Source organism: Culex pipiens, unplaced genomic scaffold, assembly GCF_016801865.2.
Source record: "Culex pipiens pallens isolate TS unplaced genomic scaffold, TS_CPP_V2 Cpp_Un0005, whole genome shotgun sequence".
In the NCBI taxonomy this organism is placed as follows: Eukaryota; Metazoa; Arthropoda; class Insecta; order Diptera; family Culicidae; genus Culex; species Culex pipiens.
The window spans coordinates 450,528-738,885 of NW_026292822.1; the positions used below are offsets into that span (position 1 = coordinate 450,528).

The following is a 288,358-nucleotide window of genomic DNA, read 5'->3' on the forward strand; positions in this document are numbered from 1 at the left end:
CGACTTCAACCGAAATGGGAACTCTTGGAAGATGTCTGTCCTGACGTGGCCGTCCTCGTCGTCGGGGATGACGACTTCAATAAGCAAGACATCTGGCACCAACCGGATGAGTGTCGTTTTCTCCATTTACATATTTGCTTGTTATACACATTTTTCTCCTCAGCCATCCAGTTCTACATCTTGGCGTTTTCTTGCTTTTATTTGCTACACTTTTCTCTCTGTCTCGTTAACACTGGGGATGGATGGGGAAAGAAATGGGGGCACACTGATGGGAATGAGGGTAAAAGGACACGCCTAGTGGGGGTGTGGGTGGGGAGAGACGGAGGTAGGTGGGGAACCATGAGCCCTTCAGCATGGTGGGGTTGAAGGCACCATTTATAATTTTTAATCGATGCAGTTCAGTTTCAGCTTAGCAACTTTTTCAATCGGAAATCAAAGAAAGGTCTTATTTTTTCTAATAGATGTATTTTTCTATAAACAATTACCAATGAGCAATTCTCTACTAAATCGGTCTTTTTTCTTCAATTTTATTTTTTGTATTTTTTAATCCGGGTGAAACTTTTTTGGTGCCTTTGGTAGGCCCAAAGAAACCATTTTGCATCATTAGTTTGTCCATATAAGTTTCCATACAAATTTAGCAGCTGTCCATATAAAAATGATGTATGAAAATTCAAAAATCTGTATCTTTTGAAGGAATTTTTTGATCTAGTTGGTGTCTTGGAAAAAGTTGTAAGTATGGGTATGGACTACACTGGAAAAAAATGATACACGGTTAAAAAAATTGGTGATTTTTTATTTACCTTTTTGTCACTAAAATTTGATTTGCAAAAAAAAACACATCAAGTTATCAACTTTTCAGAAATTTCCAGGTTGTGCAAAAAATCTTTGACCGAGTTATGAATTTTTGAATCAATACTGATTTTTTCAAAAAATCGAAATTTTGGTCGCAAACATTTTTCAACTTAATTTTTCGATGTAAAATCAAATTTGCAATCAAAATGTACTTTTGTGAAATTTTGATAAAGTGCACCATTTCAAGTTAATTCTATAGTAACTTTTTTGAAAATAGTCGCAGTTTTTCATTTTTTAAAATTAGTGCACATGTTTGCCCAATTTTGAAAAAAAAAATATTTTTAAGAAGCTGAGAAAAATCTCTATATTTTGCTTTTTAGAACTTTGTTAATACGACCCATAGTTGCTGAGATATTGCAATGCAAGTGTTTCAAAACAGGAAAATTGATGTTTTCTAAGTCTCACCCAAACAACCCACCATTTCTAATGTCGATATCTCAGCAACTAATGGTCCGATTTTCAATGTTAAAATATGAAACATTCGTGAAATTTTACGATCTTTTCGAAAAAAATACTTTCCATTTTAAAAGGGCGTAACATTGAATGTTTGGTTTTATTTAAACAAACAAGTTGAAGAAGTTGAATCAATGTCACAAAATTAGTGCTCTATCCATGATTGAATGGGCGTTAAAATAAATTTTAACTAATGTTAATTTGTCGCAAAAACATAAATTATGGTTAAATCTACAGAAATATTTCACAAAACATTGGAATGGCCTAAGTCAATGCATTGTAAAAATTTAAAATGTGATTTAATGAATGTCATGATAAATTTATCTAATAAATTTGGCAATCAGCTGTTATATTTTTTTTACAATTTAAGCGTTTAAATAAAAATGTCTTCATCAGTTTTCATTTGAATGTTCAAATTTTACATAAAGTATAATTTGATTGTAAAATATAAAATTAATAGAATATCATTTCATTGTCAAAAGAGCTAAAGGTCAAAAAGAGAGAAAAACCTGGAAAATCTAATTAAAAACGTTAGGCTCTATTTCTGTGAAGCTTTAAATATGGTATTGTATTTCTAGCAGAATCTTTATCTTTATTATCTCGAACATTATGTATTTTATTGGATTTAATTATACTGTGGAGGCTAGGACCGGCCGGCATGGCCAGTCCTTTACGGCTGTGATATTCAGATGATGTGTACTCTTTGGATTCTGACTATAGACTGTCGTTTATTTTCTTGTAACTTACGTTTCTAGAGTCGGTTCTCTACCTGCTACCCGAGAACCGACTTCTAACCCTAAATGTCGGCGGGAGTCCTAATCCCACGCCGACGCTAGACGAACCGTAATAAAACTTTATTACGGTTACATCCTGCATTTCCAAGCCACATGCTCATGCGCATCGTCTACACGCATTAAGTGCGTGTAGCGAAGGACGATACAAAACAGAGACCCAACGGTCGTTCTGTTTAGCATGTAACTTGGGAATGTAGTAGTGGTGATTACCACAATACTGAAAACAGAAAATACGAATTGCAAATTATCTTCCACCTGTTTCAAGAGATTGCTCAAATTTGCTATATGAAAAACTGTTTTTTATAACATATTTGCTAAAAGCATGTAGCTATGATCTTAATCTAAATGATATTTATAATAATAATTATTATTTAATTCCCTTAGTTTTTCTTTGATACGCAACCAAAGTTATAAGTCATTTTTTTTCTATAATTCAAGGCACTTAGAGTTATTAAAATTAATTTAAAAATCCAGATTTTTTATTATGTTTAAAACCATTGATCTAAAAACAAAGAACATTTAATAATTAATTAAATCTGCAAATTTTATCATTTCCGATTAGAGAATATAAATTCTCAAAATATTATGGATTTATTTAAAATAATTTTACTAATGTTTACAATCTTGAAAAACAGCAAACTATCTTAGATATCTTAAATAAATAAAACTGATTTTTTTGATAAAGAAGAAAATATAAAAGATTTATTACAATTCTGTTAGCAAATTTGGATCATTTTCATAGCTATATCAGCATCGATATTTGAAAAAAAAATTAATTTTGATTTTTAAACATTTAGTAGTTTTTCAAATCGAGATGAAAGATAGTGTTTTTTTTTATTTTTTGAAGTTGATGTACCTTAACTCTAACCAAAGTCGAGAAGGAAGCAAAAAGATAACATAAATATTACAAATTACAATCAAAATTACTGGCCTAAGTTTCAACATTTGAATGAAAAAAGCGTTTCAAAATGCACTTTACACCTGTCCAGTTGATTTGCAATCTTTAGTTTTCAAAATATCGAATTTATAAAAAAAAATCGCGAAAAAAAAGATTTTCTGGAAAATTCAAAATATTCTTAAAACTGCAAACATGCTAAAAATGATTATCGACGCAAGAAAATACATTTTAAAATATTTCCAGCTGATTGCACTGTTTTCAGCTGATTGCTGATTTTCTATTTCTACTGAAATTTTGATTCTTTTTTGCCCCCTGATTTTTTGGGATGATTTTGAAGGGGAACATAAACTTTGAAAAATATTTGCTATGGCCATATTTGACCTTCTTTTATGAATTCTTTTAAGAAAACTGATCGAGCAAAGAACAAAAATTGGAAAACATTGGAATTTTAGAATTGAAATACATTTCAAAAGACTCGGGTTATTTCCAATTTTAATTTATTAATATGTTAATTCAGCTTAGCTGATGATTTTTTTAAACATTTTTCCCCTTGTTTTTTTTTTCGATAGACAAAGTGCAATTTTTTGATTTCTTAACAACTCAGTAAATTTCGAGACGTTTATTGAATTTCACATTCCCAGATCATAGCAGTTTTGGAGTCTTATTTAAACTCAACAACCTCAAAAAGGACAATTAAAACTAATCCTAGTACAATAATTCAATGATTTAAATATTCTAAGTTAGTTGTGCATTTTTGTGCAGTATTTTTGATAATTTTAGCTGAAATGCAATTTTTTAAACTTTTTTCGAAATAGCGTTTGCTTTTTTTCTAAATAAATGATGCATATTTATTAGGCATCATTTTTATACAAGTTTAAAACAATGCAACCCACCTTACTGCACTCAAAAATGTCCCAACCAAAAACCCGCACTTCATTTGGATGTGAATGTCATTTTATGAGAGTATATGTGTGTGTCACCCAACATTGGGCTAAAAGCCGTTTCGTTTTTTTACGCTATGAACGACAGAGCATTTGAAGCTTTTCTCCCCCCTCCTATACAGCTGAAAAATTCCAGTTCGGTTTCCGAGTGCCAGAAAGAGAAAGAGAGTGAGAAAGAGGCTTTATTATTAAATTATGTGCCGCAGAATGGCTTGCGAAAGCGAAAGCTTCCAGAATGCTTTATTGCGCTGACGAGGATCGGATCAAGAAGAAAAATTGAAAGCAGAAGGGAATCCTCCAAGGATGGAGCCAGAGCGTCACAGTGGGGGACTCCGTGGGAAAAGAAGTGTCCTTTTTCTGATGCTTCTTTTTTTTTCCTTTGAATATTGAGTGGAAAGTGTGGTTTTCAAGTTCTGAAAAGCAATAAAAAGCTTCGAGCAACAGATAGGATGATTTAATCTTTGAATTTTAAATATCTTTATTCAGGACGAAACATTAATCAAAATTCACAAATAAGACCCACTTCATAGCAAATTTTCAACCCTTTCAGCAAGTACGTGTGATTCCGACAGCTTTTAATCAAAAGCCGCTTATGCTAATCAGGCTTTCCATGTCGTCATATTCATTAATCATTTGATTTTTGTTTGTTATCTCATCGCTTTAGAGGATGGAGCCACACACGCACACAAAATCCCGAGCTTTGCACTTTGACAGTGATTAATACCCTCGCGAGGGGCGTTTGTTTTGTTTATTTTCCGTTGTTTTCCAACCCGGTTGTCGCTGAATGATGATGATTCCACTCTGATCTCGCGATGAAATTTAAACTGCCTCCATTTGCTCAGCATCAACTATCCAATTTATGTCCTTGGATCACAGTCAAAGCAAACAGCATTAAAAGCTCGTCAAAAAGCTCCCCCCAACAGATTAATAATGATATTTTTCATTTTTTTCTATTTCCAGCACCGGAACACGCAGGAAACGTTGGCTGTTTTAGATAGGCTAGATTTAGATACGGAAAAACCTACCGACGAGGAGGTCGCGAAAAAGTTCGGTTTCGAAGACGCTTACAATAAGGGCAAGGTGAACTGGTGGCAGCATCTGAAGCCGCAGATGTGGTCCCTTTTCGACGAGCCGTACAGCTCCAACGCCGCCAAGGTGAGTACGATTTTATTTTCTGTTTGAATTGAGTGGAGACCAAGGTTGTTAATCGATAAAATAATCGATAAATATTATATCAGCCATTCCACGTCAAACAAGAAGTCTCCAAATCAAAAGTGCTCCGATTTGGCTCAAATTTAGAGTGGAGGTTCTTTGGCCCAAATAATTAGACCCGTATTTTTTTGTTTGGTGATTAGGGTGGTTCTATCCAAAATAGGGTGGTCCAAAAAATTGCGTTTTTCGTCGATTTTACCAAAAACCACATTTTTCAAAAAATCATATCTCCGGAACGGCTGAACCAGTTTTGGAGCGCCACAATTCAAAAGAAAGGTTATTAGTTGAGCTTTTAAGGAAAAATATGTTGAGGTCCAAAAAAACTAGCTGAATACTTGAAAAGGTCCTATGAAAATTTCATTTGCCGATTTTAAGGTCTCGGGACCAAAGAGCCCATGTCTGAAAATATTTTTCCCTGAATCCTTGTAATATTTTACATAACATATCAAAAAATTGCGAATATCCATTAACACGTTTCGGAGATATGATTTTTTCAACATAAAAACTGAGTTTTTCGACGCGCCGCGCGCAAAAACGGGAAAATGACGAAAACGGGTAAAAATCAACTTTTTTCACTAAAACTGCGATAACTTGAAAATTTCAGCGATGACCTACACATGTCTGGGTACCGATGACCTATACATGTCTGGGTAGTTTCGTCTTTTAATTACAAAAATGTTGGTACCCAAACATGTACAGGTCATCGCTGAAATTTTCAAGTTATGGCAGTTTTAGTGAAAAAAGTTGATTTTTACCCGTTTTCGTCATTTTCCCGTTTTTGCGCGCGGCGCGTCGAAAAACTCAGTTTTTTTTTCAATTGTGTTTTTATTAGAATTTAACAGTTCTGTTCCAGGATGTTACATTTGCAATTCAGAGATTTGGAGAACCTTTCAACTGAGATCAATTCATAAGCCTTTGCAGGGAGGATACATATTTCTGCGTTTAGATTTTGCTAACTGGGTGTTCTTTTAGGGAAAATAAATTTTGAGAAAAAACCCTAGATCTATGAAACTCAGTTTTTATGTCAAAAAAATCATATCTCCGAAACGTGTTAATGGATATTCGCAATTTTTTGATATGTTATGTAAAATATTACAAGGAATCAGGGAAATTTTTTTTCAGACATGGGCTCTTTGGTCCCGAGACCTTGAAATCAGCAAATGAAATTTTCATAGGACCTTTTCAAATATTCAGCTAGTTTTTTTGGACTTCAACATATTTTTCCTTAAATGCCTAACTAATAACCTTTCTTTTGAATTGTGGCGCTCCAAAATTGGTTCAGCCGTTCCGGAGATATGATTTTTTGAAAAATGTGGTTTTTGCGAAAATCGACGAAAAACGCAATTTTTTGGACCACCCTATTTCGGATAGAACCACCCTAATCGCCAAACAAAAAAATACGGGTCTAATTATTTGGGCCAAAGAACCTCCACTCCAAATTTGAGCCAAATCGGAGCACTTTTGATTTGGAGACTTCCTGTTTGACGTGGAATGGCTGATATAATATATTTTAATATTATTATTCTATCGCCGATAATGAACGATAATATTTTTTTTAAATCTTTCTTAAACTATTATTCAACCATATCATGTTAAATTTTCAATAATTTCAATTAAAATATATTTTTCGAAAATGTATTTAGTAGGTTTTAAAGTATAAATATGTAAACAAAATTGTTAAGAAAATACCGTATTTTTTCGAAAATACTAAAATCTTCATAGTTTCCAATATGGGTATTACCGAAGCGAAATTTTGTATGTTTATTTTCACAAAATACCGTATTTTGCAATATGGGATCAAACTAATTGAAATTTTTTATGCTTATTTCAATTTATTCGAGTTTTTTATGCAATACAGGTATCAAACGAAGCTAAATTTTGCATGCTTCATAAATACCGTAAAACCGGGTTACTTTGATAGCTGAGGTGACTTTGACAGGTTTGAGATTTTTCAGCAAAATGAAGCTTTCATAAAATTTTGAAAAGATTAAATAGTTAGTTAAATAAGAAAATGTTGATGAAAAGAATTAGTCTTATATTCTCAAAGTGTCATAATTTTCTCAATGAACATGATTTCGAATCGGAAAACGGAATGAATTTTAATTGAAATATTGAAATATAATTAAGAAAAATCTATAAAATGTGAAAACTTGTAATTCGTGCATTGAATTCAATTTAAAAATGCAATATGAATCGATAATTTTATAAACAAATCTAGTTTTAACAAATTTCAGGCAAAATTGTAACTTTTCAACAATTTTACCTGAAATTTATGTGAATTTTGCTGAATATACTTTGTCAACTTGGTTAACTAAATATAATCTTTTAAGTGGCTTATCGACTGTGGTAGTAATTTTGTATCGGTTTTTCGGCTTTCAGTCAAGCATAGGAATAATAACAACAAGAACAGGAATAATAAATATAAACAAGGTTTTTTTTGCCTTAGAAACTATATAAGCAACCATAGCGCTGGTAAATTTGACGTTAAAATAAAATTTTAACACCTTAAATCTGATTTTAAACAAGAAAAACTATGACTATCAAAGTCACACCAGAGCCCAAAATAATTTTCAAGGCAAATATTTTTTCAGCACCATTGAAACATCTTTATTTCCAAAAATTATGCATGGACCTTGTGTGGCCTACCCCAGCACATTTTTTTTTAAATAATAATCATGAGAATATCCTTACAAGTCGAAAAATATTCCGAAAATAAATTTTTGGGTCTCACCCATATTGAAAAAGCAAAAAAATGTTTCGTTTTATACCCAAATTGCAAATTTTGAAAAATATAGTATTTTTAAAAATACGGTATTTTGTGAATATTTTTATATTTTACAAAAAAAGCCTTTGTAAATTTTAACAGCATACAAAATTTCGCTTCGACAGATACTCATTTAGGAAATTATGAAAATTTGAATACATTCGAAAAAATACGTTATTTTGTGAAAAATTTAGTATTTTCCAAAAAAAAACTTTTAATGTGAAAAGCAAACCAAATTTCGCTTCGTTTGATACCCACATTGCAAATTTGAGTATTTTCGAAAAAATACGTTTTTTTTTGGAAATTTTTTGATTTTTACAAAAATAAACTTTAACCCTCTACAACCTAACCCCGCCTTTAGACGGGCTTCGATCTGAAAAATCGCCAAAATTCCATTTTTCAACCAATTTTTGATCTTTAAAAAGCATTGGAAAAAAGAACTCTTAAAATTTAAGATTTAAGATTAACTTAAAATTTGTTTTATGTGACTTTGCCAATGTTTTTAAAAATGTCATTTTTTTAGGGGTCAACTTTGGCTGTGATTGTTACTAACATTTCCTATAATTTAAGTAAAAAGAAGCATGCAATAATTTTTGTAGTGTCCCAGACTATGCCTCTACGCATTTATTTACAATTAAAATGATAATGGTTCCATTTTATAGCAGAAAATGTGAAAAACAAGCAAAAAATTAAAAAAGTGACTGAAAAAAACGAAAAAAAAATAGGCAAAATGTAATTATATTACTTGGTAGAATAGGCCAAACACTACCAAAAACAAACATAAACTAAACAAGATAAATGCAAATTAAAGTACTAAAAATAAAACAAGAAAAACAAAAAATAAGAGAAGTAAAGTTTTTCGGAGAACGAGATCGATCGTAGCAACCGGTGCTGACGGTTGGAAAACTTTTTCACTCCGCGTCATTTTTGCCAAATTTTGTTTTTTCCCTTTATATGCATTCTTTTATAAGGATTTTTTGTGCTGAAAGGGAATTTTGTTTCTTATTGTCGCTGTCGAAGTGAATTTTTCGTGAAAATTCAATAAATCCTTCGGAACTGCCAAGGATTAGGAACACGAAAAGTAAGTGGAAGGGCTTAACCAAGCTGGAGGAGGCCGTTATCTGAGCGGAACTGATCGCCATCAAATCCATTTACGGAGGATATGGCGGATGCCTTTTCGAGAGACTGTGGTAGAGTCTATTCAACCATCCTGGATGTGAACGCTTCCACTTCATCCGACCGGCCTGTGTCCTGTCAAGATCCTGGGGTCAGACTATCGGGACACCACCACCACCTGGCTGTGTTTTTGAAGATTTGCTGTTTCTTGGTGAGAGCTTTCCATCATTATTTGATATTTGATTATATTTCCCTATATTATAATATTATAAATTAAATATACCCTCCTCCCCTCTTCCCACTTTTCCATTCCTCAATCCCGATTTTCCAAACCAAATATAATAATTTGCCAATTTACACTTACACACCACACCTAACTGATTCGGAGCGTTTGGTACGGTATGTCCACGCATCCTTCCTCCCCTGATGATTCTGTGAAATGTGATCCGTTCACAGAATCTGTCTCTGCGGTTAATGCAACGCAGTAGGCCTGGCCGCTTTTATTTTTGCTATGAATTTTCGGGGTAACTCGGATGTACTGCAATTATTAATATTGACAAGAAAGAACTTAGGCGTAATCTAACCGCAAGTTCTTCCAGGATGCTTTCTTCGGACTGGCTGCGCTTGTGTTCGATTAGATTAGATTAGATTAGAAGTAAAGTTTTTCGGAGAACAAAAGTTGCTCAAAATGACCTCCTAAACACGGGAAAAATAATTTTGTTCGAAAAACAAATTTAAGCAGTAGAGGGTTAATAATGTGAAATAGCATACAAAATTCTGCTTCGCTTTGGGTATCAAATATTGCAAATTATTTAAATTTGAGTACTTTCGAAAAAATACGGTATTTTGTGAACAATTTTGGGTATGAATTTTACTTTGAAACTTACTAGATTTTCTAAATATATATTCTTAGTGAAAGCATTGAAAATTTAACATGATTTGGTTGAATTAAGTTGATTTTAGAAAGATTTTAAAAATTAATTATCGTCGATTATCTTAGCGCCGATAGAATAACGATTACGATAGAACAATCGTTATCGTTATCGAGCCTCGATAATTTTATCGTTAACAACCTTGGTGGAGACGCATGCTGCTTCAGAACGATTAACTGAAAAATAGTCTTAGATTTCTACTAAATAATTTACATTGAACAAAAAAAACATAGGCAGCTTATAACACGAGTTGAAGATTACACGTTTCGTGTAACAAGATATTTTCCAAATCGTTAAAACTCTTGTTTTCTGTGACCCATGATCAACCCGACTCCTCTACTAATCGGATTAGGTCACCTTTCTCACACTCTCTTCAGCAATACAGAACCCAACTAGACACATTCCATACCAAAAGGGGAAACGATCCGGCACATAAAATTACTAATTAATTTTGCAACAACTTCCCATCACCGTAACACACACGTGCCACACACACACACTAACCACCCCATCCAGGATGTCCTAGTACATTAAATCCCAAACTAATTTGCATATCGTAAAGCACTCTCTCTCTTGTTTCACACTCCGTTTGTACCTTCTACTCGAAACCCCTCAGGTTGCTCGCTTGGACCTCAACTTTTTTTTCCCCGCTGAAACAACCCCCCTTAAGCCTTTATGCTCCGCAAACGAACCGATAAATCACCTACTTTGTAATAACCAACTCCTCACTCACTGATGGAAATGCTCGTATCTTGTACTGCGTGAAGTTGGGCAGACCTCCTTAACCACACAGGATAAAACGGAACTAACCTAAAGTTTTCAAGTCCTTCCCGGGGCCGGTAGACGGAAGAGGCCTTTTCAAACAAATGGCCTTCCCTCCCCATCCAGAAAGGAAGCTTTGATTGGCAGATTTGTATATTGGATGGATGGATGGATAGATGAATTGTTCCTGACCTGCTTTGGGGGGCCACAGAAGGAGCTTTTGTTCTTGAGTGCTTTGTTTTGCGTTTTCAAGAACGGTTGACTGTGAAGAGAGAGAGACGGGCTATCATTATTCTGTCAGTCGCTGAAGGAAATCGATTGGCGGAAGAATCGACGTCCTCGAAGTGCCCGAAAAGAAGGATCGCTCGGGAGGATTCTCGAGGTTTACGTCACCGGTGAAACTTTTCCATCAGGGAAATTGAAGGTATCTTGAGGGGAGAAATAAAATAAAATATATTGCCAAATACGTCACCGGAGCAATATCGTCCAATGTCCTCGGTAGAATCTAGTCAGGGATGTGAAGAAAAAAAAAATAAAGAAAATTTCCTTGAACATTTAATTTTACTAATTTTGAAACTTCATTCTTCTACAAAATAATATTTACAGAAAAAGGACATCCATTGAAAAGTTTTGGTGAAATTTGCCATCACTGACTATCTGAAACGACTGAAAGATGAGAAACTTTGCCATTCGTTCTGGAAAGAGGGATTTGCCTCATTTCTAGCAGGCACAATATCTTTGGCTGCGTTGAGATACAAAAGTTAAAGTTGGCTTGACCTCCTTCTTCGCTTGAAACTTGGATGAGTAGTTCCAAACCCGCGAATACAGATGAAGAAGCGGTCGTGCTGAACGTGCTTGCCAAGTATCAAAGTTATTCAATAATTCAGATTTTAAGTTTTTCCTTCGCCGCGCGCGAAGATTGAATCGGCAGAATCGTGATTTATTGATGGGAAACGATATTGTTAGCAGGTTAGGAAGTGGTTTTGCCCGGTAGTTTGTCTTTTTACAGGAAACAATTATGTGGTGCTCTGTACAGATTTGTCATTTTACAGTTGTCTTTAAAGATGAGATTTGACAATAAACTAAAATGCAGTCATCTTAAAAAAAATTAACAGCAAAATATTATATTCTTTTAACGTTGAAAAATAATATCAAAATAGAAGATTGATACATTTGTTCCTATTCTTGATTTTCAATCATTCCGAGTGTTCATTTAGTTGTAACATTCAGCTTATTTATATTGTACAAAAAAATGTCTTGTTGCAATTGTCTGAATATTCAGTATATCGACGTCATCGTGCTATCATGTCGCACCCGCCATTTTGACGATCCGAGAAAAACGCGTTTTAATGTTTGACCTTGAATAAACAAAAACGAAAGCATGCAATGTAAACAATAACAAACACGTTTTGTTTGGCTGACCATTCTGTGCATTGTCCCGAAGTTTTGTTGAAGTTGGTTGCTGGAGTACCGAGTTATAATTACAAATATTTACGGTAGTCTAGCTTTTACATGCGTCAAACGCATCCTGACCTGAAATCCCTTTGGCCTTTGTCGCACTTACATCAATTTTCAGGGAGTGACAAGATAGCACGACAAGATTGGAACTACTTTCATATGAAAAGTGACAAAAATTTTCGGAGCCTATTTGGTTTTCATTGAATATCTTAGGATTGAAATCGAATTTTGGGGATCTGTGAAGGTCAAAAGATGTGACATTGTGAGCTGCACAAAATGGCGTTCTTAACTCAATTTGGCCCAAAATGCACGTACGACAAGTTAGCACGACGGCGACGATATGAAGTTTGATGAACTGCCAGTATAATAACTTTTATTGACCTGAAAGTATCATTCTCATTTCCGTTTACGAAAATTTCACGAATATTTAATTAATTTAACAATTTGAACGAGTGTGAGTAAACGATGAATCTTCAATTCCTTTTTATTCTAATGCAATTTTGGGCCACAATTAATTGAACAGAGATATTTAATGATTTATTTCTAAATTTTACAATTTACGTATAAAATAAAAATCATGGTAATATGGAGAAAATACATCTTTTAAGTTAGAAAAAACTATCAAATAATCAAGTGCAAAAAGTCATTCTTATGAAAAATTGTCTGATCTTTCCGATAAAAATATTTTTAGATTTTTGAAATCTGACCTAACATTTAAAACGTCCAAAAATGCTTTAATAGGGGAATCGGGGTTCAATGGGACCAACATGGTTTTTGCTGTTCAAGTGGTTATTTTTAATGGATTCCTAGAACATTTTCACACAAGTATAGTGGCCGCATAAAGCCTCCTTTCTAAAAAAAAGAGCGATTTTCAAGAAAAATTATTGAAAAATTAGGAATTGAGGCAAAATGGACCCTTTGTCGTTTTTTTTTGCGGTGGATAAAACCCGTTTTTTTTACGTTTCAGTTTTAATACATTACATAATACATAAAATTCATACAATTTTAGCAAATATATTTGATTTAAAATAAATCTATTTCAGAAGTTTAAAAAAATATGGATTTTTTTTCTTAAAAGATCCGATACGTTTTTTGTTTACTATTTGTGTTAAATTTATCAACTATCATTTTTGTTTTGTAATACATGTTTTCAAGTAAATTGTTTTACCTGTTTTGGATTTTTTCATTCGGACTCTTGGTTTTCTTTAATTTTGCTTTTAAAGGATAAAGGTTTGAGTTTAAAAAGTGTCAACCATAGTTGTTCAACTATTTTGTACAGCTTTTGCATTTAATTTATTTTTTTCATTTTTTTTACTTTCTACCTATGATTTTATAGAAAGATAAAAAAACAATTGAATGCTAAAAGGATATTTTAGTGAATCACTTAGTTATTTGTTTCATATTTTATGGTTCGTATTTTAAGGATTTAAACATATTTTCAAACACCATATTTTCTTACAAAAAGTATTGCAAAAGGCTTTGCTCATAAAAAAATGTGTCTTATTTCTAAATAATGTACCTCTGCTCCCCACTTTTCTTGAATTTGAATATTTAAAAAAACATCATTGCAAAACTGCCCATACTTGAAAATTCGGCTCTTATGCCAAATCAAGTATTCCGAGAAAAACGCGTTTTAGTGTTTGTCACAAAATCTGCGTCAAGGCATTTTCCCTAAAGAGTGGCATATTAGCCGTTTGGTTTTTCGCATCGGCAGCCAAGTCTAAACACTATTTCAGTAAAATTCAAGTTCCAGGAGATGCGTTGGAACATCCTCTACCACCTGGTGCTAATATCTCGTTTTTGCCAAAAGTGGATATTAGCCGTTTTTTCAATGGTGGGCAGAAAAGACAAAAATAGATTTTCATTATTTAGAAAACATGATACAATATCTTTATTGTCTTTAAAATTAAACTATAGTAAACTATATGTTAACTATATATGTACATTTAGTCTTTTTTTGAATGAATTTTGAGACCACAAATCGTAAAAGGACCACAGACAAGGATTTTTTTTTTTCAAAAATTCATTGATATTTTTCTGATTTATAAACAGTAGCTCAACTGAAACAATGTGTTAAGCATAGAGCGTCCAATTTCCCGGGGTTACAAATTTCCCGGGAAACGGGAAATTTTCAACCAATTCCCGGGAAATCCCGGGAATTCCCGGGAAATTTTAAATTTATTGAAAATTGTTATGATGTTGGTTTTGGTCAGTATTATGCACCTAAATTGTAAAGTACACTGACTTTAATGGCTAAAACTAGTGTCAATTAGCATCTCGACTTAATGAAAAAAATCATACAACTTGAAGAAATTGTTTTTTATTTAATTTTAAAAGCTCCAATCGTACAGTAAATCAATAAATTATCTAAGGTATTTTTTTATGAGAAAAAAAGCATTTTAGTTTTTCCTTAAAAATTTTGCTTCCCGTGTTTGTTTAACTTCAAACAACTCAATGTTTTCAAATATTTGGAGCAAATTTCAAATATATGTTTACATTTTTTGAGCACCTCTCAAACAATACAAAGTATTTTTTAATGTTTTTTTTTATAGTTTTATATGCCACATGGTTTTTAGGTCATTCCACAATCAGTCTTACATTTCTCTAGTAACAGTTCAATAGGGCGAATCTGCGATTGTAAACAAGCAGTCTATCCCTTCTTACTTGAAGTGAACTGTCACATGAGCAAAAGAGATGGACTGTTTACAATCGTAGATTCGCCCTATTGAACTGTTACTACGGATTTTTTATATTTAACATTCTAATTTCCATTGTTGCACCAGTGCTCTTTAATTATTTTACTTCAAATTGTAATTTCTTGAAAACATGGTATTAAAAGAATTGATGTAAATCTTCTTGCGCAAAATTATTTGATAAAAATTGAGATCCCGTTCGATTTTCAACTTATTTAATTATGGTAAACAAAAACGTAAAAAATAACACCAAATAACCTGTAAAAAGCTTACCTTAATTGTAATAGTTTATTTTAACTAAGCAAGATCTATTTCCAGTTGCTTAAGAAATTAATATTAAAAGAAATAAATCTTGATATCCAAATTTCTGATAATCTGATTAATTCTATATGAACTAACCAATAAAATAAACTAAACAAATTAAATTGAACAAAATCAATTTCATTTTTTTTTCAGACCAACCAGAAAAATGGTTCCGAAAAGTTAAGAAACGATATACTTTTGCTTATATTTCGGGAATTCCCGGGAAATTTTCAAATTTCCAGGGTAACGGAAAATATATTTTTTCGGGAAATCCCGGGAATTCCCGGGAATTTTTTTCCCGGGACGGGAAATTGGACGCTCTAGTTAAGCAATCTGTGGTTGTGGTTCTAATCGACAGTCTAAAATTTTAGGGAAGATTAAAAAAGTGTCGGAATATGATTAAAAAAATTAATAAGAATGGAATGTATGACAAAAGGTCAAAAGACATGAGGTCAAATGGAGAAAAAGTCGAATGTCACAAGGTCAAAATTTGGTTTTTATTTTTTTTAAATGTCCCAGATGTGCTTGAAATTAAAAAAAAAGCACAAGAGAAACGTAGGAAACGAACCGTGTGATGATCAATTGGGAGTGCGCTGGACTCACAAGCATGAGTTCCCAGGTTCAAATCTCATGGCGGGTGGTCCAAAATTTTAAAACGGAAATACTCACAAAAATATTTCGACAATACAAAAAAGATATATCAGTCTTATTGAAAAAAAAAAACTCACAAAATGATTTAAACAAGAATAGGCTATCTTTGAAAAGAAACAAAAATACTACATCCATTAAACAAAATTTCTTTGAAGAGAATGAAAAAAAAATTCAAAATATTTTCATAAGTCAAAAAAAAATAGAAAAAAAATTGATTTTTTTTTTGAAATTGCTCTTGCTCCTAACTCCATTTAATTTTCTAATTTTTAATATTTAAACTATTTTTTTGTAAAACGGTTGATAGCAACTTGCTTGCGTTTTTGCCGTTTAACCTATAGTCCATTTTCGAACTTTTTTCCATTCGAAGGTTTTGCAATGAAATAATTATGTTTCAAATGCATTTTTTTATAAAACATTTAGATTAAAAAAATTATAGCTTTATTAAAATTTAAGAAAAAATAATGCAAAACTCTAATATTTTGAGAGCATGAAATGCTATTTTTCTATTAACTTGAAATTTGAAATATGAAAACAGAATTTGGAGAAATTTACTAAAATGATTGCTCATATCAACACTTATAAATTTGGCTGATTCACCTTAATGTGAGCCTTAAACTAAATACCACAGTTACATAAATATTGACAAGCATGCTAATGATTGCTAAATGGGACCAATCTATTATACGTCGATCTAGACGTAGCCTTTCAAAATCACGAGAATTTAAATGGTTATATTTATTTTTAATATAATTTTTTTTCATTTAACTCTATCCATTGAACACAATCGAGCTTAAACTGGAGCGAAAAAAAAATCAGAAAAAAATATCTGAATGAAGAGCACTTTGCATTGAACAAACTATTTAAAACCTGGAAAATACACATTGCCATGCGTCTTAACTCTAAATATACCTCGGAAATTATTTACATTAAACTTAAACTAATTGCTGCTTTCTCTCTCTCCTTACCTTCGCAGATAATCGGCATCATATCAGTATTCTTCATCTGCGTATCGATCATATCATTCTGCCTGAAGACGCACCCGGACATGCGGGTGCCGTACATCCGGAACATCACGGTCAAGACGGCGAGCCAGAACACGTCCTGGGTGCTGGACAAAACGCAAACGAACGCCCACGTCGCGTTCTTCTACATCGAGTGTGTCTGCAACGCTTGGTTTACGTTCGAAATCATGGTAATTTAATTTGGACCCGACCCTCACAAACTTGCCAAACCGTCGTAGACTTTTTCCCGGGGTTGACTTTTTCCCGGCAGTCATCATGGGGATTTTTCCCCGCTATTTGCTTTGGCTTTGGCCTTTGATTTATTCCTCGTCGGAGAAGCTTTTGCCGGTTGACCTTCGAAAGCTCTGCCCGGCGCCGAGAGACCCTAAATAACGAATCCCCAAACACACACACTCACGAGGCAGGCATTCAAATCGGTTTCGATCCGGCATTTGATGTTGTGTTTTTCCTCCGAGTCCTACAAATAGGATTTTCTGGAGCTTTTTTCTCGTTCGACTGATTTGTTTGCCATTTTGGCCGTACGGCCAAGCTGGGGGAGCTTCCGCGACGAGCCTTCTATTTGCTGGGTTGGGTCTCGAATTTTGTTTTTTTTGCTTGTTAGGCTTGAGCCTTCGCAGTTTTATATTCAAAGGTTTTTGGGAGAGAGGAATGATGATATTGCGCGCGCGGGTACGCAGTCAGGCCGAAAAACGATGGGAGTAAAAAAATGTTTTTTTTTTGTTTGCTGTCCCACTGACTGACCGACCGTGTTCGAATCAAACTATAAATAATCAAATATTTACTATGGGATTGAAATGAATGCTTTATGAGTTTTTTTTTTGCCCTGGTCGGTCGAAAAAGGTCGTATTGGATTTGAATCGGTACGGACACCGAATCGGATTTTTTAAATTGAAAATTGGGAAAGGTCCAAAATAATAGTTTATTCGAGGTTAAAACTATGCTTAGAACAAGTTTGTATCTCAGTTCCTTTCAAAATCTCATTACTAATATACCAAATCCTCCCAACTCAAACCAGGTGCGGTTCATCTCGTCGCCGAGCAAGCTGCGGTTCATCACCTCATCTGTGAATATCATCGACTACATCGCGACGCTCAGCTTCTTCATCGATCTGATCCTGCAGCGGTTCGCGTCCCACCTGGAGAACGCCGACATCCTCGAGTTCTTCTCCATCATCCGTATCATGCGGTTGTTCAAGCTGACGCGACACTCGTCCGGGCTGAAGATCCTGATCCAGACGTTTCGCGCCTCGGCCAAGGAGTTGACCCTGTTGGTGTTCTTCCTGGTGCTCGGCATCGTGATATTCGCCAGCTTGGTGTACTACGCCGAGCGGATACAGATCAACCCGCACAACGACTTCAACAGCATCCCGTTGGGGCTGTGGTGGGCGCTGGTCACGATGACCACCGTGGGCTACGGGGACATGACCCCCAAGACCTACATCGGGATGTTCGTGGGAGCGTTGTGCGCGTTGGCCGGTGTGTTGACGATTGCCCTGCCCGTGCCCGTCATCGTGAGCAACTTTACGATGTACTACTCGCACACCCAAGCGCGGGCGAAACTGCCCAAGCGACGGCGCCGGGTCTGCCCCATCGAGTTGACCCAGCCGCGGAGGGTGCCAGGTGAGTGTCGCAACCACCCCCCGCTGAACCCCACAAAGATCAATAACCATATTTCTCGTTTAAAGGTCAAGGTGGGCCAGGGCAGTGCGTTAACGCCGGATCCGGCAAGCTTCCCTCTTCCAACGCGCCCAGCACCGGAAGCATGGATCAAACTATCCGCCGCATGAACGCCAACCGCACCATCACCAAGGACGTCATCCTGCCAAAGATGGGTAAGCTGCACTGCTGAGAGAAATATCCCGAGATTGTTAGCTTTTCACTTGTGGCTTTTTCTTTTGTTTTAGTTTTCGGCTTTAAATTGATGAACCCTTATGCTTTTGTTGGAATGGCCAGTTGGATCTTTTCAAATTAATAAAAATACTAGCAATTTTGGTTAACCAGATATTTGTAAAAATGTATAAGTCAGATAAAGTTTTTATTTCTCAATAAAATAATTGACATCTTGCAAAACTATTTAGGTTGCTCTATAAGCAGTCATAACGAATGGCCTCTCAATTTTTTTAATTCAAATGTAACTTGTGATTGAGAAATGCCTTGATTACTCAAAAAAACACGTTTATAAAAATATTGAAGTTTTTACTGTAAAAATTAGTGTTGGGATTTTGAGCGCTCATGCGCTCATGAGCGAGCATTTTTCGCTCATTCGTGAGAAGGAGCGGTACGCGAGCTAGCTCACGTTTGCTCGTGCTCATGTTTTCTCATATATTGTATGAGCGCAAATGCTCATCGCTCACGCTCATGTTTTGCTCATTGAGCAAAATCAGCGGTAATGTTTTACCTGATACGAGTATAAGATAATAACTTTTCTATTCAGCAGAGCTTTGAGGTTGTATCATTTGAAAAATGGCGGCTGGATTATACTATCCTTAAAATGTCGTTCACTGAAAGTTTAGTTTAAATTAGAAAGTTACAACCAGTCTTTTAAATTCTCAAACTCTGAAATAAATGAGCTAAGCTGAAAACATTAGACGAATACGAGCCTTTTTTTCGTGATGAAATTATCTCAGGAACTTGAAGTGAGCTTCAAATTTGGCAATCCAATTGGCCTGTGCAAGGTTCTTCAACCATACATAAAATCTACCTACTTTGCAGATGAGCGCTCATTGAACGCGAGAGAATGCGATGAGCAGGAGTGAGCACGAGCTACTTGGCAAGTCCTCATGCTCATGAATGAGCGAGCACAGCTTCGGGCTCGCTCGCTCATTCGCAACCCTGCTGAAAAAAAATATTATTTTATAGTTGGTATCTGAGATAGATTATTTTAAGCTACTTTTTACAAATTGATAAAAATATTTTGAATGTAAAGTAAGGCTCAGACCTTACTGTTCAATGATTCTTTGTACCTCAGTGGGGGTGACATTGAGCCAAATTATTTTTTTTACGGATTTTGCATTTTCTCAGGTTCTTCTCAATAAAACTTACATCTGATTTAAGGGCTGTGTAGAGGAAATTATAAGAAAACTTTGCTTAAAAAACCTCGTTCCTAGAACAAATTCTGTCATTATGGCAACTGTCTAAAGTTAAGGTACGTTTTTGGCCAAAAATAAACTCTCGATAAATAAACTTTTAAATATCTTTGGTGGAATTGCTCGAAAAGTACTCAAATGTTTGAAAATCTCTACATAGCATATGTAGCAATACGATTCACCCGAACAAGAAACACTGTTGGATGACTTATTTTGATCCATTCTTTGTATCCGAGCATCATTTTAGATTCATTTAACCCAATGTCACCTTCTTCAACAGGTAAGAAGATGCTGTTAAACCAGTGTTTCTCAACCTTTTTCGTTCCATTCCCCCCTTGACTAATTTTTAAGAGCCTCATTCCCCCCCCCCCCTACCTCCTCCAATGATGTTAAACTTGTTGGTATCAATGCATGAATATCAAAATTTAATCAAACAAATCAAATTTTCTTACTGAGAATAAACAAATCATGTAATACATGAGAAATACTCTAAAGTATTACATAATTTCATAAACAAATTAATTATTTATTTTTAATAATCTTTTTGTTGCACTGATAATGTTTCATGCCATGAAAATTTAACAAAAAGAAACATTAAAGTTGAAACATTCTTTTCTAAAACAATTATTTCTTGTAACTTTTGATATTCATTACAGTATTCATCAAAACCTTACAAAAAATCTCAACGTTCAATTCAATAAGAAATAAAACAATTTCATTTGACAAATCTCTCTCAAAACCCCAAATAACATCTGGTGTTCTTTTTGGAATTGAAAATATCGAGAATTATTTAAAGCAAATCTGTTTTAGTATTTCAAGAACCACTCATGCATTACCTAAACCATGTTATAACTTCCAGAAGTGAAAGTGATCGCTTGAAAAAATAAAACTTATTTATAAATTTTTGAAATATGCCGTGAACTCAAGTAAAACTTGTTAGAAACTGTGAAAATGTACAAAAATATTTTAAATAACGTTGAAACTTATTTGTAAACATGAAATTTACAAAGAAAGCAATACATGTTTAAATAAATTCGATTTATGATACATCCTCATTCCCCCCCAAAAATGGTCAAATTCCCCCCCAGGGGGGAATTCCTCACCGGTTGAGAAACACTGTGTTAAACTCTATGAGAACAATTCTACGTTAACAGTTTTTCGATAATGTATATATGTTTTTTATATAATTTAGAAACTTTTATCCTGCTGACGATATTAAATTATGCTGACTTAATCAATCTAAATATGAACAAAAAAAAACTCTCCGAATGATTTAACCGATTTAAGAGAACTGTGAAGGACATCGTTTGATTGTCATAATGTCATCTTTCTTTTGCAATGCGAACTAAACTTGGTTCAGCGGATCAGAATAACTTGACATCGGTGTATTTTTTCAAAATTAACAATTGTCGACTCATTTTCATTCAGAATTAAATTTTGAAATTTAATGCAAATGATCGATATTTTCCATACAAAAACATCTTTTTTTTTTTCAAAATTTAAAATCTGTTTAGAATTGCACATTGCTGGCTAGAGCACTACACTGCCCCTGATCGCATAAATGTCCCATATGCATTTTCATCGATTTCGAGTTATTGATGCAGTTTGGTTCAAAATTGTGTACTCTTTCAAAAGAGCCTATAACATCCAGTACTTTGTTCTAGAAATCAGGAAGAAATCCAGTTTTTTCGTGAAAAATTAACACGAAGCCTTATGTATGGGACAAACTTTAAATGCGTTTTTCTCAGCATGCTATTTTTGCATATGGGACATTTATGCGAACATGGGCAGTACACCAATATTTAATCGAAGTAAACTTTATTTATGTTCAACAAGGCCTTCTACAGCAAACTATTTTGTGTGGATTACCCATACATGCCTCCAAACAATTTTGACAGCTGTTCAAAAAATTGTAAGTAAATATTCAAAAATCTGTATCTTTTAAAAACAACTTCTGATCGATTTGGTGTCTTCACCAAAGTTGTAGGTATAAAGGCAGAAAGTTTTTTTTTTTGCCGATATTAATTTTTCCAATGTTCGTATTTTTTTAAATTTTGATGTATTTTGGAAGACAAAAACCCACAAGCCATAGAGACAAAGTTGAGAGCTGAGGTTTTTTTTAGATAAAGTTGAAATCTCACCCAAACTTTTACATTGTTTTATTTTCAAAGTCCCCACCCAACTTCTTATGCCTAGGCTTGTATGGTTGAACCAATCTTTAGTCATTGGGAATAGCTCCCACAAAATTTGAGCCAAAAAAAAAAAATGCACACGATCGTAGAAAAATTGCTGATATATGATTTATTTTAACAAAATTGCTAGTATATTTGAGAGAATAACGATACATATTCCCGGAGTCCATTCCATGCAACATAACTCCCAAATATTTTTTCTACTGCTGGTAGTTAGAAGTTTGTTATACAGTAGAAATGCTTACTTTGTAAGAGTGCTTTTTCCCCTTCTCCTAATTTATTTCTTATTCTCTTTCTTATCAACCCTTCCAAACGTGTTTTCTCTTTTTCTCTCTACTTCTCGGTTTGTTTCCCAACACTTACACACACTCACAAACAAACAAAAAAAAACAACACTCGCTTCAATCACCATCGATTGCCGATTCGAAAAACCAAACAATCACAAAATCGTCCTCGTCCCGTCTCTCTCTCTCTCTCTCCAGCATGATGGGACGATAATCTGTAGGTCTTTCGCTGTCAACGTCAACCGCAAATGGGCACCTTCTTCAAGCTTTCTGTTCAGTTTGGTTGCCTTTTGCTCTATGCTCTCTGTTCTGCCTCTGCCTCTGCCTCTCCCGACCTTCTGGACGTTCAGCATCAACCTCTTCTCACTTTAATGGAAATTGATGGCCACCAACGGGGGACGTTCTGGGACGTTCTGGAACCATGATGTCATGCCACCATGACTTAAAATGCTTTTTGGAAAATTGATCAAAATCCTCTTAATGGGTGCCACGTGATTGTGTCTTTAATGACTGGTCTCACCGAAAACCTCATCATGGAATCAACTGAACTCACCGCACGGAAGCGCAGGTAAATAAACTCTTTCTCTCAACTTGCTGAGTACACCCCTCCTGAAGCTTTCACTTCCGTTACTGTGCTTTTGCGTCCTGTTGAAATGTAGTCTGCTGTATTACACCTTTTTATATCTTTTTTATTACGCGCTACCTGATATTGTTGTGTATCACTCTCTCTCTTTATTGCGATAAAAAACATCACTTTTTTACTACAGGTATTTTTTTATGGTTTGTTGGTCCTAGAATTTTTCTACAGTTTTCAGTGTTTGATGTTACTTGTGCTAGTGTAAATTTTGCTGATGATTGTCACGTGGTCACTTGAGGAATTTGTTTAAAAACGAGTTCAGTTTTGAGGTGTTTAATGATAATGAAAAAAAAAACAATTTCTAATTGATATTCCTTAAGGGGTTACATACATGTAAATCGGCAAAAATGTCAGAGGTTGGTTTGAACACACACTTAAACTTTTTTCAAAATCTGTTTTCAGGGCATTAAAATATACATTTTCATCTATTTACAAAATAAATTTGAAGACATTTGGTTGTATCATTGCCGAGATATAGCTATTTCGTCGGCTGTGTGCTATCTTGTGGCATAGACCATTTTGGTCGAAAATGAGTTAATGATGACGTTTTGCTATACTTAACAAACACTACAAGATGCTTTAACCCGATTTTGGAAACTCGCTTCCGTTTCCCGGATATCGCAATACACACTTGTGACATAGACCAATTTATCATCAAAATTATTGTGCACACTTGTGACACGTCATACATGTTGTTGGAAAATGTGGAAAATTTGTCTTGTTTTTCACAAATTTATGTTGATAACACTTTCTAAAAGCAATGCAATCTTTTGTTTTTGAAAATATACTGATTAAGTCGGTTAAACTATTGATTTATGTCTATTTTAGTTTGTATGGGAATTCTGTGCACACTTGTGACACGTAGTACAATTTTACTTTCGAAACACACTTGTGACACGTGCTTTTCAGATATTTTGTTACATAATTTACTGTATCTTTTAACTGGTGTAACCAAATAAGTTGAAACTTGGAGCGTTTGTTAAGCGATAGTATACGAACCGATTGCTTCAAAAGGTTTGGTTCTATCATTCATAGTTTTGAAAATATTTATCATCAAACTTTAAAAATCGATTTTCTCGAATAGAACTGAATGATCGTTGTCACAAGATAGCACACAGCTGACGATTTGAAGTTAGCAGTTTCAAAAAACGGGTGCCACGATATCTCAACATTGCTTCGACCAAATCGGCTCAAAATGTTGGTGAAGACTCGTTAAACCGGTCCCGTGTGCATGATGAAGGCCGATTTTCAAAAACTTTATTTTAAAAAAAGATAAAAATATTTTTCTGTTTTTCATATAAAAATCGCCAGTTTTTGATTTTTGTATTTTTTGAAAATTCAAAATTTCAAAATCGGGCTTCGTCATGCACACGGGATATGTCTTGGGAGTCTTCACCCAAAATTTCAGCCAAATTGGTCCATCCCATCTCGAGATATCGTGGCACCCGTAAATCAACGCGGTGTTCAGAGAAAAACGCTCACAAAGTTCGACAGTTCGCTTTGCGCATGGCAAAATTCTGAGTTTAAATCGTCTCTAACTTAGTTTAATCATGACATATCTCCATGAAACTTTCAGGAGTGATTGAAAATCATCTTTTAAGTGGATTTAATAATTTTTTTGTAATATGAAATTTTGTAATTTTCTACATGTATGTAACCCCTTGACACTGGGGCACCCAACGCATGTCCATTTTTCACGGACTTTTAAACCACCTTTTTTTCAGAGTTGAACGAGGACTTAATTTTTTTTTAAATGTATAACCTAAGAATGGTTTTTTTTTCGAAAACGAAAAAATTCATGAAAATGATTTTTTAATGAATTTTCATTATTTTCCAGGAATATTTTTTTTTATTTAAAACCTAACGAAAAACAAAACGTCCGTTATTTCCCATAGCTAAAAAATTTGCTTTTTTTATCCACAAAAACACATCTTATAGTGAAAAAACTAAAGATTTTTTAATGCTTGGATATAAAATTTGAAGAGCTCTCGATTGAAATTGTCAATACTGTTCCATAGAAACATTTATCAAAAATCGAAAATGTTCCAAAACTGGTTATTTTTTTACGTCTGGCGAAATGCTAAATCGAAACACAAACAATTTCAAAGAAATTCTAAGAAAAATTGGCCAAAATAAATTAAAAATCTCAGGATATACGAAATTTAAAAAAATCAGATTTTTCTGCAGTAACAAAAATAAATCTATTTTTTATGTCAGTTGCTATCAAAAATCAACTTCCTCGACCATGAACCATCGTACAATTAAGGTGAAGTCGTTGATAATTTTCGAAGAAAATTGATCATCACTCAAAAATGCTCTGTTTCTCATTAAATTCAACGAATTTCTGCACCAAAATGAATCAACATGTGCCGGTTGTTGCCTTCTTGAAGCCATTGAAGGAATTTTTGATCTAAATCAATTGTCAATTATATAATTTTGTGGTACAGTCCTAGTTGGCAATCATTAATTAATGACGATTTCCATAATTTCGCAAGGAATGGGATAATCGTTACCAAAAAAATCAGCATGTGTAGGGCAGTATTCTAAACAACATGTAGAAGGAATTTTGTAAAAAAAAATTGATAGGGGCGCAAAAGTTATATCTTTGAACGAAAAATCATGGCAATGATGTTAGTCTTCACGTTAATAAAGTTGGGAACAAACCTTGAAATTCATTTAAAAAAAAAACGATTGAATTTGAATATTAGTTTTCACAGTTTTTTACTTTACTTCTCATCATTGACTTTTACTTCTCTCCTTAAAATTGAAGCATAGGTTTTTGCAGAACGTTTGTATTTTTCTTATTTTTGTTAGTTTTGACTTTACTTTTGACTAAGCAATTATTTTAGATTTCACTACTCAATTAATTACTTTAAAAATGTAAGATGCAGGGCTGTGGAGTCGGAGTCGGAGTCGGAGCCGGAGTCGGTGGAGTCGGGTCTTTTTGGGGACCTGGAGTCGGAGTCGGAGTCGGAGTCGTCAAAACTCGAATAGCTGGAGTCGGAGTCGGAGTCGGAGTCGGCTAAATTTTATGAGCTGGAGTCGGAGTCGGAGCCGGAGTCGAATATTTCTGATAAACCCGGAGTCGGAGCTGGAGTCGGAGTTATCTTAAATTCAATTGAATTTATAAATTTTTTTATTGTTCAGTTTTTGTTATAATGGAAATTAATTTACAAAACTTTTATATACCTAATTTTTTAAAACCACGTAATAATTTTTTTTCAGTTAATTTATGTGTTAGTTAAACAGATATATCAGATGCCATTATGTTTTTGAAGCATTTTCAATTTGATTGGATAGCTCTGTGTTATTTCAATATGATCAGTAAATGATAAATTTCCCCTCTTTTACCCATGTTTGTAGTTTCATAACTCATAAAATTATAAACAATTTTGGTTGTGCACTATTTTTTTGAATATTCAGTTGATGCATGACTCCTTTCTTATGCTTGTAAGTATGTGTTCTTTCAATTCAAATTTCACCAAATTTCACAAAAACAAAGGATCACTATCAGTACTTAACTAAAATGATGACGTTTTTGAAAGATTGGTAAAATTGTCCATCAAATTATCAACCAGTGTTCCCACGAGCCTAAGCCATCGGCTAGGCTAGGTTCATTTTTCTGGTTCAGGTTCACACCACACGTCGGCAAGCATCGTCGGCTCAGGCTCACTGAGTGCCGTGAGCCATGGTTCATTTGGTTCAAACCAGGCGAGGCTAGCCAAATTGAACCATTGGCTTGAACCTGGCTTGAAACTGATCAAAGAGTGTTAAGGTAAACGGCAAGCTTTGTTACATCGTAGTATGCTCAAACCGTAACATTCGTTACACCGTAGTATGATTACACCATAACATTGTTACACAACATTCGTTACACCGTTACATTCGTTACACCGTAACATTGTTACACTGCAACATTCATTACACCGCAACATTCATTACATCGTAACGTTGTTACACCGTAACGTTGTTACACCCAACATTGTTACACCGTAACATTGTTACACCGCAACGTTGTTACACCGTAACATTGTTACACCGTAACATTGTTACACCGTAACATTGTTACACCGTTGTATGATTACACCGTAACATTGTTACACCGTTGTATGATTACACCGTAACATTGTTACACCGTAACGTTGTTACACCGTAACAATCTTACACCGTAACATTGTTACACCGTAACATTGTTGCACCGCAACATTCATTACACCGTAACAATCTTACACCGTAACATTATTACGGTGTAACGAATGTCACGGTAACGTAACGTAACGGTGTAACGAATGTTGCGGTGTAACAATGTAACGGTGTAACGAATGTTGAGGTGTGACAATGTTACGGTGTAACAACGTTACGGTGTAACAACGTTACGGTGTAACAACGTTACGGTGTAACAACGTTACGGTGTAACAACGTTACGGTGTAACAACGTTACGGTGTAACAACGTTACGGTGTAACAACGTTACGGTGTAACAACGTTACGGTGTAACAACGTTACGGTGTAACAACGTTACGGTGTAACAACGTTACGGTGTAACAACGTTACGGTGTAACAACGTTACGGTGTAACAACGTTACGGTGTAACAACGTTACGGTGTAACGAATGTTACGGTGTAACGAATGATGCGGTGTAACAATGTTACGGTGTAACTTATGTTACGGTGTAATGAATGTTACATTGTAACATTGTTACACTATAATATTTGTTACACAGTGCATTATTCCTATGGTTTTCATTAGCCTGGTTAGCTTGGCTTAAGCCATGGTTCATGGTTCACTGAACCAGGATTGAACCACAAAGGGAGGCTTAAGCCGAACCAAGTTTATAGGTGAACCTAGCCTAACCGGTTCATTTGGGAACACATTTGGGAATATCAACTATTAAGGCAACCGCATACAATTCCTCTATTTTTTTTTTTTTTTCATAAAATTATTTTTATTAGGTCCTTTTCGGTACTGGGACCTGGTTAGGACCGAGAAGGCAACCGCATACAATTCCTCTATATCAGCACATTGATGTTCAATTACAGCTCCTATAAAGCGTTTTCAACTGAAATCTAGTGATAAATAGCTCAACAGGATGTGTGCAAACAAGTTTCTATGAACAGTTTTGCAAAATTAGTTGTATAAATAGTAAAAATCAGCAAATTGGATGGAGTTAGGAGCGAGTGCTTACCCTGCCAAACATACGAGAATTTCCCCTATATCAATCTATTACTTGGAACTCAACATGCTCATTTTGTATATAAATAATAAAAAAAAAACAATGAGTCGTGTTGTAAATATTTGAAACTGACAAAAAATATCAAAAATAAGTTGCAACTAATTTTGGAATCATCATTGAATATGTTAAATGTGTCGATTTCCTTAATGTTTACTATTTCTCTACAAAAATCTAAAAGTGTGGATCCTTACAAATATCGTTGATCGGTATACGCGCATGTGTGAGCTGAACATGTGAGTGATGTTATTAATACTTTTCATTTCATTTAATTTATTTCGTTGTTAAAGCATTACTTGTGTGAAGTTATTTTAAGCTGAGATGTGGACTACCTTTGAACAGCTGATTAATTCTAAGTTGTGAACAGAGTTTGCAGGTGCTTAAAGAATCGACTATGTTTACTGAAGGAAAGTTGCAAAATAACCTTCAAAATATCTAATAGGTGGGGGATAGTTAGAGGAATGGAGATTTTATTTAACAAAAATTTTAGATATTTTTAATACTGTGTTAGTGTTGGAGTCGGAGTCGGAGTCAACAATTTGTATAAAGCTGGAGTCGGAGTCGGAGTCGGAGTCGGCTAGAGTTGGCAGGCCGGAGTCGGAGTCGGAGTCGGAGTCGTATGAAACTGAAAGCCGGAGCCGGAGTCGGAGTCGGAGTCGGCTTAACTCAGAAAGCCGGAGTCGGAGTCGGAGTCGGAGTCGTCTAAAACATGACCCGACTCCGCAGCCCTGGTAAGATGATAGGCAACTTCACAACTTTTCAGTAAACTATGGTTTAACATTCATTTAAACATAAAACTGAAAAAATTGCACCGAGATAAAAAAAAACTATGTTAGAAAGTTGATTAACCTTCGTCATATCAAACCCAATCTGAACCCTGTTTGAACTCAATCAGTAGATTTTCCAGTTGAAATCGCTCCAAACGAAATGATGAGCTCGTCCATTACGGATTTGCTCTCGGTGACCAGAGTAATTAAACTCATCCCTTTTAATGGCTCTGCAAATCATGTGCTCTCCCGTTAGCACGTCCGTAGTAAAAGTTTTCCAGAACGATCGATTGCCATCAGGCTGCAGCTTCTCGAACACGAGGGCGGAAGTTAGATCGGAAATTTTCAACCCCCGTTCATCAGGCAGGACATCCGAGTCCTGTTCAAACAGCTTCTCGAACAGCAGAATTTTGCGGAACGAGAGTGCAAAGGCGAGTGTCATCAACACCCCAACTCCTCGTTGATGAAGGGATTATTTATGGTCCCTTTCATCAATCAACAAGAGTGATAGTACTACTACTATAAGGCTACCATAGTGCTACCTATAGTGCTACCCGGGCAATAGTTCTAACAAGTTGAGGAAGAGTCGTCGATTCGCAAACACTCCTCCTTCCCCCTTCGATCATTTTCCAAACAAACAGCCCTCTGGCCTTTGCTCCTTCTCTCCCCATGCAGAAAGGAAAAATCGACGACGAGCCAACTCGAAAAAGCCGAAATCCTTCAAATCTTGCAAACTTTGGCCGCTCTCTAACGAACGCTTGTCACGTGCCGCCTTGAAAGCTTGCTCCTTCTCCTCCCCCTTCCCACACCTTAAACTATGCAAATCGAAAACAAACATTTTGCATAAATTATGATAATTTGGCTGAGCTGGTTGTTCGTTCGTTCGGTAGTGTCTGTCTGCCACTAGACCGGGCGGTTTGACTCGTTGCTTCTTTTTTTGAGGTGGTCAGGAAAAGTCGTGAGAGGTGCAACAGATTCGAGCTTTTCGCGTACTTTTTTATATCGCTACCACTCGGGTTTTTCCTTTAGGGAAATGAATTTGTTTGGGGGAGGTTGAAATGGAAACAAGTTTGGGGATGAGGAGAATGGTGAGCAGATAAATTTGTGAAGACGCTTAAGGATGATAAATTGTGTTTATTACTCCGAAATATGCTTTCATAATTAAAAGTGATTGTGCACCAGGGTGGCCAAATAACATGTTTACCTTTCTCTGTAAAATCACTCGAAAAATTAACTTCCTTATTAGACCCACCGAAAATGTGTCTTTCGATTATATCGGCACTGGCTTAACCTATTTTAGCCGGGTTAGTCTCATTTTATCCGTCTTAAAAAGTTTTGTTAAGTAATTCAAAAGTAATGCTTCAAAATGATTTTGGCATATTTTTGTAAGATTGTAAAGGATGTATTTTTAGTAAGAGTTATTCGGAGTAATTTTTAGGTAGTTATTCGGATGTCCGGATCCATTATGTGCCACATCGTTGAATGAGTAATCGATAAATCTTTTCGCTTAGTCAACCCTATCCAATTATTTGACGTCTGAAAATAAATTTAAATTAAGTTTCCTTATGCATCATTTTCATATTAATTTATTCAGAAAAGCAACTCCGATAGATTTTTTTACAATTTTCGTTTTCGAACTTTATTGGTCGGTAATCTGATTGATTATATGAAAAAATATTTTTCTCTGATGAAATGATAATCAATGATTTTTTTGTGAATTTTTCTGTCCTTTTCAATACAGCAATTCTCTAGGAAGTGTATTTTTTTTTAGTTTAATTTTCGTTTTTTTTAAACCAGCTGAAACTTCTTTGGTGCCTTTGTTATGCTCTAAGAAGCCATTTTGCATCATTAGTTTGTCCATATAAAAATGATGTATAAAAATTCAAAAATCTGTATCTTTTGAAAATTTTTGTTAAAAAATGAAACTGTCGTGAAATTTTCCGATCTTTTCGAAAACAATAATTTCAAAAAATTTAAATCAAGGCTAACATTTCAAAAGGGCTATAAATATTATTCAATATTAAGCCCTTTTGAAATTTTAACCTTGAATAAAAAAAATGAAAATATTGTTTTCAATAAGATAGGAAAATTTCACGACTATTTCATAATTAAACATTGAAAATCGGAGCATTAGTTGCTGAGATATCAACATCAGAAAATGGTGGGTTGTTTGGGTGAGACTTAGATAACTTCAACGGTACCCTGTTTTTAAATCTTTGCATGACAATATCTCAGCAACTAAGGGTCGTATCAACATAGCTCAAAAAAGCAAAATACAGTCATGCCTCGGTTTTGATTCGTTCAGCTGCCTCGATTAAGCACGGTCCAGTGCTTAACTGAAGCACAGAGCTTATGGGATTTTGGCTATATGGGAGACATTGGCTATAATCGTATGAAAAATCATGCAAACATCAAAAAATTATAGTGTTTTGGAATCGGGATGATGTCAGCTATCCATTAAAATTATAATTTCATGAAAATTTTCACAAATATACGTATTTTTCCTGCATTTTGAAAATGCAATGTTTCTCGAAAAAATACTAAAAATTATTGTTATTGCAATATGGGTATCAAATGATTGGAATTTTTTCATACATTTCGAATGTAAAATAATTTCTTTTGAAAACACTCAAAATTTTCACAAAACTACGTATTTTCGAAAAAATACTTCAAATATTCAAATACTCAAAATTTTCACAAATCTACGTATTTTCGAAAAAAATACTCAAAATTTCAGTTTTTACAATATGAGTATCCAATGATCGGATTTTTTTATACCTTTCGAATGTAATAACAACATTTTTTTAAATACTCAAAATTTTCACAAAACAACGTATTTTCGAAAAAAAAACTCAAAATTTCAGTTTTTACAATATGGGTATCAAACGATCGGGATTTTTTCATACATTTCGAATGCAATAACAACATTTTTTTTTAAATACTCAAATTTTTCACAAAACTACTTACAAATGTTTGAAAAAACCCGATCGTTTGATACCCATATTGTAAAAACTGAAATCTTGAGTTTTTTTTCGAAAATACGTTGTTTTGTGAAAATATTGAGTATTTCAAAAAAAATTTGTTATTACATTCGAAATGTATGAAAAAATCCCGATCATTTGATACTCATATTGTAAAAACTGAAATTTTGAGTATTTTTTTTTCGAAAATACGTAGTTTTGTGAAAATTTTGAGTATTTTCAAAAAATGTTGTTATTACATTCGAAATGTATAAAAAAATCCCTATGGTTTGATACCCACACTGTAAAACGGAAATTTGTATGGAAAATTATATAATACCAAAAAAGTTTCAGCCAGATTAAAAGTACACAAAAAAAATCGAATGACCGAAATCTCTGAGAATTTCTCAATATAAGTACAGTTCAGATTAGATTATCCGAAGGCCTTGGCAAAATTTCACTTCTGATAATCTAATCACGATTTTTTTTTGTTTTTGTCTTATTTTTGATAGTATGACTCGTAAACTGCTCTTAAGTGATTCAGATTTTTTAAATCCAAGATGGTGGCCGAAATGGCGATGATTAAATATTAAAAAAATGTATTTTTTTTAATTTTACAGGCAATAAACCTGAAATGGGGTCGCAGAACTCAAATTTGATGTTAAAAGTTAGAAAATAAAAAAACACCAAAAAAATCTACTTGATTCAATTATCCAAAGTTCCATACAAACCAGGGGTGCTCAAAGTTTTTGAATGACGGGCCAAATTTGATGTCTACATAAGATTGCGGGCCAAATGAGATTTTTTTTTCAAATTTCGTTCTATAATACTGAAAAAATTATCTATCAATTGAGGTGTTTTGAAATTTCAGGTATTTATTTAAAAAAAATTGTCATTTAAATATTAGATAACAAAATAACTATTTTTTGAAAATATTTTTGCACACAAAGCTTTCTTTTTGGTTAAAATTTATTAAAATCAGAAAATAAAAAAATAGCAACTCAAATTTCTAGGTTTCTAAATGCAAAATAAGTTTTAGGCCCAGATAATAAAGAATCGTACGTAATGATTTTTGAAATATAATAAACCTATATTTAAGATATCTTTACAATTTCCTACTTTAATCAAATTCGAACGTTTTATAATTCATTTCCAAAAATGTTTGATGGAAATTTTGACAAAATTTACTCTTTTCAATCACATTAAAACGTGTTTGCTACATTGTTTTAAAAAGATAGATTTTCCAACACAATATTAACAAGGTTCACAAAAAAGCATAAACTTAACCTTAATTTTTAAGAAGTTATAAAATCATTTACATTTGCGTCAAAGGGCCATTTTACATGATCATTCAAAATGGGTCCGCGGGCCACAAAAAACAAACTCGCGGGCCACATTTGGCCCGCGGGTCATACTTTGGTCACCCCTGATACAAACTTTCGGATAATCGAACTTCGGATAATCGAGTCAGAACTGGATTTTTTTTTTCAGATCAGACTCAACACCCTATTTTTAAAATATGATTTTTGCTCATGATCAGTCCGTAAAATTGTATTGAAAATAACGTGGGAAAACTAATGATGCAGTATGATCATTAGACATAAGAATTTTTTAAACAAAGCCTCACGAAAATTAAAAAATAAGTAAATTAAATAGAGTGATTCTTCTGCTTAACTTTCAAGAAAATCATATGCCTTTGATTTTGAACGAATAAATTTATAAATTTAAATGTCAGAAATGCAATATGTCACTTTAAAAGGAAAATGAATAACATAGTATGTACAGATTTTTGTGAATTTTTTTAAGGGGATAGCCAAATCTTTAAATATTTATTACAGCCTAAAATATACTCTTTCGTCAATTGGCCAAGTTTAAACTGTTGTTCAAAGACTTATTAATTTAAAATATCTATCTTCTGCTATATCTCAGATTCAAGAATAGATAAAATAAAACATCAGAACACCTCCATTTTTATATCCCTTTCAACCCTCTGTGCAGTAAGCAGGTTGATCACAAGACTGAAACAAGATTGTTTCAGCGTTACTAAATCTCCCGCCAAAAGGGCTGAGAATGGTGAATCCCTGTCACACACTGACAGCCAACCGGTGGGAGGTCCTGACCGCACACACCCCCCACATGCAGTTTGTCTCGCACTGAAGGAAGGGTGGAGGGCGTTTGGCTGTGGGTTGTAAACCAAAAGCTTTATGACTCTGAAAGCATGCAGAGCTGTTCTGTTGCGAGGCGAATAAAAGAAAAGATACACAAATTCAAAGATATATGTTCGAGAATGATCTCAGCTGTTTAAAATACGCCAAAATTGAATTAATCTTGTTTGGAAAAAAATTACAATGTTCTGTGTTATAAATCTATTCAAACTAGATTTTTCAAAATTATAAAAAGATTTAAAACTGCTTAAAAAACATATTTTAATTAGAAAAACAATTGAGTGTACTCCCATTTGTGCAGCGTACAAAAATCTCTTTGGAGATAAAAGGCGGCCAGTTACTTTTTATGCATTCATATTTTATGCCTTTAATCATTAGTATTTTGTATCTTTAGAGCTGCCTTTGTGCGGATCTCCCCTCCCCTTGTGGTTTCCGATGCTGTCCTCGACGAAAGTACCTCGAGACGAGCTTTTTTTCCTTCCCGGACAATGCTCCACTAAACTTCAACGTGTAGAAACACAAAGAGATTTTCAGTTTATGATGATTGTGGCTTTGCATGCCGGCTCCTCAGCAAAATGACGATTTTTACGATTTTTTAAGAGCTTTCGTCCGTGCTCTGTCCAGTGATTTGATGATGGTCATCACACGGTGAGGTAGCTTTTTATTTTTCTTTCAGTTTCAGCAGTCCCACTGTTTAATTGGAAACAGCGGTGCAGGGCAAAACTTTCTCGTTTCGGCCGGCCTCTAGACTGAAATCATTTGCTACGAATGGTTTCCTTCCCCCCCATAGAGAGCCGAGCCGCTCATTGTCGGAGTAATTACAGTTTTACAGTAGTACCGAGCAGTACAGTTTTGCAGTGTTGTTTCAAGCACATTTTCACGATGAGTTGCATCCCGTAAAGTTGGAAGTTGGCAGCAGATGGCCCACCGCGCGAAACTTTTCCACTTCATGGCGCGCCAGACTAAATGCCTTGTGCCAAGCAAGTCATATTCTAATTTGACGCCACTTTGGGAAGGATGATGAATAGGGTGCGCCACAAAAGCAAAAAGTTGAGCTAGATCGGATAGGCGGGCAGAATATCATAGTTTTATATCCACAGAAGCTCTCCTGAAAATTTCAGCCAATTCGGTTAAGAATTCGAGGTGCCCACTCGATTTCAATTTTGTATTGGATTTTGGATCCGTTAGTATGGGGAAAACGACACTTTTTACACTTTATTGTCCTAAAAATCCAAAATTGAACCAAATAAAATTCTGTGCGAGCTGTTTATAGATTTTTTTATGGGGAACAACTTTGTAGAACATCGCGAAACGATCTGAGCAGAACTGGCTTAGTTATAAGTGGTTTAAGTCAAGTGGTATTTCCAGGGTTAACCTCAGGATTAAAGTATAGCCTTTTTATCAAAACGGTCACTATGATCAAAGAAACAAAACTGTCTGACAGGTGAAAAACTTGTTTTCATTTGTTGGAAACACAAACTGAATTCGTGTCGAAATTGAGGTAAGTGTCGATAATTTCCGGAGGATTTTCAACTTTTTGACCATCAGTTCCTTCCTTCCTTTCTTTCTAGCCACGGTTATCACAGTAGGAGCTTATGGAAATGGAACAGAGTGCCAATTTAGGAGCGGGTTGGCAGTATGGCGGGAAAGGAGATTCGTATAAACCAACCTGGGCGAATGTTAGCCAAGACGACCGGTTCGCGAATACCGATGGGGGCAAACAGATCCAACCATCTCCACACAATATGGGATCCGTGTGGCCCAAACTCAGAAACGTAACTCGGACGAATTTAGAGAAAAATTAGTAGTTAGGCGACTTTCAACGGATGGTCAATATGACCAATGTGAACCCGACCCGAAGCCTTGAACTAACCGTGGCCAACATCGAAGAAGCTCACGGGAACGAAGCCGTGATGGAACCGTGCGTTAATGACAGCAATCCAGTTTCATTTCTGTTTATAGTTTAACACACTAATTATAATTGAAAATAAAAAAAGAAATAAATATTTTTTTCTCAGGTTGGGGTCACTTTTTTATTATACAAATATATGCAGCTTTGACCTTTTTTTTTAAAAACAAACTTTTTATGCGAGGGCTTTCCGTTTAGCATTTTGCTAATTTTTCTGGATCAACACATATTTTTTTTGCAAACTTAAGCAATATATATTATATTAAGATATCGACGAAATACAAAGCGTAACGCCATCGCATTGAAAACGTTTAATTTTCACATCTGGATTAATTAAAAATCAAAAGAGCTTTCATCTATAAAATTTGTAGCAGAAAAAAAATTACATGAGCTTCGTTTTCTGAAAATTTTATTGCTTTTGATTACACGAAATCATAAACAAAACTGCCATCTCCGGTCATCTCGATCCTGATCCAGCGGCGCCGGGTTATGACTGAGTATGTTGGGGGCACATGGGGGGCAGCCTATCTCGCCAAGGGAAAGGGTTAACATTTTGGGGGTGAAAAAGGTTCCGTGCCTCCACAAAGTCGGCGCACCTGTCCTGATCTCTTTGATTTTTTTTGCATCATTGTGTGGAGATGGTTGGATCTGTTTGCCCCCATCGGTATTCGCGAACCGGTCGTCTTGGCTAACATTCGCCCAGGTTGGTTTATACGAATCTCCTTTCCCGCCATACTGCCAACCCGCTCCTAAATTGGCACTCTGTTCCATTTCCATAAGCTCCTACTGTGATAACCGTGGCTAGAAAGAAAGGAAGGAAGGAACTGATGGTCAAAAGGTTGCAAATCCTCCGGAAATTATCGACACTTACCTCAATTTCGACACGAATTCAGTTTGTGTTTCCAACAAATGAAAACAAGTTTTTCACCTGTCAGACAGTTTTGTTTCTTTGATCATAGTGACCGTTTTGATAAAAAGGCTATACTTTAATCCTGAGGTTAACCCTGGAAATACCACTTGACTTAAACCACTTATAACTAAGCCAGTTCTGCTCAGATCGTTTCGCGATGTTCTACAAAGTTGTTCCCCATAAAAAAATCTATAAACAGCTCGCACAGAATTTTATTTGGTTCAATTTTGGATTTTTAGGACAATAAAGTGTAAAAAGTGTCGTTTTCCCCATACTAACGGATCCAAAATCTAATACAAAATTGAAATCGAGTGGGCACCTCGAATTCTTAACCGAATTGGCTGAAATTTTCAGGAGAGCTTCTGTGGATATAAAACTATGATATTCTGCCCGCCTATCCGATCTAGCTCAACTTTTTGCTTTTGTGGCGCACCCTAATGATGAAGCAGCAGCAGCAAGGACGATTGTTTAATAAGTTAATACATCTCACGCTGCTTGCGGCAAGAGTGGAGGGAAGGAGAAGGGTGGTGAATTTATGAATAATTTATGCTGGTAAAATCGGTTGCTGGTAGCTTGGGGCAGAGATGACGTAGACTGATTTCACTGAAGAAACTAAGGTTTAAAAAAAATAAGATTGATTAAATTAATTGACTGCTCAAGTGTAATATCGATATGTTAAATCTTAAATGCCATAAAACAAAATTATCAACTGCATCAAAATGCAACCCTATTCAATTCAGCCAAACAATATTATTCAAAATATCTTCAAAGAAAATGGCTCAATGTCTCGAAGTCATTTCTAAGTGTTAAAGTGTAAACATTTAATTGAAATATTTTGTTGAATTAGATTTCCAAAGCTTTTGTAGAATCTGACTTTTTTTAAGTGCTCAAAAGATTTTGAAACCCCTTCGAACCCATTTTCTGACGATAATTTTGTCAAATTCGTGGTGCTGAGTCAATCACACAATAGAAACATGCCTAAAAACGTTTATTTTCATTTATTTACACCCTTTAAATAAAAAAAAAAGACTTTCGAGAAAAAATAGTCACACACTAAAAAGAATCCTGTTTTAATTATTTGATTTTTCACAAGCAAAAATTTACTCGCAAATTGCTTAGTTTTTAAATTATCGATTTTTTTAAGACAAAAGGCTTGAATTTATCGTGGAGCAAAATCTGGTACAGAGATATGGTTTAAAAAAAAAGAAAAAATGTCTATCAAAATTTCAACAATAATTTTAAAAGCAAAATCAAAATTTTACCATTTTTTTCAGTTCAAATGCATTTTTAAGATGATATTTTTATGATCAGTCTATTGTTATTTTTTAAATACAAAATAGCATAAAATATAATATTCCTCTGGATCATTAATAAAATTTTAAAAGTTAAAATAAAACTTTTAGGAAATTTTCTGCACTAGCATAGCATAGCATAGCATAGCATTACGGGTCTGTACCACGCTGTAGGGGGTTTCACAATGGTCAGTTAAATTTTCTTAGATAATTTGATTGTTGCCCGGAACAACCAAAATCAGAAAAAATAGAAAATTTTCTGCACATTCTATAAAAATAATGGACAAAGTTTCATGATCATTTCAATAAAAATAATATACAAAGATTCATTCATATAAAAGATACAAAATAAAAAGTCGGATGGCGAAAACGTAGAGGATTTACAGTATAAAAAAGCTGTACAAATAAATTAATTTGAGCAGATTTTTTTAACATTAAAATTTTTGAAAAATGCAAAATTCAGATTGAATTAAAAAATTCTAATAGAATAGTTAAAAATTTAATTTAATTAATAAACTTTTGAATGTTACTATTTTTTAATATTTGTATAACTATATATATATATATATATAAATCTATATATATAAAAAATTTCGACGGTTTTGTTCGAACGCGAATCAGTTCAATACGGAGCGTCGTATCGAGGTGCTTTTTGTTGCGTTGGGTTTGTAAAAGTCCAAGGAAGGTTCTTACGCCAAAAAATGACAACTTTGGCCACTCTGGAACCGATTCCGGAAAATCTGCAGATTGTATAGGAAAAGCTGTGTGAAATCAAATTTTGATCACAGGAGGCTGAATTAGCAAACAAGCAAGAAACGTCAGGAAACCAAAAAAGGCAGGACGAAGTTTGCCGGTGAACGGCCCGAGCGGTTTAGGCTTTCAGGATTTTTGTGATATTTACTCGTAGAGTCAAAACAGATCAGTAAACTTCACTTATCTGTATATTACACTTTTTGAAGATTACATTTTTTTCGGTAACACTTTCAACTTTTACGCGCACGATCACATCACTTTGCATTGAGATCTTCGTCGAACCAGTTCTCCACGTTGAAGCCAGACTTGTCCTCCAGACCTCTTCGCCGAGCCATGCCAGACCCGAACTCTGCTACGTCCCTGGTTGACTCCACGACGGCTAAGTCCCGGCGGACTCTTCACAGCGGCTAAGTCCCGGCGGACTCTTCACAGCGGCTAAGTCCCGGCGGACTCTTCACAGCGGCTAAGTCCCGGCGGACTGCGGCCTCCACCGCTAAGTCCGGCTGGACTGGGGCCTCTGCTACTGGTGGCTGCTGGCGGGTCCGGCTGGTCTGGGGCTTCTTCAGGATCTGGAACTGGACTGGGCTTGAACTGGCTGGAACTGACTGGAACTAACTGGAACTAATTGCCCTCCTCAAGAATTTTGGGGTTTTTATAGTCAGTCCCCGAAAACTCTACTTAATTTTGTTCTACTAAAAGTGGTCCGTTTCGATGAGAAGCATCGATGAACCTCATGAATTAAATTATGCAGACCTCTGCAATTCTTCATGACTTTCCGTATGGTGTAGTGAGTACACCTCAAAATCGGAAGTCATGGGTTCGAACCATTGTCGTGAAACTTTAAATTATGTTATTGGAATATCAAAATTATGTTCCTAAAACATTCTCAAAAATGTTGGTCAATAATGAGAAGGTCGAATTCTCCATTGAACAAACATGCCAATGAATTTGGTTAAGCCACACCCTCAATTTCCCCTGTGTAATAACATCGCACATTCATAATTGAAAGCTTAACCATTTTTTTTGATTGCCTAACAATTGGCGAAATTTAATAAAGGGCTTTTCAGGTGAGGATGACTCATGATCCACACCTGTACATAAGCTTAATTATTTGTCGCGCAACGCGAGTCGACGGGTAAAATTATTTAATGCTTGCGTAAGCGCGCATGGTCAGAACTGTGGTGAGGATCGATAAATGGACAAATTTAATGATTTAAATTTGAGGTCGCTGCACCGGGAAGAGCTTGTATGTTATAATTATTTTTAAAGCATGATGCATAAAAACAATCTGTTAGTCACTCACATGATACTTAAAGATATTTTTGATTCGTATCACATAACTCATTCAGGTCGAGAATGAGAAGAGTGGGTAATGCAGGATTTTTAATTTTTTGAAAACTGTATTGTATTGAAAGTGTTTCTAAAATATTTCAAAATGCTTACATATTTTATGTAACCGTCTTTATGTGAAATAAATAAATAAAAGAATATTTCCAAATTTATTGAGAAATATTCGCTGACCCTTTTCCTGGTTTGCCACTAAAAAATCTGAAAAAATAAACAAATGAGCAATTCCTACGAAATCGGTATTTTTTCTTTAATTTTAATTTGTGTACTTTTTAATCTGGCTGAAACTTTTATGGTGCCTTCGGTATGTCCAAAAAAGCCATTTGCATCATTAGTTTGACAATAAAATTTTCTATACAAATATGGCAGCCGTCCATACAAAAATGATAAGTGAAATTGTCAAAAATCTTTATCTTTTGAAGGATTTTTTTTTATTTTTTTATATGTTTAAGGGGACTTCTTTGACTTAGTTATGAATTTATGAATCAATTCTGATTTTTTTTTAAATCAAAATATTGGTCGCAAAAAAATTTCAACTTTATTTTTCGATGTAAAATCGAATTTGCAATCAAAAAGTACTTTAGTGAAATTTTGATAAAGTGCACCGTTTTCAAGTTATAGCCATTTTTAGGTAACTTTTTTGAAAATAGTCGCAGTTATTATTTTTTTTAAATTAGTGCCCAAGTTCGTCCTCTTCGAAAAAAAATGTTTTTGAAAAGCTGGGAAAATTCTCTATATTTTGCTTTTTTGAACTTTTTTGATACGACCCTAAGTTGCTGAGATATTGCCATGCACAGATTTAAAACATAGACTAAATATATATAGATACGCCACTCCCCTGTTGGGGCTGGTGACACTACCGCCACGCCAAAATTGCGACTGGTGGCAATTCACAGGTACTAATTTTGGGTGTACCCCTTTGGGAATGCCGAGAAAAAAAAATCTCTCGAGTTTCAGTTCAAGTGGTTGGGCTGCATCGTAGCAACTATTGCCTTTCAAGTTGTTTATTTTCTGTCAACAACAGCGGAACTGGAAATCATCGGTCGTTGGTTTTGAAATCTCTTCATAAAATTCCTCGAATTCGGGCTGCCCACACCCCCACAAATCATATGGACGGAATCGATTCCTTCGGTGGTGCCCACCGTTAGGCATGGAGACGTGTCGGCAAGTGAGTAGAATTATGTTCGATAGAAAAATTAGTACTGGAAAAGCTACCCTGCTAATCATTCCGCCATTCCAGCCCACCAAAACGGAAGATTCTACAGCGCGCAGCCTTCTTTTGGCTGGACTCTCAAAAACCGGCGGAAATCGAACGGTCAATTTAAAATACATGCTGGAGTCTGGATAGCAGGATTCTACGACGAATCAAAGCTTCAGCTCTATCCGGCCTGTTGGCAAAAGAATCACACAGCAAACAAGATGCAAGGATTTTTGTCGCAGTTTATTTATTTCTGTAAATTTTTAATCATTTGATAATAAATTCCTTGAAAAGATTGTCCAAACGCACAATAAAAGGGTTCTGTATTTCTTATCATTTCGAGCCTGCCAGGTGGTTTAGTGGCACTTCTATAACCGAAACACGTACGGCGAAACTGTGGCGAAACCATAGCTGGATTCGCCTTGATACTAGTCAGATTCATGCTTGCGTTCTGCCGGAAGCTTTGAAGTTTTTTTTTCTTATCTGAGAAAAAGCAAAATGTTATCATCTTCACAAACCAGACTTCACGATGCTATTTTGAAACTAACTTTCATTCATCTTTTCGAAATCAGAATTTTGCTAAATTCGCTCACCGTCGGTGACCCGGTGACGTGAGCACACGTTACTTTTCAACCTGTCCGGTGGGGAACACTATGAGGGCGGTGCAAAACTGCAACGGTTTCGTCACCGAGGGGGCACTGTCCATGATCGGCTTGAGGTGGATCAGCGTGACCCAAGGCGTGTCCTCTTATTGTTCCTTTGTTTTGGTCTGCTGCTTGGTATCTCCTGGATTCGCCACTTCTGCTACCGCTGCCACTTGCGCTGATGGCGTTGGCCTGCCATATTCCTTTTTTTTTCGCGATAAATCGACGACGGAAGAGCAAATTATGAAAGCGATTCTACACGCGCTTTCATAATTTGCTAAAACAAACATCAAACTGGCATAGAGTACTATGATTTTGTTCAACAATTTAGTACCTGTAACTTGACTGTGGTGGCGCTCGGAGCGCTAAAGGGGTGTCGCCAACTTGATGTATGGAAAAATCCCGAAGTGAGACATCTAGGTAATTAATAATCTATGTTTAAAATCAGGAAATTTCTTGTTTCCTAAGTCTCATCCAAGCAACCCACCAGTTTCTTATGTCGATATCTCTGCAACTAATGGTCCGATTTTGGCCCTTTTTAAATGTTAGTCTCAATTCAAAAAATTTCAAGGAGTTGCTCAAGTTTAAAAGCAATAAATTCTCATATTTTTTTAACCAATTTGTTTTATAAAACAAAATGTTCCGAATAGTAATGATTTTTTGCAAACCAAATTGCTTTAAAAGAACTGGTCATGTTGAAAATAATGCATGAATTCCCATAAATTTTTTACATTATTTGCAAGAATGGAAAAAAAATTTCAATTTTTAAATTCAACAACATTGTATATCTTTAACTGGCCATGGTAGGAGCGATACAAAATTAGTTAGTTTAATTAGCTCTTGACCCAATTACTATCCATACTAACTTCCCCAACGGGTTAATCTCCATCTTATTACTATGCAGCAAGCTGCTGCCAAAAATTTAAATCCCTCCATCAGTCAACCTCCCAATTTGCCCCTTTCAACTTACATCCTTCAAGCAGCACCGAGAGCAGCGATTTCCTCAGAAGGATCAATTAATCAATTCCGTAAGACGACGTCGCAGCGCGCCGAAACTTCCGACGACCATTGTTGAGATGTCATCATCTCTGCCGGGGGAGGAATGGATATTATGTAAATATGGTGCCCTCTTCTCGAGAAAATGAGTAGCGGGAAATTTGATAGGATTTTTGTTCAAGTTGGGTTGGAAGAAGGGGTGGGGGTACAGTAATGAAATTATCCTTATAACTGAGTATTTGGAAAACTGCTTGATGGGGTTGAATATTAAGCAATTTAATAAGTTGTACTCGAGACATTTTAATTGAATTATCCTTATTACTTTTGGAAGGTAAGCGACTGTTTCTCGTTGTTGTAAATTTACGTTGAATTTCGTGTTCAGACTTCGTTACCTGGCCGGAACCGTCCCGTTTTCAAAACCGTCCTTCTTTCTTCTTTCTATTGGCATGCTTCCAGAAACCAAGGACCCCGTGGGAGCCGTTTGAGAGGAGCTGATCGTCGCGGCTCCACCGGCGGAGTCGAACGGCACCGGCCACGCCAGCAACGGAACCGGTCCTGCTCAAGCCCCGCCGATGGGTTCGTCGTCGTTGCCGGCACCGTCGTTGGACGCGGCGCCCCCATCTGCCACAACTGCCACCCATCAACAACCGCAACAGCTGACCACGAGCACCAGCGTCGTCACGCTGGCCGGGATGACCCCGAGTGCGGCCATCTCCGCCCTCCGCCGGACCTCACTCGGCCCCTCCACCAAGAGCACCAAGGAACGGAAACTCAAAAATAGCTAAATTTAAGAGAGAGAAAACAAGCAACAACAAATATTCTACAGCTAAATAACAAAAACAAACAAAAAAGAAAATAAATCGTGGGACTCACGCAAATTTTGCCTTTTCCGCCTTTTTCGCTTCGATTCGATGGTTAGCTAAAAAAAAGTCGAAAAATTCTTTACTTCATGAATTGAGAATTTAAAACAAGCCAAGCAGATTGAGACAGCGCAGGATTCTACGCGCGAGAGGATTGATCGTGGTGCAAGCGAGGAAAAAAAAACTTTGTTTTATAAAGTTGATTGTTTTACGTAAAAAGCGGCTGAGCTGACTAGGTTTAGTTTCGAAACCACCCTCGTTACATGTTAAATCGGTGTTGATAATTAATTAGAAGAAATAAAGCAAAAACAAAAAAAAGAGCAAGAGAGTGATAACTTTCGGTTCGGCGAGATAGTTTTACCTTCAAATTTGACTAGTGCAAAGATTTTTTATACAATGATGAATTCTTTTAATAAAAAAAAAAACAAAACGAATATCAAACGCTTATTACTAATTGAAAATTGTACAGTTATTGAATCGAGATAAAAGCAAAGCAAAAATACCAACATGGAATATAACACCTATAAATATTGTACGATTGTAAATAAAACAAAAATGATCAATAAAAAAACTACATTTAAAAAACCAAATGGAATATCGCAAAAAGAAGGAAAACAAATCCAAGACAACAAAAAAAAGAAACAACCAAATTGTATATTTTAGAAAAGAGGCAAAACGAAAAGTGATATCAAGTTATTTTAATCGACAAAATGAGAAAATTCGAAGCTCCAAACGCTGATTGCATCTCCCACAAAAAAGGAAACCGAAAATGGTTGCGCGAAGAAATGTGTGTTTTAGTAAACGATTGAATGGAGAAATAAAAATAATACAAGCTTCAATAAAAAAAATAAACTATTTCAGCAATCAAAGTTAATTTTCAAATACGATCCCAATAAACGAACAACTCTATGAAATTTGAAACACAATCCTTTTTTATTTCAATAGAACTTGAATGAATGAACAAATGAACAAATGAACAAATGAACAAATGAACAAATGAACAAATGAACAAATGAACAAATGAACAAACGAACAAATGAACAAATGAACAAATGAACAAATGAACAAATGATCAAATGAACAAATGGACAAATCTGGAGTTTTGTTTTTGAAAATTTAATTTTTCTTTTTTCCCGAGCAGACGGAAATAACGTGGGAATAACATTTTTTGATATTTGAAAATACTAGGCCAATAACATTTTATGTTATTTATAACAAGATTTGTTATTCACTGTTATGATTTTTTTGTTATTGGATTGTTATTGTAATAACAGACTAATAACATTTTTAGTTATTCTTCGAACAAATCTTTGTTATTATTTTTTGTTATTTTAACAACTAATCCGATCATCCCAATAACAGTTGGAGTTATTTTTCCATAACAAAAAATGTTATTCCAAAGTTGTTTTGGCTCTCAACCAATATCAGACCAATAACAATTTTTGTTATGATAACATAAACTGTTATTAAACTCTTATGCAAAAATAGATTTTGCAAGAATATTCCATAACGCTTTTTGTTATTTTAACAGTATTTGTTATTGAAATAGCATAAATTTTGTTATTACCGTCTGCCTGGGTTACTCGAATCATAATTATTTTAGTGAAAAAAGGAACAACTAGAGGGCATTCAGTAATAACGTAATGTATTCAGCATTTTTTTAATGTTTGGCGAACAAAAATATTTCCTGTCGATGAATTTAAAATAATTATTTAAAGGTACACAGTAAAAATAATGTCAATTTGAATGCTGTAATATTACTTTTTCTCAGATGTAATTTTTTTTTTGAACGTAAATTTAAAATTATTTCAATGCAAGATGTGATTTAACGATAATTTCAGAAAAAAAACATATATTTATATTTCCCAACATTAAATTACTTTATTGTAGAATTCTATTGCAATTTTGCTCAGAAAATATTTTAAAATATAAAAAAAAGTTTTTTTATAATTTAAGAGGTAATACTGCTCGATTTTTTTAACATAAAATTTCACATCATTTCTAAGGGAGCGTTATTTTATAACGTAACGCAAAAAATCGGATTTTAGACCCCCTCCCCTCATCCCCTCGTAACAAAATTTCCATACAAATTTAAAAAATTGTATGGAGCGTAACACGACCTCCGACCCCCCCCCCCCCTCCTCCACCCCAACTGCGTTACGTAATAAAAGAACGCTCCCTAATGTTATATTACAATTGTTTGAACTGTGTACGATTTACAGTGAAAATGGCTAACAAAGGAAAATGATTTACTTTTTAAGTTACAATTTATCAATATTTTATGATTAAAAAAAGTATGTAAATTTACATATACAGTTAAAAAAAAGTTGTGTTTTTAAAAACTTTGAAAACAGTAATGTTTTATAAACTTTTAAAGGTTTATAAATTTTATGAAAATCGTTTACTATTTTTTTGAGGTTATCCGGCAATAAATTTTAAAAAGGGCGCAAATTGAGAAATTAGAGAAAAAATATGTAATTTCACACTCCATCAAAGGAAATATTACACAGTCACTCTGACACAAGTCTTTTACCATTCCTCGATGTTGATTGACCATGTTTTTTTTAACTTTGTTTTTCAGATAAAATTTTGTATTTTTTTTTTAAATTAAACTTTATTTGTAATTCAAACTTTTTAACCTTGATTCTTCGATACATCAAAAGAGGTTAAATTACAGATTTAAATGCACACATTTGATATTTTTTTTGTTATTTTAAAGTGAAATTTTTGAGTTCTGAGGCCAGTAATATTTTTGATGATTTTTTTATCCCTCGGAGCAGCAAAAATTGAAGGAATATTTGCATTAGCCTTATGAAATGTTAATGCTTTTAAAATATTTTTTTTGGATAATCCTTTATTTCCTCTGTCACATTGAAGTTGGGTTACTCGAATTTAATAGGGATTGTTTTTTTATTTTATTTTTTTGAGAGAATGGAAAAAACTAATTTATTTGGATTTGAAAAAGAGAATAAAAATTAAGAAAATTCATTTTCATTTAACAAAAAACTTCAAAAATATTTTTTTGAGAAAAAAATGAACGCAAATTTAATAAGCAAAATAAACAAAAAAAAGGAATTGCCTCATCCAGAAATTAATTAAGAATTATTTGATCTTTACCAAACACACACTTCCAAGCGCAGCAAAGTGGATTCGGTAGCTCTGTTCGTCCTCGGTTTCACCCGCAATTCGCCAACTTCGGATAATTCGCAACTCTTGCTAGGAAAGGACTTTCTCTTGGAGGGCTTGTAAATAATGAAAACTAAGAATGAAAAAGAGTTAATTCCTTTGCTCTACTCTCGCTATCGATGTGTGTTCGTGTATATTTCTTTAGTTTTTTTTTTGGGTAAAATAAAGGTTTGCCTCAATTTCCCTGGTGCAAAATGGGTGCTGAAAGCAAAACTATCTTCACAAGTGTCGTACAGAAGCAGTAGCATCGAAAACGGTTGCCTTTCATCAACACGCTTTTATAAAATTAAGCACGTGATTCCAAAGTTATGAAACTACTCAACAAAAAGTTGGCGCAAAACCCTGATTGACACCACACATACACACACCCACACTACTGGAATACACACTTGTTAAAACCTACATAAAACCAACATATGGGACCAACATAGTCAACTGTACACAAAAATACCCTTCCCACTTTTTCAGTTTTATTTTCCTTCCTCCTCGCTACCCCTTCACCAATCTACATATTAATTGAAGAGCCTGAAAATATGCTACAACAAGTGACACTGCGAGTGTGTGAGTTGTGGGCAGTGGTGTGACAAACAGCAAACTTTGCCAGTAAATTGGAAAACTCTGCCCTGTTGTTGATCCTTCCGGTTGACCCTCCCACCCCACCCATTCAGCCACCTTTTTTGCACGGTTGTTTGTGAGTGGGAACTTTAACATCTGCTCGACCACTTTTCAATATCAATTCTGCAAGTTTTGCGTGGAAACAGAACGGCAAAAGAGTCTCTTGTAATTTAGTTACGAGTTTTGTTGTGTTTTTTGGTTCAAAACTTTCTCACACAAAAATATTAGTTCAGACATGCAGGAAAATTTTTGGAACAATTTTCGACCACCGAAAAATTCCATAGCCACCTCTTTCATTCACCACAAACTGTGTGACAACATTTCACACCAACTGCTGCCCAGAATTCAGTGCCAATTTTCCACCCCTCGGTGGAATTGCATCAGCGTTGCTTCTTCTTCTTCAAAGCGAGTGGAAAACAACCCCCTCCCCTTTTGGGAGAGAGAGAGAGAACAAAAGCTTTCACCCTTCCACCGCGTTTGGCTTTTTCTCAACTGGGAGAAAGTTGTACTTGTCACATTCATAAGCTTTTATCTGCTGCTGCTGGTGAACGCTGCCCCTGTTCAATCCCAATCAAATTGTCACTCGAGTGCGGAACCGTCCTGGAAGTGGAAATTTGCATGCTTTTTCTGGAGTAAAAGCAAACAATTCTGGAATAAAAAAAAAGAAATATTGATTTCAACTGAACTTTAATAGTTCGAATGCGAGAGATAACTCTTAAAAATGGCTTAATTTTGCTGTAATTTTCATGATTGTTTTAAAGTAAAAACACATTTTGCCTTCCTCACTGAGGTAAGGCTATAATCCTGCTCTAAAATTGAACTTTTTATTTAAAGCTCGAAAACCCACCTTGATGTATACATATCGACTCAGAATCGAAAACTGAACAAATGTCTGTGTGTATGTGTGTGTGTATGTGTGTGTGTATGTGTGTGTGTATGTGTGTGGGTATGTGTGTGTGTATGTGTGTGTGTATGTGACCAATAATGTCACTCAGTTTTCTCAGCACTGGCTGAACCGATTTTGACCAAACCAGTCGCATTCGACTTGGTTTAGGGTCCCATACGGTGCTATTGAATTGTTTGAAGTTTTGATAAGTAGTTCAAAAGTTATGTATAAAAATGTGTTTTCGCATATTTTCGGAAGATGAATAAATAGCAGTAAACTGAACCAAACATCATCATGCTATACATCGTTATTTAGGTAATTGAAAGACCTTTCCAACGAGTCCACAACATTGAAGATCTGGCAACCCTGTCTCGAGTTATAACCACTTAAGTGATATTTATGTACTTTTTTGTAGCCGGATCTCACTTAAATGTATGTAAACAATGTCCGGATCCATCATCCAACCCATTGTTGGTTAGGTAATCGAAAGACCTTTCCAATGAATCTACAACATTGAAGATCTGGCAACCCTGTCTCGAGTTATAACCACTTAAGTGATATTTATGTACTTTTTTGTAGCCGGATCTCATTTAAATGTATGTAAACAATGTCTGGATCCATCATCCGACCCATCATTGCTTAGGTAATCGAAAGACCTTTCCAACGAGTCCACAACATTGAAGATCTGGAAACCCTGTCTCGAGTTCTGACCACTTAAGTGATATTTATGTACTTTTTTGAAGCCGGATCTCACTTAAATGTATGTAAACGATGTCCGGATCCATCATCCGACCCATCGTTGGTCAGGTAATCAAAAGATCTTTCCAACGAGTCCAAAACATTGAAGATCTGGCAACCCTGTCTCGAGTTATGACCACTTAAGTGATATTTATGTACTTTTTTTGTAGCCGGATCTCACTTAAATGTATGTAAACAATGTCCGGATCCATCATCCGACCCATCGTTGGTAAGGTAATCGAAAGACCTTTCCAACGAGTCTAAAACATTGATGATCTGGCAACCCTGTCTCGAGTTCTGACCACTTTAGTGATATTTATGTACCTTTTTTGTAGCCGGATCTCACCTAAATGTATGTAAACAATGTCCGGATCCATCATCCGACCCATCGTTGGTTAGATAATCGAAAAACCTATCCAACGAGTCTCAAACATTGAAGATCTGGCAACCCTGTCTCGAGTTCTGACCGCTTAAATGATATATATGTACCTTTTTTGTAGCCGGATCTCACTTAAATGTATGTAAACAATGTCCGGATCCATCATCCGACCCATCGTTGGTTAGGTAATCAAAAGACCTTTCCAACGAATCTACAACATTGAAATTCTGGCAACCCTGTCTCGAGTTATAACCACTTAAGTGATATTTATGTACTTTTTTGTAGCCGGATCTCATTTAAATGTATGTAAACAATGTCCGGATCCATCATCCGACCCATCGTTGCTTAGGTAATCGAAAGACCTTTCCAACGAGTCCACAACATTGAAGATCTGGCAACCCTGTCTCGAGTTCTGACCACTTAAGTGATATTTATGTACTTTTTTGAAGCCGGATCTCACTTAAATTTATGTAAACGATGTCCGGATCCATCATCCGACCCATCGTTGGTTAGGTAATCAAAAGATCTTTCAAACGAGTCCAAAACATTGAAGATCTGGCAACCCTGTCTCGAGTTATGACCACTTAAGTGATATTATGTACTTTTTTTGTAGCCGGATCTCACTTAAATGTATGTAAACAATGTTCGGATCCATCATCCAACCCATCGTTGGTAAAGTAATCGAAAGACCTTTCCAACGAGTCTAAAACATTGATGATCTGGCAACCCTGTCTCGAGTTCTGACCACTTTAGTGATATTTATGTACCTTTTTTGTAGCCGGAACTCACTTAAATGTATGTAAACAATGTCCGGATCCATCATCCGACCCATCGTTGATTAGATAATCGAAAAACCTATCCAACGAGTCTCAAACATAGAAGATCTGGCAACCCTGTCTCGAGTTCTGACCACTTAAATGATATTTATGTACCTTTTTTGTAGCCAGATCTCACTTAAATGTATGTAAACAACGTCCGGATCCATTATCCGACCCATCGTTGGTTAGGTAATCGAAAGACCGTTCCAACGAGTTCAAAACATTGACGATCTGGCAACCCTGTATCAAGCTATGACCACTTATGATGCCACTTATGAGCCCTTGAGTGATATGTGTGTTTTTTTGGACCAAATTTGTGTCCAAACACATCATTTCACATATCACCCATTGTTGGAAAAGAGTGAGGAAGGCACCAACCACATAGGTGGATTAAGTTAGTTTTTTAATAATGCTTTACGTATTAGTTAAATCTTAAATTTTGTAAGAAGTAGTGAAATTTATATCCTGAATAATCACTATTTTGAATAAAACAAAAGTCAGAAAGCAGAAAATAACTGAAACTGATAAGTTTTAACAAAAACGTCTATGTCTCCCCGAGCAGACGGAAATAACTTTGAAATATCAAATAAAATAATTTAATAAAATAACATATTTTGATATTTGAAAATACTAGGCCAATAACATTTTATGTTATTTATAACAGGATTTGTTATTCGTTGTTATGATTTTTTTTGTTATTGCATTGTTAATGTAATAACAGACTAATAACATTTTTTGTTATTTTTCGAACAAATCTTTGTTATTATTTTTTGTTATTTTAACAACTAATCCGATCATCCCAATAACAGTTGGAGGTATTCTTCCATAACAAAAAATGTTATTCCAAAGTTGTTTTGGCTTTCAACCAATATCAGACCAATGACAAATTTTGTTCTGATAACATAAACTGTTATTAAACTCTTATGCAAAAATTTGATTTTTCGAGAAGATTCCATAACGTTTTTTGTTATTTTAACAGTATATGTTATTGAAATGGCATAAATTTTGTTATTACCGTCTGCCCGGGTCACTAACGGACCATTTAACTGAAACATCATAAAAAGACTTTTTTGCTTTCAAATATAATTTATCATATTCAATGAGTTTTAGAATCTTTCTCCAGAGTGGTTAAATGCCGTCCAAATTTTTTCTCGAAACATATTTTTTTAATTGCAAAGATTGGCCAAAATAAATTGAGCAAAATTATTTTTTTAATTTGACATTTTGTACACAAAATATTTGAAAAAAAAATATTTGAAAGACTTCACTGCCCATGATCGCATAAATGTCCCATATGCAAAAAACAGCAAGCTGAGAAAAACGCAAGGCAAGTTTGTCCCACACATAAGGCTACGTGTTAAGTTTTCACGTAAAAACTGGATTCCCTCCCGATTTCTAGAACAAAGAGCTGGATGTTATAGGATTTTTAAAAAGAGCACATGATTTTGAACCAAACTGCATCAATAACTCAAAAGTGATAAAAATGCATATGGGACATTTATGCGATCATGGGCAGTACACAGACAAGACAGAAATTATCTTTAGCCATTTAAAAATGCAAAACTTTTTTTTTTAATTTCAAAAAAAAATTAAAGGATTAATTTTATTAGCATTGAAAATCGAACAGATAGATACAGGAATCTTCAGTTGAAATAGAGCAAATTAGCTGAAACTGCGAAAAACTGTTTGTTTACAAAAAAATAATATTTAGGATTTGTATTTCAGCAACGTCAAATTATTAAAATTATTAAAATTGTATGAAAATTTTAATTTTCCGTCAATATTTTTTCTGTTGCACATTTTTTTTAATGAATTATTTTCCATTTCAATTGAATTCTGCTGTTATGTTGTATGTTGTATGTTACATGTCATTTTTTTCCAAAAAGTTCTTTTATAAACTAATAACTTTGCCAAGTACTCGAAATTGACCAGAAAATTATATCTTGAAATTTTTGGAAGAACATTATTTTTTTCATTTAAAAGTTGAAATTCCTTAAGTAATTCATAATGTTTGGGATAAATATACCATTGATTTGACATTAAATTTGATACGATTCTTATCTCATGAAATTGTAGTGAGAAGACGACGAATTAACATTAAACCCAAATTAAAGTTTTTAAACCCCCAAAATTGTTCCAAGGCAGTTTACTCTTTGGAGAATAGTCAGCAGTATCGCTTTTCCACCTTTTTTTCTCTCACTGATCAGTTCTGTTTCCTCCCATTATTAATTTATTGCTATCAGTTTTGATTCATTTTTTCCCCTCATCGATCCCTCTTTTGTTCTAGCCTTTTCAACCCCCCTTAAATTTTTCGCATCCTTCAAAGAGTTCCACTTTTTTTTCGATCTCGCTTTCCTTCTGGTAATGTTAGCAATAATCGACTTCATCAGCGCAGTCAATGGGCCGGGAAATTGAGGCAAACAGTGACGTGTAAATAGCTCTAAACTTTATCGATTTGATTTGATTTTTTGGTTTCTCGAAGATTTTTTTTTTTTTGTTATCCTGAAGGCAAATTGACGATTAAAGGAAAAGATTCAAAAAACAACTTTAAAGCAGAATGAAGATCGAAAAGTTCGAACGAAATGTAATGTGCTAAAAATAACAAAGCTTACTGATAACGTCTGTGTTGTTATAACAGGGAACCTCAAATCAAGCAAATCATTTTCAAAGAATCTCTTAATGAAAAACACAATGCTATGAAAATAACATCAAAACCAGCTATCATTTATGTCCACACAAACTAAATAGGAAGGCTAAAAACTGTTACGATAGTGAAAAATCTAACTCGCTGAAGAAAAAAGTCATAATTCAATGCCGTCAAATCGAAAAACAAACCGGAAAGTAGATAACACAAATAATGACAAATGGACCGGACGATAGTGGGGTGAGAAATGCGTTGATTTAGATTTATGGATATGCTAAATGTGAGGCTGCTTAGAACAAGGATTTCGGAAGCTTGGCTGACTAATACCAAATGAATGGAGGGCACTTTTTTAAGGGAGAAACTGTTGAGTGAAATTAATGATGCACCAATATTGGAATTTGAAATGAGTAGTAGGACCTGAAACTATATTTTTATCGTAAATTCTGAAATCAGGATTTTGATTTTAAATAAAAAGAACTAAATAGTAGCTCATGCAACTAGTTGAAAAATAAGATTATTCATCACGAGTCTTTCATTTACCCAACTAAGTTTATCGAGTTCGATAAATACGACGAGTGCTTAGAAAATCAAAATTTGTAACGAGTTGAATACGGCATTTTTCACAATTCCGAAAAACATTCTTTGAATTGAATTTGTTTCATCACTTGCATGATTTTTGACGGCAAGATTAGTGTCAAACTCCAAAACAGATTCCAAAAAGTGAACTTTTTAGCACTCAGATTATTGAGAAAAGTTCGTTTAAGAATTGTTATTCTAAGCTACGATGGCAAAAAAGTACGTTGTATTTCAATGGAAATGCAAATAAAAAAAAAAAATGTTCAAGCAACATTAAAATTAAAATGAAGTATAAATAATCGACCTTTTGTTCAAAACAATCTGTATTGTAGTAATTCACTGTGAACAGCATTTTTTTTTTACTTTTTTATGGCGCTTTAACACTATTTTAGTAAAGTGGAAACATCAGAATCAGTAACCAAATTATGGAGAGAATAAAATTGTTAAAACAAAATACAATATAAATTAGTACAAAACCTGTTATTTCAAGAAGAAATCATAAGCTACAAATCAGTTTCAAGAATTTAAATGAAAAATAATTAAGAAGAAACCATCAACAGGTATGAAAAAACATAGCGAATTTGATAAAATATTTGGTGGCATTAACTAAGACTGGACAAATTATATTGTAAGTTTTTGCCCCTGGGCCCTGGTCAAGGTCGATGAGGGAAAAAACATATTTGAAAATTTCATGTCTAACTTTCTTAATTTTGAAGCAAAAATTATCACAAAATGCTTTCTACATTGTTACAGTCATACTTCAACCGAAAATTGCAAATTCACAGAAAAAAAAAGTTGAATTTTGGAATGTTGAAAATTTGGTAGGTTGAATATTACCTCTTTTTTTAAGTAATATTACATAAAAAATGTGTAAAAATGTGAACCTGATGAATATTCATCAAAAACTGATGAAAATTCATCATTTTCAGAGGTAAAATTAATCATTTTTTTTGCCACAAAATCTGTCACCATTTCCTGATGAATATTACCATCATTTTTTTTTCTGTGTTTTCAATGATTTTTTGTAAACATTTCTAAAGTTTTTTATGGTCCGATAAGCTATTTTCTTTCATATCATAACTCTAGATTTTTTACTCATTTTTTTGAAACAATTTTTGGTACTAAAATTTAAAATTTGCAAAAAATAAACGTTATAAAATGTATTTAAAATAGTAAAAACAACAAATTCAATACTTTTTTTTGGAGGGTGGTCCAGCCGCACATCGTTGATGTTGAAACCTCTAAACTAGGCCCTCGTTTTTGCTCTTTGCCGAGCCAGACAGGAATCGAACCCATCACCTTCCGCTTACCAGACGAAACCCGTTACCTTAATTCAATAGTTTATTACTTTATTTACAAATTTCCTTATTCTTGATTGTTAAACGGCATTTAAAAAAATATTTTATGTCGATTATTACTAGAAAACGATTTTTGCCAAGAAAAAAAACCTTTTTCTCACATTCATAACTCTTTGGAAGCTATTTCTCAAAGTCTCTAAAATCTTCTGAAGACAACAAATTGATCAGAAAAAAGCATTGTGAAAGAAAACATATTTAAATTATAAATACCTCAAATAATTATATGTTTTCATCCGTTTGTGTTTAATTGCACTTTTTTCGCAAAAGTTGATGGAAAAATCAAGCAACAAAGAAGTTATATAACATCAACCAATTTTAAACCTTCTAAAAAGCACTTTTTAATGAGTACTTCATTTTATGGAAACATTTGTAATGAAGTTAAAATTGCAAAATGACTAATTTTGCCATAGTAAGTAATAAACTTTTTCTTTAAAATAAATAATATGTAAATGAAAGACTTTTTTTAAATTTGAAGAGATTTATTCTGTACCCATTGTTAAAATATCATAAATTTGTGATAAATTAAAAAGCAAAAATATTGTCACTTATCGCATTCGCATGGAGATGGTGATCTTAGCGGGTTACAGGCTGGATTTCGTCATGCATGTGTGATGATTGTCCAGCTCAGGTCGCATAGAATTTGATCCCGAGCAGGGGCAAATAACACGGGAATACCAAATTTTGGTATTACTTGGGCAAATAACAGGGACCAAAATGTGCCCTTGGTTGCCCAGTAATAGATGGTAAAATACCATGAAATCATACCAAAATCTTGTATGTGGAAGGGCACAACAATACCAAACCATGTTATTCTAAAGGTAAAATAATACCACAAAATAAAATCATTTCAATACCAAGTTGAGGTCTTCTGGATTTTTGAACATTGCTTGAATACCAAAACTTGGTATTGCCATGGTTTTAATTTTAGGTATTCCCGCGCCCTTGGAAAATCAGATTTTGGTATTCCTGTGGTCTTCCACATACATGATTTTAGTATGATTTCATGGTATTTTACCATCTATTACTGGGCAACAAAGAGCACATTTTGGTCGCTGGTATTTGCCCAAGTAATACCAAAATTTGGTATTTTCATACCATTTTTAGTGCAACAGTTGCAGTTAGTGAAAAAACGGAAATGATCCATATGCAACAGCCAAATCTACTCACCTGATGATTCCATGTTGTTCTTAGTGATATTCTTCACCACACCGAATGCATTTGACATTGATGAACGGCCTGTGCTTGAAGTTCTTGAAGCTTCTAAAAATAACAAGATTAAAAAATAAGTATTATTAAAATGAAACTGGATTGAAATTCACCAAAATTCAATAATCTGTTGATTGACTCTTTTTTCAAAGTATTTGGTTATCCCGACTTAAAAAAAAATCCATTGTTTCAGAGAAAATTGATGAGACCTTTCAATACCAAAATGTGGCATCCTGACTTAGAAAATTTTCCACAATTTCAAGTCATTTCTGTAGGGGGTATATCAAAAATGTTTAAAATCAAGTTTGAAATTCCCGGTTTTCAATGAAAGCATTCGCTTTGAGACATCATTTTAGCGCAAAATTAATTATTTTGTCAAAATTGGTCAAAATTTTCCCATAGTTTCAGAGGAATTTGATAAAACACTTTAATACCAAAATAATACCAAAATGTGCCATCCTGACTTAGAAAATTTTCCACAATTTCAAGTCATTTCTTAAGGGGTATATCAAAAATGTTTAAAATCAAGTTTGAAATTTCCGGTTTTCAATGAAAGCATTCGCTTTGAGACATCATTTTAGCGCAAAATTAATTATTTTGTCAAAATTGGTCAAAATTTTCCCATAGTTTCAGAGGAATTTGATAAAACACTTTAATACCAAAATAATACCAAAATGTGCCATCCTGACTTAGAAAATTTTCCACAATTTCAAGTCATTTCTTAAGGGGTATATCAAAAATGTTTAAAATCAAGTTTGAAATTTCCGGTTTTCAATGAAAGCATTCGCTTTGAGACATCATTTTAGCGCAAAATTAATTATTTTGTCAAAATTGGTAAAAAATTTCCCATAGTTTCAGAGGAATTTGATAAAATACTATAATACCAAAAGAATACCAAAATGTGGTGTTCGACCATTGACAAATTCTGCAATTTTGCAATATCAAAACAATACCTTAAATTGGTATGATACCATATTTTGTTCTTGCATAATCCTTAAGACAAATTTTAAAGGGTCCAGGAAAACCAAAATTTGGTATTGATACCAGAGAAAGGTATTATTACGCATTTCCCTTGTTATTTACCCATGCTCGGGATTAAAGGGATTTAAAAAATAGATAAAAATATTGTCACTTATCAGACATTTATAAAGAACTTACTATAAATCATTCAAAATAAAAGATTCCAGAAAAAAAAATTTCCTCAATTCAATAAACCAAGCACGTCCCAAAACCTTATCAAACGCCAACTTTTGATTAAAAGATCTAAAAACTTTTCAAACATTAGAGCCGACTTTCGAATGTCCCCTCCATAAATTAGGTCAGCAGTCTCTTCGTGATATGATTTATCACAAAACTTGCACCCTCCCCGGACTCCCCACCCCCACTAGTCACAAAGCTTCTCCGGCAAAATGTCAAACGAATAAATCAGTGGCACGTGCCCCGTGTCACCTATTTTGAAAAGGGGGTGGTGGTCAACCCGGTGGGTGGTGTGTGAAATGCACTTTTTCGCATCGGAACGAATTTCGGAAAAGTGTGTTTTTGGAAGGGGTGGGAAATTTTCCCCAAACAAACAACAACAATATGTTTGCGTTGAATATTGAAATGAGCAGCAAAAAATAATAAGCAAGAAGGAAATGGCTTTGAAAAATGTGGCAAGTTTTTCCGTTGTGGGGGACGGCAGCCTTGGGAAGAAATTAATTTTCCTTTTTGGCTGTTTATTTGTTTTGTGTTGCTAATAGGAAAGGCAGCAAAAAACAGTGCTGCAAGCAACTTCCACGCAAGGAATTGTAAATGAGGTGAAAGTTTGGCAGTAATATACGTTCAAGATGGAAGTGCGATGTAGCATTTGCACATATGCTGGTGGGGAAAGGAAAGTCGAGAAGTTTCCTGAAATGAACAAAGTTTTTGCTATTTTGGCACCCAACTTATGAGCGAGTCTCGACATGATTTATGCTCGACGTATAGTGGCAGTTGTTGAACGGATGGAGGTCGTCATATTTCTTCATTTGAACTTATTTATTTTGCTGGGAAACGATTTGCTTGAAGTGACTTCCAATTTGTTACCATTCATCATTAAAGTAGGAAAAAATCAGTCATGAAAATCGTTATCTTTGCCTCCAGGATTCTTAAGTTATTAAGTAAAACGAAACTGTGATTATCGAACGTTAAAACATTTAAACTAAAACTTAACACAACTATGAAAGGAATAAAAATAAAAGCACAAGTTCCAATCGAAAATCCCACAGCAAACAGCAAAAGTCGACAGCAAAATATTCAAACTCAAACATAAAATCAGCAAATAATCGTACCGAACTACACGACAAGAGGTAAAATTGTCAAATAACACATATGCTCCATACTGTTAAAAGTACGGAATATTCCGCATAAGACAAAAAAGAAGCAAAAATACCGAAACAAGTATTCCACTCAAGCTAAGATGATAAGATATTGGTAAAACAAAACAAATAGCTAAATATAAACAAGCAAAAGTGAAAGGAAAAAGTCGAACATGTAAAGTAAATAGTTACACACGAACGAAGCATACCAAAGTGAGCGATATAAACAGAAAAGAAGGGATCTATAAAATAAAACCACAAACAAATAGTAGATATCATAACTAAACGAAGCAAATAGAAAATGAAGCCACCAAAATTGTAGAAGTGTTTCTCTTTCTCTATTTTTCTTAGTTGTTGTGTACAAAAAAAAACATGGGAAAACCACAATTCAACGATTTAATGACTTTTTGCGCTCTTTTGTTATTTTGAAGCAAGAATATATAAATAGATAAATATATTTCAATTTATGATAAACTAACAAAAACACTACACACAAAGGAACACAAGCAAAAGCATTATAGTTATTAAAAATTCTATCAATGACGGTGTAAGAAAACGATGAAAACACAAATATATTTATACAAAACATAAAAAAGGTAAACAATTATAAAGCTTCAAAAGAACAAACCAGATTATTTAAAACAACATTTGCTTCTTCAATCATATAGGGACACCCTTAACTGCAATATTAAATTCGACAAACGATAAAATGATCCAATTTCAAAATTGCATAAATCGCGTATAAACATAATAAGTGGTGTCCAAATTCGATAGCAAACACAAAAATTGGGGAAAAACGTAGCTGTAAATATTCGAAACACAACTCCCAGAAAAGGAAAATCAACCATAAGAGCAGTCTTGCTTGTGATTTTAAAAACAAGTTTGATAATAATTATTATTAAAAATGAAAGAAAAAGCCGACGAGGAAAAAATAAACCAATTTTAGAAAAATTGCTGAAAAATCCACCCTCAAAGCGTTTCCTTTCGAATCCCCTTAAAGTTGTTCACACCTGCAAGAATTAAGGAGAAGACCGGCACCCGGTGATAATTGCAAAAATGAAGGTGAGTAATCAAGACAAGTTATGTTTCCCGAAGCGCGCGAGTGCGCGGTTTCGCAAGAAAAACTTTGCTTGCGGCGGAAAGACTGTGTGGAAAGTTTTCTCGGGTGTACAATTTTTTTTCACTTTAATTTCTTATTTCACTTTGGCAGATGCAGTTGCAGCAGTCTGTGGGGGGAGGGAACGGAGGAACAAATTAAAAATTGTGTGGAGACAAACTTTAAGATGCTCGTTAAGAAAAAGGTGCATTCTGAGTAAAAAAAAAAGTGGAAGGAAAAGTTTATGGACGGATTAGAGTGGGCGAGGGCAGGTGGCAGATGAAACTGCAGAATGATTGACTTTGGTGATACTTTGTCTTGTCTTGGCGGGTTAGTTGGCAGGGTAAAGTTATTTGCAGGTAAGTTTGTAGATTACAAGGAAACTTTTTCAGTGTCTTCCATTTTAAGTTTTTGGTTGGACTTGTGCTGAGATTAATTACTAAACCGTAGCGAAGAAAAATTGTAAGTGCTCTGGTCAATTAAAATCCATTCTGTCTGTTTCTTACAAAAAAACCAATTCCATTCATGAAAAAACAAGTTACGATGAGTCCAGTTAACAAACATGATATAATTTTGAATTAATTCTTATTCGTGCTGAAAAGTTTTCTAAAAACTCACTTAGTTTGATGCAAGAAATAATTTTTAAAATACTAGCTTAATCCACCTACGTGATTGGTGCCTTCTTCACTCCACTCCTAGACAACACAAATGATCCAGAAATAATTTTCAATCATGCATAAACTAGGTAACATTAAAAATAAAGGTTGTTTATTGTTCACTTTCTTTCACATTTCTTTTTTTCTATTTTCCAGCTAATTTGAAGATTTTAAAGTCATCGATGATTTGTGAATTCTGATCATGAAATAAAAACAAGACACATATTTTTCATCAATTATCAAATCGCAGATCGAGTGACATTTTTGATTCTTTGTATCACTTATAATATAAAATAAACAATTTGTTGTATCAAATTGAGAAAAATATTTTTCTAAATAATCATTAGATTTGCAAAAGTCTTAAGTTTGTGAGCTTTTTGATAGGCTCAAAGTACCGATTTTGAGAAACCATGTTTCAATATCCGAAACATAATCGTATAATCGTATAATCGAATTATCGTCGATAATATTATCGTCTAACGATAACGATAATGGTTATTTCACTGTTTTAGAGTTTTTTTTAATGAAATGCTAAAATTTTCACAACATACCACAACATAAGTACTCAAATTTTCATGATTTGTTATATGGGTATCAAACGAAGCGAAATTTTACCTGCTTTTTCATTAAAAAATCTTAGTTTTCATTCAAAAATCTCTAAAACAGTGATGCATGCAACATTTCGAATCGTTTGATACACATATTGCGAATTATAAAAATTTGAGTAATTTCGAGAAAATACGGTATTTTTGTGAAAATTTGAGTATTTCTTTCAAAAAACTCCAAAACAGTGATAATGTATGCAAAATTTCGAATCGTTCGATACCCATTTTGCAAATTATAAAAAAATAGTATTTTCGAGAAAAAAAAGTATGTTTAAACGTATTTTAACGGTTAAAATACATGAAAAATTTCAAATCGTTTGATACCCATTTTGGGGATTATAAAAATTTGAGTAATTTCGAGAATTACGGTATTTTGTGAAAATTTTAGTTTTCATTTAAAAAACCTTAAAAAAGTTAAAATACATGCAAAAAATTTGAGTTATTTCTGGAAAATACGGTATTTTGTGAAAATTTGAGAATTTCACGACGATAACGATAGAACTATCGTTATCTTTATCGAACCTCGATAAATTTATCGTTAAAACCTTTTAAACAACATTGAATGTAGAAAAAAATGAATAAATTTCAGTTATCTGTTTCAGAAAACTGAAAGGCAGTTTCAAATTTCACTGACAATTTTTCAAGGAAAAGCTACTAAAATCGACTGTAAATTTCGTTTGTTTTTCGAATATTAACATTTATTTTGCATTTTCAATCAAATGAATAACTTTTTGGCAATTTTAAAATTTAGAAATTCAAGAGTTAAGATTGAATAAGACGCAAATCTATATGAAATTTAGGGCTATGAACTCATTTATATTCTTCAATATTTTCAATGTTGCTTTACTTTAATAAGGTATAATGCATCAATCAAGGTTTTGGGTGACTCACCACACATAACCTTCGGACGCCTAGAAATGAGCAGAAACTTGCAACAGAGACCACAAAAGACCCGGGGGTCGTTAAAGTGGATTGCTTTGCTTTTTGCCTTCCTCACCTTACTGAGGAAAGGCTATAAAATCACTCGGAAAATGAACTTTTTAATTAGACCTCCTAGACCTACCTTCATTTGTACATATCGACTCAGAATCACCAGCTGAGCAAATGTCTGTGTGTTTGGCTGTAGACATGTGTACCAAATCAATGTCACTGGAATATCTCGTCACAGGCTCAACCGATTTTGGCCGGAATGGTTTTAATCGATCCGTCTTAACGTCCCCTAAGTTGCTATTTAAATTCATGCAGTTTTATCATGTATTTAAAAAGTTATGTTAAAAAACTGTTTCATATTAAATTAAAATTATGGTAAAAAGGGTGGTTTTTTCATGAAACCCTCACATGTTATATATTTTTAGAAAGCATATGAGAAGACCTTTCTTGTGGATTAAGAATTTTCAAGATCTGACTTACCTATCTAAAATTACAAGCAGTTTAAAAAATGGTCTGAGTTCACATAACCTCAACAGGTCGGGTCTGATCGCCACGAAAAAGCCGTGTAGAGGGATGCCATTTTCCTCAAAGGCCGTGTCTGTATAATCTTGACAAAAAGTCTGTAGGTAGTCTGTTTTTTAACTCATCACTTATTTTTATTAGGACCTCTTAGGTGCTGCGAACGTTAGGGGAGATCCACAAAAATGTGGACATGAGAGGAAGGCACCAACCACCTAAAGGTGGATTAAGTAACGTTTTTTTTTTTTGCATCAATCCTGTCATTTTTTTCTATTTTTTTTTCTTGATGTTAGAATTTTTAAACCTTGATCTGGTCAAAAAATAACAAATGTGTGAAAGTCTTATTCTCGAAAGACAGTCTACTAGTTTTTTACAATTTGATAAAACATAATAATTTATAGAAATTTATGACATAAAACAGGGTGGCAATGATAGGATTAAGATTTTTGTTTTTTTTTTTCTAAAATGAAAATACGAATTCAATACAAACTGATCTTGGTTAAGATTTATTCTAAAGTACCTCAAGAAGAAATTTTTCATAAAATTTTGAAAAGTTTTGAAAGGTAACTATACACCCAAAATTCAGAGTCGAGAGAATCGTTCCCTCAAAATTTATTGAGGGCTCAGTGCCAAAATCGATAGAATAATGCTACCAACTCACACCATCATAACAAATGTGTTCATTCGTTAATTGAAACCGTTAATCTCCAACAAGTGTCATACATTGACATCTGACCACTCTTGAGTCACCAAGCTGTGGTGGCCGAGGCAGTTAAGTTATTGGGTTAGTCTGCCAAAGGTTTCGGGTTTGATTCCCGTAGTCGTCACTTTTGGTTCTTTGTTTGACTGATGAACTTTTTTTGTAAATGAACCTCGCGAGAATAATTCTTTCGCTCATCTCGAGCTGTATTCTCTGTGTCCGTGAATGGTACCGTAAACCGGGGTGACTTTGACAGGATTTCAATTTGTTTTTAGAATATTTTTCAACAGGTAAGGTTTTTCTCAAGATTATTATTTTTAAAACATGTACTGGGGTAGGCCACACATAGTTCATGTCCTATTTTGGAAAAAAAAGTTTTTTCAATAGTGTTTAAAAAAATTGTTACGTTAAAAATTCTTAGTTTCAATTCCGGGGTGACTTTGATAGTCATAGTTGTTCTTGTTAAAATCATATTTAAGATGTTCAAACTTCATTTGTACGTTAAATGTACCATCACTAAATTAGCTGATATAGTATTAAAGAAAAAAAATAAGCAAAATACATATAAATTTTAGTTAAAATTGTTAAAAAGTCGGAATTTTGCCTGAAATTTGTTAAAACTAGTTTTGTTTATAAAATTATCGATTTATATTGCATTTTATACTGAATTCGAAGCACGAATCACAAGTTTTCACATTTTATATGAAATTTGTTCAACTGAAATTGCCTATAAATTTAGAGAGTTTTTATAATTGTGTTTCAAAAACGCATATTATTTATTTTTTACAAACTTTTTTAACCTTCTCCTAGTGGAAAATTGTCCAAAGAATCCGAAAATTCATTCCGTTTTCCGATTAAAAATCATGTTCATTGAGAAAATCATGACACTTTGAGAAGTTTAAAATAATGACTTTCATCAACATTTTCTTAACTATAGTTAACTTACTTTTTAAACTTTTCAAAATTTTATTAGAAGTTCTTTTTGAGGTACTTTTAACACTTCTCTACCACGGTCAGTATGTTTCTAAACCATTCCTTACGTATTTTAATTGTACTCTTCATTTTGCGGAAAAATCGCAAACCTATCAAAGTCACCCCGGCTATCAAAGTCACCCCGTTTTACGGTACCACTTTTCTTTCGATTCAAGGCCATTGTTCTCTCGGACGTTGCTGCCCAGTTTCGGGTGTACTTTGAAAAACATTGATAAACATTAAAACTCTTAAAATGTCATGTTTTCTCAATAAAAATGAGTTCGATTCAGAAAACGTGCTGCAGAATCGGATTCTTTGGACAATTTTATACTAAGAACGGTTGAAATAAGTTTTTAAGCTACAAGTTTTAACTGTCATTTTTGAGAGAATTCAAAAAATTCTTCAGATTTATATCTATTTTCAGTAGAACATATTTTATTGTGAATATGGAAAATTAATGAAACATCCCAAGTAACATTTTTTTCCAGGAGTTCTACAAGAGCTCTTCAAGATAGCTACAGCATAGCAGTTTGGACCGCGGTAGGATAAAACTCTCTTCAAGTACTCTTCCAAACTCCTGAAGAAGTTTTGAAGAGAATTTTATCCTACCGCGGTCCAAACTGCTATGCTGTAGCTATCTTGAAGAGCTCTTGTAGAACTCCTGGGAAAAAATGTTACTTGGGATAATAAATTGAAATCCTATCAATGTCACCCCGGTTCACGGTACTTCATCTTGGAATAGATAATTTCAGGCATACTTCTAAAAAAACAGTTTTTTGATGGAAATATCACTTTACTAGTGAAATAGCAAGAGAATGGATTCTGATTAGAGCGTCCAATTTCCCGGAATTACAAATTTACCGGGAAACGGGGAAATTTCTACCAATTTCCCGGGAATTCCCGGGAAATTAAAAATTTATTGAAAATTGTTCAAATCTTGGTTCTGTATCATATTTTGCATCAAAGTTGAAAAGGACAGCGGCTATAATGGTTAAAATAAATGTAAAGATCAACTAATAAAAAATCATGCAACTACAAGAAAATGCATATTTTTGATCTAATTTTATAAGCTCAAATCGTGTAATAAATCAAAAAATGATCTCTGATATTTTTTGTTGAGAAGAAATTTTTCATCAAAGTTTCTGAACAGTAAGTAAAATAAATCCATACTCCATAATCTATTTTTTTTAAACTTGCCTCTGTGACCAGTTTGAGAGAGTATGGTTTGACACATTAAGTTGAATCGAATAAAATCATTCAGAATTTTTTTTTTTCATAACAAATAACTTTTCTAAACCAAGTTATACTGGTTTCAGCTCTTGAACAAAATTGTTAAGCTTTTTAGTTTTTCCTTAAAAATTTAACTTCTCGTGTTTGTTTTACTTCAAACAACTCAATGTTTTCACATATTTGGAGCAAGTTTTTAAACTATGTTTGCATTTTCGGGCACCTCTTAAACAATACAAAGTAGTTTTTCAATGATTTTTTAATGTTTTTTTTCCACATGGTTTTCAGGTTTATAATTGACTTCTGTTAAGTGTTTTTTCATAGAACGAAAACATGATATAAATTATAAGATAAATTGACATCATCCCACTACCATTTTTCATGTCAAACCTTCTAACACCCATTGTTGCACCAGTGCTCCATAATTCTTTTACTTAAAATTAATTTTTTTGGATCGAATTGAAGTAATTCTTCTTGTAAAAACCTATTTTAAATATTTAATACCAATTCAATTTTCATCTAATTTAATCATGGTAAACAAAAACGCAAACAATCTCAATTTTGCTTTGGCGGTAGATATCCCAAGTAACAATTTAAGTTTTAATTCACTCTGGAAGTATATTTTAAGAGTCTCTGGAAAGATTCGAGCAAAAAACCGCTTTATCCTGAAAGCAGCAATAAAGAAGAGTTAAAGCCGCATTAAGTGTAAAATGGACCATTTTAGGAGGTTGTCAAGAGCGTATTTCAGGAGAGTTCTAGAGTCAAACAGTATTGCTGTTGATTTTTAACGGACTCTCCAGATACTCTCAAGAGATCTAATAGAACTTATTCTAAAGCTAATCAAACTAATAGCTTTATTGAAGATCTCTTGGTAGCCGCAATAAAACATAATGTAAACTTGTTTATTCTTGATCAGGATAAATTATATTTTATCAAGAAAATATGGGTGCAAGATTTATTTTATTAAATCCAACTATTCTTTGAAACTTTAAACGACAAATGGCTAACTTTATTCGGTGACAAGAATATAATAATTATATAAATAAGTGTTTGATTATCGATCCAATCATATCGAGAATATCCTGCCATTAAAATTTCACCAATCAATTTCTAGCGATACCTCGAAAAAATAGACACCGAATACATTATTTTATCAGAATAACTCTCACTTTTCTTAAAATTGAAGCAAACTTTTCTTGTTTAGCTATAAACATCATCATGGCGTCCATCTAGGTCGCTATTTTTTCATTTAAACATGGCGAAATTCGTTAAATCTATTTGTTCTTACTAGAAGCTATTAGAAAAACATCTTTTCTGGAGATGCTCTCGATCAAGAACAACGTTTCTTGAAAAGCTCTTGTTTAAGGTTAATCAAGGGGTTCTAGACTGAAGTGAGCTTTGATATAGTTTTAACCCAGAGTAAAATGCACAATACTGCGACCGTTAGTCCACTGGATGTAGATCCAAAAAACCATGTGTTGGCACATTTTCGTCATTTTCGTAAATTACGAATAGCGAGTTTTCGTCATATTTGAATAAAACTAGGATTGCGTTCAGTTCACCGTTCTTTATTTATTTATAACAACAGATAAGAATGCTTGTCACTTTTTCACATAATGATGCGGAAACGTCTTCCAATTTTCAATGCCGGAAGCTTAGAAAGAAGCACAACACTAACTTCTTTGTTCACCGCACGAATCTAAATTTGACACAACACTAACTCACATAAAAATTACGTACGCAGTATACACTTTTTGCTTAATAAATTAAATAAAAGAGCTTGCCCGGAACTTTGGAAACGTCCGATCTTCTTTGCTGCTAAAAATATACTGAGTTTGACATTTGAAAGGTCAAGACAAAAAGATTTCGAATAAAGCTTTCCCTAAACAACTTGGTTTTAATACTGATATGGTGAAGTCAATTTGTTCTGGGAATATCTTCTTCAAGATAACTGTAAGTACATAAAAAAGAGATTAATAAAACTTTGCTGCATGTTCTTCAAGAACTTTTCGAGATTTTTTCAAGATATTTCTAGAACAGTATTTTGCTAAGACCAAAAAGACTTGATAGAAGCTTTTATAAAAGCAAGACGCTTTTATCAAATGTTTTATAAAAACTGATAAAACTTAGAAGCATTTGGCTTGCTACTTGGGATATCTATATCTATATGGGTAATTCTCTACCAACTCACACGAAATCGGGAAAAGTTGCCCCGACCCCTCTTCGATTTGCGTGAAACTTTGTCTTAAGGGGTAACTTTTGTCTCTGATCACGAATCCGAGGTCCGTTTTTTGATATCTCGTGACGGAGGGGCGGTACGACCCCTTCCATTTTTGAACATGCGAAAAAAGAGGTGTTTTTCAATAATTTGCAGCCTGAAACGGTGATGAGATAGAAATTTGGTGTCAAAGGGACTTTTATGTAAAATTAGACGCCCGATTTGATGGCGTACTCAGAATTCCGAAAAAACGTATTTTTCATCGAAAAAAACACTAAAAAAGTTTTAAAAATTCTCCCATTTTCCGTTACTCGACTGTAAAAAATTTTGGAACATGTCATTTTATGGGAAATTTAATGTACTTTTCGAATCTACATTGACCCAGAAGGGTCATTTTTTCATTTAGAACAATTTTTTTCATTTTAAAATTTCGTGTTTTTTCTAACTTTGCAGGGTTATTTTTTAGAGTGTAACAATGTTCTACAAAGTTGTAGAGCAGACAATTACAAAAATTTTGATATATAAACATAAGGGGTTTGCTCATAAACATCACGAGTTATCGCGATTTTACGAAAAAAAGTTTTGAAAAAGTTACTTTTTGCGTTTCTCTTTGTTTTGTCGTCCGTGTCTGTAGCGGGTGACCATGAACGGCCATGATCGATGACGACCAACTTTTTCAAAACTTTTTTTCGTAAAATCGCGATAACTCGTGATGTTTATAAGCAAACCCCTTATGTCTTTATATCAAAATTTTTGTAATTGTCTGCTCTACAACTTTGTAGAACATTGTTACACTCTAAAAAATAACCCTGCAAAGTTAGAAAAAACACGAAATTTTAAAATGAAAAAAATTGTTCTAAATGAAAAAATGACCCTTCTGGGTCAATGTAGATTCGAAAAGTACATTAAATTTCCCATAAAATGACATGTTCCAAAATTTTTTACAGTCGAGTAACGGAAAATGGGAGAATTTTTAAAACTTTTTTAGTGTTTTTTTCGATGAAAAATATGTTTTTTCGGAATTCTGAGTACGCCATCAAATCGGGCGTCTAATTTTACATAAAAGTCCCTTTGACACCAAATTTCTATCTCATCACCGTTTCAGGCTGCAAATTATTGAAAAACACCTCTTTTTTCGCATGTTCAAAAATGGAAGGGGTCGTACCGCCCCTCCGTCACGAGATATCAAAAAACGGACCTCGGATTCGTGATCAGGGACAAAAGTTACCCCTTAGGACAAAGTTTCACGCAAATCGAAGAGGGGTCGGGGCAACTGCTGTGTGTGGCGGAGAATTACCCATATCTAATGATTCTATATCCAATCATTCTTTAAAAAGTTTACCTGAATTGTAATAGTTTATTTTCATTAAGCAAGGTATATTTCTAGTTGCTTCTGAAATTAATATTATCAGTTTCTTCATTTTTTTATAGCATTCAAAAAAATGGGTTCAAAATTTTAAGAAAATGTATACTTTCGCTTGAATTTCGGGAATTCCCGGGAAATTTATGAATTTCCCGGGAAACGGGAAATATTTTTTTACGGGAAATACTGGGAATTCCTGGGACGGGAAATTGTACGCTCTAGTTCTGATATGGGATTCACTAAACAATAATCACAGATTTTGTGTCAAATAAAATGTGTAATATAACATCGGGAACTGATAAATTTTAGCCAGTTTCTGGTGAATTTTCATCAGATTCACATTTTTACACATTTTTTTAGGTAAAATTGCTCAAAAAAGAGGATTCATCAAATCAAGTTTTCCCTCTTTAAAAATTCAACATTTTTATTGTGTGTAGAATTTTTTTTATTAAATTAGTTGATCATATTTCTATTTATTTTATGTTTGCTTCATTCTGACAAGCACGTCCTAAACTAGTAAAATCCGTCAAATCTGTATGTCATGTTCCCACCTGATAGTATCAGAAAAAATCCTAGCGTAATCCTTCGACCTCAAGATCTTCATATGCGAGTGCCGACTTCTTCCCCGTTCATTGATTAATTGACTTGCGAACAGTTGCCCGTTCAATCTCTTTTGTATTCGCATGCTGAACAATGGTGAGAGAGAGACTCTATCATAAGAAGAACTCAACTAACGGTCGTTTCACTTAATCTACTCTCATCCGAATATCTATTTTATTGGATGAAAAATGATAGCTGGATGATAGCCCAGGTACTGGGTCCCGGGGCTTTGGCTGCCGATGTGAGGAATATATGATTATCATCAATTTTATCAATTTCCAGGTTTCTGTCTTCCTTGGGACGGGTTTTGTGCAAGCAGCTTCTCGGGTGGACCATTTAATCAAGCCAAAATGACACCGAATCCACTCTTCAATATGGTTCACGTGTGGAGTTCGTAAGAAAGGAAGAAATGTGCATCACAGTGACCTCGTATTCCAACTAAGGGGATGATGTCCCACGAGAGCTTGTTCGATATTGGAAACTGATGGGGGTTGATATTTCCAGCGAAATTTTATGTGTTTCTATGCATCTACCAAATGAGATTTTTTTTCAGGAAATGACAAATTGCTATTTCTCTCGTAAAATTAAGCGTTATCCTTTGTAGATTTAATAACTCTCCTTAATTATTTATTTTTGTTCAAAAAAGGTTGTTTCAATAACTTTTTATTAAAAATATAAATAAATTAAATTTAAAAATGATAAAATGAATCAGTATTTTTGTCTTAATAGTTTTTGTTGGTGATCAGATATTGAAAAAATAATCTGATGCTGCTGTAGTAGGTTCTCAATTCCGGTCAAATCAATGCAATAATCTATAATTCTGTCAACGAACCCTTTCCATCTCAAAAGACCGTTAAGTTTGATTACACGATCTACTCCAAGAAGCCAAGAAAATTAAGATTAAAATAATGTTGCACCAAGCTATCCTTTGCTCGTCTCTCCCTCAATTCTCCCATGGCAAAAAAGGAGCGATTTAAAAGAAACCCAAGATTTCCTCGAACCATCAGCCGGCGGGATAAGCCGTTGCCACTTCCCAGGAAGACGGGACGGGAAAACGATTTTTCACCGCAATCCTTTCGTTCACGCCTCTGGGTCGTTTTTACCCCGAAGAAACCAATCAATCGCTGCGGTGACAGTCGTCACGGGTCTTCAGCGATGAGACTGTCTGTTTCCCGGGTAAGTGTTACCAATTCCCGGCAGATTTGAGAAGCAATATTGATAACAGCGAGTTTCGTTTTGGGTTTTTTTTATTTCCTTGAAAATCGAGAAACATCTGATCCATTTCGCTTTTTTGGAAAGGAAAGGAAAAGCAATATGTGTTTCTTAAGGGGGAAAAGGGAAAAGCGTTTTTCCGCTCAAGTGTTGATACGGGAGATGACATAAAAAGTCGATCGGCTGCCATTTGGAGCTTCCTTCCGCCGCCAATCAAGCAGGAACCACTTCAAGTGATGGCCACACAGAAGTTGCTGGTTTTAAAAGTAGATTTCGGTCAAGTGCAAAATGTCGGTTCAGGATTGATGTGTTTTTGAAACTAACCAATCAAAATATTTTGCAGCAAACTTGAGTGAGTGAATCATCAACTTCAATCGAATTATTGGATGATTTTTCTTTCTCCGCAAAACAACTACTTTTATTTCGCCGACACTTTGTGAAATTGCTTCCGCAGCATGATTTATTACAGCACTTATTTCCCATTACGATCTAAATTTAACCCCCTCAAATCATTAATCAGCGTCAATTAAAAAGTGCAATAAAAACTCGCTCACCACCAGTCGATTTAAATCACTGTTTTATTTCCAACCATTCTCCTCATTCACTCTCTCTTCCGACAAACCAAACGATCAATTTATCGCATCTCAAGGGTAGAATTGATTTCATGTTTTCCACCCCCTTCTCCCTCCCAACTCTAGTGGCCACCGCCGGCGCATCGTTTCGGTTTGAGAAATATGAAGTGCTTCCGAAATGACCACTAATGAAGATTATTTCCCTTTCCCCCGTTCTTCACCCCACCACCTCATCATTGAAAACACTAGCACTAAGTCAGCTCCAGAGAGTGAGGGAAAAAAACCAAACTCCAAAGGCACTCGAGACCGCGCTGAACGACTGGCATTTAATCTTTCTTTTTCACGCTGTTTTATCTGGTTGAACTCAGTCGGGCTTCAGAGCTAGCGCCGCTGAACTGGCAAAACGAGACTTGATTCGTTCCATATGTATGACCGGGATAATGGCAGAGCCCTTTTCTTCTTGACCCTCAAGGTTAGCATTTTCTCTTGGAGGGTTGAAAATTTTCTGGTCATTACTATGTGTTTAATTTTAGATCCAATGAACCAGATTCAGGTGGCAGTGCGTGGCCGATTGGTTACGCTGTCCGCTTTGTAAGCGGCCGATTCTGGGTTCAATTCCATCTGCTCCAACCTTCCGTCGGACGAGGAAGTAAAATGTCGGTCTCGGCCTTGGTTGTTAGGCCGTTAAGTCATTCCAGGTGTAGGAGTCGTCTCCATCCCATAAGTACAAACAACACACCAAACCAAGCCTACTCCGGTGGAATCGCTGGCGGCGGTTGGACAATCCGAAGGTCGTCAGTTCAAACACTGGGGTGGAAGGTTCCTTGGAGTAGAAAGAGGTTTGGGTGCTCTCCCCATTCAAGCCTTCGGACTCCTAGGTTCGAGCAGAAACTTGCAATAGAGACCACAAAAGACCCGGGGGTCGTTAATGTGGATGGTTTGATTTTTTGAACCAGATTCAAAAGTCTTTGTGGAACAATATACAAATGTAAAAGATAGGTCTTTTGTTAATATTTAACTTACTGGCATAATTACAAATGAAACATATTATAAAATGTAAAAATATATGCTTCAAAAACGGAACTATATATTTGTTTAATAATTCTAAACATTACAAAAAATAATTGAATGAATTTTATTTGAAAAAATTAACAAAATTTTCAAACTTTGAAAAAACAACATCAAAAAATAATTTCAAGATTTTAGACCAATCTGCTAATGTCAGAAAAAATAAAAAAAAAACAATGATTTCAAAAAATTTTAAGTATATTTACTAGTCTAAAGTTGTATGTTTTTTCCAGTATGTGGTCTCATAATTCAAAATATAGAAAGTAATAAAACTCAAAATGATTTAAAAATAAAAATAGTTTGCGAGAAATTGCGCAAGTTTGCTTCCAAGAACATAATTTTTAATGTCAAAAATAATTATTTCTGCCTCCCTGGTTTATTTAAACATTATGAACGGAAGGAAGAAAACATAGAGCAATTCCAGCTCAAATCAGGAATTTTTCTGGTACTTTTGTACCCGACCCTCTCCGATTTCAATGAAATTTTGTAGACATGTTATCCTAGGCCTATATAAGCCATTTTTGTGTATACGGAGCCAATAGTACTCGAAAATAACATTTGAGGAGGGCGTATGGTATTTAAATATTTTTGTATTTTGTAAATTAAAAATTACTGTATCTCGAAGCCGTTGCGTCGTATCAAAAAGTGGTCAAAGACAAACTTGTAGGAAATTGGACGGGCTTTCTGAAAAAAATACACTGAAACAAAAATACACGCCACATCTATGAGATTTTTCGGTTTTTAAGTCTAAAACTTAAATTTAAAGGTAATGTCACGATTTTTTTTCGTTCAAAATTTTTGAGGAAATAACCTAAAATGTTACCAAAAGACTGACGAAAAATGCAGGATGGTATGTCTCTCCTAAAAAAATACAAAAATCATTTACTAAAACTGTTTTTTTGAAAAGTGGTCTAAACGTCAATTTTTTTAAAAACCAGTAGTGGGAATCGATTCTCCAGACAATTTTACATAAAAGTCTCCATATTGACCATTGTCCTATGTCCAATCCTTGGGAAGATACAGCGGTTTTAAAAATAAAAATGTTGAAAAAATGGGTTTTTTGGTGGTTTTTGGCATTGTCTATATGACAAACTTGATTTTTTAGTCTCGAAAATATTTTTACCGGAAAGCTCGTCCAATTTCCCATAAGTTTGCCTTTGACAGCATTTCAATTGGATGTAAGAGCTTACAGATATAAGCTTAATTGCATTGCTAATAACTGAAAATAGAATATTTTTTTCAGTGTGGTAGAAACTAGGATAGTAAATTTGCTCACGTAAATATAAAAACGATATAAATCAAAAAGCTGTCCAAGACAAACTTATGGGAAATGGGACGAGCTTTCCGGTAAAAATATTTACGGGACTGAAAAACCTAGTCTGTCATATAGAAATTGCCAAAAACCACCAAAAAACCCGTTTTTTCAACATTTTTATTTTTAAAACCGCTGTATCTTCCCACGGATTGGACATAGGACAATGGTCAATATGGAGACTTTTATGTAAAATTGTCTGGAGAATCGATTCCCACTGCCGGTTTTTAAAAATTTTGACGTTTAGACCACTTTTCAAAAAAACAGTTTTAGTAAATGATTTTTGTATTTTTTTAGTAGAGACATACCATCCTGCATTTTTCGTCAGTCTTTTGGTAACATTTTAGGTTATTTCCTCAAAAATTTTGAACGAAAAAAAATCGTGACATCACCTTTAAATTTAAGTTTTAGACTTAAAAACCGAAAAATCTCATAGATGTGGCGTGTATTTTTGTTTCAGTGTATTTTTTTCAGAAAGCCCGTCCAATTTCCTACAAGTTTGTCTTTGACCACTTTTTGATACGACGCAACGGCTTCGAGATACAGTAATTTTTAATTTACAAAATACAAAAATATTTAAATACCATACGCCCTCCTCAAATGTTATTTTCGAGTACTATTGGCTCCGTATACACAAAAATGGCTTATATAGGCCTAGGATAACATGTCTACAAAGTTTCATTGAAATCGGAGAGGGTCGGGTACAAAAGTACCAGAAAAATTCCTGATTTGAGCTGGAATTGCTCCATAATAAAAATCCTTTATTTCATAGAATGCCGTATTTCTACAAAATTTGATATAATTTTCAATCCAAATAATTATACTTCTTCACTAATTAGTAATTGACATTTCGTTTTTTTTACTTTTGATTAACTATTAAAACCTGAAAAAAATCCTTTATATACGAAAACTTATGCATTATTTTTGGATTTTTCATGATTATTTTTTTTTTTGCAAAAATAATATTTTTTATCGCAAATGGTATAGTTGAAACGACGTAATTATTTCTTAAAAAATGATTTAAGAATAAAAACTTAAATAATTACATGGATAGATATAAATTTAAAGACCTTAAAACTAAAAAAAAATCAAAAAAGCAATATTTTCCTATCCTTTTAAATACCACAAACATTCAATCGGGAAGATGATTGGAGATTTTTCATCAAGTCCGTCACCTTAGTTAGTTAAAGTTCTGTAGGGTTGAATGTCTTTTTGTTAAAATTATATCGAGGCCGTTTAACAGTTTTTCTAGATTGTCACAATATTTTGTTGAAAAACAACTTATTGTAAGCATACGATGTGAATTTGGAAAAAATTACGAATCAGGTTAAAAAAAGTAGTTTATGCAACAAGATGCAAAAAGAGGATTTTTTCAGCACAAGTCGAAGAGTGCTGAAAAAATCAAGTTTTGCAACGAGTTCCATACAACATTTTTTGCAATTCCGAAAAACACCCATTGAGTGAAATTTTAAGTCAAATTTTCATGTATTTTGTCAATAAATCGTTTTAATCAAAAATATGTTAAAAACTAACTTAATCCACCTATGTGGTTGGAGCCTTCCTCACTCATTGCCAACAATGGCTGTACACAAATTTCATCTGATTTTTAGATCCGGAATAAAAAAGTACATAAATATCACTTAAGTGGCCATATCTCGAGACAGGGTTGCCAGATCTTCAATGTTTTGGACTCAATGGAAAGGTCTTTTTATAACCTAACCAACGATGGGTCGGATGGTGGATCCGGACATAGTTTACATACATTTAAGTGAGATCCGGCTTGCAAAAAGTACATAAATATCACTTAAGTGACCATATCTCGAGACAGGGTTGCCAGATCTTCAATGTTTTGGACTCGTTGGAAAGGTCTTTTGATAATCTAACCAACGATGGGTCGGATGGTGGATCCGGACATAGTTTACATACATTTAAGTGAGATCCGGCTTGCAAAAAGTAAATAAATCTCACTTAAGTGGCCATTTCTCGAGACAGGGTTGCCAGATCTTCAATGTTTTGGACTCGTTGAAAAGGTCTTTTGATAACCTAACCAACGATGGGTCGGATGGTGGATCCGGACATAGTTTACATACATTTAAGTGAGGTCCGGCTTGCAAAAAGTACATCAATATCACTTAAGTGGCCATATCTCGAGACAGGGTTGCCAGATCTTCAATGTTTAAGACTCGTTGGAAAGGTCTTTTGATAACCTAACCAACGATGGGTCGGATGGTGGATCCGGACATAGTTTACATACATTTAAGTGAGATCCGGCTTGCAAAAAGTACATAAATCTCACTTAAGTGGCCATTTCTCGAGACAGGGTTGCCAGATCTTCAATGTTTTGGACTCGTTGAAAAGGTCTTTTGATAACCTAACCAACGATGGGTCGGATGGTGGATCCGGACATAGTTTACATACATTTAAGTGAGATCCGGCTTGCAAAAAGTACATAATTATCACTTAATTGGCCATATCTCGAGACAGGGTTGCCAGATCTTCAATGTTGTAAACTCGTTGGAAAGGTCTTTTGATAACCTAACCAACGATGGGTCGGATGGTGGATCCGAACATAGTTTACATACATTTAAGTGAGATCCGGCTTGCAAAAAGTACATCAATATCACTTAAGTGGCCATATCTCGAGACAGGGTTGCCAGATCTTCAATGTTTTGGACTCGTTGAAAAGGTCTTTTGATAACCTAACCAACGATGGGTCGGATGGTGGATCCGAACATAGTTTACATACATTTAAGTGAGATCCGGCTTGCAAAAAGTACATAATTATCACTTAATTGGCCATATCTCGAGACAGGGTTGCCAGATCTTCAATGTTGTAGACTCGTTGGAAAGGTCTTTTGATAACCTAACCAACGATGGGTCGGATGGTGGATCCGGACATAGTTTACATACATTTAAGTGAGATCCGGCTAGCAAAAAGTACATAAATATCACTTAAGTGGCCATTTCTCGAGACAGGGTTGCCAGATCATCAATGTTTTGGACTCGTTGGAAAGGTCTTTTGATAACCTAACCAACGATGGGTCGGATGATAGACCCGGACATAGTTTACATACATTTAAATTAGATCCGGATATTTGTGAAAACACATTTTTATACATAACTTTTGAACTACTAATCGAAACTTCAATCTGTATAAAACTCGATCTATGGGACCCTAAACCAAGTCGAATGCAACAGGTTCGGTTCAAATCGGTTCAGCCAGTGCCGAGAAACATGAGCTAGTTTGTTGGTCACATACATACATACACACACACATACACACACACATACACACACACATACACACACACATACACACACACATACACACAGACATTTGTTCAGTTTTCGATTCTGAGTCGATATGTATACATGAAGGTGGGTCTACGACGTTTTTATACGAAGTTCATTTTTAGAGCAGGATTATAGCCTTACCTCAGTGAGGAAGGCAAAAGGGTTACTTAACGAAACAAGTGCTGAAAAGTTCAACTTTTCAGCACGCATTTTAGTGCTGAAAAGTAGAACTTTTCAGCATTTATTTTGAAAAGTGTTGCTATTTGATTCTGTTATTTTTGGTACAGAAAAGTAGGCTATTTCGTTGTTCAAGAATGACAGGAAAAGTAAGGTGTTTCACGACGGAATTGCAAAAATAAATTTTAATTTTATGGTTAAATGGAAGGTTGGTTCACAAGGTAATTTTAATTAAAATTCGTGATATTCCGGTTTGAAAACTATGTTTATTTGACTATGGAGCAATTTTCTACGAAATCAATCTTTTTTTTAATTTTAATTTTTTAATCCGACTAAACCAAACCTTCAGTATGCCCAAAGAAGCCTTTTTGTATCATTAGTTTGTCCATATAATTTTCCATACAAATTTGGCAGCTGTCTATACAAAAATGATATATGAAAATTAAAAAATCTGTTTTTTTAAGGAACTTTTTGATCGCTTTGGTGTCTTTTGCAAAGTTGTAGGTATGGATTATGATACACGGTAAAATTTTTTTGGTGATTTTTAATTTCAGTTTTTGTCACTAAAACTTGATTTACAAAAAAAAAACACTATTTTAAATTTATTTACTTTCTGATATGTTTTAGGAGACATCAAATGCCAACTTTTCAGAAATTTCCAGACTTTGCAAAAAATCTTTGACTGAGTTATGAATTTTTGAATCAATACTGATTTTTCAAAAATATTGAAATATTGGTCGCAAAATTTTTAACTTTATTTTTCGATGTTAAATCTAATTTGCAATCAAAAAGTACTTTGATGAAATTTTGATAAAGTGCACCGTTTTCAAGTTATAGCTATTTTCAGGTAACTTTTTTGAAAGTGGTCACAGTTTTTCATTTTTCAAAATAAGTGCCCTTGTCTGCCCACTCTTGAAAAAAAACATTTTTGATAAGCTGAGAAAATTCTCTATATTTTGCTTTTTTGAATTTGGTTGATACGACCTTTAGTTGCTGAGATGCAAAGATTTAAAAACAGAAAGTTTTCCATGTTAACCATCTACTGCCCAAATTTTTTTTCGAAAATTTTTATTTTTCCCGTGTTCTTACTTCTCTTGTTTTAGGGGAGAGTGGGGAGACTTGATCCCCTTTTTTGTATCGCACATAACTCTGTCAATTTCTCACAAAACTATGAACTTTTTGCATGAATTGAAAGCTTAAACATTTATCTATGTTTGGCTGATAAGGGTATTTCATCAGATAAACTCTCCGAATCATGCCAAGTGTTTTAAAAAAATATTTTAAACCGGCATTTTCAAAATGTTGGGGGTAATTTGATCCCCCTTTCAACATTTTGAAGAAATCTTAAGCAAAATGTTTCTTATTTATCCAAACTTTTAATTTTCTATAAGTTACAGCAATTTCACATAAAACCTGTACGTTTGTGTTCAAAATATAACAAGTTTAGTATTTAAAATATTTAAAAACTTAAAATATTATTTTTTAGACCAAAATTAAACATGTTTACAAAAGCTGGAAATTTTTGTTTACAAAACTTTTGAAAAAAAGTTCAGTAAGTTATGTACAACTATACTAAAGGAAACTATGTATGAAAACCCAGCCCAATTAATTAATCTTGAGGCTGATTCCAGTGACTGTAAAATTGCAGGGATCAAGTCTCCCTAAACGCACTTTTTTAAACAATTGATTGTAAAAATAGTATGACGATAAATTTAACGTCAAATGCGTAAGGGTTTCGTAGTTTATAAGTTTATCAAACAATTCATGTGCAAAAAATATTTTTTTGAATATTTTTTGAGTGTTTTCTATACTTATTAAAACAAAGAAAAAAGATCTCTTGGAAGTTTTTTGCAGCACTTTTTAGAAATATGTGTGTAACGCAATCTAAACATTTTTTTTTATTTTTTTCTTTGTTTTCTACAATGAGTTTTAGTCAATTTCGCACAACTTTCTAGAACAAAGCTGATTGTTTTACCCACATGCTGACGAGATACAGGCTTGGGATCAAGTCTCCCCGGGGATCAAGTCTCCCCACTCTCCCCTATGTTTTTCTTGTTTCATTTTTTATATTTTAATTTGCATCTATCTTGTTTAGTTTATGTTTGTTTTTGGCAGTATTTTGCCTACTCTACCACCTCCTATCATTACATTTTGCCTATCTAATTTTTTCATTTTTTTACAGTATCTTTTTCAATTTTTTGCATGTTTTTCACATTTTCTGCTATAAAATGGAACCATTATCATTTAAATTGTAAATAAATGCGTAGAGGCATAGTCTGGGGCACTAGAAAAATTACTGCATACTTCTTTTTACTTAAAATATAGGAAATGTTAGTAAAAAACACAGCCAAAGTTGACCCCTAAAAAAATCACATTTTTTAAAACATTGGCAAAGTCACAAAAAACAAGTCAAACTTCCAACCCTAAAATTTTCCAAAATTTTAAAAGTTCTTCTTTCCAATGCTTTTTGAAGATCAAAAATTGGTTCAAAAATGGATTTTTGGCGATTTTTTAAATCGAAGCCCGTCTAGAGGCGGGGTTGGGTTGTAGAGGGTGAAAATATGAAACATTTTTGAAATTTTCCGATCTTTTCGAAAACAATATTTTAGTTTTTTTTAATCAAGACTAACATTTCAAAAAGGATTAAACATTCAATATGACGTCCCTAAAACGTTTTAAAAAAGCTTTACTTGAACGTAAAAGTGCTGATAAGCCATCAGGGAATTACATGGTGATCTATTTGTTTGAATAGCAAAAGACATTATCACAATAGAAGAAAATCAACAAAGAGTGCTTGTACAGCAAAGGGTTACGCTGCACAAAAACTCAAACTCATAGCCATTTTCACCACCCTTTTATGGCTTAAATTATCACATCGGAAAACTGTTGCAGGCAGTCAACTGTTGCGATGGCCTACATCTGTTCACCCTTCTTTTTTCTCGTTTCATTTATCTAAAACGGAAACAAGATTGCCTCATTGCATCCAATCCTATACCACCTCTCCAATGCTGTTAATGGTCTCTGAAGTCGAATTCTGCATGTCAGATGAAATGGAATCGCACAGCTTGTTGCATGTCTTTCATTTCCCTGTTATTAAATCATACAAAAATTATTGGTTCAACAATGACAACCGCAACTTTTAACCGAAACTGTTTCTATAACTCACTGCAGTGCGTAATGAATGCCCTGTTTTCAATTGTTGAAGGTTTATTTTTATGTTCAAATCTGCTTGTTCCTGTTTGTATCCTTTTGCGGCTTTTCACGCGAGAGCAAAATGCACCATTCATCATTCCGCAAATATTCAATATTAATTTCCCCGTTCAACACAATACCAGTTTAATTGCTCCGTTGCATTCAATAAATTTCCGCCCAACAATCGGAGTTGGGTTTCATTACGAAACCCTTCCCCCGACCTCCTCACCCCACCATTTTTCACTCTGCTTGTGTAGAGAGCTGTTCGTGTGCGCAGTTTGCTTTTGTAGGTCAAATTACACATCCATTTCCCCCGCCCACCCCATTGGAAAAGCCCGAAGCGTCACTGACACCGATTCAATTGTGAAATCGATCCAATCGCTTGCGAGTAATTATTGCATTTTCCCGCGCGCCAACCTCGGGTCTCTGACTGAAGAATTGTGAAAGCGCACCGATGAGCCTTATGCCTTATGACGGGAAAGCCGTGTGAACGCCGGTCTGTTTGTTTGATTGCGTTGATTATTTAGTGCAAAAGAAAGAGTTGCCTTTGTCCTCGGAGTAAATTGATGCTTCAGGTTTTTTGTTTCGTTCTCTTATCAATTACAAGGTAGAATTGATCAATTAACCCTCAAAAGACCAAAATTGAAGCAAAATAAAAACAAGAATGCTATTAAGAGAAAAAAAAAAGGTGTGAAATAAAATATCCTGGCGAAGAAATTGTCTTCGTAAGTACAAAAAGAAATACAAAAAATGACACTATAGGGTTAAGTGTTGTCCTACTTGTGTACTTCTGAGTGGCTCTATTCGAATAGATGGCAGCGATTTGTCCTTTAATTACCTTTTATCGTTTGTTATTTGTCTACATATTGTATCAGGTGACCCATTCAATTGCAAAAAATGGGATCAGAATGCAGTCTTAATTTTTTTAATACATAAAAAAATACACATACTCCATAAGTTCAACCTTGATTTACATTACAACTCAAATGGCAAACATTTCAGAAGTTCTACAAAAGCTCTTCAAGTTAGCTACAACATAGCAAGTTGACCAGCGGCAGGATAAAATTCCCATCAAAACTTCTTCAAGAGTTTGTACTTGAAGAGAGTTTTATCCTACCGCGTTCCAGATTACTATGCTTAGGCTAGCTGAAAACCTTTTTTTGAAATTTCTGGACTTTGTGTTATTTTTGAATTTATGAATATTCAAAAAATGAATTTTGAAAAAAAATAAAAAATAAACTTAAAAAAAACAATTCAGAAAACAGAAAAGAATAGAATTCCTGATAATAAAAATCACAAAAATCAAAGAGAGGATGGAGAAACAGCCTTGTGCATCAACCAAAAATAATTTCAGATTATGGTGCTGGCAAAATTTATTTTGCTCTAAATTTTTATTTTGTGCAGTCCAGACTAGATTATTAGAAGGCCAAATCTTCGGTAAATCGAATCACAAACAAAGTGTTATCGTTGTCTTATTTTGATTGTCGAGCTCAATAATGATCCCTATACAACGCTTAATTAATTCAAAATGGCGGATATGAAATACCTTTGAAAAATATTTTTTTTATTTTAAAAGGGAATAAACTGTTAATGTTGACTATATTATTTGCAAATTTATTTTCGAGGGAATCAGATAAATTCCAGAAATTTTTAAACTTTTTCAAATTGAACCATAATTTGCTAAAATAAAAGCATTTGAAAATGGGGATGTTAGGGTAAGACTTGCAAAACTTCAATTTTTCTGTTTCTTGACCTTTATCCACTGTTTCTAAGCAACCAAATTTATAAGAATTTTCTGATCTGGACACTTTTCGGAATGGACACTTCTGGAAACAAATTTGAACAGTTGTGAAACTGATATTTTTAATTTAAAAATCAAAATTTAATTGACATTATCTAATATGCGTCCCTCGATATAAATGCTTCTCGATTGCAAATAGGATTTCATAAAAAAATAATAATATTTAAAAAACAGCATCTGATTCCATCATGTCTCTAATGTTGCTATATCAGCACTTTGACAATTACAGCTCAGCTCAGGCCTGAATTTTCAAAAAAAAATATTGTTTAAAGTGTTTTCTACTGAAATCTATATATATAAAAAATTTCGACGGTTTTGTTCGAACGCGAATCAGTTCAATACGGAGCGTCGGATCGAGGTGCTTTTGGTTGCGTTGGATTCGTATAAGCCCAAGGAAGGTTCTTAAGCCTAAAAGTTACAACTTTGGCCACTCTGGAACCGATTCCGGAAAATCTGCAGATTGTATGGGAAAAGTTACGTAAAATCAAATTTTGATCACAGGAGGCTGAATTAGCAAACAAGCAAGTAACGTCAGGAAACCTAAAAAGGGCAGGACGAAGTTTGCCGGGAAGAGCTTGTTGAGTTATAAATAGCTCAATAGGAAGTGAGCAAGCAAGTTTCTATCGAAGGTTTTGCAAAATCAGTTGAAGAGTTTTTTTTTAATAGGTCCTATAAACATATGAAACACAAAAGCTTATAGGACATTTTCAAAAAAAAAACTCTAGAGTTGTTCATTAAGTGAAAATCAGCAAATTGGATGGTGTAAGGAGCAAGTGCCAATACGAAAATTTCACTTAGTAATATATACATTTTTTACAAAAAAAGCAATTTTTGGTCCGTTCTCCCTAAAAACACTTAAAACAAATGTTTATTTTTTGATTAAAGAAATATGTAAGTAATTAGAGATATTGATTTTTTACAAAAAATTGTTTATTTATATAAAATCGGATTTTTTTCGTGCCCTTTTTATCATAAAAGTCCTTTTTAATAACTAAATCTTTGCCGAAAAAGCGATCATAAAATTCTTCCATGAGATGCAAGTTTTGAATATTTACGAACCATTTTTGTATGAACAGCTGCCAGAGTAATTGTTTGTAAATGGAAGTGTTCAAATCTCCGGCCGTTTCGTCGCGTGTGTTCGATAAGATTCCCATCAACCGGATCAAAGCCGACATTCGCGTTACGGTCAGCTTTATGCCGGGAGTGTGCCGAATGCCGATAGCCATCAAGTTCTGGATCAAGAATGTCTCAACACCTCTGAAGGCCAAGCGGAAGTATGATACTCCCCATCTGATTGCCTATGTCACGCTGTTCCGCCCTACCCCCTTCGACCCTGTCTGCCGTGTGCTCCCATCTCTCTCCCCGCTCAATCATCACAAACCGTCCACACCCCCATAAACCCTCATCTCCATAATGATCCGCACGGACACGGCGTAAAGATCCTCCACTGGGTAGATGTTAAAGTATGCCGATCAAACTCCCAAACAATTCATTAAAACCCCACCTCCAACCCACCCCCACACCTTACCAACCAGTTTTCCCCAACCCTACACGCCCTGGCCACCTTACCCCTCCCATCTAACACCACCTCGTGACTTTGTATAAACCCAATACCGTACGCAGTGAGGATTATGAGTTGGGTCAGAATGGTCCCAATGCTTCTCTAAAGACAGGTACGCCATGTGTTGTGGCCAGGCAAATTCCAAACACGGTACTGCTGTCCCACACCCGCCGATCCGAATGTGAAGGCAAGGGCTTCTCATCCCCTTATTCGCCACACCCTCGCTACCCCAAACAGTTCGCAATGGGGAGGAAAAAGTGCCCCACCAAAATTAACGCAATCTCCTTATCAAAGAACTCCCACCCCAATCTAGCCATCACCCCCCTTCATGTCCCGTATTTATGACCCTCAACCTGTAGATAACCCTCATCACTCCCAAGAACCCACAAGCGCACCCGTACATATAAACGGGGCCCCTAATTCCATCTATTACATTTGTTTCACCATTCCCACCCTACCCACCTCTCCCTCCCTTGCAATCCCTCTACCAAAAAGCAAAAATTCACCCCGCTAAAAAAAAACTTCCTTCCCCATTACCAACACAATAGCAGCCCACGATTGTCAATGCGCTCATGTGACATGTGGCCCAACCAATTCAACCCCCAACCAAAAGGACCAAACGGAAGATCTCAACAAATTATAGCCAAACAAAAAAAAACAAAAAAAAAAAAACAAATAAAATATATGAAATCAGCCGAACGCAGAGCATTGAAGCCGTAGAAAGAAATCTTTGAAAATTTGGCGGAGTTTATCTTTCAAAAAACAATTCCTATACCTTTCTTTTGTAAGAAAGTAACAAAAGTTTTAAAACGCTTTCCACAGAACAGTCATTACCTAGTGTTTAAAAAATCTTAATCTGGACGAAAAAAAATCGTACTGTAAGACTAAAATTTCATCAAAATTGATTTTTTTTTTTAACTGGTTTCATCACCTTAACCCTCTACTGCCCATTTTTTTTGATTTTTTTGTTTTTCCCGTGTTTAGGAGGTCATTTTGAGCAACTTTTGTTCTACGAAAAACTTTACTTCTCTTGTTTTATGTTTTTCTTGTTCCATTTTTAGTATTTAAATTTGCATTTATCTTTTTTAATTTATGCTTGTTTTTGGTAGTATTTGACCTTCTATCATTACATTTTGCCTATCTATTTTCTCATATTTTTGCAGTCATTTTATCACTTGTTTTTCACATTTTCTGCTATAAAATAGCACCCTTATCATTTAAATTGTAAAAAAATGCGTAGAGGTGAAGTCTGGGGCACTAGCAAAATTACTGCTTCTTTTTACTTAAAATATAGGAAATGTTAGTTGAAAACACAGCCATAGTTGACCCCTAAAAAAGACATTTTTAAAAACATTAGCAAAGTCACATAAAACAAGTAAAACTTCCAACCCATAAATTTTCTAAAATTTCAAGAGTTCTTCTTTCCAATGCTCTTTAAAGATCAAAAATTGGTTGAAAAATTGATTTTTGACGGGGTTGGTTTGTAGGTTGATTATCAATGAAGGAAAATTCTATATTTTCAATTTATTGTACGTCAATCGTCACTGAAATATGTAAGATGTTTGAAAAAACGAAACGCGGAAGTTTTACGAGAAGGTGAACCGGTCCCGCAAAGGCTTCGTGCCGCGAGCCGACGTGTGCAGGGACAACGGTGGAAACCTGATCGTAAACAAGAAAGAGGTGTTGGAAAGGTGGAAGCAGTACTTCAACGAGCACCTCAACGGCGATGAAGCGGACGGAGACGGCGTTGGAGTCAACCTTGGAGCGCCCGCAGCTGATGAACAGTTCCCGGCACCTGATCTAGAGACGGTGAAGAGGGAGATCAGGAAGCTGAAGAACAACAGAGCTGCCGGCAAGGATCGGTTACCCGGTGAGCTCTTCAAATATGGAGGAGAGAAACTGGCGAGGGCGCTTCACTGCGTGATCTCCAAGATCTGGGAGGAGGAGAAGCTACCGGAGGAATGGATGGATGGTGTCGTGTGCCCGATCTACAAAAAGGGCGATAAGCTGGACTGCGGCAACTACCGCGGCATCACGCTTATTAATGCGGCCTACAAAATCCTCTCCCAGATCCTCTGCCGTCAGCTGTCACCCCATGCAAGGAGGTTCGTGGGGCCCTACCAAGCGGGCTTCACTGGCGCGCGCGCCACCACGGACCAAATATTTTGTCTCCGACAGATCCTCGAGAAATGTCGTGAGTACAACGTGCCCACACATCACATCTTTATCGACTTCAAGGCAGCCTATGATACAGTCGACCGCGAGCAGCTATGGCAGATCATGCACGAGAACGGATTTCCGGATAAACTGATTCGGCTGATCAAGGCTACCTTGGATGGTGTGATGTGTCACGTGCGTGTTTCGGGGGATTTAGCGGAACCCTTTGGATCACGTCGAGGGCTGCGGCAAGGTGATGGCTTATCCTGTTCGCTGTTCCACATCGTTCTTGAGGGCATCATTCGAAGAGCGGGCATTGACATGAGTGGCACGATCATGAACAGGTCCTACCAGTTGCTTGCTTTTGCCGATGACATCGACATTGTGGCAAGAAACCTGGAGACGGTGACGGATGTCTACACCCGACTGAAGGTACAAGCAAGGCGTGTAGGACTTGGCATGAATACGACGAAGACGAAGTACATGAGAGGAAGGGGTTCGAAGGATGTCGGCCCCCCAAGTCTCACCCCTCTAACTGTGGATGGTGATGAGTTGGAGGAGGTGAGCGAGTTCGTGTACTTAGGATCGCTGGTAACCGCCGACAATGACACCAGCAAAGAGATCCGGACTCGTATTTTTGCTGGAAATCGTGCGTACTTCGGATTACGGAAAACCCTTACTTCGGATCGAGTGCAACGCCGCACGAAGCTGACGATGTACAAAACACTGATTCGACCGGTAGTCCTCTATGGCCACGAGACCTGGACGATGCTGCAGGAGGACGAACGTGCCCTTGGAGTTTTCGAACGGAAGGTGCTACGAACGATCTACGGTAGAGTGCAGGTGTCTGACGGAGTGTGGCGAAGACGCATGAACCACGAACTGCACGCGTTTCTTGAAGAACCGACCATCGCCACCCAGGCGAAGATCGGGAGGCTCAGGTGGGCCGGCCATGTCGCCCGAATGGACGAGAGCCAGCCTGTCAGACTGCTTTATGACCGCGCCGAACCAGCTGGCGGAACAGGCAGGAGAGCAGGGAAACCGCGCGCACGGTGGGGAGATCAAGTGAATGGTGATATCCGGAAGATCTGTAACCTGGGAAATTGGAGAGTAGCAGCCCAAGACCGAGAAAGATGGAAGCGTCTTCTTGCTACAGCACGCGTACCTGGTGCGCTATGCTGATTGGTATGTATGGTATGTGTATTGAAAAAACTCCCCATGATTTATTGACCTAAAAGTAAATAAGGGGCGAAATGAACTTTGAAAAATATTAGCAGCGACCTGAAAAGTGAGCTGCAAGTTTAGAATGATGCATTTAAAGTTGATTAACTTTTATGTGAGTTATTCAACTTTATTTTTTTCTAACTTTTTGGTTGAAATAAAGATTGCAAGTTTATGATTATACTCCAAATTTTAAACTGGAAAAAAAATTTATCAACAAAAAGCCAGCTAAAAGCTCAATTTTAAACCAATGACCCAAAAAGTACCCACAAAGGCCCTTAATTAACAAATAATATTGCCATTACAACCGTGTTTACATCCGCGATTACCCCTTTAACACCAATCAAAAATTAAGACAGTGCCATTTTGGGGGTGACCACCAAACCGCGCCGCACGGCCGGCATGTTGATAATCGCGGTATAATTCCGCAATTTCTAGCACACTCTTCCCACGCAAAATGCTAATCACCTCTTCTCTAGGCAAATTAAAGCCACCAACTTGCTGCTGCCATATGAAACTAGCGATATGACACGCTCCCCCTCCGGAATGACTTCTTCTCGATCTCGTTAGAAAGGGGAGTGGGGGTGGTTTCAACTTTCCACGTGCCCCTAATGGTGCCCCCAAATAAAACCATCCTCGTCGCAACGAAAAAAACTGGTGCCATATCCAGTGGAGAGGCACTTTTGGTGTTCTTGTAATTATGATTCCAGGCGCCACCACATGGAAATTAGCGTTAAATGAGCTTTTTTCGGGATAATTTGCATTTAGCGCAACGAGGTTTTTGTTGCTGGTGACCGTAACAAATTTTGCGGTGGATCTTGGGCAAATCAGCAAGCACAAGAAAGGGTGGGTGAAACAAGCCACCCTGACAGGACATGAATTTATAAACTCATTATATTAATTACTGTTGCTTTCTCGGGTGGAAAAGTTACTGTCTTCTTCCTTGGGTGATAATTCAGTGATGGAAAAAAACATTTTGAGATGTCTAACATGTATAAATACTAAATTGAAATTTCCCCTCACTGCAACCTCCACATGATCGGGTTTCAAAGAAAGGGGGTGCGGGAGGAAAAGTGTAATGACCACGCAAAGAAAGAAGCCAACTTTTCCAAGGGTGACGACGACGACGACGATAAAGATGATGATGCTGATGAGCTTTTCCTTCCGAAAGTGGCGGAAAAATAAAATAACATCTCAGAAGAAGTGCTCTTCTGCTGCTGTTAGTACTAGTGGTGGTGGTGGCGCCAATTGAAAAAGCTCATCTCGTCAGCAAGTTGTTGGCAAGTTTCCATCGGACGGGGATAAGTTTTTGGCAACACGTGGAACCAGAGCTTGGTGATGGTGATCTTGGAGAGGAATCTGAGGGGAGTTGGTGCATTTAATGGGATTCAATAACAATTTTCTTGCCATCGAGATAATTTGTGGTAATTAAGCGTCAATTATTCGGATGTGGGAAGCACCGCAGTGCAGTACGGAGAGGACAAGGGTGCCAAATTGTTGCTCGTTTGATCCAACAAGTTTTTTCTCCGGATGAATGAGCTGATGCTGGCAGATTGTCACTTTTGCTGTTGGTTTTACAATATGGGAACAAAACTGAGATTTACGTGAGCAAACTATGGAGTTAAATTTAGTCTTCCTATTTTTGTTGGCTATGTATTTGATGTACTGTAAACCTGGTAGACATTTCTAATGATTTATACTTATAAACATGTACTGGGTTGGTACGCCAATGTCCATGTAAGTTTTTTAATTGGTGCTTAAAAAAGTAGTTTCCTCGGCCCAGGCAGTTGGGCTCACAATCCAAAGGTCATCCGTTCGAATCCCGGGGTGGATGGAAGCTAAGGTGTAAAAAGAGGTTTGCAATTGCCTCAACAATCAAGCCTTCGCAAACCTAGTTGAGCAAACCTGGAAATTGATTTTAATTATATTTTTTTTATTTGGATCAAACTTTGTGGAGTCCTTCCCTATGACCAAAGAAGTAATTTTGTGTCATTGGTTCACCCTTAAAAGTCTCCATACAATTTTGGCAGCTGTTCATACAAAAATGGTACGTAAATATTCGAAAATCTGTAACTTTACAAGGATATTTTTTATTGATTTGGTGCCTTCGGCAAAATTGTAGGTATTGATGAGGATTATTTAGAAAAAATAATGGTGATTTTTAATTGATTTTTTTCACAAAACGTCGAGTTATATTTTTATAAATAGTGATTTTAGTAAAAAAATGAAACTCGTTCTTACCAAATTGAAAATGTTTTTACCTCATTTATTTTATGTAAAATTTAATTTGCAATCGAAAAATACTTTTCAAATTTCATGAATCAAGACTAATAATTCAAAAAGGCCAAACATCAAATATTACGCCTTGAGTATTTTTTTTAATGTTGTTTTCGAAAAGATCGGAAAATTTCACGATTGTTTAATATTTTAACATTGAAAATCGGACCATTAGTTGCTCAGTTATCGACATTATAAAATGGAGGGTTGTTTGGGTAAGACTTAAACAAAATCAATTTTCCTGTTTATTTTTCTTTTATCCGCTTCATCTCAGCAACGAATGGTCCAATCTTCAATGTTTCTTAAACGAAATTTTAGAAAATTTTCAGTACTTTTCGAAATCAAAGAAAAATCAATAATAAATAATCACTTTTCCAAAAAAAAAAACCGTATTTTTTGGACAAATTTGAACTTTGAAGGGCTATATTTTGAAAACGGTGCAATTAATAAAAAAAAATGTAAATTGCTTTTGCTTGAAAATTTGATTTTACAAAAAAAATTAGGTCTAAAAGTGTTAAGCACATGACTTAAATGTTTTACAAAAATCACTATTTAAAAAAATCATAACTTGTGGGCAAATGTTGGTCCATACTTTTGAATGGCTTAAAAAATGCGAGGTTTGTCCCCTAAAACGTATATAAAAATTTCAAAATTTAAAAAAAGATATAGATTTTGGAAAATTGAAAAAAATTAATCACATTTTTTTCTGAGAACCTAATTTTTCTCAATAGTCCTCATCAAAATAAAAAATAAAAAACCTTGAAAAGTTACAGATTTCGAATATTTACGTACCATCTTTGTATGAACAGCTGCTAAAATTGTAATGGTAATTGGGTGAACCAATGACACAAAATGGCTACTTTGGTGAAAGGGAAGGGTCCCACAAAGTTTGAAACAAATAAAAAATAAAAATGGTTGAAATCGGTCGAATTGCTCAAATACTTATTTGATATTATCATTTTTGTTTTTCATTAAAATTCAACACATTGTTTCGCATAAACTGTTTCATAGCATCTAAGCCCATAAATAATTTCGCACACGATATTTATTCATAATTAGCTAAAGTTTACCCAGACTGATTACCCGAAAGCTTGATCGCAAAATCCAGAAAGCGAAACCTCCCCCTTCCCCCTTTCCTTGCGCCTATACTGGGGAATCCTTAATTATGATTAAAAATTCTTAATTTTGGGTCTAATTAGCACCATCAGCTTCAGTTACTCTGCAGCCTCTCCCCGTTAATTAAAGACTTTGGCAAACGCTTTTGACAGACAACAAACACATGTTTACGCACACACACACTTTCTCTCAAAGGAAAAGATTTTTCCCCCTCACTCACCCCTTTGCTTCATGTATGTTTATGAAATCTAGCTGTGGATTTATTTTCTTCCGAAAAATTTCCGCCATCAAGCGGCGTCGTTCACACTTCCGGCGGAGCATTTTGATTACTTTTCGCGAGGGGGGCTGTCAAGGTTGATACTCCCGTGACTTGTGACGGATCGTGGTTTCACAAGTTTCGTGGATTAATTTCTGATAAACGCTTGAATAATCCATAGCTTTGTTGTGGTTTTTCCCCTGTTGAGGAAATTCACTCGAATTTAACTCCCAGAAAGGGAGCTCACGAACTTTGCGGTTTCAGCGTGGTCACCTCAAAAAGTGCTTAAAAATGCAAAAGGATCACGTGGAATTAGCGGGGATTAGTTCAAAGTAAGCAAAAGAATGTTTCGCGAGAAAAGCCCGACTCCTCACAAATCTCCGCTGAAGCGCAGCGCAGATTGAGGTTAAGCAAACAGTTCGGGCGGACGGTCAGGTCGTGCATTTGCCCCTTCTTGTGTTTGCCGTGACGTGACGCTGGGGAGTTCAGTGCTGCAGTGCAAACATGTCTTGGGTTGGGAAGGTGTAATTAGACGATTCTGCCCCAGCATCAGCTCGATGGCGGGCAGTGAGGTTGAACGAAGGGCTGGTTCAAGGAAGTTGGTCAAATGGCGAGAAAATTCTTCGGTGGCGAAATGTTGTCCAAGTTTTTGTAAATTTGAACTGATTAGTTTGATTGAATCTTGTTAAATAGTCAGACCTTTCATGCACGTCATAGAACGCAGGAGCGAAATTTCACAATTACTCCGTACGCAAACAGTTTGAAGAGCATCGTTATGTGACACGTAAGCTCGTGAGTAATGCTTGAGATGTGCGAGCTGTTTCACTGGAATGTCAACAACGCTTGGGATGATGTCCTTGGGCAAATGTGTGTCAATAGAGTCTGAACCTTTTCTTGGATCGAAATGCCGCCAAAAGTTAAATTTCGTCAGACCTTTAAACTTAAAGGCTTCTGTAATCCTTAGACGTTTATTATATCCACAGTTCAGAATCAACAAACCAAACAGGTGCAATTTTGGGTGTAAAAGATTATATTGAAAGAGTCATTCCACCAAAAACTTACAACAACAAGGTTGTTAATCGATTAAATTGTCGTCGATAATATTATCGTCTAACGATAACGAAATCTTATCGCCGATAATGGACAATAACCCATTTTTGAATCTTTCTAAAATCGACTTATTTCAACCAAATCGTGTTAAATTTTCATTTCATTACAGTTTTTTTTAAATGCTGAAATTTTCACAAAATACCGTAGTTTTTTCAAACATAATCAAATTAAAAAAAAATTGCTATCAAACGAAGCTAAATGTTGTATGCTTTTTTACTTCAGTTTTTTTTTTTTTGTTGAATACTAAAATTTTCACAAAATACAGTATTTTTTCGAAAGTACTCAAATTTTCAAAATTTGAAATTTTGGTATCAAACGAAGAGGAATCATGTATGCTTTTTCACTTGATTAGAGTTTTATTTTGTTAAAAACCAAAATTTTGTATTTTTTCCGAAAATACTTAATTTTTTGAAATTTGCAATACTGGTATCAAACGAGTTCAAATTATGTATGCTTTTTCACTTCATTGAAGTTTTATTTTTGTTGTAAGCTAAATATTTACAAAATACTTTATTTTTTCATTAGAGTTTTTTTATTGTCAAAATCTTAAATTTTCACAAAATATCTTATCTTTTCTAAAATACTCAAATTTTCAAAATTTGCAATGTTGGTAGCAAACGAAGAGGAATTTTGTAAGCTTTTTTTTTTTGATTAGGGTTTTATTTTGTTAAAACTATAATTTTCACAAAATTTCGTATTTTTTTCGAAAATACTTAAATTATTAAAATTTGGTATCAAACCAGTTGAAATTATGTATGCTTTTTCACTTCATTAAAGTTTTTTCTGTTGAAAACTATATTTTTACGAAAAACCTTATTTTTCAAAAAAAATAAAATTTTGCAATATTGGTATCAAACGAAGAGGAATTTTGTATGCTTTTTCACTTAATTAGAGATTTTTTCTTTTGCTTAAATTTTCACTGAATAGCTTATTTTTCGAAAAAAAAAACTGCATTTTTTACAATTTTAAATGTTGGTTTCAAACGAATCAAAATGTTGTATGCTTTTTCACTTCATTAGACTTTTTTTTTGTTAACACCTAAACTACCATGCAAGCGAAAAAAGGCGAAGTCCAACTTCAAACAGCTGTATCTCGGCTCCCTGTGGACGGATTTTCAAAATTCAAGAAGCAAAAGATGCGGACAGATCTCTAGATTATTTTGCTTTTTGAAAAGTCAAAAACAGAGGCACTTACCCTAAGTTATTCCCAAAACCAACCAGGTAACTTTTTTTCAGCCCTTTATTTTCTAGTTGTTTTGCATGTTGGATCGAATGTTGAATGACAATCGGTTTAAAATTTTATCATAATGCAAGTTACAGTACAATTATAATATCAAATACCATATTGGACCGATCTGGCCACATTGGGACCGGTTCCAGGTTCTCCGGTGGAACCCGGAATATTCCCAATTACAGAGCATTTTCTAGAAATTTATTAGAGTGGCAACATGGGTATTAAAATTAAGCATTTTCAAAATCAAGTTCATTGATGACGCTGAAAACCATTTTGGACATATCTGGCCATTTTGGGACCGGTTCCAGGGTCTCCGGTGGAACCCGGAATATCCCCAATTCCAGAGTATTTTCAAGAATTTTATTGGAGTGGCAATATGGGTCTCAAAATTTAGCATTTTAAAAATCAAGTTCATTGATGACGCTGAAAACCATTTTGGACATATCTGGCCATTTTGGGACCGGTTCCAGGTTCTCCGGTGGAACCCGGAATATCCCCAATTACAGAGCATTTTCAAGAAATTTATTAGAGTGGCAATATGGGTATTAAAATTAAGCATTTTCAAAATCAAGTTCATTGATGACGCTGAAAACCATTTTGGACATATCTGGCCATTTTGGGACCGGTTCCAGGGTCTCCGGTGGAACCCGGAATATCCCCAATTCCAGAGTATTTTCAAGAATTTTATTGGAGTGGCAATATGGGTATCAAAATTTAGCATTTTCAAAATCAAGCTCATTGATGACGCTGAAAACCATTTTGGACATATCTGGCCATTTTGGGACCGGTTCCAGGTTCTCCGGTGGAACCCGGAATATCCCCAATTACAGAGTATTTTCAAGAATTTTATTGGAGTGGCAATATGGGTATCAAAATTTAGCATTTTAAAAATCAAGTTCATTGATGACGCTGAAAACCATTTTGGACATATCTGGCCATTTTGGGACCGGTTCCAGGTTCTCCGGTGGAACCCGGAATATCCCCAACTACATAGCATTTTCAAGAATTTGATTGGAGTGGCAATATGGGTAACAAAATTTAGCATTTTCAAAATCATTCCAAAACAATAATTTGAGTGTCAACAAATAACTTTATTTTGAAAATGCTGAATTTTGATACCCATATTGCAACTCAAAAAAAATCTAGGAAAAGTAGTAGTAGCCAGATATGTCCAAAATAATTTTAAGCGTCGTCAATGAGCTTGATTTTGAAAATGCTGAATTTTGATACCCATATTTCCAATCCAATAAAATTCTTGAAAATACTCTGGAATTGGGGATATTCCGGGTTCCACCGGAGAACCTGGAACCGGTCCCAAAATGGCCAGATATGTCCAAAATGGTTGTTAGCGTCATCAATGAGCTTGATTTTAAAAAAGATGAATTTTGATACCCATATTGCCACTCTAATAAATTTCTTGAAAATACTCCGTAGTTGGGATATTCCGGGTTCCACCGGAGAACCTGGAACCGGTCCCAAAATGGCCAGATATGTCTAAAATGGCTTTCAGCGTCATCAATGAGCTTGATTTTGAAAATGCTGAATTTCGATACCCATATTTCCAATCCAATAAAATTCTTGAAAATACTCTGGAATTGGGGATATTCCGGGTTCCACCGGAGATCCTGGAACCGGTCCCAAAATGGCCAGATATGTCCAAAATGGTTGTTAGCGTCATCAATAAGCTTGATTTTAAAAATTCTGAATTTTGATACCCATATTTCCACTCTATTAAATTTCTTGAAAATACTCCGTACTTGGGATATTCCGGGTTCCACCGGAGAACCTGGAACCGGTCCCAAAGTGACCAGATATGTCTAAAATGGCTTTCAGCGTCATCAATGAGCTTGATTTTGAAAATGCTGAATTTCGATACCCATATTTCCAATCCAATAAAATTCTTGAAAATACTCTGGAATTGGGGATATTCCGGGTTCCACCGGAGAACCTGGAACCGGTCCCAAAATGGCCAGATATGTCCAAAATGGTTGTTAGCGTCATCAATGAGCTTGATTTTAAAAAAGATGAATTTTGATACCCATATTGCCACTCTAATAAATTTCTTGAAAATACTCCGTAGTTGGGATATTCCGGGTTCCACCGGAGAACCTGGAACCGGTCCCAAAATGGCCAGATATGTCCAAAATGGTTTTCAGCGTCATCAATGAGCTTGATTTTTAAAATGCTAAATTTTGAGACCCATATTGCCACTCCAATAAAATTCTTGAAAATACTCTGGAATTGGGGATATTCCGGGTTCCACCGGAGAACCTGGAACCGGTCCCAAAATGGCCAGATATGTCCAAAATGGTTGTTAGCGTCATCAATGAGCTTGATTTTAAAAAAGATGAATTTTGATACCCATATTGCCACTCTAATAAATTTCTTGAAAATACTCCGTAGTTGGGATATTCCGGGTTCCACTGGAGAACCTGGAACCGGTCCCAAAATGGCCAGATATGTCTAAAATGGCTTTCAGCGTCATCAATGAGCTTGATTTTGAAAATGCTGAATTTCGATACCCATATTTCCAATCCAATAAAATTCTTGAAAATACTCTGGAATTGGGGATATTCCGGGTTCCACCGGAGAACCTGGAACCGGTCCCAAAATGGCCAGATATGTCCAAAATGGTTGTTAGCGTCATCAATGAGCTTGATTTTAAAAATGATGAATTTTGATACCCATATTGCCACTCTAATAAATTTCTTGAAAATACTCCGTAGTTGGGATATTCCGGGTTCCACCGGAGAACCTGGAACCGGTCCCAAAGTGACCAGATATGTCTAAAATGGCTTTCAGCGTCATCAATGAGCTTGATTTTGAAAATGCTGAATTTCGATACCCATATTTCCAATCCAATAAAATTCTTGAAAATACTCTGGAATTGGGGATATTCCGGGTTCCACCGGAGAACCTGGAACCGGTCCCAAAATGGCCAGATATGTCCAAAATGGTTGTTAGCGTCATCAATAAGCTTGATTTTAAAAATTCTGAATTTTGATACCCATATTTCCACTCTATTAAATTTCTTGAAAATACTCCGTACTTGGGATATTCCGGGTTCCACCGGAGAACCTGGAACCGGTCCCAAAATGGCCAGATATGTCCAAAATGGTTTTCAGCGTCATCAATGAACTTGATTTTTAAAATGCTAAATTTTGAGACCCATATTGCCACTCCAATAAAATTCTTGAAAATACTCTGGAATTGGGAATATTCCGGGTTCCACCGGAGAACCTGGAACCGGTCCCAATGTGGCCAGATCGGTCCAATATGGTATTGGATATTATAATTGTACTGTAACTTGCATTATGATAAAATTTTAAACAGATTGTCATTCAACATTCGATCCAACATGCAAAACAACTAGAAAATAGAGGGCTGAAAAAAAGTTACCTGGTTGGTTTTGGGAATAACTTAGGGTAAGTGCCTCTGTTTTTGACTTTTCAAAAAGCAAAATAATCTAGAGATCTGTCCGCATCTTTTGCTTCTTGAATTTTGAAAATCCGTCCACAGGGAGCCGAGATACAGCTGTTTGAAGTTGGACTTCGCCTTTTTTCGCTAGCTTGGTAGTTCGCGGGATAATATTGAGGATGGTAGTTTAAGTGTTAAAATCTAAAATGTTTACAAAAAGCCTAATTTTTTCGAAAATACTATTTTTTTAAAAAATGTAATATTGGTATCCAACGAAAAGGAATCATGTATGCTTTTTCACTTGATTAGAGTTTTATTGTGTTTAAAACCAAATTTTCACCAAATATTGTATTTTTTTAAATACTTAAATTTTCAAAAATTTGCAATACGGGTACCAAACGAGTTGAAATTATGTATGCTTTTTTACTTCATTAAACAAAAATTTTTTGTTGAAGGCTAAAACTAAGTTTTGTATGCTTTTTCACTTAATTAGAGTTTTTTTTTTCTTTTTTGTTAAAAAGTAAATTTTCACAAAATTCCGTATTACTGTGCTTTCTTGGCACAGAAAATTTCAGCATTTTAAAAAAACAGTATTTGTTTAAAATTTGAGTGTTTCAACAAAAAAAAACTATAATAAACTGAAAATGCATATCAAATTTTGCTTCGTTTGATATCCATATTGCACATTCTGAAATTGGAGTACAGTCCAGACTCGATTTTTCGAAGCCAATTGCATTTATTTTAATTTCATCACCGCCAATTTGGTTGCCATCTTGGATTTGAAAATTCTAAATAACTTTAGGTTAGTTTAGGGGTTATACTTAAGCTCAACAATCAAAAATAAGACAGCGAAAAACATTGTGATTCGATTATCCAAAGTGAAATTTTGCCAAGGCCTTGGGATAATCGAGTCTGGACTGTATTTTCGAGAATTTTGTGAAAATTTGAGTATTTAAAAAAAACTCTGATGAAGTGAAAAAGAATACAAAATTAAGCTTAGCTTGCAAATTAATAATTTTAGAACTTATGAAAAAATACGTTTTTTTGTGAATAGTTTTCAGTATTTATACTTTGAAACTTCCTACATATATTCTCAGTGAAAGCATTGAAATTTTAACATAATTTGGCTGAATTTAGTCGATTTTAGAAAGATTTAAAAAATGAGTTATAGTCCATTATCACCGATAGATTTATCGAAATAACGATAGATTATCCTTATCGCTCTGACGATAACGATAGAATTATCGTTATCGTTATTGAGCCTCGATAATTTTATCTCTGACAACTTTGCTATACAACTCCAAATAAATTAGAACTTCTTCAAGAGTTCATCCTCATAAAAGTGTTGTACCAACACACTAGTCAGCCACGTGGAAGTGTACCACGTGGTAATACCTCTCACACCCCCCGCAAAGTGGAGTGCAGTTTGCGTTTATCAAGCTATTTAGCCTCCGGCGAAAAGGAAACCCATTTCATCTCCAAGACTCCGTGAGTCTGCAGTGAGTTTTGCATAAGGACATGGCGCGAAACACGCAGCAGAAAACATCATGCAAATGCGTTTTGCTGGTGAACTTCAACGAGAACCGCCAAGTAATGGAACGCTAAAGGATGCTGGTACGGTGAACTCTTGCATTACACGGAAATTGTGTGATTGTAAAAAATTATCAGAAAAATTGTCGTCATTGTTTAAAGTGAACGACACCTAAGCAATTTTATCAAAAATTCAGAATTTCAAAATGCAATAATTATTGATCGATTAAAAATTAAACCACACCGCGTAGCAGTTGTACTTGATCTACCAAGTTTGTGTTCGTTTTGTAGTTTTTTTCCGCTCCTCTGTCAAGGGCGACATTCTCTACACGCTTTCGGCGGGAAAATGAAACCGTTAAATGTTGATGGGTACAAGATGTTGTGCATTCGATAACGGAGAGCAGTCAAGTTGTGTTGTTTCGTACTGCTAGTGGAATAGGAATGTTGGTTTAAATAAGAACTGCTGCTGCGGGGTTGAAGAATAACTTAATGCAGCTACCTTGTTTGCATGTTGCAGAAATGTTTTCTAGAATATTGACTATGGTGAGCGCAAGAACAAAATTTGTATTGTGATATATCGATTCAGCCAGTTCTGAGATAATCGTGGGATTCTGTATACGTGAAGGTATATCCAGGAGGTGTATTTAAGAAGTTCAATTTTCGAGTGATTTTTTATCCTTTCCTCAGAGAGGAAGGCAAAAAAGGAAAAAGTCCACAATATATTTTCTTCAGTTTAAATTGGCCAAATAAGAATATATTTTTGTCACAGGAATTCAAACCCACATTTATTTTCACATGTGATTGAAACAAGACATTGTCATGAATCAAAATATCAAATCGTTGACAGATGGTTGTATCTGCCTCTTCAACTGCCAGCAGCAATCATCACTTTTGAAACATTGTTGGTATTTACGGAATCGATTTATTTATGTTTCCTCTGTGCTCTTACGAACAGTGATGAAATCCACAATTCTCTCACGTTGCAAGTGCGACATAGATTCGATCCGTTCAGATATGTGACCAAGTTTCTGACCATAGCCACGTAAGAGTGTGTATCTGCTTCATGGAGTTCAATAAAATATAGTTTTGAATCAATTTCTGTGTTGAATGCTGTAGACTAGACACGACACACTATTGAGACTTTATTAACTAAAATTAGTAATCATTATTCACATTTGCTGCACACTCTTAAAAAATTAAACATTATCGAATGTTTTCCTTTCACTTGAAAAATTCTGAAAATGTTGCACCCAACTAAAATATTGACAGAGCATTTCATCTGACGATCGCAAATGTTTATCTCACACGCGGGTTTATTTGAACCAAAAACCGGAGGGGAGAGCGCGTTATCCCGTCGGTTGATTTTCACGGCCGATAAACTTCCTGTAATTTGGCCCCAGCCTTAGCAGTGGCATCAGCGGAGGATGGCGTCAACTGATGGGTGGGTGGCGTTTTTTGATTCAACCGTGTCAGCTGATTTGACGTTTTCGTTTTCAGAATTTTAAATTCAAGATTTTTTGTCATTGAAAAAAGTCTCAATTTTCAAAAAATACATGCCCCCTAATTGCTTTCCAAACACATATTGAACCTATTAACTGTTGCGTACTTATGTCATTAACGGCATTCAGTCACTGCATGAAAGTGGGTGATATTCAACGTGACTGCTGAATACAACCTCGCACAAAGAGTGGAACGGGGGTGGTAACGAAGTTAGATGACTGATTCATTACCTGAGTGGATTGTTTTGACTGTGGTTGAGGTGCTTATTACATTCGGTGTAATCATTGAGCTGATTGTAAAAGTGATTTGAACTAATTCAATTACAGGATTTTCATGGTTTTTTTTATTCTATTGTGATCGCGGTTTATTTAAAACCTACAACAAATATTTTTAAAGTAAGTAATAAATATTTTCAAATAAGTTTGAAACATGGCAATTAATTGAAAAAAATAAATCGAACTTTCCTTTAAAAAGATCTCGAGAAATCTTATCCAAACAAACATATTTTAAGCTTAGTATTTGGCCACTTTACATCGTTTGCTTGATACATAGAGTTTTGACAAAGAACTTTGTCCTAAGGGCTCTATTCTGGTGAGGTGTCAATCCAGAAAAACGAAAAATGTCGCGCGTTACGAAAATGTTGCATGCTTGGTACTGCGGAAGGGGTCTGCAACGAATGAAATGAGGCAACAATGGTTCAACATTCTCGCGTGACAGTTCCAAGAAAGCAGGAGACGAGGCAAAATTTGCACCATGTTGCCACATTTCATGCGAACTATATAAGCTAACAGATAGCCTCTGAACAATTTTAGTTTTGACCGAACATCCGTCAGAGACGGATCGACGGTGGTAATTTTATTGCTCACACACACATGCACACATTGAAAGACACAGGTTGTGCACCAACTTGGGAGGAATTCTGTTCTAACGAAGATTGTTAGAACGGTCACTCGAAAACCAAAATGATTTAAGGCAATGGGGTTGGGACCAAACTGGTAGGATATTGGCCTCACCCGGAGTGGCCATGACCCTGAGGGAAGGTTCTATCGGGGGGACATTTATCGAACCTTACGGCTTGGGGCAATATGGGTATCAAAATTCATGGTTTTTGATACTGGTAATGAAAATGGCCATTTTGACAGGATTGGACATTTGCCGAACCATACTTGTGTTGGCAATATTTTCGTGTTTTGGCAATTTATATCCACAGAGGTGCCAATGATTGAAAATATTTAATTAGAATTAATTATTCAGGATTCAATAAATTGGCAAAGAATTAAAAAATATAAATAAAAATAGCATGATTTTTTGAGTTTTGAACAAAGTTCTTTGTCATATTGGTCATGTAGAACATAACCACCTGCACCTTTTTTTTTAAAAAAAAGGTCCTATAAGCTATTGTGTTTCATATGTTTTTAAGACCTTTTCAAAAATCTAACTCTAGATATATCCTTTTCCGAGTGGCTCCATTAAATTAACTATGGTAATACAGAGAAACCTCTTTTTACGCGGTGGCGTTACGCTTTTTGTTTCGTAGATTTCTCTTAAACCATACAATATTTTTGCAAGCTTCAAAAAGCGTTTTTTAGATCTGAACAAAACCTACAAATTGCTATTAAAATATTGCCAAAATGTTATGTCGTTCCAGAGAAATCGACAAATAAGAAAAACGTAACGCACCGCGTAAAAAGAGGTTTTACTGTACTAAAATTATCAAGCGTCTCCATGAAATCCAATCATAAACGATACAAACGATACACATTCGCTCTTAATTGAATCTCTTCTCTCAGCTGCTTTTGCTGCTATAATAACCTCTCTGGATGAAGAAATTTATTTTTATGGCAAAAAGTCACACTCATTTTCCCGCCCTTTTCTTTGTTTTGCTGCATACATACAGAGCAGATAGTGTTTATTTACATGCTTTGAGTCTTTTATGTTTATGTGTCTTAATTGATGTAATATTTTTAGAATCAGTTGAAAATAATATATTTTGACATGTTTTTAAAGTTTTTGAATACCAAACATACAATGTCATAAATTTCTAGAGGAATTTCAACTAACCATTTTTTCTGGAAAAATTTCAACCGCTGCTTAACATACAGAGTTGAACAGGGCAAAGTACGCGCGGGCAAAGGTACAGGCCATTTTGATACTTATTTTTTACCTAAAAGCTCAAATTCGGGGTTTTTAATGTGCGATTTAATGTGCTTACAAAAATAAAGTGATAACATTTAAGTTTCTGTAAGTTCTTGTGAAAAGTTGCTTTTAAGCCATTTTGATCTAATATTTGAAGTTTACAAAATAAGGTTTCTCAAAATTCGGGTTCACGAAATTTTTTAAACTTTTTAACTAGTGTTTGCATAGCCAATTTTCTTGCTAACAATTTAAGAATTTTCAAATACCTTTTTTTTACATCTGTTTTCCCAAAAAGAAATTTGTGGGGCAAATGTGGCAGGGGGCCACTAAATTTCCATACATTTTTGTAATATTTGTTTGTAAACATTTACGAAAAAACGTTTTATAACATAAACATTTTATAGACTACAGTTTTAAATGTAAAATCAAATTTACAACCGAATTTTTTCATCAAATGCTTGATAAGTGTACAATGTACAGAGTGCATCAAAATGTTTGATGAAATGCACAATTTTCGATATAAAACCACTAAAATTGATTTTAACTAAAAGTATGAAGCATTCTCATTGTTTTTATAGTGCCCATCTCACCCAAACAGTCCCCTTTTTTCTGATGCCAATATTTGCAATGTTAAATAGTAAAAAATATTCTCGAAGTTTTATTTTTTCTTCGAACAAAATATTTTGATATTTTTTTCAAGACAAACTTAGCAAAACGGCGTTTTATTGAATTTTTAGCCCTTTTTTAAATATTGATTTAAAAATGATCATAATACTTTTTGGAGGAGATTAGAAATTCTTACAAATGTTTAAATTTTTTAAAATCGATAATTTGACCTTTAGTTGCTGATATAAGGAAAAGGGGGCTGAATTCACATGCTGAGATGTATTAGACACATTCCGCCGTGACGTTGCAACGCTTTGACTTTTCTTTTTTCAGTATTTCGGCTGTAACTAAAAACATACATTGAAAAGGTACAAATGTTATTACAGAATCGGAAAGTACATTAAATTTCCTATAAGAAACAATGTTGAAACATTTTTTTCAGCGAATATTTTTTTTTTTGAGAGGGGAATATGTAGCGTGACGTTGCAACGCGTGACTTTTTCTCAATCCTGACCCAATTCTTGTTTCGCCATTTACTCTGCTCTGTTAAATGGCAAATTTGGAGTTCTTCTTCCATTGTTAGTGTAAAATTGGCCAACAAATCGAATGCAATCATTAGCTTTTTCGAAAAAATCAAACCTCGATTTTTTAAGACCATTTACATTTCGTGACGTTGCAACGGTCTGTTTTTGAAAACAGAGTTTTTCGTTGCGTTGCAACGTCATGAAATTTTAGTTTCAAAATAAATCATAGTATTTGTTAGTTTGAACAACTTTAGGTTAAGAATTTATTATAAGTCATTAATAGACAATACAAGGACATGTGAATTGATTGGCCCGCCCATGTTAGACACCTCCCCTCCCCCTATACCGCTTTCACAGTAGCAGTACGATTTACGAAGTTTTCCAAAGCGTTATCAAAGTAAAAATAAATATTTGTATTATTCCATTATCACGAAGGACACACCCCCCCCCCCCCCACTCTCCTCTCCTCTATCCATGTAATGGGGCGTCTATGCATTACGTAACGGCGTAATATGAAGGGGGAGGGGGCGGGGTTCGAGGATTTACACAAAAAATGTATCGGAAATTACCAGGGGGTGGAGGGGGTCGTAAAATATAAATGTTTTGTTACGTAATGCAAGAACGCTCCCTTAATATTTAAATATTTTTTGGAAATTTACAAAACACGTGGAAGTGTTAGAATTTAGGTATGAAGCTTCAAGTTTTCAGGAGGGCTGAAATTTATAAATAAAGTGCCCATATCGTTTGTTGATGGCCCTAAGGGGTGATCTGCAAAGCAAAGCGTAACTTATTTTGTAGACTTTTGTGCTTTTTAAATTAAAGTTGAGGAAATAATAAAACTGTTTACCTGGCCAACATAACATTTTTAATTGCAACCAACTAAACGATGCAAAAAAAAATCAAATCAAATTATTCGCTCTACAGCATTGCCTTGGCGTTCTCGATTGCGAGATTCCTACTCGAAACTAGGTGTCCGAAGGCTTGATTGTTGAGGCAATTGCAAACCTCTTTTTACACCTTAGCTTCCATCCACCCCGGGATTCGAACTGACGACCTTTGGATTGTTAGTCCAACTGCCTAACAGCAACTCCACCGAGGCAGGACCCAGGGAGACGACTCCTACACCTGGACTGAGCTAACGACCTAACCTTTAGGTTAGTCCGGGGCCAACATTTACTTCCCTTCCGACGGAAGGCGTGATCAGACAAATCTCGTCTCAAAATTTGCCACCGGGACCTTCTGGGATCAAACCCAGGCCGACTGGGTGAGAGGCAACCACGCTTACCCCTACACCACGGTCCCGGTTATACTGCAACTAAACGTTGCATACAACTTATTTAGGTAAGGGTTCGTCCAACAACAAAGTGACAAAAGTTGGTAAAAAACAATCGAATCACGTGATTATTATTGTTTAGTGAATTTCACCGTAATTTGGCCTACATAAGGGTGCGATAAAAAAAAATCGTTGCGTTGTATTAGAATGAACCCTCACATAAATCAGTTTATCATAAAGGGGCCATCCAGTAACCACGTGATTACTTTATTGAAAGTTTTAGAATTTTTCCCCCTTGTGAACATCATTTTGATTGATTCAACAAGGTTTATAAAATACCTACTTTTTTCGAGTTGCATACAAACTTAAGTGACGGAATTTGTGAATGACCCATGTACAATTCTTCTGTAAATAGGCTCGGAAACATTATATAAAACATATATAATATTTATTATCCATTTATCTTCAACAATCAACTACGCATACACCTTTTTTGCCATGTGACCAATATGATTTAAAATTTCGTGACGTTGCAACGCAAACTTAAACCTGTTGTAATTTTGGATCTAGACAACCAATTTAGTCTCTAGGCTCTAGGTTGCATTTGAAATCTCTTTCCAAGTACAAAGAGCATCCGAAATATCAAAATGATTGAATGTTTAGTTTTCTGTTGGCATGAACAACTGTCCCTTTTTCGTGACGTTGCAACGCAATAAAATGGTAAACTTACACTAGTTTGAAAAAATACTTAACTTAAGATAAACTGCAAATCCATGACATTTCCGTTTAGTTCATCTAAAAACCTACGAAATGCAATCAAAAGAATAATTTTTGGATTTTATTTCGCTGAAAACCAGGAATTTTTAGAAAAATGTTTTAAAGCGCTGATTTTATCACGAATTGTTGCAAAACTTAACCAACTTGTACATAATGATATTCAAATGTTCAATTAATGAAAACCATGATTTTTGAAGCTTCAAGTAGTCTAGAATCGAGGAAAAATATCCAAATAGCTCATACAGTAGCTCATACATTGCCGGAGAAAGTGTCATTAACATTTTTTTTATGTAATTGTAGTTAAGTGTTAACAGTACAGACTCAGATTATTCAGCCAATCTTTGTTGAATCATGCCAAATTTAGAACAACGGCAGAAAAAAAATTAATCTTGACAAATTGTGATACATTTTGCCGAATTCTTTGCCAAAAACGCAAAAAAAAAAACTTTCGGAATTTGAAATGTAGATAAGATAAGAGAATTAGAAAAATATAAATATTATGCAAGGTAAAGTACCAAAGATCTAGAAAATAAAAATTCAAATAAAATGTTATATCTTGTTGAATATTTGAGTGAAACTTTCCACAAAAAAAACACAGATTGCTTACAAACTGGCAACCATGCTTGCCATAATTTTCCTTGAGAGAAAGTCTCTCTCACCGCTCAATTTTCCTATCGTTTTCCCGTCACAAGCATTTCCACCCAATGTTTACAACCACTCTCCCAAAACCCACCCTCCTCAACTACCACTCTTTCCTCACCAACAAAATTTTCCCGCGCGCGCTTCGCAATGCTAGCATTTTGGCATGTGTTTGGAAAACGTCCTCTTTCTGCCAACACAACTGTCGGCACTGTCAGACTGATCTGCCACACGTTTACGGGGTTCAGTTGGCAGTTTTTCAGTTTAGTCTGCGTCGGGACTCGTCGGTGGAAGGACGTGTGAGCGAGAGCGCGCGCGCATTTCAGGACTCTCGAATCTCGGGAAATGGATTTTCCAGAACTTGTTTGATTGTGGATTGGTGGAGGGGGGATTGTGTGTTTTAAAGAGTGGGGGGAAGTGTAGTGTCAACATGTGACAGGAATTGCGTGGAAGCTGGCGGATCAGCTGATCAGCTGATTTTGGGTTTGGAGGAAAAATCGGTGGAAATCGGTTGGTGAAGTTAAATATAAATTTAAAAATTCAAAAAGTGACTTATTTATGATAGTTGAAGTTCACTTCCATAACCGTCAATTTTTGCTGGTGGCCAGCACAAGAAGAGACGGTATCCGTTTTCATAAAAGGACGAACGTGCTCCAGGATAACGTAATACGGAAAAGCTGGCTGCTGGTCGTCGGTCTCATGAAATGTGAAATGCTGCCCGTGGGCATTCCCAAGTTTTGAATTTGTGTTTGCCAAGTGTGGTAACACCTCCCGTTGACCCTCTCTTTCTCCCAAACCCCGTTTAAACAGTTTGGTTTTTATTTCGTGAAAAAGTGTTTGCCGTACAACATTTTTAATGTTGCCGAGAGTGTGAGTGTGTGTGTGTGTGGTTTTTTGTTCTGAGAGGAAAAACAAGCAAAAATAACGTTCGTTGAAGGGGAAAACACATAACGACACGTGAACGACGACGTGTGTGTTTATTCTTGGACCGGCCTGAATCGATACCGTAATGTTCCTGGGGAGGGACTGCAGCTGTGTTTGACCCTTTTGTGGCCAGATGAGTGACGATTGGAACATGATGGTTGGGAAAATCTGTGGAAAATGCTGGTTAGAAGATAAATCACAATCAAATTTTCAAAAATATCTATAAATTATCCTTTTGGAATTAAAAAAAATATTTATGATTGCCGATTACGAGACACCGCATAAGTACGCGATCAAACAGACATCAGACAGTCGGTAAACCGTTAAGAATCGCTTCTTCTCTGCGGTAGTCATTAAATCGACGATGTCTGGCGTGTCGTGGCGTTAGTTCAGGGCTAATTACGAAGAAAAAGGAGAAGAAGAGCCTGGTGATGTGGTGTTAAACAGATACAAATGTACTCCAAGTGAGGCAATTGCTTTCGCACCTCGTTTCTACTGATTGGGTTATGGTGATGGCGTTGAATTAAGGGGAGCAGGCTTAAGAAGTGTTGATTGGATGGAAATTAGTGTTTAATTTTGTTGTTTTGTTGAGTGAGATCATAATGGAATGCGGAATAGTTAACATTAGTACAGGTGAGTTTATATAGGATATAGTTATGATTGATTTTGAGCACAAAAAATAACACATTGACTAGCTGAAATAAAGCAATTCTCTAAGAAATCAAAGAAATCAAAAGCAATTCCCTAAGAAATCGGGTGATTTCGCACATTTTTTTTTTTGTATTTTATGATTTGGCTCAAATTTATTTGGGGCCTTCCCCATAGGAGCCATTTAGTGTCATTGGTTCACCCCTGCAACGCTTCATACAATTTTGACAGCTGTCCATATAAAATTAATACGTAATTTTCGAAAATCTATATCTTTTGAAGGAATTTTCTGATCGGTTTGGTGACTTCGGCAAAGTTGTAGGTATTGGTGAGGACTATACAGAAAAAAAGTGGTACACGGAAAAAAATTGCCAATATTTTTATTTTTTTCACGAAAAATCAAAATCCATAATTTCAAAATATTTGAAATTTTTTATCTGATTTAGTAAACAAAAAACCTCAACTTTTGAGCCATAGAAAATAATGGATATCAAAATTTCCGCAGAGCTGCGTTTTTTTTTAATTTTGTGTTTTTTAAATGTTAGTTTTGATCCAAATCCTTTAAAGATTTTTTTTTCGAAAACATCGGAAAATTTTACAAATGTATGTTAAACAATAAGCATTGAAAATAAGACCATAAACTTCTAAGATAATGGTAATAGAAAATAAAAGACTGTTTTAATGAGACTAAAAAAAATTGAATTCAATTGATTATAATTCGCTGTATTTCAACTTTTCGTTGAAAAGTATTTCGTGATTGAAGAATCATGGACCCTTATTTTTCAAATTTTAAAACGAAATTAAAATAAAACCTTTAGTGGCTATATCTTGAAACCGAAGTAAAAAAATATCAACTTAAATTATTTTTTTTTCAAAAAACGATTTAAAAAATCATAATTCGACAGAAAATTTTTGTCCATACTTTTCTAAAGATCAAAAGTTGCGGTTTTGTCCCCTAAAACATAACACAAAAAAATCATGCTTTAAAAAGGATTATTTGAGTATTATTTACATTAACAATTTTCAATTGTGATTTATTCCTTAATAAAGAGTTGAAAAAATGTGTAAAAAATCAAACTAGACTCTAAAATTAAGATTGCACATTAACAAATTTTATTTTAACTTTTTGTCCTTCGGTTTTGGTTCAGGTTGAGTTGGAGGGGTATTAACAAATAAATTTTAAATTTAAAGTATTATTTTCTAAATTTTGAAAAAAAAGATGCAGAAAATGATTTGAACATTTTAAACAATTATGCTACTGTTAAAATCATGCAACATGTCAATGAGATTATGTTGTTTTTAATTTTTAACGATATATGGACCCACAATATAAAATTTGGCTAAAAGCAGATAAAAAGCCATTATTTGATACTTAATGCAAAAAAACACTTGTATAATGTACCTATTCTAAAAAATTTTCTCAATCCAAATACAATACCAATATATTTTTAGAACCCTGATTTCTTGTGAAAATTTGGAAGAGGGGGGGGGGGGGGAATTAACTATGTAATAAAATCAGCATAAGCCTGATTAACATTATCATTTTTGACGAAGTTTGAATCGGAAAGTATAACTTTTCGATACAAGTGCTGAAAAGTTAAACAAAATGCAGCAGATAAAAAAAAATCCTCAGCACTTATACAAAGAAATCACCTCTCAATTCAATAAATAGGAAATGGAAAATTAAAAATACATGAGCTGACACCCCCTCTACCAATCACAAAAAAAATCCAAGAGCAAAAAAATAAACAAGTCTTGAGTGCCAAGTCGCCGATCGTCGCCGGCGACGCCGGTTTGTGGCCGGCCACCCACAGGAAATGGAAATCACGTGAACAATTCGCCATGGGTCATAGGCTACGCACCACCCCACTTCCACCCATGGTATTTGTGGTTTACTGAATGAGCTGAGCCGCCTCAATAATGGTGGGGGTTGGAAGTCAAAAATAACGAAAAAAGAATCACGGCCCACGGAAGAACCAATAACTGCCAACCGGGCCGTGCGCGCGGATGTCGTCGGGGTCACAGCGATGCCGACAGGGCCGCCACGTGGCCAACGGACGATTTGCATATAAATTCAGTCTGGCCTGTTGTTGTGTTGTTGTGGGTACGATGCTATTTTTGGTGTACTTTGTGTGCGGTAATAGAGAGTTTTGTAGCAGGAGGAATTTGAATTTCATAAAAAATAACAACTATAATGCGACTCCATTGGAATACGATTAGGTGGAAAAGGAAGGTACTTTTCCAGCATAGAACAAGTTACACACAATCAGTTGAAAGTATTTTGTGAACATGGTTTGACATGGGGATTGAAAACCCACTGGTTGTTTTAACCATACCTTTTGCATTTTTCTTTTATTCTAACTTTCTCCTTCGGGAAATTTTGCTGGTCAAATAGTCTTGTTGATTTTGGGGCCTTGCTATTTTCCATTAAATGTCGATGGAAAAATGGAAAGCAGAGTGTGGAAAGAGGAAAAGTGTTTGTTTAATGGATAAAGTTTGCGGAAATTGTTTATTCATGCGATTTGATCCAGTCCTTAATTAAAGTTCCAATCGATCTCGTCTCACTGTACTGAATTTTATGTACACTATACATTCCAAAAGGGCCTTGTCAGTTTAATTTTCTTCGACTTGTTGGAACCATTGCACAGTGGGAAAAAAGGACCCAAACCATCGATTGCTGTACACCAAAAGCTTCGTTTTTGCACCAGGAACAATAATCAAGAAGTTTGATACGTCGCATGACTAGTTTTACGCTGTTTCCTAATGCGGTTCCGGATGTGGCCACCGGAGATCGGTGGAACCGGTTCCGATGGGTCTTATGGTATTTAATATTATTCTAAGATTGTTTTGCGTGACTATTCATGATAGAAGAAAGCTTATCAGTTCACAATTGGAATAACTTGACACTTTTTCCAAAAATCCGGATCTTCCGGTGGCCTGTACTCCGGCCACCGGTCCGTGCAGTGCGATTTTTCATCGGATTATTGTTCCTGGTGCAAAAACGAAGCTTTTGGTGTATAGCAATCGATGGTTTGCGCGAAATCATGTTGCGGTAATTTTTTGGGCCCTTTTTCCCACTGTGCATTGATTGATCCAAATTATTCAAGTTTGTATTAAAATATACTTAATCAACATAAATTTTATTAAAAATCTAAAGCAAAATTGTGAAAAATACAAACGATTGCCATTAATAATTTCAAAGGCAACTATAAAATTTCCATGTTATCAAACTATTTTTTGACAAAAATTCAAATCCATAAAATCAATATTTCAAATTTTTAGATTTTTTTTGGGATTTATTTTAAGAGACAAAAATTGCAGTTTTTTAGCTGAAAAAAACGCGAGATTAGTTTTTGACAATGAGCAATAATTTGATTTATTTTAGAAATTGAAACAGCATTCATAAAGTACTAAACATATTTTTAATAAAGTGCACCGTCTTCTAGATACAGTCACTTGAAGTTTAATTTTAATTGATAAATTCCAGTTTTTCGATTTTTCAAAATAGTGTTCATGATTGTCCATTTCTGATTTTTTTTTCGAAAAGTTTAGAAAATGTCCAATAAAATTGCGAAATAAACAAATCAAATACAAATAGTCTTTTATTTTCTTCTATACTCGAAACCTTATGGTCCTATTTTCAATGCTAATTTTTTTTTAATTTTCTGATCTTTTCGAACAAAAAATTTAAACTGTAACATTTCAAAATGGCGATATGATGAATTTTTGACCTTTTTGAAATGTAAGTCTTGTTAGATTAAAATTCAAAATTACTTGAGGGTAAATGCTTTGCTTGCTATAGGACTAACAAGCTTTGTCGATTCAATTTCATACCCAATCCACAATCTACGGCATTATAAATGAACAGCTTGACTGGCGACCTTCATCACCGTCGTCGTTGACGTTTTTTACTCGAAACGACAAATTTATGACCATTTTCGCCAACAACTTTACGATGTTCGACTGATTGGTTGAGGGTTTTTTTTGTGGGTCGACTATGATTCTATTTTCGACGTTATTTACAGTCATGTTAAAAGTGACGTGGATTAATTTTCCTCTGAAAATCGAATCTTTTTTCATACAGTAAGTGCACAGAAATTGTTCCCTTTTTTCGACACTTTGATTCGATATGCATCACTTGCAACGATTCTCATCGTGTAACAGCAATTTGCATCCATTACAATAATTGATTTGTTCCACTTTTTTGCCCCCCACATCCACAGATTACACAAGAAGGCAATTTAAATTTCAAATTCTCGCGCCTAATGGCTACCATGTGCAGAGTTACATCGCATATCGGCTTTCAGCTGAAAAGTATCTACCTTTTGCCATCAATGGGCTGCGGCATGAATTGGTGATGCGCTTTATCGATTCGTAAATTTTATGGTTGAGGCTTTTTTTATGTCCATATGGGCTCACCGATAAAGGACGCACAGTCTAGACGATTGTCTGGCTTGGGTCAGAGCAATGGAGGATTTTTGGAATGGAATTCATAAGGATTAACTAGTATTTAAATTTAAACTCGAAGGAATTTCAATAACTGTCGGAATGCTTTTATTCCGAAAATCACACCAACTCCCTCTCGATTTACACCAAGTCAAGCTGGGCCTATCTTTCAACAACTGACAAATCAGCTGTTGATCGGTGGTTACGCGCCTACTAAACGCCCTCTCTAATCGTTCCTCTAATCGATTCTGAAAAAGGCGAGGTGGGAGGGGAAAACCAAACCAAACATGAAACGGATCTCTTCTCACCTCCTTCCATCTCCTCCACCCTCATGGATGATGATCACTTTCGTTGGTGCGTGTAGCCGAAAATCGAATTAATCTCACCCTCGATTAATTATTTATGTTTAATTTAATTTTCTAGCAGCTCAGCCCCGGGGGGGCCCTCTCCGGAAGTTTGCGCCGGCTTGAAATTTTCCACCCAAAAAGCAATTCCATTGTATAGAGCCGTTGAGATCAGATCAATCCCCGCCGTTGGATTACGATATGAGCGTTGTCACTTGTGTCGAAGCAGCGAGGGTGGGGGCACGTGGCACAGATGTTGGTGTTTGGCATCAGTTCAATAATACGACCCCCCTCATCCCCCACGCTTTGTCGGTGTGCATTTGGATTATGATTGCAAAATTGCTGAATGCGTTTGTGTTGGCGCAATATTTTCCGGAAGTGTGGATATGTGCTTTTTTGTGTATCAGCGGTTTTCCAGCGCGTTTGTCCGAGCTGTGGTTTTATGATGGGGATCAATTTCGAATTCTCTGAACCGATTTGATGATTGCGGGCACGGGTTGGAACACCCCCCCGAAAACCACCCCTTCAAACCAGCCCCAGACAGCCCACAACAGATCGTTGCTGATAAGGTTGGGAATAAAAGCATTTCGTGATAGTGTTTTTTTGTAACACGTGTGATTCAGACGATTTTGGATAATTTTAGTTTTAGGTGTTGTTAATAATAAACATTTTTTAAGTATAATGGCATATGATTAGAAAAAACCAAACAAACTATCGAACATTTAACGATCATTCATCCTTACCGGAAAAGATCAAGTAAAAAAAATTGTAATATTACATCAGGAATTGATGAATACTCATCAGTTTCTCATAAATTACCATCAGGGTCACATTTTTACATATTTTAATATTTAATATTAATATTAGGTAATATTCAACCAAACAAAATTTCAACTTTCCAAAATTAAACATTTTTTTCTGTGTTAATAAATTTCAAAGGCCTTGGCCTTTTTTTTTCACCGACTGCTCGGAAGCTAATAGTCCGATTTTCAATGAAAAATAAACCAATAATTTTGAATTTTTGTTTTCTTTTAAATAAAAATAAGATGTAGACAATTTTTAATCGAGGATAACTTTTTGAAAGAACTTAAAACTAAAAAATTTCACATTTGCAAATGCTGGGTTAATTTACATACAACTTTATTTTGAAAATGTTGTTTGCCTTTATTTACATTTTTTCTAAAAAATACTTTTTATAAAAACATAAGTTCCAAGATTTTATGCCCTTTCTGGAATTTTCTATAAATATATAAGTCTTTTAAAATATATTTAAAATACAAATATAAAAAAAATTGTTTTTGGATATCCATTTGGTTTAAATAATCAGAAAAAAAAATTCTGGTACCTTTTTTTTATCGGTGTAGTCCTGATCAATACCTACATCTGTCCAATACACAAAATCGATTACAGAATTCCATCAAAAGATACCGATACAGGCACAACTTACATAATGATTTTTCACGGAATGCAGTCATACCACAAATACATTGAGGCTTGAATTCCAAAAAATGGTCTTGAAAAACAGTATTAGGTAGAAATTTATTTCCCTAACTTGGGTAATAGTTAGGAAATTACCAAAACAAGCCCTTTAAAAAAAATAGTGAATAGAAATGTATCGTTATTTAAAAGTATAGTTTTATTTTATTTATTTTTTTCATTTTAAGAAATAAAAGTTCTTTGCAAATATTGTAATTTGCTGATTACCATTGATTTGGATCATTTTGAGGTTTGTTGTACATGTTTGTTAAAATATATTTAATTTGCGGTTATCTTTAAAACATGATGAGGTACAATTTGCAGCATTTCTATGCTCTTAATGATGACTTTCCACCGCATAATACCAATATTTACCCAACAGCGACCGCGTCAACCGCAACCACAACACTAATTGCCGATCATTTTCCCACCGGATACTTAATCACCTGCATCACGTGTCAAGTCGCGAGAGAGAGAGAGTATGTCAAGCCGTCGGTAATCACGGTAATTACATAAAAATGAGTTTTATTTTTTCACTCTCTCTCGTTGATCCTTGCTCGTTATTCATGGTCAACCCGCTCTGACGGTGACGGCTCGCTCTGTCCCTTCGAAAGCTGAGCCAAGTGAAAAGCGGAAAAAGCGCTGCTAGGCTTTTCCTCACGGAAAAGATGACGATACTCCTCGAGTAAAGTGCTGTTCATTAAGACCTTTTTTCCGTGGCGCTCCGTGAATGCACCCTGCCGTGACAGGTCGTTAGCGTCACGGTTCTACAAATTGAAAGAGTCATGCGAGGGAAAGGCCCCCTGTTCGTGTTGGCGTTGGTGAAAAGCTGAAAGTTTGTTTGTTTGAAAAATGGAGATATTTAGTATTGCTAGCGCGGGTTAAAAGTTGAACTAACTCGTTTCAAAACGCGAACGTTTACCGACCTAACAAATCCAATAATCGATTTGGCTGCAAAGAAAAACCCACCAAACGTCACGACCTGAATACTAAATCTTCACACTCCTCCTGGAGTGGTCATTCAGTGGTGAACCTGGCCACAAATCACGAAACCCAGACAGGCCGCTCTTACCTGGCCACGTGGAGTGCTGCTCGGGCACGTGTAGGGGAGAGCAATTTGTTGAACGCGTTCACCGTGTTTTCCGGGCAGCACCAAGAGAAGAAAAACTGCCGTTAAAGAAAGGAGATTTCTTCTCCGGAAAATGCCGTCAGTCGCGCGACGGCGGGCAACATCTTGCACGCGATCGGGGAAAGCTTTCGAATGGTGGGGAAAATCGCTTTCCTCAGCAGCAGCTAAAGTGAGAGTCCAGATGCACTTGAAGACGTTCGGGAAGTCACGGTGAATTCGGAGGGAGCTTTTTGTTTGATGAAGGTATCGTGAAGGAGGATAACTTTGACAAATTAAATTAAATTTATAGAGAATGTTTAAAATTCCGGGTTTCCAAAAGAATTGGAAAAAGAAAATGAGCATCATACGTTTGACAAAGTTGCAATGACTTGAAATAAAACAACAAAACGTTTTTCAAATCAACTCCACTGAACAGTCCCCATTATTCTTCACTTTTCCACTTGAGCAGCTGAGCAAGGCGGAAGCGAAATTCGATAGGAAATTGAATTTTCATTTTCCGACAGACCGTCGTCGTCGTCCGCTTTGGCGATATCTGGGCCAGCGAGGTCCGCGTTTTCCACGAAGGCACCTTCTCGCTTGGAACAAAAGGGAAACATTCTCGAAAGGATTTTCAACCGGCTAATAAACTTGTCGGGGCGAGGAAGCAACAGCAGAAAAAACGCTTCTTTGAAAGATTAATTTATGAAGGCTAATTAGAATGTTCAAGTCGCAGATTGAAATGTTTAATTCAATTCGCGTTCGCTGTAGGGAGGTTCCTTGGGGGAACATTTTCGAGCTTGTGATCAAGCTTATTAAGTTACACCCCACGGAGAAAACACACCAGTGAAACGAAGAATTCAAAGAATAATTTAGCGCACTTATCGCGGCGATGCCTTCCGAGGAACATTTCGGTGAGAATTTACTGTCCCCTAATATCGTCTACGCCGGAAAAGGTGCGAAAGTTTAGTCACTAATCAGTGTAAGGGGGAGAAAACTGATTCCAAAAATATCGAAACAGATTGCAGGTAGAACGAGGGTGTGTAAGAGTAGTGGGCGGCATGTTCTTGGAATTAAAATAAGGCATCCTAATTTGGTTTGGCTTAATTAGAGCGGCCTTTGAAATTTGTGATCAAAGAGAACGTAGAATGTTTTGGGCAGGTTTGCTAAACAGGAGTTCAATTGGAGGCAATTTAAAATACGTGTTTGTAGTTGAACCACACTCTCTGTTTAGTGAAAGAATATATAAAGTCAGCAGTTGATTGAACAATGATAAAAAAAAAAACTTTTTAAGATTGAATTCAACAACGTTACTCGTATCAATTAGCATTGTTTTACATAGATGTTGTTTCCTGTTTAATTTTGTTAATCAAAACAAATTTTGAAAATCCAGAGTTTTTTGAAAAGGACCAATAAGCTATTGTCCTTCATATGTTTATAGGACCTATTAAAAAAAAACTCTAGAAATTATTGATCGATGGAGACAAAACAAGCCAAATTTAAATTATCAGGTATCTTGTTTAATCGAACAAATAATTTTGAAAGGAAATTTGAATTACATTTATGGAACATTTTCTATTTTCTTTCAAAATTGTTCATGATGTTAATTGAATAAATTAAATCAAATAATTTAACTTACAAAAGTGAACGAAATTGCATCCTTCCATGATTTTAAATCCAGGGTGCCTAAAGCCTCTGAATGAAAAGCAAAATTTTGTAACTTGCAAGCGCTTCTGTGTATGGGATTTTCTTGCAGAGATCTGAAAAAATCGGTTGAAAAAAATATGAAGGATATCAAGTATGTATTTTTTTAAATTACAATTGAATTGAATTGAATTCTCCACGATTTCGCAAATCGACTTTTCTTTGCATTGTTTGAAACTTTGACCATGCGTTCCCTATGTCAAAATAAGTCTTTTAGCATGATTAGTCTTTCCCTAAAGGCTCCATACAATTTTAGGGAACAGAATGGGTATGTAAAAGTATGAAATTCTGTATCTTGAAATGGTATTTTCTGATCGTTTTGGTGTCTTCGGCAAAACTGTGATTATTATTTTGGGTGACTTTGATAGGTTTGAGATTTTTTCGCAAAATGAAGAGTATAAATAAAATACATATGGAATTGCATGGAATCATACTGACCGGGGTAGAGAAAGATTCAAGGTACTTCCAGAAGAAGTTTTCATTAAATTTTGAAAAGTTTAAAAAGTTAGTTAACTATAATTAAGAAAATGTTGATGAATAGCATTATTTTCAAATTCTCAAAGTGTCATAATTTTCTCAATTTTACATGATTTCAAATCGGAAAACGGAATGCATTTTCGGATTCTTCGAACAATTTTCCACTAGGAGAATGAAAACGAAGTTTGTAAATAATCAATATCATTTGTTTTTGTAACATAGTTTAACAAAATCTTCATATTTATAGGTATTTTCAGTAGAACAAATTTCATTCAAAATGTGAAAACTTTTGATTCGTGCTTCAAATTCTGTTAAAAATGCAATATGAATCGATAATTTTATAAACAAAACTATTTTTAACAAATTTCAGGCAAAATTCTGACTTTTTAACAATTTTACCTAAAATTTATAAGTAGTACATGTTTTAAAAATAAAAGTCTTGAGAAAACCCTTACCAGTTGGAAAATATTCCAAAAATAAATTTAAATCCTATCAATGTCACCCCGGTTTACGGTACACGAAAAAAAACGATGGTTTTATGTTATTTTTTTAACATTCTGAGTAACATTTCCAATTAACGTATTTTTATTTTTCAATTTTTTATATGTATAAGGGGATTAAAAAACAAATCTTCTGAGCCATAGTACGTGATGGTGCAAAATCTGGTTTAGGAGACATAAGGCCGTTGCAAATATTGTTTAAAGTTTAAGTTAGGTTATGTCCCTCGACTCTGAACAAAGTTGAGAGGGAAGGGGAGCAAAAAAATAAAAAGTATAAAAAATGCAATTACGAGCCATGGTTTCAGCATTTGAATATAACAAGTGTTATAAAATGCGTTATACACCTGACAAGTTTTTTTGCCCCCTGATTTTTTGAACCAATTTTTAAGGGAAGGGGGGGACATAAACTTTGAAAAATATTTGCAACGGTTTAAAATAAAAAAAAAATCACGTTTTTTGAAAATATCGAAAACATGGATAAAAAAAAACATTAAAAATCTTTTTGGATTTCTTTTCGTTTTTTTTTTTTTGCTTTTTGAAAATACTTTTTCCCGGGCAGACGGTAATAATAAAATTCATGCCATTTCAATAACAAATACTGTTAAAATAACAGAAAGTGTTATGGAATCTTCATGAAAAATCCATTTTTGCATAAGGGTTTAATAACAGTTTATGTTATCATAACAAAATTTGTTATCGGTCTGATATTGGTGGAAAGCCAAAACAACATTGGAATAACATTTTTAGTTATGGAAGAATACCTTCAACTGTCATTGGAATTATCGGATTAGTTGTTAAAATAACAAAAAATAATAACAATGATTTGTTCGAAGAATAACTAAAAATGTTGTAAGTCTGTTATTACAAAAGGGTAATTCTCTATGAACTCACACCCCGAGCAGACGGTATTAACTTGAGAATAACAATTTTTGATATTTGAAAATACTAGGCCAATAACATTTTATGTTATTTATAACAAGATTTGTTATTCGACGTTATTATTTTTTTGTTATTGGATTGTTATTGTAATAACAGACTAATAACATTTTCAGTTATTCTTCGAACAAATCTTTGTTATTATTTTTTGTTATTTTAACAACTAATCCGATCATCCCAATAACAGTTGGAGTTATTCTTCCATAACAAAAAATGTTATTCCAAAGTTGTTTTGGCTTTCAACCAATATCAGACCAATAACAAATTTTGTTATGATAACATAAACTGTTATTAATCCCTTATGCAAAAATTGATTTTTCAAGAAGATTCCATAACACTTTCTGTTATTTTAACAGTATTTGTTATTGAAATGGCATGAATTTTGTTATTACCGTCTGCCCGGGACGAAATCGGGAAAAGTTGCCCCGACCCCTCGTCGATTTGCGTGAAACTTTGTCCTAAGGGGTAACTTTTGTCCCTGATCACGAATCCGAGGTCCGTTTTTTGATATCTCGTGACGGAGGGGCGGTACGACCCCTTCCATTTTTGAACATGCGAAAAAAGAGGTGTTTTTCAATAATTTGCAGCCTGAAACGGTGATGAGATAGAAATTTGGTGCCAACGGGACTTTTATGTAAAATTAGACGCCCGATTTGATGGCGTACTCAGAATTCCGAAACAACGTATTTTTCATCGAAAAAAACACTAAAAAAGTTTAAAAATTTCTCCCATTTTCCGTTCCTCGACTGTAAAATTTTTTTGAACATGTCATTTTATGGGAAATTTAATGTTCTTTTTGAATCTACATTGACAAAGAAGGGTCATTTTTTTGTTTAGAACAAAATTTTTCATTTTAAAATTTCGTGTTTTTTCTAACTTTGCAGGGTTATTTTTTAGAGTGTAACAATGTTCTACAAAGTTATAGTGCAGACAATTACAAAAATTTTGATATATAGACATAAGGGGTTTGCTTATAATCATCAAGAGTTATCGCGATTTTACGAAAAAAAGTTTTGAAAAAGTTACTTTTTGCGTTTCTCTTTGTTTCGTCGTCCGTGTCTGTCGCGGGTGACCATGAACGGCCATGATCAACGACGACCAACATTTTCAAAACTTTTTTTCGTAAAATCGCAATAACTCGTGATGTTTATAAGCAAACCCCTTATGTCTATATATCAAAATTTTTGTAATTGTCTGCTCTACAACTTTGTAGAACATTGTTACACTCTAAAAAATAACCCTGCAAAGTAAGAAAAAACACGAAATTTTAAAATGAAAATTTTTGTTCTAAGTTAAAAAATGACCCTTTTGGGTCAATGTAGATTCGAAAAGTACATTAAATTTCCCATAAAATGACATGTTCCACAATTTTTTTCAGTCGAGTAACGGAAAATGGGAGAATTTTTTAAACTTTTTTAGCGTTTTTTTCGATGAAAAATACGTTTTTTCGTAATTCTGAGTACGCCATCAAATCGGGCGTCTAATTTTACATAAAAGTTCCTTTGGCACCAAATTTCTATCTCATCACCGTTTCAGGCTGCAAATTATTGAAAAAGACCTCATTTTTCGCATGTTCAAAAATGGAAGGGGTCGTACCGCCCCTCCGTCACGAGATATCAAAAAACGGACCTCGGATTCGTGATCAGGGACAAAAGTTACCCCTTAGGACAAAGTTTCACGCAAATCGAAGAGAGGTCGGGGCAACTGCTGTGTGAGTTGGCGGAGAATTACCCAAAAACAATCCAATAAAAAAAATTCCTAACGACGAATAAAAAATCTTGTTAAAAATAACATTAAATGTTATTGGCCTAGTATTTTCAAATATTAAAAAATGTTATTCCCTAGTTATTTCCGTCTGCACGGGTTGAAAGAAAAGTCTCCGTGAAAAAAAAATAAGCTTAACAAATTTCTTACAATTTTCTTTCTGGAACTTTGGAAATTCAGCAATAAGTTTTTGAGATAACTTGAAAATGGAAAATTAAATAAATTTTTTAAAGTATTTTTCGATTGCAAATTGAATTTTGTTCGACAAACCGGATTTCAATGATTTTTTTAAAAATATTTTCAAAAAAATCATATATTCAAACCAGCATTTACACCATCATACGCTATGGCTCAAAAGTAAAAAAAAAAAAAAACAAAAAAAATCGAAAACTAAAAACAAAAATTAATTATTTTGGGAAACCAACTATTAGTGGAAAAATGAAGAATTGCGTAATTTTCTTAGACTGGACTTTTTTCTGAGTAGCCCTATGGCTAATGAAAATTTCATTCAAAGTTTTTGTCATGCTTTTTTTGACTTAGGGTAAAAGTTTCATCCAAACAAAAAAATTAAAATTTAAAAATCACGAAAAAAAAATGCATGCGAAAGTTAGAAAATGGTAAAAAATTATTGAACAGAAAATCGTCCAATTTAAGTTATAAACATTTTCGTTTGTTAAATAATTCTAACCAAAATCAAGTGCAGAATAGAAATGCTATGTTAAAAAAATAAATAATTTCAAGCAATAAATAACAATAAAAGATTAATGAAGTACTTATATTTTTTGATATTTGTATGTTTAAAAAACTGTTTAAATTGAAAAGCAAGTTTTTTTTTCAGAAACTTTTTCCTAAATTTTAAAATAACTAATTTCAAGTTGCCCCAAACATTTAGTATCAGTATGGGCTTACTGTGCCTCAAACCTAAACATGAGCTCGAATGTTCGAAAACTCTTGCAGCCCAATTTAAATACATTTTCCATACTATTATGTACAGGAATAATTTTAGATAGTACCAATTCTGAACATATTTGTCATTTGAACATCATAAGCGTATAGCTCAATTATTTTTGATAAATTTGAGTTTTGTGCGTTCTGGATGCCTGTCTCTGTTTTGGAACAGATTTTTATATTATTTTGGAGGGCCTGAACAAGGCTTCAAAAAGTTTGACACTTTTTTGTTTTATTATGCTGATATTGACATGAATCGGAAAAATTGCTTACATGCTCAAAATGGCAATGAAAAATGAGATTCTGTGTTTTCGTTCAAAAGAGTTCATGTGCATTTGAATTTTCAGTACACCCATACAATTAAGCTTTGCAATGAAAAAAAAAAAACATTCAAATTTGAACCACCATAGTTTCCCATCACAATCCATGATTACTCAACCCGATTAAAAATTCTGATGGTTTAAGTTTATTCACAAAATTCACCCTTTGCAAATATGTAAAAGATTTTAAGCAAACAAAAAAATCATAAAGTAGTTAACCTTGAAATGAGTTCAAGTTTCATTTGAGGTTTAAGGTATAAGTTCTAAAACTAGATTAATCCTCTAAAAAATATAACATAAACGAATTTTCTCTTTCCATTCAATGAAAAAAAAAATGATGGAGATTTTTAAATAACTTTTAGTATAATTGATACCCTTTTCACCGATTTGAGCACCCACTTCAACCTTGACACTTTATTTTAAAATCAGCTTTTCAAGTCATTCTCAAAAAAAAAAGAAAAGAAACCCAACTTAAATCACTGCCACAGCAAACACGTCCTCTTCTTGTCAAGGAAACGACGAAAAAACCCATTACCCCGGGGCAAGACAAATGAAGTGAACATAATTCTTATTCGCTTCCCTCCCCTCCCCTCCACCGCGCCCAAAAAGTCGTGCGAAATGTTCAACAGGGGTGGAAGGGTCCGGGAACTCTTAATCTTTGTTGTATGCCATTTCTCAGCCGACTTTGCTTCACCGAGAGCCACGCCGTTGGCAGGGGGGGGGGCGAAGGGAAATTTGCTGAAAAATTGCGTTTTTTCCCACCCACTCTAGAGGAATAAAAAGAGAAAAAAGGGAGGGGGTGCGAGCAATTCGCGAACACAAAAATGGCTGGAAGTGGAAATTTTTACAGAAAACTTTTCACTTTCCAGCGAATCGTACTACCTAACTGATGGGTGTTAATTTCAGCGGAGTTTTTTTTTTCTCGAGCAGTCGCACTTTCTTGCGAATTGTTTGGTTGTACTTTTTTTAATTTGTTTTTGGTCACTTTGGTTATGAACATTGCTTCGCCCCGCCGCAGGGGTTGTTTTCAATTCAATTGAATCAATTGGGAGAATGGCTTCAGGGTGCTTTGTGCGTTAAACTTATTGTCCTTTTGAGGGTGAAAAATTCGCGGGAAAGCATTCAGTTAATTGGAAAGCGGTTTTGTGAATTTGATCAAAGTAATGAATATTTTTTCAGAAATTTTTATTATTTTAGTTTATCAAGATCTAATAAAATTTTATTTAAACAAAACAATGTTGTTTAAAAATCTAATAATCTACTTTCCCCTCATCACCAAAAATCCTTATGAAATACGAGTCCCCCGAAAATTTCGTCACATTATGGTACTGATATGGGTTTTCACATTATTCGTCTTTCGTTCTGCGTTCATCATGATGGTTTCACGGAAAATTCAATTAGCAACAAGACGCGTTGACAGCATAATGTCTTTTGCTGCTATGGAAAACCCTCCCCCACGCAAAAATACACAAGCACACACAGACACAAACAACAATATCTTTTATAGATTCTCTTTTCCCTCGGCCCGTTAATGTGACATGTTCCGTTTCGTGTGCTTCCTTCCAGCTGATTGTACTAATTAAATGTGACGTTATTATTTTGCTTTTGCTAGAACGTAGGTAGTAAAGTCTCTTGGCACATTTGAAAATAATTATTGAGTTTTTTCTTTAATTAGAAGATTCCATCAAATTAAAAAAAAAACAAATTTAATTTATACAAAATTGAGCCAAAAGAAACAAACAGTAACAAGCTAGTCAAACGTCATCGAGCTAAGGAGAAGGTCCTTGGCATCCCCCCCCCCCCCCCCCAACTCAAGATCTTACGTAATTTTGTCTCCATCGTTTGGGGGTTTTCGCTCTTAGAGGGCGTTCATAAAACTCATAAACAGCTTCCTGTTACCGAGAGAAAATATGTTTATTGGGAAACGTTGACGACTTTTGGTTCTCGACTCCGTGTTGCCAAGGGCTCTCTTAAGAAGCTTGTTGGGAAATGCTTTCAACCTTCGGAGGGCGAAAATAACGATGGCTAGCCGCTGTTTGATTACTTAATTCAATTATTCAGGTTGAAGAGGCTGGTGAGTGTGGCCTCTAGTTTACATCAAACACTTGGGTAGCATTCTATATTTTTAATGATAAACAAACTCTGGAGTTTTGATTAAATAAAATTGGCTTAAAAATTTTCCCTGATCCCGAAGGGGACAATGTCTTTTTTTAGATATCTTGTGAAGGACCCCTTTATTTTTTCTGGATTATTTACCAAGACAGGTTTTTTAATTATTTGTAGCAGCAAACCGTGAAGAGATAGAAATTTAATGGATGATTTTTAGAAATTTAATTTCAGAGGAACTTTTGTGTAAAATTTGGATGTCCGACTTAATGTCGTAGTCAAAATTTCGAAAAAAAATGTTTTTTTCATTTAAAAAAAAAGGAATAAAAATCGTTGGAATTGTGATTAGAACGAATATTTGTGGTTTTTTTTCGAGTCTTAAGAGAGGTAATATTTTCAATCCCAGAGAGGTAATTTTTTCAGTCGCAGAGAGGTATTTTTTGCAATTATAGAACAAAAAATTTCATTTTAAAATTACGTGTTTTTTGTAACATTGCTGAGTTATTTTTTCAAAAAGCTTTTTCGTAAAATTCTTATAACTCGTGAAGAAACCCTTAACTCCTTATGTCCATACATCAATTTTTTGCAATGTTTTGCCGAGTTTCCCAAAAAACAGTTATCGTTGACTTATTTGAAAAATAATTTCGATTGAATATAAAGTTTACATATAACATTGTTTGAAATTGAAAGATCATTGTAAATTTTATTTAAGAATTATCTTAACTTATTTCTTTTAATTTTGGATTCAACTCATTGCATAATAAACATTTTGGAGTGCATAGCACACCGTTTGGCGGCCTTTGGATCGATAAATTAGATTTTTGGTTGAAATTTCATACCAAACTGGAATAATCGTCGGAACTGGTCCACATTGGTAAGGGCATACAATTTCCGATCTGTTGATTTTCGTATTATTCTGGAATATTTTTTGTTTAATTCCAGGATATTTTTGACATCTTTTTTTCGAATTGAAAATAAGTACCGTTGCAAATAATTTATAAATATTTGGAAATATCTTAAAGAATCCAAGAGCAATAGTTTAAATATATAATAAATAAATAAATGAATTGTAAACTATTCTATTCAATTTAGTCTCCTCTATTGTTTGATTTTTTCGAACAATATAAATAATTTAATAAAATATTTAACAACCCCATATTTTTTTGATAAAAGCTATTCAACAAAAAACATTGGGGACTAAGGTGACAAGAAAAATTAAAAAATTTGGAAAATCTGTGCCAATATGGAGCCAAGGGTAACTTTATATCTTAGAAGTTTGTATGGGAAAATTTGCAAAACAAATATGAGGAAAAGCAAAAAAAATCTAAATTCAACCAAAATGTCCCAAGTAACATTTTTTCCCAGGAGTTCTACAAGAGCTCTTCAAGATAGCTACAGCATAGCAGTTTGGACCGCTGTAGGATAAATTCTCTTCAAGTACTCTTCCAAACTCCTGAAGAAGATTTGAAGAGAATTTTATCCTACCGCGGTCCAAACTGCTATGCTGTAGCTATCTTGAAGAGCTCTTGTAGAACTCCTGGAAAAAAATGTTACTTGGGGTGGTATTGAATTTGTCAATTGTAAGTTTTTTCAGTAAATTTTTATGACAGGCAACTTTGACGAAGACTGCAAAACGATCCGAGTTAACCCTGACGAGTTATTAGTGATTTAAAGAAGACGTTTTTGTATGAAAGTTTTTTTACATCAATATTTTTCTAAGTTTTTGTCCCTCAGCGCTGGCCAAGATTGAGGGGGAGAGGGACAAGAACATAAACAAATATAAAAATTTAAATTACAACACACAATTTTAACATTTCAACCAAAAAGTAAATGCAAAATTTATTATATGTTAGCACAATTGGTTTGAAATCATTAGTTTTCAGAAAATCCAAGTTTTGACCGAAAAATATTTTTTTACGAAAAAAAAAACATTTTGCGGTGCACATAATTGAAAAATCACTAATCTTGGAAATATTTTTAAACGAACTTAAAAATGTTAAAAATGATTATAAACGCAGGGGACTGCATTTTGATTTGTTTTGAGTTGATTGCACTCAGAATTTTGTTGCAATTTTGAAGCATTTTGAAAAAAAAAATTTTGCTCCCTGATTTAAATTAGCAAATTATACTTAAATTTGGTACACCAGTTTGTATTTTTTACAGTTATTTTGTGATTCTGTACTTACTAGTTTAATCTTAGTTTGTCACAATTAAAATTTCTTACGATAGTAATAACTTTTTAACTGATTGTGTTGAGAAATGGTGAGTTATTTGATACATTTAGTTGTTTGAATTTTGATTATTTTGAAATGTGTTTAATAATGGCTTTAAAGTAAAAAATAGATGATTTAATGTTGAATATGGATCATTTTGGGGATTGGAATATAATGTTTAGGGTTAGTGAAATCTCACGATTTTGCGGACAGCGTGAAATCCGCGAAATTTGTCTTTTTCCTCGAAATCCCGTGAAATTTTATGTTTGTGTGAAACTGTAACGATTTTTTTCAAAATATTTTAAATATCAAAATCAAATAGGAATACAAATAATTTAAAGAATTATTGTAGAACTAGGCGAGTGAATACCCATATTCAATTATTTTTATAGGGTAAGTGAATTTTGATGATTTCGCGAACGGCGTGAAATTTTTGAAATTTATATTTTTTTTTCGAATCATTTTTTTACTTCAAATAACATCAATATTTCAACCATAAAGTCTATTTAAGTAAATTTTATAAGTTTTCAATTGAAAAGCTTGATATCCCTAGTAACATTTTAGGTTTTAAGTAGGCCATAAAAGCCTATTTAGGTCAAATGAAGGTTCTCAGAACCATGATAAAACCCTTAAGTTCAAAAAAAATTTAGGAACTTACAAAATTTAGTAATATTTTTTTCGCGTTAGTAAAAATTTTACTACTATCTTATTTGAAATGTAAATTTTTTTTTCTGTTCTTATTTTGAATAAAAATTTCGATTTGGTTACAAATTATATCATTTAAGCCTATTGATTTTAAATTCAGTTTTTGAAAAGAGAGATGAAATCCTTAAACATTATTTTGAATGGGCTAAATGTCACAGAAAATTCAAACTATTTTACTCATTTTGGCAGGACAAGATTGTTGAATCTTGCTTCGATAAGAAATTTAATAAAATTGAAATTGGGAAAACAGAAGCAAATCAGCGAAAACTTTTTTGCTTTATTTGACGAATATTAAAAAAGTAGTTCAATAAATGATAATACGCATGCCCTACATTTTGTTTTAAAATGTAAATAGAGCTCATCCATAAAACAGGTGGAAACTTTTTTGAAAATTATGAGATTTATTTTGTGTCCCGTTCAAATTTAGTAAAGATTTCTTTAGTTTATTGAAGAATAATATATAATGAAGCATAAAAAGTACTTTCTGTGATTAAAACAAAAGATTTTCAGAGTTATTTTAACATTTTCCACGTTCCGCGAAATTTGCGTGAAATTTGGTGTTTTGAAATTGAGGTCCCCGTGAAATTTGCTATTTTCGAGCGTGAAAAATCACTAAGCCTAATAATGATCCATACTCAACAATAAACAAACTTTTTTATTATTAAAAAAAGCAATTTTCAAGAGGATCGTGAAATTTAAAAAAAAATATTTTTGAGGATTTGAAGATTTGAAGATTTGAAGATTTGAAGATTTGAAGATTTGAAGATTTAAAGATTTGAAGATTTGAAGATTTGAAGAATTGAAGATTTGATAATTTAGGACTTTTAAGTAAGAACAGTAAAAAGTTCAATTCCTCGCCAGGAGTCAATAGCTTCCAGCATGTTGCGTTTCGGCGTTAATTTCTTTTAATTTTCACGCACCATTTCCTGCAACATCATCAGCTTGGAACGTGTGGCCCATTGCGTGGTATCCAATTTCCATCCTGCCCAGAGAAGATTGCTTTTTTGGGAGGGCTTTTTGGTGGAATGTTTTCTGACCACCTAGAAGTGCTAGAAAACGTTTTGAAAAAAATGTCAACGTGAGACGATCAATTAGTTGGAAACATTGTTTTTGAAATAATTGAACCATCAAATTTTGTTATGACACAAAAATCACCTAAATCAAATTAAAATAAAACAGATAAAAAACGTGTTATTTTGCAGTGCAGCACAGTTGGCGATAATAACCGTCATTCGCGAAAAAGGGTGTATGATTTTCAGCACTTTTTGGCACGATTCCAGTGCACACACACACGCCAGCTCCATAAAAGCAGGAAAAACTTTTTCCTCTCCCCGCCCGAGTCAAGTTGTGTGCAGAGGATTGCAGAAATTGGATATATCTGATAGCTCGCGGGGTTAGCTTTTTGCCAAACAGTCAGTGCTAGGAGGTGGTGGTGGTGTTGGGTGATGGGATAATTTACGTGGGCCAAAATTACGTGCAAATAATCGTAAACGAAACCAAAGCTGCTGGATGGTGGCAGCGATGATGATACTTGAGACACCTTTGGCGTGGTGATTCTGGCGAAAATTCGACGAACGAAATGGCTAGTCATCTTGTTTACGGTATGTTTCATGTGCGGTTTTCCAAGAATTGTTTATGTTTGCACCGGATGCTACTAGTCACACTGCTGTTGCTCATTAGAGCTTGAATAACCACTCGGAGTAGAATCTTAGAAGATGAATTTAATCAGGGTAATCCATAGTGAACAATGAAGAAAATTTTAAATTTTCAAGAAACAATGACAGAAAAAAAATCAGCTACTTCCTACTAAAAAAAGCTTTTAAGCTAGTAATTAGATTCCTAAAAGAAGGTTGTCCGTAGAGTATTCCAGTAAATCCCGTAAAAAAGGGACACAAAATTATAGTGTCGACCGACAAAAGGGATCAGCTGTCCCCTTTAAATTGATTTCACCGAGTGTTTTCCCAAAGCAAAAACGTTTCCCACAAGCAAACACTGAAAATCGAAACAAAAACCCCATACTTTACGATTTGCGTTGTAATTTCGTATTCAAACAAAGAGAAATAGTTTTTCTTTGTCCCGAGGGTAAACACCGCCCCCCTGGAGTGCCATTACGGCGCTGGACACACTGGACAGAAAAGCGCTTTCCGACCGAACAACAAAACTGAATAATACCAAGATTGTCAAGTGGGACACATTAATTCTGGACAACCCCTAGGGGTGGAGGTCGAACCTCGGGGTGGTGATGAAAAACTAAAACACACACTTTTTGTCCCGAAGGTTCCGCAACCAGGAATTTGTGTTGAACAGCATTATTTGACCTAGAGCAAAACCGAGGGATTCAACGCCATCGCCTTGAAGTAAGAGAGTTCGAACTTGTTGGAGGCAACACTGGAAAGGATCACGGTTTCCATGCAAACAGTTCATTAAATTTGCATTGAAGAAGGAACGTGGAAAAACTGTGGAGCTTCACTGGTGCTCCTTGGAACGGAATTACCCAAAGCTTGAACAATGTACTTATTCTTGGAGCTGCGTTCTTAAAAGGGAATCGAGCTCTTATTGCTTTTATTTTGGCCTCGAATAATTCGTAGAAATCCCATGTGAAAAAATTGATTGCTTTTTATTGGCAATTTCTTTATGGTTGATGTAGGGAACCAGAGTTTAACTAGAAAAAGTTCTATTGGCAGCAAGGAGCTAGATAAAAATTGATAAACATGTTAATGCGAAATGAAATTGTAAATTGTAAGGGCTGTTGAGTCGGAGTCGGAGTCGGAGTCGGAGCCAGAGTGGGTGGAGTCGGGTCTTTTTGGGGACCTGGAGTCAGAGCCGGACTCGGAGTCTGAGTCAGAGTCGGCTAAATTTTATGAGCTAGAGTCGAAGTCGGAGCCGGAGTTGAAAATTTCTGATAAACCAGAAGTCGGATCCGGAGTCGGAGTTATCTTAATTTATGAACTCATTTATTTTTCAATATTTGTTATAATGCAGGTCAGTTCGCAGAAGTTTGATAGATTTTACATTTATTTTATTAATCGCGAATTGGTTCAAGAAATTTATCAGATGCCATTATGTTTTTGAAGAATTTTTATTTTTATAAGATAGCTTTAATTGTGTAACTTCACTTTGATCACTAAATGATAACCAGTTAGTCCTCTCTTACCCATGTTTGTAGTGTCGTAATTCATAAAATATTAAAAAATTGTGGTTGTGTAGTTAAAAATCTAAACAAATATTCAATTGATTCTTGACTGTCTCTTTTGTATTCTTTTTATTCAAATTTGACCAAACTTTATCAAACTCGTATTGAAAAATAATTATACTCGCATTTTTTCTAGTTTTAAGTTTTAAAAATTGGCAGGACTCGAAATTTTTTTTTTGATAATTCTAAAATATTTCAGATTCTTAAAGTCCATTCCAATACATTTTAAAAATTCTGAAAAATATGAAGAGTTTTTTTATTCTAAAAATTGTTATGGTTCTAAATATTTGAAAAAAAAATAAACTTTTTGAATATTTATTTTTATGAAGTTTGAAAAGCTGTAAAAACTGTAATATTCTTATAAAATGTAAATTTTCTTGAAATAATTAAAAAAAACTTGTTTTTATTTAAAAAAACCATTTAAAATTAAGGAAATTCAAATTTTTTATTTTTTTTAGATCTTTATATTTTTAAATTTGAAAGAAATTAAAATTAAATACAAAAGAGTAATTCTCGCTGAAAGTGGACCACTATTTACACAAGGTGCTCAAAAATTAAAAGCAATGTACTTTTCCAATAGCCCCCACCAAGTTATGAACGAAACCATGTTTGGTTGGTTAAATTTGTCCTCACCTCGGCGCCACGAAGCTTAAACATTTTTTTTAATTGGTAATTTTTTGACTTAGGCGCACCTACAAAATTGCTCATAACTTTGCAAAAGTTCAACGAACCCTTGATGTTTAGGGGTGTTTTGGAAAGGAAATGAGCAGAGCTTTCGAATGCACTTGTCAGAAAAATACCGTTCCATACATTTTTTAGCCACAAAACACCAATGTATTTTTAAAAGTCATTTTTGAAGGCCGGCGCCCCGCTTTATCTAAAAACTGACAAATCCATTCGAAAGCTGAGACGATTTCACATAAAGGACCAATAAATCTAAGGTGTATGTTCCTCCTATCTTTTTTAATCTAATTTTGATTCTGCGAGCGCAGCGCTCCGTTCGCATTTTGGGCACCCAAAATGTTGCAATTTGCTTTGTTTTGTCAAAAAATATATGTGCTCACTTTTTAAATGATCATTTATTGTCCAAGGATCAAAATGCACTTTCGACAATTGACCAATATTTATGTTTTTGGGTTCTTCCAGCCAATTTAATGCCGAAAAATTGTTTTTTTACTTTTTTTTTTTTGTAAAATGCTCACTTACAATTGGGTGGACTTTTTTTCAGTAGAACTAATGAATTTAGCATGTAGGAAATTTCACCACGAACATTTTTCTCTAATAGAAAACGTAATTTCGATACTGCAGTGCCAAGATATATAAGTTTTAGTGAGAAAAAAAAAGTGCCAATTTTACAAATTTCTCCGACAACTAGCACGGCCTATTATTTACATGCGGCATATGTTTTGAAGGCCAGAGTATGGTTTCTTATAGTTATTTTGGTCGCTGAATTCGGATCTGGAATCAAATTTCAGATTAACATTTAGATTTGGAGCCACGCCCAAAAGTTATTTGCGGTAATATGCTGTAATTTTAATCGCTAGTGATTTCGGTCATATTTCATCTTTCGCTCATCTTTAATTGATGTTTTACTCACGGATTTTTTTATGGAGATTGTTTTTTTTTCAACTTCTGATTGTTTTGAGAGGCCTCGTGGCGCGGTGGTTAGCGGCTTCGGCTGCCGATCCCTAAGTGGCTATGGGGAATACACGCAAATAATATTTGAGCGTGGCTAAAATATCACTGTTCACTGTTAATCTGAAATTTGATTCCAGATCCGAACTCAGCGACCAAAATAACTATAAGAAACCATACTCTGGCCTTCAAAACATATGCCGCATGTAAATAATAGGCCGTGCTAGTTGTCGGAGAAATTTGTAAAATTGGCACTTTTTTTTTCTCACTAAAACTTATATATCTTGGCACTGAAGTATCGAAATTACGTTTTCTTTTAGAGAAAAATGTTCGTGGTGAAATTTCCTACATGCTAAATTCATTAGTTCTACTGAAAAAAAGTTCACCCAATTGTAAGTGAGCATTTTACAAAAAAAAAGTAAAAAAACAATTTTTCGGCATTAAATTGGCTGGAAGAACCCAAAAACATAAATATTGGTCAATTATCGAAAGTGCATTTTGATCCTTGGACAATAAATGATCATTTAAAAAGTGAGCACATATATTTTTTGACAAAACAAAGCAAATTGCAACATTTTGGGTGCCCAAAATGCGAACGGAGCGCTGCGCTCGCAGAATCAAAATTAGATTAAAAAAGATAGGAGGAACATACACCTTAGATTTATTGGTCCTTTATGTGAAATCGTCTCAGCTTTCGAATGGATTTGTCAGTTTTTAGATAAAGCGGGGCGCCGGCCTTCAAAAATGACTTTTAAAAATACATTGGTGTTTTGTGGCTAAAAAATGTATGGAACGGTATTTTTCTGACAAGTGCATTCGAAAGCTCTGCTCATTTCCTTTCCAAAACACCCCTAAACATCAAGGGTTCGTTGAACTTTTGCAAAGTTATGAGCAATTTTGTAGGTGCGCCTAAGTCAAAAAATTACCAATTAAAAAAAATGTTTAAGCTTCGTGGCGCCGAGGTGAGGACAAATTTAACCAACCAAACATGGTTTCGTTCATAACTTGGTGGGGGCTATTGGAAAAGTACATTGCTTTTGATTTTTGAGCACCTTGTGTAAATAGTGGTCCACTTTCAGCGAGAATTACTCAAAATTTAAATTTTCGAAACAAATCTAGAGTTTTTATAAAAGTCCAATAACCATATCAAACACAATAGCTTATGAGTAATTCTCGCTGAAAGTGGACCACTATTTACACAAGTTGCTCAAAAATCAAATGCAATGTACTTTTCCAATAGCCCCCACCAAGTTATGAAAGAAACCATGTTTGGTTGGTTGAATTTGTCCTCACCGCGGCGCCACGAAGCTAAAACAGTTTTTTTAATTGGTAATTTTTTGACTTAGGCGCGTCTACAAAATTGCTAATAACTTTGCAAAACTTCAAAGAACCCTTGATGTTTAGGGGTGTTTTGGAAAGGAAATGAGCAGAGCTTTCGAATGAATTTGTCAGAAAAATACCGTTCCATACATTTTTTAGCCACAAAACACCAATGTATTTTTAAAAGTCATTTTTGAAGGCCGGCGCCCCGCTTTATCGAAAAACTGACAAATCCATTCGAAAGCTGAGACGATTTTACATAAAGGACCAATAAATCTAAGGTGTATGTTCCTCCTATCTTTTTTAATCTAATTTTGATTCTGCGAGCGCAGCGCTCCGTTCGCATTTCGGGCGCACAAAATGTTGCAATTTGCTTGCCCCATTTTAAGATTTTGTCAAAAAATATAGGTGCTCACTTTTTGAATGATAGTTTATTGTCCAAGGATCAAATTGCACTTTCGATAATTGACCAATATTTATATTTTTGGGTTCTTCCAGGCAATTTAATGTCGAAAAATTGTTGTTTTTTTTCTTTTTTATGTAAAATGCTCTCTTACAATTGGGTGGACTTTTTTTCAGTAGAACTAATGAATGTAGCATGTAGGAAATCTCACTACGAACATTTTTCTCTAAAAGAAAACGTAATTTCGATGTTCCAGTGCCAAGATATTTTAGTTTTAGTGAGAAAAAAAGTGCCAATTTTACAAATTTCTCAGAATTAACAAGCACGGCCTATTATTTACATGCGGCATATGTTTTGGAGGCCAGAGTATGGTTTCTTATAGTTATTTTGTTCGCTGAATTCGGAACTGGAATCAAATTTCAGATAAATAGTGCACAGTGATATTTGAGCCACGCTCAAATGTTATTTGCGTGTATTCCCCATAGCCACTTAGGGATCGGCAGCCGAAGCCGCTAACCACCGCGCCACGAGGCCTCTCAAAACAATCAGAAGTTGAAAAACAATCTCCATAAAAAAAATCCGTGTGTAAAATATCAATTAAAGGTGAGCGAAAGATGAAATATGACCGAATTCACTAGCGATTAAAATTACAGCATATTACCGCAAATAACTTTTGGGCGTGGCTCCAAATTTAACAGTTAATCTGAAATTTGATTCCAGATCCGAATTCAGCGACCAAAACAACTATAAGAAACCATACTCTGGCCTCCAAAACATATGCCGCATGTAAATAATAGGCCGTGCTTGTTAATTCTGAGAAATTTGTGAAATTGGGACTTTTTTTTCACTAAAACTAAAATATCTTGGCACTGGAACATCGAAATTACGTTTTCTTTTAGAGAAAAATGTTCGTAGTGAAATTTCCTACATGCTACATTCATTAGTTCTACTGAAAAAAAGTCCACCCAATTGTAAGAGAGCATTTTACATAAAAAAGAAAAAAAAACAACAATTTTTCGACATTAAATTGCCTGGAAGAACCCAAAAATATAAATATTGGTCAATTATCGAAAGTGCAATTTGATCCTTGGACAATAAACTATCATTCAAAAAGTGAGCACCTATATTTTTTGACAAAATCTTAAAATGGGGCAAGCAAATTGCAACATTTTGGGCGCCCGAAATGCGAACGGAGCGCTGCGCTCGCAGAATCAAAATTAGATTAAAAAAGATAGGAGGAACATACACCTTAGATTTATTGTTCCTTTATGTAAAATCGTCTCAGCTTTCGAACGGATTTGTCAGTTTTTCGACAAAGCGGGGCGCCGGCCTTCAAAAATGACTTTTAAAAATACATTGGTGTTTTGTGGCTAAAAAATGTATGGAACGGTATTTTTCTGACAAGTTCATTCGAAAGCTCTGCTCATTTCCTTTCCAAAACACCCCTAAACATCAAGGGTTCTTTGAAGTTTTGCAAAGTTATTAGCAATTTTGTAGACGCGCCTAAGTCAAAAAATTACCAATTAAAAAAACTGTTTTAGCTTCGTGGCGCCGCGGTGAGGACAAATTCAACCAACCAAACATGGTTTCTTTCATAACTTGGTGGGGGCTATTGGAAAAGTACATTGCATTTGATTTTTGAGCACCTTGTGTAAATAGTGGTCCACTTTCAGCGAGAATTACTCTTATAGTTCAAACACATCAACACAAACTTACAAAAAAAATGAATTCTGAAGATTTAATATTTTGAAACTTTCAAAACTTCTAATTATACGAAAAATTCCAAACAATTCTTAAATTTTCAGAACTTCTCAAAAATGTTACATTTTTTTATGAATTTTTGAAAATTTAAAAATTTAAAAATTTCTCAGCAAAAATCTTAAAGTGCTGATCCTTAAAAGTCGTTGAACAAATCTAAAAAATATTAAATACCGCAATCGGGGCGACAATGATAGAATTTCAATTTATTTTTTTATATTATTCATCCGGTAAGAATTTTCTCATGATTTATGTATTTCAAAAATTTAATGGGTTGGATCACAATGATCCTTGTACGTCTTTTCAAATAAATTCAATAGAGCTTTGAAAATAGTAACGTTGAAAATGGTTGATAGTTGATGTGTGTTTTTTTTTTAATTTCAGCCTGAAAGTCGGTAAAATGATTTTATATGTCAAATTGATCATCACGAGTAGGTTTCTTTTAATGTATTATTTGAAAAAAAATGACCAATTAAATATTTGTTTAGCTAATACTTGATACTGCATAAGTGATGAAGTCGGAGGCAACAATTTGTTAAAAGCTAGAGTCGGAGTTGGAGTTGGAGTTGGAGTCGGAGTTGGAGTCAGAGTCGGAGTTGGAGTCGAAATCGGAGTCGGAGTCGGAGTCGGAGTCAGAGTCGGAGTCGGAGTCGGAGTCGGAGTCAGAGTCGGAGTCGAAGTCGGAGTCGGAGTCGGCTAGAGTTGGTAGGCCAAAGTCGGAGTCAGTTGGAGCTGAAAGCCGGAGCAGGAGTCGGAGTCGGAGCCGGCTTATCTCGGGAAGCCGGAGTCAGAGTCGGAGTCGTTTGAAATAAGACCCGACTCCGCAGCCCTGAAATTTTCATTTTTAAGCTACCTCGCAAAAAAACCGATCAAGTAAATTAAGGCAGACTCACTTCATCATCCTCCCTTGGGGATGGAGCATCGTCCCTTGCAATCTCATGTGGCACATTTTAATAACCCGCCGCACATCCTCTCAAGATAAGCACATGTTTTCAAACGCCATAAAATCGGTGCCACGCAAATTTGCATATAAATTAAAACACACTCCCCGGCATTCCGATGCTGGTGGTAGTGGTGGTGCTATTTACTGACGTAATGCTTCGAGATTACAGCCAGTGGCAGTTCAAGTCCGGAAAAATACCTCTGGAAAAGGACCCGGAAAAACGATGACGACATGTTATCTCATAATTTTCCTCCCTCCTGTCCACTCCATCTTTGACGATGATCGATGGAAAATTGTTTTCCTTTCAGTATCAAATTCCTCAGGCTTGCACAAAGGAATCCAGGATTGAAGTTTTCCAATTTTTTTGGGTTAAGTAAACCAGGTCCTCCTAACGTTACCCCCCAGCTCAAGTGGAACAAAAATTTGCGTACGAAAGTTATTCGATTAAACCGTTACTGTCGCCGGAAAATTCTTGAGGAAAACTTTTTCGCATTTCTCTCCGCATGATTTTTTTCCAGCTTCCTTCCAGCAAAGAGTCAGCTGAATTTTTTAACCAATTTAAGATGATGAGAAAACCCACCACTAAAAGGAAGCAAAAAACGAAAAAGAAAATCAATCCAATTTTAATTAGGAAACTTTTTCCGGCCAGCTCATTGTCGAACATTCATCTTGAGGCGCCGGCAGGGTTCGATCAACTGTCGACGACCCACTTCGGGGCAGGGTGTTGTTGTGTGTATTTTTTCAACGCTGTTTTTGTTTGTCTTTATCGCATTAGCGTAAACAGAGTGTGGTTTTTTTCTGCGAGTTGAATTTAAGATCTCCTCTTTTTTGTTTCGCGTAACCCTTTCGTGAAATCGGAAAAGTTTGGAGGAGGAAAATCACGCCTGAGGGTGATGAAAATTTGATGGCTCAGCACTGCAAAGGCGGTCAATTTATGAAGTGATTATTTTCTGGGAATTTAATGCATTTAAAAGAGAGTAGGGGAACAGCATCTAATTCCAGCGTGCCTCTAATGTTGGCAGGTCAGAACTTTGACATCCAATTAAAGCTAATTAAAAGCGTTTTCAACTGAAATCGAATGATAAACAGCTCAATAAGAAGTGAGCAAGCAAGTTTCTATAATAAGTTTTGCAAAATTAGTTGTTTGAATAGTGAAAATCAGCATATTGGATGGAGTTAGGAGCGAGAGCTTAACCTGCCATACATACGAGAATTTCCCCTACCTACTTAGATTTTTTTTTACAGAAATCAGTAGTTGAGCAATTCTCCACCAAACCCGGAAATGGATTTTACTTATATTTTTTTGATTTGGCTCAATTTTTGTAGGCCTCTACCCTAAATTGAAACCTTTTACTTGACCTCATTTTTTAACTAATTTGCAATCGAAATGTACAAAAAGCCATTCAAAATTAAATTAAATTATAGTCCGATTAATTTCAGATTTTTGACAAAATATTGACCATGATTGTCCATCCCTGAAAATATTTTTTTCGAAGAGTTTATGAAATTTTCCGATCTTTTCGAAAACAATATTTTGTTTTTTTTTTATCAAGACTAACTTTTCAAAAGGACGTTATATTGAATGTTTGGCACTTTTGAATTGTTAGTCTTGATTAAAAATATCAAAATATTGTTTTCGAAAAGATCGGAAATTTCACGAAAATTTTATATTTTAACATTGCTGAGATATCGACACTAGAAAACGGAGGGGAAGACATAGAAAACGTATTTTATTCTGTTTTTAAATCTTTGCATGGCAATATTTCAGCAACTATGGGTCGTATCAACAAAGTTCAAAAAAGCAAAATATAGAGCATTTTCTCAGAATTCAAAAAAAAAAATTTTAAAGTGGCAAACATGGGCACTTATTAAAAAAAATTAATAACTGCGACTATTTTTCAAAAAAGTTACCAAAAATGGCTATAACTTGAAAACGGTGCACTTTATCGAAATTTCACTTAAGTACTTTATGATTGTAAATACGAAGCTTTTTGTTACCAATATTTCGATTTTTTTTAAAATCAGTATTGATTCAAAAATTTATTAGGCCGTTGCAAAAAAGAATGAAAGATTTATTATTCCAGCTAAAAAAAAAAACATTTAATTTAGTGATAATGCAGTTGGGTAATTCTCCGTCAACTCACACAGCAGTTGCCCCGACCCCTCTTCGATTTGCGTGAAACTTTGTCCTAAGGGGTAACTTTTGTCCCTGATCACGAATCCGAGGTCCGTTTTTTGATATCTCGTGACGGAGGGGCGGTACGACCCCTTCCATTTTTGAACATGCGAAAAAAGAGGTATTTTTCAATAATTTGCAGCCTGAAACGGTGATGAGATAGAAATTTGGTGTCAAAGGGACTTTTATGTAAAATTAGACGCCCGATTTGATGGCGTACTCAGAATTCCGAAGAATGTATTTTTCATCGAAAAAAACACTAAAAAAGTTTTAAAAATTATCCCATTTTCCGTTACTCGACTGTAAAAAATTTTGGAACATGTCATTTTATGGGAAATTTAATGTACTTTTCGAATCTACATTGACCCAGAAGGGTCATTTTTTCATTTAGAACAAAATTTTTCATTTTAAAATTTTGTGTTTTTTCTAACTTTGCAGGGTTATTTTTTTAAGTGTAACAATGTTCTACAAAGTTGTAGAGCAGACAATTACAAAAATTTTGATATATAGACATAAGGGGTTTGTTTATAAACATCAAGAGTTATCGCGATTTTACGACAGACAGACACGGACGACGAAACAAAGAGAAACGCAAAAAGTAACTTTTTCAAAACTATTTTTCGTAAAATCGCGATAACTCGTGATTTTTATAAGCAAACCCCTTATGTCTATACATCAAAATTTTTGTAATTGTCTTTTCTACAACTTTGTAAGACATTGTTACACTCTAAAAAATAACCCTGCAAAGTAAGAAAAAACACGAAATTTTCAAATGAAAAATTTTGTTCTGAATAAAACAAATGACCCTTCTGGGTCAATGTAGATTCGAAAAGTACATTAAATTTCCCATAAAATGACATGTTCCAAAAAATTTAACAGTCGAGTAACGGAAAATGGGAGAATTTTTTAAACTTTTTTAGTGTTTTTTTCGATGAAAAATACGTTTTTTCGGAATTCTGAGTACGCCATCAAATCTGGCGTCTAATTTTACATAAAAGTCCCTTTGACACCAAATTTCTGTCTCATCACCGTTTCAGGCTGCAAATTATTGAAAAACACCTCTTTTTTCAAATGTTCAAAAATGGAAGGGGTCGTACCGCCCCTCCGTCACTAGATATCAAAAAACGGACCTCGGATTCGTGATCAGGGACAAAAGTTACCTCTTAGGACATAGTTTCACGCAAATCGAAGAGGGGTCGGGGCAACTTTTCCCGATTTCGTGTGAGTTGGTAGAGAATTACCCAGTTGCAAATTGTAAAGAACCGATTTTATTCATTAGTACATCTGTTTTATACATCATTCAATAGTTCAATAGGTCAAAAACTGAAATAGTTGTTCCCGTGGTCACCCAACTGTACATCAAATTTTACATATATTTAAAATATTTTCAGGTGAGTTATAACGTATTAGGAATAATTATCAAAACAGAAACTGTACTCAAAGATAATCTCAGTTGATTGCACTTTTTTCTAATAATGTTTTGAAGTTTATAGAACAAAAATTTAAGCGACATAAACTTTAAAAAACTGTAGTAACGGCCTTTTAAAATAATACATTTTTTTCAAAAATAATTTTAAATTTACAGAAACGTGTAATGAGTGCTTCCCAGAATATTTTTTTATCAGGATGTTACCTTGCTTGTTCTCGCCCAAGGTTACGCACTTTTCAAAAGTTATTAGGGATTTCAATCATATCGTTTAGTATGCAAAAAATTGAAAATCTCAATTTAAAAAATTCTCTTCCTCTAATTAATGTGTTTGCGTTTTTTTTTTTTTTTTTTTTTGTAGCGTTACTTATTAACTTACTTAGACATATTTTTTTTTATTCGTTTTGTAAAATATTTACTTATCCTGTCATTCTGTAGTGACATAACGGCCTACTTAACATCTGTTAAGTAGGCCGTTATGTCACTACAGAATGACAGGATAATAGTATAACTTTTCAGCACTTGTATCGAAAAGTTATACTTTTCAACTCTGATTTGATTTTTGAATTGACCAAACACACGGACACCAAGTCCAAGGAAGCTGGGAAACAATTGTTTTACTGAAAACCCTACTCAAAAGGGTTTTTTTTCAGAATTGCCAAAAATGATATTTGCAACTCGTTGCAAAACTTGATTTTTCAGCCCTTGTCTTTTTAACACAGCTCGGCAGAGCCGCCATTATGCAACTTGTTTCATAAACTACTATTGAGCAATTCTCTACCAAAACCGGAAATGGATTTTATTTTTATTTTTTTTGATTTGGCTCAAACTTTGTGGGGGCCTTCCCTATGACCAAATATGCTATTTTGTGCCATTGGTTCACCCATACAAGTCTCCATACAATTTTGGCAGCTGTCCATACAAAAATGGTATGGAAATATTCAAACAGCTGTAACTTTTGAGTGAATTTTCTGATCAATTTGGTGTCTTCGGCAAAGTTGTAGGTATTGTTGAGGACTTTTGAGAAAAAAATAGGTACACGGAAAAAAAATTGCAGATTTTTTTATCAACTTTTTTTTACTAAAACTCAATTTCCCAAAATACATATTTTTTGATTTTCGAGATTTTTTGATATGTTTTAGGGGACAAAAATCCGCAACTTTTGAGCCATAGAGAAACATGGTCAAAAAATCTGCCGCCGAGTTATGAATTTTTGAAAAAATAGTGATTTTTGGAAAAAATCGAAGTTTCATGCAAAAACAAGTTTGACATTACTTTTTAATGCAAAATTGAATTTGCAATCGAAAAGTACTTTACAGATTTTTTGATAAAGGGCTCCGTTTTCAAGATATAGCCACTGAAAGTTTGATTTTAGCGAAATATTTGCAGTTTTTTAATTTTTAAAAATAGTGACCATGAGTGACCACTTCTAAAAATATTTTTTTTGAAAAGTTCAGAAAATTTGCTATAAAATTGTCTAAGAGACATTGAAGATTGGACCTCTGGTTGCTGAGATACAGCGACTTAAAGAAAAAGAAACACGAAAATTGAAGTTTTCCAAGTCTCACCCAAACAGCCCACCATTTTCTAATGACGATATCTCAGCAATTAATGGTCCGATTTTCAATGTTAACACATGAAACATTCGAAAAATTTTCCGATCTTTTCGAAAAAAATATTTTGAATTTTTTAAAATCAAGACTAACATTTTAAAAGGGCCAAATATTGAATTTTACGCCCATTTAAAATGCTAGTCTAGATTTAAAAATTTTTAAAATATTTTTTTCGAAAAGATCGGAAAATTTCACGAATGTTTCATGTGTTAACATTGAAAATCGGACCATAAATTGCTGAGATATCGTCATTAGAAAATGGTGGGCTGTTTGGGTGAGTCTTAGAAAACGAAAAGGTTTCGCAAATATTTCGCTAAAATCAAACTATCGGTGGCTATATCTTGAAAACGGAGCCCTTTATCAAAAAATCTGTAAAGTACTTTTCGATTGCAAATTCAATTTTGCATTAAAAAATAATGTCAAACTTGTTTTTGCATAAAACTTCGATTTTTTCCAAAAATCACTATTTTTTCAAAAATTCATAACTCAGCGGCAGATTTTTTGACCATGTTTCTCTATGGCTCAAAAGTTGCGGATTTTTGTCCCCTAAAACATATCAAAAAATCTCGAAAATAAAAAAAATACGTATTTTGGGAAATTGAGTTTTTGTGAAAAAAAAGTTGATTAAAAAATCTGCAAATTTTTTTTCCGTGTACCTATTTTTTTCTCAAAAGTCCTCAACAATACCTACAACTTTGCCGAAGACACCAAATTGATCAGAAAATTCACTCAAAAGTTGCAGCTGTTTGAATATTTACATACCATTTTTGTATGGACAGCTGCCAAAATTGTATGGAGACTTGTATGGGTGAACCAATGACGCAAAATAGCTTATTTGGTCATAGGGAAGGCCCCCACAAAGTTTGAGTCAAATCAAAAAATACAAAAAAATAAAAATGGTCGAAATCGGCCGATTTCGTAGAGAGTTGCTCTATTTATTTATTTATTTTTTTTTTTTTTTCGTTAAAGTCATACTCAAACATTGAAGCAAATCTCCATTTCCACCAAAACTGTTCAGCTTGAACTGTGCTTGCGTGAAATGCTTGTTTCGATTGACTGAAGATATCAGATATGTTCGTTATCTCGCTCGCAGCTGTTAACCCTCTACTACCCAACCCCGCCTCTAGACGGGCTTCGATTTAAAAAATCGCCAAAAATCTATTTTTCAACCAATTTTTGATCTTCAAAAAGCATTGGAAAGAAGAACTTTTAAAATTTTGGAAAATTTTAGGGTTGGAAGTTTGACTTGTTTTATGTGACTTTGCCAATGTTTTTAAAAATGTAATTTTTTTAGGGGTCAACTTTGGCTGTGTTTTTTACTAACATTTCCTATATTTTAAGTAAAAAGAAGTATGCAGTAATTTTTCTAGTGCCCTAGACTATGCCTCTACGCATTTATTTACAATTTAAATGATAATGGTTCCATTATATAGCAGAAAATGTGAAAAACATGCAAAAAATTGAAAAAGTGACTGTAAAAACATGAAAAAATTAGGTAGGCGAAATGTAATTATATTAGGTGGTAGAGTAGGCCAAATACTACCAAAAACAAACATAAACTAAACAAGATAAATGCAAATTAAAATACTAAAAATGAAACAAGAAAAACATAAAACAAGAGAAGTAAAGTTTTTCGTAGAACAAAAGTTGCTCAAAATGACCTCCTGAACACGGGAAAAATAAAAAATTTCGAAAAAAAAATTTGGGCAGTAGAGGGTTAAGCACGGATGAAAGATGGAACCACTCGGTATGCATGTGGGCGTAATCGACAGCTTTTGTTGAGAGAGAGAAAAAAGGGAAGACACGCACTAGATCAGGACCGCCTTTCCCACCCCTGTCGTAATAGCAGTTTACCCCGAGCTTTGTGCTCGAAAACACGAAATTGACTGGAACGAGCCCAGCCCCGTTGGATTGTGGGGGAGGAAAATCGAACCCGAAATCATCCCGCAAGGAATATTTCCTCACTGTCTTCAATCCTGGCAGCAGTTTTGCACGAAAGCTCGAAATTGAATCCGCTTTAGAAGCAGTCAAGCCCGGGTTTGAAGTGTAATACTTATTGGCAGCATCACTCGGGTGGATCTCCTGGAGCATATTTCAACCACACGCGAGTCCTGTATCGTCTTCGTCTATCAAGTTGGGAACACCTTGTTCCAGGGATGTGAAAGGTTTTGTTTCCAATATTGTCTTCATCTTCTTATATTTTTAATGATTTCTAAAAAATAAATATGAACAATCTTTTGCAAATCCAAGAATCAAAATACTCAAAATAATTGGCTTTTCTACCCAACACAAGCACAGCACTAAGCCACCTTTCACTCCTTTCACCGTGGATTATGTGATTAAATAACTTGAGCTCTCGTTTCTTTCAATCACCTTGGCTCAAAAAGAGTTTAGCATTGTGTGTGCGTACGTAAAGTACTTCCAGTCCCACCCACATCACCCATCCTTCTCCGTGTATCGAAAAGCTGATTTACGGCACTGGGAAAAAGTCCTGCTCGGCGTCGAATTGAAAGACGAACAGAATAAAAAGTTATCGCGTGAAAAGTTTGCTACAGCTGCGGGCGTTATAAGTAGGTGTGTAACTTTTTTGAAAATTTCGTCCGTAAGAAGGCGAACTCTTTTGAGTGAGGAAAAAGTTACGCTAACTCTGTGTATTTTTCATATCCAAAGGCGATGGAAAGGTGATTACAAATTTGGAAAATGCAATTACGATTATTGACGTGAAAGTTGGGCACACTGAATGAAAAATTTTGATTGAGTTTGCCATTGAGAATAATTGATTGAAAAGAGAGTATGACATGACTTGAATTATTGCTAACCATTTGTATAACGTGTATCGCTGCTTATAGCAAGAATGTTTTTGGTGTTTTTCTTGCTGTGACAAATACTACAAATACCAAAAAACAAAAAACAAAAAACAAAAAACAAAAAACAAAAAAACAAAAAACAAAAAACAAAAAACAAAAAACAAAAAACAAAAAACAAAAAACAAAAAACAAAAAACAAAAAACAAAAAACAAAAAACAAAAAACAAAAAACAAAAAACAAAAAACAAAAAACAAAAAACAAAAAACAAAAAACAAAAAACAAAAACAAAAAACAAAAAACAAAAAACAAAAAACAAAAAACAAAAAACAAAAAACAAAAAACAAAAAACAAAAAACAAAAAACAAAAAACAAAAAACAAAAAACAAAAAACAAAAAACAAAAAACAAAAAACAAAAAACAAAAAACAAAAAACAAAAAACAAAAAACAAAAAACAAAAAACAAAAAACAAAAAACAAAAAACAAAAAACAAAAAACAAAAAACAAAAAACAAAAAACAAAAAACAAAAAACAAAAAACAAAAAACAAAAAACAAAAAACAAAAAACAAAACAAAAAACAAAAAACAAAAAACAAAAAACAAAAAACAAAAAACAAAAAACAAAAAACAAAAAACAAAAAACAAAAAACAAAAAACAAAAAACAAAAAACAAAAAACAAAAAACAAAAAACAAAAAACAAAAAACAAAAAACAAAAAACAAAAAACAAAAAACAAAAAACAAAAAACAAAAAACAAAAAACAAAAAACAAAAAACAAAAACAAAAAACAAAAAACAAAAAACAAAAAACAAAAAACAAAAAACAAAAAACAAAAAACAAAAAACAAAAAACAAAAAACAAAAAACAAAAAACAAAAAACAAAAAACAAAAAACAAAAAACAAAAACAAAAAACAAAAAACAAAAAACAAAAAACAAAAAACAAAAAACAAAAAACAAAAAACAAAAAACAAAAAACAAAAAACAAAAAACAAAAAACAAAAAACAAAAAACAAAAAACAAAAAACAAAAAACAAAAAACAAAAAACAAAAAACAAAAAACAAAATACAAAATACAAAATACAAAAAACAAAAAACAAAAAACAAAAAACAAAAAACAAAAAACAAAAAACAAAAAACAAAAAACAAAAAACAAAAAACAAAAAACAAAACAACAAAACAATGACCCTTCTGGGTCAATGTAGATTCGCAAAGCACATTAAATTTCCCATAAAATGACATGTTCCACAATTTTTTTCAGTCGAGTAACGGAAAATGGGAGAATTTTTTAAACTTTTTTAGTGTTTTTTTCGATGAAAAATACGTTTTTTCGGAATTCTGAGTACGCTCTCAAATCGGGCGTCTAATTTTACATAAAAGTCCCTTTGACACCAAATTTCTATCTCATCATCGTTTCAGGCTGCAAATTATTGAAAAACACCTCTTTTTTCGCATGTTCAAAAATGGAAGGGGTCGTACCGCCCCTCCGTCACGAGATATCAAAAAACGGACCTCGGATTCGTGATCAGGGACAAAAGTTACCCCTTAGGACAAATTTTCTCGCAAATCGAAGAGAGGTCGGGGCAACTGCTGTGTGAGTTGGCGGAGAATTACCCAAATATTTTCCACAACACAATTATTTCGAAAGACAGAGGCGAATGAATTCAACACAACAAAACGTTACATTTATTGACGACTCTTTTCTAGAATTAAACAAATTATTTCCTGAACCGCTTCCCAGTAGAAACCAAATTTACAATATTTTGCCACAGCTCCCCAAGCCACCGCTGCAGCAGGTCAAATCCGGTTAGTTCTTCCGGCTGGACCTCGGGCGGTTGAACTGCGTGGCTCGGATCCCAAAACGCCATCAAGTGATCGTAGTTGACAATAATCGTACAGGCCGTCAAAAAAGCCACGAGCAGAAACATCAGCACCACCAGGAACAGGGAACAGTAGTTCACCCAGACTGGTATGGATACTTCGGAAGTGATGGGCTTTGCTGGGACTGGAGCGGCCATAAACTTTTGTTTGCAGACGATCTTACACCGCGCATCCTCCATGACCGTCTCCAATGACCTCGACATGGTCACGAAACCTGCTGGAGGGTTGACGTTGTTCAACCTACGATACAGAATGAAGATTATTTTGAAAGTCAGCAATATCTCGACGAAAGATGAGCTCACTCATTAATCTCATTAGCGATGTGATCCTGTTGCAAGGTACGATCCAAATCTTCCTGATCGTCTTCTCGATCATCGTCTGCTTGCTCGTTCCTTTCGGCGCCCTCTACCGGCGGTGGAGGAGGATCAGGTGCATCACACCCCTCTGCCTCTTCATCCTCCAGAGTACTGATCAAAATCGATGGCTTCACCTTGACGCTCCTCTCGGAGGACGTCTTTGTGGGAGGTGGAGCGATACGGGAGGGCCTTTTGGTTGGCTTTTTCTGGGACACTGGCCTTGGAATGAGCGAAGATGTGCGGGCACTTGCCGGAGGAGTGCGTTCACCGTTGATGAAGGTTAGCGATCGGGCCGGAGTTTTCCCGGACGGAGAGGATCTGAGGAAAGATCCAAGTTAAAGTTAGTTTTATAGATGCATATGAATATTCAAAAAAAAAATCCCTGAAACAACTTTAATACTTGTCCGAGGGCGAAAATGGCCCCGAGACAAAAAAAAAACTCCATTCAAAATCATCCTGGAAATCCCATCGTAAAACAGGAGAGCCCCTCATCCAACCAAATCCAACCAGCATATAAAAGATGAAAGCCCATTTCGATAAGCTTTCCCACCCCAACCCTGACGGTCACACTTCCTCCAGTCACGTGGAAAAACCCCGGAAGCATGAACCATGCCAATTCAACCCAGTCCAACATTCTCCAACTCATAAAGCCACAAAGAAGGTTGATGGTGATGGTGACGGCAGGAGGTGAAAGGGAAGAAAGAGGATATTAATATTTATAATTACTACTCCACATCTGACTGCTGCTGACTGCTGACTCGTCATCTCTCGTCAACGCCTTTCTGCTCCACTCTGTCACCTGGTCGGAAAGTGTGAAAACCAAGCCGCCTCTCACAAGGTCATCAAAAACCATCATCATCGGACCCGGTGTCGATTCCCGGAAGGGCCTTTGCCTCCGAAAATCATCATCATCTTTGCATTTCGGTACACTTCTCTCAGTTATTAACGGCTAAGGAGAGGGATGGCTAGAATTTGTCCTATCCCCGGACTCCAGGCGGTGGCGATGATGATGGTGGTGAAAATGATACCGGCGATGACGATGGTTGCGACGAGCTTTATGGTCCGAATGAAGTGCCGAACCGGCCAAGTCGAGCGGAAAACTGAATGACTCAAACGTAATCCAAGCGAAATGACAGTATGAATGAATGATGTTCCGGAAAACCTCTCTGGGGGAGTGGCGAAATTGCAGGGTTGTTGCAAAACACATTTAAATTAATCTTACCTAGAGTTTTGTTCCATTGACACTTATGTTATGTGAATACTTTTACAGATAGGCCCTTTTGAAAACTTACGGTAGAAGTTAACGATTACTTAATGCTAGGTGTTTTTTTTTCACGAATTCATATTTTCACTGAAAAATGCATACATTTCACAATCAATACATGAAAGAGTTTTTTTTCCTGTAGTTATTTGACTCACAAAGTTCAAATATGACAAAAAATATCAAAAAACTTTTTTTATTTTTTTTGCCTCAGATTTTTTTGAATACTCCCTACTCTACCCCTTCCAATAAGTAAAAACAAATTTTTGTACATTTTTACAACAAAAAAAACTTAAAATTTAGTATTTTTATTTTTATTTTACTGGAAACTAACCAGTCAAACAGGTAAACTTTATTTTTCAAATCCAGTTAATTTTTCAAATTTGGCCCATTTTTCAAAGTTTTTCATACATTACTGAATATCTTTATTTTGATAACATTTTAATCAAAACGATCAGCAAATTTATTCTATAAGATAACTTTAAAATATTAACAACTGTAACTCGTCAGCGTGTGTTGAAAATATGCTTTGTTCTAGCAAATCTTGAGAAATTGACTTAAAATTATGATTTGAAAACGAATAAATTTTGCTCACAATTTTCTAGAAGTGCTCGAAAACCTCTTATCAGCTTTTGTAAACACCTTTTGTAACTGTAATCAAAGTATCTTTTTAAATGTTTCTTTATATACTTTTATCTTATAAGTACAAGCTATTTTTCAATTATTTTTATCGCTTTTATTTGTAACTGTTGGACCTTGTAGGGAACCGAACAATCGGATAAATCAAAAAGTTTTGGTCAAGCAGATTGTTCTAAGGGGTCATTTGGAAAATGTCATTTTCAAATGTAAAAAATTAACTAATTCAAATTCCATACCAACTCTCGGTGTCAAATGACCATGGATAGGTTAAAGTCACCACAAGATATCCGCTACACTGAAATAAAAAAAAAGTACCAAATTCCTAAATTCTAGGAATTTTGCCTCCTTTCCTTATTAAGTAATCCAAAAAACCCGATTAATAAATAAGGAAAAGTGGCAAAATTCCTAGAATTTAGGAATGTGGTACTTTTTTTTATTTCAGTGTAATGCAAAAAGTTGTGTCAACTGTCGACATATTTATAAGTACTGTTCACAGAACTTCTTGATATGACTAAATAAAGCTCAAATAAGTAACTTTTTTAGGAAAAAAAAGTTTTTTTTATAAATGAACTTCTTTCATTCAAATATACTTGTAGCCAATGCTTTATGCTAAAAACGCTAATATACTGAGCAAATTCGTCACTCTTTGTTCAATAACATGCAAATATCTCGGCTTTGCGTGGACAAAAATTAAATGTTAAAAAAAGGAAATTGTTCTCCGTGAAATTTCTTACATGCATGCATTTGTTTTGGTTACAAATTTTTTTGGCTCATTTTGCGGAGTGATTTTTGAAAATTGTTCACTATTTTTTAGGGGACATTAAACTATAACTTGAAACCCCAAATGCAGACGATCAAATTTGAATGGCTTTTGTTTGTTTGTTACCAGCAAGTCGAGCATTTCAGAAATATATTCAAAAATTGCACTTTTTTCGTTCATGATCAGCGCGCGAGTTGTAAACCATTTTTGGGATTTTTAGTTGATGTATGGAAACATTGTTAATGGTTTTGAAGTTTTGGTTTTGACCACTTTTAATTTTTTTTTGGGCCGCCCTAATTTACAGTCATAAAAAAAATTATTTCGCGAACAAAAAATCATCAGTACTTTGTAAAGTTATGATTTCAAATAAACTGGCATTTTTATTTTAAGGTGGTAGATGGTGTCGTTCACTTTTGAGGCAATGACTGTCAATGGTGGATCTGAATTGAGGGTCCAGAAATTGTAAATTGAAATGAAAAAAATAATCACTATATGTAAAATGCATCAACAAACAACACAAAGAAAACCATTTTTTGATTGAAACATTCTGAATCAACATTTGAATGTTTTTCTAAAACAAACATGGCCGATCAGGAATGATGCCTTCCAGAGCCTTAAAACTCTTTTTTCATTCATATGTTTAAACCAATTTATTTAATTTTTAATATTTTATTATTTTTCTGCCCTACTTTGGTAAGATTCAAGGGACCCTTGACTCGGGTTGGGTCAAGAAGAAGAGCAATCAATTTTTAAATTTTAATTTAAGCTAAAAAAATGCAGCAAAAACTTATTGAAAAATTAAAATTGATTAAATTGAAAAAAAAACTTTATCTTATTTATTAAGAGATAAGATATTTGTCTCAACAAGAGTATCACATAATTTCCCGAAGAAAAAAAAGTGTTGGTTGCTGGTATTTTATTTGTACTCAGTCAGCATTTCAGTTTTTTTTTTTTTTTTTCAGAAAATAATCACTTCACAAAGTGTTTTGGAATTAAATCTAATAGAGAAATGGAGATCCATTCAGCAATGTGTTGATAAAAATTATCTTTTGACAAAATAGGGACGTGGCGTTACATCGTGCTGCCATCTGGTTTTTTTTAGTGCAAGAATGGAAAAGTGCTGAGTCATCGTCTAAAAATAGACTGCGTCCTATCTCGCCCAGCAAAATGCAGTCGATAAAGTAGTCAGTTTCAATGAGAAAAAGTGGAAAACGTGGTCTAAAAATAGCGACGCCATCTCCCTATCGGTTATTTCTAAAAACTATTAAAAATTATGAAATCGCTCTAGAAGAAAAAACCCCTACAGATGTTTTATTTGTTTTACTTCATTTATTTATTTATAATTTTTTTCCATATACATTAGGGTGATTCAAATTCGGATACCCTTCCCCTCCCCACCTGCTACCCTCTGAAATCAAATATTGACCCATAACCAGGCTAAATCCAAACTTGAGCTCATTCTGACCACGCAAACCTCTCCCTGTAAGCCCTTAAAGTTCGTATGGGGTAAATTTTCAAAATTTATGGAGAAAATCAACTGTTTCAGTTTTTTACTTGAAGAGGGGGCAATAGTTGACCGATCCTTACCCCTTAGAGCCCCTTAGAGCCGGTTTCGAAAACAATATTATTTTCGGTAGCTAATAACTTAACGGGGAAAAAATTGTAAAAAATTGTGTCTTCGGGGAAGTGGATTCAAATTTAATGAAAATCCTACATCCGAATGGGGCGAATTACAATATCTATTCTTGTCATAATATTGCCCAATATTTTGTTGGTGTTGGGATTTGATTTGAACAGACCAAGATGAACACAATTTTATGATTGTTAATTTATATTTGAGAAAAAAAAATAAGTAAAATAATTTATCAAAAAAGATCAAAAATCTAATGAGATTTACTGTGATTTCACTGTAACAACCCTGAAATCCCACCGAAATATGTCTATTGACGCTCACTGTTCATCCCTGACAGAGCACTCTGTCTAGGCAGCCAGCAGCATTTAAATTGTTCATAAATATTCCAGGATACGGGTTGGAAAAAGCTAAAACAATTTCGCACCGGATTCGATCCGGACATTCCGTCCGGATATGCTTTAATCTTGTAACTTTCATCAGCTTGAAAGGGCGGCCTCCGCCGCCATTATCGAGCGTGACCAAACTAAGTTTCCCCCCAGGAAAGAAATCAACAAAATTAAACAACTGACCTGATGGCCGGTGCCGTGGAAACCCTTCCTCCTGTCGGCACCACGACGGTCTTCCGGTTGCTGTCCAGCATGAGGTTCGGGGACGGCCGCAGCGACAGAAGCTTGAATTTTACACCACTTGTCAACTCGAACACTCTACTGACGAAACGTCAAGCGATTTGAAAAAGAGACGCCGCTGGCATGGCATGCTACGGCTAGTGGGAGTGTGGTTTGCGCGCGGAGTTTGTGGTAAATATTAGGATAATTTAATTGTTTCTATTCAGTCACAAGTCTGTGAGCGGAACGGACTTCATTGTCTGAAAAATCGCAGCAGAGAGTTTGTCATCGGAATTTACACTGTCAACCAGACTAGAAGCTTGATTATGAAGATGTCAACAATAGTAAATGAAGTTGGAACCAATTCAATTTGTTTGCCAAAGTCCTGAGTTAAAATCGAACATGTAAACAGAAGAAGTGCAATTCAAGAGTGGCGAAACAGCCTCTGACTTATATTCCCATTCTCAAATTGTCACAATTGCAGTGTATGTCACGATAGTAGTATCTGATAGTTTATTGAAATGGAAGGTTTCAATATATCAAAAAACAACAATAATTGTTGATTGATTATCACCAAATATATGCACCTATATTTGAAAAATATTATGGCAGAAGCAATCACTCACCACAATATAGCAGTAAAAGTCATAGCACTCTAGATAATTGCATTTCAATCTCCCACATGCAATCTAGATTATGAGAGCATTCTTAGATATATAACCTCAATTCAGCAATCGTTTTTCATTCCCGTCGACTTCAATTTGCAATTTCATCCATCCTTGCACCATAAAATTATCAAAATTTAATACACTCAACTTTACGACCTGTCCTTCCATTCATGCTCCAGTTTCCAATTTTCACCATTTTCAACTCTCTTTTCACTTTTCTCTCTTTCTTCTCCACAGGAAATCCAACCACACTCAAGAAGCATCCAAGGCATTCCTTCGAGCGAACCAATGATACTACAAGTGTGCTACTTTAATGGCCCTTGCCACTTACCTCTCGGAACCGAAGACGAGGACACCAAAGATTAGAACACCATATCTCGAGACTGGCAGGCCCTGTCCAGAATGGGAACGATCCACTTTTATTACCGTTTGGCTGAAGCACACACACACACACACACACACGCCAAAAATTCATGCACGAACACATTCGATGAACTTCTCCGCCTCCTGGGAGATTTTCGGAAGTGTTTCCTGTATCGGGTAACGTGTGTGTATGTGTGCAGTGTGGTGTACGTGTCACCGGTCAATACCGGCCTCAAGCGGTGCGTGTCGTAAAGTTTTGGTGTAATGTGCCAAGAATTGGTCGAACATATCCATTTCGGATATGGCTAGCAAAAGTTGGGAAGTGGCCTAAGGGTCTAAGGAACAAAAAAAGGACTAAAGGAGAAGATAAAGTTTGAGAGGGGAGCAGAATAAAAGCTTAGTTTTATTGGTTATTTCGGATCGAAGGGATCTTAGATCGTAAAAACTGATGCATATTTAAAATTAACGTCTAAATTATTCGAGCAATTGTCATTGAAAAGATGCTTTAAAAAATTTGTTTACGTTGACGTAGAAAAGTGCATTTTTATTAAATAACTTTTAAACTTATAATTACGGGCAAAATTACACTCATAATAGTTTTCATTTTTAACTCACAATAGAGTACCTCTTTATGACTTCGCAAATCTTTGTGCCTTTTAATTTGAATTTCCATACAATTTTGGGGGCTGGTCATACAAAATGGATTTATAAACGTATGAAATTCTGTATCTTAAGAAGGAATTTTCTGATCGATTTGATGTTTTCGGCAAAGTTGTGGGATATGATTAGGACTTTTCAGGTAAAAAATAGCCACATGGAAAATAAACCCGATTTTTTTTATTTAACTATTTGTCACTAAAAATAAAATTCCCAAAATACATTTTTTTTTCGATTTTTTTATATATTTTAAGGGACAAAAAATACATCTTCTGAGCCATAGTGCGTGATGATGCAAAATCTGGTTAAGGAGAAATGATTTTTTTAAATCGGTTTTTTTTTTTTTGAATATAACGAAAACCTAAACAAAAAATTATTTATAATAATTTTTTGAAGCTAAATCAAATTTTCAATCGAGAAGTACTCTACAATTTATTGATAAAATAAACCATTTTCAAGACATATTTTCTTTTTTTTTTATTTTAAAAATACATCTTGAATGAAAAGCACTCAGGATTTTTTTTTAAGCTGAGAAAATTTACAACAACTTTTTCTCTGAGACTATGAAAATTGCGCAATTAGTTTCTGAGATTCATCCTCACAAAGAATTCATATAGATGAACATGAGTTTTTCCAAGTGTTATATACACAGCAAAAAAAGTAGAATTTTTGAATGTTTAAAATTTGATAGGTTGAATGTTACCTCTTTTTAGAGTAATATTAACTACAAAATGTATAAAATTGTGAACCTAATGAATATTCACCAGAAACTGATGAAAATTCATCATTTTCTTTTTTTTTTTTTTTTTTTGACACAATATCTGTCACCATTTCTTTATTGATGTTACCATATTTTTTTTTACTGTGTAAGTAGCCTGTAATTTTCAACTGACGATAACTCGGAATCTATTGTTCCGTTTTCAAGATTGAAAAACGAAACTTTTGAGTAATCTTCTTATCTATATCTATTAAATAAAAAATGTGAAAAAAAATTTACTATAAAAAAACTGTTTTTAAATCACTTTTTGTTGCTTAAAATTGATTTCCATAAAACACTGTTTAATTTTTTTTTCAATATATTTCAGAGAACATAAAGTTCCATAATATACAAAAAAAACATAGTTATGTTTTTTATGAAGTGCACAAAAAGTAGCAGCTTTTCAATGAAAAAAAAAATCGAAAAGCTGAGATTTTTTTAAAAAAGATTATTTTGAGAATTTTCGAATCAATTATTTAATAAAATGCTATTTTAAAATGAAAGTCTCGATTTAAAAAATATCTAAATATTTTTACAAAGTTTCATCTTTTTGAGTTTAAAATCAGACCATTAGTTCTCGAGAAAAAGAAAGAAAATTTAATTTTTCTTGTTTTGTTTTCTTTGTCATATTTTAACAACCTGCATAAAATTAAAAAAAAAAATGAGAAAACATGTATCCAATTATAAAAAACAACATTTCGTATTTTACAAAAATAATACCTAAGAATTTTATCAAAATTTTACTAAAGTACTTCTGATTGCAAATATGATTTTACATTTAAAAATGAAGTTCAATTTTCCAACCTTTTTATTTTGTTTAAATCGCTTTTTAAAAAAAAATAATTTAAAAAAATTCATGACTCATTAAATAATCTATTATTTTCTGAAAAGATGGCATTTTATATCCCCTAGAACATATTAAAAATTAAAACTCTTTTCCGTAAGAAGTATTCATAGTTCATACAAGTGGATAAGTTTCTCTAAAAATCTGCTTCAATATATTTGCATGCTGCACACAGAATATTTTTTTAACAGTGTGAGATTTTGACGAGTAAGTAAACTATTTTTTATCTATTTGAGCATAAACCAGTAAACAATAAGTGAAATTAGAACTCATTTCACAAAAAAACAAAACGGATTTTCGAAATGATGCGAAAAAAACATTTTTGTAAATAAAATTTCATAAATATTTTTCAAAATAGGTAAATGTCGTTTTTGGTCAGAGTCGAGTGCATAACTTAAAAAATGCAGGATATTAATGCATTTAAGAAAAAAATAAATTTTACGTTATGAACCGATCTGCGGTACCAAATTTCAAATGTGTCAAAAGATATTTATTTGATGTGAAATGCTTAAACATGTGTAAAACAATGTATTCTGAATAGTTTACAGTCTATTTTTCAAGTTTTTTTTTCAATAATTTTTTTAATTTTGTTCATAAAAAAATTACTGCTGAATTAAAAAAAAAAAGGGGGCACAAAAACATCAAATAAAATTTTTAATTGCCTGATAAATATTTTAAAATGTTGTTTCCATTTCAGATTACAGAACAATGAGAACAGTGTGTACTTGATACACAGATCATCTGGAAGTAAAGTTACTGTTTTTATTTGAAATGTCCTTTCTTATTTTCATTTAACACAATTAGATCGAAAAATCAGGGGGCCAAATTTTTTTTTCTTATAAGGCCGATGCAAATACTTAAAAAAAATTTTGTCCCTCGGCCCTGGCCAAGGTCAAGGGGGGGGGGGGCAAAAAAAAAAATATAAAAATTTAAATAACAAGCCATAGTCTTCACATTTAAATGAAAAAAGTGTTTTAAAATGCATTTTACACTAGTTCAGTTGATTTGCAATTATTAGTTTTCAAACAATCTAAGATCTGACAAAAACAAAAATTGTATCGAAAAAAAAAAATTTGCATCGAAAATTTTCAAAAAATCTTAAGATTTTTTAATAAACCCAAACATGCTAAAAATGATTTTAAACGCAGAAGAATGTATTTTAATTTGATTTCAGCTGGTTGCACTTGAATTTTCATTGAAATTTTGAAGTTTATTGTAAAAATATTTTTTTTGCCCCCTGATTTTTCGGGCCAATTTTGAAGGGGGGGGTGACAAAAACTTTTAAAAATATTTGTACCAGCCTAACTGTAAAATTTCAATGAAAATAGAAGTCTAATCAACTCAAAACAATCTAAAACGCATTTTTTGCCTCTTAAACATATTTAGCTTATTTGGGCTTGTTCAAAAATATTTTGAACTTTTATGAAATTACAATGTTCAGCACCTCAACAACTTTTTTTTCTCACAAAAATGAATTTTCGTCAATACTTTTGATTCTTGGAAAAATATGATTGGAAAGTGTTTTGTTTGAAATTATGAAATATTAAAATAGAATTAAACTAAACTACAATGCCAGATCGAAAAACTACGATTAATTTTTAAATTTCACTGTCAAAAATATCGTTTGATATAAGAATCAAAACATCGATTCTCAGAAAATCTTTTGATATGAAAAGTAAAACCTAGCCGACAATGTTAACACAAACGTTGAAAAAATCATTTGAACACATCATTATACTCCACCTTCCGAACATTCCCACTTTTCCGTCCTTCTAAAAGGCAAACACTCTCCAGAGACCACACACGACTAAACTTGGCACTTTCCCCACCTGAGGATAGTCTCCAGAGGCAGGTGTTCTTCGGAGTTCAGCAAAACAAACCGCCACCATTGACTGTGAAAGTGAAAGGACGAGCCGTGGGTGTGACGAGAAAATTAATAAAGTGAAACCCGGAGTGCGGGGTGCGCCAACCTGAAGACGACTAAATAGTTCGCATGTTTAAGTTCATAGAAATGGGTTGGTCGAGGGAAAAGTTTTCTTTACATGCTGCCACACACACTCGCTTTCTCTCTTAAGGCAATAACGTTGAAAGTGAGTAAAAGTTTATGTACTTTATTTTTTCTTCCTAGCTTGAAAAAACAGTGAAAAGCGCCATGTCATGATAGTACATGTAAGCTAACTTACATCGAAGGAAGAATCTGTGAAAAATCAGTGAGCTTTAAAGCTTCTTACAAGCACCACAGAGCAACGATTGACGGGGTATTACATCGCCAACAGTGAAATAGTGAATCAACACCCGCACACATTCAGCAGCAGTCAAGCAGGCATGAGAAAAAGGAAAAGGATCAAACCGATGAGGAAGAAGACGGCGGAAAATGCTCCAAGGCAGCTGGAAAGATGAAGAAAGCTCGAAAAGAGTTCAAAAAATAAGAAAAAAGTGCAAGAAGATGTCATGATCGTGCGGAAAAGTAAAGTGATGCAGCTTCATAAACTCTGGCTGGCTGGCTGGTAGAGAATGTTGTACAGTGCACATAGTAGAGGGTATTTTGTAGAGTGGATTTTGAGAAATTTGCACCGTGATGATAAAGAAGAAGAAAAATAAAGGAATCATGAGAACGAGCTGGTAAGAAAATGATGAATTACGAAGGGCACAGTGTGAAAAGAGGGTTAAAAATAATTTGAAGAATTTCTTATTTGTCATCAGCAAAAAAATTGCTGGTATTGAAACTAAATTCAAGCAAATTCAAATTCCTTGCTTATAAAGACTCATTTTTTAGGTTACCACCATAATTTTTTGAGATAATTTTGAAGAATTCAAATTTATAAAATATTTTAAACTTAAATTTTAATGCCAACAAAGTTTAAAATTCCTATTTTGTACCCACTCACTGTGCCCCAAAGAATGCAAACATCAAACCATAATAAAAAGCAACGATGACTTTGCGCCGTAAAATTCCTTGCAAGTTTAAAAAAGCAACGTAAAATAATATCTCACTTTCATGCACGGCGTTTCTTCATCCAACCCGGGCTGCACCAGCAGTGTTTAGTACTCACTTCAGGAAGTTTCCAGTGCATCAGCCAGAAAAGCTAGAAGGAAGTTCCTTCACCCCACTCTTGAAGCTATTCCAAAGAAGAAAGATTACCGGAGCGCAAGAAGTGTACATGACGACCAGCTCAACTCTCCGGTGAAGCTTGCTCAACCGAAGCAAATTGCAATATCCAGCCAGAAGGAAGAAGGTTTAGCTAAATAAGTGTAAATAGTGAAGAATCAGGAAGAAATTTGGGTTTCATCGCAAGACTTTTCACTACAATTTATATGATGGTGAAGGAAGTATCGATTACACCATTGACAACGTCGAGAACTGAAAATCTTGAAAGCAACTTGAAGCAGTCAAGCTAAAACGTAGTCACACCCTTTTAGATAGTTATCAAGAGGAGTAGTTAATCGAGGTAAAATTTGACCAGACTTAGTGTGAATTTCAAATAAAGGTTCAATTTCTTCACAGTTTTATACCCCATAAAAAAAACCAAACCAAGTCAAACGAAAAACCAACCCGAAAATGACGATGAACAACATGGACTCGGACCACCGGGTGGTGCTGAACGTGGGTGGAATCCGCCACGAGACGTACAAGGCCACGCTGAAGAAAATTCCGGCCACCCGGTTGTCGCGGTTGACCGAGGCTCTGGCCAACTACGACCCCATCCTGGACGAGTACTTCTTCGATCGGCACCCGGGCGTGTTCGCGCAGGTGCTCAACTATTACCGGTGAGTGAATTTTCTTTGATTTTTTTATTTTCTTAGGTTTTCTTTGATTTTCATAGATTTTTTTTTATTTTCTTTAATTTTCTTTGATTTTCTTTGATTTTTTTCTTTGATTTTCTTTGATTTTCTTAGATTTTCTTTGATTTTCTTAGATTTTCTTTGATTTTCTTTGATTTTCTTTGATTTTCTTTGATTTTCTTTGATTTTCTTTGATTTTCTTTGATTTTCTTTGATTTTCTTTGATTTTCTTTGATTTTCTTTGATTTTCTTTGATTTTCTTTGATTTTCTTTGATTTTCTTTGATTTTCTTTGATTTTCTTTGATTTTCTTTGATTTTCTTTGATTTTCTTTGATTTTCTTTGATTTTCTTTGATTTTCTTTGATTTTCTTTGATTTTCTTTGATTTCCTTTGATTTTCTTTGATTTTCTTTGATTTTCTTTGATTTTCTTTGATTTTCTTTGATTTATTTTTATTTTTTTTAATTTTCTTTGATTTTCTTTGATTTTCTTTGATTTTCTTTGATTTTCTTTGATTTTCTTTGATTTTCTTTAATTTTCTTTGATTTTCTTTGATTTTCTTTGATTTTCTTTGATTTTCTTTGATTTTCTTTGATTTTCTTTGATTTTCTTTGATTTTCTTTGATTTTCTTTGATTTTCTTTGATTTTCTTTGATTTTCTTTGATTTTCTTTGAATTTCTTTGATTTTCTTTGATTTTCTTTGATTTTCTTTGATTTTCTTTGATTTTCTTTGATTTTCTTTGATTTTCTTTGATTTTCTTGATTTTCTTTGATTTTCTTTGATTTTCTTTGATTTTCTTTGATTTTCTTTGATTTTCTTTGATTTTCTTTGATTTTCTTTGATTTTCTTTGATTTCTTTTGGTATTCTTTGATATTCTTCGATTCCTATCAATTTATACATGTAGGTTTATTATTCGAAATGTATTTTTCGACACTTGATGGTAATGTTGATTAAACTTTTTAAAGTTTTTTATATTCTCCCTAATTTTCATTTTTTATTCAGAAAGTAAAGGAACCTAAATTGCTAAATAAAACGATAAAAGGCATGACAAAATACTATTTCTGATCTCTATATTTTTTGTTTACATTTTACATTTTACATTTTACATTTTACATTTTACATTTTACATTTTACATTTTACATTTTACATTTTACATTTTACATTTTACATTTTACATTTTACATTTTACATTTTACATTTTACATTTTACATTTTACATTTTACATTTTACATTTTACATTTTACATTTTACATTTTACATTTTACATTTTACATTTTACATTTTACATTTTACATTTTACATTTTACATTTTACATTTTACATTTTACATTTTACATTTTACATTTTACATTTTACATTTTACATTTTACATTTTACATTTTACATTTTACATTTTACATTTTACATTTTACATTTTACATTTTACATTTTACATTTTACATTTTACATTTTACATTTTACATTTTACATTTTACATTTTACATTTTACATTTTACATTTTACATTTTACATTTTACATTTTACATTTTACATTTTACATTTTACATTTTACATTTTACATTTTACATTTTACATTTTACATTTTACATTTTACATTTTACATTTTACATTTTACATTTTACATTTTACATTTTACATTTTACATTTTACATTTTACATTTTACATTTTAAATTTTACATTTTACATTTTACATTTTTTAGGTTGCGATCCATTTTTAAGTTAATATAAAAATCAATTTAAACATTTTGCTCGTGTAAAAAGTGTTATTCGGCGCATTGAAATAAGCTTAATCGTTGCGTGTTATTGATAAGAATTTCAAGGACCCAACTTTCTTTACTATTTACTATAATTTTCTATGGTTCATATCAGTTTTCTCTCTGTTCCTTCCGTTTTTTTTTTGTCTGCCATCTGCATGTTTTTTATTTTATTTTATGATTTATTGGGTTTTCTATGATTGGTTTCGAGTTATTTGGTCTTCTTTCAAATGCTTTCAATTTGTTTCCAGATTTCCTTGGATTGTTTTTTTATTTACTACTTCTTAAATTTACAAATTTCTTTTGAATTTTTGTTTAAATTGTTTAAGAATTTTGCTGAACTAATTTCTTTTCTTTTTGAATTTTGATTATTTTTATTTGATTTTAAATTACTTTCAGTAATATTTATTTCTTTTCATAAATTTGCATTGACTTAACTTAGAAAACTGTACAGTGCTTAGAAATTTAAATCCTAGATAGCCCATTGCTTAAGTATACATTAACGAACCTTACATTTTATTTGATTAGCTTTGATTTTTTTAAGACGAAACCCCTCAAAACTCATAGCATAATTTTCGGTTTTTTTGGAATTCCCTAAATCTCAAATTCTCTGTACCTCACTTACATCCCTCGAAACAAACGTCCTGCCCAATCCGGGTCAGACATCACTCAAATTACCATCCAGCGGAACCTGCCCGGCAAAACTCCCACGACGAGTGCGCACTGTGAGTGTTCTTCAAATTAGCCGCCAACTAGCGGGTTGTGCATGTTGCTCATGCATCAGTACACTCACCACATAAGTTGGACTTTGGAGAGGGCTTTCTGTTTTCGGCACAGTGAAGAACTCTCGAGTCCTGTGTGCCATGGTGGTGCCCGTTTCGTGTCTAATTTCAGTGAATTCATGATGAGTAGTGGACTGGTAGTAGCTGTCTGGTGCCACTCTAGTGTAAAAAGGAGGTTGGGATAAAAGTTTAACTCCTTTGGGAGATTTGAGCATTTTTCAGGGATTTTTTTTTGTTGCATTTCAATGTTGAAGTTGAAGTTTCGTGAAATTTTATTTTATTAAATTAAGAAAAAATTTAAAACTTCAACTTTCCGTGCATCCCTAATTCGTTGTAAAATGTTGATTCCCGAAATGTTGAACATTTTGTGGTTCAACGAGAAAAAACACGGTCCACATAGTACAATGTATCTCGCTCTCTCCACGTTAGCGTGTGGAAATGCACTTCCGGCCATATGTAATGTGCATGGTTGTGGTGGTGGTGCACAGGACAGTGAAAATGTTGCTGAAATTTGTGATCGTTCCGGTACGGTGGGCTGGATGCCAACCGACGACGAGACCACCAATGATGAATGGAGCATTTGTAACCATTAGGAGTTTGCATTGGGGTTGAGACCTGAGAGAGGAGCAGTTTTGGTGAGTTGGAAAAGCAAATTTGCAATTTGCAATCAGTGAAAGCTGTGGGAAAGGTGGTTAAACCTGGAATTGATGCAACGACTAACATTTGCATTTAGGGAAAAAAAATTCTGTCCTCAAAGAGAAAAAAGGCAAATTCTGCAAAAAAATGGTTTATTATTTGAAACCTATTATTGACTAAATATTAGATCATTTGCTAGCAGCTCATGTCCATCAAACATCAATCAACAAACATGCAAACCAACTCTCCTAACCAAAATGCATACATAATCAATAGCCACAAATTTCCAACCCAAATTATATTCCACCTGCCACTGATTGCAATTGATATCGTAAATTGAAATTCAACCACCAAAAAACACCTCGTCACGCCACCGATGAGGAATCAACACCAAATGCTAATAACGCAAATATTTACGAGCTCCGAGCTTGCACACTGAATGCTTGCTTGATTAAACGACAATGCACCAAAGTCATTAACCACCCACACACAAATGTCCCACCGAAAAGCACCCCCTCCCAAAAGGTGCCAAACCTCTGCGGCAGTCAAATGCAATTTGAATAATTAATTGCAAGCAAACGCCACCACGAACAACGCACTTCATTAGCACCTTTTGGCACCACTGCTGGCGATGGCATCACTGCAACAGGCTAATCAAAATGCCTCAAATTCCCCGTGACGAGCTGCAGTTTGCAGCTGCACAGTTTAAATTTTGATGAGTGGTTTAGTTTTCGTTGATTATGTCTAATTTTTTTAACGGTGCAACAAAACTTGTTCAACGATGTTACGACGCAAATTAGTGCCATTATTTGAACAAATTTGGTGGTGACCACGTGAAAAACGCGCTGCCAAAAATTTCAACAACATTCCCAAGTAACAATTTTAGTTTTGTAATAGTTTCAAAGAGATTCTGTAGAGTTCCCAAGAAAATTTCAACGAAATGCCATTTAGTCCTACATGCTGAGTTAAAAGCGAGTTAAATCAACATTAAAACCAAAATGGACCATTTTAGGAGGTTGTCCAGAGTATTATTGAGGAGCATCGTAAGACGTTCAAATTTTATTGTGTGTTTTATTAAAACTTTATTGATCTCTTCAAAACAAGAGTAAAACTGTTTGGTTTGGATTAAGGTTTTCTTTTAGTCTGTGCGTATTCTTGAATCCTTCAACAAAACATAAAGCATTTATGTTTTGGTATTTGTAGCAAACCAAAAAGCCTTCGTGATAGACTGAGTAGTTTTCTAATTTACTTGATTGAAAGCAATTATTCCTAGATGCAAATACAAAAGGTTGATAGCAGATAAAAATTATTTGACTTCAAATTATTAATATTTGTATTAGTACCACAAATGAGTTGAGTTTCAACATAAAATGAACCGTGATAGTTATGCCAACATAATTTCATCGAATAATTTTCAAAGATAGCTCGAAAAACTAATATGCGCACTTCCGATTCACTATAAAAAGTCAAGATTTTTTTCAAAAAACAATGTTTTTTGCATATTGTTGCTCCCAAATTCAATATGGCTACGCTTTTCGGCTGCTCGCACCTTCCAGCAACATGGCGAAGTTCATGAAATATAAACGTTCTTGTTTAAATCTACATTAAATCCATTCCTTCTTGAACAGGAGTGGCTCAAAACTTGCCAAGACTTACAAGATTTATAAAAGTTTTACAACGGCTTTAATCAGATCCAACAAAATTTATCATGGCTTTCATCAAGATCAAATCGCACAAGGCGGGGACGTAGCGCATGCGTGTTTTCTCAGCTGCAAAAAGATCGCCATCGGTGGTGGACAACTTGTATTTCAAAATAACTGCATAAAAAAACACAGGCTTGCATTTCAACGGTATTTATTTATTCGAATAACTCATCCAAAATTAACACACATCTGGTCACTTGATGAAAAACAAACACAACTTTTTTCATGTAGGTTGATGAACGCTGTCCAAATCATCACTTTCACATTGTAATCACCGCAAACTTTTACCAAATTGTGCGTACTTGTACCTTTATCTCACCAGCACAATAGACAGAATATAACAAATAGTAATGTTAATAGATTTAAACAGTTAATTTCAGAAAAAATAGGAAACACTTGCAAAGGGCACCAAGAATCTTCGAGCGCAACTGTCAATGGTTATGCGTAGCAATACATAGAATTAAATCTGATGGGTTTTATTCCAGAGAAATTTAAGGTGTTAAAGTTTTACTGATTGCTTTTCGTATACCATGAGCATTTATAACAGTATTTGTTAAAACTCAAAAGTTTTCCACTAAGAAATGTCAACCAAGCATGAGGACGCCCTCATTAGACGCCATTCCATCCATTTCTACTAACAACTGGTTCAGGGTTTATTCCGACGTTCATTTCGATACACTCCGATCCGTTCAAGCTGAGGAATGGAACCTGCACCTTGGTGGCCACTGCCTTCGCCAACAGTGTCTTCCCACTCCCAGGGGAACCCAGCAGTAGAGCACATTAGGGAACCTTTGTCCTTAGCCGATCCGGTGCCTCCAAATAATCGACAAATTACATCATATCCTGCTTCGCCTCCTGCAGACCAGCGACGTTTTTGAAGAAAACACCCTGACTTCCATTCACTGGATCCACCGCGTAAGCTTGGCTCGCTTCATCTGCTTGATGATGATACCCCTCATCCAACTCAACCGCGCAATTATCACTCCCGTGGCCACCAGCGTAAACAGAATCTTCCCACTAATGTCCCCGCTCCGTTTAACCTGCACCGAAACCCCATCCTTAATTCCCAAATGCGCCAAAACCTGCCTCAGCTTCTCCTCAAACTTGTCCACGTCCGCCACGGCAAAAAAATGGTGAGTTTTGCGTTACTCACATCGATAAGTCGAAGTGACAGTTTAAATCTAACAGGAATGTATAAATGCTATTTGAAGACGGAACCGATTTAAAGCAGGCTTCGTTAAAGTTAATAAGCAATGCAATAATCTCTTCAAGATAGCTTAAAGTGTTGCGAATAAAACCGAATTAAAACTCTACAATGAATTCTTAACATTATCTTTAAGAAATCTTAAACCTATTATTAAGTGTTGTGTCAATGAAACCAGTAGGTTCTAATAAAAGTCATAGTAAAACTTTGTAGCATTTTTTAAAACTATTATAAAAATATATAAGAATATAAGGCATTTCACTTGTTACTTGGGCTGGCATCCCTTCAACAGGCTAATCAAAATGCTTCAAATTCCCCTGACGAGCTGCAGCTGCACAGTTTAAATTTTAATGAGTTTAGTTTTTGTTGATTCTGTCTAAATTTTTTAACGGTGCAACAAAACTTGTTAGCGATGTTATGACGCAAATAAGTGCCATTATTTGAACAAATTTAGTGGTGACCACCACCGCGAAAACAGCCAAAAATTTCAACAACGTTGTCACGCCTCTTTCCAGGACGGGCAAGCTGCACTATCCGACCGACGTCTGTGGGCCGCTGTTTGAGGAGGAGCTGGAATTTTGGGGCCTCGACTCCAACCAGGTGGAACCGTGCTGCTGGATGACGTACACACAGGTGAGCTAGATTATGGTGATTATTTATTTAATTTTATTTTTTTTAATTTTATTTTTATTGAGCGTTCTTATATTTTACTTTTTTATATACAGAACAAATTGAATGAACTACATTATTTATCTTAATAATTCAATATTTCAAAGCAGAGCAAGTTTTTTCGACTTTAAACTCAAGCATATTTCAAATTATCAAGTTGACCGAGCCACGTAGCCCAGTGGTAACGCTTCCGCCTCATAAGCGGTAGATCGGGGTTCAAATCCCGGCTCGAACCAACACAAACTGGTGATCTTTTCCCTTCTGGAATCGATTGCTTAGTAAAGGGAAGGTAGTGTATCGTCACAAACTGGACCTTATCACGACACCTTAGGGAGGCGACCTATGGAATGTTAACATTAACCTTAACATGTTAACATTAAGTTGAGAATGAAACTGCCACTGAATCCGCTTTGTAAATGCCGGCCCCGATACTCTTCAAGGGTGTTCCCTTCTGGAACTGGGAAAGATTTACTTTACTTATATTTCAAATTAAAGGAATAATATAAAATTAAATGATGACCTTTTCTTATAAGTGCAATCAAAATGCAGCGTGCAATTTCTCGGGATTCATATCTCTGCTAAAAATTCAACAATTCGTATTGGACAGCAAATAGAATAGTCAAACAAAGTGCTAAGATTCATATTTAGCAACTTGCAAATAATTATTCAATTTCGAGAAAAAATTTGTGTAGAAGTAACATAATGTAGAAAACAAACGAAAATATTTATTTTGCCTTTATGGCAAGTTTGAGTGAATGCGATTGAAATAAACATTGATATTTGCAAGAACAGTTCTTTACGCATTCAGCCCATGAAAATAATTGTCAAGTGATTTAATTTACCTTGAAAAACTAACTTTTGTTTTTTTACGCAAAACGCGTTTTCTAATTGAATCACAACCCATAATTTTTGAATATGTAGAACGAGGTTATCTTAAGTGTTCTAACACTACATTTTTTTAAAGATCTGCAATATAAAAAACTAAAGATCCTATATGGAGAGACGAATTGTTTTTTTTTTTCATGTGGTTCCAATTGAACTGTCGAATAAAAGTTTTAATCAAGTGACTCGACCTAGCAACAAAAAGCTTGAAATCCCCTTGAAATATTTTTGAATTGAACAAGAAAAATTAATTTGTTGAGACTTATGTTTCAAATTAAAAATAATTAAAAACAATAGTTATGCAAAGATTGAGATGCCAAAAATCACGTTTATTTGTTAAATTCATACTTGATGGAGATGATGAAAAAAATAAAATAAATTATTTTAAAGCTATTCCAACCATGAAAAATATTAGGCCTCTCCATACAGGCTTTTTTGAAAACAACACAACCAAGATTCAAGTGAAATAACATAAATTTTTAATTCAAGTTTTAAGTGATACAACATCAATTCTTCATTAAAAAATACTCACATGAAAAAAAAATAAAAAAAATCATTCCTCAAAATATACTATAATTTCTGATTTCTACCCAATAAGCCAAAATCCAGTTTTGAATGCATTAAACATTAGTATTAAATCAAACTTCTTTTTTATAGAAAATTTCAAAAAAAAATTCAAGACGTAGATGCTTCCAGGGAGCAGGATATTAGGATATTTTTTTAAGATAACCAACGGAAAATCCCCACGAATTTTTCACTTAATAATCTTTGAAAAACGAAACACGAATCAAAATTAAAAATAACTTTTAAAACCAAGTCTCGATTCTTCACAAAATTTTATGAAACGAAAATCGCCAAAATTATTTTTAAGAGCATTGTTGGTCTTCAAAACGATTCTCAATGTTTATGGAAATTATGTTTTCAGAACAGGGTTTTTTTTATTGCGACCTACATTGGAATTACGATTAGGCAAAATAGCTATTTTTGAAAAATCAATTTAAATATAATTTTCAATAAAGGGCATTATACTGCCCCTGATCGCATAAATGTCCCATATGAGCAATTCTCTACAAAACCGGCCGATTTCGACCATTTTTATTTTTTGTATTTTTTGATTTGGCTCAAACTTTGTGGGGGCCTTCCCTATGACCAAAGAAGCCATTTTGCATCATTAGTTTGTCCATATAAATTTCCATACAAATTTGGCAGCTGTTCATACAAAAATGGTACGTAAATATTCGAAAATCTGTAACTTTTGAAGAAATTTTTTGATCAATTTGGTGTCTTCGGCAAAGTTGTAGGTATTGTTAAGGACTATTTAGAAAAAAATAGGTACACGGAAAAAAAAATTTCCCGATTTTTTTATTAACTTTTTTTTTACAAAAACACAAATTCCCAAAATACGTATTTTTTGATTTTCGAGATTTTTTGATATGTTTTAGGGGACAAAAATCCGCAACTTTTGAGCTATAGAGAAACATGGTCAAAAAATCTGCCGCCGAGTTATGATTTTTTGAAAAACTGGTGATTTTTGGAAAAAATCGAAATTTCATACATAAAATTTTTTTGACCTCATTTTTTTATGCAAAATTGAATTTGCAATCGAAAATTACTTTACAGATTTTTTGATAAAGGGCCCCGTTTTCAAGATATAGCCACCGAAAGTTTCATTTCAGCGAAATATTTGCAGTTTTTCGATTTTTAAAAATAGTGACCATGAGTGACCATTTCTAAAAATATTTTTTTTGAAAAGTTCAGAAAATTTGCTATAAAATTGTCTAAGAGACATCGAAGATTGGACCTCTGGTAGTTGAGATACAGCGGCTTAAAGAAAAAGAAACACGAAAATTGAAGTTTTCTAAGTCTCACCCAAACAGCCCACGATTTTCTAATGACGATATCTCAGCAACTAATGGTTCAATTTTCAGTGTTAATACATGAAACATTCGTGAAAATTTCCGATCTTTTCGAAAAAAATATTTTGAAAAAAATTAAATCAAGACTAACATTTTAAAAGGGCCAAACATTGAATATTATGCCCATTTGAAATGTTAGTCTTGATTTAAAAATTTTCAAAATATTTTTTTCGAAAATTGAACCATTAATTGCTGAGATATCGTCATTAGAAAATCGTGGGCTGTTTGGGTGAGACGTAGAAAACTTCAATTTTCGTGTTTCTTTTTCTTTAAGCCGCTGTATCTCAACAACCAGAGGTCCAATCTTCGATGTCTCTTAGACAATTTTATAGCAAATTTTCTGAACTTTTCAAAAAAAATATTTTTAGAAATGGTCACTCATGGTCACTATTTTTAAAAATCGAAAAACTGCAAATATTTCGCTGAAATCAAACTTTCGGTGGCTATATCTTGAAAACGGGGCCCTTTATCAAAAAATCTGTAAAGTAATTTTCGATTGCAAATTCAATTTTGCATAAAAAAATGAGGTCAAAAAAATTTTATGTATGAAATTTCAATTTTTTCCAAAAATCACCAGTTTTTCAAAAAATCATAACTCGGCGGCAGATTTTTTGACCATGTTTCTCTATAGCTCAAAAGTTGCGGATTTTTGTCCCCTAAAACATATAAAAAAATCTCGAAAATCAAAAAATACGTATTTTGGGAATTTGAGTTTTTGTGAAAAAAAAGTTAATAAAAAAATCGGGAAATTTTTTTTTCCGTGTACCTATTTTTTTCTAAATAGTCCTTAACAATACCTACAACTTTGCCGAAGACACCAAATTGATCAAAAAATTCCTTCAAAAGTTACAGATTTTCGAATATTTACGTACCATTTTTGTATGAACAGCTGCCAAATTTGTATGGAAATTTATATGGACAAACTAATGATGCAAAATGGCTTCTTTGGTCATAGGGAAGGCCCCCACAAAGTTTGAGCCAAATCAAAAAATACAAATAAAATCCATTTCCGGTTTTGGTAGAGAATTGCTCATATGCATTTTCATCGTTTTGCCTTCCTCACTGAGGTAAGGCTATAATCCTGCTCTAAAAATGAACTTTTTATTAAAAGCTCCTAGACCCACCTTCATGTATACATATCGACTCAGAATCGAAAACTGAACAAATGTCTGTGTGTGTGTGTATGTGTGTGTGTATGTATGTATGTGACTAAAATTCTCACTGAGTTTTCTCAGCACTGGCTGAACCGATTTTGATCAAACCAGTTGCAATCGACTTGGTATAGGGTCCATACATCGCTATTGAATTGTTTGAAGTTTCGATAACTAGTTCAAAAGTTATGTATAAAAATGTGTTTTCACATATATCCGGATCTCATTTTAATGCATGTAAACGATGTCCGGATCCATCATCCGACCCATCGTTGGTTAGGTAATTGAAAGACCTTTCTAACGAGTCCACAACATTGAAGATCTGGCAACCCTGTCTCGAGTTATGACCACTTAAGTGATATTTATGTACTTTTTTGAAGCCGGATCTCACTTAAATGTATGTAAACGATGCCCGGATCCATCATCCAACCCATCGTTGGTTAGGTAATTGAAAGACCTTTCCAACGAGTCCAGTATTTTTCTAGATCTAAAAAAATAGCTGAAATATGTGTCCAAACCACGCATATTACCCATTGTTGGTAAAAAGTGAGGAAGGCATCAACCACATAGGTGGATTAAGTTAGTTTTTGAGTTATTGATGCAGTTTTGTTCAAAGTCGTGTGATCTTTCAGAAAAGCCTATAACATCCAGTACTTTGTTCTAGAAATCAGGAGGAAATCCAGTTTTTTTCGTGAAAACTTAACACGTAGCCTTATGTGTGGGACAAACTTCAAAAGCGTTTTTCTCAGGTTGCTGTTTTTGCATATGGGACTTTTAAGCGAACATGGGCAGTATAATAACTGCTGGAAAAATTCTGCTAATTAAACTTAATAATCATTCAATGAGCAAAAATGTGTACAAAAATCAAGGAGAAAATTTTATTTTGAGTATTTAAGCTCAATTGCAATCAAATCATTTAAAAAAAAAAAGATATTCATAATTATTGAAGTATTTGAAGGGGAGTAACTTGTTTTTCTGAACATTTGAGCAACCTATTTTAGCGTTCATTTTGGAGAACGTTATTTGATTTAAATATTGAATTGAAATTCCTTAAGAATCCTTTTTTTCTGGCTTATTTTTTTGAGTCTGATTCACATTTTTTTTCTTTAATTTTTACATTCTTAAATTGTATTTTCTTAAATTGTAGATTTATTTGGCAACTATAAAAACCAATATCAAAAAAATTTAGCAATCACATAAAAATACAATAAAAAATGATTTAAACAAAGAACATTATATAATTCTAAACAATTTTCAAAATCTAAAAAAAAAATTCTGCTGAGTAGAAAATTAATGTGTAACTTAAAAACAATCTCATGAAAAATATCTTAGAAACAAAGTCTTTTAAATACATAGTATTATTTTTTTATATTTTTATTAATATATGTACTTCTTCATTTACATACAAAAAAAATATCAAAAAAAATTTAATTTGTTAATAGGTTTGTAATCAAATTATTGTCATGGCACCCCTAATGACTGAAAAAAAATGTTTTTGGGGAACAAAACAATACGATTTTTAATTTTTCAATGTTGGTGATTGAAAAACATCAATTTTGAGCCATAGAGAAATTGTGCCCAGTGCTTACGAAATTTCGACTTTGTTTGTGATAGGTGACCGAACACTCCAATCGTCTTCACCACGACAACCTGATTTTGACATTTTACTTGCATTCGTTTCACACACAAACGAATGAGTGCTACGTGAAGTCACTCACACAGTCAGTAATCAAATTTGACGGAGCTGTGTATACTATTGAAACATGCAAAAATCACTAATTTCAGCAAAATTGTACCACCCCTTATTTTTTGACAGCGCCCCACAGTTTTGCGATTTTTATATTTTTTTCAAATAAACTCTGTTTTCAAATTGCCATAACTTGGAAACAAAAATTGACATAGCAAATCTCAACTGTTATTTTTGAAGGAAATTGGACGCTGAATTTAATTACGTCATTATATTTCGACTGAAATTAAACATTGGTGCGCAATTGTAAACTTTAAATGCAATTTTCTCAATTTACATTCGATTTAATTTAAATTAAGGGGTTACATACATGTAGAATATCACAAAATTTCATATTACAAAAAAATTATTGAATCTACTAAAAAGATGATTTTTAATCACTTCTGAAACATTCATGAAGATATTCCATGATTAAACTGATTTAGAGACGATTTTAAGATCATCGTTTTGCCGTGCGCAAAGCGGACTGTCAAAATTTCTGAGCGTTTTTCTCGAAACACCGAGTTGTTTTACGGGTGCCACGATATCTCGAGATTGGATGGACCAAATTGGCCGAAATTCTGGGTGAAGACTCTCAAGACATAGGTATCCCGTGTGCATGACGAAGCCCGATTTTGAAATTTTGCTTTTTAAAAAATACAAAAATCAAAAACTGACGATTTTTTATATGAAAAACATAAAAATATTTTTATCTTTTTTTTAAATAAACTTTTTGAAAATCGGCCTTCGTCATGCACACGGGACCTGTTCAACGAGTCTTCACCAAAATTTTGAGCAGATTTGGTCAAGGCAGTGTTGAGATATCGTGGCACCCGTTTTTTGAAACTGATACAACCAAATGTCTTCAAATTTGTTTTGAAAATAGATAAAAATTTATATTTTAATGCCCTGAAAACAGATTTAAAAAAAAAGTGTAAGTGTGTGCTCAAACCAACCTTTGACATTTTTTCTGATTTACATATATGTAAACCCTTAAGCGTCATCATTGTGTTCCACAGAAGATTTTACATAACAATCATCTTTTTTTTTCTTGTTGAGCAAACTGAAATATTTGGAGATAAAGATTTTTTAAGCTTGTTGCAGAACTTATCTACCTCGAGAAACTTTGTAATCCTTAAAATAACCGTTTCATCAAGAGACTTAAAACTCCACAATTTCCTTCTCATTCATTTCCCATCAACACTGATCAACGCAGAAATGACAACCGATTGACGGCCCTTTTTCCAACCCCCCGCAAACTGTCATCACTCTATCAATATCAAGAAATCGATTCCCTGGATCTCTTCGGGGCCGGAAGCTCACCTGTCAATCTGTAGCAATCTCCCAGTTTTGCCCGTTTCAATTCTCAGGACTATTGTTCATTCCCACGCCACCAACCGACCAACGACTGATGACGATTGAGATCGTCAGGGGGTATTTCGCAATGATTTATTCCTGCTGGTGGTCCAGGAGCATCGGTTCCCACAATCAATCCTGGAGGCATTTCCGGCCAATGACGTGCCAGGGCTGGGGAGTCTGTGAGAGGGAAATGAAATGTGGGTGAACTAAAGCATTTTTTTAGGCGAGATTGAAATCAATCTTTCCTAAAAGTCTTCATCTCAGCTATCAAATTTTCCCTCTTCTAAAATTAACCATTAAGAACTGCGAATTCATCGTTTCACTTCACTCGCGCAGTTTCATAATCGGTGCAAAGCCTGGCGGCCCAGTAGATGCTGTTGTTTGATTTGCACTTGACAAGCGGAAAGATTGATGGAAGGAAGGAAATCGTTTGCTCTGCTAGTCAAAGTCAGCTCGAGAAGGTCGTCGGTCGAAACACCAGCCAGCCAGAGACCAAAGAGTCCGGAGATCTTTATGATTGTTGATGTTGCTGTTTTGGGGCGAAAGATGACTGATGGAGAAATGGAGCAACTCAGTTTTGAGCAAAAGCAAATGTTTGAACGAAGAAATTTCATCTGTTTTGACGAGCCCCTGTTAAGAGTTTCATAAAACAGTTGATGAGCTTGTGAAAAATGCATCCGCTACCACGATGACGAAGGGAAAATCTATCTTCCAAATGATTGCGCTCCTGCTCGGCGAAATGGAGCAAACTATTTGCACTTATTTTATTTTTTTTTTATTTTTTGTCGTTGTTTTTGTGTTGCGTTCCGGGTGAAGAGCTTTTAGAATAAATCTTTCATATTGCATTTTTATTCAGATTCTTGCGTACATTTCCGATTCCTTTCCCTTGAGATAGTGAGAGCGTCATCGTTGCATAAATGTAGGGGAAAGGCTTTTAGCTCGAGAAGCAAAAGGACAAACCGAGAGAGAGATGGCATCGCAAATAGAGCGCAAACTGAGGGAAAGATAAGTTTTCCGGGTTTGATGCTCCCTTCCCGGAGAACAGTGTGTTAGAAACATTTCGATTATTTTTTCCCTAAAATCCTTATGACCAATATTTTATGTAATTTTGGATTCAATTATAAAAAGCAAAAAAAAATACAATTAAAAATATTAATCCAATCCAATGAAATATTAACTGAAATTTGATCATACAAAATGGGTATGCAAATGTATGTATGTATTTTATTTTTTATGTAAGTGTATGAATTTTTTTTATCTTGAGAAAGGATTTTCTGATCGAGTTTGTGGCATTGGCAAAGTTGTAAGTTTTGATTTTGCGAAAAAAAAAATAGGTACACGGAATAAATCCATTTTTTTACTTTTTTTCATTTAAAGTGTTGTTTTATGTAAAGTTGAATTCCCAAAATTAGTCTTTATTAATTTTTGATATTTTTTTGACATCTTTTGAGATAAAGTGCATGATGGCACAAAATCTGGTTCCAGAGATATGATTTTTTGAATTAAATATTGAAAATGAAGTCTAATTTTGAAAAAAAAAACTTTAAGGTAATGTGAGCCATTTTGGAGTTATAGTCACCTTAAGGTTATAATTTTCTGGGATTTTAACATTTTTCGTCAGATCAAATTAAGACTTTAAGAAAATTTTCTCAGCTTTTCACAACTATCATAAAATATAAATATGATATTTTGTAAAAACTAAGAAAATTTCCTAAAATTTCTCTCTGAGACTTTGAAAATCGGACAGATAGTTGCTAAGACACAGCCTTAAAAAGAATTAAAATCAATAAAAATTCTGTAGTTTTTAACTGACAACACAAAGCTCAAAAATTATTTGTTCGATTTTCAATTATAAAAAGTGAAACCTTTATGAACATTTTTGTGATCTCTTCAATTGAAATTACTTGAATATTTTAAAATTTGGTTAAGAATATGCAATGAGGAAATTTATTTATTTACAGACCTTTTCAAAAGTAATGCTTGATTATAAAATTTTGAAATTATTTTTGTAGAAAATTACAGAAAATTTCACATAAGTTTATTTTTTTAGCTTTTAAAATCAAGCCAATAATGTCCGATATATCGGTAATATTACATCTGGAACTAGAAAAGGTTTTTGATTTTTTTATGTGTCATAAAAAAGTTAAAATTCAAACATTAAATTTTAAATCTCCATTCCAAGCCTTTTTACTGAAAACTATATAAAGTCCGAAAAACACAAATACAGTACAATCAGTAAAAGTTGTGTAATTTTTTAAGGTTTAAAATTAGATTGTGTAAAATTGGATGATGTTAAATTGGATTATGTTAACCCTCTACAACCCAACCCCGCCTTAACAAGGGCTTCGATTTAAAAAATCGCCAAAAATCAATTTTTCAACCAATTTTTAATCTTTAAAAAGCATTGGAAAGAAGAACTCTTAAAATTTTAGAAAATTTATGGGTTGAAAGTTTTGCTTGTTTAATGTGACTTCACAAATGTTTTTAAAAATGTCATTTTTTAGGGGTCAACTTTGGCTGTGTTTTTTTCTAACATTTCCTATACTTCAAGTAAAAAAAAGTATGCAGTAATTTTTCTAGTGCCTTAGACTACGCCTCTACGCATTTATTTACAATTTAAATGATAATGTTGCCATTTTATAGCAGAAAATGTGAAAAACATGCAAAAAATGAAAAAGTTACTGTAAAAACATGAAAAAAATAGAAAGGCAAAATGTAATGATACGAGGTGGTAGAATAGACCAAATACTACCGAAAACAAACATAAACTTAACAAGATAAATGCAAATTAAAATACTAAAAATAAAACAAGAAAAACATAAAACAGTAAAGTTTTTCGTAAAACAAAAGTTGCTTAAAATGACCTCCTGAACACGGGAAAAAAAAATATTCGAAAAAAAAATTTGGGCAGTAGGGGTTTAAATTGGATGATGTAAAATTGGATGATGTAAAATTGGAAGGTGTAATATTGCATTTTTAGTGATGTTAAATGAGATCAGTTATGGTTGGAAAAAAAATAATTAAATTGGAAAAGGAGAAAATTTACGCATTTATGGTTGCAAAACAACACATTTTTTGTGACATCCATAAAAGATGTTTCTTTCCTAGATACAGTTTTCAAATTTGATTAACTGGCAACCCTGTTTGCAGTATTGAAATATAAGTGATAATTATTGATCCATTTGAGGATGGATGTTTCTACCCTAGTAACATTTTAGGTTTTTAAGTAGGCCATAAATTTAGGTTGCATGCGAGTTCTGGAACCATTATAAAACCTTTAATTTTTAAAATGTTACTGGGGAAGTTAGATTAGTGATACAAATTAACATTTTTCTCTATCTCTGTATTTTTATTCACCATTTTATTTTATTTTAAAAATTCACGAGAACAAAACTTTCAATTTTTACATAATTTTTTTAACCGATTTCAAATTATAGTTTTGTTTTGTTTAACCAATTCCTTTCAACATTTTGTAAAAATAAATAAAAGGGCAAAAAATGCTTACAAATATAAATATCCATTAAAAACTATGACTGACAATATTTAGTCTTAAAATGAATAACACTTTAAAGTCAGAAACAATTTTTTATCTAAAAATGTGCAGATTTACCATGTTCAAGCATAATGCAACTTCTTAAGTCTAAATTTAGGTGATATTATGCCTTTCAAGTTTAAATCTTTCAGATTGGCACAGTTTTTTTTTACATTTTATGAAGAATAATGTGTTAAACGTTGATAAAAGCATTTTTAATCAATTTACACTTTAGGGCTTTTTACACATTTTGAATTGTGAGATAACAGAGCGATTGAAATGTTATGCTTGAAAAAAAAAATAAAAAATGCTATGCTTGCTCACTGTGCATTTGCAGCAACAAAATAAACATGCATTCCTTCAACAATACACAAAAGATGTACGGGTGCATCGTTCCGGTATATTTGCATCATAACATATCGTTGCCGTTTTTCAAACAGACAAACTGCCTCCAACAACCCACTGCTCCCTTCTAAGACTACCATATACCGGCTGTTATTGATCCGAATGGTAAACATTTGGCCAACACTCTGCCGCTATTTGGTTTCAATTTTCGTAATCGAACCCATCGAACCTGGTGCCGGACCACTGAAGCAAAACGTCCAATTTATGACTGTTTAGAGTTCTGACTTTAAACAACAAACCTTTCTGGGTTGCCACAAATCTGCTTTGCTTGGGCCTGGTTCAGTGCTGATTTGCCAAGTTGCCACGGGCAGCTGCTGCTGACGGACTTAGTTTGCTGGTGGAGAATGTTAATAATCTGGAGATTTTGGCGGGTATGTTGTAAAAATATGGAATAAAACCAAATTACATGGAAATTTCGTTTTGTTTTTTTTTTCGTATAGTCAAAGATTTTTTCAGAAAATTTTCGTCAAACTTATTTTCAGAAGTTTTTTTGTGAAAATCGTGGAGAACAACAACTGAATTACCAAAATTTACCAGGCAACTCCCCTGAAGTGGGTCAGAACGACGACCGACATTGCTATGGGTATGACGAGTATCAATATTTGCTCTGGCAACATGAAAACCAAATTGGAAAGTTCATAAAATTAAGCTGGCCAGCCGAAACGGATCCCATCTCAGAGCACTTACTCCTCGGTTCAGACACACCATTCCGGATCAAATTCCCCGGCTTTTATTGAAACCCCTCCCCCCATTCTCTCGGTGGACGTGATATTTCATACAAAATTTTTACTTTGTAACACTCAGAAGGAGATGAATCCTACTCACGAGCATTATTATCACGCTTGGCAAAAAAAAGGATAATAGAGGTGAAAGCTATCGTTTGGACGTGAGAAAAGTTTTCGCCCCCGTGTTTTACGATCATGGGAAATTTATATATTGCTCTGCCGTATTTCGGTATCGCCAGGGGCGTTCATAAAGGCAAGCAATATCTGAAAAGTTACTTCCGCAAAAGGGTAAATATCGACCGGTTTCGGAAGTTGAAATGAACTGCTTTGTGTGAGCTTCGGTTGAATCGTTTTATTAGATCTGTTTTGGCATTTTACAAACGAGACTCAATGTGAATTGCCACCACACCATCCTCAGCATCCCGAGCAATACTGATTGAAGCTCGACCATCGGCCAAAACCGAGATGCTCTTACCAGTACAAGCGCTTCCAACCTTCTCCCCAGATATAACGTCACAATAAACTCCAGCCGGCAACCCGGTCTGCACAACCTCCAACATGTCCTGCCCAGGCTCGTTGTTGAACGCCACAAAACCACAGCTGCCCCGTCCAAAGGCAATCTTGTTCTGCCCACTGGAGAACCAGTTCGTCATCGGGGCTCCCCAGCAAACGTTCCGGAAGTTGATCATGTTGGTAATTTGGCGCCAGCGATGCTCGCAAACCCAACCGTTTCCACAGCTACCGTCCGGATTGATCGACGGAGAGATAATGTTGTTGTTGGCATCCTCCGGAGGTCCCTGGTCCGAGTCGTCGAAGAAGAACGAACTCATGATTCGGAGTTGACCGAAGGGGAAGGCTGCCGCGAATGCGGTTGCCATCTTGTACGGCCTTGGCGCCTTATGGGTTAAGATGTTACCTCCTTGACCTCCCGAGCCATGATCGCGTTGATTGTCGTGGTTGTCCACGAACACCAAGGCATCTCTTGAAGGTAGCAGTCCCCAGTCTACACCCAAGGTTTGCAGCCAAATTAGGGCGTCGTTACCCACGAAGGCACGTCCCACGTAGAACGAGTACATGAACTCCGTGACCGTTCCAAGGTGGGTGTACTCGTACTTCCGAATCGCTTCATGCGGACCGTTGTCGATGACCTCCTGCATCATGAAGGCACGCGACCCCGGAGCGAATCCAAAGCTGGTGTCCAAATTCTTCAACCGACCAAAGATGACCTCCATATCCCCGGGCCACATGTGCTTGGCAGCATCCACACGGAAGCCAGCAACTCCCAAGTCAATCAAATGATTCAAGAAGTCAACCGACCGATCCCGCACATTCCCAACCGCTTGGTTCAAATCGGGCAATCCCAGCAGCTCACAGTCCCTCACCTGCACAGCGTTACCCCAGTCGGTGATCTGACACGAAGGATTAAAGTCCGCGTCGCCAAACGGCACCGCCGGGAAGTATCGATCCCTCGGAATCGACGTAGACCCTCCAACTCCAACGCCCACTCCGTCCCCGCTGTCACCCGGATGAGCCGCCATATGGTTGATAATGATGTCCACGTACAGCCGCACCCCCACGGCGTTACACCGGCGTGACATGTCCAGAAAATCCTGCTCGTTGCCCGACCGGGAGATGATCTTGAACGACACCGGCTGATAGCGCTCCCACCAGGGTCGGTTTGCGCCACGCTGCACGATGACGTACTCGTTGACCGGGGACAGTTGAATGCCGCCGAAACCTCGCGGTCCCAGGAAGCGCTCACATTCCAGCGCAATATCGGAGAACTTCCACTCGAACAGGTGCACGATCGTGCTGTAACCGGGCCAGAAGTGCGGATCGTGCTGGCCGTGGACGACGGCCGCTGCCGCGAGTAGGCTTAATAGTAACACCACCTTCGACTTCATGTTTATTTGATTTCTGCTGGCTTGCCTCTCACGCCTTTATATAGGGTATAGTTATCAGCATACTCAAGCTTATCGAAAAGGTTTGTTTTGGCAAGATAGCTACCTAATTATAGATTGCCAAAATCATTGCATCCGGCTCAATGACATGACCTACAGTTATCAGGGAATTCCCTACAGTCTATCTTATTTTTGAAGATTAGACAACCCAAAACTGACCAACATCTCCTAACAACCTGCCAACGCAAAATCACTCACAAGTTCTCGGATGTGATGTATCTGGGGGTGCTTTTCGTATTTTTTGGTTCACTGATGTAACATGGTAGTCAATCTGGAAGAAGATAACTGTTTGGAAATGCTTTCTCGCGTGATTTTGCATTTAACGGTGCACATCAACCAGAGCTTTTGCGCCAAGATTTTTGTTAAAGACATTTTAGTATCTTCAAAACTACGAGAACTATCGAAATATTGTTTTAATCATCCTCTTAGCTACTTTTTCTATTAACATTTACAACAAAATTTGTAATCAAATTATTTCAGGATTGGGTAAGTTCAACAATTTTGGAATAAGAAGACAATAACTTCTCTGGTTGCTTTGTACCCTTAAGTAATTCTCTAGAATTTCACATCTTTTTAAGAAATTTTAATTCTATATTTTTTAATTTGGATGAATTTTGGTCCATGAATTCCAAATGTTACAAAGGCCGTTTTGCCTTATGAAGGTATGCCATAAGGTCGAACGTACAAAAGGTCGAATGAGCAATTGTCCAAAACTCAAAAGGTCGAAAGTTATTTTTAAATTTAAACTGGAAGCCGATTCTGAAAAAAATACTTCTATGCGACTTAACGGTGCACATCAACCAGAGCTTTTGCACCAAGATTTTTGTTACAGACATTTTAGTATCTTCAAAACTACGGGAACTATCGATATAATTTTTGATTCATTCCCTAAAGTACAGTCTACCAAATAATTTACAACAAAGTTTGACTATTTTTACAATCAGATTTTTGCAGGATTGGGTCCGTAAGTTTGACAATTTTGGTATAAGAAGACAACAACTTCTTTGGTTGCTGTGAACCCTTAAATCTAATTTTAAAATCAACAGGTTGTTTGCTTTCGACTTATTTATCAACTGCAAAACAGAGAACTTTCTTAATTATGGAGTTTTCCTTAAATTTGCCTTTAAAAAAGTGAGTTGTGGAGTCAACAATCCTGTATCTCCTTGAATATAAAAAAAAAGCAAATTTTTAAATGAGCCCGAATTAGACTATTGATAAACAGCTATGAAAAGGTGTTTTGAATGGTTTTCAGTTATTTTAACTCCTGTTTTCGTTTAAAATTTAGAGGCCTTAAAAAAAATATATCCCTGGGTTTTTGGAGATATTTAGGAAAGGGGGGGGGTTAAGTGAGGGGAGCAGCAAGTTTAAAGAGTAAAAATTAAATTCTTTAGAAGTCGTTTTTTTTAAAGAACTATTGGGCAGTGCTCATGTTACAAAGAATGAAAAAACTCACACAATTTTAACGACAGTCAATAATAAGTTGTTTTTAAAATAGAAAAAATAACTCACAAAGTATTTTAGAAATCGGTCATTTTTTCCATGAACACAGAAAAAAAGTTGAATTTTGAAAGATTGAAAATTTGGTACCGTAAACCGGGGTGACTTTGATAGGATTTCAATTTATTTTTGGAATATTTTCCAACTGGTAAGGTTTTTCTCAAGATTATTATTTTTAAAACATGTACTGGGGTAGGCCACACAAAGTCCAAGCAATATTTTTGAAAAAAGTTGTTTTAATAATGCTTAGAAAAATAGTCACGTTAAAAATTCTTAGTTCAAATTCCGGGGTGACTTTGATAGTCATAGTTTTTCTTGTTAAAATCAGATTAAAGGAGTTCAAAACTTTATTTTTACGTCAATGTACCATCACTAAGGTTGCTGAAATAGTTTTAAAGAAAAAAAAATCAATGTTTATATTTAGTTAATTAAGTTTATAAGCATTTTAACAAAATACATATAAATTTAAGGTAAAATCGTTAAAAAGCTGTAATTTTGCCTGGAATTCGTTAAATCTACTATTGTTCATAAAATTATCGATTTATATTGCTTTTTAAACTGAATTCGTAGCACGAATCAGAAGTTTTCACATTTTATATGAAATTTGTTCAACTGAAATTGCCTATAAATTTGGAGATTTTTTTTAATTATGTTTCAAAAACACAAATTATTTATTATTTAAAAACTTATTTCACCTTCTTCTAATGGAAAACTGTCCAAAGAATCGGAAAATGCATTCCGTTTTTTGATTCAAAATCATGTTCATTGAGAAAATCATGACACTTTGAGAAGTTTGAAATAATACCATTCATCAACATTTTCTTAATTATAGTTAACTAACATTTTAAACGTCTCAAAATTTTATGAAAAGTTCTTCTTGAGGTACCTTGAGCACTGCTCTACGACGGTCAGTAGGATTACAAACCATTCCGTACGTATTTAATTTGTACTCTTCATTTTGCGGAAAAATCTCAAACCTATCAAAGTCACCCCGGCTATCAAAGTCACCCCGTTTTACGGTAGGTTGAATATTATTAACTCTTTTTTGAGTAAAAAATGTGTAAAAATGTGAACCTGTTGAAAATTCATCAAAAACTGATGAATAATCACCATTTTATGATGTAATATTACCATCATTTTTTCTGTGTATTTCTAAGTTAAGATTTTGCTAGCTGAGTGCTCTTTTAGGGAAAATAAATTTTAAGAAAAATACCTAGATCTATGACGCTAACGGTTAAAGACCATCAATAATAGTTAGTTTTTCAAGAATGGAAAATCAATTAAAGTATTTCTAGAAGCCAGACTTTAAACAAAATAAACTGCTTATGATTGAAGGAATAGAAACACTCACAAAAATATTACAACAATTAAGAAAAGGGAGCGTTTTTTAAAAAAAAAGAAAATACAAACATCAAGAAAACTATGCTTATCAAAAAAGGAAAATCTCTCAAAATATTTTTAAAAGACAGACCTTTATCTTTTGAAAAGAACTGCTCATGTTTGAAAGAATGAGATAACTCACTAGGGGAAATATACCCTTTCTAATCAAACACGTATCTTCGTCATATGGAGAGTTTGATGCTCGATTAAAGCTCCAAAAATACTATTTAGGCTGTAAACCAAATTACAAAAAAAAAAAACTTACCAGTATGCCACTTACTGGCCAAAAAGATCAAATTTAATGCACTTTTGATCATAATTTCTATTTTGCGAGACCATTTCTCATCATTTTGGTGGCACACACATCCACACGCAAGATCAGAGGTTAATTGCTTAACGAAAGTCGCCATCAATATCTTTTCACTTCGCTAACGATTTCAAAGCGCTTAAGATATAACATTGCTTCCAACTACCGGTAACATGTTCTTTTAACCATTACTTAGTCACTCACTTGAAAAATAATCCCGAAACATGTAAATAATTAGCAAGCGCCATCAAAAAAACAAACGCGCTAGGTATTTTGACGTTTCAATTTTGACCATCCATTCTAATCGAAGGCTGAAGAAAACCGAGCGAAAAGCGAAGGCAAATAAAGAACAAAGGGTGGCCACCAACACCACCAGCAGCGCTTGTGGTGTTGCCAGGAAACTTTTTCTATAAATGCTACTTTTCGTGAGTGTTCGCTCAAAATTTCATCAATTTTGGCAGCACAAAGCAGACCCAAACGAGCGTTGGAAGAAAAAAAGAACTAAGCTGAAAATACAAAAATGGGCGTGGCCCAATGCACACGACTGATTAGAATGCATTTTTGCAATATTTTTTTAAATGCTTGTAAAAGGAATAGCATAACTTTTAATAAAAGTGAAAATAAACAGGAATGTTCACAAAAAGTTGCTCTACTCGTTGGTGTACTTGGTTTCACTGAATTTCAAGGAACACTCCAGATTATCCAGCATCATTCAAACAAGACCGCTTATTAGGCTTAAAATGGGTTTATTTCCCCTATATTACATTATTATTACAACACAATATTTGTTTTTAGGAAAGAAAAAACTCTAAAATAAGATTGGAAATCATGCTATTTATTTAAAAGAATGGCTCATAATTAAGAAGGCAAAAAGTTTACTAGTGGTTCGATTTTCGATGATACAAATAAAAATTGGGTTGAATTGTCTGCTCTTTTAAAATAAAAATAATTTGAAAAATTACCCTTATATTTAAATATATCCAGTAGGTTTTTTAAGCCGTTTCAAAAGGTGTCACCTGCTACCTACTTATTTTTAATGGTCAAAACTGAAAACTGTTCGAATCCTTGTCAACAAAAAAAAAGAAGTAATTTCCGATTGCAAATTTTATTATACAACTTAAAGTGATTTTTGAAATTTTGTTTGACAATATTTTCGATTCTTGCCAAAAATCTTTTTGTTTTATATTCGTATTATATTAGTACCAGATTTTACATCATCCAAACACAAAAAATGCCTTTTTTAGTTCTGTAAATAATATCCAACAATCTTGAAAATACGTTTTTTGGAATAATGATAAAATTGTAATATTATATTATTTTTTACGTGTATCTATCTATTTTTCCCTGAAAAGTCCTTCGATTTCAGAAAATGTAGAGAATATCTTTTTTTTTTGTTTCCTATTTGAAGTAAAGTTGTGATAAATTGTATGCTGAAAACATTAGCAAGAGTGTTGATCTGAGGATTTGAATAAATCATTTAATAATACTTTACTCCACATGACTAAATTGAAATTTTATTTATGGAATGGTCATAAAAAAAAATATTTCAAAAACCATTAAACAAATGGCAACACTGCATCATGGTTACACCCGAGACTAACACACAAGTCAGTCATCGATCCATCACGTGCCAGATTTGAGTGTCACTCTGGCAGAAAAGAGCTTAGTTCGTTCGTTTGTGCTGTTTTTTTTTTTGTATTGTTATTTTGGGGGAAAAGATAATCGAAAATCCAGAAAAAAAAGAAAATCCTTTCAAGGGAAATGTGATTGTTTGCTTGGAATGCAATTAATCTTGATTATCTTTAACTTTTTGTTTACCAATTTTAAAGCATCACCGGCATTTTAGAGATTTTTTTAAAACTGTAAAAAACATTATACCGAAAGATTCGTAAATTTAAATTGAAGACACATGGCGCCATCGTCCACCACTGGCATATCAAATTTCAAAACTTTAATCCTAAAATCTTGATTAAACTAAAACGACTTTCTTTACTAGCTAGCTGCTGCTGCTGGCACCATCATAAACCAGAAACCGAAATTGGAGTCCCTTCCTGGCAGCTGGTGTCCACGACGATGCCTCCGGCTAGTCGATGCTCCTCGGGTGTCGAACGCCCGGTCCAGGCATCGAATCTTCCTTCAACCAGAGCAGACACACTAATTTCCCTACGGTGCACTACACTACTGGCCAGCCCGCATAGAGCACTGCTCAAAGATACACGTACATTAATCATGTAAACAACACGAGTATATTGAGACTTGCCTCCAAACACGTCGTCGTTAAAACTGGGGCATCGCTCGCGCGCGTTTGATATTGAGCTGGTCACGGCCCTGGGCCACACTACTGCAGTCTGTTGGTGTCCCTCGGCTGGAGTTCCTGCTCGGAGCTCGGAGTTCGTGTTTAATAATGAATTCAGTTTTTGTTCCAACCTCCCCAGCTCCAAGCAAAGTGAGAACGAGCCAAGATTTGGCTTTTGTAGAAGAGAAGTCCAGAAGCTGCCCGGCCAAGCAACAATGTTTATTGGATAGCTGAAGCACTCTTGTCCAGACATAAGTTTTAATGTAAGCCGCTTTGGAATGGATGCAAACCCGGACCACAGCAAAATGCACTGCTCGTTTGTGGCAACTTTGTCTGGGATGACCCCCTGCCAAGAAGCAGGAGAACCTTTTGTGGTTGGACACTTTGTCGGAGGGCATCAGCAGGCAACCGAGTCCAATCGTGATAAATACATGAACAAGGGAATTACCCATGCAATTTGCATCGGAGAACAGTCTTGAATTAATGCGCCGAGTTGATGCTGAGTTGTTTATGCAAAGTTTATCACCCTGGAGGAGTGCAACAACTGAGAACCCGGGCGATAATTGCCCCAATTACCCTACCAAACGACTCGGAGGAATGCACTGATTGACTCCATTAGAAATGGTTCATGGCAAGTCCAGCACAGCTGCCAAACCACAATAACCCAAATGAAACACACAAGAACAGAAATTTATGCACAAACCAATCGGCTTACACCGGCCAAGCTGACGTTAGTGGCCGTGATTTGCCCGCACCACGTGGTTCTCTTCCGCTGACAACTCGGTTCACAAAATGTTTACTCCGCGGCGGAACTGGCCAACGGCAACGCCATCAAACAACGGTGCGAACGATTTCCATTTGGGTTTTGACTCGACTCGAGCCGAGTTTTAGTACCCGGAATAAATCAAACCAGCGCTGAAAACCCGCCGGCCATTTGCGCAAAATAAACAATCAATTTGCCGAAAGGAGATTGTTTTTGCTACGCTGGGGAAAAAGCGAGAGCTACTTGAGCCGACAGCAGTACCATATCCGATTGATAGGGGAGAAAAAGCGATTTTAGTTAGTGAAAATAGAAGAAAAAATTATCAAAACTAAAAAAATTTCAATATGACCAAAATGACCAAAATGACCAAAATGGCCAAAATAACCAAAATGACCAAAATGATCAAAATGACCAAAATGACCAAAAAAGTCAAAATGACTGAAATGACCAAAATGACCGAATTGACCGAAATGACCTAAATGATCAAAATGAACAAAATGATCAAAAAGAACAAAATGACCATAATGATCGAAATGAACAAAATGACCGAAATGACCAAAATGACCATAATGATCTAAATGAACAAAATGACCGAATTGACCGAATTGACCGAAATGACCTAAATGACATAAATGACCCAAATGATCAAAATGTACAAAATGACCAAAATGACCAAAATGACCAAAATGACCGAAATGATCAAAATGATCAAAATGATCAAAATGATCAAAATGATCAAAATGATCAAAATGATCAAAATGATCAAAATGATCAAAATGATCAAAATGATCAAAATGATCAAAATGATCAAAATGATCAAAATGATCAAAATGATCAAAATGACCAAAATGACCAAAATGACCAACATAACCGAAATGACCAAAATGACCATAATGATCGAAATGAACAAAATGACCGAATTGACCGAATTGACCGAAATGACCTAAATGACTTAAATGACCCAAATGATCAAAATGTACAAAATGACCAAAATGACCAAAATGACCAAAATAGCCAAAATGACCGAATTGACCGAAATGACCTAAATGATCAAAATGATCAAAATGAACAAAATGATCAAAAAGAACAAAATGGCAAAATGATCAAAATGATCAAAATGATCAAAATGATCAAAATGATCAAAATGACCAAAATGACCAAAAAGACCAAAATGGCAAAATGATCAAAATGATCAAAATGATCAAAATGATCAAAATGATCAAAATGATCAAAATGATCAAAATGATCAAAATGATCAAAATGATCAAAATGATCAAAATGATCAAAATGATCAAAATGATCAAAATGATCAAAATGATCAAAATGATCAAAATGATCAAAATGATCAAAATGATCAAAATGATCAAAATGATCAAAATGATCAAAATGATCAAAATGATCAAAATGATCAAAATGATCAAAATGATCAAAATGATCAAAATGATCAAAATGATCAAAATGATCAAAATGATCAAAATGATCAAAATGATCAAAATGATCAAAATGAACAAAATGATCAAAATGATCAAAATGATCAAAATGATCAAAATGATCAAAATGATCAAAATGATCAAAATGATCAAAATGATCAAAATGATCAAAATGATCAAAATGATCAAAATGATCAAAATGATCAAAATGATCAAAATGATCAAAATGATCAAAATGATCAAAATGATCAAAATGATCAAAATGATCAAAATGATCAAAATGATCAAAATGATCAAAATGATCAAAATGATCAAAATGATCAAAATGATCAAAATGATCAAAATGATCAAAATGATCAAAATGATCAAAATGATCAAAATGATCAAAATGATCAAAATGATCAAAATCATCAAAATGATCAAAATGATCAAAATGATCAAAATGACCAACATAACCGAAATGACCAAAATGACCAAAATGACCAAAATGACCAAAATGACCAAAATGACCGAAATGACTTAAATTACCGAAATGACCAAAATGACGGACATTACCTAAATGACAGAAACGACCAAAATGACCAAAATGACCTAAATGACCTAAATGACCAAAATGACCAAAATGAACGAAATGACCGAAATGACCGAAATGACCGAAATGACCGAAATGACCGAAATGACCAAAATGACCAAAATGACCAAAATGAACGAAATGACCGAAATGACCAAAATGACCAAAATGACCAAAATGACCAAAATGACCAAAATGACCAAAATGACCAAAATGACCAAAACGACAAAAATGACCGAAATGACTGAAATGACCAAAATGACCGAAATGACCTAAATGACCAAAATGAACAAAATGACCAAAATTAACAAAAAGGACAAAATTACTGAAATGACCACAATGAACAAAAAAGGGCAAAATGACCAAAATGACCAAAATTACCAAAATGACCAAAATGACCAAAATAATCGAAATGACCAAATCTCGGATTAGTTTTCAAAAGGACGCAAGAGCCATTGGTAAACAAAGCCCTTTTTGCATCGGTACTCGACCTACTTATGAAAAACCAATTTCAAAAATGCTTGAGATTGCTCATCTACACGTCCTTCAAGTGCCCTAAACTCAAAACAAATGAAATATTGTTTCAATTTGGAGAAAAACGAAAATTAGTGCCGGAGGTCACGGTGGCTCTTACGGCTTTTTGAAAACTCACCCGAGAAATTGACTAAACTGGCAAAAATGACCGAAATGTCTAAAATGACCGAAATGACCAAAATGACCGAAATGACCAAATGACCGAAATGACCGAAATGACCAAAATGACCAAAATGAACAAAATGAACAAAATGAACAAAATGACCAAAATGAACGTGAGTTTTATACTTAAGCGTAAGAACGATTATTTTACAAATTGCTCAAGCCTTGCTATTAGTTTTGAAATGCTTTATTGCTTTTCATATCCAGTTCTTAATGTTTAGTACGATAATTCGATTATGTTACCAAAACTATTTGTTCTCTATTTCAAAAAGACAATTTCGAGTAGCGTGACTTATTTGAAACAATCACTCAAAGAAAGTTTATGTTGACAGCAGCATAATTCAAATTTATCACGAACCAAACTCGTGCGTATCCCCCAGTGGCACTAAATATTGAAACAAAGTACTTCGCCAGAGGGCATCTCCCCGGCAACAAAAATACCGCCAACGTCAGTATTGTCCATAAATTATCCCCCTGAAATTAACTGGCCGCTTGTCACCACTCTCATGTGGTGTGGTGGCAGCGCAGTTTCGGGGTGTTATGATTTATTGAGCCTGCGATTGGGGCACACTTAGGGGACCATCCGTTTAGAATTTATGACCACAAACGCCCTCCCCAGAGGGGTAAGGTTCGGACGCCGCTAATCGGGTCTGGATGGGTTGGGACCGTATTTTTCGGAACTAGTTGTTGATAACATTAGTTTCTCTGTGATAAATACGAAAAAAAATATTTATCATTTTCTAACTTTATTGCTCGTCTAGCTCCCACGTTCAACACATTTAGCTGACCTTCAATTTGACAAACTTCTTCCCCATTTTCTTCCCACCTACAGCATCGTGACACCCAGGAGACGCTGGCCGTGCTGGAGCGGCTCGACCTGGACACGGAAAAGCCCACGGAGGAGGAGCTGGCCCGGAAGTTCGGCTACGAGGACGACTACTTCAAGGGCACCGTCTCGTGGTGGCAGCACATGAAGCCCCAGATTTGGTCACTCTTTGACGAACCGTACAGCTCGAATGCGGCCAAGGTGGGTGACTTTTCTGGAGTGACATAACCTCAAATCTCACATGACTTCAACTCTTCAACAGATCATCGGCGTGATATCGGTGTTCTTCATCTGCGTGTCGATTTTGTCATTCTGCCTCAAGACCCACCCGGATATGCGCGTGCCGGTGCTGCGGAACATCACCGTGCGGACTGCGAACGGCAGCGCGGCCTGGGTGCTGGACAAAACGCAAACCAACGCGCACGTGGCGTTCTTCTACATCGAGTGCGTCTGTAACGCGTGGTTCACGCTGGAGATTTTGGTGAGTTATTCATGGCAATTCCTAGAATTTGGTTTGAGGAACATTTCCTTCACAGGTCCGCTTCATCTCGTCCCCGCACAAGTGCGAGTTCATCACCTCATCTGTGAATATCATCGACTACATCGCCACGTTGAGCTTCTACGTGGATTTGATCCTGCAGCGGTTCGCGTCCCACCTGGAGAACGCCGACATCCTGGAGTTCTTCTCCATCATCCGCATCATGCGGTTGTTCAAGCTGACGCGACACTCGTCCGGGCTGAAGATCCTGATCCAGACGTTTCGCGCCTCGGCCAAGGAGTTGACCCTGTTGGTGTTCTTCCTGGTGCTCGGCATCGTGATATTCGCCAGCTTGGTGTACTACGCCGAGCGAATCCAGGCGAATCCGCACAACGACTTCAACAGCATCCCGTTGGGGCTGTGGTGGGCGCTGGTCACGATGACCACCGTGGGGTACGGCGACATGGCACCGAAGACCTACATCGGGATGTTTGTCGGGGCGTTGTGCGCGTTGGCCGGCGTACTGACGATTGCCCTGCCCGTGCCGGTCATCGTGAGCAACTTTGCCATGTACTACTCGCACACCCAGGCCCGGGCCAAACTGCCCAAGAAGCGCCGTCGAGTGCTGCCCGTGGAACAGTTACGAGCCCCCCGAGTGGCAGGTAAGTCCGGCCGTCCCACCAAAACATGAATCCCTCGTTAGGACCATCATCAACGCTGAGCTTTCAAATTAGTGTGTTCCCCTGGAGTCCAACTTCGACAACGGTTCGCGACATGCTTCTAACCTCAAAAAAAATTGTCCATTCTCTCTCTTTTCATTTTTTTATCTACACCGCAAATCACACCCAAACACACATACAAAACCACAAATACACAATCACACTAACAATTGGTGTCATTTATCGCGTATTGTCACTGCTTGGCCGCGCGCGCCCTCCCCCCTACCAGGTCAACCCCCGGGAATGCCCGGTTCCGGCCCGATGGCCCGCCGGATGAACCAACCCAAAACAAAGGACCTCGGGCCAAAGATAGGTAAGTACGGGCGGCCTAAATCGCTTGTTGTATTTCACGTATCACGGAGAAATTTTCCGCAAAACAGCAAATCTTCCACCCATTCATCTTTCGTTTTGTTTCCGCTGATTCAACATACCGGCGCAAGATAGCAAAGCTTCTTTTTGACTAATCGCCACACATTTCAAGTTTTATTTCTTCAATTTCCAATTTCGGTTTGACCACACCAAAGTCGAACCGAGAAAACAGCTGGCAACAATGCGCCGCCGGATTCCTTTATTTTATTTTATTTGTGATTTTCTGGGTGGTCAACAATTTATTTTTTTGCAAACATTCCCTTTTCCTCCAGACAGCCATTATGTTCCGTGTTATTTGATTTAGGGTTTGTTTTGCACTCTTTGTTTTCGTTTTGTGAACAATTCGTTTAGCTGGTCAAATCTAAAATTGGGAAGTTTTCGTTCGACCAGACAGTGTTGCTATTTCAGAACTCTTTCAAGTGTTTCCATTTCTAAATCGTTGTATAAATTTGTTTCCCTTTTCTACATAAATTATTAATTTTGTGCAATTATTCACCAAATCCGTAAATGTATTTTACTTATATTTTTTATTTGGCTCAAACTTTGAGGGGTCTTTCCATATGACCAAAGAAGCAATTGTGTGTCATTGGTTCATCCATAAAAGTCTCCATACAATTTTGGCAGCTGTTCATACAAAAATGAAACGTAAATATTTGAAAATCTGTTTTTTGATTGATTGATTTTTTTCACAAAAAAAAACAATTTCCCAAAATCCGTGTTTTTTTTTCATTTTAGATTTTATTTATATGTTTAAGGGGACAAAACCCCGCATATTTCAAGCCATTCAGAAGTATGGACCGAAATTTTGCCGACGCGTTATGATTTTTTTTTAAATAGTGATTTTTGTAAAAAAAAATCTTGTACTTACAATTTGATGACCTAACTTTTTAAAGTAAAATCGATTTTTTTTTGGTAAGGTACACCATTTTCAAAATATAGCCATTCAAAGATAAATTTTGTCGGAAAAATTCCGCATTTTTGATTTTCTTAAAAAAGTGCCCATGATTGTCCATTCCTAAAAATATTTTTTTTAAGTTCAGCAAATTTGCCATAAAATTGTATAAAAGACTTTGAAGATTGGACCTCTGGCGGCTTATGAAAAAACAGGAAAATTGAAGTTTTTTGTTAAAAAATTAAACATTTGTTAAATTTTCAGATCTTTTCGAAAACAATATTAAAAAAATAATCAAGACTAAATTTTCAAAATGGCGTAATATCGATAAAAAATGATGTCAAAAATGTTGAGTACAGGATTTTTTTACAAACATCACTTTTAAAAAAATCATAGTTCGTCGACAAAATGTTGGTCAATACTTCTAAATGGCTTAAAATATGCTGGTTTTGTCCCCTAAAACATATGGAAAAAAATCAGAAATAAAAAAATACAGATTATGGAAAATTGTTTTTTTTAGGAAAAAAGTTAATCAAAAAATCGAAAAAAAATCCGTGTATCTGTTTTTTTCTGTATAGTTCTCATCAATACCTACAACTTTGCCCAAGACAACAAATCAATCAAAACATTCCTTAAAAAGTTACAGATTTTCGATTTTTTTACTTCTTTGGTCATAGGGAAGGCCCCCACAAAGTGTGAGCCAAATCAAAAAATATAAGTAAAATCCATTTCCGGGTATGGTGGAGAATTGCTCAGAAGAATTATCATGACTTGAAACTCCATAGAAATTAAGAAACAATTAATCTGAATTTCAAATTCATTGCGAATAACTCAAATGTTTTGAAAATGTTTGACAAATAGAATGTGATTCTTTTTATTGGAATGAATAAAAATTTGGCATGAAATTAGTTTTTTTTGTTTTGTTTTTCTTTGAATATTTCTGGAGATTATTTTAAAAAGATCCAACACACAAATTTTTTGTTTTTTTTTTTTGCTTTTTGGGTGTATTTGGAATCGCCTTGAGTCAGTGGTATTCAAAACACCCTAAAAGCAAAAAGTGAAAATTTTGTTATAGAACCTTTTCAAACAACTCCATATTTAGTCCTTTAAAAATGTTAGTCTTGATTCCAAAATTTCTCAATAAAAATTTCTAAGAAATCAGGAATTTTCACTTATGTTTTATTTTTTAACATTGAAAATTAGACCATTAGTTGCTGAGATAATGGCATTATAAAACTAATGCGGTTTTATTTTTTCTGTTTTTTTGTTATCCGCTGCATGATTAGAGAAAACATATTAAATGTTCCTTAGATAAATTTGAAGGAAATATTCTGACATTTTACTTTTTTTTTTCATTCTAAAAGAAAAAAGTAAAGTATTTGTTATGGAACTTTTTCAAAAACTCCAGATTTGGTCCTTTCGAAATGTTTGTCCAGATTCCAAAATTTATATTTTAAGATTTTTTTCCGAAATTTTCGATGTTTCTAGAAATGAACACTTATGGATGCTGTTTAATAAAAAATAGTTCAGACTCTGTGCCTAGAATTAAAAAAAACGGAGTTCTGCATTAAAATTTCTGTAAAGCACATTTAAATAGCAAACTTTATTTAACATAAAAAAACTGATGTCATGCATAATTTTGGAATGAGATTTCTAGATTTAACGAAAAGCACTTAAGGGGCGGGCAAAAAATTATATAAAAATTGAAATAACAAGCCAATTGGAAAAAAAGTGTTTTGAAATGCCTTTTACACTAGTCTAGTCTACACTAGTTTTTACGATCTGATGAAAACAAAAAAAATAGCGATTTTGTTTTGCGGTACTATACAATTTAAATGAACCCAAATATGCTAAAATGTGATAAAATTTCTGCCCCCTTATTTTTCTAGTTGATTTAGAAAGGAGGGGGGGACAAAAACTTTTTTAAATAGTTGTACCAGCCTAAAACCACATAAAAATAAATTAAATACAAAAAACGTGTCTTGGGAAATTTATCTTATGTAAAAAAAAATCTTAAATCCGTAAAAAATATTGTATTTTTATGAGCAAACTGAAATGGCTTTTTTGATATTAGAGGAAGTTCCACAAATGGAATGTTTGTTTCTCCACCTGAATGTTATTTACCTTACCAGTATACCAGTATCGAAAATTTGAACTTTTCAGCAATCAAATGAATGCTGAATATCTTGTAACAAATTTCCTACAATTTAATTTCATTTTACTGAAAACTGAGAAACAAAATGAAAAACAAAAAAACACCAAGCAATTTTTATTATTTCACTGTGTGTCCATCCTGGCTCCTGCAGGGAATTGTTGTTTGTCCGACGGCGATAAACCGAGATATCTCCTCCCAACCCGTGTTGTTGATATTGTCGCTTCAACTTGAATGCCGAACGCCTCAGCCTTTTGTCACGTGGTGTGGCCATGGTTAGTAACACGTGGCTTGACGACCAGGCAACAGAAAAAGAAAAAAATGTCAGCAAAATCAAACTTACACCCACTCTCGCTGAATGGTACAAAAAAGAAGAAGGTAAAAATAGTCTTCTTTAATCCATTAATGAATCCACCTTAATGGATTTTTTAGCCATTTTTTGAATTAGAAAATATATTTTAAAATATTCCTGGAAAATAGATATCAAGAAATTCCACAAATTTTAAACAAGATGATAAATTTGAGATTTTATGGATTTTTCCGCAAAACAAAAATAAAGCAAAAAAAAACACATTCACACAATCTGTTTTGTGGTGAGCACAAAAGCACTGCAAGCCACCATCGCCATCGTGGTCCTCAACATTGTTGATCTGAATAAAATGGGTAAATAATAACTGGGCCTCCCCGCCGACCAAGCAAAATGGTGTTGAATGGAAAAGAGCTAGGAGAAAAAGTCAAGTGACGGGGAAAAGTTTGTTGCGTCAGGAAAATTCGGAAAATCCTACGCAAGGGAAGGGTGCCTAGCATTATGACAACGGGGAGGGGCGGACAGATCAAAATCGGTTTCCGAATGAATTTCGGGTCTATATTTTTATCCGTGACGATTTCGAAGGATAGACCAATGACAATATGATTCAATGGGACTTTGTTTGTGGCAGTTTTGGGGCACGTTACCGTGCGAATTCGAGGAAGGAATGGTTTTTCGATCAGCGCTGATGATTCAGCAATTTGGATATACCAGGAAGATTCAAAATTTATTATTTCTTTGACTATAACGGAAGTCAATATACTTTAAAATAAGAACATTTTTCGAACAAATTGCGGAAATGTACATCAAAAGTTTTCCAGCAAACTTTCAACCACTTCCACATTAAACAAACAACCGAAAAAGCACCATGTCTAGAACAGGAAAAGTCCCTCGAGAGAAAACGGAAAACCACCAAATGCAATGAGCCAAAAGGTCCTACTCGACTAAACAACACAAACAGCAATTTCCATGGCCAACGAACGAAGCGATGATGGTGCTCGAAGGTGCTTTTCGTATTTGCCAGGAAGCAAATTGTGTTTACCGTTTGGCTACGATTGGTGTAACCAAAAGCTCAGGAGGTTTTTGGTCATGGAGGCAAATTTAGCATCTTCATACAATTTTAATGTTTTTAACTCAAAAATTAAGAGTCTTTCAAAAATTTAATTGTCATTGAAGAAATTCAACATGATCAAAAATTCAATTTATTTGGTTTAGAGAACTCTTAGCTACCAGAATTTGATGAATTGTTTTTCATTATTGTTTTTCTTATTAAAATGGTTGATAATTTAATACATAAACATAACTAAAATTGGCCAAGTATTTACTGAAAGATTAAACATACATTTTTTATGAAATAATAAACTAAGAAAAAAAATCATCCGTCAAGTTTCACTACATTTGTAAGGAGAAATTATCAACACAATATTTTATTTATTAAACCAGTTCTTAAGTAATAATCAGCCGATTCCTCATAGTTATGAACATATTTGAAGAAAGAAAATTAAAGGCAAGTAATGTTCAGGAACATTAAGCACTTAAGAAAAATGAATTTCGTTCTTTCGATATGAAAACGTCTCATAAAAAAATCGTTAATTACACAGCAAATCAAGCAACAAATCATTAATTTTAAATTAATCAGACCAGAATTAAAATTTTGCAATTTATCAATCCTAAATTATTGATATTTTGTCTTGGTGAAGACCAACTGTGTTAAAACTCGAAAATTACAGAAATATATTTAAAGGTGTAAAACCTTCAATAAAAAACTCAAACCAAAAAAAACTAAAAACATTAATGCAGAATAGTTTAACTTTTCAGCTCTTAAATGGATGCTGGAAACTACTTATCAGTACTGTAATTTTTGCGATGAAAAGTAGGCAGTTTTGATTGTTAATGTAAGATAATTAAAGGAATAGTAAGCAACAAAATTGCAGAAAATTATTCAAACTTCAAAAAACAATTCACCGACTTTTCTAATGCTTACTATAAAAATCTAATTTTTTTATAGAAAAAAAAAGGTTTAAAAATTCCGTTGTCAAACTACTGACTTCTTCTATCACTCTCGATGAGTAGATTTCAGCATGAGTGACAAATACTTAATTGTCGGCAAATAACAGTCATGCGGGGAACAAACTTTGCATTCATCTTGTTGCAATACTGGATTTTGGAGGTTTGCTTAACCCTCTACTGCCCAATTTTTTTTCGATTTTTTTTTATTTTTCCCGTGTTTAGGAGGTCATTTTGAGCAACTTTTGTTCTACGAAAAACTTTACTTCTCTTGTTTTATATTTTTCTTGTTTCATTTTTAGTATTTCAAATTGCATTGCTTGTTTATTTTGTGACATTTTTAAAAACATTGGCAAAGTCACATAAAACATGTCACATTTCCAACCTTAGAATTGTCTTAAATTTTAAGAGTTTTTCTTTCGAATGATTTTTAAAGATCGAAAATTGGCTGAAAGATTGATTTTTGACGAATTTTTAGATCGAAACCTGTCTAAAGGTGGGGTTGGGTTGTAGAGGGTTTAATAAAAAAAAATTGTACAAAAATAAAATAGTAGTTTATGCAACAAGTTGCAAAAAGAGGATTTTTTCAGCACGAGTCGTACATTTATCCAACGAGGTTCACCGAGTTGGATAAATACGAAAAGTGCTGAAAAAATCAAGTTTTGCAACGAGTTCCATACAACATTTTTTGCAGTTCCGAAAAACACTTATTGAGTGAAATTTTAAGTAAAATTTTCATGTATTTTGTCAATAAATCGTTTAAATCAAAAAAAAGGTTGCAAAGTGTTACTTTTCGAAACAAGTGCTGAAAAGTTCAACTATTCAGCACCCATTTCAGTGCTGAAAAGTAGAACTTTTCAGCATTAATTTTGAAAAGTGTTGCTATTCGATTCTGTTATTTTTGGTGCAGAAAAGTAGGCTATTTTGTCGTTCAAGAATGACAGGAAAAGTAAGTAGTTTCACGACGGAATTGCAAAAAAGTAGTTTTTTAACAGGTAACAAATGCATTTAAATGGATGCTGGAAAATAATTATCAGTGCCGTTATTTATGGCGAAGGAAACTATGCAGTTGCGTTATTAGAGATTTGAAGGAATTGTGAGTAGTTTTACAATAAAATTGCAGAAAAAACATGATAAAAAATAAAATAAAAAATCACGTGCTTTCCTTGAAAAAAAAAACTTTTTTTTGAAGATAAAGTTTTTTTTTAAATCCGTGTACATTCTCGTTGTGAAACTAATTACTTTTCCTGTCATTCTCGATAAGTAATTTTCAGCATCCATTTGAGTGCTGGAAAGTTCAACTTTTCAGCACTTGTTTCTAAACGTCCAACTTTTCAGATCTTGCATAAAAAAATCAAATTTCAGCACTTGTTTCAAAAATCAATACTTTTCGACACTGTTTTGAAGTTTGATACTTATCTTAAAGGCGAATAAAATTCATGCAGAGGAACAAACGTTGCATTTATCTTGTTGCAAAACTAGAGTTTGGGTGGATTTTTTAGATTAAAAATACGACTTGCACTGAACAAACATCATATTGCTACCTTTTCCAAAAACTACTATTTTCATTTTGTATCAAAAGTTTCCCTTATTTGAACTGCTGTATGAAACTTGTCAAAATCATTCTAAAATTTATGTTAAAAAAATCGTACAATTATTATTTTAAATTATTGCATGCAGTCTTCATAGCAAAGCATTCCTAACATATAACATATTCTTGAAAAGTTTTAAATGACGATTTTGACAAAAAATCACTGTTAAAACCAAAATTCCAACCTGATGCAATCTTAGTTCAATGCGGATTTACAATTAGAAAAATATAGTTAATTTAACAAAGATTTATAAAACTCCTTCAAGAAAATGTTCCTTCCACAACTCTCCCTTATCGCCGGCAGTTGAACAAACAAATCACCCTCGCGTTCCAATTTGGCGTCCCCCAACAACAAGCATCCTTGGCGTCGCGACGCACCATTGACGTCAAATTGACACTATCGTTGACGCCACGCCACGAACCGAGCTGTCAGTCGTGACCATTTGTCTGGCCCATTGTGTGTACAGGAGGACAACACAAATTGTGTGTACCCTGTGCCCCTTCAAGTAGATCGGACAAAGCTCTCTGGAGTGTTTGTTCCTGTGAGGCGGGAATGGGACCAATTACTTTGATACTGGGACTTTTTTTTGGGGAGGACGTTGATTTACCGCTGAACATTGTTGTTCATTTCATGAATTGAAAATATTTCCGGACTAACGAAGGTTGATGCTTTTAATTCGGCATTTGCAGAATGTTTCTACACGCTAAAGCGAACTAACGAGTCCGAGTCGTTGATGTCCAAGATAGATATTCCCCTCGTAGTGGTCATCCCTCAGATAATCACCGCCATTTATCTTCGTTTTTCGTCTGCAACGGACTCCGGATGTTGCTCACGACTTCTGCCCGAGTCCAACTGTTTCCAAGTGCTTTGACACCCGGTTGATACAACAGAAGTAGCAAAAAACAGTAATATCGTGAATGACCTTCTCTTTAAGGCCGGTGCCGGAGTTCCACCGATTTTTCCCTCATTTGCACAAATGAGCAAAGTGCTTCGAAGAAATGTGTGCGCTGTTGCAGCCGGTGTGTGCCATTTCACTGCCACGGCTGCTCCCAAGGTGCGTAATTTCTCGTTAATGAAATTACTTGTGTTAATTATGATTCAACGGATTAGCAGCACTATTTCGTAAGGTTAGGACTACGTGGAGACCTGGGGAGGCTCACTAATGGCTCCTATTCGAGTCTTGCGATGCTTCGTGATGAACGAGTTTTTCAGATTGGGATAAATGAGTAGAGAAATTTTACTTTTTCTTTAAAAAGTCAAAAAAATCAACCCGATCTGTTTTTTTTTTTTTTTTGAATAAGTTAAATGGACAAAAATCATAAAGTTGGATTACTCTTCAAAAAATTATCAACCTTGATCTTGAAACTGGAGCCACCACTTTGTCGTCGCGCCAAACGAGTCAGATAAAGTAGAGAGAGTACTTTGGAAGCTGTTTTTTGCCAGAATCACTCAGCATTGTTCCGCCGGCGTCCAAATTGAATTTGAACTCTTCCACTTTGCACTTGATGAGTTCATAATTTCCTCGTTACCGATAATGACGATTCCTTTGAATTATTCTCAAAATCGTCATAATTTTATGCTTTTCAAAGGTCTCCAACCATAACCCCCTCGTCAGCCTACCGGAGGAAGTGTGGAAAAATTTCAAATTTTATTTTCTCTCCAGCCGGCAGTATTCTTCTCTTCCCGACCAAATCCTTCTCGAAGCCGGAGGAGAAAGCACTCAATAAAAGGATCACCCCCCCATAAAAACGAATATGTTGTAAGGCCATTACCCCCCACGTCTTGTCGTTGTTTTGCACTCGTTTTCGTAACCATTTTTCAGTTTAGGGGGGATGGATTTATTTACTGGGCACTCGGGAGATCGTAAAAATTTGAATCTTCATTTTCCACCCACCACGGGAAAAGGAACATAACGAGTCGAGCCGGTGTTGATGTTCTAAATTTTCATTTCTTTTCTAACCTTGAAACATTATGATCATGCGGGTAGATTCACCTCTGCACAACAAAAGCCAAATTTGGTTTGTGAAGCTGTGACTTGAAGTTCGAGGAAAAACGCAAGATAAGTGTCCTGGGATGAGGGTGACAAAAACCGACGAACCTTGTTTTAAACTCTTTTTCCTAGGGAAATGGGACCTAATTTAGAGAGGATACCCAGAAATGAAATGCTTGGGTGCAAAGCAAACAAGCACAGGAGGATGAAGTGGCTTTAAGCTAGATTATGAAATAATGATTTTCAGAAGGCGCATTTCCTACACTCTTACTTTTCAACAAAATCCATTGAAGTATCGATAAAAATCTATTTGTAATGTATTCAATACGATAAATGTTACTTTAAAATATTTGTAAGCTCAAACCCGTAAGCAGAAAAAATCTGATATTTTTACCGATAAAAGTTTGAATTAATATTGTTAACAGTTTTTTAAGTAGCGACACTTAAATATCACTGAAATTATTTTAAAAGGCAAAATGATATTGAAACTTCAAATTATATTATGAATATAAAATGCTAAACTCGTTTTGACTTTACAAATGTAGCTTAAATTTAGACAAAATGAAAGATCAGACAAATTCAAATAGTACCTTTCAGTTAAAATAAAATTCAAAAGAGAATTTATCAAAATAATCAATCAAATAATGTTCACTAAATATAAAAAATAAATAACTGACTTGGTCATAATTTCATATTTTTTCAGTTCTTTAAGAGTACGTTCTTTTAATACATAACGCAGTAGGGGGAGGGATGGTCGAAGGCTGTGATACGCTCCATATTTTTTTTATTTGTATGGAATTTTTTAATAAAGTAACGCTCCCTTATAAAAGTTATATTCAATTTCAACTAGGTTGCAATATGTTGAACAAAAAAAAACAATACTGTAACAGACATGCTTCTACATTAGGGTGCCCAGAATATGGGACTTTTTTTTCAAAACCTCGCTCCACAAGCTGAATATTGTTCCTTGAGCTATTTTAGGACTCTGGGCCAAATATGAACAAAACTGGTCAACATTTACCCATTGATACTCGGGGGTGAAGTTTGTATGGGAAAAATCGAAAAAATGCATGAAAAAAACATTTTTTTTTATTGTTTGTTCTGCACGGAGCGCTGTTTCCATCCAAATAATCCCAAAAGTGAGATTATATTAGGCAATTTAATGCTCTACAACTTTTTAGAACATACCAAAGCTGTAAAACTCGATCCTCAAAAGTTATTATCGATTTAAAAATGTCATTTTAGTATGAAAAACTTTTTTTTTGCCAACTTAAGGCTTGGGTATCAATGGGTTAATCTCAACCAATTTCGCTCAAAATTGACACAGATGCTTAAAATAACTTAAAACACTGTTATCCTCTTGTGGAGCAGGGGGTCATTTTTTCTGGGCACCCTATTCTACATTGATGAAGGATTCAAATCATTAAAACTAGGTAATTGAAAAACCCTCTAAATTTTAATAAATTGTTTATTTTATTTAAAAACTATACAAATAAGAAAATACGGAGCGTATCAAAAAATTTAAAGCGATTAGGTGGTTGTCTTTGGTATTTTGAAATTATTATACTTAAACAGGTGACGAGAAAAAAAATAGAAACAGCAAATAAGAGCCTTTCATACCATTTTTTTGTAAAATTTTATGTATTAAAGATCAAAAGTTATGAACTTGTGAAAAAAGGAATCGAGTGAATGACATATGACTTTCTGTTAAACCGGGTTAACATTGATAGAATGAAGATTTTTCAGCAAAAAAAATACGAATTAAATACTAACTGAATAGTACGGAACCATACTGAGCTTGGTAGAAAGGTGTTCAAAGTATTTAATGAAACAGTTATCAGTTAATTTTTAAAAGTTTCAAAAGTAAGTTAACTGAAATTTCAACAAATATATAAATAAGTTTATTTAAGCACACTCAAAGTTAGGGCGTCCAATTTTCCCGGGTTTTGAATTTCCCGGGAAACGGGAACAAAATATTCGAAATCCCGGGAATTCCCGGGATCCCGGGAAATTTTTAAAGCAGTAATAAAATCTATGTTTTAATTATATTTGTCATGTTTTTCAATCTTAAAATCATAGAATTAGCTCAATACTATTCATTGGTGATAATTTACGCTTCAATCTAAACAAGGATAGCAGATTTCAGATAGCTTGAAAGATTTTTTGTTGTTCTTTGTTGTGCTTTGGTTTCTAGTTCAATTCCTAATCATGTGATTAAAATTAAAAAGACTCTTATAAACACATATTTTTATTTTTTTATATGACATGAAAAGAAAAGCATAAAAAATCTTTTTAAATGTCTAAAATATCAAATAAAAAGACAGCAAATAAAAATATACTAGCTAATGTTAAATTTTAGATAAGTTAGTTAGTTTAGTTCATGTTTTATATAAAAAACACCTACTGGGAAAAATCGGAACTACACTGCCGTTCTACGCATAATTGTCCCATGTCAGTTTTGGTCGATTTTGACTTTATGACATTTTTAAGTTTAGTTTGATGTGTACTTTAAGAAAAACACATAAAATCTGGTACTTTGTTCGGAAACTCATTAAAAACAACACCAAGTCTGTTTGTCCCATCGTTAAACTTCTACGCATAATTGTCCCACCAAGTATTTTCTTACACGGAATCATTAGTTTTACTAAACATTATGTCTTGTTTACCTTTTGTAAAGCAAGAGAATCACAAATAAAGGTGATAAACTGCTAACTGGGGTGATTAGGGACACATAGGGCGAATAGGCGGGACCCACGGGACAATTATGCGTAGAAACACAGAAATCGGTCGAAAAATTTCAATCGCGTTTTTCTCAGTTGCACTTTTTCGAACATGGGACAATTATGCGTAGAACGGCAGTACAGTCTAAATAGGTACAGGAGATTTGAGACAATTAAATTGGAGATCGGTGTACTAATTAAAAAATCAAAAGATTATGCAAAAAATGACTTAAACAGCTGTCTTCATTCGATACATCCATCTTGATTTGCCAAAGATGTTTCATAAAAAATTATTTAAAATGATATTATTTTAATCATAAATATACATAGTCTTATCAAAAATATTTAAAATGAAATAGAAAATATTTAAAGCTCTTGGAAATTTACGGATCGGTAATTTTTTCTCAAAAGTCAAATTAATGCATATATCTAGATTTTTTTTTTTTTTTGAATAGGTCCAATAAACATATGAAAAACACAAAAGCTTATAGGACCTTATCAAAAAAAAAAAAAAAAAAACACTGGATATGTGCTTAATTTTTTTTTATCGTTGTTCATCTATTTCCACAACAAAACCTGAATTTCCAGACCAAAATTTGATATTTTTTTCCAATTTCGGGAATTCCCGGGACAAAATACAAAAAATCCCGGGATTCGGGAATTCCCGGTTTTGGAAAAATCCCGGGATTTTTGTCCCGGGAATTCCCGGGATGGACGCACTACTCAAAGTGTCATGTTTATCTCATTGAAAAAGAATTCGAATAGGAAAACAGATTGCATTATCGGATTGTTTGGACAATTGCACATTAAAAACAGTTAAAACCAGTTTCGAAATTAATAGTTTCAAGTGTTATTGAAATACAATTCAAAACTATCATCAGATTTAGAGGCATTTTCGGTAGAAAACAGTGGCTATCAACGTACTTGGCATTGTATGGCCTACCCATGTACATGTTTTAAAAAAATCAAATGTTGAGACTTACCGTGTTACTTTTATTTGAGAAATAAATGGAAACCCCGGTTTACAGTATATATAAACTGTTTTTTTTTTTTTTTTGACTAAAACAGTTTTTTGTTATCATTTAGTCCCATATTTCTAGAGCCAAATGAATTTTGAAAAATAATTGAAAAAAGCTAGCAAACTAAGTAATTTGTCTTTGATTCTTTTACATAATAATACACCATAACTTTGGTATATAAACTAATAATAACTAAAATAGACAAAACTTTTTTTCAATTAGTTTTTTTTTAGTAAATAACCAATTTAAAATTTCGTGTTTCTTATAACTTAAGAGTTTTGGAGTTCCTTTCTAGTATGATTTGTACTATAATTCATTTGGATTTATCTAACAATGGATTAGGCAAGAAAAGGAAAAATTAAAAAAAACACCTTCGGGATTAAAATAGACAAACAAAAACATTTAAATGAGCAATACTATGAGTACATTTATGCATTATGAAGTATTTATTTAGCATTTCTAATATTAAAACGACTGCATTCATGCTTAATAAAAACAAATAATAAAATAGTTCCTGAGATCCTTGAAATTCCTGGTATACTCAATAATGCTTCTCTCGATTCCAGCGAGTTTCAAAAGCTAAAAATTCATCAGTTTCTTGAAACAACAAACAAATTTATACAACAATTGAAATTGTTGAACATTTTATATACTTTTGCTAATCACACTAATAATTCTAAAGATTTGTTGGAACCCAATGAGTTTCCTCAAAAGATTGGTAATGGTTAAAATGAAAAGTTTAGATAAAACAAGCAGCAATGATGCAGAATAAACAATTAAATTAATTGTCTATAATGAAAAGATCATGAACTAAGGTCAGAGCCGAGGGACTAAAACTCTAAAAAACATTTGAATCGGCCTAATAATAAACTTTTTGCTGTGAAAATTTATTCTAAACCATTGTTAAGCTGACTGGAAATTGACTCTAACAAATGAGCTTAAATTTCAATTTCAAATCAAAATCTTAAAATTGATTCCAGCTCATTTAAATTCCCCTCAAATGTTGCCCTCGATCGCTTCCCGGTCATTAATCTCCCCCTAATCATCTAAATCCCGTTAATTTATTCCGGCCAGGCCGTCCTTGTCAGCAATAAATCGAAACTTCAAACTAGCAGCAAAACAGCGCCGCACACCACTTTAATCCCAAAATTGGCAGCCAAAATCCAACGCCATTGTGTGACCTTTTCCGGCTCCTCAGCCCCAACTCAGGGTCAGGAAAAGTGGCCAAATTTGGGTGTGTGTGCGATTGTTAGATTGGCCCATCACTCAAACCGGCCGGATGACTCATTGATGGCATTTCACAGCTCTTGGGCCGTGTTTGGCCACAACCAACCAGCTGCGTAGTGTTGTTTGCACTGCTCTTCAAGCACCGCCTGGACGCGACCAGGGCCGCCAGTTGTTTGTCACGTTTGTCACTTCAATTTAGGACCTTCTTTTTGAGTACCCCTTTTTTGATGGCAGCGGTGACAAGTTTGGATGACGTAGGACAGAGAAGTTGGAGTTGTTGAATTAAAAGAATGAAATATTTCTTGAAGTTGAAAGCCCCATTCAAAATAATGTTGAAAAATTTAAGATATTTAATAAAAAATACAATTTAATCCACAAACTGTAAACTTCCCAACTCGATCCCAAAAACTTTTCCTTGATTGATTGTGGTGACCTGAATTGTAGCAATCTCCATCACCAGGAAAGTGGCCACAGCCACAAAGAAGTGGTACCGAGCCCGGGACTCCTGTGGGATTTGGTCAGTCTGTTTCGGTTCGGGCAGAAAAAAATCCTTTGTTTGACTTTCCAATCGAAAAAGAGACCTGGAAGGACCACTCAAAAAAGGGGACAGCCTCTTCCTCAGGGGACTCGAAACCCACTTTCTTCAAATAAGTTTGGCCTGAAATTATGGGTTGGTTCACCAAATGAGTGATGGTTTCAATCCCTTTAAAATTTTCGTCTTTTTTTGTACCAACCCTGAAATAAAGAAAATTATTTACGATTGAGACGTGACAAACACGGGAAAAAGGAGAAACTAGTCCCAGCCAGTTTAGAGTCTGGAAAATTCTCACCGGAAGTTGACACTGAAAAACACCCTCTCCGAACGCTCAGCGAGATTGATTGCTTTCGGAAAAAGTTGGTCGTCCCTCAGTCACCACTTTCCCACACTTTCAAGCTCCTCATTCATTTGCAGGTCCACCCACCCCCTCGCGATTAAATGGGAAAAGTTTAATTATAGGTAATCAACCGCAGCAGCAGCACTGCTAGCAACTCTCTGTTTGGTTCAATTTTTGATTACGAGTCCAGTGATGCCAGCCAGTCAACTTCAGGCAGGCGAAATCAACCGGAAACAGGAAATTAACACCAGATGTCGCGTCGACTGGTTGTTTTCACGAAAGAGGCGGAATTTGTTTGTGGGCCACTCGCGTTGGGACGAATGAAGTTTAATTAACTCGCACAGTTATTTGCACGGTGAGATGCTTTTCCAGCGAATTTCAATCAAATTAATCGTGAAGCGGTTGACAGTAAATGAGCCTTTATGCGAATCAAAGAGCCTGGTGAATGGACCACAATAAAAGCGTTTGCGACACCAATTAATGGAAAGGCATTTTGGGGTTGGTGTGGTTTTGCGGAAATCAAAATTGAAATGAATTACGAAATCTGAAAAATTAAATTTGGTTTGCAATGTAAGATTGGTCAAATGAATATCAAAATAAAAAATAATCGATTTGATGATAACTTAACGTGAAGACTTCTATCATTGCCATGATTTTTCGTTCAAAGATATAAATTTTGCGTCCCTATCAATATTTTGACAAATTTCTTCTACAAGTTGTTTAGAATACTGCCCTACACATGCTGATTCTTTTTGGTAACGATTATCCCATTCCTTGCGAAGTTATGGAAATCGTCATTAATCAATGGTTGCCAATTTGGACGTCAATGGTTGTACCACAAAATTATATAAATTTTTAAACACATTTCATTTAGATCAAAAACTCTTTCAGTGGCTTCAAGAACTCAACAACCGGCGCATGCTGATTCGTTTTGGAGCAGAAATTCGTTGAATTGAATTTAATACAGAATATTTTATAGTGATGATCAATTTTCTTCGAAAATGATCAACGGCTTCACCTTAAAACAATAAATCTACGTGGTTGATGCCTTTATTGCTCCTTCTCATAATGATTATGAAGATGCGGGTTAAAATTTTCAATCTTTATATTTCAAATTAAATACCGAAAGAGTTGGCAGATCGTATGATTTCACTTTTAATCGGAAAGTTCTTCCATATTATATGTTTCAATGTACAGAGAGATGACTATAAAAATCATTAATCTGTCAATTGAATCCCTTTTATGTAGGGCAGAGTGGCATCTATCAAACGATGCTCACTAAGAAAAATTAGAAAATAATTTTCATTTTAAATTAGCTGAATTTGGCGTTTATAAATATTTTTTCTTTAGTAATTTTATTTGATGGCAGATTAGTCAAGTATTTTATTTTTAAGACAAATTGATAAAACATCGAAATTCTTATTAAAAGATTCACAGTGACATAGCTTGAAACAAAATATTGGGATTCTCAACATCCTAATTTAAAAACCGAGTAAATAATATTCAATTACCATTAAATCCGAGTGACTTTGACTACAAGAGTTTATATTTTATATATATATTTTTTTTTAAGAGAAGATTATGATACGAAAAGATTGAATCATAATGAGCTTCATAGAAAATTATCCAAAGTAACTGTTTTCAAAAGCAAAAAAAAACTTTATTTTAAATTAAAGAATAAATTGTCAAATTCTGAAACAAAAAGTATCACAAAATGCTTTCATTATCATAGCTGAAAAAAGTCCCATAAAAAAACAAAATTTTCCTAAAGTTTTACGTAATTTTCAGTTGTTACTTTTTTCCCAAAATTCAAAATTGTTGCTAGAAAAAGTAGCTTTTTTTGATTGAAAATAAAAAAATTAAAGGCAAAAACTATATTCTTCAATTTTAAATAATTGATTGTACGAGTTGTTCAAATGAGAATTAAATTTGTATGCATTAGTTTTCAATGTAAATTTTAAAAGGATTATAAAGAAGTTTAAAAAATATTCTTATTTGTAGTTATTTCTTATTAAACAAATTCCATAGCAAATTTGAGAGCTTTCAAATGATGCATAAAATTAATTTTGAATTAAAAAAAAATTGTGAAAAATTGTAGCATTTTATCGCTAAAACAGTCACCCTCATTCCACTGAAGTAATTGGGAATAACACTCTTTATCTGTAAGAATTTCTGGTTCAGAATCCAACACGAAAAAAATATATTAATAAAAGTTAACAAATTTCAAGCGCCATGCCAGTTTGACAGAAATGGCAGATCGATCTGGCTTGTCATTTCATAAAAATAGGTTGCTGCAACAAAATTCTAAGGAATTGTGAGTTTTCTACTGTTTTTTACTTTAAGTACAATTTTTTATTATTTTTTAAGAAATAAAATCAAAATATCTATGCAAACAAAAAAAACACACTAATATTTTGTTAACAATTTGTGGCGGCTCACCAAAGTATCAACTCCAAGCAAAAAAACACAAGCTCCCAACTTTAACCTCCTCTCATAAGCTCGGATGGCTTCCCCCGGATCTGGAGACCGTTTCCCGAGCAGGATTCCAAGGATTGTAATCATTTTGCCATGATGAATAAATAATTATATTAGCAACCCAGAAAAAAATCTACAGCCGGAGGTGGCAAGAACCCAAGATTATCCAGATGTGGGATACGCAGTGGGTGTAGAGTTTTGAATGACTAACATTTTAAATGAAAATTTCTAGTAGGTTTATTTCCCACAGTGCAGCTTAAAATTATGCAAGAGCAAGAGCAGAGGTTGGCAAGAAGCTTTGCAAACGTATACTTCCTGATTCTTTTCATCTCTTGGCTGGTGAAAGGTCAAGCAGAATGATATTTCATTCCTCAATTCATTAGAGCGAAAGTATGTTTTCCATCTGCAAGAAATGTAGCAAGATGACATCGCTTGAATGCTTCGAACATTGCAATGTTGCACAAGTTATTTTTCAATAAGTTTAAATTTGTTTTGAAACAAAAATAGCAAACACTGTCTGGTTGAAAATTCATTGATTTCTAATAATTTTTATTTTTCACATCATGTTCAATCACCATTTTCACATTTTGTACAGTTTTCCACTCATAACCACCCCAAAATCACGATAACCAATATGATTAACCCTTCCTTCAAATTTCGCAATCTTCTAGACGTAACCACCACCATCATAGGCAAAACCGGTGGCAAGATGGCACACCTTTTATAACAAAAAGCTTTCGCGCATATCCACAGTACATACGCTAGCAAGCCTAGAAGCTCAATCAGCAACAGCAAGCGCAAATAGAGCTTTACTTAAAAAAGCCACCCACCACTACTACTACTACTAATACCGTCACAATACCGACAAAAGACTCAAACTAAATAACCATCAAAAAAATGCAGATCAAACCGCAGCTGCAAGCAAGCTTGTGTAAATGAAACGCCTAAAATTATACTTTTTGTGTTTTGAGAGTGTGCGTGTGTTTCAGTTCAGTTCTAATTTTCCCTCACCAACACACATCCACAACTGTACAGCAGAACAATAGCATCAAAAGCGAACGTCATTTGTCACAAGTGTCACACTACCACAACAATCAACACTCAACAATAGAATTTCCCCGCACCCCAAAGTTTGCGTGTTGTGTGTGCGTGCAAGTTTGTATGTGTGAGCGCTTTCCATAATTCCATTATCGCAAGCATCATCAACAATAGAGGCAACCCCCCTTCTTCTACGACGAAAAAAAAGGCACCGCGGCGAATTGGCGAAACTGACAGACAAAAAAAATGCTCAAAAAGTACGCCCACTACCACTGCCCTCCATTATCTTCATGTGCGTGTGTGTAAATAAACTGTGTACTTTAACCGCTCTAGTGATTGTGTAGAAGCCGTGAATGAGTGCTCCCACCCTTTTGATTTAATCGTGTAGGATGGTAAACATTGGTCCTGTGAGCGCTTCTCAGTGTGGTAGAATTTGTGACATGTGACGAACTAGTAGGATTTGTGAGCTGCTTGACTGTAAATGTTGTAGAAAACCTTGGTTGTCGTAGTAGAATCACTGTGGTTGTGAAATAACTATTAGTTTAAATGAGTATCTTACGTGTATATCACGATAATATCACAGAAATCATGGGACTCCATCAATCCTAATTTATACTATTACAATTCAATGGAGTCGCAGGGTAGTTCAGCGTTATTACATAGATGACAACACAACTCGTAATTTTTAAACAAAACAAACATAGAATTTTATAACTTTTTGAACAGGTCCAATGAATCAAATTTATTTTTTGGCTTTTGTGTTTTTGAAACCGCCTTATGTCATGGGTTTATTCTAAAACACTCAAAAAGCAACCGATAGAACACTATTGCATAAAATATTAGATTAAGATTTTTTTTTTCAACTTCTAAGTGCAATTTTTCCCGCCCAGAAAAAAAATCGTTTTTTTCGGTTTTGACCAGTCGTCGTTACTGGATCGACCAAATTAGATGAAATTTTGATGGTTATAAGGTAACATTCAATTTAAACTAATGCAGGTTGAAAAATGCATGGTTGCAGAGATATTAAATTTTAAAGACAAAAATTAGCGTTGCTCTGGAGAAACTATGGGCATTAGAGGGTTAAGCTCGATTACTCAAAGTCTTCGCCAAAATTTCACTTCGGGTAATTGAATCAAGAAAAATATCGCCGGCTTTTTACAAGTAATTCAGCTCAACTATTACCCTACTTCAAAAATGCTCTATAGGAATATGTAATCCAAGATGGCTGCCTAAATTGACTCATAAATATGCAAACCATTCATTTTACTTCCCGTAATTCGACTACCTGAAGTAAGGCTGTAGCAAATATTTTCAAAATTCATGATTAGGTAAGTATAATTTACAAAAAAGGAAAAGTTTGATATTTTCGTAAGTGCCATGACAAGTGACTTTACTAGATTCAAGTTAGAATTGAAGTCATATTGACAAAATAAATTAAAATTCAAACGGCCAATTGTTCAATAATAAGAAAGGTTTTCCTTAAAGTATTTGAGAAAATCTTTCTTTTTTCTTAAATAATTTTGTGATTTAAACTTAACAATTATTATTATCATTGGATTGTGAGTAGCGAGACCTCGCGGTTACTCCACAATGTGTTTTTCGGAGCCTTTTATTTGATATTTTATTTTTCATAAGTCCTTCTTTTATCATCGTTGATTGGAAGGCACGCCGCCGGTTTTGTTCGTTTAAGTTATTGTTTTAATTTCATTACAATCGGTTTAGTGGTGTCCTGTTTTCTTTTCGTTTATATTCACTGATCGTAATAATTTATTCCAACTGGCAGTTTTAGTATTAACTCATCAAACTATCGATTTTATGAAGAGTAAAGCGTCTTATATTTACTATTTTTGAAATTTGTTCGCATTATCTAAATTGTACAAACAGTAAAAACTGATAAGTCCAGCCCATAGCACTACTGCTCGGTTGGCACGCGTTCGATTAAAAAAAAACTTTCTAAATAATCAATTATTTATCTTTCCGCAACCGGCTGCCTAAGTTTTTAAATTTTTAACCGATAAACAAAATGTATATGGTCACATCACTGCCACTCGTGAATCCTGACCTCATACCCATCTACTAACCCCCTCAAAACTCATGTGATACTTTGTCGGAGAAGCAGTCGATTGGGCGGTCTCTATCACTCACGGTCTAACATTCCCATCCACTTCCCCGTGACCCTACCACTGGTCGTGGCCGGCGCCGGTATTGATCAGCATGATAGGGGCCTTTGAGAAGTTGCGAAGCGAGGAAAGATAGCACCCACTCATCTTCCACGGCTCGTGGATGTAACTTCTGGAGGTCCTGGTCAATAACGGAGTAGCAACTGCGGGAGGGCACCTATGCTTATGCTTATGCTAATAATTTTGTGATTTAAACTTAACAATTACTTATAATGATAATTCAAGCATTTGTATCCAAGATACCAACATTTTAACTCGAGAGGCGAGAGCTTGAGATTTCAAAAAGAATGTCCACGTGGTTCATGGATGGTCTCTATGCTACGAGTCGAATCGCAACATTTTGTCGGAGAGTTGCAAAATTCAAAAATGCAAAAAAGCGTATAAAAGGTGCCTGAACATGATTCTACCAAGGGAATGATGGAAAGAGAGGAATCGCAAATCCGTATAAATAATTAAAGATTGTTCAGGTGTAAACCGAAATCGTGATCAAAAATTAAAGTGGAAGAATAAGGCTTTTAACTGCTTATTTAATTGTCGGTGTACAGGACGCCGCACTGTTTAACCATTTTCTGACGTGCATTCAATTTTGCAGTTCAAAACCAATCATTGAATTGGAAAAATAAAATTGTTTTCCAAATTTTCTTTTCTTGATTTAAGTGCACCTACGTCGAAGACCAAGATTGTTTACTTTTTGCTCTTTGGTCTGACAGTCTTGGTCTGACAGATTTGGTCTGACAGATTTGGTCTGACAGCTTTATCATGGATTTTGGTCTGGTCTAGGCGATGGGTAGGACACAGCACCTTCCTGGATTCTAAAATTGTTTCTGTTATTATTGCTTTTGCGAAATCAAATTTTAATGTTTCAACAAAGTTACTTGAATAGGTACACCTTGAAGTACCTAGTAATAACTGAAAAGAGGTAAATTAATCAAACCTTCAGATTTTGTTTATGTAATCGCAGCAAGAAGATATAAAAATAATCTCGGCTCAATAGTTAGGCCGTTGCAAATATTTTTTGAAGTTTATGTCCCTCGACTCTGGCCAAAGTGGAGGGAGGGGGGCAAACAAATAAAAAAATATAAAAATTTAAATTACATGCCAGGGTTTTAACATTTCGTGCTTGACATTTCATTAGGGCACATAACTTTTTTAGACAAGAGTGTGTCCCTTTCACACCTTATGTAAACTGTCATTCGAGTGAAAGGGATACACTATTGTTTACAAAAGTTATGTGCCCTTTTGAAATGTTAGGCTCCATTTGAATGAAAAAAGTGTTTTACTATGCATTTTACACCTGCCCTGATGAGATTTGCAATCTTTAGTTTTCAAAATATCTATGTATTGGCGACATATTTTTTTTGTCGAAAAAAAATACTTTTTGCATTACTGTACAACGGAATTTCACAAAAAAAATATTGTTGATCGATGTCAAATATGCTAAATATGATTTTAAACGCAGGAAAATGCGTTTCAAACTTTTTGCAGTTCATTAGACTTTTTTTTCCATTAAAATTTTGAAGTTTTTGATAAATATTTTTTTTGCCCCTTGATTTTTCGGACCGATTCTGAAGAGGGGCGACATAAACTTCAAACAATATTTGCAACGGCCTTATGATTGAACATAAAGAATTTTTCGATATTAACTAAACTATTCCTTAAAATAATCTTGAAAAAGTGCCCTGAACAAAACAAGATTATCAAAAATGCTATAAAAAACTGTCCGGTTTGTTTCAATCCATTGAATAACAAATATAATTTTATTTTGACGAAGATCTTCGTCTTAGGGCTCTATACGGGGTAGCAATCCAAAATTTCGCGAAGCGAAATGAAACCGAAATATGAAACGCCTTCCCCAAGCAGAGGGGAAAATCAGAGAAGCAGCGCGGCCGACGGTTTTGATATAAATATAAACGCCACTCCCTCCACAGCATTAGTTAATTCAGTGGTCTACCACCGAAGCGAGAGGAGCTCAGCTTTTCTCGCGAGCGCCAGCCTTCTCGCTTCCCTACAAAACCACGGGAAATTTGAAGGTTGGCTTCAGTCGGTGGTCTACCACCGAAGCGAGAGGAGCTCAGCTTCTCTCGCAAGCGCCACCAGGTGGCGTCTTCAGGAACTAGCCTTCCCGCTTTCCTACAAAACCACGGGAAATTTGAAGGTTGGCTTCAGTCGGTGGTCTACCACCGAAGCGAGAGGAGCTTAGCTCCTCTCGAAAGCGCCATCAGGTGGCGTTTCAGGAACTGGCCTTCCCGCTTCCCTATAAAAAAGCAAGCGCCTCAAGGTGATGCCTTCTTTAAATACCACCTAGCCTTCCTCACATAATGTTAAAAAATCAAGAATTCAGCTAAATGTTTCTTTATTCGTTCTTCGTCATTTTGGTTATGCCTGTTACATTACCACTGCACCTTTTTTTTACAAAAAAATATTAAAACATTATGTTTCTAAATATTTTAAAAAAAAAATAATTTAAATCAAAATTTACATGAAAAAATTGCAAAAGCATACATACAATGAAGACATTACCTAATTTACATAACTAGCTTTGTGTATGTCACCAAGTTTTAAAGAACCAGAAAATCAGACAAAACTTTTTATGAATGTTCCCTCAAAATAGAACGTAAAGACAATGTTTCCATGTAGCAAAAATCACCATGACCAAATCTTCCTACAATGCTGCCAACAAGCTTATCGCCGTAATAAAAAAAAAGTTTCCCCAAAAACCCGCTGTAACAGACTGCAATAAACCACCCACGAATCAACTTTTCCTGTTATCCCGAATGGCGAAGCGAGTGAAACAAGGGTTTTTTAGCACCCATGAAGGACCCCCCCATTTACGACACACGGGTGCAGGAACTAGACACTAGAGGTGTACCACGACGAGATAAGAGATCTTGGGGAAACACTTTTGTCACGTTTTTATTTTCGCATAAAAGTGTGGCGCAAAGAAAACTGCTTTCTTGATGAGCTTTTTTTTTCTTACTTTTGTGTGAGAGACTGGAAAAAAGGGCAGGAAAATCTGCGCGTTAAGCGTTATTGTTCATATCATTTGTTTCTTGTTGTTTTTTCTTGCCCTTTGTGGCCGACATTTCTTACACTTTTTTATGGGTGGTGATTTCTGGTGCAAGTCCTTTTCCATGTTTTTTTGTCAAGGGTGAAGAACATCGTGATTGTGGGCTTGATGACGGTCTTGTTCTAAAAAAAACACATTTGAAATTTGTTTTTCTTTTTAAGGAAAAAGCTAAATTTAGAAAAATATAGAATTTTACAAAACTAGAATGTTGTTGAAATTTGATGTGAAGAGTTCACAAAAAAATGCATTCCAACTGCCCCATTACCCTTGAATTCTGCATTCATGGGCAAACTTGTGCTCCGACATTACAGTGTGGATGTGCCAGCTCTTAACAGTACTGTGACAGCTGGTAATGGCGAAAAGAACAAAAAGCAACACTATTGCATTGTTGGCAAAGTGGTGTCGCGCGAAACAAACCCAGCCACAGCTGCCAGCTTGGCTTACTGGCTGACTGCAAAAGTCAAACTGCAATGCAGATGCCAGCGGAAGCTGTCATCTATTCCGTTTTTTTAATGGCTGGACCATTACTCTGCAGAAGTGAGGCAAGACAACGGACCGGCGGCGGACACCATGTTGTGCCGGGTGACAGCTACGTGGCAACTTGTTATGTGGGAAATGGTGGAAGTTCAGTTCAGTTGAATTTTATGTTTTTTTCTCAAAATTAATTTGAAAATTAAAAAAAATAACTCTGAATAGTACATTGGTGGAAAACAACCTGAAAATCTTCTGAAATAATAATTTCAATTAACCCTCTACAACCTAACCCCGCCTCTAGACGGGCTTCGATCTAAAAAATCGCCAAAAATCAATTTTACAACCGATTTTTGATCTGTAAAAAGCATTGGAAAGAAGAACTCTTAAAATTTTAAAAAAATTATGAGTTGGAAGTTTTACTTGTTTTATGTGACTTTGCCAATGTTTTTAAAAATGTCATTTTTTTAGGGGTCAACTTTGGCTGTGTTTTTTTACTAACATTTCCTATCTTTTCAGTAAAAAGAAGTATGCAGTATTTTTTGTAGTGTCCCAGACTATGCCTCTACGCATTTTTTTGCAATTTAAATGATGATGGTGCCATTCTATAGCAGAAAATGTGAAAAACATGCAAAAAATTGAAAAAGTGACTGTAAAAACGTGAAAAAATTAGATAGGCAAAATGTAATTATATTAGGTGGAAGAATAGGCCAAATACTACCAAAAACAAACATAAACTAAACAAGATAAATGCAAATTTAAATACTAAAAATAAAACAAGAAAAACATAAAACAAGAGAAGTAAAGTTTTTCGTAGAACAAAAGTTGCTCAAAATGACCTCCTGAACACGGGAAAAATAAATATTTTCGAAAAAAAAATTTGGGCAGTAGAGGGTTAAATTTAACATTGGAGGAAAAAATCTTTAAAACAAAATTACTATTTGGAGTCTTTGTCTTAGTGCTATTTTAAAAATATTATTTTTATTAACATTCAAATCCGAATAAACTCTATATAACTCAAAAGGGCAATTATCTTGCACATCAATTTTGAAAAAGGTCACAATTTCCAAGTTATATCCACCTAAAAGTGATATAATGTATTAAAAGTTACTTTCAAACCTGTAAAAGTCATGATCAACATTGACCAGCATTGATTTTTTTTGTTTCGAAAAGAACGAATAATTTCCTAAAAATATTTGTGATAAATGATTTATGATTTTTTTTTAATCAGGAGACAAAAAAAATACAAAAGGTTTACCGTCATTACATAGGATCAAATTGGAAATTTTTTCATGTTTATTTTTCCATCACAGTCTGTAGATAAGAATGTATCAAAAAATACTTTTTAATGAGCATTCTGAGGCTTATTTCAGTGTGAAAAAAAGGAAAAATCCCGAATACAGTTAATCCTCGCATAGTGCGCAGGCTTTACGCTTTTTATTTCTTCAATTACTCTAAAACGACATAATTTTTTGCAATCTTTTTTAACAAGACGAACAAATTGCTCCAAAAAGCATGAAAAGATATCATACCGTGCTTGAGAAATTGACGAAATACAAAGCGTAACGCCTGCGCACTAAGCGAGGTTTAACTATATTCTAGTTTATATAACATTGAAGTTTCGAGCATTCTGGAGCTCCGTACAGGACTCCTAAATCTGTTTTTTTTATTTTCCCAGAGCAATGCTCTGAGATTTCAACCAATCAAAATTTTTGCATTTTTTAATCTGGGTAAAACTAATTGGGTAACTTCCGTATGCCCAATGAAGTAATTATGCAACATCAGTTTGTCCATATAGTTTTCCATACGAATTTGGCAGCTGTCCATACAAAAATATTTTTTTTGATCGATTCGGTGTCTTCGGCAAAATTATAGCTATGGATAAGGAATTCACCGAAAAAAAATTATTAACAAAAAATTTGTATGCTTATTTTTAAAATCACTTTTTGATACTAAAATTTGGTTTGTAAATAGTAGTTTATGCAACAAGTTGCAAAAAGAAGATTTTTTCAGCACTAGTCATAAATTTATTTAACGAGTGGTTAAAAAATCAAGTTTTGCAACGAGTTCCATACAACACTTTTTGCACTTCCGAAAAATACCTTTTGAACAGAATTATAAGTCGAATGTCCATATATTTAGTCAATGAATCGATTAAATCAATTTTTTTTTGAAAAGTATTACTTTTCCAAACAAGTGATGAAAAGTTCAACTTTTAAGCATCCGTTTCGAAAAGTTCTACTTTTCAGCATTTGTTTTGAAAAGGGTTACTATTCGATTCTGTTATTTTTGGAAGAGAAAAGTAGGCTGTTTCGCCGTTCGAGAATGACAGGAAAAGTCAGTAGTTTCACGACGGAATTGCAAAAACACTAATTTTGCAATTTCGTTCAATTATTTCAATTATTGCTAAATTAAAGCTCCTTTTTGGAATTTGGTCTTGATTATTTTTTTTTTCTATGATGTCAGACAATTTTACAAGTATTTCATTTTTTAAAGTTCAAAATCGGACCATAAATTCCCGAGATTTCGGTTATCAAAAAAATAGTTGAACGACTCTGAGAAAATCTAATTTTTCATGTTTTTATTAATTCAATGGCCGTATCAACCAACTTAAACAAAAATGTATCAAAATACTTGTTTTAATTTTGTGAAAATTTAAAACAAAATTAACAAAAGTACTTTTTGAATGCAAATTTAATTCTTCATTAAAAATCAGGCCATAATTTTTGTTGAACTGTTCGTTTTAAAATAATGTGGAAAAGTCTCAGCCTGATACAAAAATACAAAAATTTAAATTAAAAGAAGGTTCAATTTTCAGAGAATTGGTCCCTAAAACAAGCAAAAAAAAGAGAACAATGATTTTTGGAAGTTGTTGATGAGGCCTATATTATAAAAAGAGAAAAAATCAAATTGGCTGCACGAAAAAATCCAACAATCAGTAAAAAAAACCTAAACAAGAAAAAAACAGTTGTCTTGAAACCTCCTGATAAAGTCAACTAACCTAAGAAAAGTATTTGTGCATTCAAGACTAAAGTTTCAACTTTTGAACTCAACCATGTAAACAATTCTTATTAATACTTTAATTAATATGTGTACAGGTAATCATCAACAAACCTAACTTAACAAAACAACATAAAACTAAACATATTTTTAAAGTTCAGTTATTTTAGGTTCTGAGATTACATAAAAAAAAACTCTTGAAATCCGAATGAATTTTACCAAATTCTTAAATTTAGAGTTATCCGAACATTTCTGATAATAAAATTTGGTGGTTGTTGAAATTCAGCTACTTTTTTTCGTAAAAGTTCTCAAAACATGCGTCACACATTTTACAAATAGTTTAGTTTCGTAAGTGAGTTTTGTTTTGCATATTTAAAAAAAATCATGTGCACTTTTTTAATTGTAAACAATGTGGTTATGATTAAGACTTGGAATAAGTAATTTTATTTGACCAATCAAATTTCAAATTTAATTGATGTTTAACAGTATTATGTTGAAACAATTTAAGTGAACAATTATTGCTACATTTAAAAGTTATTTTTGAACACGGTAAAAAAAATGTTTAAAATATGTTTATAACTGGAAGTTGACAATGGACAAAAGTTGCTAATAAATCAAAGATTTTCTATTTGCGCTGAAACCTTTAAAAAAATTATTCAGCTATATATTTTAGACAAAAAATTGAAATCACAATCTCAAGGTTGCAAACAAAACAATTGATCTGATTGAAAAATGAAAAAATAAATAGTTGAAAATTGTCAATTTAGAGATTTCCTAAAAATAAACAAAGAAGAATTTGAAGATTTATGGCGTTGCTTCCTACAACAAAGTTGCTCTTTTGAGGGTTAAAACGAAAAATAAAAGCACGCTGCACTTTTTTCCGGAACGCCAAACACTCGGAAAATGCTTTTCATCCCTTTGTGGATCTGACGTTTGTATTATGTTGCAATATTTTTACGACATTGTCTCGCTCTCCAACCATTCGTTTGCCGTCCAACTGGACACATTTTATTGCTCTCCCGCGACGATGGCAACACTGTGCTCTGCGCGTTCTGATGGCGATTGTATTTCAAACCCCTTTTTTGAAGGACGATTACATTTTAAATTGCTTCTTGTGGATCGCACGATTTCCTTCAGCGGGGGTGGCAATTAGCATTGAAAATCAGCGCCAGCTTACCAATCGGTGGCGTCTGTTCGATCCAGATAAGGCGCTACAAAGTCGTGGGAAATCCCACGGAGGAAAGGGAAAACGAGTTTTTCCTTCAAGCTGCCTGTCTATATTGGTTGTTATCGAGGCTTACCGCACCATTTCCATGATAATCACCTGCTGATTCTGGCTGAGGCACCTGTTCCAACTAGGAGGCTTCTTTTTCAGGTGAGGTTATCCCCTTTTGTAATATGAAACCTTCCCGGTATAATAAATAGATATTAGCCGATATCTTTTTCTAAAAGGAACTTTTAATGAATTACTGTGCTCAACTGGCTGTACAAAAAATTTCAATACATTTCAAGAGGAAGAAGAAAATCTTATAGCTTCTGCTCGTCAATATTGTTTTAACGGTCTCAACTCCAATTATTTTATGCAAATAATTATAAAACGAAGTCGAAGCTGTCGACCCTTTCCCAAACTAGTGCAAAAGCAATTATTCCGATGGAGCCAAAGCAGCTTGTAATAAAAGTTTGATGAGGTTTTCGTGTTATGAGCACCACACAAAGTGGTACTTTTAATTGAAATTGTCCATCACATCCGTGGAAAGCACTCTAGTTTATATGAGACTCATGATTTAACAAATTGTGGAATGGAAAATTCATGCTATACTTAATTAGAACTGGACTCATCACAATGAAGTAAAAATAGAATCGTGATTATTTCCAGATCAATTCAATTATGTTTTCCCAATCAATAATAAGCATAAACTTCCAGATAACGATACTATCTTGAGTACAGAAAAAAAAAACCCAAAGGAAATTATGGCGCAAAACCAGTCAATTCTTGGCAGAGCCTTTCGAAGATAAAAGGCACGATTATATTCCCACAAAGAACGTGACTACGGAAAGATCAGGCCAATTGCCCTGAGGGGGTGGACGCGAACGAAAAGAAGCTGGTTGAGGTGTGAAGAATATAGTTTCTTCGCTCACGTGCACTTTCCCAGGTAAATCGATAGCAAGACATGACCGGAATAAGGTGGCTTTGATATCGGAATGTTGGCCGGCTTTTTTGCCTGAGGCTTTATTCCGCTTTCAGGGTTGGGAAATTTCATACAAAATTATAAGAAAGACACATTTTCTGAGATATTTTCACTGCTACTTTTTCATCTCTGGGAGCCAAATGCCAATCACGAGAAAAGATAAAAAAAAATCAATACCAATAATCTCCCCCAAATCCTAACAAAATTAAGGCACGACTTCTGTCCTTTCTAAACAAAAATTACAAAATAAAACCATCAAAGTCCCCGAACTTCAATCAATGCGTGAATTGCTTCCCCCTCGATGTGAAAATTAAAAGGTCACGCTCGGAAGAAGCTTCCTATAGGATATGCACCCCAACCAACAAGAAGGAAAAGCTCTCCCCCACTATATCTGTGTGTGTACTTACCGAACCATCAACCATTCATGCCACGACCCAGGCCCGGTGGGGGCGAACGCAAAATGTGGGCCATAAAGCACTTCTTGCGATGTGTGGTAGGTTCTCTGGTGTGCTGTGTGCTTTTTTCGTTGAGTCCTGTTTTTTTCCTCGTGCTAATGGGCTCGCAAATAGAAATATATGTACGGGTAGGTTGTTTGTTGGCGTAGTAGGGCTTCCGAACAGTGGTAGGATAATCAGTGATTACTTATGGCTTAAAATATGTTTTTTAGGCTGATTTCTCTAAGATATTGTATAATTTAACAATCTGTTTAGTTCAGCAGTGTTTATTCATATAATTATAAGAAATAATTTCTAAACATTTTCCGAATTTTAAGTGAAAGGGACAATATTTTTCATATCCAAATTACAAAAAAGCATAAAAGATAACTTTGATAGCATTGAAAAAATATTTATAAAAAAACTACATTGTAAATTTAACATTGGTATTGAGTATATTGTTTCTGCTTGGATTTTCAACAGGCAACATCCAGAAATAAATTCATCATGAATCTTTTTTTAAAAGAAAATTTTTGTCATACTGGTCATGTCTGTTACATAGCCACATGCATCTTTAAAAGACAAGCAATACATTTTAAAGCATTTTCTGTTTAGGCAAGCTTCATAATTTTTTTTTATTTTCTTGCAATACCAGGAGAGTTTAAGGTTCATTTTTCTTGTAATTACAGATCATTTCTCTGCACTTTATCGCATAAATGACCAATATGCAGTAACAGCAAACTGAGAAAAAAAATGTATCATTTTAGATAACCTGTATGGATTTCAATAAAAATTGTATTATCAAGTTTGAAAGCTCACGAGCATCATAAACTCCAAAGTGGTGAAAATGCATATAGGACGGTGATGTGAACATGAGCAGAGAAATGATCTGAAATTACAACAAAAATGTGCCCTTAAACTCTCCTGATATTCTATGGACGATTTTAAGAAATGTATGAAGCATCCATAAACGAAAAAAAAATGCTTTAAAATAGATTGCTTGTAATTTGAAGATGCATGAGGCTATGTAACAGACATGTCCAAAATGACAAAAATCTTCTCTTTAAAAAAGTGACATAATTCATTTATTTCTGGATGTTGCCTGTTTGAAATCCATACAATACTACTTGGAGCAAAAATACAAAATTGTGATCATTTAAAGGTGCAAGTGTGAAGTGAAAATTCGAAAATCTGTGACTTTTAAAGAAATTTAATTATCTATTAGGTGCCTTCGGCAAAGTTGAAGGTTTGGATGAGGAATACACAAAAATAGTGCGTCCATGCCGGGAATTCCCAGGATATTTCTAAACCCGGGAATTCCCGAAAACCTGGGATTTTTTTTATAATTTGACCCGGGTTATCCCGAAATTGAAAAAAAAACAATTTTGGTCTGAAAATTCAGGTTTGGTTAGTGAACATATCATATAAAACATATATAAAAGAAATATATTCCTTTAAAACACTTATTTAGACATAATCACATTTGAAACAAAAATTGTAGTTCATTTAAAATCCAAAGCACATCAAAGAACAACACAAATCAATTAATAATTTCTTTTAAGCTTTTTAAAAACTGTCGTCCTTGTTTAGATTGAAGTGTAGATTGTTACCAATTAATATTATTCAGCTTATTCTATGATTTTAAGCTTAAAAACATATCAAATATTATCAAATTAATTTGATTTTATGACAGCTTTAAAAATTTCCCGGGATTTCAAAAATATTTTTCCCGTTTCCCGGGAAAATTGGACGCCCTACACAAAAAAAACGATTCACGGATTTTTTGTTGAGTTTTATGTTTAAACAGTGTTTGAATTGCGTGTAACGGACATCTCTTGTAAAATTTCAGAATTGGCAAAAATATTTCACCACCTTTTTTTTGTGAAAATTGAAGTTTTCCGTAAAAAATCTTAAAAAAGGTAAAAAGTTCTATCTAGCCCAACTATTGGAAAAGTAAAAAAAAAGTTTTTTTGCCATTATTCTTGATTGTACAACTCCAAAATATTTTATATTTAAACGAGTTTGCATGGCCATATTTCAGCAACTACATGCCTTATCAACAAAATTCAAATAAAAGCACAAAGGTAGGGAATTTCCTCAGCTCATCGAAACTCTTTTTAAATCGAGAATGAGCCAATATGAGCACTGTTTTAACAAATTTAAAGCAGCGTCTTAAAAAAAAACGTCGCCAAAACTGGCTATAACTTGAAAACCGTAACTTAATAAAAAAAAAATCACTGCAGAGCTTTTTGATTGCACGTTTGATTTTTTTTTTCACTTAAAAGCCAACTCAACAAAATTGATCTTTTTTGAAATTGTTTTAAATCACGATTTAAAAAAAATCATAATTCGCTGATCAAAGATTTTTGCCAATTCTGGAATTTTCTGGGCGAAATCTTAGAGCTATTAACTTTTACAGCTGAAGATGAAAGTTATAATGGCACGTTGTTAAACTATTTTATAATAATTTCAAGATAAAATAAGGAAAAACAGATTATATTCCATAATTAGAGGGTAATGTTTCTCCAGATTTTCAATTTCTCAGGAATCGAGAGTTTAATTTTGCAATTTCCTGGGAAATCCCGTTTCAGAAATTATTATTAATGTGTTTACAAAATCTAAATGAAAAATTACAAATTAAAAACATTTGCATAAATTCAATACATTAAGTGACAGTTATTCAACATAAATAAGTTTAATATCCAGATTTCAATTGCTTTGTCTTATGCTTTCTACTTGTTGACTTGTTTTTTCTTGCGAGCATAAGTTAAATTCAAGGGCCTGTTGTGACTCGAAGCTGCACTGAATATTTTTCCTCACTGAATGATTTTCATGATTTTTTTTTTATCAATTTCAAAGATCTAAATCTTTTTCCAATTGTCAACTGTCAACTGTCAACATGCAGTGAAAAAATATGTATAGTTAAAGGAAAATTGTTTTTTTTTTTAAGTTGGATTTTTTATAAGTATAATTTTACACTTTCTAAATTGGCAAATCAAGAAGCACTGGTAGAATTGAACTGAAAAATGGCTATGTTTTGTTTTTATGCACGAAATCTACCTCATCTAATGCCGCTATAATTTTTCTAAATATCAATATTCCCACGAGCCTCGACCAAATTTCCTGTGAATCGACCAAACTGGCTAATTTTCCGGGATATTTGTCCCAGAATTCCCGCACGTCACCCTCTCTTCAAAATCGATTCTGAAGGAACTATTTCTTAACTAAGGTATCTAAGAATATCTTCACAACATTTAAATTCCTTTTTGCTACCGTTATCAGGGGTGACACTGGGTCATAAAAAATGCTGAAATTTGTTTGACCCAATCTCACTCCCAGACCCAATATCTCCCATGATGACGATACAGTCCAGACTCGATTATCCGAAGTTTCGATTATCCGAAGTTCGATTATCCGAAGGTTTGTATGGGACTTCTAATAATCGAATCAAGAACTAAAAAAATCGTTTTTTTATTTTCTTATTTTAAACATCAGATCCCGGGCAGACGGTAATAACAAAATCAATAATATTTCAATAACAAATCCTGTTAAAATAACAAAAAGTGTTATTATTTTATCCTGAAGTTCAACATAAAGAAGAACAAATAATAACAGTTTCTGATAAAATAACAAAATTTGGTATTGAAGTGATATTATATTGAAAATGTTTAATAACACGCTAATAAGAGGAAATGTTATACATTTCAAAAAATCTCCTATTAACAAAATTTGTTATTCGTTCGGTATACTGACTTAGGAATAAAATTACCATAAATCGCAAAAATGGAAAAGTTTCTAAGTGTCCATAACACAATCTGTTATTATTTTTTCTTTTGTTAAATATGTTTAGATCTTTGGGATAATTATGACCAATTTCGTCGGGGTCATTATTTTGGCCATGAAATGGGGTCCTTAAGCTAAAATTATTCTAAAAAGTTGAAATTTTGAAAGTTGATTTTTTTAATTATTTGATATACCCCCTAAAGGACTTTGTTTAAAATAGTTAGAACTATGGGATAATTTTGACCTATTTCGTCAGGGTCATTATTTTGGCCATGAAATGGGGTCCTAAAGCTAAAATTATTCTAAAAAGTTGAAATTTTGAAAGTTGATTTTTTTTAATTATTTGATATACCCCCTAAAGGACTTTGTTTAAAATGGTTAGAACTATGGGATAATTTTGACCAATTTCGTCAGGGTCATTATTTTGGCCATGAAATGGGGTCCTTAAGCTAAAATTATTCTGAAAAGTTGAAATTTTGAAAGTTGATTTTTTTAATTATTTGATATACCCCCTAAGGGACTTTGCTAAAATTGGCTAGAACTATGGGATAATTTTGACCAATTTCGTCGGGGTCATTATTTTGGCCATGAAATGGGGTCCTTAAGCTAAAATTATTCTAAAAAGTTGAAATTTTGAAAGTTGATTTTTTTAATTATTTGATATACCCCCTAAAGGACTTTGTTTAAAATGGTTAGAACTTTGGGATAATTTTGACCAATTTCGTCTGGGTCATTATTTTGGCCATGAAATGGGGTCCTTAAGCTAAAATTATTCTAAAAAGTTGAAATTTTAAAAGTTGATTTTTCTAATTATTTGATATACCCCCTAAAGGACTTTGTTTAAAATAGTTAGAACTATGGGATAATTTTGACCAATTTCGTCGGGGTCATTATTTTGGCCATGAAATGGGGTCCTTAAGCTAAAATTATTCTAAAAATTTGTAATTTTGAAAGTTGATTTTTTTTAATTATTTGATATACCCCATAAGGGATTTTACTAAAATTGGCTAGAACTATGAAATAATTTTGACCAATTTCATCGGGGTCATTTATTTCACCATGAAATGGGGTTTCAAGCTAAAATTAATCCGATAAAATTATCTTTTGAGAGTTAATTTTTTTTTAAATTTTGTTATATTCCCTAACGGAATTGATTTATTTATTGAGAATTTTTGAAGTGTGAATAACAAAAACTGTTATTATTTTCACAGAGCCAGGAAGTCGGAGCTGACGTTGAAGTTCGAGCTGGAGTGAGACCTCGGAGACTGCATCGGATTCAGCAAATTTTCAGCAACTTTTACTTGGAGTCGGAGTCTCTGAAGTCGGGTATTTTTGGAGAGCTGAAGTCGTCGTTGACGTCATATCCTGCATCCAGAGTCGGAGTTGTCTTCAAGTATGGATTCAAAGTCGCTTGGAGGTACCCAACTCTGCAGCCCTGACTAGTACAGAGGAGTTATGGCAACTGCAGGTTTATTTGCAAATTACAAATAAACCAAAACAATAACTTTTTTTGTTATGGAGACATACCAGTTCAATAACATTTTTTGTTATTATGCTGCTCCACCTCTCCGCACAAAATAACAAATCTTGTTATTCCTTCATGATTCCTTCTGTGTTATTGGTTTGTTATTGCAATAACAACATAATAACAGTTTAAGTTATTCTTCGAACAAATCTTTGTTATTGATTTTTGTTATTTTAACAACTAACCCGATCATCCCAATAACATATTTCGATCTTCTCACAATATCAAAAACTGACCTTCCCAAGTTATTTCCGTCTGCTCGGGATTCGAGTTCTGCGACCACATTTTAGTCAAATTTGAATGGTTGATTGCCTGTAAAATAAAAAAATGCATTTTCAATATTTCATCATCGCTATTTTGGCCGCCATCTTGGATTTAAACATTTTAAATCACTTTGGAATAGTTCCAGGAAAAGCAATCAATAATAAGACAACCAAAAACATTTTTTTTTCGTGATTCGATTATCCGAAGTGAAATCTTGCCAAGGCCTTCGGATAATCGAGTCTGGATTGTACCTATAAACATTCTTGAAAATAGGAATCAAAAATGCTAACTTAAGAAAGACTCTGCGACATCCCAAACATCTAAAAGTTCGATCACGTCACCCCATCGTCCCTGACAGTCTGTTAAAAATTAATAGCTATTGCAAATTTACGACCTTGTGCGCCGCCTCTGCCGCGGGGGGTGGCAGAAAGCAATCATTAGGCGCAGGGCCTTTTTTCTGTTGCCCTTGTACCACGGGGTTGTTCTTCCACGTGTGCCCAGCAGCGTGGAATGAGTATTTGTGGATTTATTGGATTTTGATTACAATGATGGCCGCCGCCGCTCCGTGTGGTGGTAGTGATTACTGGCAAAGTGAACTCTCCGCTAATGGCTGTCTGGGTTCTCAAGATTGATCGGCGCATTTGTTTTTTTTTTTTTTTTTTTTTGAGGTTTGAAAAGTCATCTTGACAAAATTTAAAGAAAACTTTCTTCCCAAAACGACGCAAAATCATGACATAATGTGCGCGTTCCCATTACTCACCCCAAATTAGAATGTACAACCGTCGTTGACCTTGGGCTGGAACCGTTCCATCAGCCGACGACAGTCACGGCACAATCCCAAATCGGTTCCTCGTGGCAGCTCCACATTAGGGTGCGTCACAAATGCAAAAAGTTGAGCTAGATCGGAAAGGCGGGCAGAAAATCATAGTTGCTTATCCTTAGAAGCTCCCCTGAAAATTTCAGCCAATTTGGTTGAGAATTCGAGGTGCCCATTCGATTTCAAATTTGTATTGGATTTTGGACCCGTTAGTATGGGGAAAACGATACTTTTTACATTTTATTCCCCAAAAACTCCAAATTTGAATCAAATAAAATTCTGAGCGAGGTATTTATAGATTTTTATATGGGGAACAACTTTGTAGAACATTGCGAAACGATCTGAGCGGATCTGGCTTAGTTATAAGTGGTTTAAGCTAAGTTGTTTTTCCAGGGTCAACTCCAGGACTAAAGTATAGTCTTTTTATCTAAACGGTCACTATGATCAGACAAATAAACTGCCTGAAAGATGACGAACTTGTTTTTATTTGTTGGCAATTTTTGTGGATTCGGGTTGAAGTCGAGGTGAGTGTTGAAGCTTTTTCGTTCTGGACATTTTAACAACCAGTTCCTTCTTTCCTAGCCAATGTTGCCACCATAGAAGATTACGGGTACTGGACCGGCGTGGAAGGAGATTCGAGTGAATCTAACCTGGGCGTAGGTTAGCCAAGACGGACGGTTCCCAAATACCGGTGGAGGCAAGCACAAAAAGCCATCACCACAGAACCAAATGCAAAACACGTCAAGATCACCTTTTTTTAGTTTTGTTTGAAGATTTGTGTGATTAAATGAAATAAAATTTGTTTTTTTTTTTTGTGAATGCTGGCCGATGCAGTGAAACCTGCAGAATAACGAAAGCAAAAATGAACTTGGTGGACAAAATTGTGGAAAGCAGTTTAAAGTACTTAAAACAGCTACAGATAACCCTTTTTTCTGTACGGAGACGTTACGAATTATATTTTGTCGCATTTTTTGGCCCAAGTTGCTAAAATTGCTAAAATGCAGAGATTTTTTGACAATATCATGTAGTAACACAATGAAACACTGCTAAGTATGATTTTTATTCATAGCTCATAATTAGTATATTTATCATTAAACAGTTAGATAAATCGGGACTACTGTCTATGTTTCTTCGTTCCATCACGGCTCATTCCCGCGAATCTCTTTGACATTGAGAATCATGTTCGGGTTCTGGTTCATATTGAATATTTTGTTGAACTTCGCCTTGCCACTAACTTTCACTAATTGCGTCCGATTAGTCCAGAGATTGGCGCCACACGGATCCCTTCGATTCTGGTGTTTTGGCATCACAACCTGTGGTGATGGCTTTTTGTGCTTTCCTCCACCGGTATTCGGGTGGCAACATTGGCTAGGAAGGAAGGAACAGGTTATTAAAATGTCCAGAACTACTTCGGAAAAGCATCAACACTCACCTCGACTTCAACCCGAATCCACAAAAATTGCCAACAAATAAAAACAAATTCGTCATCTGTCAGACAGTTTTATTTCTTTGATCATAGTGACCGTTTAGATAAAAAGACTATACTTTAGTCCTGGAGTTGACCCTGGAAAAACAACTTAGCTTAAACCACTTATAACTAACCCAGATCCGCTAAGATCGTTTCGCAATGTTCTACAAAGTTGTTCCCCATATAAAAATCTATAAATACCTCGCACAGAATGTAAATTGGTTCAAATTTGGAATTTTTGGGGAATAAAATGTAAAAAGTGCCGTTTTCCCCATACTAACGGGTCCAAAATCCAATACATATTTCAAATCGAATGGGCACCTCGAATTCTCAACCAAATTGGCTGAAATTTTCAGGAGAGCTTCTGTGGATATGCAACTATGATTTTCTGCCCGCCTATCCGATCTAGCTCAACTTTTTGCATTTATGACGCACCCTACTCCACATGTCCACATGTCGTCCTGGAGGCCGAAAGGACACACGCAGAGCCGCACCGAAAAACGCAATATCTTCCAATCAATTTGCAAGAGAGAGAGAGAGGGTCGGCCGGTTCTTGGAACAGTGAAGAAATCTGCCTGAATTATGGCTCACGATACGTGACTTTGGGAAGCAGCAGCGTGGCGATACCCGGTGATTTGCCAGGTTTAGGGGACTCGACTGCTGGCGGGATGCCAGGACTTGGTTGGAATGTAACATTTTACCAGTAGCACGTGGCTAGGGCTTGCGTTCAGATGAGCAAATCAGGGTGCAGGGATACACTTCCGGAAAGTAGAAACTTCATGAAATTGAAAGATATAACAATTTATGGTGGTTTTGTGTTTTAAGAATGTTTTGCAGTAAAAATAACCTTCAATTATAAAGAAATTTAACAACCCTGGGACATAACAGTTTACATTGGTTGCCAACATCTGACGGGGCAAGTGTACCATTAAGTGTAATACAAGATAAAACGCTCCATTTTTCCACGGTGAAACCCTTTCGTTTCATCTTCTTTTTTCCTGGATCATGGAATGAGAAGGTACCACAACATTCAGCCCGAGACAATGTCGGTTGGACCAGCTAGACTGCCACGTGTATCTTTCTGCTCAGACATTAGCAACACCGACTGCTGTGGTAGAAGAAAGAAACCTGTAGTCGTAGAACAACAACAAAAAAGTACTCCAGACCAACTGGGGTGGAACCTGAAGGAGCAAGGTCGGGACACGTGCTGCGACAAAGAGCGAGAGACAATAAATCTTTCCGGCATAAATCACGCCATGGATGTGCCTTTCGCTACCTTTGTAATCCACGTGCCACGCGCGCCACGGTTGGTCCGCCGTTGGACACGTGGGAATTTTCGTCCCAACCTGTACAGCCGCCCAGCAGGTGAAACGGCATGTGGCCTCATTAAGTCTGATTTTGGTGGTGTTTTTCTAATAATAATGAAGACAATAATTCATTTTTTGTTTAATTTTAGAAAACTTATTTTTGATCGCCTGTAGTACACATTTTGAAAACAACAATTTTGACCAAAATTCCAACAGAATTTCCCACCGTGAATTTGTGGGAAAAGATAGGAGGTGCGACACTTTCCGACTCCTCTTCGTTTTTCCCGGGTCAACAGACACGGCGACGGTGGGGTTAATTTTAAGTAAATGTGTTGCTAGGAGTCGAAAGCACCAGAACAAACGGCAAACAAGGTTTAATTCTTTCGCGACCTTGTTCGTTGGCTTTCGCCGGCGAGGTGATGAATGGGGGTTTGTAAGTTGTTTTGGATGTTAAGCTATCAAGGGTTGAAATTTTAACTTTTGGGAAACAGAATTAACAAATGTTACTGGAGGAGAGAATAAGAACCTCAATCTGGTAAATAACTTTAATCTCAACGAGTATCAGCTTCTAAAAAGTACAAAATGTGTTTTATCTTTTCCTGGAAACCTCGGTTACGTTTCGAAATTCCCTTTCAATATCCATTCCAGGATCACCTCATCCCTCGTCTCTCCGTGTAACAAACGAACTTCCCAACCCATATTGACAGTATTATCGGAATCCCTTCGCACATTCCCGCAGCGTGTATCTGCGCGCGCGTATCTTCCAATATCCTCCTCCCGCAAGGATAAAATCCGGCCTGTTATCGAAACCCCAGGCCGAATTCCGGCGCGCTTCGCAAATTCCACACCCCGCTGACTCGCGAGATCCCCCAAAAAATATCAATCAGCGGGCCCAAAGGTCGGGATTTCGCAACAAAACGAAACGCCACAGGTTGTGGGCTTCGAAAAACGAAGATCATCATCATCCGGCATCCGAAAACATACGCAAAGGACAAATAGTTGTTATCCTTGGTTTGACTCACCTCAAATACGATACGTGGGAGGAGGCACAGAACAGGTGTTCTACCAGCCCGGCTCATGTTTGGAACGCGCAGCAACCACATGCAAATCGAATCGACTAGGGCTTTGCATAATTTAAACCCTTGCTTGCCTGGCGTACAGCAGACATGTGTGTTTGTTTGTGTGAACCTCGGAAAATCTCCACCACCCTCGTAAAGCCCCGAAACCTGAACAAATTTCAATCGCCGAGGGGATCTCTCGAAATTACAGCGGTTTTGCCCATATTTTACATGTGAATATTGTATCGTGCGTAAGAGGGAGTTTACACACACACAAATCCTTGGAAGAGGACACGTGGAATTTATCAGGGAAGTGGGTGTTGAGGAATGGTATCGTTTCAAATAATTTTAAGGTTGAAAATGATTGAGAGACACGAAATTATTGGTTAGACTTAGACCAATTAATAATAATTGATGGTATTTTAAAACGATTTCTGTCTGCATGGGTGACGTTGGAGCAAACTATGTGAATTTGTATGACCGATATCACCCCCAGTCTCAGCCATGATAACGGTACTTATGACAGACTATTTCGTGAATCCGAGGTCAATTTGGATGAAAGAGCGCCATGGCAACCATGTTCTTCAGTTTTTTCCAATACAAATCTCCATTCAGTTTTGCGAGCTGGTCATATAAATTGGGCATGTAAACACTCGAAATTATGTATCTTTTGTAAGGATTTCCTCATTGATATGGTGTCTTTGGCCAAGTAAGAGATTATAATTAGGATTTAAAAAAAATGGCAACACAGAAAAAAAGCCGCTTTGTTAATTTTTTTATCAGGCTGTTGCAAATTTTATTAAAGAATTTTGTTTTCCCTTTTTAAAACAGACTCAAAAATCGGGGAACAATTAAAAATATATTTTCGAAAGAAACTTCAAAATTTCAATTTATTTTTTTGTGCAATGAATTCCGTTGCGTTCAAAATCATTTTTAACATGTTTGAGTTAGTTTAAAAATAATTTGGGTTTTTGTGAATTTTTGATGTACAGTAACGCAAAAAAAACCGAAAAAAAATATGTTCGTTAAAACTTAGATTTTTTTAAACTAATGATTGCAAATCGACTGTACTGTTGTTTAATGCATTTTACATGTCTTTTTAAATTGAAATGTTGACATTATGGCATGATCTATTTTATCATGAGCAGTAAAATACTGCCTCAAAATTGTATGTTCCCTAGTTTTGAGATGTTATTGTTCCTCCCACAATTGCGGAACACCTGAATTCAATTGATAATTTTACAGAAAAAAAAAATATACTATTGATAAAGCTCAATTAATCTAGAGTTTTCTTGGTTTTACCGCTAGAAGTCAGTATTTTGTTTGAAAAAAATGCAGTCTGGACAGAACCAAAATTTGTTTAAATCTGTAAGAATAAAGTATACCAAAATTAATAAAAAAAAAACTTTAAAAAAATAACGTTCACTTCTTTCAAGAAATAAGCAGGTTTTGACAAATAAAAAAAATCAATCATTTTTTTCATATAAAAAGTCTCTAAAAAAAAATATTTGGTGATAAAATTGTTTTTTTTTCAGTGTCACCTTATAAGGCGCAATTTTTAAATAAACGATTTCTCAAAGAATATTATATCGATTTTCATTTTTTTAAAATAAAACTAAAATAAAACTTATGTGAAATGGTCCCTATCTGACTTCATTTACTTTAAATCGAGCCTGACTTTGAAAAACATCCAATATGAGTTTTTGAAAACTTATCAAATGAATATTATATTATAAGTTTTGAAAATATTTCTAGTGAAAAAAGCAAAAAATTCCACAAAGATTAATTTGGTTTAATTGATTGCTCATACTAGTTTTGATGTCTGAAAACTAAATTTGTCATTGAACTGGTACAATCAATTGTAAACTATTCAAGAAACGTTCTATAACGTTTATCAAGAGACCTTTAACATTTTAAATATTGTTTGTCCTAATAATAAGAGTTGATTTTTTTTTCTAAAAAACAAATTAAATAATTTGGTATGACCTTATGTTCGACATTTTCCAAAAATCATCATATAACGCAAAGTATGTTTTTTGTTATTTTCTTAAAAATTTCAAAATATTGACAAATAACTATTTTGTTTATATAAATTTAAGCTTCAAAAAGTTAATTGAAAAAACTTAGAACGTGAACCATTTTTTTTCTGATTGTTTTTAATCATAACAAATTTGCCGGAGACACCAATCGATCAGAAAATCCCTCCTCAAAAAAATGGTTTGTTACACAGCAAAAAATTGTGTAAATTTGGAAGGTGTAATTTTGGAAGGAAGGAATTCAGACTAAAAAGTGACATTACATCAGAAAAGTGGTAATATTAGCGTAGAGTAGTCATCAATGAGACACGGGGAACAATGATAAAATGGCTCTCACAAGTCGTAGTTTCAACCAATCAGGCTCATATTTGGGGGAAAGGTGTGTCTACTGGATACACGTCTGCCATTATAGTGGCTTTGGTTATGGACGCTCCCTTGAAAAGTTATTCATAAATGTTTGATTCTGGGGTGTAAAAGTAAATTATGGACAAAAATTACTTTTTCGCTCGTAGGCTGCCATTAACACCAAAACTAATATTTCTTCAAATTTCTTTCGACGTTCCATAGGGATTGAGTTGGGCTACAATGTCCTTTCATTAGGTTTGGCCAAAATTTAGAATATACCCAGTATACAGGACTGTCTCATTGTTCCCCACTCATTGCAGCCCATGGGTAACAATGAGACACTTTGATTTTTCTTCATTAAACTTTTCAAAATCTATGGAAATCTTTCAAAACATGAATTGAAAGTGATTTTTGGCATATTTATAGAGTTTTAACTTCATTTAACCAAAAATACAAAGTTATTTGGTATAAATATACGAATTTTACAAAATTTAAATACTTTTTAGTATAACTTTTCTTAATTAAAGTTTCATGTTGGCAAAATTGCTCTAAAATGATCAAGGCAAGTTACCTGCAATGGAACAATACAAAAACATGATGTTTTACTAGAAAAATCTTGATTTTCGTAGTGTGTCTCATTGTTCCCTAGCTGTCTCATTGTTCCCTAGCTGTCTCATTGTTCCTGCCAAGTGCGTCTACAATGAGACAGTTGAATAACTCTGGCTGTAGATGTCGGATCCATCTCATATTTCGGTCAATGTTAGAACACAGTAAAAGAAAGAAAATGCAACAAAAAGCTCATTAAAACATGCTGATGAAAAAATGAGAAAAATCTTTGAAAGTTGAAAACCAAAAGTGTCTCATTGATGACTACCCTACCCTACACATTTTCAGAGGTAAAATTACAAATTTTTTCTGACATAAAAGATGTACCACTTACCAGATGTAATATTACCAGGATTTCTTTACAGTGTAATATTTATATGCTTAGCTCGCAATATTGTTTGTGTTTATGACGTGAATTTCATGCCTTTGTTTTGAAAAAAGTTACAACCTTTTGCTCATTTCCCTTATTTCGTTATTTAAGCATTACTTGTGTGAAGTTATTATCCTAAGCTGAGATGTGGACTGCTTTTCAACAAATGAATAATTCAAGGTTGGGAACAGAGTTTGCGGGTCCTTGAATAATCGAGTAAATCAACTGACTGGGGAATGGTTAGATAACAGGATGCGTTTCTTATTCTAATATCACAGCTTTTGGTTGTGAAAAATCCGTTCATTCTTAAAATTTATTCTATCTTCAGCTAAATTAGAAATTAAGAAGTGAATATATGTATTGAATGCATTTAATCTATAAAATCATTGTTTTTGCAATAAATAACCACAACAAATCTATTTAATTTATATATTTTTTTTTTGCGGATATTAGTCATTTGAAAATAAGAATATGAAAAGACATAAATAATGTGTGTCTTGTAATTTACAATACATCATATCTAAATATTAAATTGAGCAAGCTTTTTATCAGTTATGACAATAACTAGGTAATTTCTGCAGTATCAACAATTAAGAATAACAGATGCCCTTATTTCGATGGCAAATTTTGCACGTGAAACAGTTTAGAATAGCTCAATGTATATGTTGTGAATAAATATATTGAATTTCTCTTTGCTACAACTAGAAAGTAAAGATGACATAACCCACTTCCTTCCTCAGCACGTAGCTTTTCTATGTATTAGACCATAGATCGGTGTATAACTATTAGAACCAACACTCAACACCTTTCAGAACACTGCAAGTGCATGGAACTGTAGCGAGCAACGTCCAACAAAAAAAACTGCTCTCAATATCTCAACCTGGTTGTTCTTCAATGGTCGATGGCAAATCCCCCGTTAATCTACCAAATCATCTAACACCTCCCTTCTTATCCCTTCCCCAGGTCCGATCGGCGCCAGCATCGTGGCCATGTGCCCGAAAAACGTTGGTCTGCACACCAACCCGGCGCTGGCAATGTGCAAGCCCACGTTCGAGGTGCGTCCACCAACGGTGAACTCAACGGCGACCGCCAGCGTTCCGGGACCTACTCCAGCTCCACCGGCGCTGATTCCGCGGGCCGCAACGACGCCGGTGTCCAACACCACGACATCTATTGTCAAAATTATCAACCAAAACAACAACAACAACAATAGCAGCACGGCAAACGCCAACAACGCACTGCCGGCGGCTGTCAGCGCGAATGGTAACGCTAACGGTAACGCTAATGGCGTTAGCGTGAGTGGAATCACGAACGCAAATAACACCAAATGAAGAAAACTTTCACTATTTCTTAGGAGATTTGTTCTTGCTTTGAAATAGATGTGTAAATTTTTAAAAGCTCCGCTTTGTACATTCTTCAAACTATGGGAAACTAGCTAGCTTTCTGTACATATTATAGAATCCAACAAGTTGTAAATATTTTCGAGTAATCTCTAGCTTTTAAAACTAGTCGTTGGACGCAGATTTTAACAAGTGGTAGTCTTTTTTTAAACGCATCAGTGGTTCATCATTCATCAGTATTGATAGCTTTTCCATAGTTAACTTCTTGATTGAGTAACAAATTTGAACAATAAAAAAATCTTATGAAAGCTCAATTAAAACTACAAAATTATTTAAGTCCACAGGATTAGAGTGCAGAGCAAGTTTGCAGGAACAAAAACAAAAAAATACTCGCTTTTAAAGAGTACAAACTTCATTTACCCTCCCAAAGCCAGGTTTCCAATTTCTAGCTAAAATTACTCAACTTTCTCAAGTACGGGTCACGAGCATTCACAGGTATGGTAGCAGGTTGCAACTAAGAAACGGACCAACAAATCTTAAAAATTTTGCTTACAAAAAAAAAACTTTTATTCTTATGCGTGCAGCGATTGGCCAAAACAAGCGAAAATAAATATTTTATGTTGTTAGTAGACTTATGTTAACGAAAAAAAAACAAAACCCATTTTCAAATCGAAAGAAAAAGCATTCAATGTGATAAAAGTAGGATTACTGAGCAGCGATAACCGGCAGCGAAGAACGGCAAAGTCACTAAGCTGAAATAAAACAAGTAACGAAAACCAAACAAAAAAAAACATAAGAGAGTGTTTCTAAGCACATAAATCTACCAAGTGGATGTGGATAAGTTCGCCGAAGATGTCACCTTAAATTTTAACGCATTAGACCTAAGGGACAAACAAACTTACTCTCTAATAAAGCAAAAAAAAAAAAAAGATATTCTAAGAAAAGCCAAAGCTTGCACGGCCTTTTTGTTTGTTGGTTTTGTTCGTTTTATGAGGAAATGGCACAGAGTTTATCAGCATCAGGCTAAACAAAATATGAAAATTAATTAAACAGTGCTGTGCTGCAACTTTCAGCAGATTTACTTTCAAAATATTGACTTATGAATAAAGAGATGGTTTTAATCTAAATAAATGTAGTTTTAGTTGAATATCCGAACGCCTAGAACGCTATAATTTTTTTAATTGAAGTTTTTCATGATTTTCAAACGTCATTTTATGTGATTTTCAAATAACATGAATTTAATTTTTAAAGTTGTTTGTTTAAATACTTAAGTCAACATAAAAAAAACAATATTGAGCAATTCCATGTCAAATAGGGAATCTGTTGTACCCGACCCTCTCCGATTTCAATGAAGCTTTGTAGACATGATATCCTACGCTTATATAAGCCATTTTGTGTAAATGGAGCAAGTTGCATTTGATAATGACATTTGAGAAGGGCGTAAGTGTTTTAAATATTTTTGTATTTCGTTTTTTTTTCTATTTTTTTTTATTCGTAGTTTAAATTTGACGGGATTTCTGAAAATAAATTCAATGAACGAAAAAAAAACGCCACTTCTATGAGATTTTTTGATTCTAAGTTTAAAGTAAAATTTCAAGGAGTTCTTGTAGAATTTCAAGATTCTAAGTTTAAAGTAAAATTTCAAGGTGAGCCCACGATTTTTTTCGTTCAAAATTTTTGTGCGAATAGCCCTAAGATGTTCCAAAAAAAACTCACGAAAAAATTAGGATGGAGCATCTCTACTAAAAAAAATACAAAAAAATATTTACTAAAATTGTTTTTTTAGGTGGTCTAAACGTCAAAATTTTCAAAAACGATTCTCCTGACAATTTTACATAAAAGTTTCTACATCAGGGGTGCTCAAAGTTTTTGAATGGCGGGTCAAATTCGAGGCCCACATGAGCTTGCGGGCCAATAAGAAATTAATTTGATAAAAAAAATCAAATAAAAAATCAATCCATAAAGCTGAAAAAAAATCAACTATCGGGATAAGTTTTTTTTTTATTTCAGGTATTTTCAGAACATTTTCGGCACTTAAATATAAGAAAACAAATAATCATTGTTTTTAATAGTTTTGTACAAAAAACTCCCAATCAATTGTTTAAATTTTATTGAAATCAGAAAATTAAAAAAAAATGCAATACAAATATAAATCATCTGCTTTTTATTGAAACTTGTGCGTCCATCCCGGGATTTCCCGGGACAAAATTCCCGGGATTTTTCCAAAACCTGGAATTCCCGATATATATATTTTGTCCCGGGAATTCCCGAAACTGAAAAAAAACACAAAATTTGGTCTGGAAATTCAGATTTGGTTGTGGAAATAGATGAACAGTTGAATACTTAGTATTCGATAATAATTTTAAAACATTAAAACTTTTATTCAGCATAAATCAGCATTCATTTGGCTTATATGGAAAAATTGTTATAAATTTAGTATAAATTTAGAAAAGACTGCATATTCCTGATTATAAATTTAAAAAAATATAAAATATATTTTATTATTTTTCATCGAACACCGCCATCTGTGGCAAATCTGGACAAGTGTATCGAATTAAGAAAGCTGTTTACAGAACAAAAAAAAATCCCGATATTCCTCTAGTAATGTCATATAAAAAATATAAAAATATGCATAAGAGACTTATTTAAATTAAAACACATTGGATTAGAAATTGTAGTGCATTAAAAATCCAAAGCATAACAAAAAAATCTGATGCTATCTTAAAACTGCTACCCTTGTTTAGATTGATTTAAAGATTACACCAATTAATAGTATTAAACTAATTCGAGCTTAAGCTTAAAACACATAAAAATTTAATGAAAATTTAGAATTTATTACTGTTTCAAAAATTTCCCTGGAATCCGGGAATTCCCGGTATTTGAAAAATATTTTTCCCGTTTCCCGGGAAATTCAAAACCCGGGAAAATGAGACGCCCTACTTGCAACTTTCATGCCTTAACAATTATTGAAATCAATACAATATTTTTGACTGAATACAATCGTGATTTTACAAATACAATGAAAATTAAAAGGTATTTTGTAGAATGCACTTGTATATTAATTGATTTTTTTTTATTTGTTTTTAGTATATATTTTAGAAGGCCGTACATTTATTTTTAAACTTTGTAAACGTACGTAATTTTTTTTTTAAATAATGTGCAACTTTAAATGATAAATCGTTGCTTAAGGATTTTTTAAAACATATTTCTCCAATTTCAATAAAATTTCAATAAATTTCATTCTGTTTTAATCAGATGTTTGGTACTCAAATTCGTAACCCACTCGTTATGAGTTCAAATCACGAGATGGAAGGTCTCGTAGTTCAAAATAAGTTGCAGGCAATGCAGTAAGTCTCCACAACACAAATCCACACACTTCCGATCAAAAATATTGACCAATGAACAAACATTCATTTTTTTTGTATTCTCGACGCCACAAAACCGACATTTTACAAAGTTTACAAAACTGAACCCAAAAAACCAAACATTAACGTACGAGTAAGTACACATACAAACACATAAAAACACACAAAAACTAACGGAAAACCCAAAAACCTGATTTTTAGTTCCCCTGAAGATGATTTGATATAAATCGAAACGTTGGGTAATGTACACAAATAAGTGTTTGAGCTGCTTTCATCGACTGCAAGCCGAAAACCTATCTGAAGATAATCCACACAGTCGAAAAAGCCACACTTGTTTCATGAGATTTGATAAACTTTTCTTACAACAGGTTTTACTTTCAAGACTTACAAACAAGTTTTGAGCAAATTTAAAATACATTTCTGTAAATAGTTTGAATACGATTTTAACTATGAAACTCTCAAATATCCCTTTGGAATTAACCTAAATGTTAAATAAATAGCCCTAGCTCAACGACCTTTACTTAGGAAAATTTGCTTTCAATTTCCCCATGCCACAAGTCGCCACAACTTCCTGGAAGGACACTCTCCCACCTCCCAGCCAACATAATCATAAACACTCCACTGTCTTCGCCGTCGTCACGCGCCATTTTCCAGACCCAAAAACACTTCAACCAAAGTCAATGCAAACAGACTTTGGACCGATTCCGCCTCTCTACCCTCGCCTGGCGTCGTAAAATTGCTGGATTAAATTTTCATTTAAACTAGCGCAGATATCCTCGGAAGCAGCCGGAACCAAGAAAAGCCCAACCAACGCAGCAGCGGGGGTTGCAAAGCCGGGCAAACTGCAGCAGGAATTCATAAATAAAGCATTAAGTCAGCCCATAAAAGAATATTGCTTTTTCAACGATTCTAAATGCTGACTAACCTGAAAGGGAACGAGGTTCGGGAAGTTAGTGATTCGAGGAGCGGGCAAATCTGCTTCAATGTACTTCCGATAATCGCAGCTCTTATCTGATTAACCCTCAACCCTTTTCTTTAGAATAACTCAATTTTCAGCACGAGTCGTACCTTTATACTAGAGCCCTGTCAAGTTGGATAACTATGACGAATGCTGAAAAAACGAGTCTAGCAATGGATTCCAGATACTAAATGTTCGCGGAAGGGTTATTCGATTTTCATATACCTACTTACTAGGATGTAACAAAAATTACTTTTTGGCGGGCATTCAGGGGTTTGTTCCGGTGGGCATACTGAGCCTAAATCCCAAATATGAGCTTGATTGGACGTAACAGGAGCTGGCGCTCCGCCCTTCAATTTTAAATGGGATTTAACCCGTAAAAAAAGATTTTTTCAAAAATGTCACTTTTTGAGGCATTTTGGCCACCAATGCGTTTACCAAAAACATCACTGGCGTGTAGGCCAGATCCTTGCGCATCTTTTGGTATATATAACATTGAAGTTTGGAGCATCCTGGAGCTCGGTACAGACCTTCAAAGTTTGGCATTTTTTCGAAAAATCGGTCCCAGCAAAATCAAATGGCGTCTCGGGCATCGCGAGGTGCGACGCATATCTTTTTTGCCGGGCCGATTTTTCGAAAAAATGCCAAACTTTGGAGGTCTGTACCGAGCTCCAGGATGCTCCAAACTTCAATGTTATATATACCAAAAGATGCGCAAGGATCTGGCCTACACGCCAGTGATGTTTTTGGTAAACGCATTGGTGGCCAAAATGCCTCAAAAAGTGACATTTTTGAAAAAATCTTTTTTTACGGGTTAAATCCCATTTAAAATTGAAGGGCGGAGCGCCAGCTCCTGTTACGTCCAATCAAGCTCATATTTGGGATTTAGGCTCAGTATGCCCACCGGAACAAACCCCTGAATGCCCGCCAAAAAGTCATTTTTGTTACACTCTACTACTTACAGTCGGCAAACGGGGAAACAATTTGTATTGGTTGTATGCCTGCAGGATATTGCTGTCTGTGTCTGGCTGTTCAGGCCGTATGCAAATTATAGCTATTTATGGATTTGTTTGAGGGGGGAGGAGTTTCGAAGCAAGCAAAAAAAGACCGCGACCGCTCATCGAATATAAATTTAACCTTACTTTTACTGGCAAACACTCACAGCTAATAAATAATCTATCGTTCTCGTTCACAACCACACGCACTGCTTAAATCTAGAGTTTTTGTGTCATTCAGCACACGGAAGTTGGTTATATCGCAAACACGCCCCAATATTGTCTTCCGGGCTTCCCTTGTCCAACCCCTCACCAAAGTGGATCCCCAACCCGAACGGGGTCACCGAAGTCTCCACCCGGCAGGGTGACACCCCGAGCGGACACAGTGAGTTGCCACAGTGCACGGGACTACAGCTTGGGACGTCTCCCATTCCAGCTCCAATGAAATCTTCCACAATACAAGGCAGCGTGATTCGATCCGTACAGGTCGAGCCAAACTGACGCGCGTAGCGACCTTGCCGGTGAGATCCCTCAAAGCTACGGTACGAGTCGAAGATACTTCGTCGCGAGAAAAACGACGGGAAGAAGCTTCCAAAGAATCCACCTCCTCCACCCCCAGACCCCTCCTCGGCATCCGGATCATCCGCTTGGGTTTCATCCGGGGAAGATTCGTCCGCCACGGAATCATCCACAGCAGGCTCGTCCGCAGCCACTCCCTCATCGTTCGCCGGACTATCCAACAAACCAGGAGTCTCCCCAGCATCCGCTTCCCCCGGAACCCCAGCATCCGCAGCCGGAATGTCCGCCGCTGGAGCCAACGGATCCGATGCAATCCCAGGATCCGTAAACGTTCCCGTCCCCGCCGGACCCACCCCTCCTCCAGGTACTCCAGCAGCCGCTCCTCCCGCCCCACCACCACCACCAACCCCAGATCCCCCACCTCCCCCCGAACTACTCTCCAGCGGATTCCCGATCCGGAACGACTGATCGTGGCACGGCTCGTAAGCCACCGAGCACATGCCCTTCTCCTGCCGGATGCAAGCCCTATAATTGTGGTTCGCTAAATGCCGTCCATTCTCGGCAAAGTTGAACGTCTGGATGATCCCCTCATTCCCCGTGTAATACTGCATGCACCCACTAGGAGCCCTCTGACTGAACGGGATCTGCGTCACCCGAATCTCCCACAGTCGCTGGGCGAACGAGCGCGGAGAGAAGTTCATCTCCAGTTCGATTTCCTCGTCCGCTCGGGCCTTCGGGCTCAGGTCGTAGTACATGTGCTGGCCGCTGTTTTGGCCGCACAGATTGAAGGGCAGCACGCCACCAGCCAGTTTGAACACGTCGCCGTCGCAGATGCCCGTTCGGCGGTTTGGTTGACCCTGTGGAGAACAGAAGATTTTAAACTTTTTTTTCAAATCTACAAAATTATTAAAGTATTGAAGACAATTCTTGCACTATTTCCTCATATAGCTAATATTTCGTTATATCGCATTTATTGAAATACAAATTAAAAAACAAAATTATTTCTTAATCAGGGTGGCCAGCTCAGGAAAAAACTAGGAAAAGTCGTTTCTTTCCACCGGGAAAAACGGGAAAAACTCGCGACTTACAAAATTGGAAATTATATAAGGATATTTAAAATTCGTTAAACTTTACTTAGATGAACTAATTTTTTTTTAGATATGAATTTTGTTCTAATTATGCTAAATGAATAATTCGAGAAAACTATGTTTGACATTTTGTAATAAACTTAAAAAGTGAGTTCAATTTTCACGGATTTTAAATATCCTAGGAAACGGGATTTTTTAAATCCCCGGAATTCCGAATTCGAATCCCGGGAAATTTTGAAAAAAAAATTTAAAGCATGAAATCATTAAATAAGTTGATTTCCATTAACTGGTAATCTTGACAGCAATCCGAACAGTGATTTTAGACAGCTAAATAAAGTATTGATTTTTTTTAACAAAATATGATTTGATGTGCTTCGATTTGGATTTTAAACCAACTTTTAATGAATTATTTATGTAATGTGATTAGGATTAAATAAGTTTATAAAAAATAAGTTTTGTGTTTTTGAAATCTGCCCGAAAAATCAGGAGGCAAATTATTTTTTCAGAAGACTTCAAAATTTCACCGAAATTCTGAGTAAAATCTGCTGAAAACAAATTAAAATGCATTCCCTTGCGTTTAAAAGCATTTTTAACATGTTTAATTTCGTTTAAAAATATTTTCATGTTGAGTGAATTTTCAATGTACAGCACCGCAAAAAGTGTTTTTTTCGCAAAAAAATTATTGATTCGTTAAAACATAGATTTTTTGAAAACTAATGTTTGCAAACGAACTTTACTTGTGTATAATGTATTTTCTAACAACTTTTCCATTGGAGATGTGTGTTGTAATTTCAATTTAATATTTTTTTAGTCCTTAAAGAAAAAATGCAGATTTTTTTTTTTAATTTATCAGATCAGATCAAAATTTCCGAAATATTTGCGACAAACGATATTTTGAAAAAGTTGAATTTGAAACATTGAAAAGAAAAATACCTTTCAACACATGTTGAAGATTCTGATTGCTAAATAAAAAAATAATATTTTTTTTTAATGTTATGAGTGTAATGCATTCCAATTTTTTATTTATGTTCAACATGTTTTTGATGGTTCATAATCATATTATTTATCTTCAAATCCAGTAGATAAAATTGTTTGATTTTATTTTAGACGTTTTAGGAGCATTAAGATTCATTCAACAAAATGCATTTTGGTCATCTTGTGTAAACAATTGAGCAGTTCTCTCAGATTTCGGTCATTCGATTATATTTTTTTTTTTGTATTTTTTAATCCGACTGAAACTTTTTTGGTGCTTTCGGTATGCCCAAAGAAGCCATTTTGCATCATTAGTTTGTCCATATAACCGTTCCACCGTTTTCAAGTTAAATTTATTTTTAGGTGACATTTTTGAAAATATTCGCAGTCTTTCATTTTTTTTAATTTAGTGCACATGTTTGCCCACCTTAAAAAAATACTTTTGAAAAGCTGAGAAAATTCTATATATTTTACTTTTTTGAACTTTGTTGATACGACCCTTTGTTGCTGAGATATTGCCATGGAAAGGTTATAAAACAGGAAAATTGATGTTTTCTAAGTCTCACCCAAACAACCCACCATTTTCTAACGTCGATATCTCAGCAATTACTGGTCCGATTTTCAATGTTAAAATATGAGACATTCGTGAAATTTTCCGATCTTTTCGAACAAAATATTTTAAATTTTTTTAAACCAAGACTAACACATCCGATTTTTTAAAATTGTTAATAGCGTTTTTGTATGGACAGCAGCCAAGATTGTAAATATGATACAACATGCCTTTTTTGGTAAATGGAAAATCACTTATAAAATTTCAGCCAATGTTTTTTTAAGCAACGAAAATGCTATTTTTTGAAAAATTCTCTTCTTGAATATTCTTGCCATGATCTGCATAATTCTTTAAAAAAAACTAAGTTTTATTTTGAGATGAAAAATTTAAAGTTTAAAAAGTTAAAAGTAATTTCCCTAACAGGTTTGAAAATAAATCAAAAACGACTTTGTTTACAACTAATGCAAACTATGAAAAGATGTCATAAAAATTAAAAATATTTGAAAAATTACCTCTACCAAAAGTGTGCATTCTAAAAGTCTTTTAATGCTCAGTTCAGATCAAAAGCATGTTATTTTATTGTAAAAAAAACATCCGGTAAAATTGCTTTTGTCTTGGGAGAAAACCAGGAATTTTGATAATCGAAATATGGTGGCAACCCTGTTTTAAATACCTAAGTTCTAAATCGTACGTTTTTTTTTAATCTCTTCTAAACATTTGTCTTGATTTTAAAATATTCAGAGAACATTATGGGGCAAAACAGAATTTTTCGCTAGAAAATTGAAATTAATTGGGTTAAATTTATAACACATCCGTTGTGTGTAAACGAGATCCTTGTGTCAATCTTGGAATAAATCACGTTGAAGTTTTGAGCTCTCCATACAGGCTTTAAAAAAGAACTCCAGAGAAATCAATCTGGAGCTCTAAAAAAACAATATTTTAATTTACAGAGCTCCAGAGATCTCAAAACTTCAATCCAGAATATGAGCTCGATTGGACGAAAACCGGACCATCCCAGGTCAAGTAAATGTTTCATACTATTTCGTTTGGGAAAATTCTCCTTTTCAGTTACTTGCATTCAAAAAACAAATTGAACACCTGTAGGGGAGAGTGGGGAGACTTGATCCCCTTTTTTTTGTATCGCACATAACTCTGTCAATTTCTCACCAAACTATAAACTTTTTGCATGAATTGAAAGCTTAAACATTCATCTATGTTTGGCTAATAAGGATATTTCATCAGATGAACTCTAGATTAAATTTTCAAAACAACCTATCCCTCATGGGTTTCCTATGCAGATAGGGCCTTTTGGAAATTTAATCGAGAACTCTTCGAATCATGCCAAGCGTTTTAAAAAATATTTTAAATCGGCATTTTCAAAACGTAAGGGGTAACTTGATCCCCCTTTCATTATTTTGAAGAAATCTTAAGCAAAATGTTTCTTATTCATCCAAACTTTTAATTTTCTATAAGTTACAGCAATTTCACATAAAACCTGTACGTTTGTGTTCAAAATATAACAAGTTTAGTATTTAAAATATTTAAAAACTTAAAATATTATTTTTTAGACCAAAATTAAACATGATTACAAAAGCTGGAAATTTTTGTTTACAAAACTTTTGAAAAAAAGTTCAGTAAGTTATGTACAACTATACTAAAAGAAACTATGTATGAAAACCCAGCCCAATTAATTAATCTTGAGGCTGATTCCAGTGACTGTAAAATTGCAGGGATCAAGTCTCCCTAAACGCACTTTTTTAAACAATTGATTGTAAAAATAGTATGACGATAAATTTAACATCAAATGCGTAAGGGTTTTGGAGTTGATAAGTTTATCAAACAATTCTCGATTAAATTTTCAAAAGGTCCTATCTGCATAGGAAACCCATGAGGGATAGGTTGTTTTGAAAATTTAATCTAGAATTCATGTATAAAAAATATTTTTATGAATAATTTTTGAGTGTTTTCTATATATATATCAAAACAAAGAAAAAAAGATCTCTTGGAAGTTTTTTGCAGCTCGCTTTAGAAAAATGTGTGTAACTCAATCTAAACATTTTTTTAATTTTTTGCTTTGTTTTCTACAATGAGTTTTAGTTAATTTCGCACAACTTTCTAGAACAAAGCTAATTGTTTTACCCACATGCTGACGAGATAAAGGCTTGGGATCAAGTGTCCCCGGGGATCAAGTCTCCCCACTCTCCCCTACATGGAAACCCACAACTTGTTATCAACACACTCAACAGGTTAAAATCAAGCTCACTTCATCAGATGAGAAGTGCAGTGACACCATCAACCCCTCCGAAATCAAACCCCCTTATAATAAAATTACCAATGCAAAATGGACGAAATCAAATTTAAGCTGGGTAATTTCCTCGCTCATCAGCTTGATTTTCAGCTTGCAGACGGACATGTCCTTGGGCAGCAGCGCCGGGAAGCTCGGCGACAGAAAGTAGGTGATGTTGTTGGCCATCTCCTGATCGCAGGTGGCCGTGACTGAGGGAGAAAAAAAAGGAGAACCGAGAAAAAAAAAGTTTCAAAATTAACCCCAAAGTTTGGCGATAAAGTGAATTAATCAGCAGGCTAAAATTAGGTGAGGAGAGGGAGGGAAGGTCCTCTTACAGATACAGCAAACGCCGAAGCCGAGGGCACACTGGCCACGGGCCGCCCCGCCCTGGATGCGGCACTCGTACACGTTCATGCACTGGCCGGTGCGCAGGCCGTCCTCCGAGAGACACTCGTCGTCCACCGGGACCGGGAAAAAGTTGAGCACTGCAAAACAGAAAAAAAAGAGTGGTGAAGGGGAGGGTGTATAACATTTTAAAAATTCATATTAATCGGTGTAACTGATGGCACTTGGAAATGGGTTTTGTTGGGAGTTTTTTTTTTTTTTTTGGAGTGTTTTGTTGTTGGCGAGCACGAGATTGGACAGATTGATGACCGGTGATCAATTTTGTTACTAAAAGAGTTTTACAATATTTTTTGCATGAATATTTCCAGCGAAGTTCCCTTGATAGATTTTATCAAGTTTTATTTAAAAAAAACTCCTAAACTTGTGCAAGGTATTAACTCGTTACAAATTCAATGTGTTGCATCCAAGATTTCATATTCTGTAACATTACGAGCAAAGCCAATTGCTCTCCATTTTAATCCTTTCCGGAAGGCTTCCACCACCGTTGTTGCCGGCAAAAGGATTAATGTGGAAGTGATCCCCGACAAATCCAACCACCATAAACGATTATGCAAAACATTGCCACGTCGCTAAACAAGAGTTGAAGATGTGATGTGTCGAGGTCTTGTGGATGGTCTTTTTGGTGCACAGTGCCAGTGGTGCTCAAGCAGTTTTTTTTTTCTCTATTCAAACTAGTTGGGAATCAGGTATCTAATTTAACAGATTTTAAACTCCATGAAAATGAAAAAAAAACTTTGAATAACTCACGACTGATAATAAATGGCAAATTTCAATGACAATCACTGCCCCAATATCAAATCCGTCAGAGCTCTCACATTAAGCAACCTCGCAAGGGCGGATACTCCTTATACTCTGCCCCCCACATTTCACCTGATTCCCGGGAAGAGGAAGTGCACACAGACAGCATCCACCAGCATAAAATATGCATTCGCTGGTAAAGCGATAAAGCTGATCAACCTTCCAGCTTGACGAGCTTAGCGCGGGAAAACCTCGAAAAACACATCCAGCATGAAGCAAAAACCGGTGCTCCGCGCGTGAACTGAGCATTCTCCTTTGGCATCGACATCACGAGCGAGATGGTTTACCTTGATTAAATTAAACAAGTACGACCATGCGGATCTTAGGTGATGGTGCATGTCATATGCCTAAATGAGAGTGAAGTTTTGTCAGACAGACTGTCGCAAATGGTTATGAGCAAGAGGTATTGTGTACTATCATGCAAATTGCAGTTTGTAACAACAATTGTTTGCTGACTCTGGATTTTTTCAACTTTCACTGACGTTAGAAACTTGATTAGATATTAATCAACAAAACATTACAAAGTAAAAAAAAAACATAGTGTACCGTGTTTTCCTTTTTAACATTTTATGAAGCAGTTCGATGGATCTTTTCAATCAATTAAATTACTTCAAATTCTACGGAATTCTAAAATATAACTAACGGAACTGTATAATTAACCCTCTACAACCCAACCCCGCCTCTAGACGGGCTTCGATTTAAAAAATCGCTAAAAATCCATTTTTGAACCAATTTTTGATCTTCAAAAAGCATTGGAAAGAAGAACTTTTAAAATTTTGGAAAATTTGGGTTGGAAGTTTGACTTGTTTAAAGTGACTTTGCCAATGTTTTTAAAAATGTAATTTTTTTAGGGGTCAACTTTGGCTGTGTTTTTTACTAACATTTCCTATATTTTAAGTAAAAAGAAGTATGCAGTAATTTTTCTAGTGCCCCAGACTATGCCTCTATGCATTTATTTACAATTTAAATGATAATGGTTCCATTTTATAGCAGAAAATGTGAAAAACATGCAAAAAATTGAAAAAATTACTGTAAAAACATGGAAAATTTGATAGGCAAAATGTAATGATAGGAGGTGGTAGAGTAGGCCAAATACTACCAAAAACAAACATAAACTAAACAAAATAAATGCAAATTAAAATACTAAAAATGAAACAAGAAAAACATAAAACAAGAGAAGTAAAGTTTTCGTAGAACAAAAGTTGCTCAAAATGACCTCCTGAACAATTTGACGTGCTTTCCGAAAAAAAATACACTGAAAGAAAAAAACACTCCACTTTTGTGAGATTTTTTGATTTTTAAGTTTAAAAGCCAAATTTGAGGGGGAGCCCACGATTTTTTTTCGTTCAAAATTTTTGTTAAGATAGCCTAAGATGTTACAAAAAGACTCAAGAAAAATGCAGGATGGAGCAACTCACCTAAAAAAATACAAAAATCATTTACTGAAACTGTTTTTTTGAAAAGTGCTCTAAACGTCAAAATTTTCAAAAATCGATGGTGGGAATCGATTCTCCAGACAATTTTACATAAAAGTCTCCATATTGACTACTGTCCTAAGTCCAATCCTTGTGAAGTTACAGCGGTTTCAAAAATAAAAATGTTGAAAAAATAGGTTTTTTGATGGTTTTTTGCAATTTCTATATGACAGACTTGATTTTTCAGTCTCGAAAATATTTTTACCGGAAAGCTCGTCCAATTTCCCATAAGTTTGTCTTTGACCACATTTAGATTGGATGTATGGGCTTACAGATATAAGCTAATTACATTGCTCATATCTGAAAATAGAATATTTTTTCAGTGTAGTATTAGTAACCTGGATAGTAAAAAAGCTTAAATCATAAAAAAACGAGTTATTTTGAAAAGTGGTCAGAGATAATCTTGTGGGAAATTGGACGAGCTTTCCGGTAAAAATATTTTCGAGACTGAAAAATCAAGTATGTCATATAGAAATTGCAAAAAACCATCAAAAAACCTATTTTTTCAACACGCTGTAGCTTCTCAAGGATTGGACTTAGGACAGTGGTCAATATGGAGACTTTTATGTAGAATTGTCTGGAGAATCGATTTCCACTATCGGTTTTTGAAAATTTTGACATTTAGAGCACTTTTCAAAAAAACAGTTTCAGTAAATGATTTTTGTATTTTTTTAGGTGAGTTGCTCCATCCTGCATTTTTCGTGAGTCTTTTTGTAACATCTTAGGCTATCTTCACAAAAATTTTGAACGAAAAAAAATCGTGGGCTCCCCCTCAAATTTGACTTTTAAACTTAAAAATCGAAAAATCTCGTAAAAGTAGAGTGTTTTTTTCTTTCAGTGTATTTTTATCGAAAAGCCCGTCAAATTTCCTACAAGTTTGTCTTTGACCACTTTTTGATACGATGCAACGGCTTCGAGATACAGAAATATTTAAATTCCGAATTACAAAAATATTTAAAACACTTACGCCCTTCTCAAATGTCATTATCGAGTGGAACTGGCTCCATAAACACAAAAAATGGCTTATATAAGAGTAGGATAACATGTCTACAAAGTTTCATTGAAATCGGAGAGGGTCGAGAAAAAAGTACCTGAAAAATTCCTGTTTTGGGCTGGAATTGCTCCAACACATTTTAACAAACTTTAATTTTTGTAAACAAATCTATAAATCGATGGTTTTTTTTAATTAAATATTATTATCAACCTATTTATGAAAAGTGATTCACAAAAACAGATTCGATTTTTTTTAAGAAGAAAAAAAATATCTGTTGGTATGAATTATTATCTTTGCACAAAAAATATCGATTATGTACATTGGATTTTTTTTTTATTTATCAATAAAGTTTTTTTCTCAAAAAAAATAACTTCTCTAATTTGTACGCCAAATTATTATTTTTTAAATGTGTTATTTTGTGAAAAAAATAATCTTTCAATCCAATTTTTTTAACAACAAGTTTTAATGTAAAATCAAATTTGAAAAAAAGAAAAACATTTTGATAAAGTGTACCGTTTTCGAGAAATGGGCAATGAAAGTTTAATTTAACCCAGAAATAAAAAAAATGACTTCAGGTTTTTTGAGAAAAAAGTAAATTTAAAAATCAGAAAAAAAGAATCCTTGCGCTATTTTTTTCTGATTAGTCTTTAGCAATACCTACAACTTTGCCGAAGACAACAAATCTATCAGAAAAATTCCTTCAAAAGATTTTCGAATATTTCTGTATGGACGTCCATGGACTGCTGCAAAAATTATATAAGACTAAAATGGATGAATCAATGACTCAAAATGGTTTTTTTTTTGTCATAGAGAAGGCCCCTAAAAAAGTTTGAGCCAATCAAAAACATGCTAATAAAATCCATTTCTGGAATTTGGGGAGAATTGCTCATATATGCATTTGCAAACTCTTGATGTTATTAAAAAAGTGCAGGATAAAAAAGACTTTCAAGGTGTAATTATAAAAAGAACTCTAGTACTCTAGTACACTCACCCTTCGCACTCCGTCCTCTAGTCCGATTGAATCCAAAGTCATTCCTCTCGCCTAATCCGAGGACATCACTCTCTCCCACTAATCCGTCTTCCATTCCAAATCCGGACTCACTGTCCCGACCAGTCCAACCTCTCCGCCGAAATCTGGTTCCATTCGCCAAATTGGGGTCAAATCCCGACAGCATCCTCCGTGACGACGATGATAAATCCGCGTCCCGCGAGACCCCACTCCGGTCTTGATCACCACCACCAGCACCAGTGGTGGGCGTTCCCCAAATGTCGTAATTTTTCATCGGTGGCCAGGATTTGGACGCGAGTGAGGGAGCCGCGTGGCCGCCGGGGAACGTCATCAACGCCATCACCACCGTGGCTGTCAGAACCAGTGTCAGCGTCAGTGCGGGTTGGGCAATTAATCCGCGATTATTTACATTTAATTTGGGCATATTTCCCAGCGGTGGGCGTGGGGGTGCTGACATCATGATGTGCTGCTCTTTTGCGTGCGATCGAAAAGTGGCTTATCGCATGGTTAAATATTAAATGCATTGCATTGCTTCAGTCTCTGGAGGGGGGAGGGCGGAAAATGTAGGTTCTTTTTAGAAAAAAATGAGGCCTGTTGGGAAATAAAAAGGAATGGAATTACCAATCAAATGATGTTGGTTTAACGTTTGAATGAGTACGAACCGATCAATGAAGGTCTTTAATGGATTATTCACTGATTGATAGCAGTTTTGATCTGTTCTGGATAACTTCTGTCTACAATAAATAAGAGTCAGTTATTGTGAGTCTTCTATGATTTAAATATCTTTTTTTCATCACAGATAATTTCGATTTTGAATTTAGACAGCCTTACTCACATATTCCTCACTCTAACCTAATCAATGATACTCTGTTGACAATCCAAATAAACAAATTCCTAGACAGCAAATCAGCACACAATTTCACGCACAGATAGTTTCCATATTTGTCCTGTCGTCAGTCAACGTGAATGTTGACCTGATCGAAAATCGAAAAAAATGTGTACTTCACCAAAATGGACAAGCTGACCGACACAACTCCCAAAGGTATCGTCCAACCAGAATGTGCAAACTCGTTTTCCCTTTTTACGCCACTTTGAGTTCCCAACCGGGGTACGTTTTTTCCCCCTGCCCACTTTTCATCACACATTTCAATACTTTGTATGCTGGAATTTCATACACAGCCCGGCTGGTGAAAACTATGACGCTTGTTGTTCATATACTATATGTGATGTTTCGGTGTGCACTTTTAATTGCAATTTCATTTTATTTGCACATGCTCGTTTATTTGCGAAACGACGATTTCAACCTTTTTTTTTCGTCCTGTCTACACCTGTCCACGTTGTAAACTACTGGAATTCATTCGCACTTTTTGTTCTGTAGGGGAATTCCTTTGCATATTTTTTGCTCAGAACGAAATGATGATTATTTTTCATCTTTTTGTTCTGAGCCCACTCGCTGAAATGTGCATTCCCAAACCATTAGTTTGAAATTATCCTTTTTGAGTAAAACAATTCATCCTCTGCACAACCTTTTTTTGAGTCTATGCAGTGTGTATTTGTGTATTTCTTGTACATTAAGGAATGACATGTATCCATCATTATGTGACTAGTGCGTCCAAAATAAGTATTTTTATCACTAAAACTTAATTTTGACAAACCCCCCACCCCGCCCCCCCCCCCCCTTTGTTTTTTGATTTGTTTTATGGTTTGATGGTCCGTTTGTTTTTCGCCAAGTTATGATTTATTTTTATTTGTGACTTTGAATTTGTGATTTTTATCAAAAATTCTCCAGAAAAAAATGGTAAAATTTGGCTATGACATGAAAATTAGACTCAAAAAATACTTTTGTGATTTTTGATAATTATTTTAACTCCATTTTAAAGTCTATTTTCAAATTTGAAAAAATGTTTTCAAAATACTGCCCATCCTCATCCACTTTTGCAAAATATATTTGATATTTTTCTATTAGTAAAAATATTTAATATATTTTGTATTCCATACTTTTTTTTTACATTATTGATCCGACCATTAGTTTCTAAGGAAAGGGTGAAAATTTGAGAAATTTCAGAGTTCAATTTTTAAACATGAGAAAACTCTCAACAATTTTTCTTCTTTTTTCAATTCATGATCCGACCTTTGGCTGCTGTGATTTGGCTTTACAAAGATTCATAATAACGAAAGATGGCTTTGTTATCTTGTAGAGAGTTGTCTCAGCTCTTTAAATATATTTTTACAGGGATTCAACCCTATTCAACTCTTTTATGTCCGATTTTTCTAGATTTTTTTTCCCCTGTTTATGAGGCTTTTAGAGGATTTTTTTTCTATGATAAACTTTAATTTCCTTGTTTTATGATTTTCTTGCTTCATTTATTCAAACAGGTATAAGTTAAAATATCAATCCTATATTTTAAAAACTTTGTAGAGTTCTTTTTTAAAATCAAAACTGGTTGTAAAATATTGTTTGGCAAATTTTCATATCGCAGCCCACTTAAAGGCGGGGTTGGGTTATGAGGGGTTAAAAAAATACTATTTTCTTTAAAATTTAACATTAAAAAGGTTTTAACTGGTGCCTTAAATAAAAAAGTCACAAAAGTTTTTATTAATTCCATTTTATTTTGCATCTAGAAAATTATTTTAAGGATGCTTTTCCGAATAAATTTTCGATAAATGTCCGTAATACCCTATAACTAAAAAGTTGGCACCTTTTATAAAAAAAAGTAGAAGGGGGTAAAGTTTGTCAAAAGCAAGTTTTTGACATAAAAAGTGAATTTAAGAAGGAAAAATTTGTTTTCCATGTACCTATTTTTTTCGATTAATTCTTAACATAACCAAAAACTTTGCCAGACAACAGTTAAAACAGTTGTTTTGCGAAATTGTAGAGAACAGCTAAACAACCTATAAATTGTAAATTATACAGTGCCTTTTAGAGAAATTTTCCGAACATTACTTAAAATTAAATTCAATAACAACATATTTTGGTTAATCCAAATCAAACCAAAGAAAACGTTTTATCTTTAAACTTGATAAATTTAATTTGTTACTTTAACCATGTATTTGATGCTAAAAAAAATAACTGAGTTTAAAATTCAAAGCATTTAGTAAAAATACTGTAAAAACGTATATCAATGAATTCCTGAAAATATTGCTTTTACTGAAATGTTATGTCTATTTTTAATGTGTGGTCCCAATATTTAAAATTCGAAAAAAAAAACCTAAAAGGTATCATTTTGATGGAAAATACAAAAATAAACGTAATTCATTGTATCCTTAACACTGTACTGTACACAGAAAAAAAATGTGAATTTACTCGACACGGAAAAAAATAATCACATGTACACTTAGTTGATGTAAACTTGAAATTCGACGTAAACGATTGAAACGCACTATTGTTATCGATTATCAAATCATTTTTTTTAAGAATGAGAAAAAGTGTGGCTTTTGAGGATCTTTTGAAGTCAAGAAATCTTCACAAAGAAGTTGTATATGGGTCATTCCACCTGAAGCGGAACAGCAATTGAAAATTACCCTCTCCGATCCTGCTCTAATTTGGCGGTACTGTTGATACTATCAAAACATGCAAGAATCACGAATTTCGTCAAAATCGGACCACCCCTCAATTTTGGTAACTTCCCAAAAAAATCGACTTTTTGACGATTTTTTAGCGAAACCCCTGTTTTCAAACGGCGATAGCTCATGAACCTCAAATCTTAGAAGGTCGGTCTTAAGGTCGTATTAGAGCTGGCTGTAGCAGTTGAAATAATTTTCATGGACACTGAACTATCACTGACTGGCATGGCAGAATGGATTTGTGGATGGAATGGAATGGAATTGTTACCGCTGATGTTGTAATGTGTGTAACAGATGAAACAATAATGTAGCTCCAATACAACCAATAATTTAAAAAATGAAATACCAGTATTTGTACTAATGAAAAAATTATTTGCATAGTAAAACTATGAAACAAAAGATATACAATTTTAAAAGCAAAGTTAATATTTTAAAGGAAACACAGAAACATATTTCCGAATATTACATCATTTATGATGTATCACTATTGGACATCATTAAACATATAAGTTTAGATGTAATTTGATGTAAATTAGCAACAAATTAAACGTAAATCATGATTTTACGTGTGATTCAACCGTTTACGTCGAATCTCAAGTTAACATCAACTGAGTTCACACGTGATTCATTTTTTCAGTGTCGAGTAAATTCACATTTTTCTGTGTAGGTCACCCACTTTTTCTTCACAATTTCCCCACACTGAGCTTTGTCACCGAGTATCACTTTTCCGTTTGATTGCCGGAACTGAAATCCGTCTTCTCATTTACCGATAATGACTTTTTAACACAAAATATCACTTTTGCCTCTTTGTGTCTTCAGCAGCTCCGGCAGACGACGACGACGACGTCGATGTCAATAATAACATGACACTTTCTCCTCACTCGCTCGCGCAGTTCACGTGTGCACGCCCCAGCGCAAATAATTGGTCACTCAGTCAGCAGTTGATTGAAGCTCCATTAAGCGCCAGCCAGCCAGCCACCATCGCCTGGCTTAACTTCGGGTCACTTGTTTAAATGGCAAACGGACAAAAATCCCCCACGCACAACGACTTTTATGGACTCACATTCGGGCAGAGCAATGAACTTGACGCTAAACTTTCAAATCCGTAGTTGGTAATTTTTAAGCACTTTCAATTAACACGTTTTTAAATCTCGGTTAGACACATTCAATTGATTTCCAGTAGAGATGCACCTGGATGCAGCTTGTTGATAATCAACGATCCCACTGGAACCACAGCTGCTGAATCCCACCTTAGGAAGATGTTCAGTAACGTAGCAACGAAGAGATGCGCGCGCGCGATCCCACTGAAAAACACGTCCGTACCGTATGAAAGTCAACGACAAACTCAACGGGTCGGAGGTACATTGCAGCGATCATGCTGGTAACTGCCGTTGGACGATCGTCGGAGAGAAACTTGACTTGAACGGGTTTACACATCGGATGAGACATTACTGCGGGAGATGTTCGTGCAAGATGTGATGTTTATAGATACATGAGCGATGAAAACTGATAAGACTGGCGTCATTTTGAGGACATTGTTACTATCTTTATCAAAATCAATTTTGATTCCATTCAAATATTTGGAATATTCTACAAAGACCTTTTCAATTATTTTAATTTAAATATTATTTAAACTCTGAAAAAGGAAATATTTTTGCAATATTTTTTCCACTAAGTCAAATATAAATTTGAGAAAAAAAATATGTAGAAAGCAAATCAATAACTGCAAAATCCAAAATCGGGAAAAATGTCAAACGATAGAGAACATCATTCCTTCACAAAAAAAATCCTAATTAAAGCTGGAAGTCATCATGAAAGTACTCTGGTCCCGCAATAATGTCGCGTACCTCTCACGCACGAGCGAAATTTCTTTTCCATGTTTCTGTTTTGTTACTGATTTTTTTTTCCCAAACCGCAAACCACCATCACGGTAATGCCGTCTTCGCGTGGTTTACCTTGACTCTGGTCCACCACACCTTGCCAGCATCTCATCTCCGGTAAGTGGCAACGACCCAGACCCGACCCATCGGCCTCATCGCGAAAAATGGTAGCTGCTGAGCAGTACATAATGAGCGCATTATGCCAGCCTCACATAAATTAAGCTGATTGGAGCTGTGCTGTGGGACTTTTTCAGCTTTCAAATGCGAACGACTCAAGATCAGCTGTGTGAGTTCCCCAAGGGAACTGTGATTATGACACCGTGGCTTGGATAATACCTGCCCTGGAAAGAAAGAAAAAATCGCTTCAAATCGGTGTCTGTTGTGATTATTATGTCTGTAGAGCTTTTGAAGCTTCGTAATAGCCTGAGGGCATTTCCATAAGTTATTTCGATTTTAGAGTATTTATTACGAAATCGATGTTATCAATACAACAATTTTGTGTGTTTTTAAATATGTGTTTTGGATGATAGTACAGTCCAGACTCGATTATCCGAAGCCTTGATGATTCGAAGGTTTTTTGTGGGACGAATCATGAGCAAACACTTTTTTTTCGTTTTTTTTTCTTATTTTTAACAATCATTTCGAGTACGGCGAGTCAATTTTAGTCAAATTGGAATGGTTGATTGCCTATTAAATTACAAAATGCATTTAAGATTTGATTAGTTGTTATTTAAAAAAAAGAAATCTCCATACACATTTAAAGGTAGTTGTCCATGCAAATATGCTTTGAAAATATTAGAAAATCTGAATATGGAAAAGAGATAATTAACCCTCTACATCTCAACCCCGCCTGTAGACGGGCTTCGTTTTTAAAAATCGCCAAAAATCAAATTTTCAACCAATTTTCGATCTTTAAAAAGCATTGGAAAGAAGATATCTTAATATTTTAGAAAATGTATGGGTGGGAAGCTTTACTTGTTTTATGTAACTTTGCCAATGTGTTTAAAAATGTATTTTTTTTAGGAGTCAGCTTTGGCTGTGTTTCTGCTAATATGTCTTGTGTCCCAGACTATGCTTCTACGCATTTTTTTTACAATTTAAATGATAATGGTGCCATTTTATAGCAGAAAATGTGAAAAACAAGCAAAAAATTGAAAAAGTGACTGTAAAAAATTGAAAAAATTAGATAGGCAAAATGTAATGATAGGAGGTGGTAGAATAGGCCACATACTACCAAAAACAAACATTAAAATACTAAAAATGAAACAAGAAAAACATAAAACAAGAGAAGTAAAGTTTTTGGTAAAACAAAAGTTGCTCAAAATGACCTGCTGAACACGAGAAAAATAAAAATTGTCGAAACAAAATTTGGGCAGTAGAGGGTTAAACGAGTTCTTAAAAAAAATAGTCATCAAGTATTTTAAAGTCATAAGTTTAAAAAAATTAAGTGTAGTTAAAAAACATCCTTTTGCGGAGCTGCAAATCACAAGTTTACAAAAAAACAATTAAAACTGAAGTTGAAATCTTGATTTTTTTTTTTTTTTTTTTTAAAGGTCCAATAAACTATTGTTATCCATATGTTTATAGGACCTATTCAATAAAAAACTCTGGAAATGATAATCGACACAGGAAAATGCGTATCAATTTGTTTTCAGTTTATTGCACGTCTATTTTCTTTGAAATTAAAAATTTTTCAATAAAAGATGGCATTGTTTTGAAAAAAAAAGTTTACATATAGGGATAACTACTGCTAAAGGAAAATTGTCAGCATGCTGCAGTTATCACAAGTCAACAGAGTTTTCCCTTCTTTAAAGAAGGGAAAATTCTACTTTAAAGGGAAAATTCTACTTTAAAGAGAAAATTAAACTTTAAAGGGAAAATTAAACTTTTGGCAGACAGTCAAGAGAGTTGTCCCTTCTTTAAGGCTAGTATGCAGATCGGAAGGAAAGGGGTCAAGAAACAGCTTTACGAACAGCAGAACAAAGGAGAGGGAGCGATTTCTTGGGGCTTTTCTTCACCCTCTCTGACTTGCTTGCGCTGCCGCTGCTGCCCATTTGATTTTTTTCTTGACCGGTTCCTTCCGAAGTGCGTATACCGCTTTAAAGAAGGGAAATTCAACTTTAGAGGGAAATTTCAACTTTTGCCTGCAGTTATGACAGTCACGAGAGTTTTCCGTTTTTTAAAGAAGGGAAAATTCAACTTCAAAGGGAAAATTAAACTTTTGTCAGCAATTCTGACAGGCAAGAAAGTATTCTTTGTTTATACTTCAAAACTGATCATTTTTTGAAATAAAGTACATTCATAATAAAAATAAAACTTTTCTGGGGAATGGGTCATTCTGGGGAATGAGTTTCTGGGGAATGAGTTTCTGGGGAATGCACCATTCTGGGGAATGTGATTCTGGGGAATGGACCATTCTGGGGAATGGATTTCTGGGGAATGGGATTCTGGGGAATGGGATAGAACCATCTGCATTTTCATCTTTCCGTTCATTACTAACAGATGAAGAATTATCCAGCAATACAAACAATCTCAATCACAATCTCGTTAAATCTAACCACACGGTCTCCCCTTTCAGTAATTTAGATTTAACCACACGACATACCCTCGGGCCACCATTAGTCATATCCGCACGTGGTCGGCGCCACAACCACCGGGCGCGGTCACCACACAGTCCAACGCAGTCCGCAAGAAAGTGAAACCCATCTCGCCAAATTACTGTAACATCCTCCGCAGAAAAAAAAGCAAAACTGGTTATTTGCGTGAATCGGCAATTTTAACCCACTCTCTCGATCTCCAGCTTCAGCTGGATAGTTTGACCGCATGGCCCGATCCAATCGTACGGACCCCCGGAGAAAGAGACCCACACCGCAAACCTACTGGAATTATGGAGTTATGGAGGAGTCATGCGGCGACGACGACCTCGTAAAACCAGACTCACCCCGCCAGCGGTAGACAGTCAGCGGGCAAGCTTCATGACCGTTAATGGTTTATTTACGTTTTCACTTTCTTTCAGAAGTAGGTATGGGGTTGAGGAGCTTCTGGTTTGCATCGGCGGAATCTACGGAAGCAAACAGACTGTCTCGAAGGAAAGTATACATGCCGACAGGTTTTATGGGTTGGAAAAACTATAAATTAGTGGACTAAGTTTATTAAATCAGCATTTTACAAGAACTTTGAAGAAGCAATTGAACAAGACCGCCAATGACCCTTTAATCAGTAGCAAACTCATCACTCATCAAGTTGATTCTCCCCTTCAGAATCTCCAATCCAAACACACTCATCACCCCCAGCCCTAATTATACAATCTTCATCGAGTCAACAAACAAACTGATGATGAGCGGGGCACCTTTTTGAGTTACTGCTGATGAGCAGCAGAAACCTCGTCAAATATCGAGTGGTGGATGCAACGGCGAATGTTTATGCAACCAATTTCAGGTGATTTGAACGATTTTGTTACGGGAGCAGTGCACTCGAGCGTGTGAGCGTTTTGCTCTCTTTTAGTGGTGAAGGTCATGAAAAAGAGACTCAATAATTTAACCTTATTACTCGGGTTTCTCAAGTCACAAGCACGCGATTCAAAAAAAAACTTTGTTCATGACTTGAAATTTTAATGCTTAGAACTTTTAAAACTTTTCATTTTTTCCAAAAGATTTTAATTTTCTTGATTTTCTTGATTTTCTTGATTTTCTTGATTTTCTTGATTTTCTTGATTTTCTTGATTTTCTTGATTTTCTTGATTTTCTTGATTTTCTTGATTTACTTGATTTTCTTGATTTTCTTGATTTTCTTGATTTTCTTGATTTTCGAGTGCATAATTTGTAAAGGGAGCGCGTGGTCGTAAAAAATATTCGGAGTGAAAAGTGATTTTTGTTGTGTGCCTTTTGTCGTGAATTGTGTGTGTTTCTTGCTAGAAATAATAATATCAGTCCTTCCTTTATCATCGTTGATCGGAGGGCACGCCGCCGGTTGAGTATGTCGTATTAACCCTGTTCCAAAGTAACAGGGTGTTAAATGTGTTTAGTACTTCAGTCGATTACGGGCGATGAGGCCACGCGCTTGCCTTAATGAATTATTTTTGTCTTTTTCGTTGAGTAATTGGTGTTTTTTTTTGTGCTTTTGTAAACTTAATTAATTGTTTGTGATTTTCAAAGCCCTTCCTATATCATCGTTGATCGGAAGGCACGGCGTCGGGTGGATTGTGCTTAAATTTTTCGAATAAGGTTTTATTTTTTTGCGGTGAAAAAGCCATTTCTATATAATGATTGAAAGACGCGCTGACAATTTGGATAGTCGAGTTAATAGTGGAGCAAAATAACTGTGTGTCACTCACAGTGTGTTTTGTGTGTTAACCAGAAAGACCTTCCCATAGCATCGTTGCTCGGAAGGCTCGCCGACGGGTCTGTTATGCAAGTCCTCCCCATAGCGTCGTAGCTCGGGAGGCATCGAAAAGCCAATACCTTATCCTACTAACCAAAAAAAAAATTAATCACGTGATGCTTGAAGGAGATGCTGTGGATTCAACGGTCTCATGCGGTATCAACAAGTATATAGCGAAAAACTATGTGCTTGATGAGTCTGCAACTTCAACTATCGGACTAACATTCCTCCCTTTCGTTGAACTGCAGGCTTCTTGGGAGGGCGCCGGTATTGACTAATAAAGAAGGGATCTTCAGAGGTTAAACAGTGAACGGATGGTTGGCTCCCACTGATCATTTTTGATTCATTGTTTAACTTCAGCTGATCTGTCAATAACGGAGTAGCAGCTCATTGGCAGTCAACCATGCTCATGCTCATTAGCCTGTCCCATTTTGAGGTCATGTCGAGGAATTTCAGGTGCTCACTTCTTAAATGATAGATTATGATGTTAGGAACAATGTTTTCTTAGACAAGAAAAAATAATAAAATACTTTCTCGCACCCCCTAGTCGATTTACTAAAAAAAGTCACTTTTTTGAACAAATTTTCTAAAATCGCTTGGAATCAATACAAAAACTGCTTCGATCAGGTGTGTATTATCTTCAAACGATAGGTTTTTGTCCATAGATTAAGATGCACTATCAATATTGGACCAAAATTTAAGTTTTTGGACTCTCCCAGGCGGATTTGTGTCGAAAAAATCGCATTTTTTCGAAACTTTTTTCAGAAATGTTCAATTAATTTAGGGTAGCCTATTTTTCCCAGTGAAACCAATGCATGCAGCTTGTAGGAAATTTCATGGCGAACATTTTTCCTTCTGAGAAAATCCAATTTCGACACTCCAGAGCCGAGATATTTGAGTTTTAGTGAGGAAAAAAGTGGCAATTTTCAAAATTTCTCAAAATTCAGAAGCAAGGCCTACTAATTACACGATGTAGCAAGCATATGTCTCAAAGGTCAGGGTATGCTTTTTAATAGTAATTTTGGCCGCTGAATCCGAATCTGGAATCAAATTTCGTGTAAACAGTGATGTTTTGGAGCTACACCCTTTCGGAATGTTATTTGCGTGTTTAAGAGGCAGTTTTTGTAAATATTGCTCGGTTTGTTCTAGAGGTCGTATCGAGGTGCTCCGATTTGGATGAAACTTTCAGCGTTTGTTTGTCTATACATGAGATGAACTCATGCCAAATATGAGCCTCTACGACAAAGGGAAGTGGGGTAAAACGGGCATTGAAGTTCGAGGTCCAAAAAACATAAAAAATCTTAAAATTGCTCGCATTTTAGTAAAACTTCATCAATTCCAACTCTCTTTGATGCATTCGAAAGGTCTTTTGAAGCACTTCAAAATGAATGAGCCATAGACATCCAGGATTGGTTTAACATTTTCTCATAGCTTTTGCAAATTACTGTTAGAAATGGTTTTTTTTAAACCTCAATATCTTTTTGCAACAGTCAGCAACACCCATACTCTTTTAGTTCAAAAGTTAGGGAATTTCATGGACTATAAGCCTACGGTAATAACTTTTTGGCCAATCGCAGTTTTCCTCATAGTTTTTCGATTTTTCTAGAACAAACATTTTACAACGTTAGTTATTGTCCCATAGCGGCTGTTTTTAGTCTAACTTTTGTCATATTCGAAATCCTCGGAAAATTCAAACTTCAATGCCCGTTTTTACCCCACTTCCCTTTGTCGTAGAGGCTCATATTTGGCATGAGTTCATCTCATGTATAGACAAACAAACGCTGAAAGTTTCATCCAAATCGGAGCACCTCGATACGACCTCTAGAACAAACCGAGCAATATTTACAAAAACTGCCTCTTAAACACGCAAATAACATTCCAAAAGGGTGTAGCTCCAAAACATCACTGTTTACACGAAATTTGATTTCAGATTCGGATTCAGCGGCCAAAATTACTACAAAAAAGCATACCCTGACCTTTGAGACATATGCTTGCTACATCGTGTAATTAGTAGGCCTTGCTTCTGAATTTTGAGAAATTTTGAAAATTGCCACTTTTTTCCTCACTAAAACTCAAATATCTCGGCTCTGGAGTGTCGAAATTGGATTTTCTCAGAAGGAAAAATGTTCGCCATGAAATTTCCTACAAGCTGCATGTATTGGTTTTACTGGGAAAAATAGGCTACCCTAAATTAAATGAACATTTCTGAAAAAAGTTTCGAAAAAATGCGATTTTTTCGACACAAATCCGCCTGGGAGAGTCCAAAAACTTAAATTTTGGTCCAATATTGATAGTGCATCTTAATCTATGGACAAAAACCTATCGTTTGAAGATAATACACACCTGATCGAAGCAGTTTTTGTATTGATTCCAAGCGATTTTAGAAAATTTGTATTTTATTATTTTTTCTTGTCTAAGAAAACATTGTTCCTAACATCATAATCTATCATTTAAGAAGTGAGCACCTGAAATTACTCGACATGACCTCAAAATGGGACAGGCTAATGCTCATGCTCATGCTCATTTTCTTGATTTTCTTGATTTTCTTGATTTTCTTGATTTTCTTGATTTTCTTGATTTTCTTGATTTTCTTGATTTTCTTGATTTTCTTGATTTTCTTGATTTTCTTGATTTTTTTGATTTTCTTGACTTTCTTGAATTTCTTGAATTTCTTGAATTTCTTGAATTTCTTGAATTTCTTGAATTTCTTGAATTTCTTGAATTTCTTGAATTTCTTGAATTTCTTGAATTTCTTGAATTCCTTGAATTTCTTGAATTTCTTGAATTTCTTGAATTTCTTGAATTTCTAAAATTTCTTGAATTTCTTGAATTTCTTGAATTTCTTAAATTTCTTAAATTTCTTGAATTTCTTGAATTTCTTGAATTTCTTGAATTTCTTGAATTTCTTGAATTTCTTAAATTTCTTGAATTTCTTGAATTTCTTGAATTTCTTGAATTTCTTGAATTTCTTGAATTTCTTGAATTTCCTAAATTTCTTGAATTTCTTGAATTTCTTGAATTTCTTGAATTTCTTGAATTTCTTAAATTTCTTGAATTTCTTGAATTTCTTGAATTTCTTGAATTTCTTGAATTTCTTGAATTTCTTGAATTTCTTGAATTTCGTGAATTTCTTGAATTTCTTGAATTTCTTGAATTTCTTGAATTTCTTGAATTTCTTGAATTTCTTGAATTTCTTGAATTTCTTGAATTTCTTGAATTTCTTGAATTTCTTGAATTTCTTAAATTTCTTGAATTTCTTGAATTTCTTGAATTTCGTGAATTTCTTGAATTTCGTGAATTTCTTGAATTTCTTGAATTTCTTGAATTTCTTGAATTTCTTGAATTTCTTGAATTTCTTGAATTTCTTGAATTTCTTGAATTTCTTGAATTTCTTGAATTTCTTGAATTTCTTGAATTTCTTGAATTTCTTGAATTTCTTGAATTTCTTGAATTTCTTGAATTTCTTGAATTTCTTGAATTTCTTGAATTTCTTGAATTTCTTGAATTTCTTGAATTTCTTGAATTTCTTGAATTTCTTGAATTTCTTAAATTTTTTGAATTTCTTGAATTTCTTAAATTTCTTGAATTTCTTGAATTTCTTGAATTTTTGGATTTTCTTGAATTTCTTGAATTTCTTGAATTTCTTGAATTTCTTGAATTTCTTGAATTTCTAGAATTTCTTGAATTTCTTGAATTTCTTGAATTTCTTGATTTTTTTGAATTTCTTGAATTTCTTGAATTTCTTAAATTTCTTGAATTTCTTGAATTTCTTGAATTTCTTGAATTTCTTGAATTTCTTGAATTTCTTGAATTTCTTGAATTTCTTGAATTTCTTGAATTTCTTGAATTTCTTGAATTTCTTGAATTTCTTGAATTTCTTAAATTTCTTGAATTTCTTGAATTTCTTGAATTTCTTGAATTTCTTGAATTTCTTGAATTTCTTCAATTTCTTGAATTTCTTAAATTTCTTGAATTTCTTAAATTTCTTGAATTTCTTAAATTTCTTGAATTTCTTGAATTTCTTGAATTTCTTGAATTTCTTGAATTTCTTGAATTTCTTGAATTTCTTGAATTTCTTGAATTTCTTGAATTTCTTGAATTTCTTGAATTTCTTGAATTTCTTGAATTTCTTGAATTTCTTGAATTTCTTGAATTTCTTAAATTTCTTGAATTTCTTGAATTTCTTGAATTTCTTGAATTTCTTAAATTTCTTGAATTTCTTGAATTTCTTGAATTTCTTGAATTTCTTGAATTTCTTGAATTTCTTGAATTTCTTGAATTTCTTGAATTTCTTGAATTTCTTGAATTTCTTGAATTTCTTGAATTTCTTGAATTTCTTGAATTTCTTGAATTTCTTGAATTTCTTGAATTTCTTGAATTTCTTGAATTTCTTGAATTTCTTGAATTTCTTGAATTTCTTGAATTTCTTGAATTTCTTGAATTTCTTGAATTTCTTGAATTTCTTGAATTTCTTAAATTTCTTCAATTTCTTAAATTTCTTGAATTTCTTGAATTTCTTGAATTTCTTGAATTTCTTGAATTTCTTGAATTTCTTGAGTTTCTTGAATTTCTTGAATTTCTTGAATTTCTTGAATTTCTTGAATTTCTTGAATTTCTTGAATTTCTTGAATTTCTTGAATTTCTTGAATTTCTTGAATTTCTTGAATTTCTTAAATTTCTTGAATTTCTTGAATTTCTTAAATTTCTTGAATTTCTTGAATTTTTTTGAATTTCTTGAATTTCTTAAATTTCTTGAATTTCTTGAATTTCTTGAATTTCTTGAATTTCTTGAATTTCTTGAATTTCTTGAATTTCTTGAATTTCTTGAATTTCTTGAATTTCTTGAATTTCTTGAATTTCTTGAATTTCTTGAATTTCTTGAATTTCTTGAATTTCTTGAATTTCTTGAATTTCTTGAATTTCTTGAATTTCTTGAATTTCTTGAATTTCTTGAATTTCTTGAATTTCTTGAATTTCTTGAATTTCTTGAATTTCTTGAATTTCTTGAATTTCTTAAATTTCTTGAATTTCTTGAATTTCTTAAATTTCTTGAATTTCTTGAATTTTTTTGAATTTCTTGAATTTCTTAAATTTCTTGAATTTCTTGAATTTCTTGAATTTCTTGAATTTCTTGAATTTCTTGAATTTCTTGAATTTCTTGAATTTCTTGAATTTCTTGAATTTCTTGAATTTCTTGAATTTCTTGAATTTCTTGAATTTCTTGAATTTCTTGAATTTCTTGAATTTCTTGAATTTCTTGAATTTCTTGAATTTCTTGAATTTCTTGAATTTCTTGAATTTCTTGAATTTCTTAAATTTCTTGAATTTCTTGAATTTCTTGAATTTCTTGAATTTCTTGAATTTCTTGAATTTCTTAAATTTCTTGAATTTCTTGAATTTCTTGAATTTCTTAAATTTCTTGAATTTCTTGAATTTCTTGAATTTCTTGAATTTCTTAAATTTCTTGAATTTCTTGAATTTCTTGAATTTCTTGAATTTCTTGAATTTCTTGAATTTCTTGAATTTCTTGAATTTCTTGAATTTCTTGATTTCTGTGATTTTTTTGGATTTCTTGAATTTCTTGAATTTCTTGATTTCTGTGAATTTTTTGGATTGGAATGATTTTTTTAATTTATAAAAAAAATGAAAATTCTTGAATGTGCTCTCGAAAATTCTCATTGCACCCCGATAGTCCCCTTCATGAGAACTAGTATGAAATTTAGCCCTTGCCACAGTTTATTATCAACTGTGGCACAGAATGGTTTAAATCAAAGATAGTCAAGATCCAAACCAGTGCATTGATATTTAGCCAAGACACAAGCATTGAAATATTTCAAGTTAACCCGAGCAGAACTTAACGGTGAATTTTGTAGTTGCTTCTATGGTGATATTTTTTAAAAGTTTTTTAGAATTTTTTATTTTGCTTATGATTTTTATGGAAAATACATGTCACCTTCTAAATTTATTAAATTTTATCTTGAAATATTTTAGATTTAAGGGAATTTCTTTCATTAAAACATCAAGCCAGCATTTCTTCTCAATAACAACCGTTTAATAAGTGTAAAAATTATGTATATAAAAACAACTCTAACAAAGAAATCCTCGCGGATACACAGATACATAGCGCTGAAATATTATTTCATATTTTTTCCAAGTTCTCCTTTACACACATGTTACATATTGTTAAAAAGCCCTATTCAATCATATTTTAAGTGTACACTTTATACAAGCTGCCCCATAAACCACGCTTTCTGTTAGCATTCCTTTCACTATCCGTTGGAAGGTTCGGCCAGTCGAAACCAGTTACCTTTTAAAAACGGCCACACCGTGCGCCTTAAATAGCCAAAAGAATTCCGCGTGTTAGGAGCTACTCTCGTTACTCTCGTGCAGCCCGGTAATTACACTGTCTGCACAACCTCCTCCTCCTCCTCCACAACAATTTCTTCTTAAAGCACGGTAAGAAGACGAGGGAGGGAGGGGAAAGTATAAATATAAACGATGATAAATACTTTCGGTTAATTCTAATTGAATAGGTTAGGCTGGGTTTCGATTCGTTTTCCTTTTTGTCCGAGTGTTGTGTTGTCTTCCTTTTCTGGACGAAGGATGATCCTTTCTGTACATTAGAAATGTGAGTTCTTTTAGGTTAGATTTTGCTTTTTTAAGAACGCGTGCCTTTGCCCATCTCAATTCTATTTTTTCTGAAGAATCATTATAATTAATTTGTACATCATCAAGGAAGAGGAGAACTAGTTTCTCAAGTTCGAGTTCTTGATGAGTGCTGCTGCTGTTGAGGCTTTCCGCTGAGTCACGTGGCCATGATCCGCACACGTGGTCCGGTCAGACGTGCTGATCGATGCCGGTGTTGGGCGCGTCCTCGAGCTTTCGCCACACAACATTGCACATTTCGCGGACGAGCGCCTTTTCTCCGTCGTCCAGGGCGTCTGGGACAAGATTCGGACCGATTCGTTCCCGCTCGAGTTGTTCGCGGACTTCGAGGACTTGGAGCGCCCGGACGACGGCTTCGGGGCGGCCAGAAATGGGATCCATGACGATTTGTTGCTGTTGTTGTTGTTGAAGTTGTTGCTTTCCTTCTGGAACGTGGCCGTTTGATGTGGGGTTCAGGGGGACGTTCTTCAGAATGGCGCAGCGTTCCTCCTCCAGCTGCCGTATTCGGGACTCGAGCGAGCGGACGTACTGCAGGGTTTGGTCGCTGAGCGGAGACCGGATGGTGAGGTCCTAAAATTTAGAAGAATTAATAATATTCACATTGAATTAGAAGAAGAAAAAAAACTTACCGCCAACCCGTTCCGGCCAAACTGTCCTCCTCCACACATCTGCTGGTTCTCGTCGGCATTCGTGCTCGAGCTGCTTCCGTCTCCGTCATCCCGGAGCGGGACAGCATTGGACGAAGCCGACTGCGCGTTGGTGTTACTGCTGCCACAATTGCCACAGGTCACTGCCGCTCCCGTTCCTCCATTAGTTCCTCCTCCGCCATTGCTACCTCCCGAGGGTCGATTCGGATTGCTTCGCTCCTCGTCCAGGTACAGGCAGAGCTCTTTCAACTCCAGGTTGTCCCGGATCAACTCCTGCTGCTTGTCGTCAAGCTGGCGCAGTTTGGTCTAAAATTGCAAATATAAAAGCATTATTAAAAAAATTCAAATATATTCAAATAAATGAAACCTCTACCTGATAAGCGGACACCTCCTGCCGCATCACGCTCGCCGTGTACCGGCCAAACCGTTGCCACTCCCGGGCCAGCTTGCGGCCCTTCTGCCGGTCATCGTCCAGGAAGCAGCACAGATCGCGCAGCTCCTGGTTGTCGTCGCTGAGCCGCTGGTTAGCCTCTTTCAGTGCGCGCAGCTCGCCGAGGAGGTTCTGTTGAGAGGAGGGAAAACGAAAAAAATAAAATTAAAATTAAAATTTTAAAGCATGTTTTGCTTTAGAGCAGTAAAAAAGACGGAGAATCGTCAATATAATTTGCCTATCTAAATAAACCCAATTTGTAGAACTATAACTTTCAGACATATATTCAACATTTCAACAATATTCACATCGTTAAAAGAGCTCAAAGCGTAAAACATAAAAATTTAAAATCCAAATTATTGCTCTGCACAATTAACCCAAAACTCGGCTGAAGGTCAGCTGTGAATGGGTAAGAACCAACCCAGTGAAAATTTAAGAACCGTTCCGCTATGTTTACGAAACTAGTGGCAACAACGTCATTTTAAGACTAAGGTTATTTATTCAAAAATTGATTTCAGCATTTTCTATGTGTGTTATAATAAATAACTTTTGAAAACAAGATCTTAGTGAATGTTTCATTGATAAATTAAGTTATCATTACACAATGTCCATTAAGAGTTCATACTAATGGTCGCAACGCCTGCTTAGGGCGTATTTTAGATATATTAAGGGGTACTATGGAGAATTTCTCTTGTTCCCTTAAAAAAGAGGAGTATCAACGATTCCCGTCTTCCAAATCTGATGTCCACTTTGATATCTCGTGTCAGTCGGACAATTCGACCCCTTCAATTTTTCTTGATTCTTACTTAGACATGTTTTTCAATAAATTCTTAAACCCTGAAGAGATAGCAATAAGGTGTCAAAGGGACTCGACACATATCGAGAGACATGTCATTTTAAGGGAAATTTATTAGTTGAGTTGAGGTATTTTTTGTACAGATAAAAAAACATATCAGTATTACGTAGTTTTTGTAACTAATAAGGCCGTTGCAAATATTTTGTTCAATTTTATGTCCCTCACCTCTGACCAAAGTCGAGGAGGGGGCAAAAAAAAAGTTTAAAAATTGAATTTACGAGCCACGGTTTTGACATTTAAATGAAAAAGTGTTTAAAATGCATCAAACACCTGTCCAATCGTTTTGCTATCATTAAATTTCAAAATACCTAAGTATTGACGAAAATTTATTTTTTTGCAAAAACAAAAGTTTTTTGATGCTGTACATTGGAATTTCATAAAAATTCAAAATATTTTCAATCCAACCCAAACATGCCATATATGATTATCAATGCAGAAAAATGCGTTTACGATTGTTTTCAGTTGAGCAGTTCTCTAGGATTTCGGTCATTCGATTTTTTTTGTATTTTTTAATCCGACTGAAACTTTTTTGGTGCCTTCGGTATGCCCAAAGAAGCCATTTTGCATCATTAGTTTGTCCATATAATTTTCCATACAAATTTGGCAGCTGTCCATACAAAAATGATGTATGAAAATTCAAAAATCTGTATCTTTCGAAGGAATTTTTTGATCGATTTGGTGTCTTCGGCAAAGTTATAGGTATGGATACGGACTACACTGGAAAAAAATGATACACGGTAAAAAAAATTTGCTGATTTTTTTATATCACTTTTTATCACTTAAACTTGATTTGCAAATAAACACTATTTTTATTTTTTTTTATTTTTTTTATATGTTTTAGAGGACATAAAATGCCAACTTTTCAGAAATTTCCAGGTTGTGCAAAAAATCTTTGAGCGAGTTATGATTTTTTTTATCAATACTGATTTTTTCAAAAAATCGAAATATTGGTCGCAGAAATTTTTCAACTTCATTTTTCGATGTAAAATCAAATTTGCAATCAAAAAGTACTTTAGTGAAATTTTGATAAAGTGCACCGTTTTCAAGTTAAATCCATATTTAGTTGACTTTTTTGAAAATAGTCGCAGTTTTTAATTTTTTAAAATTAGTGCACATGTTTGCACACTTTTGGAAAAAATATTTTTGAAAATCTGAGAAAATTCTCTATATATTGCTTCTTGGGACTTGGTTGATACGACCTTTAGTTGCTGAGATATTGCAATGCAAAGGTTTAAAAACAGGAAAATTGATGTTTTTTAAGTCTCACCCAAACAGCCCACCATTTTTCAATGTCGATATCTCAGCAACTAATGGTCCGATTTTCAATGTTAAAATATGAAACATTTGTGAAATTTTCCGATCTTTTCGAAAACAATATTTTCAAAATTTTTAAACCTAGACTAACATTTCAAAAAGGCCAAACATTCAATATTACAAAAATTAAAATTAAAGAAAAAAGACCGATTCCGTGGAGAACTGCTCAGTTGATTTCACATTTATTTTCATTAAAATTTTGAAGTTTTTTGAATTTTTTTTGTTCCCTGATTTTTCGGGCGACATAAACTTTGAAAAATATTTGCAACGGCCAAAATGTAAATAATAAAGTCTATACAACTCAATCGTGTGCTTTTAATAGTATTTTTTTTCGAAAAATTAAGCAAATTTCGAATAGGAATGACACTTTGAACGTTTGTCGTGGCTCATGCACTGCTTTAATGTAAGGATGTTTCAAGAAACAAATATAAAGTTTTTGTTCATTATAAAGAAATTTTATTCTGCTGAACAAAACATACGAAGGATACTTCTTATTATGCAAAATTTGCTGAACATTCCGAACAAAATACTTCCGAAAGCACACAATAAAGTTTAAGGGTTATAGACTGTCTAAAATTGGCACAAATTATCATTTTTAAAATAAACTTTTATGTGAAATTCATATAATTGGCAGAATACAAGTAAGCCCTTATAAATTTACATTTAAAAAACTAAACTTTGTACAACATTAATACACTCAAAAATTATCCCTGCAAAGTAACAATAAACACAAAATTTTATAATCTTTTTATTGTATTGCAGATTGGAAAAGAACATAATATATAAGGTTATATTTTGGACTTTCAGAAAGAAACAAATAAAACGAAAAAAAGAATTCCCGATTGTGATTATTTGACATTTAATTCCAAAAAGTACATTTTTTTGATATGTTTTAGGTGACTTAAAGAAGGCATCTTTTGCATTATAGTTAAGGATAGAGCAAAATATGTTACCGGAGAAAAACATGTTTTTGGTTTTAATGTGATTTTGAAAAAAACATCGTCAATTTTTTTTCAAAAACCATTTTTAAGATGCAAAATTAAATTTTCAATCGAAACGATTTAACCCATTTCTTGATAAAGAATATCATTTTCAACTTTAAAACCAGTTTAAAAGCTTTAAACTTTATGAAGGAAAAGCATCCCTGCTAAGGCCGACATAAGCAAGTATTTTTGAAAGTTTATCACTCCTTCCTTCAAAATTGGTCTAAAAAATCAAAATGCAAATAAAAAATTTAAAAAAACTTCAAAATTTGTATGAAAAAGAAGTCTAATAAACTGTAAAAAATATAAAATGCAATTTGCCGGATTGAATTTTTTGCATGTTTGGACTATTTTAAAAATATTAAGATTTTTTATTAAATTCCGATGACAACACCTTGCGGTGTTTCTCGGTATTTTTTTTCTTTTAAGTCAATACTAAGATATTTTGTAAACCAATGATTGCTAAACAACTGGACAGGTGTATATTAGGGTGTCCAGACTAAGGAACTTTTTTCAAAACCACGCTCCACAAGCGGAATATTGTTCCTTGAGCTATTGTAGGACTCTTTGAAAGATTAATCAAAGATGAATTTTGTATGGGAAAAATAGAAAAAATGCATGAAAACCCAATTTTCTTACGATTTTTCATCAGTGCGCGACTTTCATCCAAATATTCTCAAACGCGAAATTTTTATTAGAAATTTGATGATCTATAATGTTGTACTACACACCGAAGCTGTGAAACCCGAACCTGAAAAGTTATTAGCGATAAAAAAAAGTCTTTTTTATGAAAATATTTTTTTTTTCACCAACCAACAGGCTCGGGTAAAGATGAGTAAATCTTTTCACAAATGTTATTTCGCTCAAAATTGGCACAGATGGTTTAAATAACCCGAGAAACCGATTCAAATCATGTAATTTCAAATTGTATACTTTTTTTAATTATTTATTTTTTGCATTTTTCACAAATTTGACCTTTTTAAAAGAGCCTTTCTCTCAGCATTCATCAGTCCTATCAATTAATTCGGGGAGTTTTTTTTTTATTTTGTGTGAGTTGGCAGAGAATAAAAAAATGTTTTCTACAAATTCCGCACAATATTTCAAATTCTTTGCATTTTTAATTACGTCAGTAGGAAATGCTCCACCCTAAACTGCAACGGCTGATTCATATTATTTGAGCCGCCCAAACTGCTCTTCTCCTCTTCTCATCAATAATAAACGTTTTCCTTCCACTACACGTCCACCGTCTGTTATTGTTGCTGTTGCTGTTATATATCAAAATTATAATTTGTTAAATGCGCGCGTTTACGGTAACAGCGCGTTGAATCGTCGGTGCTGACAGCAGAAGGGGAAACATTGGGTTTTTCTTGGGTTCTGGATCTTATCAATTTTCGTTTTCTGTTTTTCGGTGTGGAGTAAAAAAGTGAAGTTTTCTCCTTTTCATCAAAAAATGTGATTTTATTTAAATTATATATATTTTTTTTTTCGATCATTTCACTAAAAAAAAATTGTATTCCAAATTTTCTTGATAATGCTGATGATCACACTACTAGTTGTTTCAATCACCATTTTATTTCGGGGGAGGTCGGCGCGTAAACTCGTCCAAGTACCCGGTTGATTCCGTAGAAAAAAAGGCCTGCCGCTAATGATCCACTTATAGAGCAAAAGAGAGGTGTGTTGCTTTCGCGGAATGAAATGTGCGGTGTCGGCGTCGGCAACTAAACAACTTGAACTGATTAGTTGTGGAAAAAGGTGCGCGCCAGGGTAAAAGAGTTGAAGAAAAACAGATCCGTGCTATTTTCACCTTCACCACTCCCAACTCAGGTACCTCAGGTTTAAAGGAGAGTACCTGGCATCCATCAACGGGCACGATTTCGCCCGAGAAAAATGCTTGTTTATCTCACGACACGTACCATTAATTAGTTCTAGGCACTGTTATTAATTACACAAATCTATATGGATCCCCCCGCAGTACTGCTGTTAATTCGTTAGTTCGTGACCCTTTTTTTTCTATCACCCTTTGAAGCTGCTCTTTCTAACTTGTTTGAAGGAGAAAAATATGCACGATTTATGTTCTAAAGTGAGTGTTAATCGTGGGATTGCGAGTTGTTTTATTGCCAGGGAGGCAATCTGGTTATCATCGAGCTGAGGCTTAGACCTCTTTTTTCTAAATGACCCTTTTAACCTTCATGGCTCATATGGTTAATAGCATAACTTAGGAGTATGTTTTATTTAGTGTTTGTCTGGATTGATTTTCATTGTATTCGAAATTTAGGGAAAAAAATATTGAAGTTTTTGCAAAAATATTGCAAATATTAAAAACAAAAGTTGAGAACACCCGTACAGTTTTGAAATCAATAATTTTGAAAAAATAATTATAAGATTTGACCAAAAATATGAGCGGAGCAAAATACTTTTGCGGCACTTGTGGTAAGGTACATTAAAAATTCAACATTTTTTTTTAAATACATTTTTTAATAAATTTCACTAATGATTTTTTAATAAACCCGAACATGCTGAAAATTGTGGTTTGGTTAAGGAGTTACATACATGTAAATCGTCAAAAATGGCAGAGGTTGGTATGAGCACGCACTTAAACTTTTTCAATTCTTTTAGCAGGACATTAAAATATTGATTTTCATCTATTAACAAAATAAAAATGAAGACATTTGAGTGTACCATTGCCGAGATATAGCTATTTTAAGTTAGCAGTTTCAAAAAACGGGTGCCACGATATCTCAACACTGCTTTGACCAAATCGGCTCAAAATTTTGGTGAAGACTCGTTAAACCGGTCCTGTGTACATGACGAAGGCCGATTTTCAAAAAATTAATATTAAAAAAAAGATAAAAATATTTTTATGTTTTTCATATAAAAAATCGACAATTTTAAATTTTTGGATTTTATGAAAAAGCATTCAGCCCAAATTTCAGCCAATTTGGTCCATTCCATCTCGAGATATCGTGGCACCCGTAAATCAACTCGGTGTTTAGAGAAAAACGTTCACAAAGTTTGACAGCTCGCTTTGCGCATGGCAAAATTGTGAACTTAAATCGTCTCTTACTCAGTTCAGTCACGAAAAAACTGCATGAAACTTTCAGGAGTGATTGAAAATCATCTATTTTGTGAATTAAGTGAATTTTCTGTATTAAGAAATTTTGTGATTTTCTACATGTATGTAACCCCTTAAGCTTTTTAGCATTCATTTTAGTATTCACAGTAATGCTTAAAAATGATTTAAAAGGCAGAGGATTGCATTTTATAGAAATTTTTATGCTAATTATGTTTATTTATATAATTTTTTTAAAAACAATTTTTCCCCAGATTTTTCAAGCCGATGTTGAAGGGTCTTTTTGATGAAAATGTTGAGCAATTCCAGCCCAAAACAAACATGTTTAAGTACCGTAAACCGGGGTGACTTTTATATATTTGAGATTTTTCCGCAAAATGAAGAGTACAATAATTAAGTTTTTAAAATCGTACGAAATGGTATTGAATCATACTGATTGTGGTAAAGAAGTAATCAAAGTACTTCAAGAAGAAGTTTTCATGTAATTTTGAAAAGCTCAAAAAGTTAGTTTACTTTAATTAAGATTATGTTGATGGACAGCTTTATTTTAATATTATCAAAGAATAATGATTTTCTCAATGAAAATGAATTCGAGTCGAAAAATGAGATGTATTTTCGGATTCTTTGGACAATTCTACACGAAGAGAAGATAAAATTAGTTTTCATATAGAAAAATTATGTGTTTTTGAAACACAATTCGAAAAAATCTCCAAATTAATAGGCATTCTCAGTAGAACAAATTTCATATAAAATGTGAAAACTTTTTATTCGTGTTTCAATTTCAGTTCACAATGCAATATGAATCAATAATTTGATAAAAAAAAACTAGCTTTGAAAAAAAAATAGGCAACATTCTGACTTTTCAAAAAAAAGCTGGAATTTATAAGTATGTTGTTGAAAAGCATATAAATCTAGTTAACTAAATAAAAACATTGATATGAGTGAACATATACACTTTTGAAAACACTTTTTTCCAAAAATAGTGCATGGACCTTGTGTGGCCTACCCTAGTACATATTTTAAAATAATAATGTTGAGGTAAACCTTACCAGTTGGAAAATAGTACAAAAATAAATTGAAATCATATCAATGTCTCCCCGGTTGACGGTACTTTTTACATGACTTTAAAATTCGACGAGCTTTCGGAAAAAAATATACTGAAATAAAAATACACGTTATTTCTTTTGATTTTTTGGTTAAAAAGTCAAATCTAATTATTTAAATAAAAATAGTCTCAAATTCTGCAAAACGCCTCATGAAAAATGCAGATTTGTATGTCTCTCAAAAAAAAGACAAACATTATGTATTGAAATTGCTCTGCATGTTAAGTGTACCAATCAGACTAGTTCTTCAAACTAATTTTTATACCATTCTGCTCAAATGTGCTAAATTACTCAAGAACTTATCAATGAACCTTGTTTGTCCCTTTTTTGTAGAATACGAATATTCAATCCTGAATTACACTTTAAGCTTCCATATGTTTTGAAATGAATTTTTGATTTTTTTAAGCGTTTCATTAAAGATACATAAATATTTATATTTAAAAATCATCGTGCTTGCATCTCTTTTCTGATTCCTCTCTCCCAAAATACGCTGATTGCAAAAGCCGACCCCGAACTGATATACATTTTTTTATCTCTTTCGGAAATTACCTCTGCTCCGCGGGTGCCGCTTAAATCCCGTAAGATATTGGCACTTTTTGGCCGGTTTTCCGTGAGGTTCATTTGTTTTTATTTCTTCCTCATTTCTGCCGTTTTTTTTTCTCACACATTCTCCTTTAATCCTACTATCAGCCACCACTTCGAAGTGATTGGAATTCCATTACCATATGGATAAAGGTTTTTGCTCCGCTTCACGAGAAATACGCAAATCTCACACGTTCATAAGTGGCAGCACCGCCGACTGACAGACAGACTGACAGCACCAGCAGTGCCAGTGCAAAAGTGTAATTGAATAATAGAGGCTGGAAAATAAAGCAATTTTCGGATAATGATAATTGCATTTGCGCGCCAACGCGCAAACCTGAGATGGACGGTGGAAGCTGGGCTGGGGAAAAACAAGAAGCTTCGGCGGATCGCGAGTTTTATGAGAATTCCTAGAATGCAGACACAACATGCTGGAGCTGAGAAATGTGGGCTAAGAATTGCTGCTGGAACTCCATTCAGATGCCGTGCATAGTTCGTTTGCTTGCTTTCTTTTCTTTCTTTCTTTCATTTTTTTTTTTTTTTTTTGCTATCGCCATTCATTTCTTGCTTATGAGCCGGTAAATGTTGCTCGGAGAAATTCCGGCGCTAATTATTCAACGCTAATAGTTAATTTATTAAATGGTTATTGCTGCTACTGGTGCTGTGCTGGCTCTTGGCTTTTCTTTGGCACATTAATGGAGTTGTGGGAGGAGGAGGAGGAGGAAAATAATTTGAATAACTGTATCAGTTGAATGTTTTGTGCGATGCCCGGAATGGCATGGTTTAGTTATGTTTTGTGCATTAGTTCTATTTTCAGAAGTGCAATGTTTACAGATCATTAAATTGAAGAAAATTTAATGATTTTAAAATTGGAATTTCTGCATTCGTTTCTAAATTTCAGAAGAAACATGAAAAAAATGAAAGACAGAGAATAATGACAAATAGCGACAACGAAATAATATTATTTTTTTCTAAAGGTTGTGCTTCTTCCACCTTAATAAGTACATTTATTATAATTTTAACAGACAAAAAAATTTGAAGTACTACAAATGTGTAAAAAATACTTTTAAACCTTTGACGACAAAACTTTAAAGAAACCTCTATTCGATTACATATTGGTATTGAAAAACGATTTCCAACCCTTCTGTCACGATTTTCTCACGGTTTCACACTACATCGTCAAAACGGTAGTCAATCACCAATCTCCCCAGCGTTTCCCACAACGAAAAAGTTCCAAACTGCCAAATTCGCTACTGCGCTGCTTCAGTTACGCTCGACCGCTCGTCGCTGCATCCATCATAAAGGTGATGATCATGTTCTCTCTCTCTCTCTTTTTCTCTTATGTGAACTGGATCGGATCGTCTCAATTTCGTCTCATCTCTCGCTCGGAGGGGCTTCGATTGGATTGGTGGAAATATGCATGAGAAGCATGAGAGGGATGAATGAGCGAAAACCGGACACGTTTATTATTATTGGATAAAACTTCCGTTTCACGGTTAATTAACTGCCTTCTTTTTTCGTGTGGAGGAGCAGCACACCTGCTAATCACATTTTGGCATTTGGCAAGTGGAGGGGGATGTCAGATTTGTTGTTTTTCTGATGCGCTTTCGGTCAGACCGGGATTGCCTTTTTGGCCTTTGCCATGACGGTTTACATGTGCTTCTTTTTTTTCTTCTCACGAGTACAAGTTGATTTCCTTGGACTTTAACCCTTGGGACCATACGAATAATAATTCACACCTGTTAGTTAATAGATCTACAACAAATCTTAATCATAGTAAAGAAAAAAAAGTTCTTTTGTTGGTTGAAACAAATTGAAAATATCGATGAATATTTAAATTATCATAAAGGTCTGCCAAATCACACGAAATCGGAAAAAGTTGCCTCGACTTCTCTTCGTTTTGCGTGAAACTTGATTATAGGGGCAATTTTGGTCCCTGATTTCGAATTCGTTGTCCATTTTATGACGATATGACCCCTTTTACTTTTGAAAATCCGAAAAAGAATTGTTTTTCAATAAATTGCAACCTGAAATGGTTATAATTTGGAAATTTGGTGTCAAAGGGCCTTTATCTAAAATTGGACGCCCGATTTGATGGCAAAAAATCAATTTTTCATCAAAAAGACAAAAAAAACTAAAATAGTTATTAATGGTCTGTATTTTTTCGTTTCTCGGCTGAAAATATTTTGGGACGTCATTAGAAGGGAAAATGCATGTACCGTCATCAGAGGTGACACTGGGTCTGGAGGGTGAGATTGGGTCAAACAAAAATGCTGAAATTTGTACAACTCAATCTCAGAATAGTTTGCCTTTCAAGGACAAATAATTTGAGATCCGAAAAAACCAGCCAAACATTTGAAAAAGTCGTATGAAAACAACAGGACAATGACAAAAAACGAGAAAAAAATGCGAAAACTTTAAAATTTAAGCGATGACCTATAATTAGGATGTAACAAAAATGACTTTTTAGCGGGCATTCAAGGGTTTGTTCCGGTGAGCGTATTGAGCCTATATCCAAAATATGAGCTCGATTGGACGTAACAGGATTTAACTCGTAAAAATATTTTTTTTTCAAAAATGCCACTTTTTGAGGCATTTTGGCCAGTAAAACGTTTATTTTCAACATCTTTGGCGTGTAGGCCAGATCCTTGCGCATCTTTTGATATATATAACATTGAAATTTGGAGCATCCTGGAGCTCGGTACAGACCTTCAGCACGACGTGAAGGGGGGGGGGGGGGGGGGGTTTAAATCCCATTTAAAATTTACCTGTTAAGTCAAATCGAGCTCATATTTTGGATTTGGGCTCAATACGCCCACCGGAACAAACCCTTGAATGCCCACCAAAAAGTCATGTTTGTTACACTCTACTATACATGTAATTTTTTGTAATTGAAAGACGCTACATTTGGTACCTAAACTTGTATAGGTCATCGCTGAATTTTTAAAGTTATCACAGTTTTAGTGAAAAAGTTGATTTTTTGCCAATTTGGTCATTTTCCCGTGCGTGGCGCGTCTAAACATCCAGTTTTTATTTTCAGAAAATCATAACTCGAAATGTACGGTTCGACATCGCCAATTTTTTTATATGTTATGTGAAATTTTTCGAGAAATCTGATAAAAATAAGTTAAGACATATGCTCTTTGGTCCAGACACGGTCAAAATGTCACTTCAAGTTTTCATACGACTTTTTCAAATGATTAGCTATTTTTGGGATCTGAAATTATTTTTCCTTGAAAAGCCAACTAATAACCTTTCATTAACGTCCAAGACAACTAAAATCAGTTAAAATGGTGCGGAGTTTTATTTTTTTGAAAAATGTGGTATTGCGGAGTTATGATCTTTTGAAAAATGTGATTTTTGCGAAAATTTACGAAATTTACCGTTTTTGGGACCACCTAAGCACGGTGTAGGTCTCCCAAACGGCAAAACAAAAAAAAAAGGTCTGATTATCTCGGCTAAGGAATATTTTTGGATATTTTTATTTAGATGAAACTCTATATGTACTAGCCCGGGTCAAAAAAATTAAAATTGCTCAAATCAAAAAGTATATGAGATTGCCCGAAAGAGTACTCAAAATGGGGCCTCCAGCCCAAATTTCAGCCCATTTGGTTGAAAATTGGCTTGCCTTGAGCAGGAACAAGTTTAAATGGGAATTAACCCGTAAAACTGGAGCATTTAGGTAAATTGCTCTGTACAAGTCTGTCGTTGAAATTTATCGACTTTTGCATACCATGGGGTCCTAGGGGATGGTCTGGGGAACAATTGCTCTGAAGGGTGCAAGATGATCCGAGGCCTCTAATCTTGCCTAGAAGCAGATTCATTCCGGCGTCGCCGAAATTCTCATGTTCCCAGCAAAATGTACAGGGATAAATCAAAGCACACTGAGAAGGCTGCCTCGATCAGAGGACGCCACATGTCAATCTGCCACCACGTGGCAGGAGGATATGTGGGAAATGGAGTTTAAAATGATATTTGACGTTTATGAAGTGTTTTTGCACAAATATCTCACTAAATAAAATGTTATAACATTGACAGAACCACTTTTAAAGCCAAAATTGGAGAAACCCTCCTGTCACGTGGTGGCTGATTGACATGTGGCGTCCTCTGATCGAGGCAGCCTTCTCAGTGTGCTTTGATTTATCCCTGTACATTTTGCTGGGAACATGAGAATTTCGGCGACGCCGGAATGAATCTGCTTCTAGGCAAGATTAGAGGCCTCGGATCATCTTGCACCCTTCAGAGCAATTGTTCCCCAGACCATCCCCTAGGACCCCATGGTATGCAAAAGTCGATAAATTTCAACGACAGACTTGTACAGAGCAATATACCCAATTGCTCAAGTTTTACGGGTTAATTCCCATTTAAACTTGTTCCTGCTCAAGGCAAGCCAATTTTCAACCAAATGGGCTGAAATTTGGGCTGGAGGCCCCATTTTGAGTACTCTTTCGGACAATCTCATATACTTTTTGATTTGAGCCTTTTTTTTTTTTCCCGGGCTAATATGTACTTTTTCTAGGACCAAATAAGACATTTTGCATCATTGTCCATAGAATTTTGACAGCTGTCCATACAAAAAAGATATTAAAATATTAATAAATCTGTAACTGGAGAACGTTTTTTAACCTTTATAAGTCATAATCAAGCTTTGCCATCCTGAAAATATTTATACATATGTGTATACACAGCAAATTTTGGGTTGCCATTTCAGTAAAATAAATAACTGAATGCGATTCAGTAATCATCACATTTGCTGAAATTCAGTAATAAACAAAAAACTTACTGAAAAATCAGTAGCTGATGCATATCTGTCAAACTGAAATGTCACTTCTGACCATAGTTTGGATGCTGCCGAGAGAAAATCCTCTTTCAAATGTGTTATTTTTTAAATTTTGTATTGTGATCTTTAGAAACAAAGGTAAGAAAAATGTTAATAACAAATGCCTCGATGCTAACCACCTGTTTTTTAGGTTTGGACGATTGATGAAATAAACGCTAGAATAATGATTAACAGTATTTTTAATGACAAGCGAAATCAAATTTAGACAACTGAAATATCAGCAATGATTGCTGAATCTTCAGTAAATGATCTGTCAAACTGCCACAAGAAAATTACTGAATTTTCAGTAAAATAATTTGACGTTTATTTTGCTGAAATTTCAGTTGTTTTGACAATCATTTTACTGAAATTTCAGTAAATCATCTGTTAATGTGACAAATATCAGTTTACTGAGAATTCAGTAAAATCTAAATTACTGAATCGTTTACTGAAATTTCAGTAGATGAAAATTCAGTAAAAGTTTACTGAATTTCAGCAAAGAAAATTTGGTGTGTTTATTTTACATCACCAAAATATCGTTGATTTTTTAAGTGACTTAGCAAATATGCACCCCTAATTTCAAAAAATGAAATTTTCCGAATTTGGAATAGAAATATTTTTAAATCTATGTAAAGTACTGTTCGATTGAAAATTTAATTTAAACTTTTTTGTGGGAAAAGTCAAATTAATTTGTTTTGTGTTTTCATAAGTTCAATCCCATGAAAAATTCAACTGCTTTTTTGCAAACATTATTTTTAAGTTTTTTTGAAGCAATTAGGTATCTCAGGATTATATTGCCAAGGGTTACGTTCAACCATCGATCAGAAATTAAACGCTTTACCACCGCGGCTTAGTTACCGTTTAATCATCAGAAGCGTGCGATTTTTGGTTAAGCTTTTCTCAATGCAATAGCCAGCATAATAGACTATTCGGCAACGGGGCCTAAAGAAGGGGAAATCATAATTTTCGGTTTTATGACGAAATCTGCGGATCCCAGCGCGCTTTAAAACCCCGTGAGATATTTGGTAATAAGTATCGAATCAGTGCGATTCGATTTCCTAATAACCGATTGACACGTTTCAATTGTGTGAGCCTCAAATTGCTCAACCGCGCGGTTTGATGGCGCTCGCACCGATTTCACGCCTTCCGCTTCCTTTCTAATCGTCATTCAGCTTCAGTTCGTTTTGGTGAATGTGATGTGCTCATTACCAGACAGTCCATGAAAATGTGTTTCAACCGTCAGTTAGCCTGTCTCTCTCGCTCACCTGAGATGGGTAACAACACGTCACGTCACATTTTCAACTTGTGGGGGAACGGGGGGAGGTTGATGCAAGAGGGGGGAAATAATAAAAAGTAATTCCACATTCATCTCGTTTTACGGTGAACCAAGACGACGATGTTGACGCCGGTTATCACATGAATCGTGAAAAGTCACGTACTCGTACTCGACTCATTTACATTTCGTTCTGTACCATTTACTGGGAGTTTATTTTTTCTTTGAAAATTGGATAGGTGGTTCAAACTGCAGCATCCACTTTGGGTTAACTGTTACTTGATATTATAATCGTAGTGATTTAAACTTTTATTCAAATATCTTTTTATTTAATTTGACTAAATTACAAATTATACCTTGCACATAAAAATATAAATAAATGAAATTGAAGAAAAATAAAATGGACCCTTATACTCCCTTCTGAAAACTTACTCAACCCCAGTGATGCTCTTTGGTGATGGACCAGAGAGTCACGTCCCGTGTTATGGTCGGTGGTCGTGGGGATGTGCCCGGGCATGTTTTGTGTGAGCTTGCCAGCCCGCCCGTGATTTCTTGTTGCAAAAGTTTAACAACAATGTGTCAGGTAAGAAACGGCCTCCCCCACAACAATTCGCCGTCAGAGGTTTGAAAGCTGGATCGACTCTCCACAGTATTGACGCAGTGGTGAAAAGTTTTGAATTCAAGCGCAAATTTAAAAATTATGATGAATAAAATTTGACAGTTAAATACAAAAAAAAACATCACTAAATTTTTGGATACTAGACCCAATTTATTTCCAAAGATCTTCACTGTGCAGAAAAATCATGAAAAACATTTTTCCAATTGGGTCCTTAAATAAAGCTTAGATTGCTGATATTATTGTTTACAGCGATAAAGCTTATTTTTCTGAGTACAATGACCCTTTGTACGACCACAAAGAGTTTAAAATGGATTTTTAAATCAATTTTGAAAAATTAACCTCAAGGTCCTTCTTGACAGAAAAGGTCCTACTTGACAGCTTGTTCCAAGGGGACCATAGCTGATCCATCGAAAAAATGTTGTCTTGTCATTTTTTTTTTGCATTAAAATGAAAAAAAGTGATCAGAAATGGTTTTTGATCGTGTTTTATACCGTTGTAGATAAAAATTGACATAGGGCTTTAGTACCCAATTTGTGCCATACCCGCAGAATCAGCTGCAGCTGATATACAATCTTCTCAGCATACAGCGTCGTTGCATTCTAACCCGTGATGCTTGAGATGTACTATCCATCCCCACCCAATGAAGGTTCAACGGCCCGGGCAAATCACCTCGCGATAATCTGCATAAGGCACATTCCACTCTCTGGTTGGGATTAGAGTGCCCAACAGTAATCTTCAAGATAGAGGTTCACCTCAAAGTTAATTGAGCCTGTAGATTCTCGGGGTTCTTACTGTCAGATATTTGAGTTTCTAAATGTTTCGTAGAATTGCACTACAAATCTTAAAATTGCTCATGAAAAAACTTATCTGGAGTCTCAAAATCAAGCGAACACTGTAACTCCAGCATCTTTCCCCCTTTGGCCCCCAGAGATCAAAAGTGATCGACCGCAGCAGCAGCAGCAACTGTGCCGAAATAATGAAGCAGCCCCAAGAAAGGAGGCTCGGTGCAAAAAAAATACAAAAATAAAAAATCCCGCCACATAAAACTATCCGCGGAATCTCGAAAGAGAACGGAACATTTCTTCAATCTGGCAGCAGCAGCCACCTCCAGATAGGTGAACGTGATTTTATGTGCGGCCTCGGTGCTCCAATCGGTAATGGTTGATTGTGGGTGGGTGGGAGGAGGTATCGATTTGAGGAGGGTAAGTTTGGGGTGAGGTGAGGGCATGATTGAAATTTTTCGTAACTTGAAAACACGATTGGTTAATTCGCGAGCGCGAGCTTCTTGCGCGGATTTGGATTGGAACTTTTAGATTCAGCCTAGGTTTATCTAACGAAAGGCATTAAGGAACATGTGCTTTCGCACGCCCTTTTTAGAAAAACAATTCTAGATAAATTATTTATTATTTTATACTTCCAAATATTTGCATGTTACAAATTTAGTCTATTTCCAAGCAAATATACATGATTTGCTACTCCATTTCATACCTTTTTCTTATGATTTAGGTCAATGCAATAAAAACAAATTTGCATTCGCAAAGTACTTAACAGAAATTTTGATAAAATGTACCGATTTCGAGATAAGGCCAATCTAAGTTTGATTTGAACTAAAAATTATCATTGGCTTCATCCATAAAGTACGTCACGCTAAAATCAGACAAAATTTACCCCCTCCCCCCTTTGTCACGCTTTTCCTATACTTATAACACGCAATGTCACACTTGCTCTATTAGACCAAATAAGCAACATTTGTTAGGTTCTTTCTGGGGTCTGAGACAACATCCCAAAATTCGAAAGCAATTATTTATTAAGAAAATAAAAATTTTGATTTTTATATATTTTTTGGAAACAAATTAGGGACACAATAGGGTTGATATTGAAAAAAAATCTCTGAAACTTTGTCGAAAAAAGTATGGTGCTTAGTTTCTAAATTATTTTGAATGAAAAGACAATTGCGAAGATGTTTTTTTAAGCAATTAAAATCGATTAAATAGTTTCTCATAAAACGGGAGGGTTACACTGAGAATAAATCAAAGTTCAAAAAGTACAATCAACAATGTCTCAAAAAAAATTTGCTCAGCTTTTCATGAAATATTTTTAGATTTCCAAAAATGCAACAATTTTTGAAACTTTGGCTATAATATATAATTCATCAAAAAATTGGTAAAGTAATTTTCGAATGCATATTTTGGGAACCATGACCATTTATTCGACACTTTTCCAAAATTCACCAGTTTTTTTTTTTTTAATTAAAACGGGGAGGGTAAATATTTTTCGAAGTTTTTGTCCCTCGGCTCTGGCCGGGGTCGAGGGACAAAAAATTTAAATAACAAGCCATAGTCTCAACATTTGAATGCAAAAAGTCTTTTAAAATGCATTTTACACTAGTTCACTTGTTTTGCAATCATTAGATTTCAAAAAAAAGTAAGATTTGACGAAAACAAAAAAAAAGAGAAAAAAAACTTTTTACGATACTAAACATCGAAAATTTACAAAAATTCAAAAGAAGTTTAAATCAGCCCAAAAATGGTAAAAATGATTTTAAACGCAGGGGAATGCATTTTAAATCAATTGCACTTAAATTTTCATTGAAATTTTGAATTTTTTGGAAATTTTTTTTTTTTGTTGCCTGATTTTTGGGGCCAACTTTGAAGGGGGAGGATTACAAAAACTTGAAATAAAATGTGTACCAGCCTAATAAAATAATAATAAATAATAATAACGACAGTTCTGTCTATACTACAGTCCCGACTCGATAATCCGAAGTTTCTAAAGACTTTGGAAAATCGAATCACGAACATTTTTTTTTTCTTCATTTTTTTCTTGTTTTAAACATCATATTCGAGTTCTGCGATTCCATTTTAGTCAAATTTGAATTGTTGATTGCCTATAAATAAAAAAAAGCATGTTTTCTATATTTCGTCACCGCCATATTGGCCGCCCTTTTAGATCAAAACATTTGAAATCACAATCAAAATTTAGACAACGAAAAATTTTTTTTTTTCCTGATTCGGTTATCCAAAGTTTTGATTATCCGAAGTGTATTTATTCCGAAGACTTCGGATAATCGAGTCTGGGCAGTATTTACTCTTTCTGTCATTAACAAACGACGAAACGGCTTACTTTTCTCTATTAAATATAACAAAATCGAAAACCAATCCTTTTCGATACAGATGATTCTACTTTTTTAAACAATTGCTGAAAAGTTCTATTTTTCATTACTGAAAAGGGTGCTGAATGTCTAACTTTCAGCAATTGACTTGATTGTTTCAGCATTCGTCGTGTCGTAGTCCCTGTGCTGAAAAAATCTTCTTTTCGCAACTTGAACTACTTCTACCTCCGATTACACATGTTAATACTTTTGAAATTTTTAAACAAAACGCAAACTGATGCCACCAAATTACAAACAGTTTCCTTTCCAAGCTGGTCCTCCTCAGTCGTTTTTTTTTTTTTTTTTTTTAATAACACAGCCTGCTCCGCCCAAGACAAGGTGAGAGAGTGCGCCACCAAACATTCCGCCACACACCGGCCGCCTCCGGCAACGACAACAAACCGTTTGGTAGAAAGAATTTCACCTGCCATCGTCATCATGCCAACAGAGAGAGAGCTTTCTCGTTCAACCCAACCGGTATCAACAACAACACCCGTTGACGGGTGATTTTGGGGTGCTCTGACCTAACCTTTGATTAGTCAATTGAAAATTTATTGGATTTCAAAAGATTATGAAAATTTGTTTATAAAATCACTGAGAACTAATTGCTGCAAAAAATAAGTTAAAAAAGAAGGTTATTCAATTCAAAATTCATACCAGAAGTTTGAAAAATATCGCATGATAATGTTGAAATAAAAATAATTCTAAGAAACTATTTAAAAAAAAAAGAGAATTTCAAGAGTTTTTTTTGAAAAGGTCCTATAAACAAAATTTTAAATTTTTGCTTTTTGGGTGTTTTTAGAACCGCCTTGAGTCAGGGGTATTCAAAAACACCCAAAAAGCAAAAAGTGAAAATTTTGTTTATAGGACCTTTTCAAAAAAAACTCGAGATTTGAATTGATGCATGTTTTTTACTAAAACGGCAATCAAAGGTTAATTCCTCCGAGCACTATGACGTAAAATTGGCTCAATTTCACTCACGTGCGTCTCTCGGTGTGTTTGTAGAAAAAATATGCTCGCGCACTCTTTGTTGTTATGCTTTCTTCCAATCTCTTTGCCCCTCTCTTTCTCGCGAACTTGTTTCGTTAAAGCTGTTACGACAATCGATTTCGGAGATCGCGACCGACGCGCGGGACAAAGGAAAGGAATTGAGGAAGAAACGAGAGAGGAACTTCAAGAACTGGTTTCGCCTCATGTTGGGACCTTCCGGGCACCCCTCGTTTCCTCTTGGAGACCCCTTCCAAAAAAAGGGGTCCGAAATCTCGCGCGCGCTGGGAAGCATGATTATGGGCTTGATGAGCATTAGATTTTTCTGATGATTTTTTCGTTGATTCTTGGTGAGCTCACACACTCACACGTGCCAAGGCGCTAATTAAGTATACTTCCCTTTGCGTGTTTGTATTTTTTTGGCTTTGTTCATCAAAAAGTGAGGTTATAAAAATAAGCTTTGGTAAGGATTGGCCGCGGCGGTGCCCTTTTTGGTCTCGGCGCAAGCTTGTGAGGAGGTGTTAATAGTCAATCAAGATAACGGGTCCTATTGTAGGTCAACTCCGGCCGTGGAGACTAATAGGTAAGGTCGCCGAAAGGGTTGTCGAGAATATTAGCTGAAATCGTGAGGGCCGAAGAAACAATAAATGAGTTTTTATCTGATATTGGGGCTGAGAACTGATCGTAAAAGTCACACCGAAATTGACACTAGCGGTTAATTTTTTATATTTTTGTGGAGGAGGGAATCTATCGTGGTGGAGCTAATTTAACGCGAACAGCTTTAGTACTCGATTTAGTCAATAAAATGATTGATTTTCAAAAATCGAAATAGGGTTACAAATCAAAACAAACAATTACTAAAAAAAAACCTCATTCAATAGTTTACCTCAACATCTATTAGGATCATGTCGTATTCATTCCCATTATTACCTGAAATGAAAGAAAAACAAAAAAATATAAATTGACTGTTTATAATTACTTATAAATGATAGAAAAGGAAGCCCTGATAAAACGCTTAAATATAAATATTTTCAATTAGTTTTTTGTTTGAAAAACGAAATTTTTTTTGCGCCAACCGCTTCAAACCGGCGACCTCTGGATTGTGGGTCCGATGACATTTTGGTTAGGGGTGTCAATAAACAAATAGGCTCTAATTCATTAGAAAAAAAAAACAGATAAAAAACAGTTAGATCGCAAACATTTTTTAACTATGATTTATATAAAATATTTTTATTAGTTCATTGAAAATTAACTAAAACTCAAAATATGTGCTAGCAAACTTAAACATGTTAAATATTTTAAATTGTTATTAGCTGATTGCATTCAAATTCAAGAATTTCCAGAAATTAATTGTTAAAAATTTTAAAAAGCATAATTGAAGAAATTTAAAAAATCTGAAAATTAAAAAAATAAGAAAATAGAAATTGATAAAAATTAAGAAACATTAGAAACTCAAGAAATTTTTTAAAAAAATATTCTAGAAATTGAAAAACACAACAAATTTTATAAAATTCTCAAATTTCAAGAAATTTAAAAAAAATCAATTCATTTCAAGAAATTTAAAAAAAAAGAAATTCAAGAAATTCAAGAAATCCAAGAAATTCAAAAAATTCAAGAAATTCAAGAAATTCAAGAAATTCAAGAAATTCAAGAAATTCAAGAAATTCAAGAAATTCACGAAATTCAAGAAATTCAAGAAATTCAAGAAATTCAAGAAATTTAAGAAATTCAAGAAATTCAAGAAATTCAAGAAATTCAAGAAATTCAAGAAATTCAAGAAATTCAAGAAATTCAAAAAATTCAAGAAATTCAAGAAATTTGAGAAATTCAAGAAATTCAAGAAATTCAAGAAATTCAAGAAATTCAAGAAATTCAAGAAATTCAAGAAATTCAAGAAATTCAAGAAATTCAAGAAATTCAAGAAATTCAAGAAATTCAAGAAATTCAAGAAATTCAAGAAATTCAAGAAATTCAAGAAATTCAAAAAATTTAAGAAATTCAAGAAATTCAAGAAATTCAAGAAATTCAAGAAATTCAAGAAATTCAAGAAATTCAAGAAATTCAAGAAATTCAAGAAATTCAAGAAATTCAAAAAATTCAAGAAATTCAAGAAATTCAAGAAATTCAAGAAATTCAAGAAATTCAAGAATTTCAAGAAATTCAAGAAATTCAAGAAATTCAAGAAATTCAAGAAATTCAAGAAATTCAAGAAATTCAAGAAATTCAAGAAATTCAAGAAATTCAAGAAATTCAAGAAATTCAAGAAATTTGAGAAATTCAAGAAATTCAAGAAATTCAAGAAATTCAAGAAATTTGAGAAATTCAAGAAATTCAAGAAATTCAAGAAATTCAAGAAATTCAAGAAATTCAAGAAATTCAAGAAATTCAAAAAATTCAAGAAATTCAAGAAATTCAAGAAATTCAAGAAATTCAAGAAATTCAAGAATTTCAAGAAATTCAAGAAATTCAAGAAATTCAAGAAATTCAAGAAATTCAAGAAATTCAAGAAATTCAAGAAATTCAAGAAATTCAAGAAATTCAAGAAATTCAAGAAATTCAA

At 34.5% G+C, this 288,358-nt stretch overlaps 6 protein-coding genes and 1 long non-coding RNA gene across 10 annotated transcripts in view; 2 read left to right on the top strand and 5 right to left on the bottom strand.

Annotated features, from left to right (window-relative positions):
• The window catches only part of LOC120419906 (potassium voltage-gated channel protein Shaw-like), a 266,231-nt gene extending 222,156 nt beyond the window's left edge, over window positions 1–44,075 (top strand). The window contains exons 5-10 of one of the 2 annotated variants that reach the window (XR_005605792.2): window positions 4,899–5,093; window positions 16,803–17,021; window positions 17,867–18,470; window positions 18,536–18,682; window positions 22,611–22,980; window positions 43,676–44,075. Coding sequence is in view for 1 of the 2 variants with exons in the window: in XM_039582775.2 (XP_039438709.1) it covers window positions 4,899–5,093; window positions 16,803–17,021; window positions 17,867–18,470; window positions 18,536–18,682; window positions 43,676–43,704 (1,194 nt within the window). In the remaining variant the exon portion in view is untranslated. The remainder of the gene's footprint in view (window positions 1–4,898; window positions 5,094–16,802; window positions 17,022–17,866; window positions 18,471–18,535; window positions 18,683–22,610; window positions 22,981–43,675) is intronic. The other variant, XM_039582775.2, reaches the window with a different exon arrangement.
• Window positions 41,671–42,421, bottom strand: LOC120419909 (uncharacterized). The gene is made up of 2 exons (XR_005605794.1): window positions 42,128–42,421; window positions 41,671–42,062 (listed from the first exon to the last, which is right to left on the bottom strand). It is a non-coding gene; the product is annotated as an uncharacterized LOC120419909 (long non-coding RNA).
• Window positions 44,076–106,076: 62,001 nt separating the features above from the next.
• LOC120419917 (potassium voltage-gated channel protein Shaw) lies at window positions 106,077–234,781 on the top strand. Of its 3 annotated transcripts, none has more exons than XM_052711397.1 (10): window positions 106,077–106,178; window positions 156,108–156,601; window positions 157,038–157,428; window positions 157,485–157,747; window positions 164,363–164,480; window positions 187,946–188,140; window positions 188,202–188,420; window positions 188,476–189,079; window positions 189,366–189,449; window positions 233,683–234,781. In XM_052711397.1, the coding sequence occupies exons 4-10, from the start codon at window positions 157,539–157,541 to the stop codon at window positions 234,048–234,050; spliced, it is 1,797 nt and encodes a 598-aa protein (XP_052567357.1). In that variant the 5' UTR covers window positions 106,077–106,178; window positions 156,108–156,601; window positions 157,038–157,428; window positions 157,485–157,538; the 3' UTR covers window positions 234,051–234,781. The 3 variants fall into 3 exon arrangements, with proteins under 3 accessions (XP_052567357.1, XP_039438718.1, XP_039438717.1); XM_039582784.2 differs by lacking the exon at window positions 233,683–234,781 and adding an exon at window positions 207,433–208,034; XM_039582783.2 differs by lacking the exons at window positions 106,077–106,178; window positions 156,108–156,601 and having other exon boundaries at window positions 156,903–157,428.
• Window positions 145,219–150,821, bottom strand: LOC120419914 (uncharacterized). The gene is made up of 3 exons (XM_039582779.2): window positions 150,655–150,821; window positions 145,739–146,110; window positions 145,219–145,676 (listed from the first exon to the last, which is right to left on the bottom strand). Exons 1-3 carry the CDS (start codon window positions 150,723–150,725, stop codon window positions 145,274–145,276), a joined length of 846 nt encoding a protein of 281 aa, XP_039438713.1. The 5' UTR covers window positions 150,726–150,821; the 3' UTR covers window positions 145,219–145,273.
• LOC120419918 (alpha-amylase A-like) lies at window positions 176,550–178,116 on the bottom strand. Its single transcript, XM_039582785.1, has one exon. It carries the CDS (start codon window positions 178,114–178,116, stop codon window positions 176,587–176,589), a length of 1,530 nt encoding a protein of 509 aa, XP_039438719.1. The 3' UTR covers window positions 176,550–176,586.
• A 4,726-nt stretch (window positions 234,782–239,507) lies between the features above and the next one.
• On the bottom strand, window positions 239,508–250,060 carry LOC120419916 (uncharacterized). The gene is made up of 4 exons (XM_039582781.2): window positions 249,457–250,060; window positions 245,129–245,278; window positions 244,839–245,002; window positions 239,508–240,753 (listed from the first exon to the last, which is right to left on the bottom strand). The coding sequence occupies exons 1-4, from the start codon at window positions 249,932–249,934 to the stop codon at window positions 239,611–239,613; spliced, it is 1,935 nt and encodes a 644-aa protein (XP_039438715.1). The 5' UTR covers window positions 249,935–250,060; the 3' UTR covers window positions 239,508–239,610.
• Window positions 250,061–265,328: 15,268 nt separating this feature from the next.
• On the bottom strand, window positions 265,329–267,173 carry LOC120419915 (coiled-coil domain-containing protein 85C-like; the record flags this gene model as incomplete). The annotated part of the gene is made up of 3 exons (XM_052711398.1): window positions 265,329–266,534; window positions 266,594–266,917; window positions 266,985–267,173. Coding segments are annotated over 3 exons (912 nt in total), but the record flags the coding sequence as incomplete, so codon positions are not given.
• Between the last annotated feature and the right edge of the window lie 21,185 nt (window positions 267,174–288,358).

What these genes read in the sequence shown, in the direction of transcription:
- LOC120419914 (XM_039582779.2), bottom strand. Translation starts at nt 150,725, where the DNA reads ATGCTGGACAGCAACCGGAAGACCGTCGTGGTGCCGACAGGAGGAAGG. An exon ending in TCCACGGCACCGGCCATCAG is followed by an intron (nt 146,111 to 150,654) that starts GTCAGTTGTTTA and finishes ATCTTTCCTCAG; the next exon opens with ATCCTCTCCGTCCGGGAAAA. An exon ending in ATCGCTAATGAGATTAATGA is followed by an intron (nt 145,677 to 145,738) that starts GTGAGCTCATCT and finishes TCTGTATCGTAG; the next exon opens with GTTGAACAACGTCAACCCTC.
- LOC120419917 (XM_052711397.1), top strand. Translation starts at nt 157,539, where the DNA reads ATGACGATGAACAACATGGACTCGGACCACCGGGTGGTGCTGAACGTG. An exon ending in GCTGGATGACGTACACACAG is followed by an intron (nt 164,481 to 187,945) that starts GTGAGCTAGATT and finishes TCCCACCTACAG; the next exon opens with CATCGTGACACCCAGGAGAC. An exon ending in ACAGCTCGAATGCGGCCAAG is followed by an intron (nt 188,141 to 188,201) that starts GTGGGTGACTTT and finishes ACTCTTCAACAG; the next exon opens with ATCATCGGCGTGATATCGGT.
- LOC120419918 (XM_039582785.1), bottom strand. Translation starts at nt 178,116, where the DNA reads ATGAAGTCGAAGGTGGTGTTACTATTAAGCCTACTCGCGGCAGCGGCC.
- LOC120419916 (XM_039582781.2), bottom strand. Translation starts at nt 249,934, where the DNA reads ATGATGTCAGCACCCCCACGCCCACCGCTGGGAAATATGCCCAAATTA. An exon ending in TAGAGGACGGAGTGCGAAGG is followed by an intron (nt 245,279 to 249,456) that starts GTGAGTGTACTA and finishes TCTGTTTTGCAG; the next exon opens with TGCTCAACTTTTTCCCGGTC. An exon ending in ATTTCGTCCATTTTGCATTG is followed by an intron (nt 240,754 to 244,838) that starts GTAATTTTATTA and finishes TGTTCTCCACAG; the next exon opens with GGTCAACCAAACCGCCGAAC.